Source organism: Rhinolophus hipposideros (genome assembly GCF_964194185.1).
Source record: "Rhinolophus hipposideros genome assembly, chromosome: 6".
Taxonomy (NCBI): Eukaryota; Metazoa; Chordata; class Mammalia; order Chiroptera; family Rhinolophidae; genus Rhinolophus; species Rhinolophus hipposideros.
The window spans coordinates 29608622-29896979 of NC_138052.1; the positions used below are offsets into that span (position 1 = coordinate 29608622).

General features: G+C 39.8%; 2 protein-coding genes across 5 annotated transcripts in view; both read left to right on the top strand.

Annotated features, from left to right (window-relative positions):
- The first annotated feature begins 15457 nt into the window (after window positions 1–15457).
- Window positions 15458–128962, top strand: EPC2 (enhancer of polycomb homolog 2). Of its 4 annotated transcripts, none has more exons than XM_081052629.1 (14): window positions 15458–15910; window positions 54679–54838; window positions 88338–88483; window positions 94760–94966; window positions 100751–100899; window positions 101667–101799; window positions 103934–104125; window positions 107093–107182; window positions 108418–108563; window positions 108675–109018; window positions 123101–123237; window positions 124762–124921; window positions 126332–126665; window positions 127698–128962. In XM_081052629.1, exons 1-14 carry the CDS (start codon window positions 15758–15760, stop codon window positions 127768–127770), a joined length of 2424 nt encoding a protein of 807 aa, XP_080908755.1. In that variant the 5' UTR covers window positions 15458–15757; the 3' UTR covers window positions 127771–128962. The 4 variants fall into 4 exon arrangements, with proteins under 4 accessions (XP_080908755.1, XP_080908756.1, XP_080908757.1 ...); XM_081052630.1 differs by having other exon boundaries at window positions 123107–123237; XM_081052631.1 differs by lacking the exon at window positions 103934–104125.
- A 44617-nt stretch (window positions 128963–173579) lies between these two features.
- KIF5C (kinesin family member 5C) overlaps window positions 173580–288358 on the top strand; it is a 143273-nt gene continuing 28494 nt past the window's right edge. The window contains exons 1-17 of the mRNA XM_081052323.1: window positions 173580–174137; window positions 219310–219400; window positions 226402–226475; window positions 233688–233792; window positions 236765–236813; window positions 237088–237143; window positions 237813–237900; window positions 241535–241659; window positions 244817–244921; window positions 245299–245447; window positions 257185–257333; window positions 267351–267526; window positions 272362–272430; window positions 274209–274415; window positions 276561–276707; window positions 282717–282905; window positions 286530–286647. Coding sequence (XP_080908449.1) covers window positions 174012–174137; window positions 219310–219400; window positions 226402–226475; window positions 233688–233792; window positions 236765–236813; window positions 237088–237143; window positions 237813–237900; window positions 241535–241659; window positions 244817–244921; window positions 245299–245447; window positions 257185–257333; window positions 267351–267526; window positions 272362–272430; window positions 274209–274415; window positions 276561–276707; window positions 282717–282905; window positions 286530–286647 — 2023 coding nt within the window. The 5' untranslated portion in view covers window positions 173580–174011. The remainder of the gene's footprint in view (window positions 174138–219309; window positions 219401–226401; window positions 226476–233687; window positions 233793–236764; window positions 236814–237087; window positions 237144–237812; window positions 237901–241534; window positions 241660–244816; window positions 244922–245298; window positions 245448–257184; window positions 257334–267350; window positions 267527–272361; window positions 272431–274208; window positions 274416–276560; window positions 276708–282716; window positions 282906–286529; window positions 286648–288358) is intronic.

Sequence of the window (288358 nt, forward strand, 5' to 3'; positions counted from 1 at the left end):
TTTCTGCTCTCAGTTCTGGAACAAATAGGATAAATTGGGGAAATGAGGAAAGTGTTAGAAACAGTTTCTTTTGCAAAGACAGTGTTCTTGGGACTTTTACCTTTTTCACTTCATTCATTAATTCAAACATTCAGGAATGCCTCCTATGCTTCCTACTTTTTTTCTTTTTTTTTAATTGAAATTTATTGGGCTGACAATGGTTAACAAAACTACATAGGTTTCAAGTATACAATTCTGTAATACATCTTCTATATATTGCATTATGTGTTCACCACCCAGAGTCAGTTTTCCTTCCATCACCATATATCTAACCCCTTTTCCCTTTTCTAGCATCTCCCCTCCCTCCCACCCTCTGGTAACCACTAAACTGTTGTCTGTGTCTCAGTATTTGTTTCTTGATTTGTTTGTCTTGTTTGTTTGTTGCTTTCAGTTTTATATCCCACATAATGAGTGAAGTCATATGGTTCTGACTTATTTCACTTAGCATAGTAATCTCAAGATCTATCCATGTTGTTGCAAATGGCAGTATTTCATCTTTTCTTATGGCAGAGTAGTATTCCATTGTGAATATATACCACATCTTCTTTATCCAATCATCTGTAGAACACTTTGGTTGTTTCCATGTCTTGGCCACCGTAAATAAAGCTGCAATGAACATCAAAGTTCATATATCTTTATAGATAAATGTTTTCAGATTTTTTGAGTGGATACCCAGGAGCGGGATTGCAGGGTCATATGGTAATTCTATTCGTAATTTTTTGAGGAACCTCCATACTGTTTTCCATAGTGGCTGTACCAATTTACATTTCCACCAGCAGTGTATGAGGGTTCCTTTTTTTCTATAGCTTCATCAACACTTGTTATTATTTGTCTTGTTGATGATAGCCATTCTAACAGGTGTGAGGTGATATCTCACTGTGGTTTTGATTTGCATTTCCCTAAGAGTAGTGAAGTTGAACATTTTTTCATATATCTTTTGGCTGTTTGTATGCCTTGTTGTTTGGAGCTCCAGTGGCACAATCGATTAGCACGCGATACTTACATGCTTTCTACTTTCTAGTAAGTAAGGCTTTCTACTAAGTGCTATGAAGATTCTAAGATGAGAAAACATCTGCCCTCAGTGCCTACTGTCTAGTAGAGGAGACAAGACATGTACACAGCTAGCTTTGTATGGTGCAACATAGAAAGTGATAGGTATCTTAAGCGAAACACACACAAAATGCTATGGGGAAAGAAACTGTGAAGAGATTACTTCCGGCTGATGGGCTTGGAGTATGTCAGAGAAAGCTTTAGGGGGAAATACCACCTGAGGCTTGAAAACTATGTAAACAGGTAGGAAGGGGGCATCAAGTTCATGAGCAAAGGCATGAAGGGGGAAAGGAGAGGATGCATTCCAGGATCAGGAACCTGAAGGATAAAACATGGTGAGTGGAAAGGTTTAGGACACAGCTGACAAAGCTCTCAGTCCTGGCCCTGCCTCTTAATGACTGTTTGGTCAAAGTACTCAGTTTCTCTCATTCTTTGTTTTTCTTGTTGCAGATGGCAAAATACCTGATCTGTCAACTGCACAAGGTTATTGTGAATGTAAAATACAGTAAATTATGTGAAAATGCTATATAAACCACAAAAAGCTATACAATAAGGTTATTTTTAATCAAATAACCCAATTAAAAAATGGGCAAAGAATTTGCATAGATAGATGTATCTCTAAAGAAGCTATACAGATAGCCAACAAGCATACGTAAGATGCTCAATGACATCACTACTCATTAAAGAAATGCAAACCACAGTGAGATATCACATTAAACCCATACGGAAGCCTAGTATAAAAAAAGAAAAACATAAAATAAAACTGTTGGTAGAATATGTATGTTTATGTCCTGTGAGGATGGGAGGAAACCTTTTAAACTTTGTGAATTGCAATAAAATGCAAGGTGAGCAGTGCAAAGAACGTGGGTCAATAACGTGGACCTTGAGAGATTATTACAGGATTAAATGTGAGCCAAGGCCGTATCTCTAATGCTCACCATTTTCTTGCTCAGCTTGTAGGTCAGACATAGAAGGCCTTCAACAGTTATGTATGAAATGAATTAAAAGTGCCTCGTGTAATACTAGTAAGTGATATTGTTCCACAGGTGGTACTTCTCTCCCTCCCTCCCTTTCCTCCCTGAGGCTGCTTGTCTCTTCTTCCTTCTGTGGAATATGCCCATAAAGGCCAACACTTTGTGGCCAAGCAGAATGGTTTTCTGTCCTAAGAACTCTATGCCTTAATTCTATATCATATTCTCATCTATTTTATAAGTGTCCAGAAAAATGTTAAAAATACCTTTTTCGCATGTTATTCAAGGAGCATCTAAATAGAGGTGGTGTTAATAATAAAGTCAATGTTTTAATCCATTCAAATTGTTTGATTTTTAAAACAGCTTTCTAGCATTTCTTTAAAAGATAATCATGATAAGAATAAATATATCCTTAATAATAAGGAAATCTGAGAAGCTAGTAGTTTAATTTAAAACACTACCCTTTTATATACTACGTTTTTTATATGTTTATATTTTATCGTTCAGGATAACTTTGATTTCCTGATGAAATCAAAGGCTTGGATAAAGGTGATTCTAATGAAAACAGTAGAAAATTTGGCAGCCATTTAATTCTGACTCTAGATGATACTACTATCTTAGGAAAAAATTAGTTTAATTTTTTTAAGGACAAAAAAAATCACTTATGCTGGATGCTAAAAACTTTGTTCTAATTGACATCTAGCTTGATGCATTAGAGAAAAGTAATATCACTTCTTTTTATTCTGTATAATTTTAGAAATAAAATGAGCATTGCAGATAACCCGCTCACTTTTTAGTGAGGACAGCAAGACAGAAGAGGTTGCATGATTTGTCTAAAATCACAAGGTTAGCTAACGCCAGGGCCAGAGGTGAGACAGGCTCCTGACTCACAGTTCTTCTAACTATATTGCTACACTCCCGCTCAACAGAACAGTCCATGGCAGAAGTAAACAAAACTAAATTACCAGGAAATAGATGAAGATTGGGGTAGAAGGCAGAGGAAAGGGATGACTTCAAATACTGGAGCCTCATTATTTTCAAAGGCCATTATTGGTGGTAAATTAAGACACTCATTGCTCCAATCCCAGGTTTGCTGTATTTTAAATGTAGCATCTTTTAGTTGGTGGAACCAAACTTTAGCAATTGCAGACTCAGTACAAGATCTCTGTCTATCTTCTCTTGGCTCCTGAATGACCTCTCTCTCTTATCCACAACCGTAGAAAATTAGGTAGCATGACCTCTGGACTATAATTAAAGGTGCACAGGGAACACAATGAGACCTCGTATTGCTTGTGAACATGGCGTGGGCTGATGAAATTGGCAGGATTTTCTTCCTTTTATTTTCCTCATGGCCCTCCAACCACCTTCCCCATCCTTGACCATACCTAGAGAAAAAAAGAAAGAGGATAAGGACAAGGAAAGAAAGGAGACAAGGGAATGGGACAGGAGACATAGGGAGAGAAAGAGGAAGGAGAAAATTAGAGAAAAGATGAGGAAGAAAATAGAACCAATGGGATGGAGCTGTATAAAATACTCTAATGCAGAATCATCTGGCACATTTGTTAAATGTATATTTCTGGGCCACATTCCAGATCGGTCAAATTGGAATCTATGGGAATAGCATCCTTTAAAAATAAACGAAAAGCTTTTTGATAAAATAATTACTCTCCTTTTTGTTAATTTGATTTCAAATTTCATTTTTAATTCAAATTTGCAAATCCATTTGCTTCTTTAAAGCTGGGGGGGAGAAAAGTATTCCATTTATTTGCCTGAAAAGCTTTTCCTTTTTATTCTACACAACTGTTGATAATGTTACTTTATAAGAAGACATTGGAGTAGTTTTACACACATCAAAGCAGCTCAGAGACACAGCATTTTCCATCAAAAGGATGTGCTCTAATGAGATAGCAGAATAATGTCAAATGCATCCTCTTCTGCCTGAAGCACTGGTGGTGTGGGCGCAGGAAAATCCTGCATGCAAGACAGTGCGCTCCTTGTCTTTTCCTTCAGGTTCATTTGTTAAGATGTTTTCTAAATCACAGATCTTTTGTTCGGTAGGTTTTGCTTATTGGCACTTGGCTAAAGTCAGAATATCCCCTGCTATGTTAGCAGTCCCACTGGAAGGTCCTATCACATGTTGTCAGCAGGGGCCCAATCTGTTTCCACTGTGTCTGCCGTTAAATTTCTGTATGACGGAACCTGCTGTGCTAAATAGCCTTGGGCAGGGTGTCTATACCTGAGAGCACACATGTGGAGTCAGGTATTACATGACATGTCCCCATCCGGCTGTTCCTATATTGGTGGTGATTGCAGTTTGAAGCCACCAAGTTGGCTGGTGCATTAATAATGGCCATGGTAGAAATCCATATTGAAAAGGGCCTGCTGTGTAGTGATCATGTTGTCTAACCATATTGAACAGTGCCCACTGGGTAAGTGACCATGTTGTGTATCCATATGTAGCTGGGCCTGCTGCGACAGTGATCACGTTGTATGTAACAGTGCGGCCACCCTGGGAATTTATTGCTATAGATCAGGGAACAGGGCAGAGGAGAAGTCAATAATTGTGCCTGCTTCGGGCTGTTAGCTGTACTATTGAGAACAAGCATCAGCCTCTAGGGTGGGAAACTAATCTTTGGTTTGGGGATGGAAATGAAGTTGACATTTTCAGTATGTGGGGGCTTTTCCTCTCTTCCTACTATTTCACTTAATGCCAAATTATTTCCAATTTGGATAAAGGTGGTTCTAAAAGTAATAACATCTGTAGAGACTAAAGGTTATATTAAAGTTACCAAATAAATCAAGCTTGAATACTCTTTGTCATATTCAAATAGAATGCCTTCAGAGCTGTTCATAAATTTGTAAAAAAAAAAAAAAAAAAAACAAGAAAAAAGAAAAAGAAAGAAAAGAATAAATATCTTGTTAGAGAACATCGTATTGAGCAGGGTATTTATTGTTCTTTTTGGGCTAAACTCTTATGTGAAGAATTTTCTCATCTCTCAGGAGTTAGGAAAGGTTGGTAAACCAAGCATTACATTCCAATAATTAATACCTCTTAATTAAATTATATCAACTGATAATAAAGAGGAGAAAAGATCAGTAAGTGATGGGCCTGGCTTAATTAGCACACCAATATACACATATCCAAATCAGTGTGATCCCTCAAAGTGGGTATTTGGGCAAGCTTACTACATTCTTTGGAACTCTTCTTTTGGAAAGGTCTTTGGAGATAATTTACAAATTATGTGAGCAAACCAGTATCATTACCTCCTTATATGTCTGACATTTTATATAAATATCGTCACTTTAGTCATTAGGTTTGATTCTGAGGGATGTCTGGCTCTTTAGGATGGCTATGTTCTGACAGGTTTGTTGAAAACAATCAGACAAATGTTATTTTCAGGCACCATTTGTAAATTCCTTTGGAAAGCCTACCAGTATGTCATACTATAACTCCTGCTAATATCATTTATAACCTCACTTGTGAATGTGGTAGCAATATATGTTTACAGATAAACATAAATGCAGGCAGAAGCTAGCTCATGGATTTTTCCTGGGTAAGTAGCCCATCTCTTTCTGATTTTGAATAGGAGCTAACCACGTTGCTATTCAGACAGAAATTTGAACTTCAAAAAAATTAGCTTTAGAAGTTCCTAAATTAAGAAGAGAATGGAGGAAGGGAGGGAGGGTGAGAGGAAAGAAGGAAAGGCAGGATCCTTTTCCTCAAATCTGGGTCTTGGAATTCATTTTGTCATAGTTATTGAAGAGAACTTTTGAGAAATGAAAAACAAATCAGAATTTTCAGATTAAGTAGTTGGATATAAGTACGTCCATCCTTAATAAAGACAAGATCTCGTTGAAGAATCTAATGTTATCGCTTTGGCAGGGCCCTCTGGGCATGATGATCTGAATAATAGTTCCACTCTGTGCCTGGGACCCAAACAGGGCCAGGGAATAAGGATTTATGAGGGGTATGAGTGGGAGGAACGTTCTGTTTAGTTTAGCTCTAAATTAAAATGTTTAAAATAAATCATACACCAGAGCAGAAACTCAAAGTTTCACTTTATATGTGCTGCAGTTCTAGATTTATCTAATTTTAATCACCTCAAACCGTGTAAATAAAAAGGAAGAGGGAAGGAAACAGAAATAGTAGTTTTCAAATTGATTGGGCCTCTACTATTTGTCAGGCACTGTTAGCCAATTTGTATCATGTTATCTCACTTAGTTCTCATAAGGAGCCTATGAGATAGGCACATTATATCCATTTCACAAATATAGTCACCGAGGTTAAGCCATGTGACAAAGGTCATAGAATACATGGAGACGAGCTTTGTCTCCATTCAAAGCCCGAGTGTGTTCCATTATCTGACTTTAATTTTTTAATGTTTTTCTAAATGATCTATCTAGAATTATTATTTGACCTTTACAAAGGGGTTTATGAAGTGAGAAGTTGGGATTTCTTCTTACCACCACCTTTTGCCCTGCCAATATCTAATTTCCCTCAGTAGAGGGAAGATATATTTTTTAAAGGCTTTTTCTTTTTTTAATGATACTCTTACTTCATTTATTTTTATTTTTATTTTTATTTTAAATGTGGTTTTCCACGACCCATCAGCTCCAAGTCAAGTAGTTGTTTCAATCTAGTTGTGGAGGGCACAGTTCACAGTGGCCCATGTGGAGATCGAACCAGCAACCTTGGCTTTATGAGCACCATGCTCTAACCAATTGAGCTAACCCGCCGCCCCTAGAGGGAATATTTTGATAGAATGTTCCAGACATGTCTCTATGTCTAAAACTGGTTTCACATGTTTTCTTTAGTTAGCCACTCAGCACATTTTAGACGGCCGGAGCGTTTGCATACATGGTTTGAAACATACTATTTCGGCCATTTCATCTCCCTGAAATAGAGAAGTAGTAGAAGAAAGGACCAAGAAAGTCAGTAGGGCCTTCAGCAGCAAGGTCCAGACCAAGCTATAGCTGCCCCCAAAGTTGGTAGAGGGCATCACTGTGATAGGAGAACCAGCCTTCAAATGAACATCTACTTCAGGAATCGCTATGCCCATGGAATCTCATTAGGTTATGCTAAAATGACAGGACTGAGTCAGCTGTGGGCATGGGTCTGTGGACCAGCCCTAGAGGGGAACGGCCAGTGCTGTCAAGGGCCACTGGAGTGGGTGAGTGTGGAAGACGGGGGACTTGGCACAGAACAATCCCCTGTATGGCTCTGAGTAGCACTAGCTGATGTCTTCCTTTTTTGTGTAAACACATAAATCAGTAACATAGGTGTTAATTATTATTGTCATTATTATGTACTGTACATAATTGCATGTGCTATACTTTAAAAAACTTATTTAAGGTTACTTATATTTTTTAATTTTTTTTAAAAATTATTTTTCAATTACTGTTGATATACAACATTTGTTTCAGGTGTACAAAACATAGTGATTAGACATTTATATATTTCACAAAGTGATCACCCCCAATAAGTCTAGTACCCATCTGACACTGTACAGTTATTACAATATTATTGACTATATTCCCTATGCTGTACTTTACATCCCCATAATTTTTTTTTCAATTATAGTTGACACTCAATATTATTTTGTATTAGTTTCAGGTGTACAGCATATGGTTAGACATTTATATAATTTATGAAGTGAACCCCCCAATAAGTCTAGTGCCCACCTAACACTATACATAGTTTTTATAATATTATTGACTGTATTCCTCATGCTGTAATTTACATCCCCATGACTATTTTGCAACTACCAATCTGAACTTCTTAATCCCTTCACCTTTATCACCCAGCCTCCAACCCCCCCCCCAATCTGGTAACCATCAGTTTGTTCTCTATATCTGAGTCTGTTTCAGTTTTGTTTATTTTGTTCTCTAGATTCCACATATTAGTGAGATCATATGGCATTTGTCTTTCTCAGTCTGACTTATTTCACTTAGCATAATATGCTCTAAGTCCATCCATGTTGCTACAAATGGTAAGATTTCATTTTTTTAATGGCGGAGTAATAGTCCATTGTATATACATACCACATCTTCTTTATCCAATCATGTATTGATGGGCACTCAGGTTACGCCCCCATATAGGCTATTGTAAATAGTGCCCCAATGAACATAGGGGTGCATATATTTTCGAATTAGTGTTTTATGGTATCTTCTTTTAAAAGAGATGCTCTGAAATTCAGTTTCCTTTAAAGCCAGCTTTGGGACAGCCTGCTGTGCTACAAAACCTGTCTACAGCAAGTAGGGGTTAGAGATGGGGCAGCTCTGGAAGAAAGCCACTGTGGAGGCACTGGAAGCAGAGTCGGAGCTAGAAAACAAAGCTAGCAGACACCAGCTGTTGCCACCAATCAGAGGACAACCTTCATGTAGCTGCAGTGTGCAAGAACACCCTTTCTCCACCCCATGTTCTTGCCATCTAACCTGAGATAGCAATGCACACCTTGTTTACTCAAAGGCCAAATTACCTCTTGGCCCTGCCAGTAGGTACACCCTTAGCTCACTGCAAGAAAGGAGGGACAGATTTCTATTCAGGCACTGGTCCTTGTTAAGCTCCTTCCTTTCCAGAACAGGCTGTTAATTCAACTCTATGCTCCACAACACAGTCATTTAAGGCACAAGTGCCCTAATTGGGTACTTAGAAGAACCACACTTCCGGCAATTGTAATAGAGCACAATTTTGAGCTCTCAACCACACAGTTTAGCAGGAGACAGTTAAGAGAAAAAAACACTATTCAGGAATTTAAAAAAAAAAAGTCACGGGATATAAAGTACAGCATAGGGAATATAGTTAGTAATATTGTACTAGTTTGGTGCAAAAGTAATTGCGGTTTTTGCAATTATTTTAACCTTTTAGACTGCAGTTATGTTTGCACCAACATAACAACTATGTTGTGTCAGAGAGGCAATAGACGTATTGGGGTGATCACTTTGTGAGGTATATAAATGTCTCTAATTACTATGTTGTTTTGTACACCTGCAACTAATAATAAAAAAGAAAAATTTGAATTCTACAAAGAAAGAGAGAGAGAGAGAGAGAGAGAGAGAGAGAGAGAGAGAAAGAGAGAGAGAGAGAGAGAGAGAGAGAAAGAAGGAAGGAAGGAAGGAAGGAAGGAAGGAAGGAAGGAAGGAAGGAAGGAAAGAAAGAAAGAAAGAAAGAAAGAAAGAAAGAAAGAAAGAAAGAAAGAAAGAAAGAAAGAAAGAAAGAAAGAAAGAAAGAAAGAAAGAAAAGAGAAGAAAAACGTAATTCCGGGAGGAGTGCCTGGAGGCCAGGAAGTCCCCTCGTACTGCTGCATCTGCGTGGAGTAGGGTTCACGGCCTCAGATACCCGGGTACATGGCCTCAGATACCCGGGTACATTCTAACTCTCGCAGAATTGTTTGTGCTGGATTACATAGGATGCCATCAGCTTGTATAGAGCAGCACTATAAGAAACAGCCCGGGATGCCCCTTGTGTGTCTACTGTAAGGAGACTATTGAGATGTCTTGTCCGTCATGCCACCAAGTTGCTCTATGAACTCGTGGATATTCCAATTAAAACCAGATTTACAATTGTAAAGCTCCTGAGCCATCATTTTATCTAATGGACATTGTGAACTGTGAAGCTGACAACATTTTCTATTTTTACATGACGAGGAAATTTCATGTTACTAGGAAATTTGGAGCCCGAAAGCTATCCTAGCATATTTTAGCTACTGTCAAAAGCCACCTAAAGTCCTTTCTGAAACAAGGTGATGGGTGTGGGTAAGCCAGTAAATATCTAGGTGATTAGTGTATTTTATTTCCATGGTTTCTGTTTCTTCCTTGCCAAAATCACCTTTAATGGCTGATGAAAAAGACAAGTAGACCTGTCTTCTAATTTGGAGACATAAAGTTGCTTTCCTTTCTGCCTCATAACAAGTCACTCTGGAGTTTAGGGGGCTGTCAAGATGTTAATACCAGAAACTTTTGTTTTAGCAAACAGGTCATTTTGTTCTTGGGAACAACAAAGATAAACTCAATAAGGCATGGCTGTTACTAAATCAATAATAAACCAATTTTCTTTAATTCAGGAAATTGCATATTTCATTCACAAATCTGCATTTATAAACATTAATCCTTTGGTGGTAGAAGAGGAAAAAAACAGTAGGTGAGGGGAACCACATTTGGAATAGCCACCCAGCGTTCCGAACAATAGACTCCTCTTGGCTAGTAACACTTTGCCCCCAGCAAGCTCGGTGCTCTGAGATGTGCCAGCACATCCGTGAGGCTGAACGGCCTTCACAGGGAGAAACCACTTTCCAACTTACCTTTCAGAGAGATGCTTGAGGAGAAAAGGATGCCCGCCGGAGGAGACCATGGAAGACAACTGAGAATATGAGATGGGACCAAAAAATACAGTGAATACTGCTGTTGCATGCCATCCAAGGGAAAGGTGATTGTTAATTGTGTTTTTTGACCTTGACAGAATTGTGCAAGCTGAGTTTGCACCCAGGAACACTACAGTGAACTCTGAATACGGAGAGTGCCAAAAAAAGGTATATACATTTTAACAAAGGAAAACACTGTATTAAAATTATAATACTCAATATATACCGATAACAAAAGATGAATACAAGTCGTGTGTATACATTTTTTTTGGCACCCCAGTATTATAAGGGCTTATTAGAGCATTTAAGAAATGATGTGCATAGAAAACAGCCTAAGAACTGCACAAATCGTTTAATTCTCCGTTATGACAACACTCTGTGTCACACATCGCTTCTGGTATGGCAATTTTTGTCAAAAACATTATGGTGCGTCCTCATCCACCTTATTCACCAGATCTGGCACCATGCGACTTCTGGCTCTTCCCCAGTCAAAATGACCATGAAAGGTCAGTGTTTTGAATTATTCAGGACATCAAGGCAGTCATGACAGCACAACTAAAGACACTCATGAAAGAGCACTTTCATAACTGCTTCAGAAAGTGGTAAGAATGATGGGATAAGTGTGTCCAAAGTGAGGGGGAGTATTTTGAAGGGGATTAATGGCAATGTAACACATTTTTTAAATTTAAACATTCACCGTATTTATTGATCACACCTCGTACATGTTACAGGACCCTTAGCCAACAGAAGTGCACCTGTAGCCCCAAATCCCAGGCTCTCCTCTCCACCTCCCTACTGAAAATAATATGAAAGATCCAGCCAATTCCATGAATCTGACAGTGGCTTCAGCTGAACAGCAGTTGTGCTGAATTTAGAGGAGTGTGGTGTTTCCCAAGGGCAAGGTAATTGGCTTTGAAAGGATCCTCTTTTACCTCCCATGGGCTTGCTCCAACAATTGTGCTTCCCTGTTTCAAACTCAGAACTTTATTAAAATAAGTAGGAGCATATTGATCATCTCCATGGAACCTGGTACCTTTCAGAAACCCAAAGTCCTGATATGAAATCTATGTAGCTCGCTTGCTGTTTGGACGCAGATAATTGCCCTCGTCAGATTCATTAGCTCTGTCACAAGAGCTTTACTTATTTCTGGTATCCCCAATCCAAAAGCCTGAGTGAGCGGCATCAATCTATTCCATGTGTGGGTCATTGGGTATGTATTCCGGTCAGGGTGGGTCAGCAAATGAGACAGGCTGTCGGTGTGATTCAAAATTGAGTGTTGTGGACCCTCTGGAGCTGTGTGTTCTCAAATGCGTTTCCTTCAATTCCATCGGTCTCATTTTTCCTTGGTTAATAAAATACAGAGCTTTTGGGCTGATTATTTTTGAGTCTATCTGGATCCTTTGTGGAACAGGGAAGTAAATCGTCCGCTCATACACAAGGTGGCACCCTGTGATTCCAACCAGGTCTGAGAGGAGCAGTGCTGCTAAGAGACTGAGCCACAGCCACGGTGTTTGTTCAGCGTTTGCTTTTCCAACTGTGGTGAATATAAAGGTGGAAGTCACCTCTGAGGGCAGGTTCTGTCCCCATGTCTCATAGATGGCAGAGTTGCCTCAGTGAAGGGTACTAGAACCAGGGAGCTGATTCCAGCTGATTGTCATGAACACAGACCCCACATTCAGATTTCTTATGGAAAATAATGCAGCTGTCTTGGAACTGGGCTCATCCCTGGGAACATTACAGGGAGTGGTGGGGATGCAGTTCACATGCCAACCCAGTGAACTTGCAATTGGGTTTGCTGAAATAGGGAACCAATTAGAAAGGACAGGGCATTTACAAAAACTCTGAAATAGTTAAATAACAACTGTGTTTACTAGTTTTACGGTTCTTTCAAAAAGTAATTATTTGGAAGCTGCGTGCTCTAATCATAGTATGGGGAAGTGGAAACTGGTATGCAATCCCAATTATTACAGTTACTTGACCTTTATTCTCATTGAGACTACTTTTAGACAGTGGTTTTATTTTTGATACGGCTTTAAAACTATTTCTAATTCTTGGGTGTTTGTATATGACATGTGCTTAGCTTAAATGCATGTCATTTGAAATTGGTCCAGATCATATTGGTTCAAAATCAGTCCACTTCATTGATTTTAGAATGACTGTACTCAGTGCATTGTACATGGAAATTAAAATATGCTGTTAGGCCTGCACCATCATTTGAAACAGGTTTTGATAAAGACATTTTATAACAGGATCTACTTCAAAAGTTGAAAAGATATTCTGTTTTTAGCACTAACAAGTATATGGGTATTCAACAAATGGATAAGAAATAAACTTTATGAGAAAGACTATTTGTATACAATTAAAAGCTCCTTTCCAAATGTGAAACAGAGACATTCTGCTTTGGGCACTGAATTGGAAGCCAAGAAAACACAGGCTGTGTCTCACTTGAAAAGCGTATTGTGTTATTTGCCTCAAACTGTTTTATTCCCAACTCTATAATCATAGCCTGCAGAGCAAGAGGAAAATGGAGATTTGGGGAAGAAATCTGTTACATGGTCAAAGAAAAAGAAGAGCCAAACAACCACTACAGCAAAGACCTGTTCCTGTAATAGAATTTGAGGTTTCAAAAAAAGTTTCTTTGAATTGCTTTAATTGGTTCTAAAATTCCTATGCCCAAAAGTGGGAAGCTGGAGAGCTGGGTAGGCCATAATAAAAGCAAATATTGGCAGTAATGGCTAGGTCAGGTGACAGGCCAATCAGGTATGTGTACTCCAAGGTGGAGTGGAATGGAGTCAGTATCACTGAATCTCTTCAAGGACTATGATCAGTTAACAAATATTTATTAGGTGTCTGCTGTGTGTGAGGCATGGGACAGGGACATGCTGATTATCAGAGCAGACGTGGTTCTGCTATCGTTGGGGCTATTGCATCTCTGGGTTATGCACTCTGTTAGCCACTGGATAGCAGTGACACTACTGAGAAAACGAGTTTTGGAGTTAGGCTAGACGTGGATTTGCACCCGGTTCTGAAAGTTAGTAGTGTTAAAACTTGGCAAATTATCTGTCTGAACCTCATTTTCCTTATTAGTAAAATTCTAATATTTCTTCATAGGGTTATAATGAGAATTAAGTGGAATTCAATTGAGATTATGTGTGTGTGTGTGTGTGTGTGTGTGTATAAAGTACTACTATAAGGCTGGTATATTATAGATACTCAATATATCCTTTCTTGAGAGAGTAACAATAAATATAGGGAAGAAAAGAAAGTTATCCTTTCTGAACCGGAGACGTGCTGGGCACCCAGATAAAAGGTCTGGATGATTCATTTCTTCAACAGCCTTCACGCTTGAATCCAGTGCTGACCCCCTCCTTGCAGAGAACTGGAACTGCTCCAGAGAGTAGCACTCAGAACAGGACATGCCCATCAGCTTGAGGAAGGTATTGCTTACAAGAAGTGAGTCACAGCATTTCCATTGTTTCCAACAACAAAGTGGATGGAAAATACTCAAGCCCAGCTAAACAATGCTCGAAGTCTCGCTGGGCCAAGCGAGTTAGTCTGTTTAGACCGGGGGTAACCATTTTGCCTCCAAAGGGGGACGTGGAGAGAAAAGGGAAGAGGAAGAGGAGGAAACCGGGAGAGGGGAAGAAACAGATGAAAAGGAGGAAGTAATGGAAGAAGAGAGTTTTGATATTATATAGAAATGACTATAGGAATCAAGTTTTTCACTTCTGGACTTCAGCAAATCACCTACTTTAAGCCAGGCAGAATATTTATGAATTATTAGAAAATGGTAAAATGTGTTCCATTCTCCCTAGGGATTTTGTAAGAAAACTGCAATGCTTAAAGACTAACCAAGAAACTTGGCTAAAACAAGGTTGATGTCCATAAGAGCTGGTACTTACTTGAGTCAACTTGATTTTCCCTCCTCTTTAGAACTTTCTCTAACCAGCCAGTTCAGGCTAATGTGATATCTACTTTCTCTGAACTCGCAGGGCAATTACTGCCAGTACGACTCACCTGGTAATTGATCGTATTCTCCTGCCTGGTGTCATCTCCTGTATAGTTTTCCCCAAGAATTTGTTTGTTTAATTTTGCTGTCATCTGCCTTTCCAGTTGCCCCATTCTTCAACCGTGTAAATATCGTACTGCTCTTCCTCTTTGCAACCACCCTGTCACCTCCTTACCCTGAAAGCGCTCCATGAGGGCAGGAACTTCATCTCAAATTTCTTTGCATCTCCAACAGCACCCAATACTACCTGCCACGCCGGAATCGTGTGCTGCGTTGGTTACATTTCCTAAGTTTAACTATTAAGAACTCTGCTGCTTCTAAAACCAGCAGCCCGTCCACCGTGCCCTGTATGACTAGGGAGTCTGGGTGACAGGTTCCAGTGCACTTGTTGCACCTGGCAGCTGCACGCGTTAACCCTCACCTTGCTGCTGCCGTGAGCGTCCTCCCCGCGAAGGCGAGGAGGGGCGAGGAAGGCAGCCTCCCCTCGGAGAGCGCTTTCGGGCAGGTGCCACGAGGGGCCGCGCAGGAGAGGGCGGGGGCTGCGCGAGCGTCCCGGGGACGTGTGGACGGGAGGATGCGAGGCAGCGGGCGCTCGCGGCGCCCGGGAGATGAGCGCTTCCTCAGCACAGGCTCGGGGTGGCCGCTGTGGCCCTGTCGTCCTCCTTTCCCGGTCACAGACGTCGGCACAGTCGCGAATTGCGGCGCCGCTGCGTTTTGCCGGGCGCCCTCCTCCGGGGCGCCCACGAGCCGGGGGTCGGGGCCGCGGAGGCAGCGGCGCACGCTCGTGGGCGCGGGTTAACTTGCGCACCTGGCACCTGCCACACGGCAAGAGCGCCGGTCGCCGAACAGAGGGCCGCCGCCGCCGCCGCCGCCCCCTCCTCCCGGAGCGGCCCGGGGCTGAGCACGCTCCCGCGGGCCGGCCGCGCCGCGGCGAGAGTGGGTGGGCAGGCGAGGGAGGGGAAGGGAGCGGAGGGAGGAGGGAGGGAGAGGGCGAGGCGCGTGCCCGCGGCGGGGGCGCGCTCTCGCGCGGGCTGCCGGGATCGCTCGCCGCCGCTGTGGTAATGTCCGCCATGTTGGCCATGGCGCAGGGAGCGGATCGGGCGGGCGAGCGGCGGATCTAGTCTGTGGAAGCGGCCGCGGGCGGCAGGGGGCTGTTTTCGGGCGGGGTGGGCGCCCATGCTGTGGCCGGGGGCAGTGAGGAGGAGGAGGAGGAGCGGGCCGGCCGCGCTGCACTGAGGACGGAGGTGGAGGAGGCGGCGGGAGTCCTCCCCCCCTCCCCACCCGCCCCGCCGCCGCCGCCCGGGCTGTTCCTGTAAGGCGGGGAGACAATGAGTAAACTCTCCTTCCGAGCGCGGGCGCTGGACGCCGCCAAACCGCTGCCTATCTACCGCGGCAAGGACATGCCTGATCTCAACGACTGCGTCTCCATCAACCGGGCCGTGCCCCAGATGCCCACCGGGATGGAGAAGGAGGAGGAATCGGTAGGGACTCGAGTGTTTATTACCCCCCCTTCCCTCCTCCCCCCTCCCCTTTGTCAGTCGGGCCTCGCCATTCACAGCGCGCTTTACGCTCGCTGGAGGGCGCCGCTGCCGCTCCAACGCATGGGACCCTACGCCGGCGGAGTAGCGTAAACCCTCTCGGCCGGCGCAGCGCCCGCCCGCGGCCGCCATGTTGTTGCGTCCCAGTGTTGTGATTAGCTCGCAGCGCCGCTTACGCTGCCGTAAGGGGGCCTTGCCGTAAGCGGCGGCCGGGAATGGCGTAGGGAAGGTTCTGGCCGCATTTGGCGTAGGGCCTCTGTTTACCTTTTTTTCCCCCCGCTGCGGGGTGAATGGGTGAGGGATCCTTTGGCTGGGAAAGCTCCCCCCCCCACACACTTTTAAATTTAGTTTTGCATTGGGTTCTCTTTGAAATGACGTATGGGAAGAAAAGCGCTTTCAAAACAAACATCTTCCTTCTAGCAAGGTAATCCTCATTCCCAGGCCCGCGGTGCTGCAGCGGGATGAGTCGGTGCAGCACTGCGGCGGGGGAGGGCGGGGGCCACTACTGCCCAGCGGGGTGTAGCGTTAGAGGGCTGCAGACCCGTTAGCCCCGCGTCCCCGAGCGGGACCGCTCTGCCTGCCGAGGGTGCCCGTGCAGGACGCAGCCTGCGAAAGGAGCCCGGCATGTTCAGCAGACGGGCCTCCGGCGCTGTGCTGTCTCCGCGCCACCCCCCTGAGAATTGTCGTCGGAGGGGAGTCTTGCAGAAGTTGAGCACCCAGTGTATCTAAATTGACAGTTGCGTTTTTGATAATACAGCGCTTTGGGGCACAAATGTTGCTTTTTCCTCTTTGATGGGAGAAATTTTGCATACGGTTGAATTTCATCTGGCTTGACAGTGTTTACGATTCTGGAGTGGTGTTACTTGCGTGCGAAGTTCATAGTAACTGCACCCTCAAGAATTTTTTCAATGAATCTGCGGTCCCGCCTTATTGTCAGCCCCGGGTGTGCGTGGATTGGTTCTCTGGCTTCTGTGACTGTCAAAAGAAGGCTCGAGGTTTCTGTGATTGGTTTTCTCTTTTGACTATTAATATTGCAGGAAATGCTTTTATGCCTTTGATTGGCTGCTCGAGTTCTGACCTCATTCTCTTACCCAGTTATTACTACTTTCTGCTGTGATTCAATCATGTTTCTCTTTGGTGTTTGATTGCTTGAAAGTCTTGTACTTTCGGTAGAAAATGTATATAGCCGCAGTATCAGGATGAATATTCAGCGTTCAGCTTCTTTTAAATAAGATGAAAACTCAATATTGAATGCTCAAAGTTTCGAGCTAAGTCATGTGAAAATTCTTATTGTTTTTGTTTTTTGAATGAAATTTATTTCTAACTTAGCTCAATTTTCGATGGGAAAGACAATTAAAATAAGAAAGTTCTAGTATGTACGAGAATTAATTGACTTGAATTTTAAGAAAACACAACTTTGGATGGCAAAGCTAGATTTCTGTTAATATTATTGTATGGGTTTTGACCCTAAAAGAAAGGTAGCTTACGAGTCTTGAAGTATTGATATTGTATGTAACCACTGGTATGTAACCACTTGGATCCTATTATTTTGGTTTGGGAAGAACTTGAATCAAGAATCTTCTTCTAGAATGAAGAGTTAGCCCCTGGAAAAGTTGTTACTTTTTGCAAAGAGTGATTAGCATTATACTTAGTTACTGCTTTAGGTCCTTAGTTTGCCACATATGTATTTTATCTGAATTTAGAAAGTAAACTTGTAGTTTAGTTACTTTCCAATGATGTTTTACAAATAAATGCTTAACCCTATGACAATTTTGTACTATTAACGTTTTCAGTAAAACATGTGATTTTCAACCTTGAGAATGAATGCTGAAGTTGGCTTATTTTCAGAAGTTGGCTGCCCAGTTTTAGGGAAGAAGAAATCCACATTCTGATAGAACTAGAATTGTAACTCAGGACTTTTTGACTCTTTTGTCCTGTCTTTTCAGCCTCTTTAATGTTACAAGTGGAGGTTCTTCAAATCAAAACAAAACTAAACAAACCCTGATAGTTAAGACTTATAGTCTAAAAAGTCTTTTGCTTCCCAGAATGTCCAAATGGGGTACTGGTTTTTTCTGTTGTAAATTAACATATAAGTCAGAATACTTGTGCTTGCATGAGTGAACAGCCAATTTAGTTCTTCAGGACTTACTTACAGGACTTCTGTTATTAAGCAGAATTACTTGTGCTTTTAAAAAAAAATGATCTCCCTTGATAAGCAGTTCTAAGCAGCACTAAAATGTAAATTTCATGAACTTTTGTGTTTCATTGAGTTATTTAATTCAACTTCTATTGTCAGCGTGGTGTTCCTAATTAGTTATTTTATAAATATTTTTTAATCACATAGCCTTGTTAAATAAAAATAGAAGAACCTTGGTTAATGGATATATAATTGTTGCTTGGCATTTCTAAACTGTCCACACATGACCCCTTTTCTGCTTGACTGGCTGAATCCTTTGACTTCACTTTATAGCCTTCATGGACATGTGCCTCTCCATCCCCACCCAGCCCCGCGCACCCCGCCGTAAAATTAAGGCCTGTCCGTGTAGCTGTTGGACTATCATTAAACTTTGTTTGTATAGACATTGACTCAATTTCGAGGTACATTTGGATAATCTGGATGCGGTGGTCTTGGTGGTCCTTGGCGTTAGTAACGCTGTGTGTCATTACGGAGCATATCATTCTCCTAGCTTTTTTCTTTTGGACACGCAGACATCTTTTACTCTTTACCTTCATTACTTTTTGCCTAAGGTGTGCCCGTTTGCATCCTCCTATCACTTGGTCTCTGTAGTGGTCATCAGGACATTTGGTCGAACTCAGATACTGTCAGTTTACGTTTATTTAGAATCTAAACAACCGGAAAAGTGCTCAGTGTGTTATGCTACTTCCCCATGAATTTATATAGTGGTGATTGATATTTTTAATATTTCTATCATTTTTGGAACATTTCTTGTGCTCCAGATACTGAGATGAATAAATTTTGACAAATGGGTACACTAATGGAAACACCACAATCAAGACACAGCAACATTTTAAACACCCGAAAAGTTCCCTTGTGCTCCTTTGCAAGTGAGTCCCTCTGCACCAGTAGTTCTAAGCAACCACTGATTTGCTTTCTCTCTCTGTAGATTAGTTTTACCTTTTCTAGAATTTCACGTGAGTGGAATCACATACTTTTTATGTCTAGCTGCTTTTGCTCAGCGTGATGCGTTAAGGATTCATCCTTGTTGCACGTATCAATCCATTATTTTTTATTACTGAATAGTATCCCAATGAATTAATATAATATATTCATTCATCCAAGTATCTGTTGTTGGATATTTGAATGGTTTACAATTTTTCATTTTCATTAATCCTTGTAATGGCCCTTTGAGGTATTACTGTTCCTATGTTATAGATGAAGAGACTGGGGGACCTCACTGCTAGTAACTGGCTGGGATAGAATTCAGACCCTTGCCTTTAATATCACAAAAGCCTGTTCTCATAACCACTGTGCTTCATATTGACTTCTTAGAGAATCCCGAATTATCTTATGAACTATTGCTAATTATAGTTTGTAAATAGTTTTTTAACTTTTATAATTTTGGGGAACCATAAAATATGATATTAATTTGACTGAATTATTAAATTTTTAAGAAGTGTAGTTTTTCATCACTTAACTTTGATTTTTGCTCTTGGCTTTTCACATTTTCTGTTTTTGTTTTTTTTCATATAAGTCTGTTAACTTTGTTTCTCCCAGTGTTGACTCCATTATGTTTGTCTGAGTGTTTATATTATCTTAAGCATGTAAGAAACTTGTGGGAAACTATCCCATTTCATTAGGTTTTTCTTTTAATAGAATGTAATCTCTGTAAGGATGGGAATCTTTGCATGTTTTGTTCATCAATATATTCTAAGTGCCTGGAATTGTACCTGGCACATAATATGGTGCTTGATAAACATTTATTGAGTATTGAATGAGCTTTTTCTTTGCCATGAGCTGTTTTTGTGAAAGTGTGTGTGTGTGTGTGTGTGTGTGTGTGTGTGTAATTCGTTAGCAGAATTGGTAAATTATTCTTCCAAGAACTCTTTTTGGTTTCTTTCCTTGGTACTGTGAATATTTAAATACTAAATCTTTTTTTTCCTCTCTTGAGTCAGAGGCCTATTTAAATAACAGAATTTTTTAGCACAGGTATGGTTGCAATATTAGTCTTCATTTTGTGTTAATTACCCCTCTCATGAGTGTACCTAGATTTGTGTAAGATACCTCTTCATACTAGAACGAACCAAAATCTGTATGAAGTACATGGTTCCATTTATTTTTAAAGAAAAAGATCATGACTGATTTGAATTACCATTTCTCCCTTCGTATGTTAGTTGTGTAATTTTTGTCATTATCTTAATATTTTGAAAGAGTAGAAATATATTTAGTCTTTACCATTGGCACTAATATATTTCGTGTTTCATAATGGAGTTCTGGAGAGGATATAAAATGCAGTTTTGTAAGTTGATATTGTAAAAACATTAAGCATTCTTTCAACAAAAGCAAATACCAGCCAGGTATCATCTAAGTGCCATGTGTTACCTAAATAAGGTATTGGGAAACTATTTAATATGTGTAAGGCTGTGTGCTAAAGTGTTAGAATCAAAAGAAGAATTGACAGATCTTGACATCTGGGAACTTAAACGAATCATTGAGGTCAAAAACATATTTGGGAAGTTAGCAAAAATTACCAGGTTATGTCAACCTGACAGACATAAAAGATCATTAGAGAAAAAGTTAAATGTCAGTATAGTTAAGAGGAGTAAGAGAAAACTTACTGGGATGTATAGAGAAGGCTCCTTGGAGAACGATTTAACAATTTGGGCTCTCAGGTTTGGTTGGTTGATGATTGTTGAAACAGATACTTGAGTGCAGGAATATTTAAAGCAAGTTGTATAGATGTTAAGTAGACTAAAGACTCTTCCATGTTATATGTTTTTAAATCTATCCTTTCTATATTGTTAGAAACTTGAGGAGGGTAGCAATCTGTATTTCTGAGCATGTCATTCTTAGCTCTTGCTTTTTTTTGGTTTGTTTGTTTTTGGACATGCAGATGTTTTACTTCTTTTCTTTCCCTTCCTTTGTTCCCTGTTATATCTTCAGCACTAGAAACTGTTTAGAACATAGAAGACACTCAGTAAATATTTGGTGATTGAATGAATAAAAGTTGGAGTGGAGATTGGGTTGAAAAAAGGGTAGGATTATATCAGATTATAGATAGTTTTGAATGTTAGGCCCAGGAGTTCTAGGATGGTGTAGAAAAAAGAGAATTGAGGTGCGGGTGTGAAATCTGTTTTCTAAGTTTTGGCTCTGTTGTCAAGTAGCCGAGTGATCTGGGAAAGTTGCCTACCTTCTCTGAACCTCAGGTTGTTCCTCACGGCCATCTCAGCTGCCATTTATTGTTTTGAGCATGTGCCAGAAACTTGTTAAACTCAGTAAATGGTTTTAAGAGCTCAATATAACTGTTAGATGTGTGGATGCTCTTATCTCTTTTCCAGAAGAACCTGAGGCTTTAGAAATTAAGTATCTTGCCCAAGGGCACCCCTCCCTAGACCAGAATAGGATAGAGCTGATGTTTTGAGTTCAGGCCTTCTGAGGGATTGACCCCAGGGTCCTTCATTGTACCACTTCATTTGTAAAATAAGTGGGTTGAGAACTAGATGATATCTAAGATTCATTTTATCTCTACTGTTTTATCATTTATTATCCCATAGGCCTGGAGGAGTCATTAAAATGTTTTGCCTCGTAGAATGATATTATGAAAGAAACTTTGTGGTGAATGCCGTTTGTAAACACATTCTTTTAAAAAATTATTTAACAGAATGGTCCGTCTGTGGTGTAAGTTTAGATTTTTATCGGTATCAGTTCTCTAAAGAACAAGGCCTAAAAATATTTGACAGATGGGATCATTAGGTTGGGTTTCAAGTGAAAGAAACCAAATGTGGTTTCTTTCAGGTTCCTGAGGGTTGTCTCACACCAAGGATGGGTTAAACAGTGAAGGTTTGGGAAGGCCAGGAGCCAGGGCTGCTGTGCGCCCTCCAGCAGCAAGTGACATTAATGTCACTCAAGTCTAACAATACCCCATCTTTTGAGAAGTAGTATAGGGTAGTGGTTAAGGGCATGTGTTCTGGAGCCAGACTGTATGGGTTTGAGTACTCAGGCAGGTTCATTTCAGCTGTAAAATCATGGGGTTGTTGGAAAGGTGAATTGTAGTGTGCTTGGGACATTTCATGGCTGGCGTACAGTCAATATTAGCTATTACTATCATCGTTGTTGTATTTCTGTCAGTTCAAAATTCCAGATTCCTGAGCTGGCGTTATTGGTTTGGCTTGCATCAGTTATCTGCCTCCAAGCCTACCAGTGAAGGAACAGGGGAAGTTAGTGTACCCGTGCTAAGGTACCCTCCTCAGAATGGGGCTGTAGCCAGAGAGCTGCCCTGAGAGAGCTTTTGGTGGGTGTATAACATCCTAATCAAACGTTATGGAGTTAAATTGTTTTAATCCATGGTTTAACCCAAGGTGAATTTGTATACTTAGTGTTTTTACAAACCTTACGTTTTAATTTGTCTTAAAATTTAAATTTTAAGGTGAGATTAAAATACTTTGTATGAGATTTTTATATGATATTTGAATTGAGGACTGTGATAGAAGTCTTCAGAATTCTTTTAAAGAAAGCACACCCTTCACACTTATTAATTTTCAAAGTAGTAAGGGATGAATTTTGTGTGACCTCAAAAGAAATTGTTTAACTTCCTGGCCGTTAGTTTCCTCGTTTGTAAAGTAGAATTGGGCTGAGTGACCTTTAAAGCACCATTGGCTCTAAAAATTACTGCATCTGTGAATCCACATATCTTCCTACTAGGCATATGTCCAGAATGTTAATCAGATGAATAGAACTAACAAATAGAGACTAAATATTAGGAAGATATTAATAGTTAAGGTTTAATTCTAACACTATTACAAATGTTGTCATGTTTGTCGCGTGCGTGTGTGTTGAGAGTGAGAACACAGGTGAGAGAGTAGATGCTTATTTTCCCAATTAGTCAAAATGCCTAAGGAAGGTTCATGTGCTTGTTTTATTCACCACGGGCTAGATACATACCCAGGCACTTAAGTGATAGAAAGTTTGTAATACAGGCATTGACCATGACCCTGGCCCCTGGGATTGAGTTTGATTGTATTACTAAGCATACAACCGCGTCTTTCTCTCATGTCAGTAGAGTTGGGGTAGCATAGGAGACAGCCCGTGGAGGAAAGGGTACTCGGTCGGAGTGAGCCATGAAGGAGACCAGTGTACGTAGCAGAAGGTCCAGTGTGATTGTTTGATTGCAGCTTAAAACTGATCCTTGAGTATTTTTTGCTTCATCTACACTTAAATGCATCAAAACTTCAGATTTGCCTGCTCCATAGTGTAGCACTCTTCCTTGTGGGTTTTATACTGGAAAAAGATGGCGGTCACTTCCAGATTCATTTTAGCACCATTTCTATATGTCTGGTTTTAGGTTTCTTTTTTTCTTGTCAGTATTACTGTGCAGTCTGAGGAACGCAGAATGGAGAGTCAGTCTGTCTGCTAGCTCTGTAACTCATATCCTTATATCCGTAGCTTTACCTTCAGCTTTCTTATTACTCCTTATTTTCCTTTTTTTTTTTTTTTTTTTTTTTTGGTGGGCAAAGGATATAATGTTGGTTGGGGAGTTGACAAGCAAGTTGTATTACTAATTGGATGATGTTGTTGGAACTTTAAAATTGTGACTTAGGTTCCAATCCTGGCCTCTGTCACTTTCCCTGTGGGGAAGGTACATTACCTCATTAAACAATATTTCTTCAATGAGAAGTATCTCAAAAAGGAACTTTAAAAATAAACTTTTTTTGTAAAGACTTAAGTCAGTGCCTTATACAGGTACCTGCTATTTTTTTTAATTATTCATAACTTACTTACACAGGATAATAAATGTGAAGGAATATGGAAGAATAAAATATGTAAAGTATCTCCATACATCATTCTGTGGTACAGTTTCACTATACATACATATATATACATAAATACATATATATATATGCACATATATATATATATAAAATTGTTTTCTAATCTTTATTGGGGAATAGTGTCTTTTTCCAGGACCCATCAGCCCAAGTCAAGCCGTTGTTTTCAATCTAGTTGTGGAGGGCGCAGCTCACTGGCCCTTCTGGAATCGAACTGGAGGCCTTGGTGTTGTGAGCACTGCGCTCCAACCGAGCCAGCCAGCTGCCCTACTTTCACATTTTTTTCTCCTGCCAATTAAATATATTTTTACATCTGTCAGACATTAGCAGATTGACACTGTATTTTCCTCCTTCCATGTCTGTTTCCTGGCAGAGCAGTTAACAATCCAATTGATTTTAAAAAATTAAAGACTTTGAAAATTAATAGCCAAGAGAACTAAATCTTCAGCTAATTCACAGAGTAATAATTCTCAGAGTAACAATCCCATTCTTATGTCATCCTTGTCTCAAATACATAGCCTACCGATTTTATTCCCATCATTATAAAAAAAGATGCTACTGTAATCAGAATATATTGTTTTCATGTCTAAGACATTTTCTAGCTTTTTTTACATTGAAAGATAATAGATCCACATGATTTAAAGGATGAAAACTTAATAACAAAATGATATACATGAAAAGTGATGTGTTCTTCCTTCCCCTTCCTCATGTTCCCAGACCATAGAGCAGCTATTGTTAGCAGTGTGTGTGTGTGTGTGTCCTAGACAAGTTCTAAACAGATGCTTTTTAAATGGTAAAGTGAGCAAACATTTCCCTTGTATTCATTTTATAAGAGTAATGTGTGATCTTAGAGTTAGTTTCTTAATCTAGAGCCATCAACTCAGATCGTTTTGATTTTAAATTTCTTCCCTTAAATTGTCTGAGGAATTGAGAATTGGCAAATCATAGCTTTCTGATGATTTTGTTTGGAGTTTGGATATGGAACCTTAACTTGTTATTCCCATGTGGGAGTTTGGTTGTCGGTAAGCCTTGCATTGTGCATAGGCCTTTAATTTTTTATATATATATAAAACATATTAAAATCAGGTTAACTATTGGTTAAGTGACTTATTTCAGTATTTCTCTAACTATTGTGGCGTAAAATAGCAATTTGGGTCAGAAGAGCAATACCGTTTTGAAGAAAGCTGTCTTATGTCATGTATCACGTTGGTAAACTGGATCTTTCATACAGACTATACTCTGTCTTTCAGTGGAGTTGTTTGTGATGTTTATTCTTTCAGTAAATAGCTCCATGAACACAGGGACTGTCTGTATTACCTTTGTATCCATCATCTGGTACAATGAATGACAGACGGTAGCCGCTCACTAAATGTGTGCTGATGGGATGAACAATACCTGCTCTGTACTTTAGATACTTGAAGGCTGTCTTCAAGCAGCCTTCAGTCCCATAGAAAAGAGTTGTAAACACATAACTCCGTATGAGGTTTACTGTGTTATGTGGAAGGTAAAAATGACATCCTGTAGAAATTTGTGTCATTGAGGTACATGATTTGCACAAGAGTATATGCATATGTGAATTAAGGTAATAGCTCATTGAGTGTAATATACTGTTGAATTAGTTTTGAAATTATTTCCGTATGCAAGAATGCCATAAGTTTTATACATACATGCACACACACTCACACAGTGCCAAAATGTATACACATTTTAAGAAAGGAAAAAACTATTAAAATTATGCTGATGGTAACCACTTTGAGCACCTTTTGTAATTGCAGAAGTCATATGTGACTTGCACTCAACTTCTGTTTTCCGTACATATTATTACAATTTAATGGTTTTTTCTTTTCTTCAAATGTGTATACATTTCTTTGGCATCCTCTGTGTATATACATATAGACACATATAGACACATGAACACAGTAGTGTTCATGTTGCAAAGTGATGCCCAGGAGAGTTGTGACGGGTTGAAGGAATTTTTGTGGTCTAATGTAGATTCACCTTTTAGGACAGGTAAACTCGTGTTAAGAACAGTGCCTGTTTAAATAAGGCGTTCTGAGGAAAAGAAACTTTGTGTTATGAAGGATGGCTTAAAGAAACAGCATTGTTTGGTTATTAATACAAGTAATGTGCAGATTTTACTTACTTTAGTTTAAAGCACAGGGTTCTCCATAAAGAAACGACTTGGAAGAAGCTTGTCTATACGTTATAGGTGCTTCAGTGGGTTCAATGGGGTAACGATAGCAGTTACCCCTCGGTTTTATTTGAAATAGCCTCAGCCATCTTAGCAGAATTCATCAGGGCTTTCAAAATATCTCCAAACGAAATACAAAAGATTTAGGTCAGTGATTCTCAAACTTTGACATGTATCAGAATCACCTGGAAAAAGATGGTTGAAACAATAATCGCTGGTCACCATTCCCGGGGTGTAGGACTTAGTAGGACTGGGATGGGGCCCAGGATTTTGCTTTTTTTTTTTTAATTGGGGAAGGGGAACAGGACTTTATTGGGGAACAGTGTGTACTTCCAGGCCTTTTTTTTTTTCCAGGTCAAGTTGGTGTCCTTTCAGTCTTAGTTGTGGAGGGCGCAGCTCAGCTCCAGGTCCAGTTGCCAGTTGTCTAGTTGCAGGGGCACAGCCCACCATCCCTTGCGGGAATCGAACCTGCAACCTTGTGGTTGAGAGGACGCGCTCCAACCAACTAAGCCATGCAGGAGCTCAGCGGTAGCTCAGCTCAAGGTGCTGTGTTCAGTCTTAGTTGCAGGGGGCAGAGCCCACCATCCCTTGCAGGACTCGAGGAATTGAACTGGCAACCTTGTGGTTGAGAGCCCACTGGCCTATGTGGGGATCGAACCGGCAGCCATCGGAGTTAGGAGCATGGAACTCTACGCGGGCTGGCCCGGATTTTGCATTTTTAACAAGTTCTCAGGTGATCCTGATGCTTCTTTTCCAGGGACCCCACTTTGAAAACCAGTTTAAGGGGGCGAATAATGGTTCTCACCTATGCCAGATACCGGAATATCTGGGATGCTTTTTTAAAGTATATATGTAGGCTTTACCCTAGATTTAACAACCAAATCACAATTTGTAAGTGATTCTGTTCTAAATAGAACAAAAGGATTAGCATGTGTGCCTATGAGCCTTCCAGTCTGCCCTGCCATTTCACTACTCTTTTGGGGTTTCTTGTGCTCTCATGCATGGGCTTTCAGGCTTTGTCTGTGACCCATTGTGTGTGTGTGTGTCCAAAATTAAGTACACCTTAACACACACACACACACACACACACACGGTAGATTTTTATTTTTTGCAGTTCTTAATGTTCTGTGAAGTTCCCATAAACTATGAATTCGTGAATACTGAACCATGGCCACTAGTGGAAATACAGGGTTAGGTTTCTGTGAGCATGAAAATGGTGGTCACATTTTCATCAACCAATCAATACACATATAACCTTGTGTTATGTATGTTTCTGTTTAAAGATACTCTATATAGTATATATTGTTGATTCATTGACATTGAACTTAACAGCCACCAGCACTGTACCTCCTGCCTGAGTGAAGCCTTTTCCCTGTAAGGGCACCTGTAGTTCTCTTGTGCTTGGGAACATTAGCACTTCTCTGAGGGACTTGGGGGGGGGGGGGGGTGCGTAAACAATGACATCATTACGAACGTGCAGAAAATTTGGGCTAAGTAGAACATTAAAAGGATAAAATAGAAAGTTGTCAGTTCTTAAAAAAATGCTTCTGGTGTTTGAATTTAAGTTAAGAAGTTTTTCTTAATTACCTTGTTTTTCCCCTAGAACTTGTGGTTTGTTCTATTATATACTGCTCTTTAGATGCAGTTTTCATCCATACGGATAGCTGGTTGTCCCATTTTTTTAAAAATTTTATTTTTTCTCCCTTGTTTAAGATGCCATTTTTATCATATTTTAATCAGGCATTTGGGTTTATTTTTTAACTTTCTAGTTTGCTTCGTTGTGCAAAAAATGTACTGTTTTAGTCATTTCATTAATTGATCATTTCATTATTTTATCTTTTTATCATTTAAAAAACTTATCTGGAAAAACAAAAATAAACCAAAAAACAAGAACAGAAAAAAGTACCCGATAAGAGTTAGTCACTTCTCCTATTCTTACTGCTCTCTTTTTTCAGAGTTTTCCTTTCTGTTGTTTCTTCTTTATTTTTCCATATGGACTTTATAATTATTTTGTTTAACTCCAGAAAAAAGATTGGTGTTTTTATTGGGATTCATCATACATTTATAAACTAGCTTGTAGAGGATTTGACATTTTTGTGATATTGATTTCCTATCCGAGAACATGGTTTATTTCTTCATTTGTTGAAGTCTACTTCTGTATCTTTCAGGAGTGGTTTTCTTGTATTAGTTTTGTGCATTATTCCTAGGAATTTGACCTATTTGGTTATTGTACATGTCATTTTCTCTCCCATTTATATCTTATAACTTGTTATTGCTTGTATTTTAAAAAGCTATCGGTTTCTATATGTTAATTTTATATCCTGTGACTTGTTATCTAATTGTTAATTCATTGGATCACCACCTGCTTTCTTACCTACTCTTCAGTGGTTACTTGGACCTAAGAAAAATCTTAGAGAGCCCTCTGAGTCACCTTTCACCTTCACCCCTCCCCAGTGCCAAAATGGGGGGGCTCTTATTCTTAGTACAGGCATACTGTTGTGGACTTCAGATACTGACATTCTGATGTGTGGGTCCCCTACGCCTCCCCCCCCCCAAGCAATTCTCTGGCACGAGCAGAGTATCCTGTAATTCAACTCAATTCTGACACAGTTCTACGAGGATGTAACATCAGATCCCACAGGTTAAGGGCTCAGTTCTGCGAGACTCCCTTCCCACCTCCACGCCCCTCCCCACACGCCTTCACATGCTGATGGCATCCTGACTGTCACCAGGGCTTCTGGCCAACTGGTTGTAGATTGGAGGCTTCAGTGACCCCCTCCTTGGGTTCAGTTCAATAATTTGCTAAAACAGCTCACAGAACTCAGAGGAACGTTTTACTTGTTAGGTTGCAGGTTTATTATAAAAGGACACAACTCAGCGACGGTCAGACCCCAAGAAATGCATAGGGCACTGATGGGGGTGGGGGTGCCGCTCTCCCAGCTCCTCCAGATGTTCACCAGCCCAGAAGCTCTCTGACACCAGTGCTTTTGGGTTTTTTTTATGGAGGCTTATTACGTGGGCATGTTGATTAAATCATTGTTGATTGGTGATTAATCTGCAATCTGCAGCCCCTCTCCCCTCCCCAGAGGTCAAGAAAGTTCCAGGGCTTCCAGTCACATAATTGGTTCTCCTGGAAGCTGGCTGTCATCCTTAGGTGCTTTCCAAAAGCCATTCGTTAACATAAACTCAGGTGTAGTTGAAAGGGATTTTTTAGGGTATCATAGCACCTTTATCACTCAATCACTTAGGAATTCCAAGGTTTTTAGGAGGTCTGTGCCAGGAAAGAGTAAGTAATAAGACCAAATATACATTACTTGTTTTAAATCACAATATCACTGTATTGCATGGAGTTTTCAAAGAATTAGAATTTATGTGTTATGTGTAGTGATATTATTTTAGCTAGAATTTTGTATTTGAAAGCTGATTTTCTAACTGATTTCTAAAATCAGTTTATTGAGATATAATTGACACATAAAGTGCACATACTTAACATGTACAATTTGGTAAATGTTGGCATCTGTATATAGCTGTGAAATCATTACCACAGTTATTATAATGAACATATCACCTCCACGCCTTTTTATAAGTTCTCCCCTTCAGGCAAATAGTGATTTGCTTTCTGTTACTGTGGATTAGTGGTTTGCGTTTTCTAGACTTGTATACAAATGGTATCATATAGTGTATCTTCTTTTGGTTTGGCTTCTTTCACTCAGCATAATCATTTTGAGATTCATACATATAGCATGTATCAATAAGTCATTCCTTTTTATTGCTAAGTAATATTCCATTTTATGTATACAGCACAGTTCATCCATTTACCTGTTGATTGATTTTTCGCTGTTACAGATAAAGCTGCTGTGAACATTTGTGTGTGTATCTGCTTTCATTTGTTTTGAGTAAATACCTGAGGGTGAAATGGCTTGACTGTATGGTATGTAATAGGTACATTAAAAAGGTTTAACTTAAACATAAAAAAGGCTGTCAGACTTTTCTAGAGTGGTTATACCATAAAGATACCTTTTCTGAGATGTTTATATAGTTTAGAACCTTGCTACTCAGAGTTTGGTCTGGATTTGGCATTAACTGGGAGCTTGTTAAAACTGCTGAATTTCGAAAAGTCTGACAGAAAATACTGATAAATGCTGAGTGTTCTTCCCTCCTTCAGATGGTTACTTCATAGTGATTTACTGATGACAATAAATTTTTGCCTATTGCCCATTTCAAATATAGTAGTTTCGAGAGGAATTGCTTCCCAAGCATTTTTCCAATGTATAGCAGCTATCTAGCCTGGCATAGTTTTTTTGTGGGTAAGGTACCCATTTTCTTTTTGTGTAATTTTGTGTAACTTCTCTGGTGAATGAGTCCATTTGCTAGCCTTCTTCAATAAATTTCATATCTATATCTATCTATATATTTTTCATAACCAGTGATCTAATTCTTGGTTATTTTCATATATAGGTATCTTGAAAACTTCTGTATGGGTTATCTACTCTTAGTATTCAAGGAATGCAAAATAATTACAGAAAAGATTTTGTTAATAGATAAATTAACTGAATATCAAATAATGTTTTTAAAAGCTAAATACCAATTTATTTTGCGTACTATTTTGAATTTTCACTATGACTGTTCATTTCCATTGTTGCATGAATATTTAAATTTAAGATCAAACTACATTGACGTTACTGCCACCTTCCTGAATTAGTGTTGAAGGTCGTGATCTCAATCAGTAGTAGGAAATTCTCAATTTAAAACAAGATTTCAAAAACCCAACAATTAGATTGAAAAGTAAACATTTGTTACTTTATCAAGTGAAACAAATTGGTGTTATATAACTTACAATTTACTTTTCAGAAGTTGATTTGTATGTCAGGTATTATAGAATTAAATGCTTGTGGCAAAATATTTCTACACAATAAGATTGCTTTCACTTTTACAGTTTTATTTAAGATATCAGTTACTCAGGCTATTCAAGTCCCCTCACCCCCATTTCTTCATATCCCCACAGACAGTTAAGACAGAAGGAGAAGCTATGGGTGATTCAATTCTTAATTCATTTAAAATTTAACATAGTTGTTTTTCAGAAGAGAAAAATCTTTACCGTTATTAAATTCTAAAAGGAATTCATTACAAATGGGCAGTTATATGTTTGTTGATAAACCTCTTTAAATTACAGAGAAAACCAGAAACCTTAATAAGGTGACTTTTTGTTTTACTGATTTTTAGCTAAAGCTGATATATTATCTTTGGGAGGAAAGTTCTTGAAATACTTGTAACTTGACTTACAAAGGCGGTATTTAGAATCCTAGAGGAGAGGATGGATTCCATGTTCTTCAGGCCAGTGTTTCTCAGATTTTCTGTGGTGGACACCAGCTTTCTAAAACATAATTTATTACTTGTTAATACTTTTCTCAACTATAATAAAAATGAGTTACTGAAAAATTAAAGATGTGAACAATGCAAGGCCACTATTTTTTGTTATTAGTTTTAGCAGATGTAAAATTACTGTCAACATTGCTTTAAAACTTTCCAAAGCTTACTCTAAATTGTCTGTAATTCTAGAGGACCACAATCTGAGTAGCACTGCTTTAGATGGTAGTTCTATAGCCCCGCAATTTACAGCTGTATTATCACACTGGAACTTGGTAGAAATGTGACTTGTCTGGTTCCCTCCCATACCTACTGAATCAAGTCCTGCTGGTTTGACTGTCATCTGTTTTGAAATGAGACTTACAGGTGATTCTGAAGCACATTCAAGTTTGAGAGCCTTTGCCTTGGGCTTTTCCTAAAATGCTGATTATATGGGCTTTTTAAGGGGGAACTGGATAGCCTAAACTCTCTCTGTAATTGAAAGACTGAAAGATATGGTTGGTTAAAAAGTTAAATCTGTCGTGGAGTATTAGATAGGAAATAACACATATAATTAAAGATAGAGATGTTTGAAAATATATGTGCTAAGTGAAAAAATATTCTGATGTTTTAGATCCTAGGAGTATGGATCACATAATTAAAAATTTTTTTAATTAAAGTTTATTGGGGTGACAATTAAAATTCTTTTGATAGAATTGAGAAGCCTGACTTTGCTTTCACCGAGATGAAAACTTGACCCATCAAAACTCTTCCCGGTTGTGACACCTCACAGGGTTGCATGAAACTCATTCAGACAGCTGAATGATTGGTAGGTTGTTTGAATGATTGTGATGATTGGTAGGTTGTTTTAGTACGTATTTAAAGAAATTAGCACACTTAGGTTTTACATCATTTGAGATTGAAATGGAATCTTTGTCTTGATTAGTCTGTATTTCACTGTGTTTATAGCTAATAGAAATACAATTGATATTGTATTCTGCAATATTTCTAAATTCACTTACTAGTTTTACAAGTTTTTTTGTAGATTCCGTCAGATTTCCTACATAGAAGATTGTGTGGGTCTGTGAATAGGCAGTTCTACTTCTTTTCCCCAGTCTGGATGCCTGCTCATTCTTTGTGTTTCTGCCTGCCTCTCTCAGGCCTGGGGATTACCAGACTAGACCCTCCAGTACAATACTGAATAGAAGTGTTGAGAGCAGATATCCCTGTCTTGTTCCTAATTTTAGGGAAGAAATAGTATTTAACTTAAGTATGATATTAATTGTGGCTTTTTTGTAAGTGCCCTTTATGAGGTTGAAGAAATTCTCTTTTATTTTTAGCTTTCTAAGAATTTTTGCAATGGATGTTGGGTATTTATAAATCGTTTTTCTGTATATGGAGATGATAACATCCATATACGTTTCTTTTTGATTTTTAATATGGTGAATTACACTGGTTTTGAATGTAAACCAATGCTGCATTCCTGAGATAAACCCCTTTTGGTCATGTATTATCCTTTTAATAAATACATCATTGGATTCTATTTCTAAATTTTTGTTTGGAATGCATCTATGTTCACAAGGAATATTTGTAGTTTTCTTGTAATGTTTTTTTCTGGTTTTGGTATTAGAGTAATACTGGCTTTATAGAATGAGTTGGGAAGTATTCCTTCCACTTTGGTGTCTTAGAAAAATTTGTGTAGAGTTGGTATTATTTTCTCCTCAAATGTTTGGTAGAATTCACCAATGAAGTCATCTGTTTCTGGAGGTTTCTTTGTATGAAGATTTTTGACTACAGTTCAGTTCTTTAATAGATAGATTACTCGGGTTATTTCTAGCTCTCTGAGCTTTGGTAGTTTCTTTCTTTTAAGGAATTTGTCCCTTTTGTCTAATTGATGAATTTATTGGTATGAAAGCATTCATAATATTTTCTAGGGTGATAGCTCCTCTCTTGTTCCTGACATTGATAATTTGTGTCTTCTTTTTTTCCTTATTGATCTGGCTAAAACTTTATCGGATTTTATTGATTTAATTGAATCACTTTTTGGTTTCATTGGCCTTTTCTCTGTTGGTTTTCTGTTTTCTAGTTCATTGATTTCCGCTTTGATCTTGATTATTTCCTTTCTTCTGCTTACTTTGGGTTTAATTTGCTCTTTTTCTAGTTTCTTAAGGTATAAGCTAAGGTTGTTGATTTGAGACCTACTTTTATATAGGTGTTTAGTGCTATACATTTCTTCCTAAATGCTGCTTTAGCAGCATCTCACAACCTTTCGTTTGTTTAATTTTCTTTCAGCTTAGGATACTTTTTAACGTCTTTGTTTCTGGGATTGTTTAGAAATGTGTTATTTAGTTTCCAAATATTTAACGGTTTCACAGAGGTCTTTCTGTTACCAGTTTCTAACTTGATTCCATTGTAGTCTGAAAACATAGTTTGTATAGTTTAAATTATTGTTAAGTTTTTTTTAAATTTATAATATGGTTCAGAATATATTCTGTTTTGACAGTTCCCTTTGAACATGAAAAGGTGGCTGCTGCCTTTGATGGGTGGAGTAGTCTATAAGTCAAGTTAGATAGTAGTGTTGTTAAAGTTTTATGTATCTGCTGATTTTCTGTGTACTTGTTTTATCTGTTATTAAGAGTGTGGTAATAAAATCTCTGTAGTTGTGGATTTGTCTATCCTTGAAGTTATGTTAGTTTTCTTTCACGTGTCTTGAAGCTCTGTAGTTAGGTGCATAAATGGGTAGTGGTTATGTCCTTTTGACTAATTGACCCTTTAAGCATTTTGAAATAAACTCCTTAATCCCGGTTGATATTCTTTGATCTGAAATGTATGTCAGATTTATTATGATCACACTAAGTCTCTGACTAGTGTTAGCATGGTATGTTTCTCCCCCTCCTTGCTTTTACCCTATGTCTTTATATTTAAAGGGCACTTATTATTGGTAGCATGTGACTGGGTCTTATTTTTTTCAGTCCAGTCTAGGAATCTGTTTCTTAATTGTGGTATTTAGACTTTTTACATTAAATGTTTTTGTTTTTTAATTAAGACTATTTTCTAAAGAGCGTTTTTAGGTTCACAGCAAAATTGAGGGGAAGATACAGAGATATCCCCCTAACCTACCCTGTCCCCACATGTACAGCCTTTCTTGTTATCAGCATTCTTCACCGGAGTGGTACAATTGTTACAATTAATGAAACAATATTGACAAACCATAATCACCTAAGTCCATCGTTTACATTACAGTTCACTTTCGGTAATGTATGTTCTATGGGTTTGAACAAATGTATGAAGACATGTATCCATCCTTGTGGTATGGCACAGAGTATTTTCACTGCGCTAAAAATCCTTGGTGCTCTACCTGTTTATCACTCTGGATCCCACCAACCCCTACAACCACTAATAGTTTTACTGTCTTCGTTGTTTTGCATTTTGCAGAATGTCATATAGTTGTAATCATACAGTGTGTAGCCTTTTCAGATTGGCTTCTTTCTCTTACTAATGTGCATTTAAGTTTCTTCCGTTTCTTTTCATGACTTGATAGCTCATTTCTTTTTAGCATTGAGTAATGTATTCCATTGTCTGGATGTACCACAGTTTATCCATTCGCCTACTGAAGGACGTCTTGGTTGCTTCCAAATTTTGACAATTATGAATAAGGCTGCTATAAATATCCAAATTCAGGTTTTTGTGTGAACGTAAGTTTTCAGCCTCTCTGAGTAAATACCAAGGGGGCACAATTGCTGGATTGTATGGTGAGAGCATGTTTCCTTTGGTAAGGAGCTGCCAGCCTGGCTGTACCATTTTGAATTCCTACCAGTAATGAATGAGAGTTTCTTCAGGTTGTCAGTGTTCTGGATTTTGGCCATTCTAATGTGTAGTGGTACCTCATTGTTGTTTTACTTTGGTTTTCCCTGTGATACACAAGGTGGAGCACCTTTTCATATGCTTATTTGCCATCTTGTTTGTCATTTGATGAAGTGTTTGTTAAGATCTGACCCATTTTTTTTTTTAATCAGGTTGCTTGTTTTCTTGCTGAGTTTTAAAAGTTCTTCATATTTTGGATAACAATGCTTTATCGGATATTTTTTCTTCGTCTGTGGCTTATCTCCTTATTTTTTTGAGATTGTTTTTCACTGAGCAGAAATTTTTAATTTCAACGAAGTCTAATTTATCAGGTATTTCTTTTGTGGATGGTGCCTTTAGTGCTATATCTAAAAAGTCATTGCCACATCCAAGGTCATCTAGGTTTTGTCCTGTTTTCTTACGGTTTTATAGTTTTGCATTTTATGTTTAGGTCTGTGATCAATTTTATGTTAATTTTTGTGAAGAATGTAACATCGGTGTCCAGACTTTTTTTTTTTTTTTTTTTTTTTTGGCATGCGGATGTTCAGCCCAAGCACCATTTGTTGAAAATACTTGTTCTGTTGTATTGCCTTTGCTTCTCTGTCAAAGAGGATGTATTTATGTGGCTCTATTTCTGGGCTTTCACTTCTGTTCCATTGATCTACTTGTTTCCCCAATACCACCTTGTATTGATTACTGTGGCTTTATAAGTCTTGATGTCAGGTAGTGTCAGTCTTCCAACTTTGTTTCTCTTTTTCAATATTGTGTTGGGTAATCTAGGTTTGCTTCTCCATGTAAACTTTAGAATGAGTTTGTCAATATCCACAGAATAACTGCTGGGATTTTGTTTAGGATTGCATTGAATCTGTAATATCAAATTGTGAAGAACTGTCATCTTGATAGTTTGAGTCTTCCACTTCATGAACATGGAATAGCTCCCCATTTATTTAGTTCTTCTTTGATTTTGTTCATCAGCATTTTATGATTTTTCCCCTGTAGATATTGTGCATGTTTTATTAGACTTACACCTAAATATTTCATTTTAGGTGATGCTAATGTAAATGGTATTGTGTTTTAATTTCAGATTCCACCTGTTCGTTGCTGGTACATAGGAAAGTGATTTACTTTTGTATGTTATCCTGAATCTTGCAACCTTGTTATAAATCACTTGATTAGTTCCAGAAGTTTCTTGTCAGTTCTTTCAGATTTTCTACATAAATGATCATGTCATCTGCCAACAAAGACAATTTTATGTCTTCTTTCCTACTCTGTGTACCTTTTATTTCCTTGTCTTATTGCATATGCTAGAACTTCCAGTACGCTGTTGAAACACAGTGGTAAGAAGGGATATCCTTGCCTTGTAAATGATTTTAGTGGGAAAACGTCAAGTTTCTTGTCATTAACCATGATGCTGATATTTCTGTAGATATTCTTTATCAAGTTTGGGAAGTTCTTTATTTCTTGTTTGTGGAAATTTAGTATGATTTTTGATATGGTTAGGTTTCATTCACTCTGTCATCTTACTGTTTTCTGTTTGTTTCTTCTGTTTTTTGTTCCTTTTTCCTTTTGCCTTCTGCTTTTTGTTCCTTTTTCCTCTTCTTTTGCCTTCCGTGTGTGTGTGTTTTAATTACATTTTATTTCTCTTTTTGGCTCATTAGCTATAACTTATTTGTTGTTTTACTTTAGTGATTGCTTTAGGGATGTGATTCTCCATGGGGTCTAATTTATTTCCCAGAGGATACTTCATAATGTTTGAAAAGATTTCTGGTTTTCACAACTTGGGGGATGCTACCAATATCTCCTGGGTTTATGTCAGGGATACTGCTGAACATCCTACAACGCACAGTGCAGCCCCCACAGCAAAAGTTTATCTTGCCAAGAATGTCACCAATGCCAAAGTGAAAACCTCTGATTTGGGATTTATTATGTACGTCTTTATTTAATCACAGCCTAACTTCAAGTGATATACCACTTATGTATAGTGTAAGAACCTTACAGTAACGTACTTCCATTTGTCTCTGCCCAGCCTTATGCTGTTTTCATATGTAATAATAATCTTATTTTTATTTAAACAGCCAATTATTTTTAAATACTTTTTTTAAGTGATTTTTATTGATTAAAAATCTACTCCATAGGCAGAGCAGAGGTTGCCTCCAAGCGAGAGACAGCCTGAATACTTTTAAATAACATGAAAAAGATGTATATATTTACCTTTCTGTAGTTATCACTATTCCGCTATTCATCAATTTGTCTTATGTCCAGACTTCTATCTAGTGTCATTTTCCTTGTTACCAAAAGATTTAACATTTCTTATAATGCGGATCTGCTACTGATAAATATTTTCAGCTTTCGTATGTCTGAAAAATGTGTTTTGTTTCACCTTTTGTGTGTGTGTAGTAAAGCACATAACAAATTTATCCTCTAAATCTATAAATGTACATTACAGTATTAACTGTGTGCAGATTTGTTACACAACAGATCAGTAAATTCGCCTTTGATTTTGAAAAGATGTTTTTGCTGGATATAGAATTCTAGGCTCGCGGTATTTCAGTTCTCTAAAAATGGTGCTCCCATCTCCTCACTTGCATTGTTTCTGATGAGAAATCCAATGTCATCTTTATTTCTCTGTATGTAGCAGTTTTGTGTGTATGAGTGTGTGTGTGTGTGTGTGTGTGTGTGTGTGTGTGTGTGTGTCTGGTTGGTGGTAACAGGTGCTCTTCTGACCCTGAGTGACAGGCTCCTTTTCCTCTAATGCTTTGGGATAATTCTTTCTCCAGTGTCAGGTAGTTTCTTCACAGACACGTGCTAATGAGTACTCTGCTGAATATTCCAGGGAACCCTCTGCAAATTTCCTGGGTTCTCTCTCTGCAGTTCTTTCCTTTTTGGTACTTTGTGCTGTGAACTTCAGGGGCCTTCGTCTTCCAGACTCTTATTTCTGTCTCTTCCACTCATGAAGTCTTCTAGGCTCTGCTTCAGTTCGCTTTTGCTCCACACATGGAAACACTTTCAAGGCAGTGAGCCTGGGCTTAGGCAATTGTAGGGCTCACCTTGTTTTATTTTCCTTCTTTCAAGTATTATTGTCCTTATTGCTGGGTGTCCAGTGTCTGGAAAACCATTGTTTTAAATTAACTCTTTGTCACATTTTTTGTTGTTGTTGCTTCAGATAGAAGGGTGGATTCATTCCGTCACTTCATCCTTTTTTTTCCCTTTTTTTTTATTGTGGTGATGTTCACAAACATAATTCACTATATTAAACTGTGTAATTTCATGGATTTTGTATGTTCACAGTGTTGTGCAATGTCACAATTTTGTTTCAGAACTTTATCACCCTGAAAAGAAACCCATGCCCATTAGTCACTCTCCATCCTGCTTCCCCACCACCACCACCAGTCTCCAGCAACCACTAATACACTTTCTTTCTCTCTGGAGTTCTCTGTTTCTATACATTTTCTATAAATGGAATTATGCAATATGTGGCCTTCTTTTACATTATTGTATCATAGTTTTTAAAAGTACCCCCATCTTGTAGCATACACCAGTACTACATTCCTGTTTATGGCTGAATAATATTCCATTGTATGTTTCATCTTTCTTGGAGCGGAAGTCTGATACTGAAACCTTTTAACTGGTTTCTGCTGCCTCTTCTCTTTCACTTATAGTCTGTGTTTGACTTCTCCGGGTAATTTAAATATGCTGCCATGGCTGCGAATTTGATTTAGAAAGTACTAGGAGAAAAGCAGGTTTAAATAGAATAGGATAAGGACTTATCTAGAGTCTTTTTTTTTTTTTGTCTTTCTCCTCTTGTCCTGTCTTTGATTTTGAAAGAGATACCAGATCAATTTATGTAGCTTTAAATATTGGCACTGGTTGCTTTCTGTGATATGTACTCAGTAAATTTTAGAAAATATAGGTAGAGAAGAAAATAGAGACTACCTATAATTTTACTACCTAATACTTTGGCACATTTCTTTCCAGCTTTTTTTAATTTTTATTTTTTATTTTACTTTTTAATTCCTCATTTATGCGTCCCATCACTTATCATGTATTTACCTTACTATGTTTGAGATTATACTCAATATGTGATTCTGTGTCCTGCTTTCTACTTAATGTATAAGAATTTTCAAATATCATTATATTTCAAGAAGTTTTAAATGGCAGTGTATGAGTCAATCATAGGGATATACTAAATTATAATTATTCCACTATTGCAGGTAATTAGGTTTCCAGTTTTACTGATTATAATTATTGTATAAATGATAGATTAACTGTTGGAAAGATTTTTAAGCCTTAGGAACGTATTACTAAACTGTTCTCCAGAACATGCCAATTTATCACATTTACTAGCACGCATTCTTGAAAGTGTGATCACAATTTCACCAGCATTGTAAGTATTGCCATTCCAGCATGTTTTGTTTGTTAAATATTTGTTTACCTCACAAGTTATTTTTTTTAGATTTTAAAGATTAATTTGACTGAAGTATGTTATGTATAGTATAAAGCATTTATTTTGTATATGTTTCTGTGTTTTAATAAACAAATATACCAGTGTAACCAGCACTCCAAAGAGGAAGTAGAACATTTTCATTCCCTACATTGTTTCCTTTGACCCTTTTACAGTCATATCCTCCACCCCCATTTCAGGCAACTACTGATACGATTACAGTCACTATAGATTACCGTATTTTGCAGTGGATAATGCGCACCCACGTTTTTGGCCCAAAGGTTCGGGAAAAAAATCTTTCGTTTTAGTTTCTTAATTCAAATTTTTATTTGTTTACATTTAGGCACTTGTTTTTTGTTATAAAGGAATTTTAGTATTTTTAATGTATAAGAAGTTTTATGTAACAGATAATTACAAAACATGCGAACAGATACAAGGTACAAGAAATTTTATGTACCGGTAACAAATTTCCAATATTTATGCATCGTAGAAGGCCAAGAACTCTTCATCGTTGCAGGTTCGTTGTAAATTCAACCAAACCGACAACCATATTCCAGGGTATTGTTTTGTATATGGATATCATTGATTTCTTGAGTTACAGTTTTAACTCATAAGCATAAATAAAGGAATGAAAAACGTATAGATACAGAATTAGTACTACCCATGTATAATGCACAGCCTAATTTTTCCCTCACAAATTTAGGCAAAAAAGTGCACATTATACATGGCAAAATATGGTAGTTTTGTCTGTTCTCAAACTTCATATAAAGGGAACCATACAGTTTGTAGCCCCTTGGGTCTGGTCGTTGCTCAATACACTTTTGAGATCCTTGTTGTGTGTGTGACTATAGTTTGTCCCACCTCCTTTTTTTCTTTTACTTAAGTGGTATTCCATTGAGTGACTGTATTCACTCTATTCATCTGTTGATGTGCATATGTATTGTTTCCAGTTTTTTGCTATTTTGAATAAAATGTCAGTTAACATTTATGTGCAAGTTGTTTGTGGACATGCTTTTCACTTTTCATGTAGATACTTAGCAATAGGATTGGTAGGTCATGTGATAAGTGTATGTTTAACCTTTTTTACAATTTTGAATACTATTTATTTTTATTTTATTTATTTTTGTATTAGTTTCAGGTGCACAAGACAAAGTAATACTTAGACGTTTATCATTTATATCCCTCATACTGTGTGAACCGCCCTCCCCCCATCCACTACCCCTCTGACATCACAGAGTCATTACATTTCCACTGTCTCTTCCTAATGCTGTACCCCGCTTCTTGTAAGTATATACATACATATATATATACATGTATATACATGTATACAATATACATATATACATATATACAAACTTGTAGTTGACATTCATTATTGTTCAGCTTCAGCATCAGGTGTACAGTGCAGTGATCAGGCATCTACATCATCCCTGAGGTGGTCTCCCTAATGCGACAAGTGTCCATCGGATACCCTACAGAATCTTTACAACATTATTGATTACGTTCCCCAAATTTGTATTTACTTTATACGAAATTGTCTAACAGTTTTCCAAAGTGGTGCTGTCATTTAACACTCAACAGTTGGTGTGGTCAGTTTCTTAACTTCAGTCATTTGGTGAATGTGTAGTTAAAACTTTCTTTGGTTTTATTTTGTATTTTCCTGATACAGAGATTTTGAGCATCTTTTAAGGTATTGGTCATCCTGTATCTTTTTGTGAACTGTTTAAATCATTGACCCACTTTCCTTATAAATTGGGTTGTTTCCTTATTATTGAGTTATGTATATATTCTGCATACAAGGTTTCTCATATATATATTATGAGTATTTTTCCCTAATGTAGTCTGTCTTTTTGTTTTCTTAAGAATGTAATTTGAATAGCACAATTTTTGAATTTTGAGGAAGTTGTTTATTAAGTCTTCCATTTATAATTTGTGATTTTTATGTCGTCAGAAATATTTTCCAAATCCAGAGCCACTAAGAATTTTCTCCTGTGTTTTCTTATAGATGTTTTATAAATTTAGGCTTTATGTTTAGGTCTGTGATCTATTTCGAGTTAATTTCTGTGTATCGTGTGAGGTAAGAGCCTTAGGCTCATTTTCCCCCAACTCATGTCCAGACCATTTGTTGAAAAGACTATCCTTACCCTCATTTAATTCCCTCGTTAATTGGTACCTCTGTCTAAAGTTCATTACCTGTGTGTGGGGGGGTTCTATTTCTAGACTCCTTTTATTTCCATTGCTTTATATGTTCATCCGTATGCCAGTAACACACTGGTGATTGATTTAGCTTTGTAATTTAGTGTGTAATCAAATTATATATATTTTTTCAAGATTGTTTTGACTGTTCTATTTCTTTTGCCTTCCCTAATGAATTTAGAATCAGCTCCTCCTTTTCTGTTTTTTGTTTGTTTTTTCATTTTTTTAAATGTCGGGATTTTGATTGGGATTATGATGAGTCTAGATCAATTTAGGGGAAACCTTACCTGAGAAAGTTTTGGGTTTTTTTTTTTTTATCATTATTGAGCCTTGGGATTTATGAACATGTTATATCTCTCCATGTATGTTTCTGTGCAAGTTTTGCAAACACTTTGTTAAGCTGATCCCTAAGTATTGAGTTCTGATGCTGTTGTAAATGATACTGCTTTCTATTTCCGGTTTTCAGTTGCTGGTATATAGAAATACAGTTGAATTTTTATTACTGATTATCAATCTTGTTCAGTTCACTTTGTAGTTCTGTCAGCTCTGTTAAGATGCCTTAGGATTTTCTCCCTGCAAGATCATATCATGTGCAGGTGGTTTTACTTCTTCATTTCCAATCTGTATGCCCTTATTTTTTTCCTTCCCTCACTGCTAGGACGTCTGGTAAAGTGTGGACTAGAAGTGGTGAGAACAGACTGCCATGGCTTGTTTTTGATCTTAGAAGGAAAGCATCCAGCCTTTGACCATTAAGTATGATTTTAGCTGTAGGTTTTTCGGTAGGTGCTTGCCCTTTATCTGGTTGAGGATATTCTTTCACAGAATTTTTTGTTATGAATGGGTGTTGAAAAGGGTTTTAATTGTCAGAATTTCTAAATTTTTTTAAATTCTCTTTTTAAAATTCCACTATATTGAATGTTCTACCTTTGTGATGTTTTAATAAAAACGAGAAACTCTTATTCCTTACAGTGTGCGATGGACTATTCTGAACACCTTAGTAACTTATATAATCATCTCGACAATCCTTTGAAGTATATGTTTAAGTTTTACAGGTGAGACACATCATTATTTGCCAGAGGAACTTAAAAATTCCTTTTTTTCTCGTTCCTTTCATTGTAGATATATGAATATTTCTAATAAGTGACGTTTATTTGTTGTTTCTCTTTGCATTCTATTTTGGGTTCTCTCCCCATCCTTGTTGATTTTAAGTATTTTTAGAGCATGTGAAACACTAACATGGTTATAAAATTCAAAACTACAAAGAGTATGTGCTCAAAGAGTTGTCACTTGCTCCTTATACTTTCTACTCCATCCATAATGCCCCAATTCTTTGTGGTTCTTAATTAATATATGCTTAATTTTATGAAAGTTCCAGTGATACTTGTGAAAGAGGGGCACTGTGCACTGATAAATAAATGTACAATGTTGTGTAAATCCTTGCTTGTTTTTTGTTTACTTGATTTGCTTTATGCTGACTGGTATGTTAAAGATATTATTAGTGTGTCTTTATTAGTCCTTGCATATCCTGTAATCTTGCTTTATAAAATGGTTGCTATGTTATTTGATGAATATTCATAAATGTGCATGATACTCAAAATCTTTTTGCAAATTGTGGTTTTTCAGGTCATTCTGACTGCTCTTTGGTTTGAATTCAACTTGTCTGATATTAAGGTCTGCTTGTCTTTTTTATTGTCTTCCGTTACGTGATAAACTTTCATCTGTGCCTTAAATTTTACTCTTTCTGAACTGTGTATGTGTGTGTGTGTGTGTGTGTGTGTGTCTGTCTGTCTGTCTGTCTGGTATATACCATATAGTTGAGTCTTGGGTTGTGAGACAAGTTGAAAATGTATTTTTCGTTGATGGGTAGATGGTTACATTTATTGATATGATTTATTGATATTGATTTATTGATATGATTGAATATATTTGGTCTCAACTCTTTTAATAGTGTTTGATTTTTAAAAAAATACTGTTATAGGCTGTGTTTCTTTCGCTCTGTTTTTTGCTCTCTATCTGAAAAGATTACATTTGGTGTTTGAAAAGGTTTGTATTCTTTTTCATTCTCCCATTTTTTGTTGCATTGTTTCTACTTTAGGATGCAGATGTTTGTACATTAGTCTTCCAGCCTTTTCTCCATCTTTGAAGTGTGTGTCTGTACAATTTTGCTGAAGTTTTCCAGTCATTTCTTAGTTGGATGAAGCCAATATGAAGATGTACTACACTATCCAGTATGTAGCCACTAGTCGTTTGTGGCTGTTGAGCACTTGAAATACTGGCTAGTCTGAATTGAGGTACTCTATACATGTGAAAAAACACTAGGTTTTGTAAGACTTGTTATGGAAAAAAAAAAAGTAAAATATCCCAAACATTTTTGTACTGATTACATGTTGAAGTAATGTTTGGGGTATACATATTGTCTTAAAATGTTATTAAAATTAATTTCATCTATTTCTTGTTACTTTAATTGTGGCAGTTAGATAATTTAAATATATGGCTCACATTTGTGGCTTGCATTATATTTCTGTTGAACAGTACTGCCATTCCAGTGGATTCCTCAGAAATCTACAGAATTCCCTAAGTTCTTTCTGTATCCTTGATACTTGAAGGACAGCTTAGCTGGATGTAAAATTCTTGGTTCACACTTTTTGTTCACGAAGGTTTCTGAAAATGCTGCTTTGCATCGTATGTTGCTTTTGAAGTCTGATGTTTGTCAGATTCTTTGGGCTTCTAAGTTATAGTAATAATATATTAATTTATAATAATATTGTTACTTTTGTTTGGAGGCCTTGAGGATTTTCTTATTATTTTTGAAATAATTCTATTCAAATATATGTCAGAGTAGGTTGCTCTAGGTTGCTTTTGTCAGGTACTTTGTGAATTTTCTTATTTAAAAAACCTAATTTACCATTTTTACCATATTTAAGTGTACAGTACAGTAATGTTAACTATATGCAGTATTGTGCATATAGATGTCTAACACTTTTTTGATCTTAGAAAACTGAAACTACCCATTAAACAACTTTCCTTCCCCCCGCCCCCCCCAGCCCTTGGCAACCAACATTCTACTTTATATTTCTAATCATTTGACTACTTTAGGCCCTGTATAAATGAAATGATGCAGTATTGATCTTTTTGTAATTGGTTTATTTCACTTAGCATAATGTCCTCAAGTTTCACACGTCGTAGCACGTGTCCGAATTTCCATCCTTTTTAAAGGCTGAATAATGTTTCACTGCATATATATACCATATTTTGTTTATCCATCCATTTGGCGATAAACATATATATATATATATATATATATATATATATATATATATATACACATATATCTATATATACATCCAATATATCTTCATCCATTCAGAAGTAGGATTGCTGGAGCATATGGTAGTTCTATTTTTTTTTTTTTTAAAGATTTTATTGGGGAAGGGGAACAGGACTTTATTGGGGAACAATGTGTACTTCCAGGATTTTTTCCAAGTCAAGTTGTTGTCCTTTCAGTCTTAGTTGTGGAGGGTGCAACTCAGCTCCAGGTCCAGTTGCCGTTGCTAGTTGCAGGGGGCGCAGCCCACCATCCCTTGCGGGAGTCGAGGAATCGAACTGGCAACCTTGTGGTTGAGAGCCCACTGACCCATGTGGGAATCGAACCAGCAGCCTTCGGAGTTAGGAGCACGGAGCTCTAACCGCTTTAGCCACCGGGCCGGCCTGGTAGTTCCATTTTTAATATTAAGTCTTCCAGCCCATGAAAATAGGGTGTCTTTCTTTTCACCAACATCTTATCTAATTTCTTTCAACGGTGTTTTGTGGTTTTCAGTGTACAAGTCTTTCACCTCCTTGGTTGAATTAAGTTTATTTCTCAGTATCTTTTATTTGTGAGCCTGTTATGGGGTTGGTTTGTTAATTTCCTTCACAGATTATTCATTGTTAGTTTATAGAAACACAACTGACTTTTGTGTGTTGATCTGTCCTGCAACTTTGTTGAATTTTACTAGTTCTGACAGGTTTTTTGTGAAATCTTTAGGGTTTTCTACATAAAAGATTGTGTCATCTGTGGACAGAGATAGTTGTGCTTCTTCCTTTCCAATTTGGATGCCTTGTATTTCTTTTTCTTGGTAATTGCTCTCCCTAGGACTTAAGTTGATTAGAAGTGGTAAAAGCAGGCATCCTTGTTTTGTTCCTGATCTTAAAGGAAAACCTTCCAGTTCTTTACCATTGAGTTTGCTAGCTGTGGGCTTTTCATATATGGCCTTTATTATATTGAGGTAATTTCCTCCTGTTCATAGTTTGTTGAGTGTTTTTTTAATCATGAAAGGATGTGAATTTTGTCAATGCATTAGTTGAAATGATTGTGGTTTGTGTCCTTCGTTCTTTTATTATGGTGTATTACCGTGATCAATATTTGTTTCTGGCACATTGTTGCATTTCAGGAATAAACGCCACTTGGTCATGATGTATGGTTGCCATGCTGTACATTTTACATCCTTAGAATTCTATTAATCTTGTAACTGGATGTTTGTACCTTTTGACCAGTTTCACCCATTTCTCCTCTCTCATCCTCCTTCTTGTAGTCTTTTTGTCTGATTTTGATATGAGAATAATACTGGCGTTATAAAATGAGTTTGGAAGTTTTCTCCAATTTTTTTGGAAGAGTTTGAGAAGGATTTGTGTTAATTTTTTTAATGTTGATAGAATTCTCCAGTGAAGCCATCTGGTGGTGAGCTTTTCTTTGTTGGGAAGTATTTGATTACTGATTCAATATCCTTATTAGTTACAGGTTTGTTCAGATTTTTTATTTTTTCATCACTAATTCTTGATAGGTCATATGTTTCTAGAAATTTATGTGTTTTTCAGATTGTCTGACTCATTGGTGTGTAATTGTATTAGTCTCACGATATTTTTCATTTTCTGTGGCATAAGTTTTAATACTCTTTCATTTCTGATTTTTTGGTATTTGAGTTTTCTCTTAGTTTGTGTAGCTAAAGGTTTGTCAATTTTGTTGATCTTTCAAAACAACTTTTAATTTTGTTGATTTTTTTTCCCCTGTGTTTTTATTCTCTATTTCACTTATTTCTTCTCTAATATTTAGTATTTCTTTCGTTTTGCTAACTTAGGGTTTTATTTATCCTTTTTCTAGTTCCTTGAAGTATAAAGTTAGATTGTTGATTTGAGATCTTTTTGATGTAGGTTGAATTAGATTGTTGTTTTGAGATTTTCATTTTAATATAGGTCAGAATTTACTGCTCTAAACTTCTCTCTTGTTACTGTTTGCTGCATCCTTTAAGTTTTGTTATGTTGTATTTTTGTTTTCTGTCCCAGTATTTTCTGAATTACGATTTCTTTTTTGACCCCATTGATCAGAATAACATTTTTGCAGCTGCTTTTATGCATTTGAAATTGAGGAAATGTAAGGAAGATTACATGGAGGTGAGAAAAAGCAAGGTGGGGGTTGGATTATAGGATAGTTAGGAAGATTATGTGCTCTTTCTCTTCAAGGTGGTCACTCTTTAGAAGAAGGGGTCTGAAAGGTGGTCTCGCCTTAGAAGGAGGTGAACTGAAAGGGAACATTTCCATGAACAGGGCTTGCTTAAGGCAAAGATAAATAGACCTTGAAAGTTATATGCCTGGGGCATGACTGCCCCCCATGACGTGCCCAGTTAGGAATTTATGATCAGATCACCCTGTAAGATTACTTACCATAGAACCTCCTTTTTCGTTTACATATGTAGGTGCTCTGCTGTTCGGTATGCACGTGTCTATAATGGGTATAGCTTCTTGGTGAACTTACCCTTTTAGCGTTGCATCATGTCTTTATCATGTGACGGTATTTGAGTCAAAATCTTTTTGTCTGATACAAGTATGGCCACCGCTGCCTACTCTCTTCGTTACCATTTGTATAGAATATCTTTGCCATCTATTCATTTTCAGGTTTTGTATGTCCTTATATCTAAGGTGAGTCTCTTATAAACAGCATATAGTTGGATCTTGTTTCTTTTTAACCTGTTCAGTCACTGTTTTCTGATAGGTGAGATTTAGTCCATTTACATTTAAAGTATTTACTATTTCCATTTTGTTTTCTGTATGTCTTGTAGTTATTTTGTCCCTCTTTTCCTTTCTTGCTGCCTTCTTTTTGTGTTTCATTGATTTTTTTTTTTTTGTAGTGATAAGCTTTGATTCTTTTCTCATTTTTTTTGTGGGTATTTTCTTTGTGGTTACTATAGGGATTACATAAAACTTTGTATTCTGTAAGTCTATTTTAAATTGATAATTTACTTGGGATTTAAATTCAGTCTCACAGAAAAGCTCAAATCCTTTATAGCACCTTCTTCAATTTGTTATTGATATCACAAATTGCATCTTTTTATATTTTGTGTGTATTACATAATTTTGTATTTAATATTTATTTTGTTATTCTTTAACCTTTCAATTTTATGCATGAATTAAAAGTGACTTTTGCACCAATATTACAGTATTACAGTATTCTGTATTTGTCTATTTATTTACTTTTACCAGAGAGCTTTATGTTTTCGAATGCTTTCATGTTGGTGTCTAGTGTCCCTTTTTTTCCAACTTGGTGGACTCCCTTTAGCAATTCTTATAAGACAGGTCTAATAGTGATGAATGCCTCTGCTTTTCTGCTTGGTGTTTTTCCATTTTGGGAGGACGATTTTTCCAGATATAATATCTTGCTTTGCAGTTTTTTTCTTTTACTGTTTTGAATATATCATCTTTCTGACCTGTAAAATTTCTGATGATAAATTGCTCATAATCTTACAAGGGATCCTTCGTATGTGATGATTCGCTTTTCCCTTGCTGCTTTCAAGATTCTACCGTTGTTTTTGACATTTGACAATTTGGTTATAATGTGTCTTAGTGTGAGCTTCTTTGCGTTCATCTTAGTTGGCATTTTTTCAATTTGGATATCCCTTTCCTTCCCCAATTTAGGGAGTTTTCAGCTATTCTTTTAACAAGCTCTGTGTTGCCTTCTCTCTCTCTCTCTCTCCCTTTTGGGGGCTTCAGTAATGCATATATTTGTCTGTTGATAGTGGCATATATTTCCCTTAGATTGTCTCGTCCTCCTCCTCCTCCTCTTCCTCCTCCCCCCGTCCCTTCCCTCGCTCCCCCTCCCCCTCCCTCCTTTTACTTGATTTCAAATGACCTTTCTTTGAGTTCACTCATTCTTTCTTCTGCTTGATCACGTCTGCTGTTAAACTACTTTGGTGGATATTTCAATTCAGTTATCATCTTCAACTCCAGAATTTCTGTTTGGTTTTTTTATGTTTTCTAACTTTGTTGATATTCTCATTTTGTTCATGCATTGTTTTCCCTGATTTTATTTAGTTGTCTATTTTTGTTCTCTCGTAGCACGTTGAATTTTACTGAGATTAAACTTTGTTGTCTGATAATTCATATATCTCCATTTCTTTAGGGTCAGTTCTGGAGATTTATTTTATTCCTTTGGTTGAAACATATTTCCCTGTTTTTTCATGTGCCTTGATTTTTGCTGTAATTTGTACATTTGAAAAAACAGCCACCTCTCCCAGTTTTTATGAATTGGATTTACACCGGGGGAGACTTATCAATGAGCTCAGGTAGGGAGTCGGAAGCCCTTCAAACTTTTTTTTTCGTGGGGGGGTGATCAAACCATTTTATTGAGAACCTTCGGGGGAGGGTCGAAGGGCTGGGAGGACGATGAGATCCTAAGTCTTTGCCCGGGGTCTCTCAAGCTTCATGGCCGCCAAAAAGCCCCTCAGACTTTTTATAGAGATGCATCTTCTCTGGGCATGTGCATGTAATTTCTTAGAGAGGTTTGGTAGTTTCTTTTTCAGGAGCTTGTAACCCTTTGCTCCTTGTGGTGTCTGTCTGTGGTACTGCAAGTTCTCAGCAGCTGCAACAGGCGTGAGCTTTCTTTTGTTCTCCACAGCCCCCCAGGTATCCAAAGAATGCTGCTTCAGTCAGCCAGCCCTCTGAGTTAGGTGAGACAGAACTTAGTCCCTTGGGCTCCTCCCCAAAAAGCTGTAATGTTGGTTGCATATTCCATTCTTTTTCCCTCCCAAGGGAGAAGCAAGGTTTTTCCTCCTGATTGGGCTGAGCAGTGTCAAGATTCTGTCTGTGGGGGTACAGGCTCTCCAGTGCTATCCTGCTCTTTGGTGGGCTTTTTTGATACATAGATTCATATGTTTTCCATTTTGGGAGGGTATTGTTTTAAATATTAGTTCTGTTATATTTTTTTTTCTTTCAGATACTCCAATTATATTTATATCATTCCTTCTTTGTTTTGCATCCTACCATCTTCTTTCTTGTTCATTTTACTTTTTCTTTACCTCATTTTCATTCTCTTTGTTACTTGACAATCTTTATGCAGCACTTATGTTTTTGAGTGTATTTTGTTTGCACTGTCCTTTTACTAATTTTCGTCTTTATCTTTGAGATAATTGCCTTTTTCTTTCTTGAGTTCAGTTAATTCTTTCCATTTTTTCTGAGTCTTTTAGCCCCTTCTCTGATCTTAGATTTTGAGTTTCTGATTCACGGTGATTTTTTTCATATCCCTAAATGCTCATTTTGGGTATATTTAATTTAATTAAGCGTGGAGTTTTTCTTAAAGTTTTATTTTGCTCCTCCCCCACCTTCCAGATTGGAATTTATCATTAGGGGTGTAGTTGAATCTTGTTTTATGATTTTTTAACAATAACAATAGACTTAGTAAGTTTTCTTCGGTTCTTTTTTTTGTTGTAGATTTGGGTGGTTCACAACATTCTTACTTCAATGGCGCCCTCTTCTGTCTGTGTAGAATGATCTGCTCTTGAAGAATTGGCAGTGAAGGGCTTGTCTCATTTTGGCTGGTTCTAGCTAGTGTTTCAAAATCTCCATCATCTGGTTTTCTGAGGGACAGATGGGTTTTGTTTTTATTTTTTCTTTCTCTACAACGATTTTGAACTTCCTCTTTCAATTTTGATCTCCCAGAATTTTTCTACACCCTGTTTTGTGCTGATAGCTCATCTTTCATTTTCTTTGTCATTGCGGCTTTATAAGCTTCTTAGTTCTTTGCTATTAGTTTCTATTATAGGGAGGTAGGTAAATGTAGGCCTTTAGTCCTTTATCTTCAATTGGGAGTTTTGCATGTGAATTTTTAAAATACCAGTGAATAATCTTTGACTTTGTGTTCAGTCTAACTCAGCTGATAGATTTTGAAACCCAGCAAGTTGGGACATGAGCTTGACAAGATGGGAAAGAAACATACAAATATCTACCAGTGTAGTGATAGAGCCTTAGTTCACTCATCTCCAAAAAGAAAAAAATATGCATCTACCATGCGCCTTGCAGGGTTGTGCTTGGTACTTACTATGTATTACTAAAAGCCATGAATTATTTGGCTTTTAGTTTACTTTTAATGGCTTATCATGTAATTTCGCTTGTTACTAGGAAAAAGTATAAGATGCAGAGAATGTGTAATATCTCCAAAAAAAGAGAAAAAAATGTTTAGGTATAATATAGTAGGTTTCAAAAGGATATTTCAGGATGTTAATGTAACCAGGAGAAGTGATTTTGTGTATTGTGGTGGATAGTTCATTTAAGATGCAGAACTTTTATAACACTTTTTTTTTATTTAAGAAAGTAATACAGATTTACTATTAAAAATTCAGTAACTGTGAAAGGGCACACAATAAAATAAGGACCACCTAAATGGTTAACATTTTGTGGTATTTCCTGTATTCTTCTTGGCTCTTTTTTGTACATATGTATTCATTTTTATTTATATATACTATTTTATAACCTGTTTTAGGAGGGATCTAATTCCCTATTTGTTGCCATTTGGTTCTGTTTTTGGTATTATAAACAATGCCATGATGAGGATTGTCACGTAGTTATTGTTGTCCATTTGTTGCCTTTTGATGAATTCTGTGAGTGGAGTCGACTCGGTGGGTCAAAAGGATGCCTTCTTACAGAAAAGGAAATTGAGCAGTGCTTGATATTTAGTTATTTTAAAAACCCATGTAATCTCACCAACATATAAAGCAGCATATAAAAAGGAATCAACATTATTTCTGCCAACCTCTTCCCCTAATAAAAACAAATCAAAACTTTAGTAGTTCCAGGATTTTGTATGTTTGCCACTGGATACAGTTATTGTATAGAGCACAGGCCTCTAGCAGACATCATGTGTGTGTTTTTTTCTGGGTTGAGAGACTATCTGATAATCTGGGGGAAGGAAATGATAGCTGTGAATGTACTTTTAGAGCTAAGTTTGGTCTGTAAATTAAAGTGGGGGAGTGCCTTCATTTCTGGCTGCATGTCTGTCATCTGCCAGCTGTGTTAGTAACAAGAGGGTCATCTAGGATATGTTTTTAAGTTTTCTCATTTGTAAAATTAAAATAATATTAAATATGAGTTTGTTAAAGATGTATGTCAATAATTGGATAATGCTTAAAATGTTTTATTTATACTTAGGGGAAAGCCCAATATTGATCAAAAGAATCTCTTCAAATCAAAAGTGTGCCGCCAGTTAGCTCAGTTTCTTCTTGTCACCCACGTCTATAGATTATCAGCATTTCAAGTACATGGTCTTTCACCTTTACTTTGATGCCCTTTTCTAGTAAGTATGAAATAGTCAGGAACACTGGAGTCAGAGTCCTAAAATTTGACTCTCATATATCGTGTATCCCTGAAAATGAGACCTACCTGGGCAATCAGCTCTAGTTCGTCTTTTGAAGCAAAAAACGTAAGACTTGGTCTTATAGTAAAATAAGACTGGGTCTTATATAATACAATATAAAACTGAATCTTATGTTAATTTTTGCTCCAAAAGACGCATTAGAGCTGATGGTCGGCTAGGTCTTATTTTGGGGGAACATGGTATCCTACCACAACTAAGAGCAAATCACTTGTTTCTTGAGTCTAATTTACAAAGTGGGATAATATCTACTCTTATGTCCCAAGATTGTGAGGGGCTAATAAGCATGTGATTACGGATGTACTTTCAGAACTATAAAACATATAAATGTAGGGGCATTGCATATTGTATTAGATTAGTGCAAAAGTAATTGCGGTTTAAAAGGTTAAAAATAATTGCAAAAACCTCAATTACTTTTACACCAACCTAATACCACTAGGAGAGGTGAAGTGTCAGCAAGGTAATAGGAAAATATAGGCTTAACTAATGCTAGAAATTGCTTATTCAAGCAAGGCCTGACTTCCTAGTAGTTTCTTGATGCTGTTTGTGTGTGTTTGATCCCCTCACATTTAGTTAACTCACAAGTTTTTACTGCTAATTGATCCTAAGTTGATAATACTTGTATGGGGAAATGTATTTAGTACTCCAAGTTGGTATTCTACCTTGTCAAGGAAAACATACTTCTACCTGGCACTGAAAATGGTGAAACTCTTAAATGTAAGCCACCACCCACCTTCCCGTCCCTTTCCTCAGCTACTTCCCTTTCGTTGAATATCTCTGGGCTTTTGTCCGTTTTGGATCTTGTGTTTTCTCTGCCTGGCTTGTTTCTTCTTTTCCTCTTCTGCCTTACTAAATCCCTGTTGGATCCTAAAAGTCTAGTTTAGATTTTACTTTCTTTGTACATCTTTCTCTATCCTCCCAAGAGGAGTGATTGGAGAAGATATGCTTGTCGAGCTCAAACATGGCTGCACAGTTAGATATCTCCCTTCCATTAGCTAACTTCCTTAATGTAGAGTCTGTTTCTCATTCACTTTAAAATTCTCAGTGACAGGACTGATGTCTCCCAGGTGCTCTGAAATGTGTTGAAAGGATGACTAATGAAAAATACTTCTTAATTTATGCATTGCAGCGGAGCTGTACTCTTACAGATAAGGAAATCACAGAAGATCTCTTTTATGAGATGAGATTTTAAGGAATTTCAAAAGTAATCCACTGGATATTTAGGAACCTTAAGGAGAGGCAGCGTAGCTAGAATGAAGGATGAGAGGAGATAGACAGGAGGTAAGGTCACCGATATATAAGGCCTTATAAGTCACTGAGTGATTTTTAACCGTTAATCTAAATATGAAGGAAATCTATTGGGGGAGTAACATGACCTAATTTTCCTTCCACAAGGTAAACCTGGTTTGTTGCGAATGGTCCATAGTGGGTCAAGGGAGAAAGTACGCATTAAGTGATGGAGGTAATCAAGTTATTAGAATCTGGGTGTATTTTATAGGAACTTTTTGTTTAACTTTTGTTTAAAAATATTTCCTGCTGTGATACTAATATAGTCTGTTAAACATCATTTTATCTTTCTTTGAATTACCTAGAATTTTGTACTATTGAAGTTTCAGGTGTATAAATGTAGAAAATACTTAAAGTCTGTGATAAAAATTATTTTCCTGTCATTTGCATATTTATATTCTGGTGTTGGTGACAAACATCTTAATTTAGCAAACAAGGGATCAGTTTTCTTATAATTAAGATGTTAAGTTCTGGTTTGTGAATATGTATATATTTAATCATTTTTCAAATCCTGCTTATTAAAATTGTAATCATCTCAGGTGGTATCAGCATGAACATAGGTATTACAGGAGAACGATGGCAATGTTTTCTGTAGGTCTGGGGCAAAGGAGCTATTTGTAATTGATTCTTAAAGCACCTCGCAATTATTAAATACAGTAAAATTTAAATATAATTGTGCATTGGATTAACATTATTAAAACAACTTATGTTGTCTACTTTACGTTTTCCAGGAACATCATTTACAGCGAGCTATTTCAGCACAGCAAGTATTTAGAGAAAAAAAAGAGAGCATGGTCATTCCAGTTCCTGAGGCAGAGAGCAACGTCAGCTATTACAACCGCCTGTACAAAGGAGAGTTTAAGCAGCCAAAACAGTTCATTCACATTCAGCGTAAGTTGGTTAATTCATTGTTTTCTCTTATAGTTAATTTAAATTTATCAACTAGTGAAGATCCTTTTTCTCATATACACTAATTAATAAAAATGTGAAACATTAAAGAATAAAATCCTTCTGTGCTTGCTTCTGAACTTGGAGATTATTTTGTGTTAGGTGCATTTGAAACATTTGATGTTTATGTAGTATAGGATTTTGTATAGCACTTATACTTTATTATACAGCTAAAAGTTGGTGGATTACTATACCCCAATAAGATTTACTTTTAAAGGCCTAGTGGCTATACTGCCAATTAGATGTTAGTCTCCTGAAATTTTTTTAGATTTAGATCCTGCTTTCATCTAGTTTTTATAAAATTATGTCTGATTCTGCCTCGTTGGTACTCTTTATTTTTTTTAACCATTGTTACTATTTAAATGATTACCATCTCTTGCCTTAAAACTATTTCAGTATAATCTCCTGTGATATTTACTATCCCCATCTCCTGTCCATTCCCTCTTCTCATCTGTCTCTCCACAAAGCCCACCTGCACAACAGCGTCTTCCTGCAGTGTTGGTCTGACCAAATTACATTCGGGCTTAAAATCCTGTTGTTCTTTATTGTCTACAGTAGGAGTTTTTGGCGGATTCTGCAGAGAGATGCTACTGTTTTTTTTGGTATCTTGTCTAGCAGTGTTTAAAAAAACACCTTGGGTAGCTTGTTAAAAGTAGAAATTCCAGGACTCTGCTTCAGGCCTACCCGTCTGAGAATCTCTGGTATGCAACCTGGTAATAAGTATTTTTTTTAAAGTTTCCCAAGTAATTCTGAAACATCTCCAGATTTAGGACTGACTGTAAGATCTGTTTTTTGTTTTGTTTTTTCGATTTTGAGATGCACATTTTTAACTTGTCATCTTTAAAATGAGATTGCATCTTAAACTGCTATTGTCCTAGATTGAAGTCTGGTTTATCTTAAGAGCATTTACATTTGTTTCTGCCAGGCATCTGAGGACACTACCAAACTGAGACAATTTTAAATTCTTTGCTTGTTTGTTTTGTTTGTTTTTGGACCACACTGGTAGCTTTAGTTCAGATTGCACACAGGCTTCGAGCTTATTTCTCAGGGAATTTTCCTCCTTTCTTCTACCTAATGGTAAGTTGAGAAATACAAAGTTCTTTGCATTTCCTTTTTGCGTGGCCAGTTTATTTCTTTACCTTATCCTGATGTTGCTGTCCTTTGGTAGTATAGTTTTATGCAAGAGTATTCTATCAAACTTCTCAATAGACCCCAGCATAAAGGCTTTTTTCTTCTTACTGTACATAAAGTCATGTTGCATCTTGCAACTGATGGCAGTGTAGCTTTGACAGAATTCAGTAATAGTTGAATTCTCCAGTTTGAATACAAGATTTTTTGTGATTTGCTCCCTGACTGCTCTGTTAACCTCATTTCCTGTTGCTCTTCCCCTCAGTCTCTGTACCAAGGGAATAAATAAAATTATATACATTAGCCTTGTTTCACATTTCACAATTCCATGCATGTGCTGTTCAAATCTTTCCCATCCTATAGTTCATTTAAGCCCTAGCTCCCTTACGGAGCTTACCCTGAGTTTTCTCATTCTACCTCTCGTCTTTGCTTATTTCAGCATGTTGTACATCATCTCTCTATTAGAGGACTCACTATACATCATTGCAATTATTTATAACCATCCTTTCTTTCCTTTTAGACTGTGAGCTCCTTGAGGACAGGGAACTTTGTTTTTTCTCTTTGTATCTTTAAAGTAAGTGGCTCATAGATGCTCAAATGGTATGTTTGTTGACTGAATTGTTTTAAAAGAGCTTTTCAAAGGTCTTTACATGTCAGAACCATTTTCCAGAAACCCTTTTCTCTGAAGCATTCAAGAAAAACACACATGCAAAAATTATTTGTGATATGTTTCCTCTGTGTTCTTTGACTTTGAGTCCCTTCAGCTTGTTGAATTTGCCTTGTCTTTGTGTCAGGAAGGAGATAGCTGTTCACAATAGGAATTTTAAGAATTTCTTAAGCCAAAGTGTCCGATTTTTTTGTGTGTGTTTTAATAACAGTATAGCTGGACAACAGGACCATTTGTAAAAATCATTCTAGGAAACCAAGAACCAAGAAATTGAGTGTAATCCATCTGGGTCAGGCCCATTGGATACAATAAGCATTAATGTTGTGTTGGTTTTTTTCATTTCATTTTATTCTATTGTTAAAAAATGGAATGAAATAATAGAAAATTACTTTAACTTTTATCTTTTAGTCTATCAGCATGTACTACAAACTATACTATATATACAATGGCATACTGTACATATAGTTTTTTATTCTGCCTTTCTACTTACATTTTAAGTTTCTTGGGTTTTTATATAATCTCTTACTTCTATTTTCAATGTATACTTTCTTCAAATTGACAATCCACAGTTTGCTTACCTGTATGCCTATTATTGGCTTTAAGGTTATCCGTAATAAAATTTAAACTTGTTATCATTGAGGTTTTTTTTCAATGAAGGATTGAAAAATTGTTTTATGATATAACTTCTTTCTAAGCCCTTAAATACAGGAATTTCAGAAAATATTGCTGTGGACTTTTCCTTTTCTTCTTTTAATGATATATTTGAAAGACTCCCCATTTGCCTAGCTAACGGAAGACACTATAAACTTGGCACAGTGAGTGGCCTATTCAGGCCCATCTTGCTTGCCTGGCTTTGGCAGAAACCACCTCATTGGTCTCCGTGCTCGTCTTCATGCCTTGCGGAACCACTGTTGTCATTAGTACCCACTTGGAATTGTTCAAAAACTCGCTGCTGCCCTTAGGGTAAAATGTTAACATTTTTGCTTGATGTTGAAGACCCTCCTTTGTGCCTGTCTGGCCACAGTTCCCTGTGTGTTCTTCTACTGTGACACCAGCCTTATGAAAAGGGACAGTAGAGGATCTGCTTCCCTCTCCTGAATGTAAGCTCCTCAGGAACAGAAGTTTCATCTCAGTCACTATGTAATTTCATTGTCTCAATACGCTTTCTTCCCCAGTTCCTATAACTCGTCCCACTCAGCTACAGTAATGAGCTCTGGTTCGTGCCCTCCATAGTCCTTTACCTCTCTCCTTCACGTGTTAAAATATGACTTGTCCTGCACGTCTGGTCTCCAGGCCTACCTTTGGGAGCCTTTTCCCGAACCCTGTAAACACGCCCTTAGTGCTGTTTCCCTCACGCCACCTGTGGCATGTGCACGCCCTCAGTGTGGCATTGACCACTTGTCATTGTGATTACTTGTCCTGGTGCCTCACTAGGCGTAATGCTCTGTGAGAGCAGAGGCGGTTTTTCCTGTAGTTTCACTGCCTAGGATAGAACCTAGCATGTGGTTAGGTATGTAATTAAACATTTTCTGAATAAGTGAATGAGTGAATGGATGATTGAAGATAAAAGTGTACACATCATCGCATTTTTCAGATCTCGATTTTGTAGGACTCAAAATTATGCACCGGATCAAATATAAGAATAAAATTATTAGTGTGTACAGTGAACTGGAGAGACCCGCTGAGTGGATCCAAGGTAGAAATTAAAAGTGAGCTCTATTATTTACCAAAATACAATTTTAGGGCAATTAGTTTCTGCCGGGAAGGAGCTGGGAGTGGAATGAGTCCCGCTTTGGTAAGGATATGAGATAAACCTCGTTCCTTCCCGTCCCTTCAGTAGCAGTTCTCCTCAGTCCCCCATGTTGGTATTCTGGGGAGCTTATGTGATTGCACTGGGATATTCTGACCAGGTTGGAAGCATTTTGGAAGCACATAAACTTTGATGACCCAAGATACTCATTCCTCATGTAGGCTAATTCTGCACACTGATCAGTTGTGTGGCACATGTCCCAAATGCCGCCTCTGTTTTATTTACTGTCATAACAAAGTTACTTTGGATACTTCAACCCAGATGTTGTCATTCTTTAATTCTTTTTGGAGTTTAAGAACTTCATTAAATTCAGGGCCCAAGCTTTTCTCCTTAAGGAAATGGCTTTGTTTACATTGCATTAAGTTCTTTATTTTGACCTCCTGTGATCCCTTTTATTTAATATAATATTTTACAATTGACAATAAGTATCTCAGAATCTTAGACCACAAAGAAACTTGAGATATTTTGTAAGTATCTGAAGTTAGTTTGTGTCTAGTTTTGGACTCTATTAAATGGTTCTTGGGAACAGGACTCCTCTTGTTGGATAGGAAGCTTCACTTCCCCTTCTTACTACTGCATGACACCTACAAACACACATCAGTAGGCCATCTCACTTGCACTTGGCTGAAAGAAAGAGTTCAGGAGAAAGGATCGGTGGGATAGCACCCTCTTGTTATCTGTCAGGCAGGGAGACGAAGTCACTCAAAGGAAATTGAATTCCGCCGTTTGTATCTGTGGTGAGGGTCCTAAGCCCTGTGAAGATGCCTGTCTGTGTGTGTACGCTGCTCTGTGTGCACTGCTCTGCATCACAGTGCACTTGAAGTTGGCTCCTCGTCAGTCCAAAAGCGCTGACCAGTCTACACTGGAAAAGAAGAAAAATTTCACTTACTCAGTATAGAGTGGAGCTGTATAGTCCACTAGGTTTTCAGCAAGACTGAGACAGATTCTGGCCTAACATCCAACTTCAATCTCATTATCCTTGGAATGTCCTTTGCTATTCTCCTAAACAAAAATGATGATAATTGACCCTTTTCCTTGGCAGGACAAACATGTTTTGATTGGAAAGAATTGGAAAAGATCCCAAATTAAGAGCATTGTTTTGTTTATACAGTAAACCTTCTTGGTGAAAAGGATGCATTCTAGAACCATCATTTTTCTTGTAAAAATGTCACCGGATGTTTATTAAGAAAACAAATCCCATGAAGTGATATCACACACTTAAATGTCCCAAGTACTAAAGCCAATTGTATCAGATTTGTGGAGAACACATTCCAGGTGACGCTAGATCCCATTGGGGTGATGAGAGGGGCGATAACGGACAGTGAGCCAGGCCTGGCACTGAGGGTGACCACATTCAGGTTAGTGGCTGTGGCGCTTCCTCTTTTCTCAAGATTGGGCTGAGCCTCCCGTCCTGAGATAAAGTTGCGAGTGTGGGCTCTCGGGCTGAAATGGGAGACCAGAACCTGGTGCTACAATCCAGGAGGGAGGGGGAGCCCCAGAACTCAGAAACCGTTAAATATTAACGTAATGCCAGGTGTTTTGAGAAAAAGCAAAACAATCACTTGGCAGGCTGGGATGGAGAGAGGAAAGACAAGTCTGAGTACAAGGAGAGTGCCCCTAGGGTCATTAGGCATTTATTTATGTCCACTATTAAAACAACTGAGCTAACTATGACTAAAACACAGCACAACAGATTAAAGACCATGTTAAAGCAGGGAGGAGGTCAGTTAGGTGCCTAGCGGTAGAAATTGTAGGCACGGTGTAATTAACAGACAAGGCAGAAACATCAGATTGGTTTCTAAGGTGCATATTTCGGTGCATATTCCTGGCACTGAAGCATTTAGAAGTCTCCTGTGGGGCCACCCAAAGAAAATACTGTGACATAACCCAGGAGCACACCTGGTTGTGCTAATCGGCACTGCCCGAAATAGGCCTTCCGCATATTCACTCGGCAGCTAGCATCTCCACGGAAGGTCCTTCAGTGACGCCACGCTGTCCTGAGAGCTGGCACCTTTCAGCATTTTGTCTGTCTCACTGTCTACCATAGAAGACTGACTTTCCTACCCATCTTACCCCGGTAATATAATTTCATGGGCTGCCTGCCTATAAAAATATTTTCTCATATGCTTATTTCCTGAAAATTTTAATAGAAGACTAGATTTTCTTTCCGCAGTTATGGGTAAAAGGAATAATAAAATAGTTAACATTTACTGATTGTTCTGCCCAGGTCCTATTAGTGTTTTACATGTATTAAGTCATTTACTACTCAGAGGAACCTTATGAGGCAGCTAGTACTTTTTCCTCCTGTTTAAAGGAAGATTACATAAAGGGCTCAGGGTAATGCAGCTACTAAATAAGAGTCAGAATTCAAACCCAGGCCATCTGGCTCGACGGTGCCTGTTTAACTCCGGTGTCCTGCTTCGCAGTCAGAACTCATCGTTATAAGATGCACGGCCTGTACACATTAAGCAGAAGTCCATTACCATTCAGAAGCGGTTGGATGGAAAGGATTCTTTTGTAATTATTTGATGGCTAAATTGCAGGATAGATGATAGGTTGTCTACTGATAGAAAAGGGAGTCCTGGATGTGAAGGAGATAGAAACACCTGCTGTGACATTTTTCTGGTTTGGACTGGCAGGGTTAATGAACAGAAGAGTACTCTGCATGGGGATGAGGGAAGGTCCTGGGAAGAGGGAAAACGCTTGAAGTAAAGGGAACCATAAGAGTAATAAAAATAAAAACACATCTTACAGCTTTGCTTAGGGTAGTGAGGAGCTCTGGTGAAAAGGGTGAATTTTAGCATTTCGGAAGGCCTAAAATCGAATTGTTTTAAGCCTTTTTAAGTTTTACCAATCAAAGAAATTCGGGAAGAGAGCCAATAGAGTAACAATACAGACTGAAACTTTAAAAAAAAAAAAAAAAACTTCCCACTCCAGTGCATGCACACATGTGCACAGCTGTACATACACAGAAATAAGGGTATCAGCCAAGACTTTGGAGCTCTGGGAACTAACTGAGCAGAGCTAGAGAATCTCTTACAGTGCCTCTCAGTGGCCTGGCTTTCTCCAAGTTCATCCGTCTTTGAAGGCAATCCTGTGACCCTTTTGGAGGGAGGCCCAAGGTAGGGAAGGGCTGTGTGGCAGTTACTGATTTATAAAACCTCCCTGCTGAGCTCTGCTTGGCAAACAATAAAGTTTGATTTGAGTGGAATGAATTGGATGGCTTAGGACCTTAGTCAATTGGGCGTTATTTTCCTCTATTTGTTTAAAAAAAAGTGTATCATAGTTAACAGAACTCTTATGGATGCTCAGAGGAGGCTGAAATGGATAATAGTGATGCAAAGGATGAAAGAGTTAAAACGTAGCCTTTATGATGTCGCTTTTAAATAATCCAAGATGATACTATTTTAGTGATTATTTTCTCACCGACATTCTTCAATAAAGTCAAACTAATCAAAATGTAGGAATGTAAGACCCTCCCCCCATGGAGGTTAAATAAAGCCACTTCCCCCACCGTCCTCAATGGACCTTGTTCAAAGATAGTTGTTTCTCTTCACTGGGGGTTAAGACTCTCCTTTGTTTCTCTAATAAAAACTAAGAAAGTAAGGTGTTTTGGATTTTTTTTGTTGAGAAATTGAGGTTTATTGTCTATAATGAAACGTAAAATGTTCACTGCAGAAAAAGTGAATAGAGCCATCTCACAAAGATAACCAACAGATACAAGTTGTATTTTCTTCCTTTTCCCCCCCAAATTTGCATTATGTTCTCTATCTATGTATGTGTGTATATTTGTGTGTTTTTAACTGACAGTCATAGGGTAAACATTTTTCCATGTCATTAAATACTAATTTTTGAAAGCTGTAAAATGTTACAAGGAATTTCTTTTATATCTTTCAGTAGTCAACAGGAATCTATAAGAAAGCAAGCTAGTACTGAAGGTTTTTAGCTGTTTACCTTTTAATTAAGGAGTTTTAGACCCAGATTATCGGTGGTTTTGCTATTAGTAAAATATGAGTTTGTATATTAGTAAATATTAGTAAATTAGTAATCTGTATTAGTAAAATATAATTTACATTTCAAGGAAAAATTGGATTTTAGGCTTTTTAAAAAAGTTAGTAGTTTATTATTGTTTTCAAGAGCTAGTGTTCAATGAACTCCTTTTAGATACAGTTTAATTTAATTGAAAGACATTTACTATCTCATTGAATCTAGCTACATAATCTTTTTGAGATATTAAAAATTTGTGAGATAGCCATACCTCTGTCTTTTCAGGGCATATTTAAAACTTCAGTTTTCCAAAGGAAATATCCTCTAAGAGTCTTTTCCCCCATTTGCCTCCTAAAGGGGTATTCCCTAATTGCTAGAATGCTTAAAAAACAAAGTCTGTATAACCTGATATTAATGGGACATTTCAGCTCTGGTACTTACTTTAGTTATTAACTGTGTTAACTTGGCTCATCTAGGGTTTTAGATACTTGTATTGAGTGGGGGGGAAATAATACCTACTTTGTATGATTGCTTGAAAAATAGAGATAATTTTAGAGCAACCACTGTTATTTGACATCTTAGATTCTATCCCTCACACAAAACCATAACTACATCTACAGAACTTAAGGCAAGAGCCAGTGATGTCTAGATTTAGAGAACTGGATTTTGAGCAGATTTCGGCAGTCAGTATATTTTGTAACTGACTGAGAAAATGAGTACAGAATTGAACATAATTATCCAACTGTGGAATGTGGAAATGAAATATGTTTAGGTATGGTTCCTTAATATCTCATGATTAATACATATTGTTTATGATGAGCCAAATATTATTGTTAGTGGTCTTTGTTTTACCTTATTTTATATCAATGAAAACTGTATGAGGTAGATAAAACTATTTCCCTCATTTTATAGAGGTTGTGATGGTCTGTTGTAAATACAGAGAGGGTTAGGAGCATGCTCCCAAGACATTGTAACTAGGGGAGCCAGAATTTGAACGAGGCAGTCATATTCCAGAATTCGTGCTTCCTTTCACCCCAGATTTATTGAGATGCAGTTGACATAGAGCACTGTATAAGCTTAAGGTGCACAGCGTAATGAATTGACTTATATACATTGTGAAATGATTACCACAATACGTTTTATTCATCACCTCATACAGTTACCGAAAAAGAAAAAAAAGTATTTTTCCCTCTGATGAGAACTCTTAAGATTTACTCTTAACAACTTTCATATATACGCGCATCATGTTGTACATACATCTTAGTACTTGTTTATCTTATAACTAGAAGTTTGTACCTTTTGATCATCTTCACCCAATTCATCCTCCCCTCACCTCTAGTAACCACAAATCTGATCTCCTTTTCTATCTGTGAGGGGTTTTTTTGTTTTTAGGTTTCACGTATAAGTGAGATCATACAGTATCTGACTTTTTCACTTAGCATAATGCCCTCAATGTCCATCCATGTTGTCACAAATGGCAGGATTTTCTTCTTTTTAATGGCTGAATAATATTTATTACAGATATAGACACAGATACAGAGGTATATAGATACAGATATATCTACATACCACAGCTTCTTTTGCAATTTATTCATCATGGACACTTAGGTTGTTTCCATGTCTTGGCTATTGTAAATACTGGGGCTGTGAACATGGGGCTGCAGATGTCTCTTCAGCAGAGTATTTTTATTTCCTTCTGATTTATTTCCAGAAATGGGGTTACTGGATCATAGTGTGGTTCTAGTTTTATAATAGTTTTTTGAGGAACCTCCATACTGTTTTCCACAGCAGCTGTACCAGTTTACATTCTCACCATAAGTGCACAAGGGTTCCCTTTTCTCCATTTTCTTGCTAGCATTTATTATGATTTGTCTTTTTGATGCTAGCTAGCCATTCTAACTGACTTGAGCTGGTATCTCAGTGTGGTTTTGATTTGCATTCCCCTAATAATTAGTGATGGAGAGCATTTTTTCATGTACCTGTTGACTATTCGTTTATCTTCCTTAGCTAGTAAGTGTCTAGTCAGGTCCTTTGCCCATTTTTTAATTGGATTAACATTTTTTTAGAGGCGGCCAGTTAGCTCAGTAGGTTAGAGCATGGTGCTCATAACACCAACGTTGCTGGCCACCGTGAGCTACGCCCTCCAGCTAGATTGAAAACAACTATTTAACTTGGGGCTGATGGGTGCTGGAAAAACACGCTTCAAAAAAAGCAAAAAGTTTATTTTTAAAAACAGTTTTTGATTTATGAAAAAATGGAGTAGATAGTATAGAAATTTCCCATACATTACCCCTACACATACATACACGTTTACTTTTCACTGTGTTGTATGGTTTTATGGACTTTAAAAAATCCATGTCATGGATCCACTATTACATTATCCTACAGAATAGTATCACCACGCTGAAAACTCCCTCTATTTCACCTACTCATCCTTCACATGCCTGGCAACCACTAATCTTTTACCTGTTCCAGAATGTCATGTAGGTGGAATTATGTAGTACTTAGGCTTCTCAGACTGGCTTCTTTCACTTAGCAACATGCATTTAAGATTCTTCTATGTCTTTCTGTGGCTTGATAGCTCATTTCTTTTTATTATTGAATCTGTCCCGTTGTACGGATGTACCAGTTTGTTTATTCATTCACCTATTGAAGGATATCTTGCTTGGTTACTTCCAATTTTGGGTGGAGATATATATATATATATATATATATATATATATATATATACTGTTCTATATATTCATCTGCAGGTTTTTGTGTGGACATAGGTTTTCAGCTCCTTTGGGTAAATATCTAGGGGTGCAACTGCTGGATTGTATGGTAAGATAATGTTTAGCTTTGTAAGAAACTGCCAAACTGACTTCCAAAATAACTATTCCATTTTGCGTTCCTACCAGCCGTGAATGAGAGAGTTCCTGTTGCTCTGTATCTTCACTGGTATTTGGTGTTGTCGGTTTGGATATTTTTGCTGTTCTGATAGGTTTGTAATGGTATGTTACTGTTTTAACTTCCAATTTCCTAGTAACCTAAGATGTTGAATACCTTTTCATATGACTAATTGCAATTCGTATATTTTCTTTGGTGAGGTGTTTGTTTTCTTGTTGTTGAGTTTTAAGTGTTCTATGTATATTTTGGATACAAGTTCTTTATCAAATAAATTTTTGAAAATATTTTCTCCCAGTCTATGGCTTGGCTTTTCATAGTGTCTTTCATACAGCTGCAGTTTTTAATTTTTATGAAGCCTAATTTAATTATTTTTCTTTTCTGGGTTGTGCTTTTGGTGGTGTTTCTAAAATCTTATCACCAAATGTAAGATCATCTAGATTTTCTCCTGTTATCTTTTAGCAGTTTTATAGATTGTTCTTTGCATTTAGGTCTGTGATCTATTTCAAGTTAAGTGAAAGGTATATGGTCTGCATCTGTTGTTGTGACTTTATCTGTTGAAATGATTTTTCTTCTGTGTTGATGTGGTGGATTACGTTCGTTGATTTTCCCAGCCTTGCCTATCTGGGATACATTTCACTCAGTCATGTGTATAATTCTTCTTTTTAACATTATTAGATTTGAATTGTTAATTTATTGAGAATTTTTGCATTACGTTCATGAGTGATACTGGTCTGTAGTTTTCTTGTAATTTCTTTGTTTTTGTATCATTTATATTTCTCCTTGCTCACTTCTCTGCTGGATAGAAGGAGAGTTGTTGATTTTGCATGTTAACTTTTTACTTGTTAGGATTGAGTGATGACTTCTAAGTTCTTCATGGCTGACTAGAAACTGGAAGTCCTATATATAATTTTGTTTTTATTTTTTTTCACTTAATGTTCAGACTTTTCCATCTCATTGTCTTTATAATTTTGCGTTGGTTGCAATTTTTTGAGGTTGTTATATAAATAACAAATTTCTTCTAATTGAAACAGATTGTTAATTTTTTTTGGAGGGGCTATTTTTGGTAACATTGCTTGCATCTGTGGCTTTGTCTCTTTAATTTTTAGAAGTTTATTAAAAAGTTTAAAATCTGTTCTTTTGAAATTTTTTATGGTCTATTTTTTAAATGTCCTAAGTAGTAAATATTTGTGTTTTTATAAAATGGATTTTATTTAATTTTGGAAAACAAGTCAGAGCCAGATGTGGTCAGTAACTTCGATATTTGGTTTAAAAGAAATTTTTGACTATAAAATATTAGACTGTTTTCTCTTATATCATTTATAATTTTGTTTTGAAGACAGTTTCTTAGAAGAGTTTCCCAATGGTTTCTTTATGGAAATGCTCCTTGAAGATTAAAATCATGGCTTGTTCATTATGAATCATCAGAAAAGTCTCACTTTATTTTTTTTCTTCATCTGAGTGAAGACAAAATGATCTGAGATGATTTTATATTGGATTCTGAAATGTAAGATTTTTAAGACAGTAGTTTTAAGAATTGGAAAATATTTTGTTGCAGCTTATTTGTTCATTCCTCAGTGTTAGTTGGCCCACTGTGTTAAGGGCCCTGTTTTGATGATTTTAAAGTCAACTTTTTATTCCAGCTCAGTCAGGAATTTCACATTCTATGTAGTAACTGATAATTATTTGGCTACTCTTTCTGGCAACAACCTCTCTAGTGAATAAAGATATTGAAGCAGGAGCTGTTGGCCAAGGTGTTAATATTGGGAATTCAGGAATCTTATCGCTGAAGAGTCTGTCAGATAGGTTGTTTTGAAGAGAACCTGGATGGCACTGGGGGAATAAAATTATATTTAATTAATGAGTGGGATACTAACTGCAAATTCATCCCTTCTTCCTGAGACACAATCGCTTTATATTATAATTGACTGTTTCATTAGACAGTTACTTAGGAAGAAACACTTTTCATTTCTTTGATTATTATCTCAGATTACTTTGTCGGGCCCTGTTCTAGTAATATCTGGTATATAATGCTAAAAGAAACAAATTGGAATATTCCTGAATTTTCAAATTTTCATGATTACAGAATTTAATCTTTGAGAACAGTTCTATTAGGCATCTATGTCTTAGTACTGGCTTGGATTTATATTAGAATACAAAGGGTGGGTTCTGAGAAAATTGTGCTTAAATATATATATGTATATACACACACACACACACACACATACATACATATATGTATGTTTGTATACATTTATTTACTTTTTGTTTTAAAATGATTTTAATTAAACTTTTAAATTGGCCTAATTTCTAGTTTATGGAAAAGTTGCAAGAATAGTATAAAGAATTCTGTATATCCTTCTCTATGATTCACTAAATGTTAACATTTAATGTTTGCTTTCTCTCTCATTCTTTCCCTCTCTTTCTTCTTACTCTCACACTCTGTTTCAGTCACTCTCTTCTCCCTTCCATTATTTTTGTTCTGAACCCTAAGTTACAAATGCCATGCTCCTTTATGTCTCAGTACTTCGTTGTGTTATTTAAAAACGTTCTCTTACATAACCACAGGACAATTATTAAAATCAATAAATTACCATTGACATAATACAATTATTCTGTTCACATTTCATATTTTAATAATTATCCCAGTAATATTCTTTATAATGAAAGTTCCAGATGATATGTTGCATTCAGTTATCACATCTCTTCAGGCTATTCCTGAGTATTTTTGTGTTTCATGCCACTGATATTTTGAGAACAGACCAGTTACTTTGTAGAATGTTCCTCAATTTGGGTTTGTCTGTTTCCTCATTTCTTGATTCAGGTCAAAATGGAGTTTTTGTTGTTGCTTTATTGTAAAAAAATTCCACAAATTTTCTCTCAACAGTGTTTAAGTTTGCATTATAGTATTATGAATCACAGTGTTGTACGACAGATCTCTAGGAGTCTTTCATTTTGTGTAACTAAAACTATACCCATTGAACATTCCCTGTCACACCCTCCCCTTAACCTCTGGCAACCACCATTCTACTTTTGTTTCTGTGAATTTCTCTACCTTAGATACCTCATATAAGTGAAATCATGTGGTATTTGTCTTTTTGTGACTGGCTTATTTCACTTAATAGGATGTCCTCAAGGTTCATCCATTTTGTGGCATGTGACAGGAATTTCTTTTTTAAGGATGAATAATATTCCTTTGTATGTACATAACCACGTTTTATTTATCTATTAATCTGCTCATGGCCATTTGTATTGCTTCCATATATCAGCTGTTGTAAATAATATTGCAGTGAACGCATAACTCTTTGAGATTCTATTTTCAGTTCTTTTGGATATATACCCACAAATGTGATTTCTGGGTCACATGGTAGTTCATTTTTAATTTTGAGGACCCCCACCGTTTTCCACAGAGGCTGTACTATTTTACCATCCTACCAACAGTACACAAGGGTTTCAATTTCTCCACATTCACACCCAGTATAATTTTTTTGTTTTATAGTCGTCCTCCAATGAGGGTGAGGTGATACCTCCTTGTAGTTTAATTGATTTGTGATTCCCTAATGATTATTGATGTTGAACATCTTTTCATTTACTTGCTATTTGCATATATTCTTTGGAGAAGTATCTGTTTAAGTCCTTTGCCCATTTTTCCATTGGGTTATTTGTGGGGATTTTTGTTGTTCTTGAGTTGTAGGAATTCTTTATATATTCTGAAATTAACCCCTTATTATATGGTTTGAAAATATTTTCTCCCATTCTGTAGTTTGCCTTTTCACTCTTGTTTCCTTTGCTATGTAGAAGTTTTTAAGTTTGATGCAGTCCCATTTGCCTATTTTTGCTTTTGTTGCCTATGTTTTTGGTATCATATCTGAAAAATTATAGTAAAACCTGTCGCGTCCTGCGCGACAAGGGTTGTGGGGAGCGAGGAGGGCGGCGCAGGGTTAAGAAAAGACAGTAGCCACGAATAGAGTTAAGCAGGGGGGACAAGGGACATGCAGGACGGGCCTACTCGGTCTATGCGTTAGCTTTTATTAGTTAGGTGAGGATAAAGCTTGTCAATCTCAAGATCTGTGAATTCCATACATCCTGATAGGAAACTGATTCAAGCCAGTCACCCTTGCCTGCAGGGAGCCGTACCGTACCGTATGTCTCAGGATGTATGTACCTCTCCAAGGGACAAAACCTATATGCATATGAATAGATGGAGAGCACATCATTGAATCTCTTCCCTTGCAGGTTGTGGGAAGCCACAGAGGCAGAGGCTTTCCTTAGCTGGGGGCGGGGGGAGGCTGTGCCCACCTCTATGAACCTTGTGGGTTCTCCTGTTGGTCCCCACTTGACTGCGCCTGGCTTGAATTGTCCCCACAGTGGGGAATCTTGCTCGTCATTGGCTGACCAGCCATCTTTTGGGGGCCAAACGGGAACATAAGGTTAGCAAAGTCCCTGAAGGGATCCGTCTCACAGACTCTCCTTCCTTTGGGGGCAGGGACAAGGAGACAGACGGGTAGGCTGCTGCATGGCCACAAAACCCAGTGTCATGAAGCTTTTCCCCTTTGTTTTATTCTAGAACTTTGAAGTTACGGGTCTTAATGTTTAGGTCTTTAATTCATTTTGAGTGACTATTTGTATAAGATGTAAGGTAATGGTCCATCCTCATTCTTGTGCATGTAGATTTCCCAGTTTTCCCAGTACTATCTGTTGAAGAGACTGTCCTTTCTCCCTGTGTACTATTGGTACCCTTTTCGATCATTTGATCATTTATTTCTTGGTTCTCTGTTCCATTGGCCTGTATGTCTGTCTTGGTGCCAGTACCACACTGATCTGTTAGTTTAGCTTTGTAATATGTTTTGAAATCTAAAATGTATGTTTTTAAATGAGATACTTTATATCTCCAGTAGGGCTGGTTTTTGGAAAGAATATTTGATGAAATCTTTAGCAAAGTTTCTTTAGTAAAGGAAATTATCCATTGCCCTCTTCTTTGTTTTATATGTTTAGATTTTTTCACATCTATTGAGATTCCTATTTCAAAACATTCTGATGTCTTCTATAAACTGTTTATTTCTTTGTCCATTCAGTGCTTTGCTAACATTAAAACAACACTTTTTATAACAATACTGCTATTTAATCTCTCAAGTTCCTGTCCATTTAGTGGGCTATGGAGGTATATTCTCTTTCTGACTTACTTATTATTTTACACTATTAACTATTAGATATAAAATATTAGACATAAGAATAGAATGTGTATTCTTGCACATATATAATTGTAGAATTAGTTTGTAGTGGTTAAGATACTTCCTGAACCCACACGTCTTAAGGCTTTTTGCTCTCGTTCTGTACTTGTTGAATGATTGGTTGAGAGTGAATAAAGATGAGAGGTTTGAACAGAAAGTGGGGAGAATCTCAGATAGATGGTACATAGGAATCACTGACCCAAAATATTTTTTTAAGACACGTAATTGTTTTTAGAGTCACAAAGTAACATGATTTTTTGTTTTATTTTTAAGTAGATATTGCATTCAGATGATTTCAAAATAAAAAGTGTATAGAAACATCCTCACACTTGTCCACCCTCCACTCTAGTCACTCTCCCCTTGTAAGTAACCACTTTGGTGAGTCCATATGTTCTTTTAGGGCTTCGTTATGCAAACTCAGGCACATAGGAATTTATTTTATACCCCCTCTTTCACAAAAGTTAGCATACTAAATGATGTACTTTTTGGCACCTTGCCTTTTGGGGCGGGGGGGTAAGAGTATAGTCTGGAAAGCATCCCATGTTAGCATGTAGAGTGTGTCCTCATTCTTTTTTACTGCTGCATAGTAGTCCTTTCTGTTTGGATATGCCTTTTTATTATCCAGTTTCCTATAGAAGGAAATGTGGATTGTTTCCAGCCTTCTGTTATTGCAAATAGTGCTTCAGTAAATAACCGTGAACAAACAGAATTTCATAAAGGGTGTAAACTTACTTACTTCTTAAGAAATTGCCAAGTTGCCATCATAGTGGCCGTACTGTTTTGTACCGCCACTAGCAGCCTGTGCGGGTGCTTGTTTCTCTGGAGCCTGATCACAGGACTGCTTTTGAATGTTTTGGTTTTTGCCAGTCTCATAGGTGACAGATGATATACTTTAGTGTAGTATTATTTTAAATAAATTTATTTTGGAAATTTTTTAAATTTCCAGAAAAATTGTGAAGGGAGTATATAGTGTTCCTGTGTACCTCTCACCCAATTTCAGTTTCCTCTAATATTATCATCAGGCATCACTGTGGCACCCGTGTCAAAACTAAGAAACCAATATTGGTACGCTATTATTATTAGCTAAAACCAAGACTTTTGTTTCTTTCTTTACTTTTTTTACTTTTTTTATTTCTTTACTTTTATTTCTTTAATTTGGATTTCTTATTAATGACTTTGAGTGTCTCTTTTTGTGTTTAGGAGCCATTAGCATTTTTATTACCTAAACTGTTAGTTTTTTGCCCTGTTGTCTATTGAGTTGTTAGAAAACAAGGGAGAAAGAGTCTGAAGGAGGAGAACACTAAGAAAAAGCATAATTAGAGGGGAAATAAAAGGATCTTTATCTTTACACACTTCACTTTTTTCTTTATATTACTATTGTTTCCCTTAGGTCCTGTCTAATATCATTAGGCTCGCTCCCCTCCTCTCTAATGATGAAAATCTCTGCCCAAAATACAGAGAATCCACTTACCCATTCCCATGCTCCGTGGTTCCCATAGTTGTCATCATTGCTACTGACTTTGTCCAGTAATACTCATTATTTACATAAAATGTTAATTCTTGAAAGTGGGAGAGGAATGTTAGTTGGCTGGTCAGCAAAAACACTATGAATAATACCAATTAAAGTATAAACTTGGAACTTTTTTTAGTCAGTAGAGAGACTTAGATCACTCTGTGATTTTGTATAAAGTGGCCTTGGACTCTTCTGCATTTTCTTCATTTGCACATTGAGGAGGGAGTGTAAGTAAGGTCTCTGGCCAGGTCTTATAACTGTAGAAAACCTTAGAGAATCAAAGTCAAGATTCATGATCTTGACTTTCAACATTAATGATCTCTTGGTACAAGACGAAAAACAACGGCTGGGAGGCCGTCAGCACCTCGGAGAGCTCCGAGCACAGGTGGAGATGGTGCTGGGGGTGCTTCTGAACGTGGAGAGGCACTACTAGCTTGTCAGTAACTATTTTGGAAAGTTATTTGAAGCCTGAGGAAAAGATTAACAAATGTTAAAAGTTCAGTGTATTTCACATTAGGCATAAGTGTAGTTTATAATATTTTAAGAGCAAAGACTTGGGTTTAGATCAGAAGTTCCCAAAACACTGTCCCACATCACTTGGGATCTTGCTAGAAATGCAAATTCACAAGCTTCTTTCCAGATCTACTGTGTCAGAAACTGGTGATCAAGCTTAGTAATCCGTGTTTTAGCAAGCCATCCAGATGATTCTCGTGAATGCTAGAGTCTGAGAAACACTGGTTTAAAGGTTTTGATGATACTCTACTGTCAGATCCCTGGGATAAGAAGCATACGAGTAGGGGTCTTTGGAAGATGTTTTATGCGAATGGTTTCCTCGTTCGTGGGTCTGCCTAGTCAGGGCCGCCTTTAGTGTACACTGAGTTCCATCTCACCGAGACTCAGATATGCAATCACGTTGCTGGTGCTAGACTTGTAAATCTATTTAACTCTGCTATTAACAAAATAATATACCTCTGATATGTGTGCGTACAACTTCTGTGGACATACAGTTCTGAATTTTTATTCTGTTTGAAGGTAGATTTGGATCATGTGGACTCCTGTCCATACTCATTATTGATAATTTCTTTCTTTTGCAGCTACGCAGATTCTGTCTTTGCTCCCTCTGCTCTCTGGGATGCCCTTGTATCCATTTTTCTCTATGCCTTATGGTATTGATACCTATTGTAATTTAGGAGGGAGTCTGTTATACATATTTTACTGAGATATAGTCAGTGTGGGTTGTTACTGGGTTCATTGGATTAATAAACATATTTTTGAAAGTTGTATAAGAAATGCAGAGTTAATGAGATAGACCAGCAAGTTTTTAAGTGAATGGCACTCTTAAAAAGTGCTATTGGTAATACTTTTTAAAAAGAGCCTTTAGAAACAAGTGTACTTGTGCCTCTGTCTTACTTTGTTGCTTGCATTAAAGGGATTGGATATTGACAAATAGTTTCCAGGAGTGAAGCATTTAGGAAATAAAAAGATTCATGAAAATAGTAGGGACTTTGTATAAAGATGGATGTTGCTTCTTTTTTACATTAAAAAAATAATTATCATTGATAATTCTTAGGTAAATGTTGGAAATTTTTTTTGACTTGAGATAACTTTAAGTGGGAAGCCATTAGAATTTGTTCTTTTTAATTTTTCACATTTGTTTTTAACAAATCCTTGAGTGCCTGATGCACTGGGTTTACAATAGCTTGTTTCATATACATTTTAGTCAACTGATAATTATTTTACCTATAAATTAATCTTTTTTTATTTTCTGCGGTTATTATGTAATTTATAAGCTTGAACATTTAAGCCCAAAGTTGAACAAAAACAATCTTTTGATTTACGTATATTTTTGCTCCCTTTGGTATTCAAATAATTTTTCATGACTGCTGTTATGATTAGAAGGGTTTAATTTAGCTTCTGTGGTGTAATGGGGAAAGTACTGAGCTCTGTGAGTCAAAACCCTGAAACTGTGATCAGCTCACCTCTCACAGTTTTCTGATCTGTAAGGTAAGGTGCTTGTAGCTCTAAATTAACGTGTTTCCCCAAAAATAAGACTGGGTCTTATATTAAGTTTTGCTCCAAAAGACGCATTAGGACTTATGATCAGGGGTTGCTGCTATCCTGAAAAATCATGCTAGGGCTTATTCTCCGGTTAGGTCTTATTTTTCTGGGAAACACAGTAGTAAGCTTTTATTATTTGTATTAACATGTAAATTAACTGGTATGTTAACTTTTTTGTTTTGTACTGTTTAATTATGACACCAATAGTAATATACTAGAGTAGTATACTAGGGAAGAGGAGAGAGGGAGATTTGAAAGAGAGGGTAAATTCAAAATGGATTCAAAATTCAAAAATACTAGGGAAGAGGAGAGAGGGAGATTTGAAAGAGGGAAAATTCAAAATGGATTCCAGGAATAAGAAAAAACTTTCTAAAAATGAAAACTATCCAAATTTTATTTTATGACAGATATTTTTACTTTGTTAAATATTACTTGAGTAACCATATTTAGTTATATTATTTTTTCCTCACACCTGTTGTTTTTCCACCAACATAAGGAAAGGGACAATTATGTGATTAATTGAACATCTGGATTCTGGTCTGTGAATACCCTTAGAAACTATGAATCTTTAAGATTCTTTTACCTCTGTTTACTAGAGAAGAGATTAACTACTATCTAATTTGGGTAAAGCTAAGTGGAGTCTAGGTCTCCTAGCATATCTTTGTTTATTCTCGTTTTCCTCTTGACAAATTGTATATGGATTAAAAATTTTTTAAGACTCGGTAAGCATGTAATGTGGGCATCCCCATTCTTCCTTTCTGCTGTTAGTACCAACCACATTCTAGACCCTCACTAATATGTATTGAACTTCAAAGAAAATCAACTTGAAAAAACTGAAAGTATGGTAGACATTGTCTCCATTCTTAACACCTTTAGGGTCTACAGCCTTTTTAATTCATTTTCTTTGATTCCCGTCCAGAAGACAAACAACTAGGTAAAAAATGTTCCCTAATAAAAATGGAGTACTTTTGATGATAAAAAACATTTAAAAACAGAAATTGCCATTCTCGTGTTCATATAATCTTATCCACTTGTGAAACTTGTGAATTTCAGACTTTTGCTTACAGTTTGTTGCTATTTCAAATCAGAGAGAATGTGTGTAAATGAATGAAATTGTATGGGAAAACTTCTTAATTTTAAGGTAAATGTAGTTATTAGAGTGTGAGAGAAGAAAGTGACAGGTGTTGACCCAAAGTAAAAAACAACTGTCAAGCAGGGCATCTGCCTGCCCCTTCATTGGAAGTATTCACGTTGAATTTGACAGCCTTTTTTTCTTTCTTTTAAAATTTTATTATGGTTTTGAAGCATTAGTTTTTATCATATTAACTGTCTGTTTGGGTTTTGTTTAGCTTTGTTTGTTTGTCTGTTTGTTTTTAAATGGACTGCTTTATTACCTGAACTAAGATGGAAGAGAAGAGGTCGGCCTCTCTGGGCTTTGGTCTTTTCTTAGATGGAATTCCAGTTTCTTGATCTCCAGCACATGGCTGTCAGCTTAGCCATTTGGCCACACTAGCCAGACCTTAAAGCAACGCTCTCAAGAAGGTTTACCTGCTCTGGAGGAGGAACTCCTTCAGAAATTTTTATTCTTAATCATATTTCTTTTGAATTTTTTTGACAGCCTTTGTTAAAAATGTCTTCTTCCTCGGGAGTCACCTTTGCCCCATGTAGTTCAGGGCCTGTGCGTAGTGGGACTTGTGCCACTGCTAGGTAACGTGAGCTGCTAGTGGGCACAGTGCTGTTTCTCGCTGGGTCTTGGTGCATCGGACACCACACAGAGCACCCGAGTGTCACCCGTTGTTTAGAAAGGTGCCCGTTACCGTGCGCTGGCTAGGCAGGAGAAGTAAGCAGTGCAAAGCCCCGCTGCTGTAAACTGCTATCCTGTCCCTATGCACGTGTTGGAAAGTGTTGCTATGTACACAGATGACCGGCGTACAGAGTGGCAAATCTTCCTGTTAATGATGTTTTCTGAGCAAACGTACCCAGTCCTGATAGGTGCATTTCTGTTCCTTTAGTCCAGGCAGCTTGTGGAGCCTGTGCGCAGTAGACACAGCTGGTGTTTCCAGCTCCTTCATGGTCAGTGTTTCGGATCTCTTGGTGTGTGAGGTGCATGTTCCATGGAAGTGTTTGTGAATATTGATAGTACATTCTCTGGTCACTGTCTTTTTGAAGCAGAATGGCCTTTCTTTCTCTCTCTCTCTCTCTCTCTCTCTCTCTCTCTCTCTCTCTCTCTCTCTCTCTTTCTCTCTTTTTCTGGAGCCATACTGTGTGGTACTTGGTAGGGAAAACAGAACATGGGGGATTATTGCCGGGCTTCTTTTAAAAGATTTGCCCCCTTTGGAAGTGAAATTGAATCATTGTCATCAATAACACATAATATCCAGCAGTGGTTCAGGTCCCTTCCAAAAGACTAAAATCCAGAAATATGTACCCAAATAAACCTTGTTACTGCAAATAACCAAAGGAAGGGTGACACATAGCCAAACTGTTCCTCTAAATCAGAGGACAGAAAAACTTTAAACTGGATATGGTCAAGTAATTCAGAGGATACAGGGTAACACTTCATTGGAAGATGAACAATGTTCAAAGCCCAATGACCACAAGGTAATGAAACCACAATGTTTTTTCCTATCCAAGAGTGTAAACGTCAGTATTATTATGCTTACAGGGAGGGACTCTAAACGTCAGTATTATTATGCTTACAGGGAGGGACTCTGAAGCCTCCAGGACGGATTTGTTTACTGCTCTACCTGAGGCATTATGTAGGCACTTGATATATTGAATTAGTGCTAGACTAGTCATTTTGTATGTTTTACAAACATCTTGTGATTCAGTCTGTGAACTGTTCCTGTGATACATGTATGAGTTAATTTGGAAAAGTTTCTCCAGATTCTATCAAAGTGATTTTCAGTTTTATTAATCAAAAGCACATCAGATACAAATCAATCTTAAGAGAGTAAGCCCGGAAGATAGATGTAGCAGCTCTTACTTACATGGGAGGCCTTAGCCTTAGAGAAACAGAAAGAAAGAAGTTTTTTCACAATATAATAGTTTTCAGTCAGTCCTAGTTGAGATTTCTTTAGTGTTTAAACTAAAAACCATGATTTCTGTATACCCTGACGATAAATGGCCTTAACACTAAAAAGACCCATGTGTATTGTACTTTCACTTCTGCTGCGTTACAGAATAGTCTTGATTTATTAATAGAGTAGAGTTGAGAAATGATAGCAGCCTACCTTTATTGACCACTTTTACTGTATACTGGGCACTCTGATAGGCATAAAATATTTAATTTAACCATAATAAGAATCTTATAGGTGCATCTATTGATCTTGTTTTAAAGCCACTAATCTGTTCTCCACCCCCATAATTTTCTCGTTTTAAGAATGTCATATAAATGGGATCTACAGTACTTAACTTTCTGGAATTGGGTTTTTTTCCACTCAACATAATTCCCTTGAGATTTATCCAAGTTGTTGCATGTATCATTAGTTTGATCCTATTTATTGCTTAATATAATTCCATCCACGGTATGGGTGTACGGGGTTTTTTAACCCTTTGCCCGTTGAAGGACATTTGGGTTTTCCCAATTTGGGGCTCTTACGAATAAAGTTGCTATGAGCATTCATGTGCATGTTTTTTTGTGTCAACATAACTTTTCATTTCAGAAATATAACTGTGTAGGTATATGTCAGTTTATCTGTTCATGGACATTAAACTGTTGTCTAATTTTTAGCACCGCTGCATTTGAATAATGCAGCAGTGAATGGCCTTTGTCCTCGTCCACATTTGTGAGAGCTTCTGTGGGACATAGACCTAAAAGTGGAATTGTTGGGATTTACAGAATGTGCGTGTTTAACTTTACTAGATAGTGCAGAATTGCTCTCCAAACTGGTTATGCTAGTTTAAATTTTCACCAGAAGTGTGAGAGTTCTTGTTTTTTTCATATTTATATCAACACTTGTTATTTTCAAACTTTATAATTTTTTCCCAGTTTAATGGACTTGAAATGGTGTTCACTGATTTAAATTTGCATTTCCTTAATTACAGTGAGGTTAAACATCTTTTTATGTCAATTACGTCTTCTTATCTTTGGGTTCATTTTTCTAAAGAAATTGTTTATCTATTTTAGATACTTCTCTTTAAAAAAACATTTATTATGGAAAAATTTCCAACATATTCAAAAGTAGAAAGAATAACATATGAATTGCCATATATTGCCAATATTGTTCCTCTACATCTTTTCCCCCCATTCTCTGATTTTGTTGTCTATCCAATATCATTTCATCTGGGAATTTTTAAACATAATCACAATACCATTCTTGTACCACTCCTTAAGAAAAACGGCAGTTTCTTACTAACATAAAATAGTTAGTAGACACATTTCTTGACTGTCCTATAAGTGTGATGTCTCTCTGTGTCGCTCTCATCTCCTTTAAAAAAAAAAAGTTTATTATTTTGAATTGGGATCCAGAAAATAGGGCGATTTGATTACACAAAAGAATTTAAAATTCTTTTTTACTTGGGATCCAGAAAACTTCCATATGTTCGAAGTGGTTAATCCGTTTCTTAAGATTCTTTTAATTGGAAATCGAGCATTTATCTTGCCTTTTCTATGAACCACACGTATATCAGGATCTCTAAAGAGTTGGAGAGGGGGGAGATTTTCTTTATAGAATATTCCAGCTAAAGTAAAACAAGGAGGAAACTAGAATGTCACTATTTTACAACCCTTAAGGAGTTAACGGATGGAGGCAGTGATCCTTAACAGTTGCCAGCATCACCAAAGGAGAGACACCCGCCTGGACTTGGTTTCTCAGAATTCTCTAAAGGTGACTGTAAAGATGTTTATTTTGCTTTGCTTTAAAATCATTATGGATCACGGATTTACACGTTTTTATTATGTTCAGTCCACTGCATCATTATCCTCATTGATACTCATATTCATGACCAGTTTTGGTCAGTGGGAAAAAAATGTTATTCAGGTTAGCTTCTGAGGTTTTTTGGACATGACTGCCATACCAGAAAGCAAGAAAACTTAAGAGTTCTTGGCTCACCTTGTATATTTCCTGGCTCAGATCTGAAAGCATCTGTTTCTCCAGAGAGCTCTCGTTCCTTTTAATGAGAAATCATATTTGGAGACTGCAGTCAGGGCAGGGCGGGTGTTCGTTGCTACTGGGTTGGCCATTGTCTCTAAGACTTTTAATAGACTCAGAGACATAGAGAAGAAAACTGTTGGTTGCCAGAAGGGAGGAGGTGAAGGGATTAGAAAGTACAAATATAGTCACAAGGATATGAAATACAGTATGGGGAATATAATGACTAATGTTGTAAAGATCATGTAAGGTGCCAGATGGGCATTGGACTTATCAGGGGGTCACGTCATAGACTGTAGGTGCTTCACCGCTGCGCTGCACACCTGAAGCTGAAGTAGAATTGTGCTGACTGTCAGCTATAATTCACACACACACACACACACACACACACACACACACAAGGGTGCCAAAAAAATGTACACATTTTAAGAGATGTTATCTACCATGTTTCCCCGAAAATAAGACCTAGCTGGACAATCAGCTCTAATGCGTCTTTTGGAGCAAAAATTTATATACGTGTGTGTAGTATAAAAATTAATAATATAAGACCTGGTATTATAGTATTTTATTTTAATACCCAGTCTTATAGTAAAATAAGACCGGGTCTTATATTAATTTTTGCTCCAAAAGACACATTAGAGCTGATGGTCTGTCTGGGTCTTATTTTTGGGGAAATACTGTATTACTTTTTGAAGTTGAATTGAATTATGCTAACAATGTGTAGTATGTTCTCTCAAAAGATGGTGTTAATCAAATGAATGCTAGCGTCATTCATCGTATTACAATTTTAATAGTTTTTTCCTTTCTTAAAATGTGTGTACATTTTTTTGGCACCCTGTGTATATATATATTCATGGGATGTAAAGTACAGCATAGGGAATAGAGTTAGTGGTATTTTAACAGCTTTATACAATGTCAGAGAGGTAGAAGATTGGAGGGTTGTTATCACTTTTTGAGGGGTGTAAATGTCCAACTTACTAATTGCTTTGTACACCTGAAACTAAAAAAAATAAATAGACTTTTTAATGGACCTCACTGGAAAATAGGTACTTTAAAATTTTTAAAGATAAACTGTATCATGAGTCTATACTAATATTTCTTACTCTAATTCAAGACTACAGGGTTTTACTCTTACACACTTACAACTTTCTTCCACATCTATTGGTTCTCAAGGACATCAACCTAATTGCCATGTTTGTTCTCACCTTACACCACAATAGTCTCAGAATAATAATGCCAACACTTGCACCAACAATGTAATTACTGAAAACAGTTTAAAGTTGTTTTGGTGGTTGGTTGGTTGGTTTTTGCTTTTAGTCCTTAGAGTATTTCCCACTAGAAATGTCACTTTATTGTATTTTGAGGGTACTTGCAATAGAGCCCAAATGACAATTGGGTTTGTTCCATTTAATTTTTATTCTTAGTGATCTGAAAGTCATCTGTCAAGCAAAGCATAGTGAAAGAAATCTAGTTGCTATTTTGTGTGTGTGTGTGTCTGTGTCTGTCTGTCTGTCTCCCCATTCTGTTCTTTCCCTCTTATAGTTAACTATCTCTTAAAATTTAATGGTTTTGGCTATTAATCTTTTATTCAAAGATTGATAAGTAGACCAGTGAAAGCAAAAGAGAAGCTAGAAACACACCCACCCACCCCACATATGTGGAAATTTGGTGCATAACCAAGAGGCATTACAGATTAGTGGGGAAAGGATGGAAATATTTGATAAATAGTGTTGGGACACGGCTATCCATAAGGAAAAACATAAAGTAAGGAATAAATATAAAAGTAAATCATTAACCGGTGTTTTTTTTTGGGCGGGGGGCGGAGTTGAGGATAACTGTATAACCTAAAAACAAAGAATTCTTAAGGCAAAGAGTAGAAACCATGAAAGAAAGATTGATAAATGCACTTTATTATAACTTTAAATTTCTGTGCCATAAAAGAATCAAACACAAACAAACCACAGACTAAGAGAAGATATAAGTGCACTCTTTGGGCATATTTTGTAGTAAAGGAAAAACAGCCTGGGCTTCTGAATCCAGTAGACTTGGAGCCAAATTCTATCTGTAACCTGGTGCAAATTAATTAAAATATCTCTAAAATCTTAATTTTAGTGTATGCAAAATGAAGATGCAAATACCATGCCTTCCGGACTGTGAGGATTAGAGAAAATGTATATAAAGCATCCATTTGGAGATAATAGGAATCAGTTACAAGCAACATTGAATTAGAATTTTATTAACCTACTTAAAACTGGAAATCTTTAGGTCTGCAAACAAATCAAAGGAACAACTTAAATCTTAAAACCTTGAAATAAACTGCACTGATCCTCATGGAATCATTTTTTGCAAAGGATGAAGTGTTTTAAATAGGCACTTTGGATTGTAAGGTTGGTGATCACTCAAATAACTAAAGCAAAAAAGGTGGAATTAGTGTAAGGATTATTAATGCCTATAAACTGGAACTGGAATTCTTTTACTTTTTTTCTCCTAGTTTCTGTTACTTTATAGCTTTGGTCTTCATGGACCATATTGTAAATGGTATCTTTTTACCTCTTTGTTCCCATCACTAACATTCTTACTGTCTCTGGTTTTTTTGTTTGTTTTTTTTTTAAGTTTTAAAAATTACTTTTTTTTTTAATCAAAGGTTATACATAACATCATTAGGCTTAGTTGAAAAAGATTTTTTTTTTCCATAAAAGTTTCCTTCCCAATCTGAAAGGCAACTAACTTCAAATCCTTCACTTGTTTCTTTTGGTATTTATCTTTGTATTTCCAAGTATTTGGCTTACATAACTATTTTTTAAAACGTTCTTAAAAATATTATCTTTTGACTTCTGACTATTTACAATTTACTTCTCTCACTTCTCTACTTAGAACACTGTCTGTGTCCCATATTTTGGCAATAGTAGCATTATTAAATGAGTATTCAGTGTGTGCGGTATTATCATTCTGCAAATATTAACAGCTTATCAATGATTTCATTTACTTTCTTTTTAGATTTTTTTTCAAAGTAGATAACTTCCTTATCTTTGTATCTGCTTCCTTTTCTATGTACTTTTGATTGATAAATTCTCCAACAAAAGTGTATAACTCTCTTAATATGTTCAGTCAGATAATCTGTCAGTTTTATTTCTTCCTTGGACATTTTTTCCTGGAACCATTCATTTTGCTGCTGTATTCTCCACTGGTTGCTTTTAGGCTTGCTACATAGTTATCACGCATCATCTTGGGAATATTTTGCTTCTCTCATGTGTTTATTTCCCCATTTCCTGAATTCCTTGCTTTCTTCCTTTTGGATTTACTGCATTTTAATGGAGGGCACCTTCCAGTGGCTTTCTAAGAAAGGGTACATAGGAGGTAAAATTTTCTGAGGCCTTGCATGTCTGAAACTATCTTTATTCTAGCCTTATACTTGATTAATAGTTTAGCTGGGTGAAAAGTTTTAGGTCGGAAACTTTTATCCTTCGGAATTTTGAATATTGTGACATTGTGTACTAACTTTCAGTGTTTCTGTTGAGAAATCTGATATTCTTTATATTTTTGCTATTATAGTTTTAAATTTTAATATTTTCATCTCCTTGTGCTCCTTTTACGTAGTATCCTGTTTCTGCTCTTGTTTCATGAATGCGAAGATTTTTTGTGAAGATTTTTTTTCTACGTCTTACATTATTTTTGTTTCCTCCAAGTTTTTTTAATGTTTGTTTGTTTTGCTGTTTTTTTTCTCAAATACATGGATTACTTAACTGTCTATTTATATTTGAGTAAGGTCATTTATCTGACGGTGTTTTTTAGAGGATTGATCAATTTTCCCAAAAAGGAATTCTTCAGTCTTCATTCCTGGTGGTTGGCAGTGTTTTTGTTTCATAGCTGAGTTGGGGGATGGGGATGCAGTAGTGGGGTGGCCGTGGTTGGCGTGTTCACGTTTCAACCTGTTGACTTTCACTTAACCTTTCGTCTTTGGTATGGGGACTTATCGTTTTCTTCAGCATGTCTTGTGCTCCAGAGTCAGCTGGCTCTCTGGATCAGCCTTTGCAGATGAAGCCTTCAGTCTTCTACCATTTCAAGGAAAAGTAGTTTCCTAGGTACACTGGTAAGAGAAAGGTCTAGTTATTTGTATCAAGATTTTCAACCAGTCTTCCTATTTTCAGAAGTACCCTACCCTCTCTTTCAGAGATTAACTGTTGCTTTCCACTTGTGAGTCTTTAGATGGGTGCAGGAGTTTTCCTGCTTCTTCTTGTGCCCCCTCCACCGCTACCCACCCCCCAGCCATGTAAGATTTCCGTATTCTCTTGTGTGCTAATCCATGCGTTTTATAAGGCTGAAAAAATGATAATTTTTGCCTTCTTGTTCTCCTTGCCTCTGAGGATAAATGACATGGGGGGGGGCGGCGAGGTTGCTTTTATTTTGATGGGATTTCAAGACAGATGTGTTCATTCTGCCTTATTGACCCAGAAACCTTTATGTTCACATTGCTGTTAGAGGAAATCTGAATCTGGTGCAGGTACCTATGACCTACATTTCATATACTGAGATAGCTAGACAGTACCTATTCCCAAATTACTAATACGATTTTAGAAGTCTGTCCTTGAACAAATTATATAAATGAATGAATCTTAATATTTAATCTAAAAATAAGAAAACTTACCATGCAGACTTTTTACAATAATTGTAAAAAACCGCAGTTACTTTTGCACCAACCCAATGCACATGCTATTGCATCCCAGTTGTGTAAATAACCAGAGAGAAGAGGGTGAGTGAAATAAACTCTGGGTGATGAGTATGTATCATTTTAGGGGCCATATAATGGAGACTGAAGTATAGAGATAGAATGTTCTGGAGTCAAAAAAGCATAAACCACTTATAAACTGTCAAGTGTAGCCTATAATGTTGGGGCTCAGGAGAGCAATAAGCAACATTTTTTTTCCCTTTTTTACTTTGAAACTAATTGAAACAGATACAGACATAAAAATTTCAGCTTTACTACTAATCAAAATGGTGTTGGAATGCAAGACATAGATATAAAACCTCAATAGACTTTCTAATATTTAACCCCTGAATTAGACAAACTTACCACTCGCTGGTCACTGACTGGGCAGGTCTCCCTCTGCTTAGCACGCAGGAGAGGACCTGCTGAAATGCAGCCTCTCCAAAGAAAGGGAACCACGGGAGACTATGCACCTGGAGGTTTTGAGCTGATTAGGTTCTCCCAGGTCCACTAATCAGTTTAAGTACGCCTTCCTTGGCTGAGCTCAGAGTGAAGGGGCGGAGAGAAACAAAGTATTCTTAATACTTTTCCCAAATGGAGGTTTCAGTAGAAATGTGGGGAACAAATGTTTCCCTGTAACATACAACATGTAATAGGCATACTATTATATTAATACTATAGTATTACTTCATACTATAGTATTAATTCATATTCATAAGATTATGAAGTAATGGCAGTACTGACCCATTATTATGTTCCACACTGAATTGCATGCCACTCATTTTATACCATGGTTGGTAAACGCCATTTAATCTGAAAATCTCTTGACATTTTTTGGCTCTGGGAAATTTTCTTACATTATTTCTTCTCCTGGTTTCTCTGTATTTTCATTCCATTAGATAGCTATGCCTGTTATATATATGAATATATCCAAATAAAAGGCAATCTAAAGGACTTTGAAAGGTACTTTTGACTAGTACAAATATTACTAGAAGTAACATTTGCTTTACCAGCTAATTTTAGACCAGTTCTCTTCTATATATTATCTAAGCTGTAACCAGTCAACTTGTAAATGCCTTAGTGTGTATTCAAACAGCCATTTATACTTACTTCTCTGCCTACACAGAAGCAATTGTTCCCCCTACCAGAAAGCAACCAAATTTTCCTGAATGATGGAAGCCACTGCGGTTACTGCAGGGAATTTTCTAATCTATTTTCTTTACCACTTCTTCTTCCTGCTTGTAGTCATCGTACACTCTCTAGTTCCCTCGTTTTTCTTTTTTCATTAGGTACTGCTCAGTTAACTTCACCTCCGGAAGTCTTCTACACACACAGGTGCCCTTCTTAACCTTAACCGTCTTCGTATCTTGATTCTGTTGATCAGCTACATTAAGGAATTTTCAACCCCCTGCCAGTTTCCTCCCCCTCTTGGGGGAGGGGGGAGGCAGGGAATAGGGATTGCTTTACTTTTGTTTGGTTGACTGGCTTGTGAAACTAGCTCACTATTTTTAAGATTTCTTTTTCTGTTCTTATATTTATGTTTAAGAAATGCTGTTCTTATTCAACAGCTTTTAGTGCCCATTCTTTTTTTCTTTATTTGCTGTGCAGGGACTATGCACATTATGATTGAAGTGATCACAGCCTTTAAAGAATTTGTCATTTTTGTCTGGCAGAGGAGAGAAGCAATATAAGATGAGGTAAAGAGAGGTACAGATGAAACAGTATAGGTGTTAGAAGCAACAGAATACCTGGATCTGTAATGGTATTCTTGTACAGTTTTTGATACAAAAGAGAAATGATAGCATCAGAAAACGTACGGTGCTAATACGTCTTTGCCCTGGTTTTGATTAACATGTTGTAAGACTTCTTGTCATTTCTCACTATTAACTTTTCTAAACTATTTTCCCAACTTTTCTTGCCCCTTCCCTGCCTCAGAAGCTGGGGCACTGGCTTTTGTAAGAATAGAATAAGAACATAGAACAGATTTAGGAGGTAGGGGAACAACTACCTCCTAGGTGAGTAGGCTTAAGTAGGTGTGTAAAAAGATGGTCATGCAAAGTTTGCATAGATAGCCTTGCTCTTGAACTTTGGAAAACTTGTGTTTATCTTAGAAAGTCAGTGTATTGGCTTAACTCTAGTTAACACTGTTTAAAACCTACTTTCCTCTAAAATGTCTTCTGGTTGTTTCAGATACTTGATTTTATTATTTGTTGTTAGTCTGTGGACTAATGGCAGATCATTGACTGTCACCGTGAATTTACAAATACAGCATCACTTTCTAAATAGAGTAATTTTTAGTGATCTACATAGTTTCTGGGGTCCACAACATCTGTCACTGAGTTTGATGCAGATTGGATTGACTTTTTAAAAGCATACGTTTGAATTACTGATAATCATAACAAAAAGAATATGTCAAGATAAGGAAGAAAATTTTATTTTCAGGAATGTTTTAAATGAATCATACTTACAAAATAATCTCATTAGTTCATTGATAGCTATAATTTCTCAGATTTAATAACTTTATTGTGTACTCTATGATACAAGTTAAATACAATAAAATTTTACAAATTCAGTGTGTATAAAGCACTTTGAACACTGCCTGGCCCATATTAAGTGCTATATAAGGTTATAAGTGTTAGCTGACATTTACTTTTGGTTTTGTTGTTATATAGTGGTACAATTTTATTAAACAATTAACCGAATTCATATTTTGAGGTATAGTCATTTGCTTTATAATCAGTTATTTTTGCCTTTAAATATTTTATGTCCATAAGTACTATCTGTGGTGGGGAGCTGATTTTACTAAAATTATATAAATGTACATAAGTGTTCCTATTACTGTGTTATCAGCTTACTCCCTTTAATAAGAGTGTAGTGCTGCATCTGAGAATGCCAGGACGTTTCACACAATATGAGCATGGGACATGCGTTTATACACTGGTGTGTAGGCAGCCTTAGATAACTGTTCTGTTGGTGATTGGTATCTGTTTCATTGCTTGTCCTAAGTCTTGACATGTGATTTTAACACATACTTTGTGGCACTTTAGGTTTTTTTCATCCTTTAAATTTAAAAATACCTGTACATGCTTAAAATCTTAAAATCCTTTATTTTTAAATCTTAAAATGCTTTACATTTAAAATGAAGGGGACAATACAAGAGGATCAGCGAGAAATTTTAAATTCGCTGTCCTTGAACCTTTCCTGTACATTTCACTCCCAGAAGTGGAGAACTATTACCAGTTTATTGTGTGTCCCTTCAAAAATATTCTCTGCATTTATAAGAGTATGTAAAAATATACACTCCTTACCCTTTTTAAAACTTAGCTTAGTGCACTGTATACACTATTCTGTACCTTAGTTTTTTTCATTGAATGTTCGTGAAGATGGGTTTCATTCCATGTCAGAATACATATGTTACTGTCATTCATTCTCAGGGCTTCATTGTATGCTGTGTATGTACAAACCATCATTTATTTCTCTAACCCACTGCTTGTTTTATATTTTTTTACTTCTTACAGTGTCAGTCTAATATTCTTATTTGTATATTTTTGTCTCTGTGTAAGTTTATTAGATAAATTTCTAGAACTAGGAACCAAAGACTAAATATCAGTTTATAATTTCCACCTCACAGTGTTTGTGAAGGCTTTCTTACCCCATTCATTCCAAAATAGTATATCAAGTTTTAGTTCTTAGTCTATGGGATGAGTGAAACATTATCTCATTACTATATTTGCATTTATTTAATCAGTGTTATGATTTTTGATATTGTACCTGCCAATACATTTTTCCCCTTGCATTTTCTTCTAATAGTTTGTGTTTTATCTTTTACTATAAAATTTTGTTGAGTATATCATTTATTAGTATTTGGAATGACATAGGAATCAAACTCAATTTTTTTTAAGATAACTAGTCTGTCATTAGTCTGTCGTGCTAGCACCTCCCCCTTTTTTTAAATAACCTATTTTATCAGTGATTTGACATGTCATTCACATTATGTATTTTGTACTTGAGATTATTTCTAGATTCTTACTATTGTTCTATAGCTTCTCATTATGCTACCAAACTACCATGTTGATAAATACATGTCATCATTTTTTATAATTGCTAGTTTATGTTTTAGCATATATTTGTGATCCTTTGTTTTTAAAATAAATTTTTGTTATTGCTTTTACTATTCTATTAAACTTTAAAATCGTTTTTTCTTTCACTCTGCCCTTAGTGTCTGAAACTAATTTTTAGATACCTACTAGTGAGCTCTTCTTTGGTCACGGCGTTATAATTTAGGAGTATCTTGTGGTCAGTATAAACACTGTCTAACTTTATATTTTCTCCTCAGTTTGAAGAATTTTTCTTTTCTTTTCTAGCCTTTAATCTAGACAACGAGCAACCAGATTATGATATGGATTCAGAAGATGAGACCTTATTAAATAGACTTAACAGAAAGATGGAAATTAAGCCTTTGCAATTTGAAATTATGATTGACAGACTTGAAAAAGCCAGTTCTAATCAGGTACTGTACATTGTAAAAACGTCTCTTGTCTTACAATTAATCCAATTAGCAAATTTATTTTACTTTTGCTTTAGACCTAAGTACATTGCGTTTTACTGTCTTTGGAACTTTTCCTGGCGTCCTGGAATGTCTATTTACAGTATTCCTTGAACTGAATGCTTAAGCATAATTTCTTTGAATAATTGTATGAAGAGTACTGTTCTGACTTTTTTCTTGTTTGGATATAAAGATAATACCAGTTACAATATTATAATATCTTCTTGATCCTTTTCATAGGGCTGTCATTTTGGTGCTTCAGTAACTAAATTTGCTTGTTTGGGTCTCTAAGGCAGATATCTCATACCAAATCTTGCTCAGTTGCTCAGATTTATATTAAGGTACTCTATTATCATTTTAAATGTATTTTAGTTTTACTTATTTGTATATTATTTAAAATTTTACGTGAAGGAAAAGTTATTCACAAAATAATAAAGAATTTAGTTATATATGATATAGAGAATTTGAAATGGTTTGGTCTTTCTGGAGAACAATTAGGCAGCATATGCATATGTCAGGAACCTGAAAATGTTACACCTTTTGATTTAGTAATCTACCTCTAGGAATCATTCTCAAGAAAAATAATTAGTGAAAATGCCAAAGATTTTTGAACAGATGTTTAGAATAACTTACAAGTTGTCCCTGTGGTGCAATTATCATACAGCCATTCAAAATTGTTATTTTGAATGATATCTAATGCCACAGGAGATTTCTCATTTTATTATGTTAGATTTCAAAAACGGTATAGGACTGTTTAAGTGGAAAACTGAGGTTTGTTTAAAGCATTTACATTTATACTTGTGCATAGAATAAAAGAACAGGAAAGTAAAACAAAATGCCAACAATGGTTATATTTAAGTGATGAAATTATTGGTGATTTTTATGTTCTTTATTCTATTTTTGTGTTTTACAAATTTATTATACTGCGCATGTGTTGATATTGTGATTAGATTTAAAAATAAGCTATTTTTTAAAATAATTGTGTACTTGTGTGGTATATTAATATGCTACTTGTCATTAATGCAGTGTTACAAATATCAGTAAACTTACAATAGACTTAAAACTTTTCAGTAGTTAACCCATACGAATTCATTATTTTCCCTCAACTCCCAATTTAAGTCTTTATAATCCTGAGGCATTAACAGCTATTCTGAACATTTCCAGAAACTTTTCCATTGTACAGTGACTACTGCATACTTAGCTACCAGTCTTTCCCCCTCATTTTGATGAAAAGCAATATCTAGTACTATCCAAAGAAGTATGTTGAAACTGAATTTTGTAAAATTCAACTTAATTGGCTTTTTGAGAGAGTATCTTGTTTTTTTTAATTGGAAATTTGTTTTAATTATCAAATTGATATTCATTATAGTTAGTGCTCACAGTTTTTCTAGGATTTTGATCACTGGCATCAGATACAGCTTCAGTTTTTCTTTATGTACAAATTTTCCTAGCAATGCTAGGCTCAGTCAATCTTTCAGTAGTTCTACTGTTTTCTTTGATTGCTCAGAAATTATTCATGGTGGCTGAAATTATATCATCAGAAGCCTTCACCTGTCAGTAATTTGCTTTCTTTCATTCAATCAGTAATATTTATTTAGTGAACAGGAGAGGTGACAAAAGTTCTGCCCTTGTGGATCTTATTGTCTAAGCAGGGACAGGATAAACAAAAAGCATATAAATAGTAACAATTAGCTATCCACGTATGGTCATCATTATCCTGTTTTAGTTGTCTTTGCTCAATGGCAAGCTTCAAAGCCCTAAAGTGACTGGCTAGGTTCAAGCAGATGGTAGCATCTGCTTTCAGCTTTGGGGATGAATGTGGAGGTTTTTGTCATAGAAACAAGATAATGGTCCTGTTATTAGAAACAAGGATTAAAGATACTGAAAGGCTGCCCTCCATCCAAGTCCCTGATGTGTAGATTCATGGATTTCTTTTTTTTTTTTTCCTTATTGGGGGTCTGGCATAGTACCATATTCAAGGACAAGGAATAATAAACTTTGTGGTTACACCAATACTTATTAGGTTGGTAGAGAAAGACATAGAAGATAGACTGAGCAAAGCTTCTGCCCCCATCATTCTGTGGAGACTACTGCAGTGATCATTATTGAAAACTACTGTTATTAAATGTGTTAAATGCTGTGATTATTTTCAGTCTGCATCCTTTTTGTTTTATTTGAGCTCTCCCTATTTCTTGACTGTCATCACCTTTGGTCTTTAGAATACAATCCATCCCCTTCTGGTTTTTCTTATTATTTTCCATGACCATCCCTTCCTATTTTCTTTTTATCTGCTCCTTTTCATTCAACTCTGCAAATATCAAGGTCTCTTGAAATTCTGTTCTTGGTATTCTTACCCGATGTACTTTGGGGTAGTATCACCTCAGCAAGCATTTCTGTGGGTGACCTTTAGCCTTGACCTCTTTTCTCAAGCTCTAGGATTTTCTTTTTTCTCTCTTCATGCTACCTGTTGGCATCTCCACAGACCTTTCAATTTTAACCTTTCCTAATCTTCGTCTCAATTCCAGATGATCCTATGATGTATTCATTTTCTGTCCAGTGACTCAAAACTCAGAATCATGTGTCTTTTACCCCTTTCCTTTACTACCCAGGTTTCTAATTCTAACTCATCCTTCTGTACCTATATATTCCTTGAATATTTCATTTTCAGTCATCTCTTCTCTCATTTCTTCAATCTTCTCTTTGCCCAAAAATGTGCCGACGGTCCCTGTGTTTTAATAAACTACCACCCTATATCTCTCCTTTTTTTGGTCATAATTAAATTTTCAAAAGATTAGCCACCACGATCCATTTCCGTTTACTGAAATTGTAGTAAGGTCACCAGTGACCTCCAATTGTCATCCAGTAGCCTCTTTTCAGCCTCTATTCTACTTCATATCCCTGCCATTTTTACTGAAGGCTGTTTACCTCCATATTTCATGATTCTTGTATCTCCTTTCTTCATCTCTTCTTCCATTTCTCCTCTTCATCTTACTTGTTGCTATTTTCTTCAGTATCTGTCATCTGAATTCTTGCATCTTAACCTACCAACACAGACACTCCGAGATGGTGTTTTTGTGACTGCGCTGTGTCTCATTGTACTAATACAGAGTTCCCAACTTCTTACATTGTTCTCTGTTTAATTAGTATTTCTTCCTTTTCCTTTTTTGTACATTGTAAGTTTCTTTAGGTAGTGGATTTATCTTTAAGTTTCTTTACGACTTCCTTACAACCTGTAACATTATGATGGGGTGGGTTTTTTTTGTTTCGTTTTGTTTTTTTGTGTGTTTTTTTGGCAAACAATTAAACTTTATTTGAACCTTAAAAATTTGCAGAGTGGAACATTATTGTAAGATCTAATGGCAATAGAGTACAAATTCAGTACAGAGCAAATAATCAAGCAAAATACTATATAAAATATGACTTACGATCACCTTTGAAAAAAAATTAGCTCTCTAATTGTTCATAGAAAAACAAATAAAAGCTAAGCAAACATAATGAGAACATAGCAATTAGCATATCTTCTAACAAGCCATGTTTAAATTCACATTAATGATATTATTATGATCTTGAATAGTGTGTCATTGGTTATTAGCTACTTATTGCTTAATGGACTATTTTACATATAAAAAAACTTTAATTTTTACATGTAATTGATTCCTTTGCATATTTAAAATTGTATATATTTAAGTTGCTAGATCGTGAGTTTTGTATATAAACAAATTAAACAATCCTGTCCTGATGGAGTTAGTAGCAGTCTAAAAGAAAAAGCCATGTGGTAGAATAAATTTTATCTTCCCATCCCCAAAACCCTAAAGTAGGTAAATCAAATAACTCAGAGATGTCTTGACAATAGTAAATTTACCACAGACACTTTGCCAGTTAAATACTGATTTCTACTACTTTCTAGTAGACAAAGAGCTAAGTGACAGAACTTTTTCTAAGGGTATAAAAGTAATAGAATGCTGATTTTGTGCATTTTCAATCATGTGACATAATAATTTAGGACTGCTTTATTAGCAAATTATTCTTGCCCTCGCAAGTTGATGCTGTCACCATGATAATAGTGATGCCATGATACGGGACTCGTTGCCTTGGAACAGCTACAGATAATTTTCACAGAATGATTAAAACCATTATTCCATAAAATAAAAATTTGCTGTATAACGACATAAAAATAGCAGTCGACCAAGAAAGTACAGTTAACACTGGAAAGAAATGTCAGGATCTTTAACTGTACGCTGTGTATTGAATTCTTATTACCTAAGATCCAAAGAGGGTACTTAACAGTTAGAAGGGCATTTCTAAGGGGAACAAGAAGCACCAGAGGAGGAAATCTGAGGCAGTGTTTTCATCCCCTAACACCTCCTGTGGGAGGTAGGAAGCAGTGGTATTTTGATAGCACTGTCATATAGGAAACTCACTGCTGCTCTGCTTGTTGCTGGAAAGAGACCTCTCCCCCTTCCCACTCCAAGGTTAAAGTACATTCTTGATTTAATTAGTGAAGGTTACAAAATTTTATCAGAAGCAGAACTGCCAAACAGCTGAAGCATGTGTAGCATGTCACAGCGCTGTTTCCCTTGGTCCCCAGAGCACCAGAGCTGCCAGTGACGCTGTGATGCTGTCAGCGTGAGGTGGAATTTTATTAGCTTCAGAAAGCTCCACTCTTACTGTCACTGTCCGTGTAGCCTGTGGGAGTATACATCACCATTCCAGAGAAGTTCAGCTGACAGGAGGAAAGTGCCCATTTAAAGTTGATGTTTGGAAATACTGATTCTTTTGGTTTGATCTCATCATCTTCCAGGCTCTGGCCCTCCACTTTAAAGACCAAGTTACTCAGCGTCTCAGATGCAGTTAAGCCGACTCCACTGAGACATTGAATAAACTGAAGAATGGCCACTTATAATTTTAATGCACTAAATGTAGTTGGACTGGAATACTTGAATTGACATTGTCAGTGTATTCTCTTCCTGTGGTCAAACTACCTTGGCAGCCAAATTATTTAAGAAACCAACTATTAGCCCTAGTAATCACCATCATAGGTCTGGAAGTCCAAATGATGATTGCATTTATTCCATGAAGTTATGCCAGTACGAGTCAGAGCATATCAGAAATGTATTTGGTGAGGTCATGTCTTTTTCAGATGACTTCGTACCACCCATAGATCAGTTGATATGTTGATCTTATAATTTGAGTGAGTTTATTTCTTCCTTCATTTCTGAGTTGTAGGGAAGCATGTCTTAGGAGATAGCTCAGCCTAATTTGAAATGAATCTTCATCTCTAAAATGATAAAAGTGAAGATTGGGGAAACATCAGTGAGGTTTTCTAGCTCTAAAACTCCATGATCTGTTCCCAAAGTTCACTGTAAATGGGTATGTGTCAGCCCTAGTTCATCTTGCTAAAGTGGATTGGCCTTTCTGATCTTCATAAGGAGCAAGGAAACAGATGTGACCAAGCAAAGTTTTACAAACCTTGGTTTGAGGTATGTCACCATTATACTGGGTGCAATGATAAAGGAGTAGATCCCCAAGATACCAATGTCAGAGCTCCTAGAGGAGCCGCTCTAGGGCCACTGTCCCAGATGTAGCAATGTCATTAATAGGAAGAGCATTGAGAACAAGGATTCTCTAGTACATAACCACCTTGGAGAAAGGAATTGCTTTTATATGTAATTGGTATAAGAAATTCAAAATTGCATAGTGTTAATACTTCTAGAAATATGCTAATTTTGTCCTTTTACAACGTCAAAAGGCATTTTATATTTAGTTGCAATATAATAGAGCATATTCATCTTTTATTTTGGAGGGAGTTTAAGAAGAAACCTATATCTTCTAGTTTCTGTTGATAAACAAAACACAGAAGCTGAGAGACTGTTGACAATTAGTAGATCCTCAAATGTGTAGAATCATAGACTATCAGAATTTTGAGGGACCCTGCATGTCTTATAGTCCCGAAGTCACCTGAGGCATGAATCTATTGTAGTCTTCCCAACTCGCATTCCTCAGGCTTCTTAAATATTTTAAGTAGCGGTGCTCACTACCTCGCAGGATAAAATAAAAAATTAATAATAAAAATTTTTTTATTAATAAGTCCTTTGTTAGAGTGAATTGAATTGTTTGCTGCCATCATGATATCTGATCATAATTGTTAGGTTGATCGCATTTTCCTCTATAGGTATAGTTTAACTTTGATTTCTCATTTTCGAACATTATAGTCGATGACATGTTGTATTTTTCATTTAGCTTGTAACACTTCAAGAAGCAAAACTGCTGCTAAATGAAGATGATTACCTTATTAAAGCCGTATATGACTACTGGGTGAGAAAACGTAAAAACTGCAGAGGGCCCTCCCTCATTCCTCAGATAAAACAAGAGAAAAGAGATGGCTCTACGAACAATGATCCATATGTTGCCTTTCGGAGGAGAACAGAGAAAATGCAAACTCGAAAGGTAATGTGCAAATTAGACGTAATTGAATGTACCTTAATAGTATTTAAGACCAGTATTTTTTTCTGCTGATAACTTGAATAATTTTGAATACTTTGAACATAAAGGGGAGCTGATGACATTGTTGAACTTGATGTTAAAAAGTAGCTTCTATTGGCCAGTTGTGTACAATAGTTATCTAATCCCACGCCCTATTTAAATCTATTGGTCATACCATTTTAGACTTGCAGTTGAAGCGATATGAGGAGTTATATGTCTTTATGTACCTCGGAAATTTTGATTTCTTCAGTAAACTATACATTCTATACATGTCCTCTGTTTTGGAAGCTTAAGAGCTTATAGTTCCTTTGAAATCATATTCTAATCCTTACAAGGTAAAATGGGCTTTACTGCCTCTAGCTACTATGGGGTCGTGGGAAGTAGGGAAAGGTTCACTTTCAAGCCTATTCTGCCAGCAGTCAGAAGTAATACAGCGGAATCTTTTTCTCCTTTTCTAAGTTGTCAGTTGTGTCAGATTTCAAATTGATGGATTTGTTCCCATCTGGCTTTCAGAAGCAGTGTGAGCCAGAATTTTAAGTAAGAGAATTCAGGCCTCATGCTTTGGAATGATATGGTATAGAGGAAAGCATTATTTCAGAGGAATATTCACTGCTTTCCATTTCTCATAATTAAGTAACCACCATCCATGGTAATACATTCTCTAACATTGTGAAATATTAGGAACATAAATGTAAAAACCATGAGGAATTACAATCGGAGGCAAAGCATTATCTGTGGATTCCTGTTTCTCTTAACATTGAAAGCTTGTCCTTGTCAGCTGTTAATATAACAGCTGGGAGGCGTAACAGCTGCCAGGGATAGTATATTTTAGGAGAAACCCTACTGGTTAACGGCCAGAGTTTATATAACTCTTTCTTGGTTTCCCAAATGTAAATGACATTCCCTGACCGGGGCTAAGTTTTCAGTTTGGCATTTTAGTTCTTAGCTATGGAAATCTAAGATATTTTATGAAGATTTAGTGCCTTACTTAGAAAAGACAAAAATGAGATAAGTTTGTAAATACACTAAAACTTTATAAATATGGACTCTTGGACATGAGGACGGAAAGGTTTATCTGAACCGTTGAAAAATTGGAACTACCAGTTGCTTTTTAAAAGAATTGTAATTGAATCAAATATATTGCAAAACAGACTTTTAGCAATGTCTTTTGAAAGAAAAGGACTATTGGTTGACTTTTAGTGAATGGGTATGAAGTAGTACTGAAAACTTGCAGTATTTTTTGACATGGAAACAATATTCTAAATGTTTAAATTCTTAAATAGGCTAAATCACTACTGTCTAACCAGTGCATAGTGAGAATTGTGAGGAAGTGTCCTGAGTTTAGGCGCTTCTCCATTGTGGAATGACTGCTCCAGCTCTTTCCTGACACTCCAAGTCCTACCCTTTCTCTTGTCTGTTGTTTTCGTCTTCCTCTGCAAAGTGGAACCTTTTTTTTCCCAGTAGTCTTTTTACTCCTCTCTGTTTTCAGTTGTGGGACCAAAGACTGTTCCTCTTCACGCATGGTGTTGCTGGTTAGAAATGCTTGTGTTTCAAAATGAGAAAGTTGGGAAAGCAATCAACAATAAATACTCCTTCGGTGTTTAGGAGGTGGGCAAGCATTGGGAGGCAAAAATGAACGCAGCTAACAGAGATTCTCTGCTTCCTTTTCTATTTCCACAAAATTAAAGACACTTGGGTAGATGATGCAAAGGTGAAAGTAAAGCACTTCTGAAATACTTGATTAGTAGTCTAGAATTTAATTTTAATTCACTAAACTAATTTGGGAGTGCTTAAGTACTTGAGGACATTTTTAAATGAGGTAGTCTTAAGGCACCAGCATGTCTGAATGCACTGATTGGGAAGTCTTGATTCAGCATTTACATTTAATACATGTAACCTCATAGATACAACTGTTAGCATCTGTGCGATCTCTCCTTCCTCTGTATGGCCCAGAAGAAGCAAGTTAGACAGGAGAGGAAACTCACAGGGTAGTGGTTCTCGGTCTGGTTGCACATAACCATCACCTGTGAATTATCTTTGTTTATAGAAAGATCAATAGTTAATTGTAAAGTGCAGTCGTTTGAGAACCATTTCCCTAGAGATTTGGCAGTAGGTCTGAACTTAAACTTAGTATGTAACTGGAACAGGAAGAAAGGAATCGGCAGTTGAGAGGAAGCAGATCTGAATACAGGAGTAAGGCCATGATAAAAGCATAGAAAAGGAGAAAGTATGAACTTATGGATATTAATACTGCTATAGCTAGAATTAGATAGAGACCTGTGCATGTGTATATACAGTACTTACTTCCTAGCTCTGTTTGCTGAGAGCATGTAGAAGCAGTGACACTCAGTAGTAGTGGGCGCGCTTAGCCTGTAGATTTTGATTTTAAAGAACGTTTTCCATTAAAAGGAACCAGAGTTCATTAGAAAAATGGTTGATTCCAGGTCTGGGGCTGGGAAAGTATCAAGATAAGCTTGGAACATTCTGCTATGTCAGAAAATAAGAGTATGATTGAAGACCGAAGAATGTCGGAGCCATGTCAGAAGGCCTCAGGAGCCAGCTTGAAGGGGGACTCCACTGATCAGACCTGGGAAAGTTTGACTGTCAAAATAAATGGAGTAATGGATAACTGTAGAATATTAAGTAACCCATGAGTCCATACTGATAGATGTGGATGGATAGATGAACGAATGGATGGTTGATAGATGAGAGAAAGGTACACATTTCTTTATAGTAGATTTTGAACTTAAAAATGTCAGTGAAATGATGGAGTTTGAAAATCCCCATTTGGCAACCACCTTAGTAATAATAATTGTTTCTGGCAAAGGTTAGAATAAGTGGATACTAAACTAATGGGGGAAAATATGATGAAAAACAAGATACAGAGTCCCACAGCACACTTTTTAATTAAAAAGGAAAAAATAGTAATTTGACTAGAGAAACCTGGTAGATATCATCTTAATCAAGTGATCAAAGTTAACATCAATAGTAATGGGACAAATAGGTATCATTTAACTCTTGAGAGACAGAGGTAATATTACTTCTGTGATAATTCTACTAAAAATGTAAAACCTGAATTGTAAAAAAACATAAAAGAAACCCAAATTGAGGAACATTTTATAAAAATAAATGGCCTCTATTCAAAAATATCATGATCACCTTATAAAGACAAAGAAACTGTTCCAAATTACAGGAAATTGAAAAGACATGACAACTAAACGCAATTTTAATCCTGAATCAGATCCTAGACTAGAAAAAAAATTTATTACTACTAATGAATTTTAATAATAAAAATGACTGTTGTTTCTCTAATGTCCTTTATAGCGACAAATGTAATTGTTCTCGCTATATATTTTATATATTTATATGACTGTTGCTATAAAGGACATTAATGGGACAATTGATAAAAAGTTAAATCTAAATTAGTAGAATTACGTCAACATTAATTTCCTAATTTCAATAATTGTACTGTGATTACCTAAGAGAATATCATTGATTTTAGAAAATACACGTTAAACTGTGTAAGGATAAAGGGGCATTATATCTTAATTTTTCTGGCAGGGTGGCTTAAACGACAGATATTTATTTCTCCCAGTTCTGGAGCCGAGGAAGTCCAAGATCCAGGTACCGACCGATGAGGTGTCTGGTGGAGGCCTGTTTCCTGGTTCATGGGTGGTCACCTTGTTGTGGCCTCACATGGTAGAAGGGGAAAGAACACTTTGGGGTCTCCTTTATAAGAGCACTAATCCCTCCTGGAGGACTCCACACTCTTTTCTAATCCCCTCCCAAAGGCCCCACCCGCAAGTACCATCACACAGCGGAGTTAGGATTTCAACATACGAGTTTTCAGGGAACACAAACATTCAGTCCATAACTAATATACATATATACACATACTGGGTATTAAAATGTATACAAGCGGACACTTTGGTCAACGTTGCTCAAGCAGTAGTTTGCTATAATCAGAAGTGTCTGGACACTGATGGTAACCATTTTGAGCACCTCTTGTAATTGCAGAAGTCAAATGTGACTTGTATTCATTCATCTTTTGTTATCAGTATGTATTGAGTATTACAATTCTAATACAGTTTTCCTTTCTTAAAAAATGTATATATTTGTTTGGCACCCTCTGTATATACATATATATATATATATATATATATATATATCCACATATATGTGCATGTATGTATGTATATACATACAGAGAAAGAAAGCATATGTAAAATATTAACATTTGGTGAATCTGGATGGAGACTATATGGGAATTCTTTATACTGTTTTTGTAATGTTTTCGTAAATCTGAAATTATTTCAAAAAAATAAAAGTAGAAAGGAATAGGACCAAGGAAAGGAAAAATTAGGAAGGGTGGTTATTTGGGCCTAAAGAGAGCAGGACATGAATGAGACAGGCAGAGGCACACAGTCAGGAGGAACTCTTAGTGAAGAGCGAGGCGATCTTAAAAGGTGCTGGTGCACTTCTGAGTGTTGTTCAGATGGCGTGTAGCCTTGTATCGTCATTCATGTTTTGAATCTGTATGTGTCTCCTTCTCATTAGACTTGAAGCCTTTTGAGAATAGGGGACATGTGCAATACCCTGCACAGAGTGGACACTTTAATATTTGCTCTTGGTAATGTTACTTTTTTCCAATGGGAAGATGAGATTGCTGCAATACCTTAATGGGACTGAGTTTATAGGTGGTGATTAATTTTCAAATATCAGAAGCTATACAAAAAGAAAAGAAAGCAAAACTTTGAACCTTTCTTAAGTTTTATTTTCTCTTTTATAATCCTCCAGTATGAAACATGGCTTTCTTCAGGTTCTTTCTAATGTCATATTGCTTTATTAATTCAAGGATGGAAAGATTATTTAAGTGCAGTCTGTGTGGACATATAGCATGACAAGTTGCAATGGTCTATTTTTAAACAAATAGTTCCATACCTAATATAAAGTAAGTGTTCTATGGGTATTTGATTGAACAAAATATTTTATATTAATAGTAACTTATATACAAATAGTTGCTTCTAATTACAACCGAGACTTCTCTAGTTATTAAACAAGACTGTCGCTCTAAGTTTGTTCAGACATTTTCCTACACTCCAAAGTAAGAACTTCTTAACAATACTCTGAAATTCGGAATTTTCACTAAATCTTTTTTTCTAACCTACAGTGAGGTGTTATACTGAAACATGATAATCTCATTCCTTGAGATGTTTTATACCCCACTTTCAGTTTTATATCTGAGATTCTGAAGTGAAGCTTTGCTTGCCATTGTAAATGTTTACACTGTAGTATATTGAACTGTCCAGCCCCAGTTACAGACCTGAATGGATGGATAGAGACACATTTTAGCTATTTTTGGTAACCTTGATTTGACAGAACTGTTTCTCTCTGTCATTGGAAAATACATTGCTACCAAATGAATGTACTACATTTTCTGATACACTAGGTTTTGTTTTAGGTGGACTTTTAAAAATATGTTTACATTGGAATTATCCCTTCTGTGTCATTCCATCTTTTCAACAGCTGGCAACATTTTTTCTGAATATTTATTGAGAGATAGTTGCTAATATTTATATTTTCAGAGTTAAATGGGTAGGGTTTTTTTAATGTATTTTCTGTTTAGATGATTTTTTAACATTTTGCTTCTTTACAGTAAATTTGGGTCTGATAAGATTTTGTTGAAGCTGGAAATGTGGATAATTGGATTAATTGTTATTCTTCTTAAATTTTCATTATTTTCAATAGAATCGTAAGAATGATGAAGCCTCTTATGAAAAGATGTTGAAACTGAGACGAGAGTTTAGTAGAGCCATAACAATTTTGGAAATGATTAAGAGAAGAGAAAAAACAAAACGAGAATTATTGCACTTAACCTTAGAAGTTGTGGAAAAAAGGTAATATTGATACTATTACACACTAGTGCCAGCTTTAGCTAAATGATGGGCAAAATATAACCAAATTTGAGAAGAATTGTTTTTTATTTTTTGCTAACTTTAAAACAATTGAAATTGATTCTCTAACAAAATCTACATTTTCTTGAAGAATTATGGTTACTAGTTGTTTTTTTTTAATTGGGTTATAATTTGGAGTGCAAATTTGGGGGATATTTTTATGTGTAGTATAGATCTTCCAATACAGTTACTTTTTTCCCCCAGAATCATTGAATTCTGTTTAGAAAAGAACCTAAAGGTCATTTTGTCCAGTTCTCTATATTAAAGTTATGGTTAAACAAAATTTGAGGGAAACGAGAGTTTAATTGATTTTATTTTCTGACTAGGTAGAAAATATTTTTGTTTCAATGCATTCTGAAACTGTTCTCTAATGTAATCGTCATTTTTCTACATAATCAGACTATACTAAATCTAACCGAATTTTATGTGATTCCTGAGGTAAGCATTATAAACATCATTTCCTGGTGCTTCAAAATATAAAATATACGAGAAATTTGTCTTCTGTGTACCTTGGAGATTTTTTTTGTTTTGTTTTATTTACTAAATCCCAAATATGAGCTTCTTTATTCCTATAAATTTTCTCTTTTAGGAATACTCAGATTAATTGTTGGCTCTATTTGATTAGTTGTATTCTAATTAATTGAGGTATCGTTAGTTTTTCTTTATTTTTAAGCTATGCTAATTTTTTTATATTTTGTTACCTTTTCAAGATATCATTTGGGAGACTATGGTGGTGAAATCCTTAATGAAGTGAAAATCAATAGATCTGAAAAAGAGTTATATGCCACTCCAGCAACTCTTCATAATGGAAATCATCACAAAGTCCCAGAATGTAAAACTAAGGTGAATATTCTCCGGGGAGAAGCATGTATGGTAATATAGATCATAGTTATTGGTTTTTGCAGTTGTCTTGGTATAGTTTGGTTAAAGAAGAAAGTAATGAACATGTATTTAGTTCTTACTATTTGTCAAGCACTTTCCTAGGAATTTGAGATAAGTATGATTCATTAGTCTTTATAACAACCTTTGACATCAATTTACTTCTGTGTGACAAATTAGCCAATAAGTGGCAGATTTAGGTTTGAGTCCAGGGACCATGTGCTTTCCACTATGCAGTCTGCTTCCCTAGAGAATAAGGGTAAACTTTAATTATTATCACTATCCTTAGCAGATCCTGCATCGTACTGGCAGGCATCAAAATCTAAAATTAATGCTTTCTTTATTGAGACTATTGTAAGTTATTCTTGTTCTCATCATTATTGCTGTAACCAGCGTTTATCCATTGCTGTCTACTGTGAGTGACTTGAAAAAGTCCTCTAACTTCTAGATTACAATTTCTTCCTCATAAAGAGTCAGATACAGTGATTCCTTTAGTCTCTTAGACTAAAGAATTATATTTATTTAATATTCACGTGGTACATTCAAGTATTCAATAGATACACAAAAATTAGACTTTTAATTTTAGGAGCTTAGATTTAACCAATAAACAGGTATTGACTAAAGCATTAGGCAATAGAGCTTTATTGTGTAGCAAGATTTAAAAAGTGACTTAGGTGTTTGTGGAAAATTCATCTTTTAAAAATATACACAATCCTCATTTTTCATGGGTTCATTCTTAAAGGTCAAGAATGTGGAGCAGGAAAACTCCTTTTTTATTCAATTCATGTCAGTTCAAAACATCAGAGTTCTTTCTTATTAATCACAGGCATCTAGCCCACCTACCTGATTCGCTTTAAATCACACTTGCCTCTATAGCCAAAATATTATCGATGTAATAAATGTCATTTGGTAAGTTATTTTTAAAATCCATGTACATAAATCAGTTCTTTTCCTGAGGTATGTGATTCGTAGGCACAGAATATAAAAATCTCAACCCAAAATTACTGATAGAATCTGCCTTTATTATACATTGATTTTTTTCATCTCTAAGAATAAACACTCATCATATTTAAATACTAATTTTAGAGATATGATTGCATCCATTGTTGCTTTCCCCTATTACTCATAGTCAATTATATTTATTGTCACACATCCCACCTTAAGGTATAGGTAGTTTCTAAGAAGTTGGGATTTTCTTTTTGGTGTTGTGGCTATACCCATTGTATGAAACAATTTATATCTCACTAAATAATTTGGCATTTCAGCAGCATTTTCATTGTATGTACCATTTTTGACCCTACAGTAGTTTTAACAAAAATCTGGGTTACATGGGGAAATGTATAACTTCCTAAATATTTTTACACCTTTCATTTTGTTTGTACTTTGGTGCTTAAAAGAGTCATTTTCAAACTTTTCAAAGGGGTAGGTCCCTTTTATTAAAAGGAATGCCTGTATGTTCAAACAGAAACAGAGCTGCTCTGTTGAGGAGAGGCGGGGGCTAGAAACCCACCCCATCAGCCGGTCTCTTTGCCAGATGGCCTCTGAAGTACCAACGCCAAACTCTGGGGTACTTGAGAACAGTTTGATTATTGTTCTATTGCAGCAGTGATTCTACATGCTAAAAAGCGAAGGTTTTTTTCCTAGTTCATAAGCTTATTTTTTCTCCAAAAATTGACATTTTTAAAAAATTGGCAGTAAGCATTTAAATGAATTCGTGAATTCATAATCTAATTCAAGTTATTTTAAAAATAAAAATTTACTAATTTTCATCATTGGTACAGTGGATTTAAATGAAATTAAAATACTTTTTAAATGCTGGATTGCATAATAAAGCAATTTTTTAAAAAATCATGCATCTTAGTGTAAGAATTAATAACAATATAAAAAGCAAACTTAAGTACCATAATTATTTTTATCATATCTTGCAGATAATAAAACATTTTGCAATTTATGATCACATAATTTTTACATATTAAAAACAGTAAATAAAATTACCTCCTGGTAAAAATGTATGTTTTTCAAAGAGCAGTATAGTTTTTCATGATTTCTAAAATGATTTTCATTTCTTCCTTTGGGGGAAAAATCGTCATGTAAACAGCACCCTCATCATTTGTCTTTGAAAGAAGAGGCTTCTGATGTGGTTCGTCAAAAGAAGAAGTACCCAAAGAAGCCTAAAGCAGAGGCTTTGATAACATCTCAGCAACCCACTCCTGAGACATTGCCTGTGATCAATAAGAGTGACATTAAGCAATATGACTTTCACAGCTCAGATGAAGATGAATTTCCACAGGTGCTTGTTTTAAAACTATTTTAAAGACATTTCCTTCTAGTCTTCTATATTGCTATATTTTAAAACATAATTGACATCTGAGAGTTGATTCTTGCTTTCTTCACCTAATGGTATAGCATAAACATTTTCCACAATATTTATATAGCCACTGAAATGGTATTTTTTGTTATTTTCCATCAGTAGGATAGAGTTTATTTTGTTATGGAACATCTCTATCTTTGCGCTCTGTGTTTAAAATAGATTATTAGGAATGGAACTACTAAACCAAAGATTATCAATATTTTAAGGCATCTAATACATAATTGTAAATATTCACAACCCTTTTTAGCATATTCTACCAGCATTGCTTTTAACAACTTTTAATGTTAATTTTGCTGATTTGTTTGACAATAACTATTTGATTATAAAGAAGATTCTTCTAAATCTAATTCTTCTAAATCTGGTTCAAGTTTTAACTTGTGAAGATAATTTATTGGTTTATATTGTAACAGTTTTATAGCAAAATGTTTGCAATTAAAATCTTAATTTTACTTTCATACATGGTATTTTTAAAACAAGACCTTTATTTCATATGTTAAAAGATGAATTTTAAAAATATATATATTGTTTAGCACCTGGGCTAGCAATATCCAGGTGTTTTTTTTTCCTTTTCTGTATGGTATAGGCAACCTAAGAAAATACTATAATAAACAGGCTTTATCATATTTTAACATTCTGACTTGCTTTAAAAGAAACAAATTTAAAAACCAGTATCATAGATACATTTGGAAGCAAGACTGTTAACAAAACACTTTTTTGTTGTAACTGTTTAAAATCTAGAGTTTACATAAAACGTGTCCTTTGGCTAGATTATACATTTTTTTATTCTTTTGTCTGATATAGGTTTCCTATCCTAGATAATAGTTTAGCATTCATGTGCATTGTTAACAAATGCACAAAGATATGTTTAATTTAGTGTGCTTTTGAAAAGCACTTAATGAAATAATTCATTACTTTTGTCAGAAGATCACCCAGTTATATTCAGGTAGGACTTTGAATAGCCATGGAACATTAATTAAATGACCATTTTGAAGGAATGAGGAAAATAATGTCCTAACGAGTAGTGGTTTTCCAGATAGAAAGGAGAGGGCCCTACGCAGAGAAAACAGCACATTAGAGACAACGGCTAGTAATTTGGCATTGCTGGAACATAAACACAAAGGGAAGAAAGGATGATGGAATGATGCCTGGAGTTTTAGCTGATAGAGGTCTAGCAAATGACCTCTATCTACGTTACACGTAATTGGGAAATTATTAAAGAATTTTAAGTCAATATGACATGCTAGTCTTACATCGGTGGTGCTCATGAGAGCCTGTGATGTTTTGCCATTTAAGAATGATGCCATGGGATACTCTGACCTGTAGAAACTTTTCCCTTATTGCTAGAATCAGTCTATCCACCCTGATAGTAGGGCATACTCAACATACTAGTCATATATTCTTCATGCATAAAGGGTTCTTCATTTTAACCAGACTTATCCAACGTTCGCAGCAGAGCAGAACTAAAAACCCTGTCTCTTCTTGATCATGCTTCTGATTCTCCTAAAATGGCGGTCTCTTCCTGTGTCTCAGACTAAATTCTGAAATCCACTCCTTGGGAATGGTGGTTGAGAGGAAAGGGTGGTATACTTTATGCAAAGAATTTTTAAGACTTTGTGACACTTCCTATGTGTGTTTTAAAAGAGGTAGATGATTTGCAAAGGAACCAAAGTGTAAAATTCACATTTAGGATTTCCTTTCAAGTTTCAGGTTTGGAGCTTAGTTCCCCAGGAAGAAGAATCAGCCCTAGCTTACTGTTTCTGTGTCTCCCCCTTAGGGCTGGTGGAGGTATATTGGAACCTCAAACAAATGCCTTTCTCCCCTGGATGACCCTGCTCAGTGGTAATTACCACAGTTTGGAAATAATGTGGAGAAAACATTTTTCCTCTCAAAATAGGAAGAGAGGGATTTGTGAGGTTCAAAATTTTCAAGTAAATTTGTATGAGCCAGCGTTGTCAGAAAGAGAGATGTACTCCAAAGTGAAATTGCGAAACAACTGAAACTTAAGTACCAAAACTTCTTTTTTTTATCAATTTTAACCATCATGGGTAGAAATTTATCAAAACCATATTATTTCCCTGCCTTATCAGAGTATATTTGCATATCATGTAGTCTGTTTTGGATGACATTTGTAAAGTGTGCTGTTAATATATCAGTGCCACCCTAGGGGTCCACTCAGATTGTACAGGGATTTGACCTAATATCACATGGTCCCAGGCAGAATGCTTTTTAATATACATTCTTTTGCTGTCAGATTGTGGATTTTTATCACTTCTCTCTGCAACCAACCTGCTTACCTTTAGCAAGTCTTCTTTCCTCTCTGGTTTTCTGCTTCTGATTTGCTAAGTTTAAAAACTGATTTTAAGAAAACATTAGTGGGGAAATAAGGGACTCCCCTTTGAATAAAATATGTGGCCTTTATAGCTTTTATTGGGGTGGGGGAGCTATTCATAAGCCTGTTTTTCCTACCTAGTTTTTGCCTTTATTACCAAGAGATAATATTATTGGATAAAACAACAACTACCTATAGGTGAAGCATAACTATCATAATAAAGTATTTATGACCACATACTTTATTTACAAAATATAAGTGGGATATATAAAAATTGTACTGATTCTTTTTAAGTCTGTAGCACTTCCATGATCAGAAGCAATTAAACAATACCACGTGAACTTACCTGCAAGATATAATCCATTAAAAATAATCATTTTTACCCATAGAAAAATTTTGCTAGTCTTTAAATGTTTTAGAGAACTCACTGCCTACTACATGTAATGCAGGAGTGATTTACTCTTTGTAATCAGATTCTAATTTTAGACCATTACAAAGATTGGTTTATTGACTTTTGATAACTCTTAAATGGAATGTCTCATGCCTCTTTTTGCTAGGTACCATCCCCAGTATCAGAACCTGAGGAAGAAAATGATCCTGACGGTCCCTGTGCTTTCAGGAGGCGAGCAGGATGCCAGTATTATGCTGTAAGAACTTTATTTTTTGTGGTGTTTTTGTGAACTGGAATTAACAGATAGCTCTTATCAAAGTGACTTAGTCTGGATCTAAAAATGGGAAATCCATCATCATTTTTAATTTAATATCTGCTATGCAAATACTAGTAAAAGATACTCAAAGGTACTGAGTTCTTTCAAAGAATATCTGAATCCTTTACTTGGAAGTTGATGATTCCTCATATTTTAGAAATCTAGTTTCACTTTGGGCTTTCACTATAGCTGTAATTCAGCAATTACAAAAAATACTTACTGTGTCATTGCTCAAGTTAGGTAAGCCCAGAATCTCTAATTGAGGCTTTGATGACTGCTAAGTGTTTATTGAAATTTACTGTTAGACAAGCCCATCTTGTGGATATATACCCAGTAAGTATCAATCACAAAGGGATCATTTGAAAATTTTCCTCATGGCAATATTTTATCTAAGAATTATATTCATAACTTTTGACACACTTAGAAATTACTTTGTGCTATTAAGTCAAGTTTTGGTACAGTATTATATCAAGGAATGACCCTTACTCCCAAATGCTCAGGTTTTCACATAAGGAGTAACTATAAGAGTTATGAGGATGGCTTTTATATATGGCTGTGGACACCGTTTGTCTTATTGCACTATGGTAAATATATACACTTAGAATTGTTTCAGGGTGTGGGTTTGTGTGTAATGTAGAAGAGGTAGGGAGCTGTTTACAACTTAGGCTGATGAGAGAAAGGGGAAATTATTATGAAAATGGCATAATACAGAAAAACAGAATAAGAAAGGGAAAGGGAAGGCAAAGAAATGGACTGTGTTCTTAAAAGTAAAGAGGAAGTGTCAGCTTGACCTGTACATGCTTCAAGTGCAATTTTGAGTCCAAAAAAAATTTTCCTTCTAGTTTATCTCAGTAGGAAGCCTATAAACTACCACCTTCACTATCTCTACTTTTCGACATGGAAAAAGCCATATTATTCTTTAAAGCTGTATTCCTTTTTAAAATATATCCTAAATGTATTTATAAGCTAAATTCAGTTTGAGTTAATTTGGTGTATGAGCTCTTGATTCAATTTTATAAAATTTTGCCTAGTTAATATCATTTAAACCTCAATTTTACAGTTTATATCAAATTTTAATTGTTCTGTTGCTGTAGTTACTTTCTTTTTATCATGACTTAGCTTTTGGTCATTTCACAGTTACTCAGAGTTTTAATTTTCTTTTTCTTTCTTTGCAGCCTCGTTTGGACCAAGCTAACCATTCATTGGAAAATTCAGAATTGGCAGATTTGGATAAGTTGAGATACAGGCATTGCCTTACAACACTCACAGTCCCAAGAAGATGTATAGGATTTGCAAGGAGGCGAATTGGCAGAGGTGGAAGGTAAACTATTCGTTTTGGCCTGGATTTTGTTTACAAGCAGGAAGAGAAGATACAGAGAAAATGTTAAAGTTCTTCCAGATAATATTTGGTTTTATATTTATTACTTTTCAGGGTCATAATGGACCGAATATCCACAGAACATGACCCAGTCCTGAAACAGATAGACCCTGAAATGCTGAATGGTTTTTCAAGCTCTTCCCAAACTATAGACTTTTCTTCTAATTTCTCTCGGACCAATGCTTCCAGTAAACATTGTGAAAATAGACTGTCCCTTTCTGAAATATTAAGCAATATCAGATCATGTCGACTACAGTGTTTCCAGCCAAGGATACTAAATGTACAGGACAGTGATAGTGAAGAATGTACCTCAAGAAAACCAGGGCAGACTGTGAACAGTAAAAGAGTTTCTGCAGCATCGGTAGCTTTATTGAACACCAGCAAGAATGGAATATCAGGTAAGCTGTCACTTTGTTAAAGGTATATCCTACTGTTCTCTCTTTAATTTTTATTATATACTCAGGAAATTCTCAGGGTAAATTTTGAAGGTTCATTTGCATAGTCATACTGAGGACAACAATTTTATCTTAACCTCCTTTTTCCCCCCAACCTAAGAAACTAAACCTAATTATAGTGGTTTACATTTTAACCAAAATGTCCTGATACCTATAAAACTACTGACTTACACTTTAAAAGTGTGTGCCTGCTGTGGTGAATGTGTGGGCAGAATGCATAGGGTTCCCTATGGACAAAGTGGTTATAAGCTGCAAACAAGAGCGTCATAGCACAATACTGTCGGCTTCTGTTAAAGACAATTTTCGTTTTTATGTATTAACTTTGCTTAAATGTAGGCATTGCTCCTCGAGAGTACCATTGGAAGCTTTCTTTCTGAAAAATGATTTTTGAGGGCCTCCCTATGAATAGTTAAAATTTGTATCTGATAACTTACCTCTCATTGAGATTGGAAGTTTTTTTTTATTTTAAGAGACATTGCTCAAATTAATATTTTTATGACATGTACATTGTAAATAATGTATTATATCTAGAGAATCTAAAATGTAATTTTGATTTGTTTCCTTTTATAGATAGTCTCTATCATATGTATGCAAGTATGTATAATTTATAAATACCCGTATAATGTATACATTGCAAATAATGCATGGTATCCAGAGAGAAAACTAGATGTGACTACCTTGACTTTTTTTTCTGTAAAAAGTATGTGTATGTATTCTAAAGTATTTCCTAGATAGTGCGTTTTAGTACGGAAAATTATGTTAAACTTCTTTAAAATGATTTTAAATCATTTTAGCTTGAAATTTGGTCTCAGTGGTGTTCAGTGTTTTTTAGTTACCGAACTGCTTATTTTCCAACTTGACCTAGACATTTATCTGTTTAAAGGTTGTAATGGAAAATTGGATTTGTTTGAATGATTGGAAGTTGGCATACCATTTCTCCAAATTAGTGGGTTAATTTTCTCCTAAAGAAACTTAGGTAAGGGAAGTGTCATCCTGTTATATAAAGTTCATGAGTCTGTGAAGTAGAATGATCTTTTGAAACTGAAATGGATAAATACCTAGTATGATTTTGAGGTGACAAGATACTTAGAAATCTAAAGATAGTAGGAAGTTGACAAATATTAAGTCAGATCTTTTCGTCATCCAACTCTTAAGACATTGTTCAAATTATTTAGCTGAACTGGAATTCCTGTACCAAAAATTACTCTAAATATTTTTTTGCCAGAAAGGGAGTTTAAAAACATATCAGTGTAGGCATTTATAATTAGATTTAACCATAGAGTGAGTTTTTTCTCTAGCAATGTGTATTATACCAAAAAAATGATTTATATGTTCCTTTTCAGCTTGAACATGCCCACATATTCACAGCTTTCTACTGTACATTCCTGATAAACATCAGATCTGTTTGACTTAACCTCTTTTCCAGAAAATGTGTATTTGCTGCATATGTTATTGTATCATCAATACTCTATATGTATTGATCCAGAATAAAACTTAATGTAACTTAAATAATTTCATAATCAGTTCTAGAATTTTATGACACTACCGTACATGAGCATAAAATAAGCATTTAAAATATCACAATAATATTATGCACTTCTCAGGGAACTTAAATCACAAATGTTAAAAAATCATAACATCAAGAGAAGGGGGAATCCAAGATGGCAGAGTAGATAAATGCTGTGCTTGCCCCCTCCCATGACCACATTAAACTTAAAACTAAGTTGTAGAACAATTAACCTGGAGAATCATCAAAAGTCTAGCTGAACAGAAGTCTTAAAACTAAGGCTATAAAGAAGAAGCCACCTTGAGACTGGTAGGAGGGGCAGAGACAGAATGGCCAGCCCCACACCTGCATGTGGCGGTTAAGAATCAGGAGGGATATCTTGGCCTCTGAGGTCTCTCGCAGAGGAGCGAGATACCTCAGCCCCAGAATGAGCTCCGCAGCCTGAAGTACTGCTGTGGGGAAGCAGAGTCCCCACTACATCTGGCAGTGAAAATCAGCGAGGATTCCATCCATTTGTCCCAGTGAGACAGAAGGTGGCTGGAAACCCAGATGTCCTCTTAAAGGCCCGTCACCCCACCCCTCACAGACTCGCTCACTGGCAGGCACCCACCCTGGGCTCTGGTGGAGGGACAGTTACTTGGGAGGAGTCAGAGACATATAGGGAGAGACAGCTAGTTATTTACAAGGGAGCTCCCATAAGATTGTCAGCTGATTTCTCAACAGAAACTTTTCAGGCCTGACGGGATTGGCACAAAATAGTCTATGTGATGAAAAGTAAGGACCTACAACCAAGATTACGCTAACCAGCAAGGCTATCATTTAGAATCAAAGAACAGATAAGGAGTTTCCCAGACAAGAAAAAGTTAAAGGAGTTCATTACCACTAAACCAGTATTATGAAAAATGTTAAAGGGACTTCTTTAAGAAGAATAAGGGTGGGGTGGGGAGAAAACATATATATTAATAATAAAATGGCAGTAACTATGTATCTATCAGTGATCACTTTAATGGATTAAATGCTCCAATCAAAAGACATGGTATAGCTGAATGGATTTTTAAAAAGGAGACCCATGCATATGCTGTCTACAAGAAACCTACTTCAGATCAAAAGACACACACAGATTGAACATAAAGGGATGGAAAAAGATGTTTCATGCAAATAGAAATGGGGGAAAAGCTGGGGTAGCAATGCTTAGACAAAAAAGACTTTAAAAACGGAGTACAGTAAGAGACAAAGAGGGACATTACATAATGATAAAGGGATCAATCCAACAAGAGGATATAACCCTTGTAAACATTTATACATCCAACGTAGAAGCATCTAAATATTTAAAGCCAATACTCACTGACATAAAGGGAGAGATTGACAGTAATATGATCATAGTAGGGAACTTTAACATCCATTGACACCAATGGACAGATCTTCCAGAAAGAAAATCAACAAGGAAACGGCAGCCTTAAATGACACACTAGACCAGATGTAATTAATAGATACTTTTAGAGCATTTCATCCCAAAACAGAATATAACATTTTTTTCAAGTGCACTTGGAACATTTTCCAAGAGAGACCACATGTTAGAACACAAAACAGGTCTCAAATTTAAGAGGATTGAAATCATCAAGTGTCTTCTCTGACCACAATGGTTTGAAACTAGAAATCAATTACAAGAAAAAACTGAAAAACACACAAACACATGGAAGTTAAATAACATGCTACTGAATGTGTCATCAGTGAGATCAAGGAAGAAATCAAAAGATACCTTGAGACAAATGAAAATGAAAACACAACTACCCAAAATCTATGAAACACAGCGAACGCAGTCCTCAGAAGGAAATTCATAGCAATACAGGCCTACCTCAAGAAAGAAGAAAACTCTCAAATAAGCAGTCTAACCTTAAACTTAAAGGAACATGAGAAAGAACAGCAAGCAAAGCCCAAAGTGACAAGGAAGGAAATAATAAATATCAAAGTGGAAGTAAATAAAATAGAGTCTCAAAAAACAATACAAAACATTGGTAAAACTAAGAGCTTGTTGTTTAGAAATATAAACAAAATTGATAAACCTTTAACCAAACTCGTCAAGAAAAAAAAGAGGACCCAAATAAATAAATAAATGAAAGAGAAGTGGCAATTGACACCACAGAAATACAAAGGATTATAAGGAAATAGTATGAATAACTATATGCCAACAAATTGGACAATCTAGAAGACATGGATAAATTCCTAGAAGCATGCAATCTTCCAAGACTGAATCAAGAAGAAACAATATCTGAACCGACAAGTTATTATAATGAAATCAGTAATCAAAAAACTTTCAACAAACAAAAGTCTTGGACCAGATGGCTTTTCACAGGTGAATTTTACCAAACATTCAAAGAAGAATTAACACCTGTCCTCAAAATACTCCAAAATATTCAAGAGGAAGGAAAACTCTCAAGCTAATTTTATGAGGCCACCATTATCCTGATTTTAAAACCAGATAAAGACATTACAAAAAAAGAAAATTGAAGGCCAATATTCCTGATGAACATAGATGCAAAAATTCTCAACAAAATAATTAGTAGGTCAAATTCAACAATACATTAAAAAGATCATACACTATGATCAAGTGGGATTTATTCCTGGGATGCAAGATTGATTCAGTATCTGCAAACCAATTAACATGATACACCACATAAGCAAAATGAAACATAAAAATTATATGATCATATCAATAGACAAAAAAAGCATTTGATAAAATCCAGAATCCATTTATGATAAAAGCTCTCAGTGAAGTGCGGCTATAGAGGGAACATACCTCAACATAATAAGCTATATACAACAAACTCACAACTAATAATAGCGTACTCAATGGGGAAAGACTAAAAGCATTCTCATTAAGACAGGAACGAGACAAGGGTACCCACTTTCACCACTTTTATTCAGCATAGTATTGGAAATCTAGCCACAGCAATCAGACAAGAAAAAGAAAGAAAAGGCATCCAAATTGCAAAGGAAGAAGTAAAACTCATTATTTGCAGATGACATGATACTGTAGAGAGAGAGAACCCTAAAGATTCCACCAAAAAACTGTTGGAACTGATAAATGAATTGAGTAAAACAGGATACAAAATTATATTCTCAAATCAGTTACCTTTTTATATACCAATAATGAACTGTCAGAAAGAGAAATTAAGAAAATCCCATATATAACTGCATCAAAAAAATTAAAATACCTAGTAGTAAATTGAACCAAGGAGGTAAAAGACCTGTACTCAAAAAACTGTAAGACACTGAAGAAAGAAATTGAAGGAAACAGAAAGAAATGGAAGAATATACCATACTCATGAATAGGAAGAATTAACATTTTTTAAAAATGTCCATACTACCCAAAGCAATCTGTAGATTCCATGCAATTAACCTATCAAAATGCCAATGACATTTTTCACAGAACTAGAACAAATAAAATTTATGTGGAACCACAAAAGACCCTGAATAGCCACAGCAGTCTTGAAAAAGAACAGTGTTGGAGGTATCACACTACCTGATATCAAACTATACTGCAAGGCTATAGTATTCAAAACAGCATGGTACTGGCATTAAAAACAGACGCATACAATGGAACAGAATAGAGAGCCCAAAAATAAACCCATGCCTGCGTGGTCACTTAATCTATGACAAAGGAGGCGAGAAAATAAAATGAGATAAAAACAGTCTGTTCAGCAAATGGTGTTGTGAAAACTGGACAGACGCATGCAAAAAAAATGAAACTGGACCACCATTTTATGTCACATACAAGAATAAACTCAAAATGGATAAAAGATTTAAATGCCTGTGTCCGAAAACCATAAAACTAGAACATATCATAGGCAGTAAGCTCTCTGACATTGCTCTTAGTAATATTTTTTTCTGATCTCCTCGGGCAAGGGAAACAAACAGACAAAAAAAATGTGACTACATCAGACTAAAAAATTTTTGCACAGCAAAGGAAACCACCAACAAAACAAAAAGACAGCCTACAGAATGGAATTAAATATACTCACCAATGATACATCTGACAAGGAGTTAATAATCAAAATTTGTAAAGAACTCATACAGCTCAACACACAAAATAAAACAAACAATCCAGTTAAAAAATGTGCAAGGACCTGAATAGAGCATTTCTCCAAAGAGGACATACAGATGGCCAATAGATATATGAAAAGATGCTCAATATCACTAATCATCAGAGAAATAAATACAAATTAAAACCACAATGAGATACCATCTCATACCTGTCATTATGGCCATCATCAATAAATCAACAAACAACAAATGTTGGCAAGCATGTGGAGAAAAGGGAACCCTGGTACACTGTTGGTAGGATTGCAAATTGTTGCAACCAGTATGGAAAACAATTTGGAAGTTCCTCAAAAAATTAAAAATAGAACTTCCTTGACTCAGCAGTCGCACTTCTGGGTATCCGAAGAAATCCAAAACACTAATTCAGAAAGATAACATGCATCCCTGTGTTCATGGCAGCACTATTTACAATAGCCAAGATATGGAAACTCCCCGTGTGCCTGTTAATAAATGATTGGATTAAAAAATGTGGGACATATATGCAGTGGAATATTACTCAGCCATAAAAAGAATAAAGTCATACTATTTGCAACAACATGAGTGGACCTAGAGGGTATTATGTTAAGTGAAATAAGACAGAGAAAGACAAATACCATATGATCATATTTATATATGTAGCATCTAAAGAACAAAATAAACAAACTCATATACAAAGATGGTTGCCAGAGGGGAGGGATGGTTGTTGAGGAGCTGGGTGAAAAATATTGAAGGGATTAAGAAATACAAGTAGGTACTGTGTTTTCCTGAAAATAAGACCGGGTCTTATATTAAGTTTGCTCCAAAAGACACATTAGGGCTTATGTTCAGGGGATGTCATCCTGAAAAATCATGCTAGGGCTTGTTTTCCGGTTAGGTCTTATTTTCGGGGAAGCACAGTAGTTACAAAACAGTGACAGGGATATAAAAGAACAGCATAGAGAATATAGTCAATATGTTGTAACAACTATGTATAGTGCCAGGTGGGTGCTAGACTAATCGGGGGGATCATTGAATAAATTATATAAATGTCTACTCACTGTGCTGTACACCTGAAACTATGTTGAATGTCAGCTATAACAGAAAAGAACTATTTTTTTAAAGAAAGCATTAAAAGTAAAACTTTTAAATCATAACATCGTAGACAATAAGATTTTTTTTATTTTTGCCTTCTCCCTACCATCGGAAAAAAATAGTCTTTTCTGGTCTGTGTAGTTTTTACTGTCTTATGTGTTTTCATACTGTTGGCATAATATCATTTATTTCTTCCCTTGAAAAAATTCAAGGCTTAAGTAACTAAGATACATTAGAATGAATGTTTTTCTAATTGTGTTTTTCAAATATATATTTCATTATTTGTTACTGGAGTAAAGGATTTTGTTTAAAGTTTCCCTTCTCTCCTAAGTGTGATGCTCTAGTTATTGAGGCCACAGGTTTTTTTTTCTGTTTTTAACAAATTTCTTTTGTTTCAAAATACTAGACACAGGTTTATAAATGCATAATGAAACAAGCCTTTTAACAGCATTTTTGTAAATAATTGAAAAAGAGTCACAGTTTTAAGTACCCATTTGTACCAGTTATATTCTTTACATAGTTTTCTCAGTTCTGGTGAGGTAGTGGGTTCACTTACAATTCAGTACGTATTGATAGAAATTGCTTCAACTGCCTAAGGCATAGGATGTAGGTGTTTCGGCTTAGAAAGTTTTGTTCTTATATTTGATGGACATACAAGTATACAAGGGATTGAATCCTCCTGTACTTAGTTTCTTTTAATCTGTGTGTCTTTAATACTTGCCTTCTGCTTGTTAGTTGCCTTGGCGGTAAAAGCATGTGTCTTTAATAAGAGTAACAAGACTGACACAGGACCATATTTTTACCTGGCAGAGAATATCACGGAGCTAGACAAATTACAAGTACTAAATTGTCTGTTTCACAATTGGGAAATCCAGCAAATAAATGGTTTAATCAGAAATAGAAACATAATACACTTGACACTCATTATTTATTTGTATCACTAGTTCCTTAGTTCTTAAAAAAAAACTAGCACTTGAGGGGTGGTGGCAAAGAATTTTCTTTTATGTTATCAATAACTCAGTTAATATTTTTCAAGTCATAATCCCTGTGTCCTAAAATATTCTAAGTATAATTTTTGATATCATACATAAAGGGCTTAAAGGACAACAAATTAAAATGTGTTTCCCAGGTATTAGAAGAACTAAAACTAAAGACTTCATTTTAAAGCAGAGACATATCTTATTAACTATTAAGTAAGGTAAAGTTGTTTTCTTAATTTAAAAATTCACGCAAAGAATAGAATCAAGACAGAGAAAGGAAAGGTTGTGCTGAAAATGACAAGTGAATAACGAAGGAAAATTAATTTCATACATAACTGTTTAGGATTTATTATATGCAAAGTACTATATTGTTTAAAAGCTGCAAATTTTTTTAAAAAGTTGCAAAGTTTTACAAGACAATAATTCTTACCTTCAAGCAGTTTACAACACATTGCAAATATTACATTCTTTATAGAAATAGATGATAAAGTTTTTAGTCATTTCAAAGTGCAATATTATTTAACTATTCTTTTGAGATACTGTTCTTAAATCTCAACCTTAAGAAAATATATTTCACATCTAAAAGTAGCTTTGCTTGTTCAGATTTGAAGGGGTGGGTTAATTTACATTTAATCTTGATTTTGACTAATGCAATATTGTAAATTAACATTTTTTTCTTTCCTCATTTGTCTTAGTATACTGCATAGAGAGACTAGCAGATTTTTTGACCAGCTTCAGATATCTTAATATTACTAATTTTTAAAATAACCAACATTTTAGACAGTTTTCCAAGAGAAATTCCTGATTTTTAATTTTTCCAGTTTCTCTTCCCTTTCTTAAATTGCTATAAAATATTTGCAAGCATAAAAGTTTCAGGATAGGTAGAACTATGTTTTATCAGCTAGCTTAGGTCCTCACAAGGATTTATTTTTTTTAGTTAGGGTCACTTCCAAAGGTAAGAAAGGGATTCAGACTTCAGGAATTCAAAGATTTTATTTTGACGCTAAAGTTAGTAATAACGAAATTTTCATTGTAACTATTGAGCTTGAGTATCAGAAGTTTAAATGGATTGTTAGTCTGTTTTCTTTATCTTCACATCTTATTTGTTCCTCTTCTCCCATCCCCCTCTCCCATTTCTACCCACCCTACCCCCATAGTTTTGCAGTTTGTTAATTTGCCTCTAGCTGTGAGAGTTGCATTGTAGGATGTGTATAGTCCTGGACAGCTTATGTCAGCTTTCAAGGAGGGAAGATTTGTCCTCAGAGTAGTTTTAGTGGTTTATGTGAACTTCCACCTGACTCCTCACTATGACCTGGAAAGTTTAAAATAGGACCTCTCTCTCCCACCCCACCTCAGTACAGCCCCCAGATCTGTCTTCACAAACACAAAAATTGCATGTAGTCAGCATTGCTTCAATAAAGCTTTTGTAATAAAACTTTTTTTAAAAACTTTTGTAATAAGGACCTACCTGGTTGATGAAGAAATGCTGGGTCATATATTTGTTGTGACTTTTAGATAATCCTTACTACTACGTTAGGTGTTCTTCATTAAAATATGTGAACTTGGTCTAGGCTGTTTAAAAAATTCATGGCTTCCCAAGAATACATCATCTTAGCCCACTTTGAGAAATGCTGCGTTAAAAGCAGAAGGATTGTTTTACAAAGGCAGGGAGAAGCACAAAAATCATGTTTATACTCTCTTGTGAGACAGTCATCCAGAAGATTTAGAATGTGTTTCTATTAGACTTTTCATGGTTTGTCAATGAAACAACAATACAAAGTTACCAAAGCCTTGTAAAGATGCACGTGCAGTCAAGAATATCTCTGTGGACCCAAGTTTAAGAAACAGTGATGTAGAGCTTTAGAATTACACCACTGTAAAGTCTAGGGGTGAGACCTGGAGTGTGTTTTTGATGGATTTCTATTGGAGTATGAGAGGGAAAGGTGATAAGCGATCAACCTGGCAGACCACCAGGTAGGAACCACATGCCTGAAAGGTGAAGGAAGAAAGAAGGGACGCATAGGACCTTTGAAAACAATCAGCCTTCCAAGGATTGTGACTAGTGTTTTCAGAAAGGTACCTGGATTTATCTGAGGAATAAAGCAAACTGGTAAATCCAAGATAGGTAATGAGCCAGAAAGAAAGAAGATAGTCTGAAAAGTTTGGGCTTTAATGAAAAAAAGATTGCCGGTTATATACACAAAATATTTAGAGATGTAAATCTGTTGCTAATGTATAGAATGACATTTGCATATATAAAAGGGAAAATTCTGTAATATATATACTTATCTATTAGAATGTGTTACCCAGGGAGTTTTGCAAAACTTTTTACTTGGGAAAGCAACACTTCCCATCCGTCTGGAATAGTGAAATACTGCAATCTTCACCAAACATTCAATTTGTGGTTATTTTTAAACTGATAGGACTTGGAGGGGTAGGGTAGGGTAGATTTATAACCGGCATGAATTTCACTTCTAAGCGAGCAACTTAAGGGGAACTAGTAGAAATAATTTAGGTTGGCCCTAACCAACAGGAACAGATAAAGCTTTTTTGTACATTCCCATTTCCTCTTTGTGCCACTGCCACCCACCCAAAGCTGGGCCCCAATCCTGTATCTCATTCCTAAACAGTTTTCTTCATGCTGTAACTGTTAGCTTTTCCTGGTGTTTTAATGCTGTCTCGATGATTGAAAGTGAATGTAAGAAAGAATCTCTTACGGAAGTATTAAGGTAATGTTTAAAAGGAAAAATAATCAGTAGGAAGAAGGTACTTTCAATCAAATTGCCATCCTCCACCTACCAGTAAATCAAACCTGAGAATGGTAATTAAGTACTGTGTCATTGAAACCATACTTTTCTTACCACTTGCCATTCACCCAAAATGGAAGCTAGTCAGAAAGGATGTTTTTTGTATGTGTTCCAGTTCTGTGTCACGGTTACTAATTGCTATTTTTGTCTAAATAATAGTTGAAATAATACAAAACAATGCTCTAGAAAATTCTGAATGCGTAATATCAGCTGGTTTCAGGCACAAACATCTTTTAGTAAAGGAAAGGCTAGATAAAAAGAATGGCTATATCATGCTGATGTGGAGATGAGGGGAAAGAGAAAAAAATGAATGCAATTTTTTTTTTTTTTTAAGATTTTATTGGGGAAGGGGAACAGGACTTTATTGGGGAACAGTGTGTACTTTTTTTTTTTTTTTCCCAAGTCAAGTTGTTCTTTCGATCTTAGTTGTGGAGGGTGCCGTTCAGCTTCAAGTTGTTGTGTTTTCAGTCTTAGTTGTGGAGGACGCAGCTCAGCTCAAGGTCCAGTTACCGTTTCTAGTTGCAGAGGGCACAGCCCACCATCCCTTGCAACCTTGTGATTGAGAGGACGCGCTCCAACCAACTGAGCCATCTGCAAGCTCAGCTCAAGGTGCCGTGTTCAATCCCAGTTGCAGGGGGCACTGCCCACCATCCCTTGTGGGACTCGAGGAATCAAACTGGCAACCTTGTGGATGAGAGCCCACTGACTCATGTGGGAATCGAACTGGCAGCCTACGGACTTAGGAGCGTGGAGCTCTAACCGCCTGAGCTACCGGGCCAGCCCCGAATGTGATTTTTTTAAAGCATATTTATATTAATAGAATTAAATTAAGTTAATATCAGTGATTCTCAACCAGTAATGGAATTAGGGATGAGATTTTTTTGGTATCGAAGTCAGCCTAACTTTTATTTTATTTTTTTATTTTTTATTTTATTTTTTTTATTAGTTTCAGGTGTACAAGACAAGATAATACTTAGACGCCCACCATCTACATCCCTCATACTGTGAACCCCCCTCCCCCCACCCACCATCCCTCCCACCTCACACCCAGCCATCACATCACACACATAAAATTATAGTTGGCATTCATTAATGTTTAGCCTCTGGTGCACAACGCCACGATCAGGCATCCACACCATCCCTGAGGTGGTCTCCCAAATAGGACGCATGCCCATCGGATACCCAACAAAACCCCTACAACATTATTGGATAAGTTCCCCAAATTAATTTAGCCTAACTTTTAAAAGGTTAGGAAACATTGACCATTAATTTGAATAATTTGGATTGAGCCTTGGTTGGCATTTTATGAGTTTTCTATGGGAAGAAGTTGGGGTTCCTGAGCAAACTAATGGTCTCAACAAGACCAGGGTGATAAGTAGTCATATGCCCCCGGACAGACAGTTTTTATTAGCATCCCTTTTTGTCTACATAAGTGATCATCTGTTCATAAAAGCAAATAGAACGCCTACAATTGGCAACACTTATTAGCCATGGACTACCAACCAAAAGTTTTTTTCATTTAAAAAAAGTACAATTTGGTTTTTTCTACTAAGTTAGATACATACTTAATTCTAAATTAGTAAGATTTTATGATTGTCTGACTTCCAAGATTTGGGAAAATGAAAAACTTCTCGTTTTTCTCTCAATTTTAAAATAGCCACTAAGAGTATGTTCTCTTTATTTGATTTATTCCTCACTTAAGTTAACCCGTGACCCTCACCTTTCTAGCACATCTAAACCTTATCTCTGGACAAGCATAGTGCTGGATGGGAAAGAGTAGACCGTGTTAACGTCAGATTCCAAGTCTATTTCTTTTGCATTGATACACACCCTTACAATACTTACTACTCAAACAGATTTATTTGGGTTTAATTTTTCCGTCCTGCCTTTGTATCTAAACTGTTTTTCACCTCTTTCCCAAGGTTTTCAAACATGAATTTTCAAACAAAATTCATGAATACTTCACATTTACATTTGATTTTGAAGATTATAAATTGAGAATTAAAATTCTTTTTTTCATTTAAAAGTAGAACACTTGCAGTGAATTTAACGTGTAAAGAAAGACATTTGATTTTGTTGGTAATTAAGATAACTAATGTGTGCTTCAAAAATACAGGTAACAGTGAAATTTTAGAGTGAGCACTATCATAACCCCAGGTTTTTAATCTTCTAAAAGTAAAATTGGTACCTAAGAACTGTTTTCCCCTCATTGTCTAATACAAATTTTAATGAGAATGGTGTGAAACAGAAATAGGGGCATATCTAAAACTGTCCGTCTCTGAGGCCCATCTCCCCCTTTTATAGACAATAGACTCTAGTTTACCATTAAAAAAATCTTTTTTAGTTTCCCATTTGTGATCCTACTAAACAAAACTCTTTGAGGGGTAGGTAAATAAGCTAGGTTAAGGGTGTAGTCTATCTAAACTCTTTCAGGTCATATTGATTATATGCTCAATTGCATTTAAAGGTTGTTTCATATATTAGTTGGTATTTCTTCACATGTGTCCTTTCTTTTCTCTCCAGCTACCCTGTAGGACTTTATAGTAAAGACCATCTTCTTAATTTGTTTTTCCCTGTAGTCCTCTTAACTCTTAATGCAGCACTCTGCATCATAGTACACAGTAAATACTTGTTCACTGAATGAAATAGTTGGGAAAGAGGAAAGAAAGCAATAAAGAAAAATAGAGCAGAATGATTCAGTAGTACATGTATTCTGATGTGATTTAATATTTCTTGACTCTAATGGCATACTAACTTCTGTGGAAATAGCTTTATGTCCTCTAAATCATTTTACCGTGATCTACTTAAGTAACAAAGTTTGTTTATATTTCTTTGAGAAAAATGTTTCCTGTGATAACTTTTTCTTACACAATATTTTAAACAAAGTTTTAGATGTTTTGTTTTTATTTGCAGTTACTTTTAACACAGTTGGTTGCACCGTAATTGCTTATGTCTGAGGATACATTGTATCTTTAATTTTCTGAACACCTCTCTGATTTCTAGCCCATATTTTTATAGATGGGACTTATTTTAGGCATCTAATCTCTTGGCTTAAACATGGTTTATGGTTATGTTAGATGAACGTCTTTGTCTTCCACTCTGATTTATAATCAGAGAAAAGGTATTTCCACTTCAGTGTCATAGATAGAAACCAGCAGTCAGAATCATTTACATTCTTGCAGATAGTCCTGCTTTCTTACTAACCCTATAACATAAGCATTATTATTTGCACTAGTAAATCAAACTTTTTCTCATTATATAGCTTCCATAATGTAGAGAATTCAGAGTGATCTCAAAGATACTAAGTCTAAACAAATGGTAGAATTCTCATGTAAGAACTATGTTATACAGTAAAAACAACATACAGGAGCTTTTTTAGCATAAAATCATGGATATTAGCATAAGCAACTGTTTGGCTGAAAGATTTGTTATTTTTATTGGGTTCTTTGCTGACAATGTATATTGTGATTTGTACTTGCTTTTCATCTTAATTATGGAATAATTGTATGTTTGTGTTCTATTTCTGTTGTTAAAAGTACTTTAAAACACACTTGTTTCTGAAATGAATGTCCTTTATCAGTAACAGGGGGTATCACAGAAGAGCAGTTCCAGACACATCAACAGCAGTTAGTTCAAATGCAAAGGCAGCAACTTGCTCAGCTTCAGCAGAAACAGCAATCTCAGCATTCCTCGCAGCAGACACATCCAAAAGCACAGGTTAGCGGGGGCTTGTCATCATGCCTACGTCTCCCTTTCTCTCCTAATTATGTAGTTTTGTTCAATTTTAGTAAAGTCACAGACAGTAACTTTGATATTGCCACTCTTAATTTTGGAGATGAAACCTAAGTGTCTTTTTAGTTAATTTACATAATTTTTAAGTGACTCGTTTATATTTTATGAGAGGAGCACTAAAGCAAAACATGGTGTTTTAATTTAGGAAAAATTTAGTCACTCAGTGTTTTAATTTAGGAAAAAGGTAACTACTTTTTTTTTGAAAGGTTATTGAGAATTCATAAAAGTAATTATATACTCTTAGAATGGTCATCCCCCACCCTACTCCCCCCAAAATATTTTTTTCAAGGATATAACTTTGCTCACCCCTTCCTTAACTGTATGTTTAAGAGCAATGTGGATGTCCTCCGTGAGCTGAAAGGTAATTCTCTTGAATTGTGCAACCAATCTAAACAACATAGCCCCCTTGCCTCCTTGAATCACATTTCCCTGAAGAAAAGAAATGCCACGAGGTGAGGTTTTTCCATAAACACCACTAAATGAAGACACTGTGGATAAGAATAAAAATACCTTATGAAACTGTAACTGCCAGAGAAGGAAACCGCTTCAGTACCTCGGTAGAGCTCTGTAAGGCTCGTTTGGACCTCTGCCCTCCAGAACTGTAGGAGAATACATTTCTGTTGAATAAGCCACTAAAAACAAAACTGTAATTGAAAAGAGTGTTTCACGTTTGAGCCATCTGAAGAAAATAAACCTAGTGTTTTAGGTCTTTAAGTTTTGTTGCTTCGTAATTCTAAAAGTAATTCTAAAATAATAACTGAGATCAGCTCAGTTCCGTTGAGCTCTCAGGACGGCACGTGCCCGTGGTAGTTCATCTCATTCCCAAAGGGTCAATACCCTCATCTTGGAGATCCGAGTCCAGCAACAGGAAAATCTCAGGGACCCTGGGACCCTCACCACTCCAGGGTGGGCTTGGGACTGGCCCACATTCTGCGCTGTTGGCGAGACCTAACCAATGTTAACACAGAATCAAGAGCAACCGCTATTACTTGCCTTCATTTGCTTCTGTGAGTCCCTTGGGTAACCAGCCTAAAGTGTGTGTGGCCTCTACTGCAAACTTAGGCCAAAACATACGTTTTACACTGTGACAAAAACGACTTTTAGTCATCTCTGTGATTTCGTTCATTTTGCCCGTGGTATCGAGATTATCGAGTAATGTTTAAGGCATTCATTAACACTTACTGGAAAAATTAATAGAGCATTAAAGGTTGGGTGTTTTAATCCCCCAATTCTTAGAAATAGTTTCTTGCTTCCCAGTTTTCAGTCACTTCCCTGCTTCATATGCCAAGAATAGTCTATGGAGTCCTCCTCAAGGACTCCATAGACTATGTCTCCATGTTTAACTGATCAAAATGAAAATGACAACAGTCTCTTGGGTTTGCCAGTTTCTTAATATGTTCATGGAATCACATCTAAAATACTGAGACTCTAATTCTGTCCGTGTTCCAGGGCTCAAGCGCCTCTGACTGTATGTCTAAAACCCTTGACTCAGCCAGCGCCCACTTTGCTGCATCTGCAGTAGTCAGTGCGCCTGTTCCAGGTCGCAGTGAGGCCGCCAAGGAGCAGAACACTGGCCACAACAACATAAACGGTGTTGTCCAGCCTTCAGGTGAGCCTGTGCGCGCATGCGGGAGGGACTAGCTCGAAGTTGTAACGCACTGATTTCAGGTATGGGTTTTGTTTTTTAAGTCCAAGGGGAATACTTTGTACAGGAAGTCACTCAGCGCCCTTCAGAATTTCTATGGATAGGTGTGGTGGAATAGCTGCATGTTGTCAGAATTCACATAGGGCCTGCCTTCTCTTTCTTCCTGCACCCACTGTTTACCTACCCGTGGAACTGTCCACCCTGTCTCTTTTCACCCATGGACTGCCAGTTGCCGCACATCTTAGGAAATGCATCAAGCTAATGGCCATCACCATTGAAGTATCCATGCATTGATAAGAAGGCGAAATATAATCTGGGATGGTCTGTCAATAAGCTTGAAATCAGGCCCACCTTCCCGCTCTTCCATACTCATAGGCCTGCTTTCTCTGACCCCTCCTGTTGAAATACAGTATGACTGAAACCCTGTGAGCTTCTCACTGCCCTGAGTCCTCCAAGACTTGCTGTTCCTGTCGCCCCCTAACTACTGTCAGACCTTAGGATTTGCCACTTAGCTTACATGTACTCACGATCCTGGTTGCCTCTCCTTGCTGATGCTCTTACATGTATAAATTCTAATGGAAATCCAACTCTCATTTTCACCTGCCCTCAACCTCTCTGTCCTGTTACACAGTTTCCAAATACGGAGGCAGCAGAATAGTTTGTAAGGGCCCTTTTTTCTTTTCTTTCTTTTTTTTTAAAGATTTTATTGGGGAAGGAAGGGGAACAGCAGTTTATTGGGGAACAGTGTGTACTTCTGGGACTTTTCCAAGTCAAGTTATTGTACTTTCAGTCTTAGTTGTGGAGGGTGCAGCTCAGCTCCAGGTCCAGTTGCCATTGCTAGTTGCAGGGGGCGCAGCCCACCATCCCTTGCAGGAGTCAAACTGGCAACCTTGTGGTTGACAAGACACGCTCCAACCAACTGAGCCATCCGGGAGCTCAGCCGCAGCTCAGCTCAAGGTGCCGTGTTCAATCTTAGTTGCAGGGGGCGGAGCCCACCATCCCTTGCGGGACTCGAGGAATTGAACTGGCAACCTTGTGGTTGAGAGCCCACTGGCCCATGTGGGAATCGAACCAGCAGCCTTCGGCGTTAGGAGCACTGAGCTCCAACCACCTGAGCCACCGGGCCAGCCCCGCAAAGCCCTTTAATGCAGGCCAGTAGAAATAGGGTGTCTGTCTTTGGGGTTATAACAGGTGAGTATGTTGTACTTGCTGATCAGAAGCTGTCTTTGGAGAGGCTGTTCCAGGGAAAGTTAACTTGGCATTTAATTAGAATACAAATGTTTGCATTTATTTGTATTATTAAACTCCTAATTCTTTAAGAGTGTAATTAACGTCTTGTGATATGAATTGAATGATTTTTTGTTTCTCCTTCAGGAACCTCGAAAACATTGTACTCCACCAATATGGCTTTATCATCCAGCCCAGGGATTTCAGCTGTACAACTTGTAAGGACAGTTGGCCACACCACTACAAACCACTTAATCCCAGCATTGTGCACGAGCAGCCCTCAAACACTTCCCATGAACAATTCTTGCCTGACAAACGCAGTGCACCTCAATAACGTCAGTGTTGTTTCTCCAGTCAACGTGCACATCAACACACGGACTTCAGCACCATCGCCAACAGCCTTAAAACTTGCCACAGTTGCTGCCAGTATGGACAGAGTGCCAAAGGTTACTCCCAGCAGTGCCATCAGCAGCATAGCAAGGTGTGTGTGTGTGTGTGTGTGTGTGTGTGTGTGTGTGTGCGCGCGCGCACGCACACATGTGCTTGATTCAAACATTGTTCTGTCCCTTTCTGCTGGTTGTCCTGTGGGAGGAAAAAGACGTTTTTGTTTTTTATAATGCTCAAGCAGTAGATGTCTGTTGATTGACTTGCTTTTCAACAGATAATTGAGTATCTGCTTAGTGTAAAGCTCAGTGACTTAAATTTTTTGTTTGAGGTCACTCGTAGGGTGTTTAAATGCCAATCAGGATTGTAAAAAACCCAAAGAAAAGTCCACGTCAAATAGGGAACCATCAAACCCCCCAAAAAAGCAGCGTATTTTAGAAGCTTCAGTTACTCTTATATTACTTTTTGGTTGTTTAGACAGTCTGGAAGTTTGAGTTGTTATTATTAACTTCCATGTCAGAGGTTTAATTTTCAAGTCAATGTTTGTGTTTTCTTCAACATTAAACACAAAAGGAAAGTAAATTATCCTATGTGTGCATTAAAATTTAGAATATTCTGTATTAACTAAATCTGATATAATGTATTTCAGAGTATTTTTTATATTTCTTTCTATAAGACTAATATATGAGAACAGTGAATCAGAAAAAAATTATTTGCATGGATTCATAATTACATGACCTTAAAGCTGTAAAATTAAACTGTGGTGGAAAGTTATTAAGTAGTATTATGCTCTTAATGACTACTGTTTTTGACCATCATAATCTCCATCTATTGTAAAAAACTTAGATTGTCCTGTGTTATATATTTCATAAGTAATTTATCACTGGCTTATACTGAAATACGTTAAATTACTTTCTGTCCTAAGTAAATAGTTATAATCAAGGAATTAATAATTAATAGGACTTCTTAGCTGAAGGAAACTTTTTCTCATTCCTGTATAGAAATTGTAAAAATGGTATATGTTCTTGGGAAGTACATGTTTAGTTGCATAAAAGCATATCTATAAATACTAAGTGATAACATATTCTAGAGAATGTTAATGTTTATTTTACTCTTTGCCTTATTATAGAGAGAACCATGAACCAGAAAGATTGGGTTTAAATGGAATAGCAGAGACCACAGTAGCTATGGAAGTGACATAACCTAAAACATGTGGCTTTGAGCTGTGCTGGTGGTGTGCAGTCATTCATATTCCAGCCGAATGCGAAAGGCGACGCTCTGTGGATCACAGAGCATAACAATGGACCCAAATGGACTACAGCATATCAGATGTGTAATCGATATATGATGTATATTTTGTAAAATTGGGGAAATCACTACCTTGTAAAATAGTTTATTTGTATCATCAATATTATTTCTGTTACTTGAATAGTAGATATTCATCATCATGCTTTTGCACTTGAATTTGCAACTGAATGGATTTTAAAAAATAATTCTTTAATGGGATCATGAGCATGAAATGGGATCCTGCATCACTTGTTTTAACTATTTATTTTGCCATGTTTACATTTTGTATCTTGTAAAAATAAATCCAACTTTGTGTCTAAAAAGTTAAAGATTCATAGCTAGGAAATGAAATTCTTGTAATTTTTTTCTAAAGGAGCTGTAAAGTTTTCACTTGGTTCATTTTGTTTCACAATTTGACTAGATGGACTTTTTGGTAAATACTTTAGTGGCATTTCACTGTCAAATATGAAGTTCAAGGCAAAATAGTATTTTCTATTACTGTGCAGGGGAAAGGGATGGATCGATACATGCAAATTTAATGTAGTAACTCACTTTTCCATATATTTTGAATGTATATTTCTATTTATAATACCAGTTTATAAAAAATAATTACACAGAAAAAATGGACTAGGAAAAATTATGCATCTAGCACATTTAAACTGTGCAGATAAGAAAATTTTTCAAGGATTACATTTTATCTGAAGACTGCATATTTTAACTGGCTTTAAAACTGTAACACACCACATAAAGGATATTTTACCAGGTATGTATTGCATTATATCATTGCAATAATTATTGGAAGTCTAGATATCGAGCCATCCCAGGTGTTGGGGGGTGGGGAGGGTTGTGGCAAGATTGTCTTTTCAATTTTGGAGAGTTTTCCTGTGGCTACAAGGCAAGTAACGGGTTGGAAAAAGTCTGACTGTAAGCGTTGGACACCTTCATAGTGTAGTGTTTTAGTGACTTTTTTTATACGGTTCTTGTAAATTAGATACGTGTAGTGGTGTTTCAGAATGTTTGTTTATGCACTAGTTCAGACAACTTTCCCTGTTACTTGTTCTTGATAAGTGAAAACTGCAGGGAAATAAAAATACATATCAAAACATGGACATGCTGCATATGTGTTTATTTCACAATGTGCACACAGTATAAATAAAAATTTAAGGGAGATGATAGCACTTAACAGCACTTTCCATTTTCACAGTGCTTTCCAAGCATTAATGAAAAGAATTATAAGAAGCTCACCTGTGAGCACTATTGGGTTTCAAATAATCCAATATAAACTACCTTTGATATGAAAAGTTCTTGAAATATTTTATGGAATGTAGGTAATTTGCAGTAGAGCATTCATTGAAATCTCATAAATGAGCCTCATTTTATAAATAAAAGTTTAGAGTAGAATTATATTGCAAGGGAGTTTTGTCAAGTAAGTACTGAGAAATGTAAATATTTTTAATGAATATGATGAAAACCATTTCAAACTTACATAGTTTTATACTTTACATTTTTTATATCTGCAGTCCTGAAAGTTGTAAACTGATATGTCAGTTAAATTAATGGGCCAAGATTTCTGCTGAGAGTGATTTTTATTCAGGTCCTAAATGTATAAAGCAATTTATGGGCAAAACCATAGAAAAAAATAAATTTCATTTCTTCATTGGTTGTGACCTGATAGGATCCATGCTCGTTTCTGCCATACTACCTCTGGAGTTCCTCATTGCTGATGATATAAAGGAAATAATTTTGATTCGATATATGTATTATGACTGTGTTCATTCTGCTTATATAGTTGGGTGTATCTCCTTGCCATTAAGAACTTAAACCAACTTTAGTGCCATTTTCAGAGAAAGCTTTTTTTCCATTTTACTGAAGCAAAGCATGAAGTGAATTTGCCTTGTGTGATATACATGTTATAAAAAATTTAAGTAAAACAAAAGTATTCATCCATTTGTACAGTTTCTGGAGATGTGGCAAACCCAGAATTTATCAAAGACTGATAACCAATTTATTTGTTCTTTTTGAAGTAAAGTAGAAAAATAAGCCTGCCTTATTTGGGTGGTTGTAACTGTTGCATGGATGGCATCTCAGTTACTTGCACACACGTTTTGCCAGTGCTTTTCAAAAACTTACGTGACAGGTATTTATTTTCACCTTATTAAATTGAAGAATGGTTTATTTTTGCGTGGGCAATACCACTATCTCTTGGTTTTCTGAAGAAACTAGAGTTGGTACTTGCGGTTCAGTAAGCTCTACAGTCCTCGGAGAATGAGTTTCTCGATGGGGTGAGTAGCAGGTTTGTATATTGTTTTAAACAAAGGGGTAACTGTGCTGGGATATCTTGTAATTCAGCACAGATAAAAATATTCATAAACTGAAGTCTTCTGCCTTCCTAAAGAGAGTACCCTTTTTCCTAGATCATCGTTTTTCAAGACCATCATTATGACCAATTACCATAATGCAAGTATGTTTCAGGATGTGTCACATATCTTTCTTTTGCAAAAGACCAAGGGAAAAGTAAAAATATCTGGAGGGTACATTTAAAAAATACACATTCTTTTTAAAAATAGGATATACAATGTTTGCAACTATGCTTAGTGTTTTTTATTACCAAGTTTGTTTGGGTGGGGGGGGAGAGACTATAGAGGACTACCATTTCAGAAACTTCTCCCTAGTACCTTGTTTCCCCGAAAATAAGACCTAGCCGGACTATGAGCTCTAATGCGTCTTTTGGAGCAAAAATTAATATAAGACTCGGTCATATATAAGGCCCAGTATTAAATATTATTATATAAGACTGGGTATTATATTATACTTGGTCTTATATTAAGAACAGGTCATACTATTTTTTGCTCCAAAAGATGCATTAGAGCTGGTCCTGCTAGGTCTGATTTTGGGGGAAACACTCTATATACAGCTGTATGTGAGTACAATGCTATATGTGTTTTGAACAAATTTTGTTGATCAGTAATAGTATAGACTGAAATGTTTTGTTGTCCCTTGACTGATTTGGCAAATTAAATTTCAAAAGGTTAAAGGTATCTCAGGTAACTGAATATTTTATTCTGTAAGATGAGATATTTTTAATCATTAACCACAATGTAATAATCTTGTGTCATGGAGCATGTAAAGTTCTTTCTCAGTGACTTTTTCATTTCATTCAGTGCTGTTGTTTTTCCCATTTACACGTCAGGAAAATTATGTTTGGAGAAGTTAGATAACTTGCCCTATGTCGTGTAGCTGGTAGTTAACTGAACCAGGAATTAAGCTTAGGTAGTCAATACTCTTAAACCACTGCATCCATCTATAATGTGAAAAAAGTGCTCTTCAAAGAAATACTATATTTTTTGGTCCACTTATTGGCAACACCTATAGCAGAATTTTATATTTCTTTTGGAAAACAGCCTCCCCCACTCTTACACCACCAGACAATTAATGTTTGTTTTTTGCTTCTCAGACTGAGTGCATTAGATGCAACTGTGGCTTCTAGCCAGCATCCACCCAGCAAACCCAAACCAATCAGTTTATCCTCTGTCTGACCTGGCCGGTAAGTGCGAAGCTCTCAATCAGCAGGAGGCATTGGGAACTGGGTGTGGGCCAGAACCTGCCTGTGTCAGCCCTTTCTGGACCTTCGTTTCCCCATCTGTAAGAAAAGCAAGTTCCTGAAATTCCAGAAAAGCCTGGTGGAGGAATATGTGTGGCCTATAGGTCCCTGGTTTGTCACCAAGGACGTAAATGAAGAGGGATCTAAGACTGAGCAATTAGTCTAGAGCTTTTCCATAGTCACTAATGCCCTGAAGACTGGCTGCAGTATGGACAGTTGTATTATGTAATGCAGCGGAGATTGTGTAACACCACCGTTTCCCGGAAAAGAAGACCTAGCCGGGCCACCAGCTCTCATGCGTCTTTTGGAGCAAAAATTAATATTAAGACCCGGTCTTATATTAAAATAAGACCGGGTATAATATAATGTAATATAATACCTGATCTTATAGTAAAATAAGATCTTATAGTAAAATTATATTAATTTTTGTTCCCAAAGACGCATGAGAGCTGATGGGCTGGCTAGTTATTGTTTTTGGGGAAACACGGTAATATTCCTTACCAACTTCAGTGACCACAAGTCTCGAAAGGGCACAGAATTATATTTTTCAGAGGAGACATCATTTGGAAAACAAGACAGCACAGTGCAGTAAAATAGAATTTGTTGAGCAGGTTTTAATATTTTCTGTGCTCTTTAATTGGCTGGTGATTTTGTCATCTTTATATCTCTGAAATTGTGTCATAGGACAAATGAGAGAAATCAGATGACCTCCAACATCTCATCTGGTGCTATAGAAATCAACTCTCCCACTTCCCCTCTACCTACCTCCCTGAGTGGCTCCCTTGCTTTTCAGAAAAATCACCTTCTCTGCTGTTGTCAGTAACTGTTGGCTTACCAGCGCCATTCAAAAGGATCGGTAACAAATCAGACCTTTCTACCATGCCGCCTCCTTTTCCTGTTGTCTGAAGGAGGACTTTCTTATTTCAAACATATGGGCTAAAGCTTTGTGGCTGTAGCTTATTGCAAAGCTTGAAATGTTAGCACAGAGAAGAGGGAGGTGACTAGGCCACAGAATTTTAGGCTTGGGCTGTCTTGAAATGGGATCTTTTATGTCATACCCATCTTAAGGGTTCTGTGTGTATGTAAAGGTGTTTTGTTATTCTCATGAAATCTCCCTTGTCATACATGGGTGGTGTATTCGAACAAGACCCCAGCTCTGGCCGACTGAGGCAGGTCAAGAAGATGATAAAATCTCTCTGAACATTGACACTGCCTCATAGTGAACACCTGTTATCGTCAGGCAAGCCCAGGATTCTGCAGTTACCGTTTGCTGCTAGAACAAAAGAGACTGCCTCTGATCACAAAAAGAAAATTATTTCACCTTCTGTATGCAGGCTGCTGATCTGATCAACAGCACATTCTAGAGCCATGACATTTCCCATTTGCCAGTGTTGCCAACCTTTACCATTAGTGTAGAGGTTACCATTTACCAATAGAATACTGTTCCTCTGCTCAGTCCCAGGGCCCAAGGGTCGTGGGCACACAGCTTCTGCCTCACTAATGCCTGTCTCTTACCTGCTCTTCTCACTGCCATGAGTAGGTTTTGGTCAGTGGCAAGTGAGTCCAAGGAGGAAATGCCAAGATGCAGGGTTTCAGCTTTTAGCATAAGATGTTATTAGTTATCTACTGCTGAATAACACATTGTTAAACAGCACATAATGCCGGTTAGGAGTCTGGCAAGGGCTGAAATCAGGGTGGCAGCTGCTCTTTGTTCTCGTCTGAGGTTCAAGTCAGGAAGGATTCACTTCCAGCTCTCTCAGATTGTAGACAGACTTCCTCAGGGCTGTAGATTCACAGCAATTTGCTTCTTCGAAGGTTTATGCTGCTTGTGTGAGGTCTTGTTTCAGGGAAGGTGTCAGCCTCTGAAGGGCTCTTCTTATATAGGTGAGGCCCCTGCAGCCTAATCTTTGACTAACTCAATCAACTGATTAAAGGCCTTCATCACATGTGTAAAATCCTTTCACTTGTGCCACATTCAGTTAGAAGTAAGTCGCAGGCCTTGCCCACACTCTCAGGGAGGGAAGACACGCATGGATATTAGGAGACAGGGCTTCGCCAGGGTGTGTCTGCCACACCTGTGTAATTGGGTTAACTCCATCCCATTACCATTTTAAAGATTCAATTTAAGGTATTCTCTAGTACAAACACTGTGCCAGTCTGTAAATTATAAATTCCACAGTCTTGGATGTTTGGCCAGTCAGGTCCGTTCTGGAGATAAGCCTGCCCATCATCAGCATGAAAGCCTTGTGGAAACTGGAATGGATGAGATCAGCTAGAGAGAATAGACTGGAAAGAAAGCTGCTGTGAACAGCAGAACCTCAGAATCTATGTTGGCTGTGGCCAGGGAGGGGGCAGCCTGCTAGGCAGAAGAGACTGAGGAGCAACTGGGGAGAAGGATGTGATAACCCAGGGGCTTCAAGTTCCTCTGGGAGAACTGCAGAGGCAGTGCGCAAGTGCGTGGAGATGAGTGTGTTAGATTGGTAAGGACAGAAGGCCGGAATTCTCATCCCATCCAGTCCTTCAGCCATCAGAGGCACTTAGGAGAGCTTGTAAAAGTACAGAAGTGCGAGGCTCATCCCAGGCTGGTTGAACCTCCAAAAGGGTTCGGGACACCAGTTTTTTTGTTTTAGTTCTTTTTTTGTTTGGTTGATTGATTGGATTTTTGTTTGTAAGCTCATCAGATGGTGTTTGTTGATTGCAGCTAAGGTTGGGAATGATTGGTGTACATTTTCTGTTTACTGGTCGTGACAATGGACCAACTTTACTGGAGAACGCCTCTCACTGAGCAAACTCATGGCCACTAGAAATAGTGTGGATTATTAAGAATGCCTTATAACAAATGCTTTCCCCCACTCCTTGGAGGCTTTGAGACCATATGCTTCAAAAAGAAAAGTGTCTTGCAGTTCATCACGGATTAAAATTGTGGTTACTGAAATACTCTGCAGCAATTTGTAAATATACCCCATCACCTTCCCCTTGCAAGCTAAATTCCCAAAGCACCCCCAGAACGTCAACATGCTCAGAGACAGAATTGTTCCCCCTGATGGTCTAATCACTTTTCAAGTGCCCATTTGTCACCGGTGGTGGAGGCCTTCAGGCTGTCTAGACCACGGCTGTCTATACACCCGTTCCACCTGTGGTGCTTGACTGCAAGAACAGAGGTACTGCCCTTAAGAAGCTGTCGTAGGAGGATTTTGATTGCCTGACATTTATGCACCATATTGGGGCTTCTCTTTCCATGAACCTCTTTGCCTCTCTTCTCTTCCCAGCCATGGATTTGAGTGCTATCTTTCTTCCTGTTGGCTTCAAATGTCTATCTTTAGCCCAGAACTCTGCTCTGAATTCCATTCTTGCCTGCCGAATGCTTTGTTGACACCACCCCTTGAAAGTCTCAGACATGCTCATACTTACCGGGTGCAAACAGTCTCCTGCCTGCATACTCCCAGGTCTGTCTCCACCACCTCCGGCCCACCGCCCACCGAGGGTTGTGGGGAGTGAGGAGGGCAGCGCAGGGTTAAGAAAAGACAGTAACCATGAATAGAGTGCAAGCGGGCCAAGGGGCTGCAGCCTACTTAGGTGGGGAAGTAAAGGAGATAAAGCTTGTCAATCTCAAGATCTGTGAATTCCATACATCCTGATAGGAAACTGATTCAAGCCAGTCACCCTTGCCTGCAGGCAGCTGTATCTTGAGTCTCAGGATGTATGTACCTCCCCAAGGGACAAAACCTATACGCATATGAATAGATGGAGAATACATCATTGAATCTCTTCCCTTGCAGATTGTGGGAAGGAATACAGCCACAGAGGCAGAGGCTTTCCTTAGCTGGGGGAGGGGGGCTGTGCCCACCTCTGTGAACCCCGTGGGTTCTCCTGTTGGTCCCCACTCGACTGCGCCTGACTTGCGTTGTCCCCCCACCCCCACCGCCCCTTGGGGAATCTTACTTGTCACTGGCTGACCAGCCATCTTTCTGGGGCCAATCAGGGAGACAAGGTGTAAGCACAAAGGTGTAGCAAGGTCCCTGAAAGGATCCGTCTCACAGACTCTCCTTTCTTTAGGGGCAGGTACAAGGAAACAAACAGGCTGCTGCGTGGCAACACACCACCACTCGCCCCAGTCTTTACCATCTCAGATATGGCACCTCTGTGCACCTAAGAGTCAATCTGATTCCTCCCTTTCCTCACTACCACCCCCACCCATTATAATCCATCGTCAAGTCTTTTGACATGAGCTGCAAAATACCAGGGGTGCCAAAAAAATGTATACAAGTGGACACTTTGGTCAACGTTGCTCAAGCAGTAGTTCGCCATGATCAGAAGTGTCTGGACGCTGATGGTAACCACTTTGAGCACCTCTTGTAACTGCAGAAGTCAAACGTGACTTGTATTCACCTTTTGTTGTCGGTATATACTATTACCATTTTAATACAGCTTTTCCCTTTTGTAAAATGTCTATGCATTTGTTTGGCACCCTCTGTAGATACTGGGTCCATGTTTCTCCTTGTTCAGACCACTGCCATCTCTTGCACTGCAGCAGCGTGTGACACTTCTCACTTCCATTCTTTCCCATTTCCAATCAATTCACATGGTACCAAATACAATCCCTTAAAACCCAGATTATCTCAGTTGTCTGTTAAAAACTCTCCCGTCACTTCCCATTACCCTTAAAATCCACCTTCCTACCATGACTGTAAGATCCGTGGCCTTCACTGCCTTCCTCGCCAAACTCATCCTGTATTCCTTCCTCACCTCACCACACTCAGGCCACACTGGGGGATCTGGGTCCTGACTTTCACAAATGATTTCCTGCCGCAGAGCCGTTCTACATGGCCATCCCTCTGCCTAGAACACTCTGCCTGTTACCTCCTCATCTTTTAGGCCTTGAGGGGCCCGTCTTCAGAGAGGTGCTCTCTGGCTTTCCTCCTCTGTCATTCTCTGTCCCAACCCCTTCTCTGTGAGTGATAATGAAGGAAATCATTTTAATTATTTGTTTATTAGTCCCTTAATCAGCCTCATGAGCCTCGCGATGTCAGGAACTTTTCTCTGTTGTATCTCCTGCACTCAGCACAGAGCCTGGCACATGGTAGTTGCTGAAGTATTTGTTTAATACATAAGTGAACAAATAACAATTAGTGCTGTCAGAGTCAAGGAATTTCCTTTTTATTTTTTATTTTTGTTATTTTAACCCCAAACATGGTAATCACTAAACATAGTTTCATTTCTCTTGGACTTACTAATCAAACAAACTTGAAATCTAAAGTAGTTCAATTATGCTGAAAATGATTGACCTATAGCTTCAGAAACTTCGTTTTCCTTGTGAAGCTTTCTTAGGAGGTCGCTATCATCTTTCATCCATAGTGTAGCAGATGGTTGTGGGTGGGTAGTGGCAGAAAATAGGCTTCATTTTAAGAATTCCAAAAGCTATTTTTTTTGCTTACATTTATACAGAATTAGCAGTTGTGCTCAAGTATAAGAAAACCTGGGAGCAGATTGGTGGCTAGCTGCTGGTTTTGTCATTGTTCTTGGGAGCTAGAAACTTCTTCATCAATGTCTGGGGTTTGTGACTAGACTAATCAATAGTTTTCTTATGCATTATGCTCTCTGGGAGTATTTTTGTCCAAAAATTAGAGTTCAACACACTTATCAGGAATGTAGAGAATTAACAAACTTTCCACTCAAGCTATTTTGGAGATGTTGCTTCTTACCAAAGCCAAGTCGATGTCTGCCAAAAATGCAAGTAACATTTGTACCCACCTACTGATGTTTGACACCAGTTCTCTTCCAGATGTAGCTTGACTTGGGGTTCATTTTTCATCTGTAAACCAATCTGTTTGCTTTATAAAGTACTCTTCTCCCCAACCTCCATCACTGAAGGTAAAATTTGTTTCTGTGTTTATGAATGAGGAACAATGTTTTACTCAAAGCCGTGCCTTTTTCCATTTTGTCTTGGGAATAGATGGCCTAAACTTTATAACTAAAAAGAAGCCCTGATGATCTCGTCCACCTCTCTCCGTTTACATGTGAAGAAACTAGGAGCCAGGGAGCTGAAGAAGCTTGTCCAGAGTCACAGAGCTAGATGGTGCCCCGTCTCGGACTAACGCCAGAAAGGTGCCAATTCCTGTGTGACTTCCTAACACCCCTGACCGTGGTCCAACAAATGGCTTGTTTAAGTGGGTTTTAGTTCTTAGAAGTGCAAGTTTGAAAGTGTCGGGTGGCCATTTTACTAATAAACATTTAGGCGGCTTATTATATACATCATGTAGGTTAGGGACCCTTAAAAACTGTATGCCTTGAAATTAGTATTTGAAATGTCCGTTTGCATTGAGAGTAATATTTAAGATTATTACATGTAAGTAGAAATGCATTAAATTAAACAATTTCTTTCAATTGCAAGCCAACTTTTCAGAAGTTTTTCATATATTCACTAGTTCAGCCTAATTTCATTGGATTAAATTACTTATTTGCAAGTATTTAAATTAGATGTATCTTTAAAACTAGTAATGTCACTGGAAAGTAGTAAATTACTGGGGTAGTGAACTCCTGCTAATGACACTCAAGAAATCTATAAAGATTGCATGGAAATCGGGATAAGATGCCTTCTTTTGATTTTATTTACTAATTTTTCAGAATATCTGAATTTATCATTTCATGCAACTGTGGACCACTCGCTTCGTTTAAGACGCCCTTGGGCACTGTTAGGGACATAGAATTTTAAGTCACGGCCCTCTGGGGAAAAAGACATACACATGTACCAATGGGGGTGATTGGAAAAGAAATAAGCTGACCAGGGTCTTGGTTCCAACTCCTGCATCTGCCAGATGGGATGTTGGAATCCCCCTAACATGGTTCCCAAACTCCAGGGCTTCACATTACTCTTAGAATAAAAAAATCCAGCTACACAGCCCTTCTTCACTTGCTCCCTGCCCACCTCTTCAATCTGGTCCATCTCTGTCTTCTCCTGTGGCCACAGTGGCCTTGGTCCACCTGGTTGGTACCCATCAAGCTCCTCCCACAGAGCCTTTGTGCTCTGCTCTCTCTGGAATACTCTTTCTTCACATCAGCACATGACTATAGCTCCTTATGCAGTTCCCAGCAGAAATAGCTCTTCAGGGGGGCCTTCCCCAACCACCTGTTCTAAATTCTGCAGTTAAACTATTACTTCACCCAGTTTTACTTTCAACATAGCACATATTGCTCCCTGAAATTATCAGTGTAGTTGTCCATTTATTTCTTGTTGCCTGTTTCTCCTCCTGGACTGCCAGTTTCTTTAGAGCTGGAACAATGCCTGTCTTATTCCTGGCTCTGTCCTTATTACCTCCCACGGCAGCCTGGAATGTAAATAGGGGCTCAGTAAATAGTTCCTGAATAAAAAAGTAAATGAATGGTGCTAGGGTGATTACACTGGGATTTCCTGAGAGCCTTTAAAAAACAAAACAAAAAATACCCCCACTTCTGGGCTATTCCTCCAGAGATTCTGATTCATTCTACAATGAGTCAGTCGTAGGACTCTGCTTTTAAATCCTGCTCCCCTTCCTCCCCACCCAAATGTTACATATACCTAGGTTTAGGACTCAATATACTAACACCAAGAGATCTCTTGGGATCTTCCACCTCCCAACGCAGCCTGTTCCAGTTGTGACTGCTTTATTAGAAAAATCTTTCTAATGCTGAGCTACAGCCTTCATCTAATTCCTACCCATTGGGCCAAGCTCCAATCTTTAATATATCTGCAGAGTATGTCTGCATTCATTCATTCATTCATTCTCTCATTCATTCAGTAAATATTCATCGGAAGTCTATCATATACCAGACAGTGTTTCTAGGTGCAAAGTCTGAGCAACAAAAACATTGCACTAAGACGTCTTTCATGGCCATCCCCATCCACCTCTACAGATAGCCATATTTCCACATTTATTAGTCTCTGGTTTGTCCTTATAGTATTTCTCAATGCAAATACAAATAATGATGATGATGATAGTAATAATAATAATAATAATAATAATAATAATAATAGGGCTGGCCCCGTGTCTCAAGTGGTTGGAGTACCATGCTCCTAACGCCGACGTTGCCAGTTTGATTCCCACATGGGCCAGTGAGCTGCACCCACCACCGGCTGCTTGGAGGCAGCCAGTGAGAGCTGCTGTGGGCTGCCGTGAGCGGCTGACCTCAGCCAGGGGAAGTGGGGGAGAGCGCAAGGCTCAGAATACCAGCATGGGCCAGGGAGCTGTGTCCTACACAACTAGACTGAGAAACAATGGCTTGAACCGGAGTAGGAGGGGGGAGGTGGAAGAAGGGGGGGAAAAAAGAAATTTAAAAAAAAAGATAATAATAATCCCTCATATTCTTATTTTCCTCCTTTCCTACGCAAAATGAAGCAAACTACATACATTATTTGTACCTTTTTTATTTACTTAAAAACCTAAGAAATCTATTAATGCAATGAGAATGTTTTCATTTTTTCATAGATGCATAGAATTCTATTTTGGGGATATACCACTGATTATGTCCACATTGTCGAACCTTGGGGTTACTTCCAATCTTTTGTTCCTGTAAACAGTGCTGTAATGTAGATGATCCCATCATCTGTAAAAGCCTAGATAGCAAATATGTATTTTAGGCTTTTTGAGCCAGTAGGAAAAATTAAGGTTATCATGTCAATACTTATTTAATAGAAAACAAATTTCCACAAATTTTTTACTGATGACATTCAAAACTATGTGGATGCTGAAATGTAAATTTTATATAATTGTCACGTGTCATAAAATATTTTTGTTTGGATTTTTTTTTCAACCACTTAAAAATGTAAAAGTCTGCATAGACGTCAAAAAAAAAAACACAGTGAAAATCAATCTGAGCTTACAGGCCATATAAAAACTGGGTAGCAGGCCAGATTTGGCCAGTGGTCCTTTGAGTGATAAGTATCTCACTTCCTATGTATGCAGGTATGTATCTGTGAAATAGATTTCCAAAATGGGATGAATGAGTTAGGGAATATTTGCAATTTGAGGAGGTATTAACAGGATGAAAGTTGTGGGATTTTGCACTCTCACCAGTAATATTTGAGTGTCCATTCCCACCCAGCCTTTTCAACATAGGGTGTTTTTAAACTTTGGGATTTTTGTCAACCTGAGAGATGAAAATGGTATTTCAGTGTAAGTTTAACTTAGAATTATCTTATAATGAAAAGAGACTGAGTATCTTTTCATATATTTAAGGGTCACTTTTATGTCCCTTCACCAATTTTTTTATTGGGTTATTGGTCCTTTTCTCAATTTCTAGGAATACTTTATAAAACAGAAAAACTAGCACTTTATGTTAGGAGATGCAACTATATGTTTTATGACTTGGCTTAATATATATTTTTTTATCATCCAAGTTTGTTTTTTGTTTATGAAGTCAAATATATCAGTGTTTAATGCCTTTGGTTATTGAGTCATGGTTAGAAAGGCTTTTCCCACTCAAAAGTTATAAAGAATTTACCCCCTTGTTATCTTCTCATACTTGTATGTTTAATTTTTTTATATTTAAATATTGATCTATGTGCAGTTTTTCCTGGCAAATGATATGAGGTATGGGTTCAACTTTATTCAGAGTTGTATTAAATTTTTGTTAGTACCAGTAAGTCCACTTTTTCTTTATTGATGATATCTTGCCTTTATCATATTCTAAATTCTAACATGTATTTGGGTCTATACCTGGTTTTATTTTCTGTTCTATTGGTTTACCTAGTTATGTGCCATATCTTAATCTTACTGTTTTAATACTTGAGCTTTATTGTATTTTAAATATCTGAAAGTGATAGTCTACCATCATTGCTCTTCTTCTTTTTTTTTTTTTAGAGTTATTTTGCCTGTTTTCTACGTATTTTATTTTCAATATCAGTTTTAAATCATCTTATTAAGAATATCCTTCTTTGTCATGTTTAGTAATTTTTGGTCTAAATTCTATCCCACCTAATATTAACGCAGGGACTTTGTCTTTATGTTTAAATTTTACAGATAAATTTTTTTTTGAGATGACGTTCACACAACATAAAATTAAGTAGTAATGGGAAGTAATGGGAAGAGTTCAGTGATATTTAGTACACAATTCAGTGTTGTGCAACTATCACGTCTACCTATTTGAAAAACATTTCAACACCCCAAAAGGAAACCTCATAGCCATTAAGCAGTTGTTCACCATTTCCTTCTCCCCCCAGCCCCTGGCAACCATCAATTTGTTTTCTGTCTCTATGTGTTTACCTATGCTGGTACCTACTTTTTGTGTGCACATATTAGGCACACACAAAAAAAAAAAAACTTATTGAGCTGAACAATCTGGATTGCTTCTACCAATGGGAAGGAGAAAGCTGTTCCCTTTTTCAAGATAATCCTTTTCTGGACTACCTAGAGATTCTCTTTCCCATTTTCGGACAGTCCTCCACTAAAGGGTTGCACCCCCAGCTCCCTAGAGGACGTGGCCCAGGATTTCAGATGGCATTTGCAGGGAGGCCAGTGCCCCTCACCCCCTTGTCAAAAGTGTGTGGGCTCACACAGCTGCCGACTATGCTCCCTCATCCTCTGGAGTCCTGCCAGGTCACCCTTCCATCCACAGCCCCACCCCATCCTGCTCCGACCTCAGGATTCCCATTAGGGAGCCTGGTAGCAGCTTGGCCTCTCCTAGGCCCAGGAATCCTTACACCTCCACCCCCCACTCCCAGTTAGCTGAGAAGCTTTCTTGCAGTTGACACAGGGCCAGGACTTCTGGATCCCGTGCCAGGAAACCTCTTGTACTAATTTATAATCACAATGCCCAAAAGTCTAACCTTGAGGAAATCTGTGAATCATGCACACTTCCCAGAGCTGCCAGCCAGACGAGAACAGCCAGGGTAGAGGGCTGCTTGGGAGTGGACACTCAGCACAGTGGGTACTAGGCCATGCAAAACCCTCAGTCTGGTCCCTTCACCTGCCCTCCTTCGCTGTTCCCTGTCTCTGCCAGACCTGGCAATCCAGGGAGTGGTTGGTCTGAGGCAGGGGAGAAGAGCTGGCGGCCTGGGGCAGGCTTTGGTGCCCTCAGGGTCTGCGGCAGCCAGGAAATGCACGTTGCCTCTGGTCCTCACAGCCATTGCTCAGCTGTGAGAACTAAGTAAGGTAGATTTCTCTCTCAAGAAATTGCTTGAGCATGATTTTTTTTTTTTAGCCATGGCAACATCCGCCTGTGTCACCACTTTCTCCTAGATCCCGATGAGCATATGCCAACCCAGGCAAGAGGAAGGCACGCACCTCTCAGGGCAAACCTTTATTTTATTGTTGTTTTAGGATTTTTACCTCCAGTCATTCAGGGTATAGGCCAGCACTGCCCAATCACAATACAATGCAAGCCACATCTCTAATTTAAAATTTCCTAGTAGCTGTATGTAAAAAATGTAAAAAGACACAGATGATATCAATTTTAATAGTCGATTTTATTTAACTCAGTACTATATCCAGAATAGTTTAATTTCAACATGTAATCAATAGAAAAATAATTAGTGAGATATTTTACACTCTTACTAAGTCTGTTTAATGGAAGACTATTTTACAGTGCTTCCGTTTTTAATATTTGATGAATTAATTAAAAGTAAATAAAAATGTAAAATTCAGTTTGTCAGTCACACTGGCCCCAATTCAGATGCTTGATAGCCACATGTCACTAGGGTCTACCATGCCTGACGGCACGGTAAAGGGATTGGGAACAAAGTGGTAAGCTCTAGTAAGGAGTCAGCTTTTAGGATCTTACTTGGATATTCCTGTGGATTAGCCTTGTCTTTTATTTTCTGTCTTCTGATATGTTGATCCTGGAGGTACTGCCCCTCCCAGTGCCTGGAGAGAGCAAACCACTTGCCTGCAAGTGTGCCCTTCGTATACAAACCAACCGATGTAGAACCCACTCCCCAACCACCTCCTCTATGGGGCTCTCACACTCCCTCTCTGCCCCAGTCACTCCAGGGCCAGGGGCCAGCCAACTAGCGACAGCCCTGTGCCCAGCGCCCGCTGAAATGATTCAAACTCGCCAATCCTACCCTTGCTCCGCCTGCCTCACCTGGTCCTTCCCATAAAAAGCACAGTAAAGGTTCTTGCCCACATCTTCTCCTCCCTCATTCTGTCTCCTGGACTCCAGTGTTTCTGGGTCTGCCCCTCCCCTGCCTGTTGTAGCCATGTCTCCTAGGGAACTGTGAGTGTAATAAATGTCTTCCTTCATGACATTCATTTCCATGTCTGCTTCCCTTCCATACATAATTAAAACAAATCCCAGGTACCTTTAAACCACCCTGTTCTGGGGCTCATCCTCCCTTCCATCCACTTCTTCCTCCTCTCCAGTGCTGGCTGCTCCTTCTCAGCTCTTCTTTGTTCTGAGCATGAAACTCCTGGTGGGTTAAGCTCTTGTTTCCGAAGCAGGCCTGCCATGTCCACTTGCACGGGTAGGTTGTACACAGTGACCTGTTAGTACTGGTACCCAGCCTGCCCCGGGTGGGCCAGAGGAGGCCCATTTATCCATAGGCTGTGAGACATTCCTGAGAGCCTCCCTCCCACTGCCCCACCTTCGGAATTCCAACCTGGAGCCTTCCAGAAATGTCTGCAGACCTTGTGCCCCTCGAACAGAAGGCAGGAGCCTGGTCATGTAGGGGCTTTGTTATTGCTGGAATCCTTTGTTATCCCTGGTATCCTTTCACAGGGAAAATCTGCAGGAAAATGGCCCCAGTTGCCTGAGGCCACAGTGTGCAGGCAGGAAAACTGCTCTTATGCCTCCTCAGCTGCTCTGCTTCTGCTTCTGGATGGAGTCCTCCGGTTACCCATCCAACCCCGCTCCCACCCTAATTTTTACCAGGGAGGAAATGACTGAAAACAGCTCCCCTGCCTCCTGCCTGCAATTCAGGAGGGCTCAAATTTTCCAAAAATGATTCTCGAGAGTACGCTAGATGGATGGTTCTTTAAGGTGCATCAAAATCATTGGAGGCCCCACCCCCCCGAGTTTCTGACTCAGTAGGTCTGACAGACGACCCATGAATGCCAAAGTTGTTATCTCTGGGACCACACTTTGAAAACCATGTTATAGATGCCATGTTTCAGGCATCAGTCACCACCTGAGGTGGCCATGATTCTAGTTTCCTAAGTTTTCCTGAAATTCAGGCGTCCTTGTTCTGCAACGCACGGCTCCTGAGCTTTCTGGGGAGAGATTCTGTACTGATGTGGGTCATTTTGTTTCCCCTCAGCAAGTCTTACATATTCTCTCTGTGAAAGCTTGTTGGCCGGGAACAAATATCCAGTATTGTTTTGCACACTCTGCGTGTTTTTCTGACACCCAATTTATGATGGTAATTTTCAAAACTCCAGAGAAGAATTGCATTGAATTCCTCCTCTCCCTGCCCTCCATTGAGTGCCACCAGGGTTCTGATTCCACAACAAATAAGGATTTTCTGGGTCTGTTGCTATGAGCTATAAACATTACAGGGGGAAAAAATCAAGAAGGGTCTTATTTTAGAGAAACCTATTTCTCCCGGGCTCTCTCCTTTCCCACTTGATAAAGATGTTGGCTTTTCGGGAACCCCAGCTCAGCTCCTGGAAGCCGTAGCAGCAGCAATGGGATACTGACAAGAAAAGCAAGACTCCTCCCCCACTAGGTACCAGCTTTCCTTGGAGAATGGGGAGCCTCATTAAATGACAGCAAGCTGAAAATTGTCAGCAAGGGAGGCGATTTGCATACAACGTGGAAAGCCCTGTGCAATCATCATTTCCGAGTTGTGACTGCCCATCTGCAAGGACACCTTGGATGGTTCTCCAGATTGCTGCAGCCTTCCAAATTGGACCCGGTTTTGTGCACTGACGTCTGGATGTGCTATCTCCAAGGGAGGAGGGGGTGGAAGAGAGAGCAGATTTTAAAGAGCTCCTTAAATTAAAACCCAAATCATCTCCAGTCTGCAGTGAAAACGGCCTCAGCCAGGCATGCATTCTCTTTGCACAGCCAGTAAAGGAAGCAAAGAGGTGGCCCCTGGGACAGACAGACGGGCTGTCACTTAACTCTTTCCGCACTGGCAGGCATGGCAATCTTCAGGAGCCAAACTGAGTAGCAGCAGGAAGAACAGAGCCCATTTTGAGTCAGGGTTCTGAGCAGCAGAATCACTTACGGAGCTTTCTAAAAATGCCCACGACTGAACTCATCCCCAGACCAAATCAAAATACCTGAGGTTGGGGCTTGGGTATTAGTAATTTCCACTCGACTTCCACCCAGTAACAGAAATGTGTAGCCTGCACTGAATACCATTACTTCAAAGCCTCCTTGCCACTACTTACTGGCTCGGTAACATTGGAAGGCTGTTCAATGTTTTTCTCCAGTGATTCAGCTTCATAGATGTTATTTGCCTGCCAGAATTGTGGGGAGTAAGCAGGGAGGTCAGTGGGCGTAGAGAGCTCAATACAGTAAAGGGCCCACAGTAAGTGCTCAATAAATGATATATTCTATTTTGAGCTCAGGTTAGCAACTGAGGGAAGATCCCACAGCACAGAAATAAAGTGAGAAATAAAATTAAAAACAAACTCTAAAGAAATGAAATGACAAGCCATGGATTAGGAGGAAATATTCATGATACATATCTCCAATGAAGGACTTACACCCAAACAACCCAATAACAAGGGACCAAAAGACTTCAACAAACACCTCATAAAAGCAGGTATAAGATTAACCAATAAGTGTGTGAAAATATGTTCAATATCATTAGTCATTAGGGAAATCCAGATTAAAATTGCAATGAGAGATGCAATAGACGGAATTCAAAAGATTGATAATAAAAAGTGTTGGTGAGGATGTGGAACAATTGGAATATTGTGGGTAGACATGTAAGATGGTACAATCACTACGTAAATCCATTTGGTAATTCTCCTAAAGTTAAGTACATATGAGTACTTACAATACAACTCCAATTCCAAACTAGGTGGAATGAAAACATATCGACAAAAAGACTAGTATGTGAATGTTTACTGTTGCTTCATTCATAGTCAAACACTGGAAACAACCCAGATGTTCAGCAACTGGAGAAAGGATTAACAAATTGCAGTGTCCCATCTGCTTTCAAAATGAACTACTGATACAACATAGATAAATCTCAAAATTACTATGTTGTGAGGAAGAATCCAGACACTGAAAATGTATTCTGTTTGATTCCATCCACACAAAGTCCGAATGAAACAGATCTAATCTATAGTGATAGAAAACATATCAGTGGTTATGTCTGAGAGGGTGGGTGGCATTGCCTAGAAGGAGGCATGAGAAATTTTCTTGGGGATGGAAATGTTCTACTTCTTGTTGGGGTGATAGATATATGGGATATGCATTTGTCAAAACCCATCAACTTGTATAATGAAACCTGTACATTTTATTGTATGTAAATTATACATCAATAAGAAAGAGTTTGGTGAAAATAAATAATAAAATCTCACACCAGAGACTATACATTTGGGTGCAAAGAATCGATACTGGGAGAGGGATGAATACGTGGCTGCCACATTCACTACCAGCTGTTTTTGTCTGAATCAGAGGAGATGTCTGTGCCTAAAAAGAAGGGTGAAGCTTATTTCCTTGTAATATTAATCAAGGATACGTGCCCTCCACAGAGGAGTATGATCTGCTCCCTACTCATGCAGTTCTCTCGGCCAAGTTGACAAGCTTCCCATTCTCCAAGGTTTGTGCAAATAAAATCGTTTGACAGGGCAAAATCATTCCAGGTAGACTTTCAACTTGTATATTTACCAGAGACTAACCGTTAATATATGATGTTGTGATGTCTTATCTTAACCAGCCAGTACTCAGGAGCAAAGCTGAGGAGGTTCCAATTGACAAAAGATCGGACAATTTGAACATCGCTGAGGATGGTGACTACAGAGGGTTAAAGCATATCAAATGTGTATACATGCATGAGTGTATAATAATATTAAACCAGGAAGGACAACAAAAGTGAATCTAATTGGTCACCATTGGAGGATGCTGGGAAACCAAACCATTATTTTGAAAACTAAATAAAAGGAAAAAATTAAGTATTTATCCTGCCTTCTCTTTACTCCACCAGGTAAAGCAATAGACAGGGAGTTTACTTTTATAGAACTATTCCAGCTAATAAATGAAGAATAATGGATTTTGAATATCACAATTTTGGGCCTAGGAGCATTGTTAGCTATTAATATGACAAAAAGAAAGGCAACCAAACATTATGTAACTCCTGATGGAAGCACACACCACCATCTAGCAAGTATTCTTGCCAAAATTATCAAGCCTGAATCCGATCGAGCCGATAGATCTAACGACCCATTCAGAAAATGGAGGAACTTGTTAAACAACACCCATGGGAAGCAGTCAGCAAAATCCAGACTTGGGAACTACAGGGCAAACAATCTTTTTCTTTTTTTTCCCAACAAATTAATTGTAAGAAGAAAAAAAAAGATGGAAGGGAGACCTATAGATTAAAAGCGATTCTAACAACACATCAACGAATTGTAATGTTTAAAATGTGGACTTTATTTGGATTCCAGTTCAAACAAGCTGCAGGGAAAAGAAAAAAATTAATGATATTTATGAGACAATTGGAATTGTGGATATTTGTGAGATATTTGAGAATATTATTAATCTATTTTAGGTGTGATACTGATATTGCAGTTTTATATATATATATATATATATACATATACATGTATATATAGATATAGATTATACATATATACACACACACACATATATATAAAGGGTCCTTATACCTTTTTGAGATAGATATGAAAAAAATTACAGATGAAATGATGTGATATGTAAGATATGCTTCAAAATAATATGGGAGGAGCAGTGGATGGGGGTATAGATGAAATAAGATTGACCACGACTGGTACATACTCTTCATGTTTAAGCTGTGTACAAAGGAATTCGTGTGTACAGAGGAATTCGTGTGTACAGAGGAATTCGTGTATACAGAGGAATTCGTGTGTACAGAGGAATTCGTTATACCCTTTGGTCTACTCTTGTCTGTGTTGGAAATTCTCCATAATAAACATTTTCAAAAGGGGCCCTGGGACAAAGTGTTAATAACAGTATTACCTTGAGTATAGATGTTATGAATGCTGATTCATTCTCAACATTGATAGGGAAAAACCTGCTTAACTATCTGTGTCAAAAATGTAAGTATAACATCAGATAAATAGAAATGAATATATAATTTTCAAATAGCTAAGGGAGGGAAAAGATATAGGACCCTTGAAAGTCCAGTAAAAGACAGAGAGAAATAAAGCAACAGCTCAATGAGAAAGCTTATACTTAGTTCATTCCAAGTGATGATTTGTGTAAAGAAGACCCATATGTTTGTACATGCAAGAAAAATGGAAGCCCAGACTCTTAACTCCAAGGAGAGGAATGGGATTTCAGTGGAAATAAAGGTGTCTTATTTTATTTACTTGATACTATTTGTAATTTTAATATACATGTATTAATTTAGGTAACTTTATTAAACTATCAAAAAGGGATGACACGTTTCAGTCACATATAAGGAATGGTTGGCCTTGAATTTCTAACGCAATTTCCTGGGGCAGGGCCCACGTAGCATCTTTGTACCTCCACCCCCCGTGATTCAGGGATCGTACTTGAAGAAACCAAGTCTCCAAGTTGGAGGCAGAGGAGAGGGCTTAGGGGGGATGAGGGAACAGCAACAGTGGCTGAATGGCAGGCTACTTTCATGGATGAAGAGAAGAAAATCTCTAGGCCCCCTGTCCTTTGTGTCCCCTACTACCTCCCGTCCTATCCTGGAACTTTGTAAGTGGTTAGCAGGTATTTATTGCAAACACATTTATTAATGAGCAAGTGAAGAGTGAACGAATGGGTGGATAATGGAGTGGTGGTATGTGAATACAAGTTCCAGGATGAGGACAAAAAGGGGACCGCTAAAGTGGAGTGGAGTGGGGTACTCGAGTAGAACAGATTGACATAATGTGGAAACCACCGATAGGACACCACTGCCAGCCTAATGGTGCAAAGCTTCCATTTCACCATCTCGGAAGCAAAGACAATGACAGTTGCCACATCATGGGTTTTTGTGAGCCTAACATATAATATATGTTTCATATATAATCGTTTCTGTACTGATCAGCAATGTGGTGAGCACCCATTAACTGTAGCATTCATATTATCATTTGCATTATTATTAAAATGCTGAATTGAATGTCCAGCCCTCAGTAAATGTACAGAAGATCTGTAGATAGGTGGTGGCAGTCAAGGCAAGAAGAGGTGAGGTAGCTGGATGACAGCAGCTCAAAGATAAGGGATTTCAAATAAAGCCTCTAGACAATGAGAGTCTGGAAGCCTCAGGGCAACGTCAGGAGAAGCCCCCCACTTCCCAGCCCCAAAAACTCACCAAGGGAGAATTTGGGCAAAGTCAGAGGCCGCTTAGGCTGTGGAGATGGAGTCAATGCATTTGAAAAACATTGGCACGATTCCTTTCCTCCTGTCTTTTTTTGTCACCAATCTGATTCTCAGTGTCACAGAGAACTCAAATTCTTCTGACCCTGGATCATTCTTCCAATGGTTGAACTTACTAAGATTATGGAGATTTGCTGAAACCTGTTATTCGGAGTTTGAGGTGTATACTCTTAGATGGCCAATTCAGTTTTCTTGAGAAAGATTATGAGATGCTAAGTTCTGTTTGTTTGATTTTTCCTTCAAAGACATATTCTGAGATCATAAGTAATTGAGTTTGGGCCTCCTATGTTTACTTGTTTTGGAATCAAAATTTAGACTGTACTAATGATTGTTTTTAGCTTTACTAAAGTGTAACAGACAAGCAATAAACGGAACGATTTGGTACATTTTGACAGATGTATGCACCAGTGAAACCATCACAGTGGTTAGGCTGACTTTTTACCAAAAATCAAAGTGTAGTAATTGCCCCTTTAAACATATGCACACACTCTCACACATAACACATGCACACTCCAATGCTTTTATGTAGCAGGAAGGACTGACCTGATCAGAATTCGCCTTTAGGGCAATAGTACATAGGACATGCAATACTCAAAGCTTATTGGTTTGCTTTTTTCCATTATAATAACTATTTTAAAATAGTTTTATATTTACAGAAAAGTTGCAAAGACAGTACAGAGTTCCTATGTTCCCTTTTGTTAACATCTTACATTGCTATGGTGTATTCATCACAATTAAAAAACTAATATTTGATACATTATCATTAACTAAAGTCCATAGTTTATTCAGATTTCCTTAGTTTTTAACCTACTGTCCTTTTTCAGGATTTCATCTAGGATACTGCATGACATTTAGTCGTCTTGTTTCCTTAGGCTCTTCTTGGCTGTGACAATTTCTCAGACTTTCCTTGTTTGTGTTGACCTTGACAGTTTTAAGAAGTATTGATCAAGTGTTTTGTAAAACATCCCTCAATTTGGGCTTATGGGATGCGGTTTTCATGATTAGACTGATATTATGGGTTTTTGAGAGGCTGACTGTGGAGGTAAATACCATTCTTATCACAGCATAACAAGGGCATAAAATGTCAACCTGATTTATCACTGATGTTAAACTTGATCATCAGAGGTGTTTTATACCATATAAAATTGTCCAGAATATATTTCCAGAAGAGATTCTTTCAAATGTTTACTAGTTGCATATGGTGTCTTTTTAAAAACCAAGATAAAGTCAATAAATATTTCATTAAAGTCTGATGTATTTACAAAGGTATTGTGGCTTCACTGAGCTTCATAAAAAGATACATGACAGCAAAGGGCTTAATTGGGGTAGGAACTGTGTCTCTTAAACTACCTGCACTGACTGACCTAAGCTACTTCCTGCAAGTGCGTGTTCTCGTCCCCCGTTAGGTCACAAAATGGTAGGGATTGTGTCTCTGGATTGGTCTGTCTGCACTCAGCACCAACCCTGAACTGCTCGGCACTCCACACAGCTGGTGCCAAATGTATGCTTTCTAAATAGCTAAACAGGTGCTTAACTAATGACCTGTCTCCTGGCCTCACCTCCTCCTGGCCTTTCTTTCCTCCCTGTGCTTCAGGCACATCTCTGCGGGCAGAGATGCCTCGGGAAGAAGGCGGGAAGGAACGTGGAACAGGATGCTGGCTTTGGTTAGGTTACTCAGGGGAGGGTCCAGGATGTGGGTGTTTGCTCTGGACTGTGCACCTCAATACATCCTATCTATAGGGAGAATAGACCAGAATGAGGTGACAGCTAGAACTGTAAAGAAGCAGCAGTAGAGCATTTAGGGGGGTGGGGGAGAGAGAAGTACAGAGAGAAGTGTTCAGTATTTTGTGGGTTGCACAGTGACCTTGTTTTTTTTTCCCGGTTTTTTCCCCCTTTTTATTTCAATTAAAGTTTATTTGGGTGACAATTGTTAGTAAAGTTACACAGGTTTCAGGTGTATAATTCTGTATTACATCATCTATAAATCCCATTGTGTGTTCACCACCCAGAGTCAGTTCTCTTTCCATCACCATATATTTGATCCCTTTTACTCTCATTTACCACCCCCTATCCCCCTTACCCTCTGATGACCACTAAACTGTTGTCTGTGGTGACCTTGTTTTTGTCTCCCTTTGTCATAGTATCAGAGTGACAGAGTCTGCCACTGGTGTTCTGTGAGCTCGTTTGTATCCTGAAGTTGGTGTTCTGTGAGACTGTTGCTGTCCAGTAGGAGAACAACCCGTCCTCGCGGTGAGCTGCAGAAGGACTTCTGACAACACCGACGCCAGCCTGGAGATTCACACCAGGTCACAGGAGTCAGGTGCTGCTTTTTTCTGTCTCAGTCACTTGAGTTCTTTTTTTCTCTTCCAAGAGCTTTACACGGATTCTCTCCTTTTGTCCTCGCACCCACCTCCTGGGGAACGTATTTGTCTTAGGTTGGGCTCCTGGAAAGGCAAAGCCTGAGACAAGGATGTGGTTGGAGCTGGTCTATGGGAAAAGGAGCCCAGGAAGCAGGAGGGAGGAAGCGGGGAGAATGAGGAAGAGAAGGAGAATGCTTTGGAGGTTGCGGCTATCAGCAAGAGAGGCTTCACTTCCCAGGGTGTCTAAGGAGCATAGCGAGTGCCTCCCTGTCCACCATCTTCTCTCCCAAGGGGGGAGGTTCATTGTCCCCCAGCTGCGCCATGGGCCCACTGGCTCCCATCTGCCTTTGGTCCAGGGGACGTTGAGCAGGGATACTGCTTCTTCAGAGAAGGCCCTGAGGCACAGAGATTGAGGCCTACAGGCTGAGAAGCACCTGACCAGCTCCTCGACTGCAAAGGTGTTAGTAGGAGAGTGAGCCCCCAAGAACCTTCCATACTAGCGGTGGCTGACACCAGAGGCAGGCTGCGAGACGTGACCAGGCGCTGGAAGCATGCGCAACAGCCTGCAGCATCATACCTAATTTACACAGGAGGGAGCTGAGACTTAGAGAGGTGGATTAGTGCATCCAAGGTCACACCGCTACGTTATTCAGCTAAGACGGGCGGCCGGTGTCTTTAATTCATCCCATATCTTTTAACCATTGTGCTTCTCTGTCCACTGTTGTGGCTGTGTCTTGCTCATGACTTATGCATTCCACTCAGTACTCCCGTCTTGATGCACTTGCTCCTGGCCCTGCGCCCTAACTGTCCGTGTCCACTTGACTGGGCCCTCCTGGTTCATTTGTTTCCCCTTCCCATTTGCCTCTTAGCCTCCTCATGGCAGGACCGTGTCCTGAAGCGCTCCTTTCTACCTGCTCCTCCTCAGCCAGTTCTGTCTCCTAGCAAGTGAGCAATTTCTGATATTGCCCCCCCCCCCCAGCTGTGAAGTTTGCCTGGAATGGCGGTGGAGGGTGGCTTGTTGAGTCTGTGTTCGGCAAGAGCTTGTATGTTTCCTTAACCCAAGTCAGGCTGCATGGGGCGCATCGCGGCCTCACCTGTTGATGGCCCAGAGCCTGGTTTACATTGTTCCCTCACATGCCCACTGACCTGTCTGTGTGTCAGACCTCATGGGCCCTCAGCCTTGGTCTAATGGTTTTTATCTTTGTTCATCTTTCTATTTCAGTTCAAAGCCATGGAGCTCATGGACCATCTCTGCGCATCTGTCAGAAGAGTCATGGAAAAGAGGCTTGCTGACTGTCCCTGGAGCGGTGTCAAGTTTCCTGGGTTGGGTCACAAATGAGTGGACAGAGGGGCAGCATCATGGTGGACTGTGGATCCGTTTGTACACACGCTGTGACTGGGCAAGCTTTCCAAGGTGTGTCTGTTGTATTAGCTCCTTGAGCCGAATGACCCTGTTTTGTTGTTTCCCTTCTGTAATGTGTGACCGCTAGTGGGATGTGAGTACACAGGTCTGGCATGCGGGCAGCTTTCTGTGTCACAGCCACAGGCCAAGAAGCTGAACGGGAATGGAGTATACCATCCACTGGACTTGGACTTGGGCAGTTGGTTGGAAAGGGGGACGACCGATGGCCTGAGCAACAAAGAGTTGCTGTAGGAAAGCTCAGAAACTTAGAGAATGACGTAGAAGCTCTGTAAGTCTAAGGAGCTAGTCCAGAATCTGCGATCAGGAAGGAGACAACAGAAAAATACCAAAGGTTCCAGCCAGTAGGCTAGATTCTAGATTCAGAATCTAGAGCATTCTGAGGACAGCCAACAAGAACAGCATGAAGAGAGGAATGCAAATTAAAATCACAATAAGAGATCGCTACAAATTTATTCCAGTGAATAAAAATTTTAAACTGACACAAAAAAAAAAAGAACGGCATGAAGGAACGGGGCTGGACACACAGGTCAAAAGCAAAGGCCCTTCCTCACGTCCCCGCCTCTGCAGAACATGGATGGCTGGCTGCACATGCTTACAGCAGAGGCAGAGCTTGGGGACAGTCTTGACTCCAGCAGAATGGAGGGTGGCTGGGCCTGCGGCTCTGCAGGCCTTTTGGCCTTTTTGGCCATCTTGGCCTGGCCGTGACTCCACACAGACCTCACCACAGTGAAAGCTCCTCCTGGGTAGCTCACTGTCTGCTGGTCACGCTGTTGTCCGACAGTGGGCAGTTTGCAAGGAGGCAGCTGGTAGATGCCAGCAGCAGGGGGAAGCACAGCCTGAGGGGCAGGGGATGGAGAGGAACGGACGCTGGTGCCCAGCTGATCCTCTAGGGCTCAGCTGCCCAATATCCATTCGAGCTCAGAGCCAAAGCGCCCTGGCAGTTTCAGCACAATAATGATCTTCAAGAGGAAATGGTGTCAAAGCAACAGAATAAAATACTAGCACACTCACTATCACTCCTGTTAAGAAATTTGGAAAAGTCCAAGATTTGCTGAAGCAGTGCAATACTTTATAATACAAATTGAAAGAGTTAAATGGGAGAATGAAGACTGAGGGAGCTGTCCCCGGGCAAATGTGCAGGCAAATTTGTCTTCAGTTCACCCCTTCTTATTGGGACCTCATTCCTTGTCCAATTTCCCACCCATCATCATCAGTGACGTCAGCAAAGGTAAATTGAGAACGTTCTATGTGCACGGCCTATAAGCAGGCACTGGAGATGCAACGAAAGAAGTGAGAACATCTCTGCCCTCCAGGGGCTCACAGTTGGGACAAGGAGGCGTTAATATCACTCTTGCAAGGGATCCTAGACCTGGGTTGGGTGAGGGCTTGGGATGCTGCAGCTGCTCCTCTGTTGCCCTTGTGTGACAGATAGAACAGTGTTTTTCCTTTAATTTCAGTATTGTTGTTGATTGACAGCTCCCATCATGGGACGGCCTTTTCTGGCCAGGGTCCTCAGGAATGATCCAGTGTTGTTAGAAGCATCAAGTCGGGAACATTGGGGCAACTTACTTGTCCTCTCTGACCTTCAGTTTCTTAATCTATAAAGTGAGGCAGTGGACTTTTGAGTGGACATTTATCGAACACCTTTTTTTAAAATTATATTTTTCAGTTACAGTTGCCATTCAATATTATTTTATATGAGTTTCAGGTGGACAGCATAGTGGTTAGACATTTCTATAATTTATGCAGTGAGCTCCCTGACAAGTCTAGTACCCATATAGTCAATGGGTATATTCCCTACGCTGTACTTTACATCCCTGTGACTATTTTGTAGCCACCAATTTGTACTTCTTAATCCTTTCACCTTTTTTACCCAGCTCCCCTCTGGCAACCATCATTTGCTCCCTGTATCTATGTTTGTTTCTGTTTTGTTTGTTCATTTATTCTGTTCTTTAGATCCCATATATAAAGGAGATCATATGGTGTTTGTCTTTCTCTATCTGACTTATTTCACTTAGCATAACAATCCTCTATGTCCACTCATGTTGTCACAAATGGCAAGATTTCATTATTTTTTGTGGCCGAATAATATTCCATTGTGTATAAGTACCACATCTTCTTCTTCTTCTTCTTTTTAAAAAAGATTTTATTGGGGAAGGGAAACAGGATTTTATTAGGGAACAGTGTGTACTTCCAGGACTTTTTTCCAAGTCAAGTTGTTGTCCTTTCAGTCTTAGTTGTGGAGGGCGCAGCTCAGCTCCAGGTCCAGTTGCTGTTGCTAGTTGCAGGGGGAGCTGCCCACCATCCTTTGCGGGAGTTGAGGAATTGAACTGGCCACCTTGTGATTGAGAGCCCACTGGCCCATGTGGGAATCGAACCAGCAGCCTTCGGAGTTAGGTGCATGGGCTCTAACCGACTGAGCCACCGGGCCAGCCCAAGTACCACATCTTCTTTACCCAATTGTCTGTTGACGGACATTTGGCTCACTTCCATATCTTGGCTATTGTAAATAGCGCTGCAGTGAACACAAGCATGCATATATCTTTTTGAATTTGTGTTTTGGGTTTCTTTGGATAAATACCCAGAGGTGGAATTGCTAGGTCATAAGGTAGTTCTATTTTTAATTTTCTGAGGAACCTCCAAACCATTTTCCATAGTGGCTGCACCAATTTGCAATCCTACCAACAGTGTACCAGGCAGGGTTCCCTTTTCTCCATATCCTCGCCAACATTTGTTGTTTGTGGATTTATTGATGATAGCCATTCTGACAGGTGTGAGGTTTTAATTTGCAATTCTCTGATGATTAGTGACATTGAGCATCTTTTCATATGTATATTGGCCATGTGTATGTTGTCTTTGGAGAAATATCTATTCAGGTCCTCTGCCCATTTTTTAATTGGGTTGTTTGTTTTTTTGGTATGGAGTTGTATGTGTTCTTTATAAATTGTGGATATTAACTTCTTATCAGATGTATCATTGACGAACATTTTCTCCCTTTCAGTAGGCTCTTTTCGTTTTATTGGTAGTTTCCTTTGCTGTGCAAAAACATCGAAGGCCTTTTAAGGGCTAAAAAGAGAAGTGCTTCTCATACTCTAATGTGCAATTGACTCACCTGGGGATCTTGTTAAAATGCAGGTTCTGGCTCCGTAGGTCTGGGTGAATCCTGGGAGTCTGCATTATGGCCAAACTCCCTGGTGATGCTCATGCTACTGGTCTCTGGACTGCACTTTGAGTAGCAAGAAAGATCACATCCCATGTCCCATAGTCTAACTGGGAGATCCAAGGCTTTCAGTGACATAGCCCTGGGTTTGAAGTCCAGCGCTGCTACTGTGCCATTTTGGAAAGGTTTCTTAACCTCTCTGAGCCTCAGTTTTTTTCATCTATACATTAAGGGCAATACTACCCTCCTTGCAGGGGTTGTAGTTCACCCTTCTGGTTGGGGCCTCATTCCTCCTGCAAATCTCTCTCCCACCATCCTGTGGTTGGATAAATTAGAACATGTGTTGTGATGTGGGATAAATTAGATCACGTTTGTAAAATGGGTAGCATAATGTTGGCATGTAGAAAGTACCCAACAGTGGACGGGCTCTGCCAGGTCCTCCGTCCCAGAAACCTCTCCACACCCACCTGCCACCACCATCAGTAAACACACGCCAGCACTTTATTTATTTACATATCCACTAACTTCTCAGGCCTCCCAGGGGAAATCACGGCGCCTGTGTGCATGTGTGTTGGCTTTGGCCTCTGTTTGGCAGCTACAGAGAAGCAGGATGTACCTGGAGCTCCTTGGGATTAAACATCCCCCTCGTGGCCAGGGGCCGCCTTCCGGTGAGTCGAATACAGCAGGTTGTCCTGGCGGTCCTGCAGGCAACCCTCCCTGGAACCTCTGCACCCTCAGGAGGCGTGTCACGTACCCTAGTTACACTTGACCAGCTGTTTTCGAGTGTAACTCCTGAGTGCCTCAAAGTAATGTATCTGAGGCTAGTTCATCACCTTGGTCTAAATGTGGTCCAGCCTGACCAGTTTCTCAAAGCCGCCTCACAGAAACAGAGGCAGAGCCCTTGTGACCTCAGCTGCCACGTCTTGTTTATTCTTGGGTATATCCCCCATTCCTCATAACCGTCAAGGAACTCCATCGATTGACCTGTTCCCTTTGAGATCCAGATTGTAGACTTACCGGTCTTGGAGTTCCTTGTAAAGTGCTCCTCAAGTAGGATTTCCCGCCCGTTCTTGGGAATTTTATTTGCTTTCCCATTCCCAAATCCTAAGAAAAGTTGGTGGGGCAATTGGGAAAATCGCCTCCTTGAACCCAGATGGTTGGTAGTATCGGCCATCACTGTGGAAACGGTTCATCATGGAGGACAGAAAACAGTTGGTATCTTGGGATTCGGAAATGGGAAAGCGAAAAAAATTCCTGAGAACGGGCCAGAATTCCCGCCCGGAAACCCTATCCTTAAGTGTGTTTCTGGCCAACTAATTCTTCCCTTTTGCAACCCAATGTATCAACAAATTCTTCTCAGCTGTTTTCAAAATATATCAGGAATCAGATCCTCTCTCACACCTCCCTGTCCAAGTAGCAGCCTCTCTGGTTCAGACCCCTGCAATAACCTAATTGGTTTCCCTGTGTATTAGTTTGCTAGGGCTGCTCTAATAAAGCTTAAACAACAGAAGTTTATTCTCTCACAGTTTGGAGGCCAGAAGTCTGAAATTAAGGTATCAGCCATGTTCCTTCCGGAAGCTCTAGGGGAGAATCCTCCCTTGCCAATCCCAGCGTCCGATAATCCCAGGCATAGACTGTGGGTTGGGCAGCATAATTCCAGCCTCTGGCTCCATCTTCACGCGGCTGTCTTCCCTCTGCATGTCCCTATGTCTTAACATGGCATTCTTCCTGTGTGTCGGGGTACAAATGTCTTTCCTTTTTTAAGGGCACCAATAACACTGGGGGAAGGGCCATCCTAATGACTTCATTGTAAGGTCATTAGATCTGCAAAGACCCTATTTCTAAATAAAGTCACAGACACAAGTACCAGGAGTTAAGACTTCCATATATCTTTGGGGGGACACAATACAACCCAGAACACCCTGCTTTCACTCTTACCTAACATCCCCTCCTTTTCCACGCATCTTTTTATAATGTAAATCAGATCATGTCACTCCCTTGTTTAAAACCTTCCATGGCTTCCTATTATATTTAAAATAAGCTCAACACTCCTACTGAGTACTTAAAAAAATTTTTTTTTATTGGGGAATATTGGGGAACAGTGTGTTTCTCCAGGGCCCATCAGCTCCAAGTGGTTGTCCTTCAATCTAGTTGTGGAGGGCGCAGCTCAGCTCCAAGTCCAGTTGCCGTTTTCAATCTTTAGTTGCAGGGGGCGCAACCCACCACCCCATGCGGGAATTGAACTGTCAACTTGCTGAGAGCTCGCGCTCTAACCAACTGAGCCATCCGGCCTCCCCTCCAGAAGCTCAGCAGCAGCTTGTTGTCTTCAATCTAGCTGTGAAGGGTGCAGCTCACTGGCCCATATGGGAATCGAACCTGCAACCCTGTTAATCAGCTCAAGCTCTCAGCAACTGAGCCATCCGGCAGTCCCACTACTGAGTACTTTTTACAATGGCCTGAGACCTTAATGAGTGATTGGGGACATGCTGAGCTCTTCAACTCCATCTCCTGTCACTCTCTGCCTCCTATCGCTCAGCACCTAGCTCACTGCGCTCCAGCCCCGCTGGACTTCTCACCATTCCTCAAACTCGAGTTCATCCCTGCCTCCAACAGCCCCTCTGCCTGAGCTGCAATCCCTCCACATAGTCACAGGGCTCACACGTTTGTATCATTCAAGACTCATCTCTTCAAGTACCACCTTCTCAGAGCCGTCTACTTCTTTTATGCTTCATTTATACCATCAATCGGATTTATTTTCTTAACCAGCTTTATTTTCTCCATAGCGCTCGTCACCATCTGATGTTGTATATCTCAGCTCTGTACACCGCTCATTGTCTCTTCCCCTACTAGATTGGGAATTCTATGAGGGCATGTTGCATGAGAGCATGTTCTTATATCCATGGAGTACGAGTCACCGCAGATGCTCAATATGTGGTGAATGAATTAATGAGTACGCTGCCTCAGTTGGTGATCTTTTCTGTTTTCTTCAACAACGCCATCTTTTTCTTTTCTTCATAATGCATCAACTTCCCCCACTTTCCCCAACTACCCTTCCAGTGTTGCTTTTAGCCATATAGTGAATTATTTTAAATATATGCTTTTTCCCCCTGTGGATCCTTGACATTTTCTTGTATTTCCAACAAGACGTTTTTTGAAGTAGTCTCCAAGCTTCTTGTAGTTTTTTGACCTTTGAAATGCTGCCAGAGATGGATTTTTTTATTCTGTGATCACTAGTATGCAGTGGCTCATCTTCTCTTACCCCAGGACCAGCATCTGTTCCCACCTCTAGATTTCCATTTTCATTCTTCCCTCGTTCAGGTCTTCAGTCTTCTCGTCTGGACCATTGCGACAGCCTCCCCACCTTCGGATTCTCCCCTTCCAATCCTTTTTTTTCTTTTTTTTAAAGAACAGCTCTATGGAGATATAAGCTATATACTATACATTTCATCTGTTGAAAATATACAATTTAATGACTTTTAATATATTTGCAAAGTGTGCAACCATCATGACAATCAATTTTAGAGTATTTTTATTATTCCCCCAAAAACCCTGCACCCTTTAGCCTTCACCCCCCAAATCTACCATTCCCTCCCCAGCCCTAGGCAACCACTGATCTACTTTCTGTCCCTATAGATTTGCCTGCCTATTCTGGGCATTTTGTATAAATAAAATCGTACAACATGTGGTCCTTTGTGACTGGCTTCCTTTGCGTAACATAATGTATTCAGGGTTTATCCATGTAGCATTTCTTAAAAATGTAAAATAAAATCATTCATTTCTTATTATTGCTGAATAATATTCTATTGTGTGGACATACCATATGTTTTTAAAAATTTCTTCCTGGGTAAGTTTACACGGTTCACGTTCGTATAGGAATTTGTCCATTTCATCTCAGTTATCTCATTTGTTGGCGTCCAGTTATTCATAGTGTTCCCTTACTTTTCACTTCTGGAAGCTCAGCAATAATGTCCTGTTTCATTTCTGAGTTTAGTAAATTGAGCATTCTTTTTATTTTTCTTGGGAAGTCTAGCTAAAGGATTGTCAATTTTGTTCACTGTTGTGAAGAACCAACTGTTGGTTTCATTGATTCTCTCTATTGTTTTTCTATTCTCTATTTTATTTCTCTCTGCTCAAATCCTTATTATTTCCTTCCTTCTGCTAGCTTTGACTTTAGTGTCTCTTCTTTTGTTCAGTGTCTTAAGGTAGAAGGTTAGGTTGTTCATTTAAGATCTTTATTCTTTTTTAATACAGGCATTGATAGGAATAAATTTTCTGGTAAAGAAACCTTATTTTTTTTTTAAGACTCTTAAAGTTCTTTTTTCAATTTTTTTATTGGAGAACAGTGTGTTTCTTCAGGGCCCATCAGCTCCAAGTCATTGTCCTTCAGTCTAGTTGTGGAAGGCGCAGTTCAGCTCTAAGTCCAGTTGTCGTTTTCAATCTTTAGTTGCAGAGGGCACAGCTCACCATCCCATGTGGAAATTAAATTAACCTTGTTGAGAACTTGCGCTCTAACCACCTGAGCCATCCAGCCACCCCTCTGGGAACTCAGCAGCAGCTCGTTGTCTTCAATCTAGCTGTGGAGGGTGTAACTCACTGGCTCATGTGGGAATCGAACCGGCAACTCTGTTATTCAAAGCTCACGCTCTAACCAACTGAGCCATCGGGCCGCCAGGTAAAGAAACCTTTTTGATTTCCCCTTAGGTTTTCTATCTCTTACCTGATATTTCCAGTTTGCTCATACATTGTTTTCTTGACTTTCTCAACATCTTCCTTTGGTTCTTTTAGCATCTTTAAGGCAGTTGTTTTAAAGTCTTTTCCAGTAGATCTGCCGTCAGTTTCTTTTTTAGGGACAGTTTCTATTGATTTATATTTTCCCTTTGAATAGACTATACTTTGTGCTTCTTTGTGTACATTGCAGTTTTTTTGTTGTTGAAAACTGGACATTTAAATCAGATGATGTGGTAAGTCTGGAAATCAGATTCTCTCCCTTCCACAGGGTTTGCTGGGTTTTGATTGTTTGTTTGATTGATTGATTGATTGTTGTAGGCTGTCTCTGTGCTAAGGATCAGGCTAAGGTGTAAACTTAAGGTCTTTTAAAGTGTTTTCTGAGCCTGTGCTTTTCCCTGGGCATGTGTGATGACTTTCTTATGTTCCCTGCATATGAGTTTGCTTTTGAATGTCCTAGTCTACAATGTCTCACTCCAAAAATGGGCAAAAGAGAAAAATGAAGGGGAAGGAAAAGCATTGGTCCTTTAAATCACATGGAAGTCATGTCAGCCAGGGAGAGGGGGTGCTCACAACAATGCGGGGAGATGCAACAGTGGTTACTGCTTTTTTGTCTGCACTTCTGTGATCAGAAGCAGCAATCAGTGTTCAGAGCTCAGATCCCTGATATTTAGGGTACAGGATCCTTTTTGCACACCCTGGCTCCTGAAGCTATGTGCAAGCTGGTCTAAGAACATGTGCACAGCAGCCCGCCACTGGGCTGAGAGTTGGGCGATGGATTGCTGCTATTGTGGTAAGAGCTGAAGTTGACTGAATTTAACTGCAATTTACCATCCCTGGAAGTTTCAGACCTTAAATAGACTCCAGAGTTCCAAAATAGCTAAATTGGACAGCTTCTGCCAGTGCAATTGTTGTCTAGGTGGGAGAGAGACTTCTGGTACATCCACCGTCCCATCTTCCCAGAATCCTTCCAAGGCTAGTTTTTCAGCCAGTCTTTGAAGTTTTTTCTAACCCCTGTCGGGCTCTTTTTAGCAGTCACTTTCCCCAGTTCTCTCTGGTAAACTAGCTAGCCTATGGTTTAGCTTATTGCTCTTAATTAAAAAGAGCTCTTGTTTTCTATAACACTCTCAGGCTTGAACTACCACACACTTTGTTTCAAATAAAGTCAGTTTCTTTCAAAATAAAATAGAGAGAGAGAGAGAGAGAGAGAGAGAGAGAGAGAGAGAGAGAGAGAGAGAGGGCTCGTTTTGGAGCTCTCTTTTCTTATGGACTGCCTCTCCCCTTGGGCAAAATCTCTGAGCCACTGCTCTGAGCATGGATTGGTGGGATAGCCTCTTGTCTTCTTGGCTTGCCTCTAACTCACAAGTAAGCAAGCTTCATGAGGATAATTGAGGCCCCAGTGTTCTTGGTTTGTTATACCTGGCAGATAACCTCCGTCCAATGGCTTAAATGCTGGATGGAAGAAGAGAGCTCACCAGAAATTTAGCCTCCTTAACTTGGAGATGGAGGAAATGAGAAATGCTGGTGGCCTGCCTCTCCTAGTGAGATATAGTATCCATTGATTGGGAGGGGAGAGGAGAGGGGGCCCTGTCTTTTTGACCACACCTGCTTGGAGCGGAGCTTCCATCAAGCCAAGATAGGATAGGGAGAGGGAGCAAGTGGGTCATGGCTCAAATGCCACAGATTCTGCTGTTCTTATCAAGTTTAATGGGTTTCCTTGAATAAATGTTTCTTCACGTGTTATATGTTCTTAGGACAATTTCCAGAGACTTCAAATGATTGTTTTTAAAATAGTTTTCACCAGCTTTGCTCGTTTTGCTGGGAACAGGTCTACAGAGCTCCTCATGCTACCATCTTGGAAGTGGAATGCCAGTGTAATCCATTTTATATCCCACCCATCAGGAGGTCTTCTGTTTTTAGTGTGTTTTTTTTTAAGTTTATTGGGGTGACAATGGTTAGTAAAGTTACATAGGTTTCAGGTGTACAATTCTGTAATACATCCTCTGTATCTCACATTGTGTGTTCACCACCCAGAGTGAGCAGGTGGTTTTCTTTGGGGCATTTTGATTGATAACATTACTTTGTTTAGAAACTTTTATAATTCCTGTGCCAGGGGCCACGAGATGAGATTAAATATCCATTTTCCCCTTCTTCCTGAAGCACAGAATCCCACTGTTATTTGGAGCAGCAATGCACCCAGCTAAACGACTGTATGTGGCAGGTAGGTGTGGTCGTGTGAAAGAGTGCTCCTCAGTGAGGTGGAAGTGGAAGTGTTGTCTGCATCTTGGAGGAAGCTGCACAAAGGGAACTGTTCGGTCAGGATTGTGACCCTTTGCCTTTCTTGTTGCCTAAAATACAGTCTTGATGGCTGGCACACTAGCAGTCATCTTGGGCAGTGAGGCAATCTTGAGGATGGAAGTCACACAGTCAGAATGTCAGAGCAGAAATGTCGGAAACCTTTTTGCTTTGATTCCTGAGTATTTTGTCATCTCCTGGAGCTGCCATATTAGTCCTGGATTACCTTCTTATAAAGTCTATAAATCATTGGGAGTTTAAGTCACTATGTTTTTCTCAAATGTCTTGAAGTGTCACTTGACCCCTTGTCAGCTAGAAATGGTTTCTCTTTCCTTTGAATTCTCGTAACATTTGCCCCTAACTCCCTGGGGGACTGATCCATGATATCTCAGTCCCCTTTGTACTAATGCTATTTGGATTTATATGGGAAGGAACCAGATGGCTAGCTGAATAAAATCTAGCCCAGATTCTCCAAGGCTGGCTATGGGGGAGGAATCGCCAGGTGAGGCGTGCTGGCTGGACCTCAGAGCTCTCATTCCTGCTCTGAGATTCACTCTTCTGGGTCTTCTCCCTATCGCTCCTCTCCCCTATAGCCTGGCCTCGGGAACCACTACTTTACTTTTGAGGGTTTGGCCCAAATATGAGGACACATGACATACAACTCTTCACTTAATCCCATTTTGCACAGCTAAGAACAGGCTAAAAGATTTTTTCAAGGTTACTGAAAGCTCACGGTAACAGGAAAAATATACAAAAAGAGTAAAATAACACTAGGTAATCTATCTTACTTATCTTTAGCTTGGGTTCCCTGCTACCTGCTTTGCTTGCTGCCTCAAGGTAGCAGATACTTTCAGTCCCTTGTCATCTTTAGATTCCAATCACAAAACTATCCAAATACAGACATTACTTTATCTTAAAGACTTTGGAAGATGAAGACAGTGGACAGTTGTATCTGTCATTCCTAAACATGAGACCCGGATCCTAATATTTTTGAAACCTTGATAATTAAGAGGATAAAAACAAATAGCTCTTGTTACTTGAAAGCTGCTTTGTAAAGGTCAATCTTTTGGTCCTAGAATTACATTCAAGTGGAAATTTTAGTAATGCAAATATAAAGCAAAGACCTTCTAAGAAAAAGTGTTTGAGACTAGTTCCAAGAAGCTAAAATGTCATAGAATTTAGGACAGTAAAATGTTGTCCTTGAAGGATGTTGAGTTGTATCTCTGTAGACTTTGATTGCTTTTGGAGAAAATACCCTTAACTAAGGAATGGGACAGAATGATGGAAGAAGTAGCACGGTGCCTGCGTCTTGAACTTGCTTTGAACCCCTAGATTAATCAAAGAGATGGAGGTTAGGAAATAATGGAATTGTTTTCATGGAAGACTTCGTGAGACTCAGGGATTAAGGCAAATTTTCAGGGCAGGTGACAAAGTATGACTGGGGTTAATAATAATAAAATACAAAAATAATAATAGCAAAACTTTCTATAGTGCTTATTTCATGCCAGGCACTGCTCTCACACTTTCTGTATATTATTATATCTCATTAATCTGCATAGTAACCTTTGAGGTAGTACGATTTTCATCCCCATTTTACAGATGAGGAAACTGAGGCACAGAGAGGATAGGTAGTTTGCCCAAAGTCACTCAGCTATGAAAAAGTGGAGTTGAGATTGAAACCCATACAGTCCAGCTCCAGAGCCTGGGCCCTTACTTTCTGTACTGTCCATTTAAGGAAGGTCATCTATCTATACGTCCATGCATCTATCCATCTAATTTTATTTATTATTTTTTTATCCATCTAATTTTAAAAAAATCAAATCTCCATGGTTCAGTCTGCAATCTTTGAACTTGTCTGCCTGCTTCAGACTCACAAGCTTCTCTATTTTTCCTGAAAACCGTCAATCTCTCTCCCTCGCCACATCTTTCACACGTTCTATTCCCTCTTCTTCCTCCCAGCTTAGTTTAAATGGCACTTGCTCAGCGAGCCCTCCCTTGATCACCCCAGCCCTCCAACCAATACCACCCCACGTCCCACACTTCTTCTCTTTCCAAAGTATTTGCCACCGTTGCAATTCGATAGGTATTTGTGTGCCGGTGATGTCTGTTTCCCTCACCAGACTGTCAGCGTCATGAGGGTCTGAACAAGGCTCTATCCCTGCTGTATCTCTTGTGCCTCGTGCAGTGCCTGGCATATCGTACATAATAATCCATGATGCTTGTTGAACGTGTTCATGACTATAAAACTATATCTTACATACTTAGCACTTGCATAGAGCCTTTCTAGTTTATAGAGTAACATTTTGTCTGTTGTGCCACATCTGGTCTTTGCATCACTCCTGTGAGAAATACAGATGTGGGACATCCTGCGGACCCCTTATAGATTGACTGTATTTTCACCTGTATCACCTCACTCGGTGCTTACTTATACCTCATAATTTACACTGCAGCATATCTGGGCTCTGAACATGCTATTCTCTTTACACATGTGGGTACTGCTCTCTGCTGAGCATGTCCCCCCATTGTGGACACCACTGTGGCCCTCTCAACCCCCTCTACTAACTCGTACTCCCCTCCCCCAGCCTCTGGGAGTGTTGCCTGTTAACAGCTGCCAGCTGCTGCCTTCTCTAGAGTGCCCTCCTCTTAACCTGGGAGGGGGCAGCGCACAGCCAGTGACTGACACCGGGTGCAGGTGGGGGGTGGGGGGTGTACAGAAGGATATCCCCTTGCCTCAAGATGGTGCAATTTGTATTCCAGAGTTTTCTGGTGAGACCAGGTGGGAGCCAGTGTATGGCAGAGCCCCTTCCCTATGCCAATTCCCTGCTGCCCTCACTCTTCAAGAACTCAGTTCCAAGGGAATTCCCATCTCAGGCTCTGCTTCTGTGGAACCCGACCTAAGACACAACTGTCTTGCTCGCCTTACATAACTGTCTCCACCTCACAAAGCTTTTCCACCAGGGAAAACCTTCCTCTGCCTAAAGGTGGTGAGACTGATAAGGGCCAGCGAGTGTGGTCCTTAAAGAGGAGGCACCCAGGGGCCAAGTGGGTCCCTGCAGGCTGGCCGGTGCGGTAGTGTCTCTACAGAGTTGGCATTTATGGAAGCCGCTCCGCCAGTGTCCAGGGAGGAAGAAGCCAGAAAAGGACCTTCCCTGAGTCTCTGAGGCACACACCTTCATTCCTTGGTGAGTTGATGCATGAGGAACAATACCCATTCCTTAGCCTCCCTTCTCCCACTTATAGAATGGAGTAAGTAAAGTGGAACCACAGGGTTTAAGTTTTGAGGCTGGTATTAGTATTTTGCTGAGGTTCCTGGATGAATGCCAATAAAAGTGGACAAAGAACCATAAACGGCAAGCTTTTATTAATTAGAATGAAAGGGCTGGATGTTACCAACGTGTATATTGTAGGAGTCAGAAGTCCTTCGGATAGGGCTGGAGAATCATTTGCCCAGCAGATTCAAGCTGTGGCCCTGCTCACACCTTCGTGCTCATACCAGCAGAGCCTGGAAACTTCACTAGTGGCAACAGGGTTGGGATTTTTATGCACTACTATACCAAATCCATCTCTTTTCTGGGTTAGAGTGTCTTATCCAGTTAATTCCTTACAATTCAGTTACTCTCTCCTCTCAAAACAGGTCATTTAAAGAAAAAAAATAAAGTCACTTTCAGAGTGCCAAGCTATCCACAAGCCAGCTGGACCAAATGAGTCACTTGGCTTCTCAAAGCAGAGGCTATTGGTGGCAGGCTGACTAACAGCCATATCAGGGCTTGGTTAGGTCTGGATTTACTACTGTCACAAGGTAATCTGTATGAGTGTGGGTGGCCGGGGGGGGGGGGGGGCAGTTGGGGAGCAGCTGGCAGGGAGGAGCAGAAAGTGGGGGCATTGGACTCTGGTAGAATCTGACATGAGCGATGTTATAGAAAGCACACAGTATTGAATATGTCTGCATCAGCATCCATTTGGGGAAGAATTCCCCGGAGGAAAGGATGAGTTCTCTCTCATGGCCTCCTGTACTCTCCAAGCTTCATTGATATCAGCACTTGTGCTTTTTCCAGTGTTTTCCGTTTCCTGGGATCTGCCTGCCCACCATTTACGCCATGAATCCCCTTAGTGAAGGGATTACTTCTGACAACCATGATTGTTGAACATGATGGGACCTTTGCTCAGAGTTGAGTTGTCCACCAGAGCACGGTCCCTGAGCTGAGCCCATCTGAGTCCTTCCTCAGAAACTGAAATCAGGGCTGAGAGACGCAGAGCTTTCATAATTCTCCAACTTGTTGGACGCATACATTTTGAGCTGACAGGGCTGAATATTCTGCGATATAGCATGGAAAAGCCAAGGAACAAAATATGCAGAGAGAAAAAGGAGAAAGCATGTGCCCGGAAAGGAGCAAAGACAAAACAAAGAGAAAAAAAACTTTATAATGTTCAGGTCCCCGATTCCAGTTTGTTTCTGAGCCCAGTTGCAGTCCAGACTTACTTCTTCAATAATTATAATTAACTCCCCTTCTGCTTTGGCTTGAGCTAGCTCAAGTAGATTTCTGTTGCTTGCAACTCAATGAATCCTAAGTAACACACCCTGGATTATGCACCTTCAGTGCTGCCATTCATGGTAAGTCCCATTCCACTCCCTGTGGGAGGTGATTATCTGATTTTTATGCAGATAGGCCTCAAATGTCAAAAATCAAAGGAGACCTACAGGCTGAGCTTTGCATCCAAGTGTCCATTTAGTAGGAAGGGCCATCTGTTTGGCTCTGCTGGACAGTAAAGCCAGAGGGAGAGGATCAGAGGTCCCATGGAGAGAGTGGTGAGTCCTCTAATTCTATCCCTGGATTCATAGCTCATTGGTGTTTCCAACAGGGCTGAGAACTCTTCTTTCATCTGATTACTCCCCTACTTCAAAACGTCCAGTGACTTCCCAGTTGAATGCCACTCAGACACTATGATCTTTTGTCCAAGGCTCTCAATGATTTGGTATAAACCCACTTTTCCAATTTTAGTCCCCAGGTGTCTCCACAAAACTTTGCACTTTTTATTCTCTGAAGGTACAAGTGCTTGCATGCCTGGAACCTATGTCACTTTCAGAAGGATGTCTGTACCTGCACATTTTTCAGGGTTCGATTTATGTTACCCTCCTAGGAAAATGATACAAATCTACCCTATTACCAGTTGGATATGAGAAGGCTGCCTTCCTGCTATCCATTATAATATTGGGCATTGTTATTCTTTATAATCTTTTCCAATTTAGTAAGTATTCCTTTGGTTATGAATGAGGCTGAAGAGTTTTTCATGCATTCAAGGATAATTTGTAATTCTTTTGTGTATTGAGTTTTTATGCTCTTGGCTAGTTTTTCTATTGTGCATTTACAACTGTCTATGGATTTGTAGGAATTCTTTAGCAAAAATTTTGACTCTTTTCCATATATGCTGTAAAAACCTTCCTTAACTGATTGTTTTATTATTGTGTATAATTTTTGTTTTATTTTATTATTGTGTGTGATTTTTGATATATAAGATTTCATATATTTTATGAAGTTTTAATATGTCACTTTTTTCCTTTGGTGTTTGCTGACTTTGGTGTTTTTTTTTTTGCTTAGCATGGCTATTATTTTCTTTTTTAATCTCTGTATATCTCGTCTGCCAGCTAGACTGAAGCTCTCTGAAAGAAGGGTCTGTTTCCAAAGTTATACTTCTTGACTCTATTCTCTGTCTTATTTCAGTGTACGTGATCAGTAAGTGACACTAAATTCATTTGTTGTCTGTTGTGACAGGCACTTTTCTGAGATCGCCCCTAATGATCTATGCCCCTGATGCTCACACCTAAGTATAATCCTATCCTTTTGAATATGTGCCAGACCTCGTGACTTGCTTCTAATCAATGGAGTATGGCAAAAATAATTGGATGTGGTTAAGCTATAAAAGACTGATTTCTGTTTTATTTCCTCTCTCTGATGCTCGTGGGAGGTCCTTGTGACAAGAACCCGAGGGTGGCTTCTGGGCAGGGAGCAGTGAGGAATGGGAATCCTGCTGATAAGCACATGAGAGAGCTTAAAAGTGGATCCTTCCCCAGTTGAACCTTAAGATGGTTGCAGCCCTGGCTACATAAGAGAGAGAACCTAGGTCACAGGATTCAGCTAACTGGTGTCTGGATATCTGACCCACTGGGAAGTAACAAATGTTGTTTTAAGCCAGTAGGTATTGGGGGTAATTTGTTACACAACAATAGATAACTAACACAATTGTTAAAAAAAAAAAAGAAGGCTTCTAGTCTTTGAGGACTTTTCTTTGATCTCTGTTGAAGAAAAACCCAACTTATTTGCTGCTTCAAAAAGTAAAGGAGAATCTCTATATGAAAATGTATCAACCTTGGAAGTCTCAGTATCTTTATTTAACATATTGACAAGGAATTGATTTGCTGAGGATGTAGTCATATTTCTCTATGTGGGTAACGGAAAATAGGTTTATATTAATTCTTCTCTCCCACAGTATCTTAGAAGGATGGAGCAGCTGACCACAGGAACCCCCTGTGTGTTGCTGAGCACAGCCATGAGTTTGGGGCTGCAAGCCTGGGACAGAGCTGGGACACCACGGACTGGCTCTGCACCAGGGAGGTGCAGTGCAGGGGAAGTCAGGACCTGGAGAGTGGCATATGTGGGGTGTTGGGAGGCAAAGGGACCCATTGTGGCTGCATGGTAGATATGGGACTTTGAAGACATGAAGTCTATTCAGTGATTTTAAAGTAGTCCACTGTGGTCTGTGCAATAGAAAGTCTTATCTGAGATCCTGGTACATTGTTAGTATAGTTTACATTATTTCTTAATGCTTTCTTGGGAGTGGATTTTTAGAAGAACTACCAATGTTGAATCCTGTCTTAAATGAGGCCTGAATAAACTTAGACATATCTGCTGGTAGATGAGGGAATCTCGCTGACATCCAGGTGACACTGGGATTGTGCTGAGTCAACCCTGAGAGGGGTAGGGGGGCTCCACGCCCCACAACTGTACTTCAGCTCCTATTCACTCCTGATGCCTGGTACCCACAGGCTGCCCTGTGATTACCAGTGCTCATTCACAGGTGCCTCCATCAACCCCAGGACACAAGAGTTTAGTTTTTCTTTTTCCTCTCTTCTCCATGCTTACACGCAGTGGCTCTCTGTCTTATTTGTACAGAGTCCTGAATTTTTTTCTTCATCACTAGTAAAGGTCCAATTTAGTGAAATGAATCTCAGTCCATGTGTCAGCTCTCCTAGAAGACAAAGGACCAGCTCCTTCAGATCAGCTAAGGTCCTGTTAAGGGGGAGGGGGGTAGTCTTTGTTTCTTCCCCACCGAGCTGGGTTATTTGAACATCTTGAACTAAGGACCTGCATTTTAAAAGACATCCAGATTTTCTATTCCACGGCAATAGATTATTTTTGCAAGTTTTAAAGGGATTTTGTTCAACATCTTTAAAAACATTTTCATCTGTACATTTGGTTTTTAATCTTCACTAGAATCAGAAAATTTTTGTACTTATAGGAATAGAACTGGGCCCGGGCAATCAGAAATGATTAAACCCACACCGGACCTGCGGACCCCAGGGTTGGAGTTAAATGGCCATCCCAGTGACTGCTGAAGACGGGGAACTGATGTGAAAATTGAAGCAATTACCTAGATCATTCAGGTAGAATTTCTGAGGCTTTTTTTCCTTGAACAATCCAGATAATTGCATCAATTTATACTTTTTTCTGGCACCAGAGACTGGGACAGAAACTGCTCTCTAGGAGAGGGCTGAATAGAGAGACGCAGAAGGCTCAGAAAATGATTCTGATCAGTCAGGAGAGAGAAGGGGAGTATGGAGGGGGATTCACGTGCTTTGGCCTTGATTTTCGCCAGGCTCAAGGAAGTCCAAGTAAGACTGTTCATTGTTGCCTGAATGATCCAGATAATTTTCCGTTTTCTGTTTCATCTCAACAATGAAGCTGTAGGGGCCATGCAAGTGTTGCTGGTGGAGGTATCGGAAGAAATTGTGGCCTGGGAGTCTGTCTGAGGCCTTTACCCTGTGCTAGTGGGTGAAATCCTCAGGTCATTAATCGCCCTATAAATTCCTGCTTGGAGAAGACTTTGGGGGTCGGGACAGAGAGGAGCGGGGTAGGCACTGTCTTGAAAGAGCGTACCATACCTATTAATTTATCCAAGAGCAAAAAGTCAGGGCAGGAGGACTTGGTCATTCCATGAAGCAAATGATTGATTTCACTAGGACCCACAAGGATTCATTTCTGGGACAGAAAAATCCACATTGTTGAACAAACGAATGAATGAATGAATGAATGAATGAATGAATGAATGAATGATACATGAATGCATGAAAGACATTATCAAGTTGCTTCTTGGTGCCTGGTATTATGCCGGCTCTTGGAATAATTAACTTTATATTAATATATGCCTTTTATTTCTTTTTTGCATGTTTTCTTGGGAGGAATTATTCCCCCAGTCTCTTCACTGCCTCTACTAGACTTTATTTCCAAAGCATTTTCTCACATATTTCTCTTTCAATTCTCAATTATCCAGAATAGACAACATTTCCAGCACCATTTCAACAGATGGAATACACAATTAATTCAGAGAAGTAGAATACATTCTCCAAAGTCACAGAAATTGTTAGCAGCAGAGCTGGGATAAAAAAAGGCCAGCTCCTGAGCCCAAGGCTCCGTTGATAATGCAATGTCATTGTTTTCAAGTTTATGTATTCATTCATTTGTCCTTGCTGTTATCATGATCATGATGGACATGGATCGATCCCTCAGAAAATATTTATCACGCACGTAGATAACACACGATCCTAACCACATAAGGAACAAGACATGCGCACAAGACATTTAACATGAAGACAAATACTGTGATACAGAAAGAACCAGGGAACAGTACCAGACAGCAATAGGAACGTCATGGAAGACGGCAAATACTCAGGTGCCAAATGAGAAGGAAAGAAGGCCTAAGAAGGCAGAGAGCCCTGCGAGTTAGAGCTGTTCAGGAAGGAGTTTTCTAAAATTCTTTTTCTTTCAATACAAAGGATAGTAAGTAGGCATTAAGCACAAGTTCTATTATGAACAGTAATTAAGAGTTTCTTAACCTGGGAGTCACAGGCAGGCTTCCGTTGTTCCCAAACTCTGAAATAGCATGAAAAATCCGTGGTCTGTATGGGCTTATTTGCCTTTGTTTTTTTTTCTTTCTATGGAAAAGATACGTCACTTTCTTCAGCTATTAAAGGAATCCTTGACTATGCACAGGCGGTGCGGTTCGCGGCCTTCTCCTTGGAATCATTGGTTTCAAATATTCATGCAAATCTCATTTCCTCCCTTACCTTCCTCACAGCTCTTACGAAGCTTTTCGGCACAGAGAAAATGTTCCATAACTGTTTGTTTGGACACTGGCTTAAATAGTGATTGTCCTTTGGAATTATGAAAAGATGTAAAGAGATGATATAGAGATTTTAACCAGGAATATTGGATATGACCTCCCTCTATTCTTCTTGACTTGGGTAGCTGCACCACCCCTGCAGGCTCTTGGAGGTCGCACCTGGGGGTACTACCGCTATCCTCAAAAGCCAACTCCAAGCATCCTTGCCCTGCCCCTGCAGGTGGAGCGACTACAAGTCCCAGGACGCTCCGCGCTCGGAGCCAGGTCGGATCGCTGAAGTGACGTCATCGCCGGGGCGGACCTGGGGAAGGCGGGGCGGCGGGGCGGAGGGGCGGGCCCGGGAGGCGGTGGAGCGCGCTGGTGCTGATGCAGGATGGCTGAGCGCGCAGGAGCCCGGGAGGTCTGAGCCGGGCGAGGCTCGCTCCGTGCGCATCGCCTCGTCCGCCCGCCGCGTGGTCGCGGGCAGGTGGGCTCGGGGCGCAGCGCAGGGCGGGGCAGGACCAGGGGAGGTAGGTCTGCAGCCCGCGGGGCGAATGCCGGTAGACTGCCCACCTACCCAGTCTCGCAGCGGCCACAGCTGCCCATCCGCAGAGTTCGCCATGACCTGCTGAGAAGCTTCGTCGGAGGCTGCAGGAGGCGGCCTCGCTGCGGGCGGTGCGGTTCGCGGCCTCCTCCGTGGTCTTGCCGACTCCCGGCCCCCACCCCCTCCCCGCACCCCCTCCCTGCGGCCGGCGGAGATGGCGGATCCAGCTGAATGCAGCATCAAAGTGATGTGCCGGTTCCGGCCCCTCAACGAAGCGGAGATCGTCCGCGGGGACAAATTCATCCCTAAATTTAAAGGCGATGAGACCGTGGTAATCGGGGTAAGTGGCGGGGGCGTCCGGCCTCCCCTCCTGCTTCGCGCCGCAGCCCGGAGCCCCGACGGGCCAGACCCAGCGGAGATGCTTGGGCCGCCCCTTCGGACATCGCCGCAGGGATGCTTTCTCGGGTGGACGTGACGAGAGATTCCCCTACCTCCGCCCCATAGTTCTCAACCGGGTGGGTGGAGGGGCGACTGGGGACGGCGGGCTTGGCCCCAGGTGGTGCGGGTGGGGGTGGGGGGCGAGGAAGGGCTCCGCGCCGCCATTGTTCGCGGGGTGGGGGCCGGGTGGGCCTATTGTTCCCCGCCCTGGTCTTGCCGCGAGGGTCGTGTGTTCTGGTCACCCTCTAGCCGGGGTGGCGAGGCTCCCCTTAAAGTATGAGCTCTGCAAACCCACGAATGATTCAGGTGTCAGTTCGATTTATCGAACACTTTGCCTCTTCTCACGATCTTAGCAAAAGAAGAAGGAAAAACGGTAATGGGGAAATCCTAGCTTCGGAGCCGCCACGGCGGTGTAGACGCAGCTCCCCGAGGCGTTTCACCTTGCTCCGAGCGCTGAAGGCGGGGTGGGGGTGGTGGTGAGGGGAACCCCGATGGCCTTGGTGTCTGTCCCGCAGGCCTGTTACGTCTCCTGTTTCTCAACTCAGGCTGCCCTGGACGTGGAACCCAGGTCTGACCCCTCCCCAATGGGGCGACTTCCCCACCTGTTGTCCGCAGACCCTTGAATGTGCTCGTGTTGGGTGGAGACTAGGATGTGTGCCCACATCTGTGGGGCTCGAGTGCCCAGAGCACAGCCCAATAGCCTGGCTGTGCCAAGAGCATAAGTTACTTTATGTGAATAGGACCCTCCCTCTGTCTTGATCTCCCTTCTTACCTTTCCCCTTCCCCCTCCGCACCATCCCCCCCTTGGCTCATTCTCTGCAGCCGGGTTTGCTGATGGGGGTAGGGAATACCATGAGATTTTCGTTCTTAAAGGAGTATGTCAACTGAAATTAACCAGCCCTACCCCCCGCCCTTCCCCCCCTCCGCTGTCCCCAGCGTGTGTAGTTGACGGTGCCCCCTTTGTATGCGAGCCGCATCGGGGCAGATCGAGTTAATGGGAGCCTCCCGATCCCAGCTGACACGTTCCTGGCAGCCTGCTGGAGGCTGCTGATGCAGCCTTCTCGTTCCCAGCATTGATTAAGTGATGTCATCCCGATCACTGAGCATGCTCCGACTAACCTCCTCCCTCCCGTTCCGGGAGTGGCTGGTGTATTTAGGTCAATGATTGACAGGTGACAATTTACAGAGGGTCTCGGCTAGAGTCCGCCGGGCCTGTCTCAAGCACCAGAGGCCGACGTTTGCTGGCCCAACCAGTCTCCAGCATCTTTGCCAAGGTTGTGCCGCAGTCCCTGTGAAGGTCTCCGCGGACTAGCAGGCTCTAAATGTACCAGTAGGTTGGGCGCTCTCCTGGTGAGGGGAACCTAGGCAAGGCTCTGGCCTCAGGCTTCATCTTGCCATCTCCCTTAGGAAGGCAGCTACTCTTGACAGTCTCTTCTCCCCTTTCCATTTTCACAGTCATCGGGATACCATGACTTCCAAATACTATGCGGATGGGTGCTCATTCCAAGAGCTGACCCATGAGGGTCTAGAGGAATTTCTCTCTGCTTAGTGTTAAATTGAAGAGAAGATGTATGTATGTGCTACAACTATTGATGGGGAGGAAAATTATGTAATTCATGGTAGAAATGGGCTAGTGATACATCTATGGCCAGTGCCTGGGGCAAATAATAAGTTGTTTGGGTTACACCTCTCAGCTGGGATCAGCCTACAGTCTGATTTGATATTTCCTGAGCCAGGCTTGTGGTTTAGATGGAGTGGGAGTTACTGAGGACATCTAGTCTCTGCCCCTTGCCTTGTAACAATTTTTTTTTCTTTCTTTTTTTTTTTTTTTTTTTTTTTAGCATCAAATTGCGACCAATTAGAAAGGATACATCTCACAGGGGTACTAGTGGGAGTGGACTCTCTTTTTTTTTTTTTTTTTTTTTTTTTTGAGAGCCCACTGGCCCATGTGGGAATCGAACCGGCAGCCTTCGGAGTTAGGAGCATGGAGCTCTAACCACCTGAGCCACCGGGCCGGCCCAACCTTGTAACAATTTTTTAACAAATAATTGTGCGGCACTAAAACATGTTTTGGTGACCCTATTTTTTTTTTTTTATCAGAGGTTTTGAAGAACACCCTGGAGAAGTTTCTTCTTCTCCTTCTCTTCCTCCTCTGTCTTCTAAGAATGACATACCAGGACTAACAAGTGGAATAATAGGTCATTCTCTTTGACCTGCGTGCAAGGCAGAGATCCTTAGTGTTAGGGTTAACTTTCTTTGATATAATGAGTATATATTTATTTCCCATCTACATATATATGTTATTGACCAAATAAATTGAAATATTATAAAGTAAATTTTACCATAAAATGGTCACCATATAAAATAATTTAAACAAAAAAATTGTGGCTTTGAATACATGTAGCTTTTCAACCGTAGAGTTTTGCTGAACTTACTGTAATCCTTTTATACAACACGATTTTCAGTTTTCTTTAAGATAAATTTTTTATTGAAATAAAGCATTCATGTAGAAAAGTGTTATCATAAGTGTATAGCTTGATGAGCTTTTGTAAACACTCCCTCACAATCACCTCTCAGACTAAGAAACAGACATTTTCAGGACCCCAGAAGTCCCCCTTGAGTCCCTCCCAGCCTCTAACAACCACTGCTGCAGGGTAACCACTGTTCTGACTTCTAATGCCATAGATTAGTTTTGCTTTTTGAAAAACTTTATATACATATAACCAAATGGTATGTTTGCTTTTGTGTGGGCCTTCTTGTGCTAAACATTGTGCGTGTCAGGTTCATATATGTTGTGGCATGTGGTAGCCGTTGGTTCATCCTCATTGTTCTGTAGTGTCCCATTATATGCATATACCATGATTTATGTATCCATCAACTGTGGGTAGCTTTCTGGATACTTTCCAGCTTGTGGCTAATACGGACAGAGTTGCTGTGAACGTTCTTTTACACATCTTTTGGTGAGCATGCGTGCAGAACAATTGTAAAGAGAAATGCTATTCCTTTAAGCCAGATGCTGAAGAGTGTTGGGACTTGGGTTGGCATGTGCTAGCACCCTTCCCATTGCTAATTAATAATGTGTAACTAAAGATGATGACAGTTCTGGCAGCCTGTATCACACTTTGTACACCAAGTAGAATGGCTCCCCAATCGGTTCAGCTGGAACCAGCCCACGTGGCTCAGTTGCAGACGGAGACTGCCTAAGGTGGGCACTCCCTTCTTCCTTGCAGGGCCACCTATAGTAGGGATGACCAAAGAAGGCTAGAACTATCTCCAGAAATGTCAGTCACCTTCACCCCCAACAGAGACAAGAATTAATTTCTGTTAGCTATTAATCCAAATTCAGAATCCCAGAAATTGCTTTTGAAGCTGGGGTCATTTGTTCTTTAAAGTCCTGTTCAATTCTTATGGAGATGTATGTATGCTAAGAGGGAGATTTTTCGGGTGGAGTTTGTAGATTTCTCTTTTTAAGAAAATGTCCTGTCTTGGAAGAATCATCTCCGTCATTCTTTTGCATTTTTTAGCTCCTGTGCAAAGTTGTGTTTTTTTTCCTCTGACACCTCAGCCATTGTCTCTCTCCTCACTTTGAACTCCTGTAGCATTTATTTCGTAAATGACCTTATAGTCTTTTTGCCTTAGATTATTATTAGTTTTGATTATTTGTCTAATGACATTGTAAGCCATGTGTAGCGACAAGGACTATCTGTTTTGCTTTTTTGTACTTCCCAGGGCCTTGCCCATAGAAGGTACTTAATAAGTATTGATCTCTTTGTTGAGTCTAGAAATCTTTACTTTGGTTTATTTATTTTTTGGACTTTTGATTGGCTGTGGGGAGTAGTTAAAAAACAATTTTAAAGTGAACTACTATTCCTTTGAGCAGGCCTGGTAAAATAGCTTATGTTATACTTAAATGCTGTATAAGAAGACTGGGAAAGAACTGCATTCAGCTTTGTTAAAAGTTAGAGCGAATGACACTGGTGGTGAAGTGAAGGGAGGGGGTGGCCTAGTGATTAGAAAAGGGACTCCACAGTAATTCTCCAGAGAAAAATACTGGATTTACAGCATTCCCCTGAGTACTCTTCCATTAGCTGCTAAAAATCCTGGGGAGTCATTTATTACTTCAGGCTCTGCCTATTGGTTTTAATGCATCTGTGGTTAGGGAAACTCTTGGAGAGTTCCCAGTAAAGTTCTTTGAAATGGACTTTTGCCCTTCCTTTTCCTCATTCTGGGATTTTCTGTCTTTTGCAGTCCTGATAAAGCAGGTCTTATTAAAGATGGGTGCTTCCTCCTAAAGCAACATCGGTTCTGTTTGAGAGTCAAAGCAAAACATTAGCTGCAAACCCTGAGTTGGTGAGTGGTGTGGAGAGTGGCCTCTGTGTGCTGGAGTTTAGATTAGTTCTGGGCAGTGGATGGGCCAGGAAGGCAGGGGCCGAGACAGAGACCAAATTCCACGCCTTAGTTATCATTGTGGCAATTAAGGACTGAAGAGGTGAAGAAATATGGCTAGGACTTCTTTTTGTCCATAGTAATGGTCTTCAAAGGCGAAAATATTTAAAATTTTTCTTTTAAAATATGCACAATAAGGTCATTTTTTTGTGTGTGTGTATAGTACGGAGTTTGACAAATAGATAGAGTTGTGTAGCTGTACTATATTAGTTTTCTGTTGTGGCTGTAAAAAATGACCACAGATTTAGAGGCTTAAAACAACACAAGTTTATTATGTATAGTTTCTATAGGTCAGAGAACCATCAGGTCAGCTGGTTTCTCTGTTTCGTCTCATAAAGCCAAAACCAAGGTAGTGTTGGCGGGGTTGTAGGACTGAGGTTGTAGGACTGAGGTTCCCATTTCCGTGCTGACTGTCAGCCTGCACTGTTTTCAGCTTCCAGAGGGCACTCCCAGGTCCTAGCCATGTGACCCCCTTCCTCCATCTTGAAAGCCAGCAATGGTTGAGTCCCTCTCATGCTTCACATTTCTTCTGCCTCTTCTTCCACAGCATTTCTCACTGACTCTTTTGCCTCCCTCTTCCGTTTTTAAGGGGCTGTGTGATTACAATGAGCCCATTGCCCTCCACAAAAACAAGTTACCAAAGATGGACAGACACCAAAGTAAAAATCTGAGCAAATAATCCCAGCCTCTGACATCTGACAGCCCAGAAGAGTCAGCACTCTTTCATCTCTGTCAAAAGATATCTTGAGGGGCCGGCCCCGTGGCTCAGATTTAGGAGTCCTCCTATATTCCATGCTCATTGGATAATCTGGGATAATCTCCCTACTTTTAGGTCAGCTGCTTAGCAACCTTAATTCCACTTGCAAAGCTCCTGTTATCCTGAGATGTTCACTTATTTACAGATTTCTAGGGATTAAAGAGTGAACATCCTTTGGGGCCATTATTTTGCCTACCACATACTGTCATAATCAAGATACAAAATGGTTTCAACACAAAAAAATGAAACCCTCATGCTCATGCCACCTCCCTGTAGTCAATCCTTCTCCCCTGTCTTAACCCCTGGCAACCATTTATCTGTTCCTCCTCTCTAGAATTTTGCCTTTTCCAGATGATCATATATTGGAATCATATATTAAGTATCCTTTTGAGTCTGGGTTCTTTTTCTTAATATTTCTTGGAGAATATGTTGTTGCATGTATCAGTGGTTCATTCCTTTTTTGTTGCTTAGTGATATTCTGTCAGATGGGTGTTTGTTTGCTCCCCCTTTGAAGGACATTTGGACATTTGAGTTGTTTCCAATTTGGGATGATTGTGAATAAAGCTGTTGTATACTTATGCATATAGGTTTTTTTGTGAGAATACATTTTTATTTCTCTTGGGGAAATATCCAGGAATGGGATTGCTAGATCATATCGTAACTCTACGTTTAATTTTAAGAAACTGTCGAACAGTTTTCCAAAGTGGTTGTACCATTTTGCATTCCCACCTAAAAGCAGTAGCATTTGAAGCTAGGCTTTAAAGATTTTATTCAGTCACTTTGTCTCAGTGAATATTAATAGTAGTGTTGAGACATATCAGTCCTTCATTTCTCTGTGCCCTAAATTCAGAGATGTGTACATCACCTGAAACTGGATTAATGTTTTCCTGTAAATATGCTCTCGGAAACCCTGGAATGAGTGATCACGAGAGAGTAGCCATAATCTGGCACGTGCCCCTGGAGGCTGGCTACTCACTGTTTGCGGTGAGCACACAGTTGGCGCTACATAAATGAATGGAGTTGGTAGAGGCAGCAGGGAGATTCAGACAGAACCGAGTGTGGATTCACTAGCTAGCTGTGGGACTTTTTTCAGGTTGATTAGCTTTTCTGGACTTCAATTTCTCTCATTTAAAGTGGGGATAATTACTTATGTCACGGAGTCTTTAGGATGAAATGAAATGAAAAGTGATTGAAATGGCATCTGGCACAGAGAAAAGGCTCAATAAATGCTAATTATCTCCTAAATTTCCTATCCCCCTCATAATTTTCCTCGTTTTCAGAATTAGCTTTGTCCCCCAAAATGACTGTCCTTGAGCCTGGCTCTCCCCTGAAAACCCTATGCACCCTCATTTCTTAGGCATTTGTTCACCCCACACCCCAACTTGGAAAAGCCACTCTTCAGCATGTTTGTAGAATTCTTACCAAGCGTGAAGGGAGAGCTCATCTTTCCTTTACTTATAGACTGTATCAGCTGTTCCTTTTATCCTTTTTTTTATATAGGAGTGTGTGTGTGTGTGTGTGTGTGTGTGTGTGTGTGTGTGTGTGTCCTCCCCATGTGAATGATAAGCTCCTGAGGGGGGCAGGAGCTGTTTTCTTTGTATTTCTTTGTCTCCTTTACTGTAGTTGTATAGTTGCTTAGTAACTGTATCTTGATTATTGAGAGTTCCTTTCAAACTCCTGTTTCCTGCCTGGAATCAAGTCTCCATAAATGCCACTTTCTACATTTCCTTGCATAACTTGGACATCACCGGGGATTTCCCTCTGTCTCTACCTGTGCTTGTTTGGCCCAACACCCCCCTATTTAATGACAATGTTTTCCATTCTCAGCTCTTCTCCCCCACTCCAAATAGGAAACCTCCCCCACCTTTGGGTTCTCTTTATTCCCTGCCTCCGATTTCTCACCTGTGTCTACTTATTAAGCAAGCAAAAACAAAACTACCCACTCCCTAATGGTTTCTCTTGAATAATAATAAAAAAAAAAGTTCCTCGACAGATACAATTTCGACTTTATTTCTCTCAGGTTTTTTCATAAAGTTTTATTTTTGTGGCTAAGAAACTTCCTCCCTTACCCAATTTGGTACATATTGATCGAGTTCCTTTTAGTAGGAATTGAATTGTTGGGCTTGTGGTTATTTGCAAATATCATAGAAAGCTTGGGAGAAAATGGAATTTTAAATTCATCATAGTATCTCCCCAAGCCTGGACGCAAGTTGGACAGCCCAGGACAAACTCCCAGCTCTACAGCTTCTTGTCTGGGGGAACCTGGACAGATTGTTAAACCACACTTAAGTTTCAGTTCTCTGGCCTGTGAAATAGGGATCATAACACTTTCCACCTTCTAAGGCTCCTTGTGACATTTACACAAAGCTGAACACAGTGCTAGGTATGTAGCAGGTGTTTAGAAAATGTATGTTATTATAAGACCCACTAATGGTTATTTCTCTGCACTCTTGTCAGACTGACTAATCTTGGGAAAGCTCAGACCTTCACAGGTTCCCCAGTGCCCTCAGGTTGTGTTAAAGAAAAAATTCTGACGTTTATACAAATTGTAAGGAAGACTATTGTGATAGGTGTCAACGCAATAGGGAAGAGAAATCAGGTTCAACTCCAAATTGCAAGTACAAGTGGAGCAGGTTGGGGGGTCAGTGGGTGGACATGTAGTAAGACGGGACATCAAGCATAGGGGCAATTCTTGCTAAACTGACCTAACAGGATTCTTGGTGACCTAAGGCCACCTCAGGGATTGAGGGTGATGAGATATTGAGGGTGGGAAGATTCTCTCCAAACTGCTTTAGCAGAATTCTTGCTAAAACTGGACTCCAAGGACACACATGGAAGTCCAAGGTCAATCTCTCCCACCCCCAACCAGCTGCTCGCATCCTACATACCTGGGATGATGGTCCTCAAAGCCTACCTGCATGGCAGGCATCCATTCCCATGGCACCCGTGAAACTTTTTCTGACTAGCCCCTCTGCCCCTCCCTCCTGGCCAGGTTGACACTTCCTCCTGTGCAGGCAGCCCTTGTACCATGTACAACTCCTGGCTGAAACCCCCAGTACTACTTTGGGAATGCATGTCCTTTCCTCCAGTTGAACTGAAAACTAATGGGGTTTTCAGCTACTATTTATTTATTTCTATTTATCGCCATCTCCAAGGCCTGGAACAGTGCCTAGAGCAGAGTAGTTGCTCAGTACAAGATGTGTGTGTTTTTTTTTTTTTTTTAAAAGAGGCTGGTGTTTTTTTTGTGTGTGTGTGTGTTTTTTAACTTTTACTTATTTTAAATGTGCTTTTCCAGGACCCATCAGCTCTAAGTTAAGTAGTTTCAATCTAGTTGTGGAGTGCGCAGCTCACAGTGGCCCATGTGGGGTTCGAACGGGCAGCCTTCGGAGTTAGGAGCACAGAGCTCTAACCGCCTGAGCCACGGGGCCGGCCCCTCAAGATATCTTTTGACAGAGATGAAAGAGTGCTGACTCTTCTGTGCTGTCAGACGTCAGAGGCTGGGATTATTTGCTCAGATTTTTACTTTGGTGTCTGTCCATCTTTGGTAACTTGTTTTTCCTACTTTGGAGGTCTTCATGGTTTTGTTGTTACATGTTTTCAAAAGAAGTAGCTTTTTTAGGAGTCCTCCTATATTCCCTGCTCATTGGAAAAAATTCAAACCATTCAGAAAAGCATGAAGGTAAAATTCACTTTCAATTTTAGGAACCAGAAAACACCATTGTTAACATCATATCGTTTATTCCAACTCTTCTCTATAAAACATTTACACTTTATTTTAAAACAAAGATATGACTTTATAAAATCTGTTTTGAAACCTCCCATTTTACTTAATGGTATACCTCAGACATCTGCATTTTTAAAGGTTACATATAATTCCATCATGTGTCTAATCAATACTTTATTTAACGATAGTGTTTTGTTTTTTTCTAGACATTTGTTTTTTTCTTTTGTTATAAACAAAGGTGTGATAAACATCAGTGCTCACATTTTTTTTTATTTTTGCCCCATTATTTTGTTAGAATACTACAATACATTCCTAGAATTGGGATTGCTGGGTAAAAGGCTACAGATAGTTTTAAGGCATCCATAGTTTTTGAGAGGGAGCCATTCAGAGACGAATTGTCTTCTGTTTTATACTCTTTACTTCTCTGCCCACCTCATGGAATCTCTGCCTTTTTGTCTCTTAAGGCACCAATCCCTTCATACCTGAGCTAAATTAGATTCTTACAGAGTGTGCCTCGTCACGCACTGTTAACCCATAGATGAAGAACATGGCAATGCCTTCAGACTTTTAATATAAACCACGGATTTTGTAGGCTGTCTCTTGTCAGTTTCAATATCCTAAAGGATGTTGTTTCTTGGTGATCAAAAGCTAAATGTCTCTCTTGAGGCAGGGAGTGAGAGAGGCCAGGATTGTAGTCCTAAAGAAAAGGAAGATGGACGCACCCTTTCCTCTTGGTGCTGACATTGAACGGCCTGTGATGTCTTCTGGGCAGTGGTAAATGGAGAAGGGATAAAATAGCCCACTCAAAATGCCCTAGGAAGAGCTTTTACCCCCTTTCCCCCCCTTGATTACTAGGTACTCTTTTTAAAAACTTGTTATGTAAAATGTCAAATACACACCAAAGTAAAAAGAATAACACAATATAACCCCATGAACCTATCAACCATCGTCAATAAACTGGCCAATCTTGTTTTTTCTATACTCTCCTAACTTACTCCCCCCAAAACCACTCGATTGTTTTAAAGTAAAATCTCATATCTCACACCATTTTATCCCTAAACTTGGATATCTATCTCTAAAAGGTCAGGACTCTTAAAACCACAGTAACATCACAACGAAAATATGAACAATTCCTTAATACCAAATATCCAAATTCATCCCGTTGCCTCCTAAACTCTTCTACATTTGATTTGCTCATATAGAATACTACTAGGCACTATTGATTACAAGTGAGGAGAGAAAGAAATGCTGGTACATAATGACCTTGAAACGAGAGAGACTTTTGGTAGGGTCTTGGGGCAGTAGAAATACACAGACCAATCAAGGCTAATTAACATTTCCAGCCCATGTCCCTTAACTATGGTCACGACCCAGTTATGTTTTTTAATAAACCAATGCTGGCATTGCAGTGTCACCCAGAAAAGCTGTTTCAAGAGGTGCATGCTTTATAGCATTTTTCCTGCTGCTGCTTCCCCTGGCTTTGGTTGGCTTGTGTAAGCGGCAGGAAAGCAGGGCACACATATCACTTGTTTGTCTTCCAAAATCAGTACCCACCCTTATTAGTTCTATTACCAACTACTACATTTAAAGCAATTATTTTAGGTGTGTCTAAGTGTACTAGTATTTATTACCTTTTCAGTCAATGAATACCCATCCTTGAAGTGAATGAACACTAGAAAATAAATCCACAGAGCTGAAGGGAAAACAGGTGAGACCAGAATTCAGTGCAACACAATTCTTTAAGGAAGGAGGTTTGTAGTTCCCTTTTTATTTCTTATCTCTTTTCTCATAATAAAAAAGAACAAACTTTTGAAGGGAGATGTGATTGGAGAAAAAGTGCAAATGAGAAACCAATCCCAATAATTTATGCTTTAGCATTCTTGACTACAGGATATCGTATGGTCGGAAGAGCAGCGGATCAATAATATTATTTTAGAAACATTTTATTTAAAGATGTGGGTTACACAGTTCTGGATTGACAAGTCTCAGCGACTCTTCTTTTGCCAGGCCCAGGCTCTTTCATAGAGCGGTCTCCCATTTCCACATCTCATTTTGCCTCACGAGGAAACAAGCAGTCTGCTTCAATTCTCTGAAGAGATTATGACATAGATTTTTTTCTGAACAAACTGTCTGGCACCTCACTCCTCAGAGATTATTGATTTTCATCTGGAAAGCTGGGGAAATAACTCCATCTGACATCAGAAACTTTGGATTAGTCTTGGGGGAAGGGATTTCTATTTCTCTTTCATAGTCACCTCCTGCCCCAGAGAGAGGAACAAATGCCAATCTGATTGGTCAGTGTCCAAACTTCTGTCGGGCCTGGTTACTGGTGGGCAAGAGCCCATGTGAGGCGGTCAGTTCCTTCCTCTGTCCGCCTCTGTGGTAAGCTGACCTCAGCAGAGTCTGACTTCCTGGGCTGCCGTCCAGGGGCTGTTTTTCCATCTCCTTTCTGCGTGGTGCTGAGTGGATAAGTTAGGCTGAGTCCATAGATTCATTCCCTTGTGGGCTGGACTCAAGGTTCTGAAGAAGTGGGCTGCAGGATGGTGAGGTGAGGTGAGGAGAGCAGGAAGACCATGTAAGCCTTCCTACCCCAGGCTCTGGCCAGCTCCGGCATTGGGATGGTGGGTGCTGACGGCCTACCCAGGTGCTGTTTGGATACCTGCTGTATCCCTGTTCCTGTGTTATACAGACTTGCCTAGCCAGTGAGAAGGGGCTGACTGAGCCCTGGCATTCCTGGGTGCCATGGTGATACATCGAAACCTTCTCCTAACTACTAATTGTTCATATGTTGTTTGTGAAAAGTAGACTTAGGAAGGGAAGTCTTTCGCTCTTCCATAATCATTACTGAGCAATACAGCCTCCTAATTATCTGTCCAAACAGGCGGGAAAAAAACACCCAAAGTACAATATACTAGAGTAACAACAGTTACTTAACTCATGTGTTTGTTAAATGTTCCTTAATGAATAATGGCTCTTGATGAAGATTGGCTTGAAGATCTATTTTAAGCAATATTTTCTGGCCTAGAATTTATCCAAAAGAGCTGATAGAGGGGAAAATACACACCTATTTAATACTTATTTCTTTAGTTCTGTTAAAACCAAATACAAAGAGGGTAACATAGATCGATGAGAAACTTGAAATTAAACGAGCTCTTTACTACTATGCGAAATGTTTCCTTTGGTAAAGAGTGTTTTTATGTTCTGTAGAGTTTTTGGAGCTTCACTGTAATACTGTGCTGTCTAGTAGCTGCTGGTCTCATGACTGTTCAGCGCTTTGCAGTGTGGCTCGTCCAAATTAGGATGCTTAGTAGTTGGAAAATGTATACTGGTTTCCAAAGGCTTAGTACAAAAAAAGGAATCTAAAGTATCTCAGTTCTTTTTTGTACTTATTACATGTTGAAATGACAATATTTTGAATCTGTTGGGTTAAATAGCATTAATAAAATGAATTTCCCCTTTTTACTTTAATGTGACTACTAGAAAATTGTGTTATATGTGTGAATTGCATTTTTGGCTAGCATTATTTTTCTTGCAGACAGCACTGCTTTTACATTTAGGTTCCAACATTCTGATTGTGGTTGCATTTATTAATTTATGTTCCATTTCCGCATATTGGGCTTATTGTGTGTCAAGCTCAGTGCTAAGCATTGTGGACTTTCTGTGCATGGTAAGTAAGACAAAATCCCTGCCATCAATAACCATATATGTATATAATCCAAACGGGAGAAAACAAGTAAAAAAAAAAAAAATGGCTTGCTGAGTGTCCAAAGAGAAGAGGAAACAAAGTCTTGTTAGAGTTAAGAAGAGAGTGCACATCTAGTCGTGTACATGGAAACAAACCGCATGCAGAGGGACCATTTGATCTTGACCTTGACGCACATGTAAAATTGGTTTCTTTATATAAAGTCACCTTGCGATTCTAGGTAGCTGCTTTACAGATTTCCGTTTTGAATACCGTTGAGAAAAGATGGGAGAAGGGGCGTGTGCCATAGCCTGGTCCATCTCTCTTCCCCGCCCCCACCAAATATTGTGACTTTGAGGGTTGTGGTAGGGAGCTCCTGGGAGGAACAGCGGGCCCTGCGTCCTGTAATTAAGTACCAGCCATTTGCGGCAGAGGGTTTGTGATCCATTTGTACAGGGTGACATTGAGAACACCAAGAGGCCATCCCAGCCTGTTTTTGAAAAGTGTCACGAGTGTTGCCCTACTGCCTGGCTCTCACTGCAGCTGGCCCGGGGATGGAACACCAGGGCCGCGGTCCTTGCCCCTGCCAGCTGCAGGCCACGCTGCTCAGGCTAGCCTCCCGAGGCTGGTAGGGTTTGCAGGAAAAGCCTTGGTGATTGCAAATCTGCCACTTACCTTCTGTTTCCATTCTGTTGCTAATGCTAGGAATACCGAACCCTCTAGTCTTAAGGCTTTGTTTTTAGCACAGGTTCCTAATGAGGTCCCTCCACTCTGCCAAACAAAAGCGCCCATTAGGAGGACCGGTGGTGGGAGGTGGCGGTGCTGTAAGGGGAAACCAAGGAAATGCTGCCTTTGTGGCTCACAGGTGCCTCTTTGTCTGGGCATCTGTGAAGGGGAGAGGTCGCCTTGCAGGTGAAGGCCACACAGCTTTTTGGAGGAGTTGGTTCTGTGTTGGAAACTCTTTCCCACCCCCGTTCATGTCCCTGTTTGTCTGGTTTGGCACAGAATTGATTTATCCCTCTTTGTAAATGGCAAAAACGCTGTGATGGTAACACGAGAGCCCAGCAACAGCAAAATCACCCATAATCTCAGCATCCTACACCATCCAGTTTTATTTTTATATCCTCCTTTTCCCTCTCTTGGTTGATACTTAACATTTAAAGAAAATGTGTTTCCAACCATAGATACACAGTTCTGCCTTTTTTTCTTTTTACCTAAGCTTAGTCCATTAAAGATTTTCTGTGTTGTATAATATCTTCATGGTTGTAACTTTCAGTGAGACTTAAGTGTCTGTTGGGCTGATAGATCACACTTTACTAACCCATCCCACGGTGGTTGGTCATTCAGCCCTCATTTCCCCTTGCTCTGGGTGACGGTTTAGTGAACATCCTCATTCACAGAGCTATTTTCTTTGTGGAGTTATGTCTGTACATTCTTCAGAAGTGGATTTACTGGACCCAATGCTGTGAACATTTTAATCGGTCCTATTAAACATTTTCCTGTTCCTTTCTATAGGGGTTTATCAATTCCTATGGCCCCCTGAAGGATGTGAGAGCATTCTAGTTGGCAGTGAATTCATTTCTGAAGTAAAGGAGATGTATCATTTGAGAAAGTGATTTGTAGGGCAGTGGTCTGTGATTTATGTGTCTTGGGTTATGTTCCAGGCATTTCCTCTAATTTATATACATTTTAAGGAAATAGTATAACTATTTAGTGATCTTTTAAAATTTGGAAAATGTTGTGACTGCTCGCTCGCGGGTTGTGGAAGAATTCATGAGGCAGGTAGAAATGCAGAAGGAAGATTTATTAAAGTAGAAGGAGGGTGGGCTGGGCAGAGTCTGCTGGAAACTACTGCAAACTACTGCATTGAGTCTTTGTCTCAAGTTTAATATTTTCTAACCAGGATGTGAATTCTTCCGCCGGTAGTGGAATTTTCTGTTGAGTTCGGCTTTGTCCATTGCGGTGGAGGAAGAAGGAAGCAGTTCAACTGGTTATTGCAACCTTTGCATATGTTATTATATGTAGATTTAAGTTGAAACCAGGAGTTTTTGCATCCATACGGATACAAAACCTCTCCCAAGTCACAGGGTCAGCATGGGCGAAGTAAACAGAAACATTGAAACTGGTCTGCATAGTAAATGTACAGCGAGCAGAATCATTAAGGCCTGGCACAAAGGAGGCAAAGAAAAGAGCTTTCAAAGAGTCCCGAGCTAAATTACACTTGTTAATTGGAATTATACCAGAGGTCCAAATCTCCAAATAGATTTATGACAATCCCCTCGTCTTAACAGAATATTGCTGTCACTGGGCACTTCCAGGGTTAGGCTGGTGGGCCAGGCGTCTCCAGGTCTATATGGAGGTCTATATGGAGGAAGGAAGCAGGGTTGCTGCACTCTGACCCCCGGCATCAATCAAAGGGATTGATTGGAGGTGGTGATTTACACTTGGTTTTAGCTCAGGGCTCTTCTCACATCCTCACAGATATAATTATTTCTTCTATTGCATTGGTTAATCTTCACACCATCTCGAACCTATACCTTTTGCTCAAAGACCTGGGGCATCTGGTAGAATCCGTCCCTCTTCCGGGAGATGTGGTGGCACCACACGAAAGGTATGACGTCATGCTTTGGTGGTTATATATGCTCCGGGAATCAAGACGCTCTTTAGTTCTGGGGTAGCCCCCAGCGGGGTTCAGCGTACTGTGGGCATCACTGGCAAAGCCAGGGCTGGTACAGGAGAACCTGAGCAAGGAAAGCAAAAATGAAGGCAGGTGGAAAAAGAGGGAAGGAGTGCTGTGGGCCCCCTTCCTGGGTGTCTTTGTTCTGTTAATCTTATTATAGAAGACATGACACATTTCCTTTCTTACACAATTTACTTTGAATACCAAGTGCTGCTCCCTGTTGAATAGGTTTAGTCATTCTTTTTTGATGCCTTAATTATTATGTTGAATACCATTTATTTAAGAAACTTACTGGTTTGTAAAAAAGTTTACCTATAACTCGTGTTAAATTATAAGTTTTATAAATATGATAAAGGACACAAACTTATGGTATAAAAATCAAATACCACAGGAGAAGATAAAGAGAAAGGGAAGGATAGGATAAGAACTTTTCCATGGGAAAAAAGATAATTCAAGGTGATTACTGTGTGTTCAAGAGAGAGAGGAAGCATGTGAGCCTGTTCTAGAGGTGCGTGTCCAGAAGTAGAAAGGTGGTCAGGTTAGAATAGATAGGAGGGAATCTCATGTGGAGGGCCTTGAGAGTCCGCTAGAGGAATTGAAATTTGCTTTGGTTGCCTTTCTTCCTCTAGTCTAGCCTGCAGCTGGTTCAGAAATACACATTTTTCCTTCAATGCATGTGTCCCTTGGAGTCAAACAACCCTTTTCAGGTTTCCAGGTGATGGGTACTGTTGAAGGTTGCTTTTCACAGTTTTATACCTGGCAGCACAGTAAAAAACACGCAGTTCTAATCAACCTCAAATGAGTTTCTCCTGTTTTGGGGCCTTGATTTATCATCCAAAAGGATTAATATATTTTGTTTATTCCCAATAGTTAGGAGTGAAGTTTTTCTTGCTACAAATTTCAGGGGATTGACACACAGTCAAGTATATATAACTTAAGCCATACTTAACATGTTTTTCTGATATAGGTGTTTCCTGGAAGAATTTTGCATTGTAGGTGAGAACTGTCCAATTTGGAATATTGTGCACATCAAAGACTCTCCCGTACAGCAGTAGTTTCATGTCTGTTGTTATTTTAAGGGAAGAGATGACAGGAAACAACTTATAAAGTGGCTCAATTCTGGGAGAAATTCCTTAGCACTAAATTTTCTTTTTCCAGATGGAACTTACTCTGGAAAGCGAGTATGGGAAGTTGGAGAGGTGCTTTTCAACTTGGAAGCTTAAGAAGACCATATTTAGAGAAACTTCCTCCATCTTTTTAAAGTTAAGGGTTGCATTGCCTCTTTTTTACTGTGTATTTGCCTCACCCCACCCCACCCCAAACATAACTCTAGGTATCAATGTGTTCAGTAGAAATATCAGTTCATAGGGTGTCTCGATTAGAACCACAGACAACATGTTAACTGCTCTTCTCGTAGACCTTTATGGACCTATTTGGTGAATTGTAATTTTCTTCTTAGACCAATGAATTTATATTCTTCCTTGATTGCTTGTATAATATCATAATTCTAAGAGTAGTGATAGCATGTAATGAAATATGCTTCACTTAGCAAACATTTATGGAAGTACTTTACATATATTCATCCATGTATTTCAATCATCAATACCACCCTGTGGGGTTATGGTCACAACCCTTCTCCCCTTTCCACAGGTGAGGAATCTGGGGGCACGTGGAGGTTAAGTAACATTCCCAAGGTCACACAAGAGGAAGCTGTGGATCTGGGACTCAATCCCTGGCAGTATGACCCCAGAGCCCTTGCTTTTAACCATTTGCTGTGTTGCATCTAGGAAGTGTTTCTCAGATTCTCTGCGCCTTGGAAACTTGCTCTGCCCTCAGCACGAACAGTCCTGCAGTCAGTAAGCCCTCTTAGCTTCGTTTAACTTGGTGTTTATCGTTAGCAACCTACTGTGCTGAGACGTAAGTTTGGGAACTGCTGTAGGAGAGGTAGCTTTAAACTTGGGCTACATGTGCAAGTGGAGGATTTTTCCCCCCTCTCTGTTGCTTCCCCTTTCATTGATATCGAATTATGTACGAAGGTCAGAATCAGCTTCTCTTGTTTTTGCTGTGATTTCCATGTGAAAGGCTGTTTCAGGGATTCCGGAGAACACAATGCCAGTCTACCACAGGGTGTGGTGCGTTGCTAGGAAATCTCATAGGCTAGAGTTCTGATGTTTCAATGTGCGATTAATGTACACGGATCTGTCCCCAGAGAAAAGGATGATGATGCTTTGCTTGTAAAAACGTGTTTTCGCCCTGCTCTCTGTGTCTTCAGAGGGGAGAGTTTATGTCTACTTCTCGGATTTCTCAGTCCATCTGTACATTCAACCATATTACTAAAGTACCTTCTAAAATATTGTCAGTAGATTGTGACAGATACATGAGGAAGATAATTATCTTCACATAGGGACAGTTTTGTTCTTTCCAAAACACATACTTTTTATTTCTTTTTTCTTGTCTTACTGTATTGGACAGGACCTCCAGGACAATCTAAACAAAGAATGATAGCAGGAATCCTAGTCTTGTTCTTGATCTTAAAGCAATCGTGACGTAGGGTGTTCGTAGATGTCCTTATCAAGACAAGGGAGTACCATCTGTTCCTAGTTTTACTTTTAAATCATGAACAGGTTTTGAAGACCTTGATTGCTTCCTGCTTGGATTGTAACGTAGTCTTGGGAAAAAAATTCCCTGCTTGCTCTCCATCTCCTCCGGTCTCTTGAACACTATAGCTAAAATCTTTTGGGAGGATTTTTGCTACTCAGAATATGTCAATTCTCTACTCAGAATCATTTAAGACCCTCTTTTGATTACTAAAATAAATTTGAACTCCTAACTTTAGTTCCTGTGATTCAGCAAAACCTTCCACAATATTTTCCCTTTAGCTGTTTGCCATAGTCGCTCTACTACATTTCTCGGCCTTTCTCTCTCTTTTTTTTTTTTTTTAAATTAAATTTATTGGGGTCTCAGCCTTTCCCAAACCTGACAATATGCTATATCCCAAACTTCATCCTCACCTTGATTCTCCTAGGCCTTTGTTCATGAGGTTCCCATCTCTTGGGGTGCCATTCCCATCTGTCTGTGTCTTCTGAAGTTCTTTCTCATCCTAGAACTCAAGGGGAGGCATTTCCTTTTGTCTTTAGTCCCTCCCCTTTTGAAATTACTCCACTTAGAATATGAGCTTTTCTCTGGTAGGGGTTTGATTTATTTTCTTTCTAACAACTTTATGGAGATATAATTGATATACATTGTTGGATTTATTTTCATATTCTCAGCATATGAGTCATAATGGGTACACAATACATGATGGCATGAATGAGTGATTAACTGAAAGAGTATTTCTTGTGGTGTTTATTCCTCATTTCTGTAATGATTTTTGGTTTCATTGCCCCTCTCTTCCTCCCTCCATCTCACCTGAAGACTTAGGAAGTGCTCACGTTTCTATTGTGAAATTCACCATTGTTGGACCAAATTGCATACAAGCATTCCTATGGAGTACAGTCCATTTACTCCATCCTCAGCCAACTCACTGTCTAGGAAGACAGACACACACACACACACACACACACACACACACACACACGGGCAATAGGGTTGATAACGGATTGAGTAATACTCAAGTTTATTGAGCATGAAACATCTTTAAGGTGGAGGCAAATTTTACAAACTGGCTCCATTTTCCAAAGGATAAAAATTGTTTTGTATTGAATATCCAAAGTCTATTTCATTCTATTCTGCTATTCCGTTGGCAGAGTCAAAAAGGAAAGAAATCAGAGGGTTTCTTAAGTACAGAAAATTATTGCTTTTAAATGATTTCTTTTTCTGCTAAAATATAGAAGCCACACACAAACTACTCTTGATTTGCAATTTACTCGTCTTATAAAATTATTTTAATTTGAACTGAAAATTGGCATCATAAAGAAAAGGGTCCAAGAAATTCCAAACTGAAGACATTAATATAAATGAACCACACTTAAAATTCTACTGATAGTTTCATCTCTGAAAGGGAAATGTCTTTACATTTAGATAAATGTAATTTACCTGAATTGCCTTGAAAGGAAAAGAAATAAGAGACTTCCTTCCTTGGATGACTGAAGCTTACATTTCAAGTAAGTTTATGTGCAATATATGTAATAAATCAATACTGAGCCACAGGGTCTCAGGATCAAAATTATTTAGATGAACCCGTGAATTTTTCTTAAAGATGGTGAGTTTTTCATCTCAGCTTATTACTCAGGAAAATGGAACAGAGGAGGGAAGATTAAAGAAACTGAAAGTAATCACAAGTGTTCAGTTGCTTCCTTGTACCTCCTTTAATTTTCTTGACTTTTTATTCTAAATATAAGTATTATACGTACACTCTAGGACAATTACAAAGATTCAAGGAAGTAAAATTTGGAAAGTAGAAATATCCCACCATAATAACTCTCCAGAATAACTGTGTTAAATGATGGTGTTATATTAGTCCATCATCTTTTTTTCTATATTCAATTATAAAATACATGTAAAATATATATAATATATAATACATGTAAAATATAAATTACAATTATAAAATACATGTAAAATAATATACATAACAAAAATAAATTGTGAGACATCCTGATAAAATTAACATCCACGGGGTCTCCCTCCACTGAACAGCATGTCATGACTATGTGACTCTCTGTTGGTCCCAGTAGTTAGTTATCCCCTTATCCCAGGAGCCCCCAGTCTCTGGAATTTTGCTTTTGTTACCCCCTCCCCCCGTAATATTCTTTATGGTTTTACTGCATTTTTTTTTTAGCCCTAAAGGATGTATTGCTTAATTTTACTTGGTCTTGAATATATAAAATATTTCTAAGAATACTGTGTGTTTTTTTCTGTGACTTGCTCTTTTCTTTTAACATTTATGTTTCAAAATAGCTACTTAAAGTTGCTGTGAATTCTGATGGTAGAAAAACATATCCTGTTCAAATCCAATTTAGTACAGATGGCGTATTAGTCTGCCCAGGCTGCCATAACAAAATACCACACACTGGGTGGCTTAAACAACAGAAATTTATTTTTTCACAGTTCTGGAGGCTGGAAGTCCAACATCAAGATGCCAGCAGAGTTGGTGTCTGGTGAGGCCTCTCTTCCTGGCTTGTAGGTGGCCACCTTCTCACTGTGTCCTCACATGGCTTCTTCCTCTGTATATGCGCAGAGAGAGAGAGAGAGCTCTATGTCTCGCCTCTTCTTATAAGGACCCCAGTCCTGTTGGATTAGGGCCTCACTCTTATGTCTTCACTTAAACTTAATGACCTCCTTAAAGGCCATGTCTCCAAATATAGTCACTGGAGGTTATGAATTTTGTGGGGAAACAGATAGGATGCACTAAGGCTCTGTTACATACTGCCGGGGGTTCAGAGATGACAACATTCAGACCTTTTCTTTGGAGGTTACAGCCCATGGTGAGTTTTCTGGCATTTTCCGAATAACAAGGTTAATATTTCCCAAAAGATAGCTCTTGGGGAGCCCTCCCAGAGAGAGACTTTGTGAGCATGAAAACAAGGGAGCAGAGGGTCCAAGTAAGAGACATGCCCCCCTCAGTCAATGGGGGGACATCATTGTACTTTAAATCCCAAGTTTTGGAAGTGGCTTCCCCGAAAGCCAGATGCTGCTGTCTCAATGGGGTTGATGGCTGCTTGAAAAGAAAAGTTCTATAGCAGTCAGTTTTTAGATAATCAAAAATGGAAGCCAGGTGAAGTAAAGCAAATTAAAGGGATTTGTTTTATTCTCTTGAATGAGAACATCCTAGACATGCTTGAGCTTTGCATTAAAGAAAAAACTGGATAATTAATACTTACCTGTAGGTTCCTTAAAAACGGATTCACCAGATTTCCTCAGCCAAGTGATAGGAATTTCTTCCTCCTGAATTCCGTGAGGTTGGATCTCCCCTTCTCCCCTGTACCTTCATGTACAGCCCCTGTTTTCATGGCTAAATGTCGGACGGTCCTGAGGCAGCAGGGTGATTTCAGGTCCCATCAATAACATGCGGGTATCAGCTGCTTCACCCTGCCCTACTTCAAGCTTGGCTGAAACCAGTACAGAAACGATTAAGGCTGGTAGCTGCTCCAGAATCTGGCTGCTACGTCAGCATTATTGTACCATTTTCCTGCTCTTCAGGTACCTTGTTTGTTCCTTGGAAAGCTATTCTGCTGATTTTGTGATTTTTTTTCCCCCCACTTGCCTTCTCTGCAGCTCAGTTTTCAGCATTCCCAAAAGATGTCTCTATTTTGACAATACCTTCTACTTTTCATACCTCGAAGCACATGGTTTTTCTGATAGTGTATCTCCCTTCATTCTTAAGACCACATCACTGTGGACTTCCTTTGTCAGCTCCTCCGCCTCGCCGTACTCTATTTAAAGCTTCCAGTCCGGTGAGCTGGTGGTGCGGGGAAGGCCTGACCTGTGAATGATTCCTGCCAAGCCATGGAAGGCCTCTGATTGGTTTTCAAAACCTTGGAAATCAACTCTGAAAATGTCCCCCATTCTTTTCTTCATCACCAAGGAGAGACAACTGACACCCAGGCCCCTCCCTGTGTGCCAACAGAATCCTGTGAGTGCCTCTTCCCCCTCAGGGCTGGTCTGCTTTGCTTCTTTACACGCCTCTGGAAGTCACTTTAATTGTGAAACGAAGTTTGCATTTAGTCACTTCCATAGCAACGCCAGTCAGGGAATCGATACTTACATTTTCTGATTACAAACTGAAAGGGTTTGTACAAATATTTGGTTGATGCTCTCTCTGTAGATACCAGAAGGGCAGTGGTGACAAAGAATGGAGCTGGAGCTTACAGACCAGGCGGAGACGGAGATCATATCAGAAGCTATTGTGGTGCAGGGTCAGAGGGCAGGAATACAAGGGGGGCACCTGGTCTAGAATGGGGCCGGTGGGCGGGGTAGGAGCTGTGTTGGAGGAGCTTCACAGAGGGGTGAAATATCTCATTACAGGTCTCTAACAGGAACGGGATATTATTATATCGTTAGAACATGTGTGCAAAATCATGCATCATTGTGACAAATCAAGGTGGGGTTGACTGGAAGGGGATACAGTGCAAATGTCCTGTATCTTATTTTAGGTGATGATTGATTACACGAGGGAACATGACTGTCAAAATCGTCTAGCAGAATACTTCAGATCTATGCATTTATTATATGTAAATTAAAATTGGTTGTGAGAAAGCTCCCTATGGACTAATATGTGGAAGGAGTGGAAGGATACATTAGGTAAAGAAAAAGCAAGGTGGAGACAGGTGCCTATCACATGCCATGTTTTATGGCATAAGGAGGGAAAACGACAAATCTATGTTTGTCTCCTGTGTGTATGAAAACTCTGGAAGGAGAGGCCATGGTTGACCAGGGAGGTGGTGAGTAGCTAGCAGCTGGGAGAAAGGAGGACAGGGTTGTAAGGGAGGTTTCTCACTGTATACCTTTGATGCTTTTGGGTGTTTGAATCATATAAACGTATTTCTTATTCAAAAAATTAAGAAGAAAACATTAAATAGTGCTAAGGAGCTTTTAAACTGAACATATAAATGGTTCACATTCTTTTTTTTTTAAATTAAGGTCTATCGGGGTGATAATGGTTAGTAAAGTTACATAGGTTTCAGGTGTACAATGCTGTAGTCCATCATCTATATCTCACATTGTGTGTTCACCACCCAGAGTCAGTTCTGCTGACGGTTTCATTCTTTATAGCAGGTAATTTTCCAATTATATGTTTTTAAGCAACTTCTCTCAGCACTGCTCTGGCCACGAGCTGGGCTGTGTGCACCCCCATGTTGTGTGCACCCACATTCAGGCTTCTGTCAGCAGAGTTCTCCTTCCCGCCCAGCCTTCTCGACTCCCTTCATGTTCCTGGGAACTCTTCCTATCAATCTCTTTGGCACTTATGGGGAAGTGTCATTTGACATCCCTTAAGGACTCTGGATAATGACCCAATGTGGAATATGGCCTCAGTCACAGCCTTTTCTTAAAGAATCATATCCTCTACAGAGACTAGAATACTTAGAACAAACGTACGCGAGATGCACTTTTAAACACGATTTTAGACTTTTTAAATATAAGGTCTGTTACTTCTTGCCTCTCCTATGGGTGGGCTGTGCAGGGAGGGGACCTCTTTGCTGAGCTCACGGGCTTTTTCTAACAGCCAGGACTTAACAGAAATCCTGGCTCTCTTTCACCTCATTTCAATGCCTCCTTTCTATGTGCAGAGAGTGAGCAACAAGTATGGTTGGTAGGCCAGCAGAAGTGCCACTCACATTCCTGCACTCCCTCTGGTTGCTTCCTTTCTCAGAGTCCTACATTCTCCTTAGACTGGGCCAACAAGGGGCAAGACCAAGATGGCTGCTAACTGCCAGGGGACTTCGTTAGTAAGCACCTTGCAGTCTCTGTTTCTTCCCATTTCTTACCTTTCAAATGAAGATGCTGCTAGTTTTTCTGCTGGGAGACTGGGGAGAATGAGAATGTTTTTGGAGTATGTGTATATTCTGACAAAGAGCCTTATGAAAAGAGCATTTCGCATTGTTTATGTGTATTATCGCTTGGATGGTTTGAACCTGTTCCCTGCGACACATGCAAGCTGTATTTTGTATTTTTAGTAGTTTTTAAATACAAACGTCTTATAAAAAGAATGTAAGTAAAAATAATTCTTGGCCTCTGCTGGGTTTTCATCCTATGTGTCATTCTTGGGTTGCCTGCTTATACCTTTGTTCCCTAAAACTTAATGCTTATGGACTGGCAGTGGCTTCTTGGAACACTGGGTTAGGAAGACTTGTAAATCTGTACTTGGGCTCTCTGGGCAAGTGTGCTGTGATTGATTAGTGATGTCTGCCATGTGGTGCAAGAAAGAAGTGAGCATAGTTTTAGGTATTTGCCAGGCTTGCTTTAGATATCCCTACCCTTAATTTCTTTGTATCTCATATAGTGTCTAGTGCTTTTTACTAAGTATGTGCTCAACAAATTTTTGCTCATGTTGCTTTTTTTGAGTTTGCTCTTCTAGAAACATGGTTATCCAAATAGACAAGTCTACCCACAAGAGCATGACACTAAAGTTCATTCCTGCAGTTTAAGTGGCACAATACAAGACACTAAGGTCTGATTCCTTTGCCCTTCTTCCTTCTTAAAAGAACCTTTACTTCATTATTTGATTTCTGTGCAGTAGATGTTGTTGGATATTTACTCTAACAGCTCCTCAGCAGATTGAAAACACATCCACATCACGGTTCTTAGCAACCCTAATTAGAACCTTAAAGTATTTCCATGGCCTGTCATCCATGTATAGACTACTGTTTAAATAATAGTGTTAATAGCTAAATGTATCCGTAAGATTGCCCAGGGAGTGTTCTAAGTGTTTTAATCCTCGCAAAACTTTATGAGAGAGTTACAATTATATTTCTGGTTTGAGCTCAGAGAGGTTAAGTAACTTGCCAAAGATCACATAGCTGCCAAGTGGTGAAGCCCGGTTTTCAGCCTTAGGTGGTCTGACCTTAACCTGCCTAATCAGTGAGGTGCGCTGAGCACTTGAGTAGGAGGCAGAGACCTGCATGTCCTTGGGAAGTTCCTTCTCTGGGCCCTGATTTCCCATCTTTAAAATGCGGGATTGAGTAGGATCGCTAATATCCCTTCAAGCCCTAGCTTATTTGATTCTAAGTTACATATTGAAAATATCTTTGGGCCACCCTAGCACTCACCATGAAATCTGACCAACAATCTATGCGGGTGCTGGAGATACACAGATTGAAGCAAAGACTTGAACATTCTCTCAGCACACCCCAGCATTATACCTTGTCAACCGAGAGAAACTTATTTTCCCAATTAGAAGGCACCAGTAATTGTGTTTAATTACATATTGAACTGTTTTTCTGTTGTGTCAATTGTGTTCATTGTCTTAATTGTGCTTAAAAGCAGCAGGCTATTATTTGGAGGTTTGTAAGGTTTAAAATTGCTTTGTGCCTCAGCATCAGGGGAGCAGAAGAGTTAAGAACACCGTCTCTGGAGTGAGACAGACTTGGTGCAAATCCTGATCTGCTGCTTACCGGAAATCCTCGGCAAGTTCCTTAACTTCTCTGAGTACTGGGTTCCTCACATGGGGAATAATATCGGCACCCACTAGTATGGGTGTTGTAGAGATCGAAGAGCATGCATGTAGGAGGTGCGTGGTGCAGCACGTGGCCTGCAGCCTTTGCAGGGGTTGGCTATCATATTGTTTATTACTGATTGATTAGATGCTGGTGATGGCCGTCTCTGGACATTCCAGGCTCCAGCCTTGATGGGTAGACCCCGCTGGGGCGGATCTGTGCCCGAGCCTGGATGGATTGCTGTTCTGTACCAGTTCGGACATTTTGGGTGTGTGTTGTCTATTTTGTTTCAATTATATGTCTATAATCTCATTTTCTAAGGACGTGTAAGATGGAGCGAAGAAATATGGTCAGCCATCAAAGAAGTCACAGTTGTAAGTCCCCTGAAGAGAACCATGGGGGTATAAGAACTAATCCTAGTATTTAGTCAGAAAATTATTTTCATAGTTGATCATTTTACGCAGTGCACAGACATGGCTTTAGATAACATGGATTACATAGTGAAAAGTTATTTTCTTCTCATTCCTCTTTCAGTCCTTGTGATTCTGTCAAAGAGAGAGCCTCAGTTGGGTGCTAGTCTTTAATCTCTAACACTTTGGAATTTCCCTTTTAATAGAAGGAAAGCGGAGGTCCTAAGTTTGCAGCCTTTGATGGGAAATGGTATCTAGCAAGAATTCATTGATACTGCTTTGCTTCCATTCTGTTTATTTCACTGCTGTCTATTTATAACATGTACTGATACTAATTTTCACATATAATATAAAAGTTTCATGGGAAGTATATTTAAGGAACAAGGAATTGATTTAAAGATAAATGCTAAATTAAAGCTTTGTGGATGGTATGTGGCTCTGGCAAAAATTGTGATGGTGGCACATAAGTCTCTGAGTTGGGAAACAATGGTTGGGAGAGGGAAAGGGAACAAAGACTTTATTCTCTGGAAGGCCGGCGTTCAGAAAGAAATGAGAGTTGTCGAAGGAGCACCTAGAGAATGCAGAGCTGCAGGAGAAATCTTTTTGGAAAGGGGGAGGCGGGCACCGGGACAGAAAAGGCAGTAAAGTGATGACAGAGGGAGTCAGTCGAGTTTGCTGATGAGACAAGAGAGAGGCCTTTGCTTGTAAGCTGGGTTAGCAAAAGGACTGACGTAGGCTGAGGAGTGAGTTAGAGAAAGGAAGCAGGGAGTATGTTCTACTTTATTCCGACAAGCTTACTGTGTGGTAATGGCCCAGTGATATGAGATAGAAACAAGATGGATGGGAGGTTTTTTGTTTTGTAGAATAACAGGCACGTGGGCATGTTTTTAGCTAATAGAGGAGGATAGGTGAAGATTCCAGTCTGAGGGGATGGAGGAAGCCAGGACCCAAGGATGCAGGAGAATGGATTTACCTAGGACGGAGGGGAGAAAGCAGATTTCTCTTGGGCTGGAGAAAAGATGGGAGATGGAGGAGAGAGGGAGAAGTTGCCTCTTCTCCTGCCAATAAATTCTTCAAGTAAAATTCAGCCAATTCTTGATGTTTAAATAACTCAGCAGAAAAGGAGAACAAGTTTTAGTGCCTAGAGGGAAGCAAATGGCTGTGAAAGTGGAGACCGAGGGAAATACTGACTCATTGATCCTTTGGAAGTCCATGGGAAGGGACGTGTTCACAATGGACGTGATTTTCTGTGGGAAGGGCTTGGTGCTCAGGAAAAGCTGAAAACAGAAAACTAAGAGGGATGAAGACAGTAGCATCTGCTTTTCAGACCCATGGAAAGGCAATTAGCCTCAAGTCACCCATTTTGGGCCCTCTGGTGCTGTCTTTTGAGGCTTCTTTAATTAGGGAACTATTGTAAAGACATCCATTCCCTTAACAGGGGCTTATCCGCCATCTGAGGGGAAGGGGAGAAGTCTCTACCTGTGTCACACAGACTACCATCTCTTTAAGGACATGGCCTGTGAAGGACAGCCTGCTATTGCTTCATTCAGGCCTTGGTAGGCCTTGGGCGTCACAGTGGCACTCATGCACCCAGGTGTGCAATTATGGGCCTGGAAAGGACTGAGCTCACTGTGCGACTGGGCCCCAAGCTTTGCCCATGAACCCAGGAGGCTGAGGTCTCTTCTTGTCTGCACTGCTGTACCCACACGCACGTGTCCCTTTCCTCTTCCTGGGTAAGTTGGAGTATGTCGGAGCAGAGTGACAACCGAGGCCGAAAGTCATTTGGAACCCCTCTAATCTAGGGAGAAAAGGAGAGTCATTTTCTGGGTATGGCTCCAAGCCCAGTGCTTCCTGACCTCGTATCCAGGCCTGTGGACACCAGTGGAAGAACGGGATGAGAAAGGTGAGGAGTTGACTGGCGTGGACCTGCCCTTTGTGGCTCAGGTGGCCCTGAAGGAGGAAGGTGAGGCGGGGAGAAGAGAACAGCTGTGTGCCCCACCCCTCCCATCTTAGGCAGGTGGCGCAGGTGGACACCTGAGGCATGTGTCTGACTTGGGCCTCTCAGAGACTGTCTCAAAGTAATAGCGATTTCTTGCCTTTCGGTTCATTGGGAGATCTCGCCCACATCTCCCCTATCTAGCCCAGAAGTCTCTGTGGGAGTCGTTTGGCTTGTTCCGGCTCAAATCTTCTCAGTTGCTTTTGCTACCATTTACATTCAAGTTTTGGCTGGCCTGGCTTTTTTATTTCAGCACCACCCACAGTCAGAAATATGGAGCTGATTTGGAAAAGGCATTCTAGTGTTGACCAGGGTTGAAAGTAGACCTTTCCAGACAGCTCAAGATGATTGCTGTTAGAATCACTATTTGTATTTTCCAGGGAAATGCATTGGAGACAGGCCTTCCCTACCCCCTTCTCTCCAGAGAGTTACCATTCAACTGGGGAGAAGACATATAGTCTCAAAAAAAGAAACTAACCAGAGAAAAGGACTTCTCAGGAGATGAGATTTGAAATGGTCCTTGAAGAAAGAGTAGGGTTAAGAGAGGCATTTGTATTTGTGCTTTGGCAAACAATTATAGGAGACCCCAGAGCTCCTTAGGGTCCAGCAAGACCCCAATGTCGGTATGTTTTGTATCTCTGTCTTCACCTGCCAGGCTGACGGTGCAAGCCGTTTCTTTTACCCTTGGGGAGATGGAGAGCAGCTGTCTCAATTTATTTAAAAAATATCCTGAATATGTGATAGTTAATTACCCTCCAAGATTCCTCCCCTCCAGACACAATAAAACCAGGTCCCCCAATTCAGCTTCTTATTTCTAACCCCTCAGTCATCTTGAAGGCCCACCCTGGACTTAGCAGAACAGAAGAGGGGATCACAACACAGGCTCTTTGTTCTGTCTGACACTTTATCTCTGGGTAACCTTGTGCAAGTGATTTAAGCACACTAAGCCTCAGTTTCTCTACCTGAAAAACCGGCATTTTCATATCACGTACTCCATGGGGTCGTCTCAGGATTCAGTGAAATGGTTTTTGCAGCACCCTCCCCGTGGTACCTGGTTCCAGAAGCTGAGAATTGTTCTGTTACTATCATTTTCCACATTGCACTTCGAATCGGTTCTAGCTGTCTAGTGAGGTGTTGATTAGTGCCACAATTCCAGAGGCTGCTTAAAATAGAGAAAAGAGTTCCTTTGCCCGAGACTTTGCATTTCTTAAGCTGACACATTTTTTTTTATTAGTACTGTTACAGAATCATACCGTGGAATGAATCTGTGAAATTATCTGCATAATGAGGCCAGTGCTGTCCCTGAAAATGCCAGCCAACTTTCCCGTGTAACCTTAGAGTTTGCAGAGCTTTCAAGGACCTACAAGGTGAACAGCCCCTTCCCTTCCTGCCTCCCCCATCAGACCCCGCAGTCTCGGTGCTTGGGGCTGTGCCCGCACCACCAGCTTCTCGCAGCGTGCCTGGCACAAGGGAGCACCAGTAATTATGTGTTAGATAAATGAAAGCATTTTGACTTAGAAAATTTTGAAAAAAGTGGGGGAAAGTGAAGTTAAGAGGTAGAATTCAGAGTAGTTTCCGGAGCGCGTGTGACCAAGTCATGGTCACTGCAACTTCTGCGAAGTTCACTCTCCCCGCGCTCAGGTCTCTTGGGATTTTGTATGTGATGTAGTTGAAGGAGCGTGGGCATTGGGGACAGACAGACGTGGGCTTGGTTGTGGACCTGTCGCCTACCAGTGTGGTGACATTGGGAAACTGATGGCTTCTGCCGTCATAGCAGGTGGTATCAGCACCCATTCCAGGGGGCTGCTGTGGGCGTGAAAGACGTTGACATGAAGTACTTGGTACCTCTGGGCTCTCTCTTCGCCTTGATTTCTGGACTATTCGGATGACTCCACAGTGGGCAGGCTTGGGTGTGGAGGTCAAAAGGAGGAGAGGCAATCTCAGAAGAGTAGTTTGGGACTAAGGAAGAGTGGACCTTCCTGGCCTGGTGAACCTTGGTGTTGGGCTGATGTCAGTAGGTAGGTTGTGGCCTGTGACTCCGGCCTGGAGGTCAGCGTTGTCAGACTCTTCGGTATTTGCAAGAGTTCATGTGGTTCTTGATCATCCTTCTTTGCAGCATGGCCCACCTGCCAACTCGACCACAAATCTGCCCTCTTTCCATCTCCATTGCTCTCTTTAATCCAAGCTGCCCTATGTGTTTCTGGACTTCTACGTGGCCTCCTTGCCGGTCTTCATGTTTGTCTTACTTCCCATTCCCTCATCAAATACCAAGTCTCCATAGAGCAGCCAGAGGACTATTTAAAAGCAGAAGCCAGATCAAGCTATTCCTTTACTTATAAGAACATTACACAGATGCACTAGAAGGCTTTCCAGCGCGGGACCTCTGTCTGGCAGTCTTCCCCCATCATCATGTATTATCCTGCTCCTTGCTCTCCCTCAATAAATACACCAGCCCACTGTCCAGCACCCTGAGTGCTCCCTAACTCGAAACTGTACTTTTTTGGTTACCTCTGCCTGGAGCACTCTGCCCCTCTTGCTTCCCATGGCTGGCAAACCTCTGCTCTGACATCACATGTGGAGAGCCATCCTTCCTGGCCCTCTTTATTTCCATCACATCACAACAACAGCAGAAATTATCCTTGTTATGGTTTGGTTCCATATTGCCTGTCTCCTCCCACTCCGTTAGAATGAAAGCTCGATAAAAACGGAACCCATGTCTCATTACTGCCACGTTCCGGAACAGTGAAGGATTCTATCAATATTTGTTGAAGAAGGCAGTGAGAAAAGAAAGTCAGACTCTGTAAAAATCTATGAATATGTTCAGCTGTGTGGAGGAGAGTGCTGCTGTGGCCAGAGTTCCTGAGGATGTGCTGGTATTGAGTGGAATCTGACAGGGAGCTCTCGGTGCTCATGGGTATAAGCAAGAAAACATTTCTGTGCTCATAAGTGACAGGGATCATTTCTGATGCAGAAACATTGTTGGATTGTGATGGTGTGTAGGTGAATTGGATCTTTGTGGTTGGGAGTCTGCAGTAGTGGGAAATCCTGAGCTTGGAAGTCAGATCCTCCTGCCTCTGCTCCTTAGGAGCTGTGTGACTGTTACTGTCACTGAATTCTTCTTTCTCCGTATATGATATGGGGACAGTAATACAAGCCTTCTAGCATTGCTCTGGAGATAAGGTGTAGTCTATGCCTGGCATACGCACCTGCTCAATAAACGGCAACTTTTATTTTGGAGTGAAACATTTAAAAGTACTATTAATTCAAGACATGGCATCAGAGATCCAATTTAACAACTACTTACACACTTTTAACAATTATCATAAATGGTGCAGGGAATCCAAAGATGGGTAAGATAGAAAACATGTTCTTATACAAGTAAAAATCTACAAAAGAGTAATATAAATTATAATGCTAATAACAAATATGTGTGTATAATGCCTTACAGTTTGTAAAGGGATTGTTGTATGCCTTTTATGAGTTTGTTCTCACTACCACCCTGTGAAGCAAATATATTATGGGCCTTATGACCCTGTGCAAGTCGGGGACCTCTCAGAACCTGACTTTGTCACTTGTAAAATGCCAAGAGTGATAGTTAACATTAGAGAGTAGTTGTTTGAAATCTATGTGCTAACTCAGGCAAAGTGTAGTGTGTGGCAAGTGACAGTCACTCAAATATGTTATCCCTCTCTCGCCACAATCTCTGACCCTACATACTGCTTTCTTTCCATAATACAGTGCTTCCAGATGATTGACTGTAATATGAAGTAGTTTGTGATCATAGCCCTCTTGGGAGAGTATCAAAGTGCCGTGGGAGTCCAGAGGTGGAGTGGGAGGGAGGGAGGTGGGGGGAAGAGAGAGAGAGAACCCGAGAGCACCTGTGAGAGAGGGCATTTCCGAGGCTCAAGAAAAGGCTTTATCTTGGAAGAGAGAGCATGTGATGTGAGTCTTAAAGAACAGGTAGTATTTGGACAGATAACAAGGAAAAGGTATCAAGATGCCACCTCAGTTAGAGGAACTGGAGCAGTGAGGTAATGCAGGAAAGTTGCTGTGAGTGCATTGCTGGAGTGTCTGGACGGGAAGGACCCACCTGCAAGGGTTGTTAGGTTTTAGGTTTTGTATTGTGGAAGGCATCTAACTAAGGGACTTACGCACAGTACGGCATTCTAACAAGTGACTGAGCACCATCTTTTAGGAGTTGGGCCAAAGGCAGATGTTTTTGGCAAAGGATGTAGAATGCACTGGAGGAAGAGACAAGCAGACCACCTGGAAGGCCCTTGCACAAATCTAGACAAAAAGAAGTAAGCATATTTGAGATGCAGAGCAAGAGATAGACCAAAGAAATGAACCACTGCTCTGTGGCAACTGTCTTGATAACAGTGATAGGGAGAATTTTGAACAAGATGACGCCGAACTTTTCAGCTTAGGTGACTGAGGTCAGTGTAGAAAGAGGTGGAGGTGAGATGGAGGAGGAAAAGGAGGAAGAAGGCTCCCTCTTTGACATACAATGTTTCTGGTATTTGGGGACATCCAATCCAGTTGGAGGTTTTAATCCAACAGTTGGTAACATGGGTTTGTGGCTCACAACTAGAGATGGACTTTTGTGAGTCATCTGTACACAGCTATGGTTGAAAGTGTGGGAGTGTTTAAGCTCTTCCATGAGAGAGAGCACACAAGAAGGTGCAAAAGAGAAGTGAATAGGTCCAACCAGAGAGCTGGGGACCTTCTATATTTGGAGTTGGCAGCCAGGAGAACTCGTGAGAGACAGGAAGAGAAGGAGGATTCAAAGGAGGAAAGAGTCCTGAGCTGGAGATCAGAGCGTCCAGGGAGACAGCAGATGAGTGTCACGAAGGCGGGCTGGTGCACAGTTCTAAATGGTGTGTAAATTTTGGGGACATTGAAGCTAGTCGAAGGTCTTAGACTGATGATTCGGAGGGGATGGAGCTGTTTTTAAGAAAGCAGCTCAATGAGGGGAAAAATTAGATGGCAGGATGTGAGGTGGAGGTGTGGGGAAATAGAGACAAGAGAAGACCAAAGTTCTAAGGGGTTTGACAGAGAGGACAGAGATGGGGCAGTAATGTGAGGGAGGACAAAGAAAAAAACACAGGCTCCTTCCTTTTCTTGAAACATGCTTATGAAAAGGGAGATACTGAAAGGAAACATGGGATAAGAATGAACACAGGGTTCCTTTCTCAAGGAAGAAGGTACCAACAAGCAGACCTTAGGTAACTGAGTGTATGTCTGTCTATTAAACAATCATTACCCTAGAGTGTTGAACAAAAGATGCTGGAATAATGGGTTTAAACACTTGCCTCCTGGCCTGTCCTAGGCTGATTGTGAAGGCGATGGCATTAGCCTTTGGTGCCGTCTCCCTGTCACCCTGATTTTCCTTGCTTGGCCTGGGCGAACCCTCCCCACCCCTTCACTGTCTACTCAGAAATGAACAATTGGTTTATCTCTGTTCTATTAACTAATGAATCTGATAAGCTAATTGCTGCTTCTGGCAGAAGACTAGAGAGCTATTTCTGATAACACTTAGCCTTCTGGAACAGTAGTCTCTCTTACTGTCTAATCTATTCATGGTTCACATGGTGGAACTTCAAGTCAGGAAGGTGGGGGGATGGGGCAGGCAGAAGAAATGTAGGAATTTATTCTTCAAATTCCAAGTTGTTTGTGGCGACTCAGCTCTTCTTGTACCTTAAGACTAAAAAGTAAGATGTTACATCCTCCAAGTAAAATTTAAAGTCTTTAAAAAAATACAAAGCTTCTGTGTCAGCTATACTTAAAACAGTTTCTTTTAAATTTGCTGATTACAAAATTGTGGCTGAATTCAGTAACACCCAATATTTTTAAAATATTGTGTGTGAGTGGTGTGTGTGTGTGTGTGTGTGTGTGTGTGTGTGTCCCAAGTTCTTCATCAGCACATTAGGAAATCCATCTCTGCCTTATCGGTCAGACGCTCTTGTGGATGAGAACAGAGTCCCATTGGGCTGGGAGGCATGAAGCGTGCGTAGCCCACGTTCCAGCCCATTCATCCTAGAGTGAGGGCTGTGGAAAAGCTGTGGAGAGCTTGCCACTAGCTGCCCCTCTTTTAGTGCTAATGCACTCTGTTCAAATGGGCGTGGACCCTTAGATGCTAATCCTGACATGGCTACCCTGAACTTAATGACTCACCGGTTGGGTTAATGTAATTCTATTTTATGGGACATATTTTTCTGTACTTTATGGGAATTATTTTATCAATAATATGTAGAAGCAAGTCTTTGTATTCTGGGTTATACGGTGTCATTTTCTAAACCCAAATATGTGGAATTCTTAGAAAATCCATAGTTGAGGGTTAAACATGTTTTTGGAGGATCAATTACAACATGAACTATGGTGTTATGGGTGAAGGCTTGGCGGGGAAACAAATTTGGGATCCTGGTCTCAGCTCAAATTGTTGCTTTCCACATGGCCATGGGAAGTTACTCTCCATTGCCAGAAAGGGAAGCTCATATTGCTGCTCAAACTCTAAAATTATGAGAAACAAATGGGGACTAGGGACCTGAAGTTAACAGAAAGGCAGAATTGCTGTTCCATACATGGGAAATTAATAAGGTTATAAGCTGTGTCTGCAGAGTGAAAAACATTAGTAGAATCTTAATTCTTTTTGCAGTAAATATGTGCAGTGCACGTTTAGCAGAAGCCTCTGTATGCACCATACCTACAAGTGAAGGTCTTGGGCAGAAGTCTTTCTATTTCATTTCTTAACTAAAGGAAAGAGAACTTTACATGTATCACCCACCATGTGGCTTCCCTGTTGGAAGTGCCATCTGAGTCTTTGCGTAACTGGGAGACGTTTGCAGAGGGGCAGTTTGACCAGATTGCACATTGCTGCGCTGGGAAGCTGCCGTTGGGAAGCTGCCACCGGGGCAACGTGCCTCAGGAAGAAAGCTCAGCAATGTCATTGCTATCTTCCATTTGGCAAAAAAAAAAAAATCCCTACATTCTATCTTCAATGAAACAGTTTTTCAACTTCCTCTCCAGTGAGGAAGGTTGAATTTTTTTTTTCGTACTTGACTTAGCAGGAAACTAGATCTGCTGAAACAACCAAAGCAGCCATTTTTATGCATTTCTTTAAATATGTAGAATGTTGAGCTTACTCTTGTTTACAGTTTACCTTCTCTCTTGCTGTTTGTGGTGAAGATAGAAGCCACTCTTACGGGGGAAATCCCAGAACCCCTGTGCTGCTCATTGTTATATAGTGTGGGGGAGTTAGAAAGATCTAATCTTTCACTTTATGAAGAGGAGGAGGCCCAGAAAATATAGGTAAATTATTTAAGGTCATCAAGAATGTGAGGGGTGAGGTCCTGGAGGAGAAGCAATGCCCCTGACTCTAGTCTACTAATCCCTGTGTCTTCCTAGATGAAGGTAAAGAGCAGTTCAGGAGCAAAGTCGGGGGGAGGTCAGTGTATTTTGATATGAAATGAAAATCATATACAACTAAGGACTGTATTTTTGACACATGGATTTCTCTCATTTCTTTAACGGAAGTAATACCTCTGTCTTCCTTTTGCCTGTTAGCCAGGCAGTAATCCCGAATTTCTTCATTATCGCTTGGGCAGTTTGCCTTCCCAGAGTGTTTTTTCGTAGCTGTCTGCGATCTTGACAGTGCTTGTGTGTCCACACAGCAGGACTGTTGGCAGAAAGGAAAGAATTCTAGCCTGGTTTCCTCCTGCAAGATTCTTTCTTGTGTGTTGCCTTTGTTCTTTCTTGAGGCTGCAGGTGTTGGCATTGCCTTGGCAACTGCAATCGAAGCCAATTGCTGCTTTATGGACGTCAGTGTCATTGCAGCCTCTCCTGGGAGCAGCCTTGGCTTTGGCCAGAAACTGGCACCAGCCACCTTCCCTGGGGCACAGAGCCAGTGTGGGAGGGGCCTGCGAATGTCTGGGTCCAGCCCTGGCTTAGCATTTACTTCTCCAGTCACAGATTCATCCCGGGGTCCGTGGGGGCAGGCAGTGGAGTGACAAGGAGAAGATGGAGCTGGAGTGGAGGGCTCAGCGGACAGCAGAAATCAGGCTGCTTGGCCTCCGGGTCTCCTTGTGAGGCTGCCTTTGCCGATTGGTGGACCCGGGAGAGGGTGTAACAGTGATGCAAGAGCGAGAGCTGATGGGCACCGCCAGGAGTGGGATGTGTCCGCACAGCGTGGTTTTCTCCTGCTTTGCGAATTTGCAGGCCAGCTTCGATAAGCAGGAAGGTGGAGGATGGGGCGAAAAGTGGTAAAGGGATGCAGACAGAGGGCCATCTCTGTGACTGCTAGTCTTGAAAGTGGGAGACGAGAATGGTCGGCAACAAGAAAAGTTTCAGTGAGAGATCCAATAAGTATGGATTCCTTTCCTCACCCCAGCACCCCAACACCATTCCTTGGCATCCTTGGTGCTCAGCTAGCAGGCATTAGTTGTCATCACCGTCGGCAGACTTGTGTTGAGCTCCTACCTTGTACCATCGTGTGTAAGGCACCGTGCTAGGCCAGGGCCTTTAGGAGGCTGTAGCTCTCTTTTGTGTACATGAGCAATTGGTCCTCCACTGGGAGATGTGGACTCCTGGGCCCAAGGCTTGGCAAGTAACCAAAAGCATCCTCTTGTGAAAAAAATGGCACCCTTTTTTCTAGGCCTGTGTCCCAAGCTCAAAGCTTGTTAAATTTTAACAAGGATTTCAATTTTCACTCACTTCCTTCTCTGGACATCAGCCAAATATCATGGCTCCATTTCTGACAGTGATTCAACAAATCTGGACTCTCTCAGGGCCTAATGAATGAAAGAGTAAAAAAATGTCTAGGATTTTTGCCTTACTTATAGCTTCCCAGAAGCAGACGCTGGGACAAGGATTCATGTACCAATTTCTTTGAGAGGTGAATCCAGGATTCACTGATGAAGAGTGGAGAAATGAGGCGGGGGAGTGAAGGAAACCAACGTAGGGTGTGCCGTCATGCAAGTTACCACCAAGAGCAATGAGTTTCATTCCAATGGAGACTCAGAGCCAGTTTGGAATACTTGCCACAGTCACCCTCCTCCACTTCCACTCCTGGGCGAGGGTGTCAAAGTATGTACCCCAGCTCCCCTCACTCATTGGATGAGGACTGTTGGGTTGCTTCTGGGAGGGTCCTGACCAGCTGCAGTCCACGGAGAGGGCTCCAGCAGCCAGAAAAACCCTCAGGTGAAGAGACGCAAGTGCTGGAGTTGGGCCAGCCTGTATGGAAACGGTGATGGTTCCAGGTCAGGACCCTGGAAGCATCTGCTTCCGGTTTGCAGTTGGTATTAGCACAGAAGTTTCTAGGAGGCTCCAAAACTAAGATGGCAAGGCTGGTGAGTCTATGAGTGTCTGCACCAGACACAGCTATTCATCTTTCTTGAACAGGCTTTATGGCTGAACATTGAAATTTTCTTTATTTTTAAAGCCTGTAGAGGATGGCCTTGGGACAGACTTAAGTTTTGCTAGGACCCTTGGAAATTAAATGGCCCCCTGCTCTGTGGAGCTGAGCTCCTGAGTCGCAGACTTGTGGGCCTGGAGATGCCCAAAATGTGATTTGGCGCTTGGGTGCTGTAAGGGCGCCAGCGTGCCACGTCTCTGAACTGGTGCACGGTGAGTGCTTGGCACTTAAATTAGTATCCCTTCCGTTTCTTTTTAAAAGGGATTGGCTGTGGGTTATTTCTAGGGTCACTGTTCAGTAAGTTCGGTATAGTATAAGTACCCGGTATAAAACAGTCCACATTTTTATTACAGAATAACACTGACCACATCTTGAGCATCTTTTATAACACACATCTTTTATAACGTCTTCTATGACCGCACTAGATCCTTAATTTGAGTCTAATTCTCACAGGAGGGCTGAATTGTGGGTATTACTGGCTTCATATTACACATGAGGAAACTGAGCCTCAAAGAGACGGGAATTACCCCGAAGTGTATTTGAATTCATTTCTACCATATGTTGGTAGGCTGCCTTCCTTGGGCAACACTCAGTAGTGGTTACTGGACTGAGGCACACAGAAACCCTATCATAAATCCCAATATAGTAAGTCCCTTCCTCCTGGTCCACTGGTCTTTTTCTTAAAGTACGTGGTGTGAATAATGTATACTTTTTGTAAGATGATTCTCTCATTTTGAGCCATTTATAAATATATTATTATTTTTATAAAAGATAACAGCACAACAACGTGTTACGATGCCTGGAAACATCTCTAGATCCATAATATATCTTACGTGGTTTGTTAAATATCAATTTAAAAAAACTTCTTCCAAGATATAAATCAATATCACAAGCAAATACCACTGCATACCCTAGTAGGATGGCTATAAAAAGAAGACAGACAATAACAAGTGTCGGCAAGAATGTGGAGAAATCGGGACCTCATACACTGCGGGTGGGAACCTAAAATGGAATTTGTCAGTTCCTCAAAAAGTTAAACATAGAGTTACCATGTGACCCCAAAATTCCACTCCTAGATATATATTCAAGAGAAATGAAAATATATGTCCACATGAAAACTTTCATGAGTATTCACAGCAGTATTCATAATAGCCAAAAAAATTAGAAATAACCCAAATGTCCATCAGTTGATGGATATATAAAATGTGGTAAATGTATACAATGGAATGATATTCAGTCATAAAAGTGAATGAAGTATTGGCTCATGATACAACATGGATGAACCTTGAAAATATTATGCTGAGGGAAAGACACCAGTCACCAAAAGCTACATATTATATGATTCAGTTTATATGAAATGTCCAGAACTGGCAAATCTATAAAGACAAGAAATAGATTAATGGTTGCCTAGGAGTGGAGGAATTTAGACAATGGAGAGTGACTGCTCATGGGTGCAATTTTTTTGGGGGGGTGATGGAAATGCTCTGGAATTTGTGCTGGTGGTTGCACAACCTTGTGAATATTCTGACAACCACAGTTGTATACTTTTATTAAAGGGGTGAATTTTATGGTATGTGAATTACATTTCAATAAAGCACAACAACTTCTGGCAAGATATTTGTGTTGATAAAAAATAAGTATCAACATTGACCCAAGGACTTCTGGTTTTTCGTTAATGTTTTGGAAACATTCTGTCAGGTTATTAACCAAAGCCCTTCCTGGTCTATGTGTTTATCTTATTTAATTTCTTCTTGTGCAAACTAATGTTTTACTGATGCCTTCACCTTGAATATCCTTGGAGTCCTTCAAGTCAAGAGAAATCCATACAACTTTTAGGAAGGAAGCACGTTTATCTTTCTCTTTCTCAGATAAAAGAAATTTGAATGTTGAACACTTAGCTCCCAAAGTGAAACAAAGCTGCGATGTATAATCGCTTTGTAGTCAGGTTTCTGGCCTTGGTGAGTCTTCTTCTGAAGGACAATTCTAGGTCTGATGCTTCAGGAAGGCAGATTTTAAATCAGTGTAAGTACACAACTTTCTAACAATTAAGGCTAGTTGAGTTTCAAGCAGATTGACTGTCACCTGTCAGGCCCATGGAGATGGGTATTGTGCATTGAGAGGAGGTTGGACTGACTGACTCTAAAGTTCGTATTAACTCTAAGAGGCCATGATTTTAATTGTCCTGCTGTTCTACTCCAGCTCTCATAGCAATGTCTTTTTGTTCATTGAACTAATCAATTGTATATTTGGAAATAATTTAGAATTGATTGGGAGGAAAGCAGGGAAAAAAGGATCAGAGGCTCATGCTTGTTGTTTCCTTGATGTTCCGAGAGAGCAATTGATTCTAACGCCAGAACTTTCAGAACACTGTACGGGGAGCCAGGAGGTCTGGATTCTAGGCACAAGATGTGCTACCTACCTAATTGGCTGGGTGACTTTCTGCAGGTCATCTATCCTCTCCCGGTCTCATTTGTTTATTTGTAAAGAGTGATGTTGGTTTGGGATGACCTTGAAGGAGAACCCTTTGGCTTTAAAAAATTCTGGAATTTTTCTCAATAACTTCAATTTTTTATATCAAAGTTTTTAGTATATGTGCTACCGAAGCGAGCACAATATCAAAGTTTACATCTGTCTTTGCCTAACCTATGATCAGTCTTTGCCTGTTTTTAATCCTTCTGTTGCAAGGAAGGCTTGCCAAGTTCATGCCCTCCATTTTTCTTGCCATTCTGGCCTTTCTTCCCTGATCTTAAAGCCCTTTTCCTCATTGGTTTCATGTCAGTCCCACCTTCATCGTGGTTAAAACTTTCTTGACTGCTACAGGCTATAGTAGGGGTGTCTCTTTTGTTACTTCATTAATTACTTTGCTTCAATTTTTCCTATTAGTCTTAGCATCTGCTGTTTTGTATGTTACCTACTTTTCCGATAAATCATAAGCTACTTATGAAAACAGCACAATATAAAGAAAGAACACTTGAAATCAGACCCTTAAAGTTATTTCCCCAAAGTAATAGAGCTGGTCATGTGCCTGGGCTTTAGTTTTCCAGTTTGTGAAATGGGGATAATAATCCCTACTTCATAGAGTTACTGGGAGAATTAAATGAGATAAAGTATAAAAGGGTTTGGATCATAGTGGTTGGCAATGGTGTTGGTGTCAGCATAGGTGGGAAGAACTGGTTATGTCCTGTACTTTCAGCAATGAAGTCATGTAAACACGTGGGGCAGAGAGGTAATGATCTCAGTAATCACTTCCTCTTTCTAATACTCCTCAGTGTCTGAAGATAATTCCACAGAGTGATTTTAAATCTTGCTATGGAAATGTAAGTCCCATTTTCCTTTTCCTTTTCCTGTTTCTTTTCTAGTAAAGGTAGAAAAAAAATCATTCAAGTCATTGGCTACTTTTGGTCACAACCCTTGATTGGTCTTAGAGATTGGTATTAATTAGATTACTTCTTGATGATCTGTTCTTGTGATAATTAATTTCAGTTTCCTTAACATCCCTCTTGGTGCCCATCTTCTATGCCTTTAAGTGGGCCTTTTGCTTTCCTCTGCCTCCCAGAATAATTTTCTTTCCAGGCTGGGGAACAGTTGTTGGGTAGCAGGTCAAATGTATTAATAGGCAGGCCATATGGTTCACAGACAGTTTGCTCTCAACAACCCGATAGGAATTTTGGTGGTTTGATTTCTTTTTATTTTTAATTTTAACTATAAAAATGTAAGAACCATCTGCTGTTATTTTTTGTATGTGATCCTTGTAAATTATTTCGTTACACTGCTCCCATGCAATTAGCAGTGCTCTCTACGTGGAGGCTTCCATGGCAAAGCTGGGTGACTTCACTTTCAGTTGTAATGTAGGTGGAATGTGCATGTCCTGTCCAGATTCTCTTCATAAATTGCAGCAGGTTTACCTACATGTAATTAGATCTTGGGATTTATATGACCTCCGTCTTAGCTGGTTAAATGCTTTAATTATAGTGGTCCATTTGATTGGTTGAGAATAGGTCACATCCTATCCTGATTGCTGTGGAGCAAGCCAAATGGAGTAAAGTGATAGAGAGTGATACTAGGGTGGGTTTTCGTTAGGATCATGGAGGCTCTCAAAACAGGAGAAATTGGAGTTGCCATCTGAAGGGTGATACAAAGACAGCCACATGAAGATCTGCAGTGGGAGAATTCTAAGGGCATGGAAGAGTACGGGCTCTGAACTGAGGAGTAAGCATGACACAGGAGGAAGTCCACTGGGCCACTCGGTGAGATGGAGGAGCATGCGGGGAGCTGAGGGTGAAGAAGGGCTAGTCGAAGTATAATAGGAGCCATTGGAGATTTTCAAGGGAGGAGGTGATAACATCTGATTTATAGTTCTAGAAAGCTCACTTTGACTGCTAAATGGAAATTGGACTGTTAGGAGCAAGAATGGAGGCCAGAGGACCAGTCAGGAGGCTATAGCTCTTGTCCAGATGAGAACCAATGGTGTCTTGGACTAAGGGTGTGTGGTAATAGAATTTGGGATATATTTTATATTTTATTTTTTAAGTGTGTTTTTCCAGGATCCATCAGCTCCAAGTCAAGGAGTTGTTTCAGTCTAGTTGTGGAGGGCGCAGCTCACAGTGGCACATATGGGGATCGAACCGGCGACCTTGGTGTTATGAGCACTATGTTCTAACCAACTGAGCCAAGCGGCTGCCCCTGGGATACCTTTTTGATAAGGGATCTATGGGATGTACTGAATGATTTTGGTCTGAGTAATTGGATGATTGGTGGTACAGTTCTTACTCAGATTTGGAGGGCTTGCTGCTTCTTTTTTGGCCAATTAAATTTGAGATGGCTAATGGGCACCCAAGTGGAAATGTCTAGCAGATGACTGAGTATATGAATCTGGAGCTTAGGTGAGAATTGAAGGCTGAAATGTTCATTTAAATTGTGTGAAGATAAGAGTATAGACTGAGAGGAGGCTGAGGTCTGGGTCCCAGGCACACCATCTTTTAGAAGTATAAAAGAGAGACCAGCAAAGGACACCGATAGAGAGTAGCCAGAATTCCGAGAGAACCAAGCGCAGAATAGATACCTGGAAAAGAGTGTCTCCAGAAGGAGTAAATGGTGACCTCATCATTCAGTTTCAAGGATTAGCACCCCGCACCCCTATTAAAATGTAATTCCAAAAGTTTATTCCATAGCTATAAATTTAGTGACAGCTAGAGTGAGCTGAGCCCAACGCCTGCCCACAGAAACCCTCCTTCTTGGTGGGATCAGAAACAGGGAGACTCTTGTCTGGGACACAGGTCTTTGCTCAAGTCTCAGTCAGGGTTTGCTAGACTTACACCATTACCAAAGCATCAAAGAGTAATTAGGTTTTCTTTCTTTTTCTTTGGTGTTGTTTTTTAATGGCAGGTGTATATATAGCTAACACGCCTATGCTATAAGTCAGTTCTTTGAAAATAATCAGTCACTAAATTCTAAGTTCTAATTCCAAGACTTTAAGGTTCATCTATAATGAACCCATAGCCCACTCCGTGCATGAAAGGACACGTAAAGTTGTTTACGTTTTTCACTACGTAACGTGCTAAACCTGGTAAGATAGATCTCATAACTAATAATTGTCTAGATTTTATCTTTTATGGAAGGCAGCTTCTTTTGGAAGTGAACTTCAGCATATGGAAAGTTGTTGTATTATCTGTTTGTCACTTGATAAATGATATTTAAATAAGTAGAGATTTCTTGCTTTCTACCTCTCTTAAAGGGAAAGTATAATATACGCCAATAAACATTTTAAGTGGAAGAGCAAAATTGGGGAATCCTATCTTTTTTCATTTTTGTTTATTTCGGTGGGGGGGATAAAGAAAAGGGGGAGCAAGCAAGAGAGAAACTCCTATCTTTTTGTATCATATACTGTAATGTAATAGGCCATTTTTCCTGCTTTATTACGTGCGTTTCCTCTAAAACTCAAAGCAGGATCATGCTGTAACCAAGATGGTTTGTTTTGCTGATTCTCATGAAGTTTGGAGACATAGATTTGTTTAAAATTAAGCAAAGCTGCATTTTGTTTCCAGAAGGTTCAGTGGATGACAAATACTTAGGCAAACTCTGCAAACCCATATTCTTACCTTTTACCCTATGGCGTTTAGTTGAATTTTACAAATAGATAAAGCTAATAAGAACATAGTGGGCTGATTGTTGGCTGTTGGTGACCAACAGTCTCTTGGTTATTCGACCAACTACTTGGTTCACTAATTGAATGAGACTTGCTGAGACCAAACCATCAGAAAATGATCCCTTTCCGTAATTTTAACAATAATTCTGCTTCTGCTGCTTTGTATAAAAACAAAATTTTATGGTACCTCAAAATTCTCCTTTGTTTCTCCAGTTTGAAATAAGCTACTAATTCAGCTTATTTACCTGGTTGACTCAATCCTGTTTTCAAAGACCAAAGCCTCAAGCATAATGCCTAAAGCATAAGACCTTACCTGTGTGTAGCTGTACCCTAGTCATAAATAAGGAAATCGTTAAGCCAGTCTGACAGCTGGTACTTACTTTTGTGTGAAGGTTATGGGATGTAACGAGCTTTGTCCTTGGATTCTTCACGAGCAGTTATCTTTTCAAGGCGTTGGACTGTCCTTGGGTGGTTCCTGGTGTCCAGAACCATCTGTAGGAGACACAGGGTGGGAATGAAAGAGGCTTTGGGTGCTCTTTCCTCCCTTTTCTTTTCCTGTCCTCCCCTGTGCCACTTGAGAAAATAAGGATGAAGGGCCACCTGGGTGGGTCAGGCCGTGGGTAGTATTAGTGGATTAAAGGTGCCATTGTCGGGGGTTCTCCCAGGAAGAGACTTTGTCTGTCTTCCCCAGTGCCGTGCCTGGCATGTAAATGTTCAATGATTGCTTGTTAAACATTGAGTGATTGGGGGTTCGGGCTTACGCAGTTCCACGCACTGCTTCTCCCCTCCGCCTCTGAGTTACCTCCATGAAGGGCACACAGTCCAGCATCAACCCAAATCCCAAGACCCCACACTGGGGAAATCACTTGATTTATTGTACAGAGGGCTTTCTTTGTCTAGGAAACCTTGACCCAGTTAAGGCACCACTTGTGCGTGTGAAGAAAACACTAGAAATCTTTGGGACACCAAGCAATAATATCTTGCTAAAAAGAGCAACTTCTTAAATCTGATCATGTCGTCTTCCCATTGAATAAAACCCAAGCACGTTACCTTGGCTAGCAGTGCCCTGCATGAACTGGCTCCTGGTTTCCATTTGTACCCCCCTCCAGTGCTTTGAGCACACCAGGCCCCTTCCTGTCTGTTCCACCCTCTGTCTGGAATGTTCTTCCACAGCTGTTCACGTGCCTCAGTCTTTTGATCCTTTGAAGATCCACTTAGCTGGTACTTCTCAGGGAGGTCTTCTGTGCCTTCTCTGTCATCCCTCCTGTCCCATTATTTTATGCCTAAGCATTTTGTATTTTCCTGCGTGTTTGCTTTCTTGCTTACTAGCTATCTACCACACTTGATTGAGCGCTGTACATGGGCAGGACTGTTTTTTGATTTGGGCAGCATCGAGTCTAGTGCCTATTTCAGGGTAAGCTCTCAATCAATAAATATTTGTTCAGATGAATGAATGACACAAGTCAACCTATTTTTCATCAGAAAAAGTGTTGCAAGTGAAAAAACGAAAAAACAAAAATGCTTTTCTTCTCTCAGATTCTCAACTTATAACACATAATGTATATGTGTTTGACTCTGTAACAGTTCTCTAGTCTTAGTAAAGAACTGCCTGAAAGAATAGGGCCGGTGATTTAGTGCCTGTGGTCTAACTACTCAATTAGTGCTTTTTACTCCTAAACTTTTAATATGTTTTCTCTGCCCTCCTTTTTTTCTTTTGTCTTTCTTTTTTAGCAAGGGAAGCCGTATGTCTTCGACAGAGTACTGCCCCCCAGCACGACCCAGGAGCAGGTTTACAATGCGTGTGCAAAGCAAATTGTCAAAGGTAAGTGCTGTTTCTTTATTTCCTCCTGGGCCTTTCAGAGTAATTGAAAACATTAAGTGATATTTGCCGCCTAAGAATCAATGTGCTTTGACTGTAAGCAGAGGCCTGCTAATTGGAAACACTGAATTATAGCTCGAGCTCTGGCCTTGATTTGCTAAGATGTCAGGCAAGTTATTTAACCTCCTTATACCTCCTTTCCAAGATTTCTTTATTCCTTTGACCACCATTTTGGCAGAGCTATTTTATCACCTAGAAGCTTAAAAGCTAGGCAAGCTATCTATGGTCACACTATTTCTGTAATGGTTTTAAAATACTGCTGCACGTATAGGACTTCCTTTGTCTTTTGAAGAAGAAAAATATATATTCCAGATGCTCCAATTGTACATTTTTCATTGATTTATTTTGTGCATCTGTCCCTTCAGAAAGAAGCTTTAAATGTGGAAAATTCTCGGGCATTCAGGAATGCTCTACAGCATCATAAAATCACATTACCTTGTTGGTTATTGAGCTGTTTTTGCTACTCAGCATTCCTTAATTATACTTTCATTAACCCAGTTTCAACCATCCTACCCAGATCTTGACATTTGTTTCTCCAGATAGGTAGCCTGAAGCCTAAATTTGTGTGTTGGAGATCAGTCCCTTTCTCTGGGACTGGCCTTGGCCCTGAAGGATTTATGTCACAATAACAGCAGGGAGATGAAGCCTTGCCCTTTCAAACCAGGGGCAGGTTGGAACTTGCCTTGCCGAGCTCACCATCTGCGCAGAGCTGAGGGGCATCTCCTGCTACTTTGCTTTTCATCATCAAATCCTTGCTTTCAAATTTAAGTGTTAACAGCGATCGTGCTTTCAAATGTCTTGCTGCTGCCACCTTTATAGGTAGCTCTGGATTTAAAGAGCAAAAAATAAAAAACAAAACCGAAAAAGGCACCTTGTCATATTAGATCTGCTTATTTTGAGAAGCTGAGCTGACTAACCTAATGCTTTGAAATTCATGAAAAATCAGCCCTGGGTACATCTGTTAGATTAATTCTGACCCTGGCCACCTGCGTGGGAGACGCTGTCAGTATGTAATGTTCCTTGCTGAGGTGTATGGTTATTCACATCTTGTTGCAGACATCAATTAATTTTGAAGGTCTTCACAGTAAGATGTTATATAAAACTAAAAGGAAAAAACATGCCTGAATTTGAGCTCTTTTTGAATTAATAGTTTGGGCCTGTAACTCTGGTGGTAATTTTCATCTCTTCTACTCTTGCTTTTCTTTCTTTCTAAACATGTTTTCTCCCTGTTTGGAGTACATAGTTCTAGTTTGTGCCAAGTCAGCCCTCCTTCCTCTCTATTCTAAGACTCTTTCATACTTTTATTAAAGTAAGATTAATCACATATGAGCCAGAATTTCTTTATTTTTCTCTCCCTCTTTATTATCAGAACCAAAAAGTCTTTTCCACATGCTGTGCTAAGCACGAAGGCTATTTAAATACATCTCCACCCTCCCTAAGTTGACATTATAATTAGAGATGGACCAACTCCATTTAAAAGAAATCCTGTAGTTAACAAATAATAATAATTTTTGAGTCTTTATTTACTAGAGAAGTCTGGGTCTCTTTCAGTGTTTGGATTTTTCTATAGTATGACATGTCAGAAACAGGCAGTTCCTGGGGAGTTCTCATGAAGATGTGCCTGAACTATGGATAACTTGATTCCCAACAGATGGTGACCCACAACGAAAACCATTTAGAAAAAAATTAGGCTGTGACATGCTACAATAAGAGACATTTTTCAGGTACCATAAATATTACATAAATATTCTCATTTTGTAGCAATAAGTGTACCTTAAAGGAAATTAAGAGGGGGACGATGAAGACCTGATTTAACTGATTTTTTTCAGTATCCACTGAGGCGCACGTGAGCGCCACTGGCTGATGTGTTTCTGCATCAGCAGGGTCAGGCACAGATATTAATATATAAAAAAAGAACGCCTTGGGATAGATTACCAGGTGCAGCCGAGGTGTCTCTTGCCATGACGAGCCCTATTTAAAGTAGGAATAGGAGGTGGTGCTGTGGGGGCCTTTTTTTTCCGAGGCCAAGAATTGAATCATGACTTCTGAAGGTCACCATAGTCTCTCTGATTCATGGTAATGTGGTGAACCGGTGAGCTTTCCTTTCAAGTCTCTCTAAAACAATGTTTTTGAGATCAGGAAGACTCCTTTTAACTGGATGCTTTTATTCTCGCTTGTTTTTTTCATCCCTTTCAACTTCACTGGGTTTTTTAAAAAAGTATTTCAAACATTTGATTGTAGAATCCTGCCATCTCCCACATACTCATCTTTGTCGGGTTTGTGTTGCCTGAAAGAATATGTAGAATTCTCCATTTTGTTTTCCTAGAAGAGGTTATAGGCTATAGGTTTTGCGCTTCCCAACATGGTGAATAGGAGGGTTCTTGTAGGCACCTAGGAATGAAAAACCATGGTTACCAGATGCTGTTGAAGTATGAGTAACCACGTGCCCACCTACAGAAGTCACTCTGGGCATTTGCCTTCCAAAGGAACTAGATGTACACTTCTCCGGTGCTAGAGAAGGTGGTTTCCTGTTTTCCAGATCTTTAAACTTTGTCCATTTGGTTGTTTCTTTCATTCATTCCTTATGCAAGTACCTTAAGCATTTACCATGTGGTAAGCACTGCTAAGGACTGGAGCCACCAAGATATGTAAGACTCTGGGAGAACTTTTGAGAAAAGGAAAGAGACAGATGCGTCCATAAATATCATACATATGGGTAATATGGGCTTTAAGGTGGGAGTGCACAAAATGTCATGGGAGCACAAAAGGCAGTGTTGGTACTGATTTTGGTGGGCGTGGAAGGAAGAATTAAGGAAGGCGTCTTGAAAATGTTGGGTCCTGAGGACTGTAGAATAGAGCAGGGCTGTGTAAGCAGAAGGAATAGCAAAAGCATAAAGACACAAATGATATGGCATATTTTGGCAACTTAGAGTGGTACAGGGTACATGGGGGATGAGACAGAAAATTAGACTGGATCAGAGTTTGGTGAAATTGATGGTCTTTTATCCTATAGGCAATGAAGACCCATTGAAGAGTTTTAAGCTTAGGATATTATCAGATCTATTATTATTTATTATTATGTTATATGTGACTCTTAAGAAGAACTACTGTTTCCTAACTACTATCATCTAGCAGGCACCCTCTGTGCACTTTACATATGTTAGGCATTTTACATTTGAAAAGCTCTGTGAGGTGTGAGCGTTATTATTCCTGTTGTACTAAAGAAGACTTTGAGGTGAAGCGGCCTGGCCAGATCACTGGAGGGGGTAGCGAGGCTGGGACTTGAGCCTGAGTTTGTCTGACTTAGTTCAATTTTCCTGCACTGTCCTCCTCCTCCTTTTCTAGTGGGCCCATAAGGAGCACTTAGTAACAATTATTGTATGAGTTGTATCTTTTCTATCAGGCTATATGGACTGTTAACCAAGCATTGCAGGAAGGCTGGGATAGGAATGGAGGTTGGGAGCAAGGTAGAGGAGAGAGAATAGAGATTGCAGTTCTAGAGACTCAGGGTGGCCCTGGCTGTCTGCCAATAAATAATGAAGTGCAGTTTAGTTCTGAAGACGCTGCAGGCCCTCGACTGGACACGGGGGGCCCTTCAGGCTGGCTGGTTGGCCCTGGTGTTTCTCAGGCCTGCCTCTCCATTCTCTGCACATGGCCTGCTTGAGTCATGCTGGTGACTGGTGAGAGCCTTAGGATTCTAAACCGGGGATGACTGGTCAGCCACTATTGCCAGAGACCCTGGTGCCACCAACAGGCCACCATGTCACCTGGAGAGCTGATAGAGGTCACAACAGCTTTCTCAGGAACATGGAGGTGTTGGCATGATTACGTCCTCCCCAAATTCTTACCTTACAACGGAACTAACTCTTTTGCTCCAGCAAGACCTGGACTCAGAACTAGGAAAACCTAGGCCAGAAGAGAACTTGGGTTCTGAAGTGTGCGACAAGAGGCAAAGTGCTTTTTAAGCATCCCACTCACCTCCTCCTTCCTCCTGGGAGAGGAGAAGCCTTTTCCTACCTGCAGTGGAATCTCTCTGGGGTTTGCTTGGCCATTGGGTGGACATGTGCTGTGTTTGTGGGGTGCTAGCTGAGGTCACATCATGCTAGACCCCATCACAAGGACAGGTTCTGTCTGACTGAGCTGCTTTCTGGCTCTGTGACTGGCATATAGAAATATTTGTTTTGTTATAGCAGACTCTAAAACAAATGCTTTCCTCGGGCCCAGGAACTGTCGTTCAGCGTGATGAAAGTGCCTTTTTGTGGGCTGTTTCTGTTAGATCGGGGTGGGGTGGCTGTGTGACTCAGTGTGGTGCTGAGCGCAGGCCCGTGCTCTCATTCTGTCCTTGGCGGGCTCCCTGGTGGCCTCCCTTTCCTGCCATCTCAGCGGTCTAAGCCCCAAATCATTGTCTGTGCTGCACTTCTCCTGCCTCTCCTTTCCACTCATGATCAGATGTCGAGTTAACAAATAAACAAAAATCCCCCAAAACCTGGAGTTTGGGAGAAAATAGAGAACACTGGATTCAGAGAGCTTTTTCTTTTCCTTTTTAAATTACCTTCTAATTCAGACTTGAGTTAATAGAGGGTGACATCAGCTCCGTTCAACCTTGAACACTAGAGATAGGTTCTTCAACAATGAATTAATTGTAACATGATTGTAAAGCCATTAAAGGGCAAGCAGAGTTTGTTCTGATGGGGCTTTCTGTGTTTTTTTTTCAAAACACACACACAAAACAAACAAAAAACAAAGTGGTTGCGCTTAGTATTGAAATGGCAGCATCAAGCAATCAGGGATTCTGCAAGGATGTAGTCCCACGTGTTCCTTCCTCTGCATTTCAAAACAAGCTCACGTACCTGTGTCCCAGTCCTTAACCCGCAGGAGTTGGTTGAGCATTGTCTCACTAGGAGAATTGTGCCTTTTGCTTAGTGTGAGGTGGACTCAGAGTGGTGGGCTGGGCCTGGGGGCGCCTGGGGGGGCCTAAGTTAGATGCTCTGGCCCCACTGCATCCTGGCAGAGGAAGAGGCATGTGTGCTGGGTTTTCTCCTCGGACTCTGAGCTGAGTTTTCTGTAGGGCATGGCAGGTTGTTCAGCGCTACCTCCTGTGTGCATGAACACTCGTAGGGTGGCCGGTGGCCGATGACACGGAACAGAGGGAGCTGGGCCCTTGGCTTCCTTGCCCCTGTTCCAACTCCAGGGCTAATGGGTCCCAGAGTGCTTCTACACAGGAACTTAGGTAAGGAAGCCCTTTCAGTTTGCTGGAAGATGTTTAATTTCTAATAAATAGAGGCTTTCGTGCTGTGATTGGGGCCAGCTTTCCAATCGTCTGGAGCTGTTTGTGCCGTGAATATAGAATTTTTAAAGTATAACTGAAGGGTGGGAAACTCTTTCCTTGGGTCCCTCAAAGCACCAAACATTCCTGGGTTGGAGGATGGGTTCTCTGCACTGGCCCCTGTTTTCAGGCCAGAGGAATCTTTTTTCCAAGAAAGTTGGCATTTTCGTGAAAGCTGAAGCTTGAACCTCCAACCCTTTCGTCTTCTTCAAGTTTTTGCCCCCCTGTTACCAGGGAAACCATTACCAGAAGTCTGGTACGTGTGAACATTCTCTTTTCCTCTCTCTCAATATAGCTTGATACAAACTCTTGAGGGCTGCAAGGATTTTTAAAAAAAATCCTACCTCTTAATTTCCCTTTCCTTAGCTTCCTAAAGGAAAATCCCATTTTCTTTTCTGATTCCAGTTCAGACTTTAACAACCTTAGATCAGTAAAATGTATATTAAAAATGTTTTTTAGGAAACCCCACAAAACACGAACAAGTATCATAAAACTCAGAGAGACCAAAACAAACAAACAAACAAACAGACCTAATGAGGGCCTGAAATAGATCGTGCTGACTGCCTGGCTTGATTTTTTTTTTTCTTTTTTTTTTTTTTGTACATGGCCCTGAAGAGGAAACTTTAATGTGGGGCTCCTCTCCCTGCCTTCACCGTCCCTTCAGGAATGGAGACTCCCTCCCCTTAGGTAGAGATGGTGGGTCAAAGATATTAATGATGCCTCAGTCCCCTTTCGATGAAGTTTATGTAGATGGAGGAGGGTTGAGGGAAAGGAACACATAATATATTTTAATCACCTCCGCTGTTTTGAAAGAATTCCCTCAGATAATCGTGAGTGCAAAGAAGCCTCTATCACATTTCTCTCCTGTCCCTGTGTGAGATGGAAGCCAGCCTGCCCAGTGTGGGGACGTCTACAGAGTGCTCACTGTGTATTAAAAGAAATTCCCAGTGCCGATGAGCTTGGGCCGTCTTCTAAGCACAGTCACTGAAAAAACAGAGGCATTAGCTTTGAGTCAGGGCCCTGGTGGTTTCTTGACTGATTGGATTGTCACCGTGTGGCTCATTTTACAGAGTGGGGCCCTTTCCTTTCCTCTCTCCAACTCTGGGCTAGCTGCCTCTGCCGGGGCTCTGGTGTGGCCTTCACAAGAAATATCCCCAAGGAGCTTACTTGGGCCAGGGTTTAAACCAACCCAAATCAGATCTTCGGGAAAGAAATTCTATTCTGCACCTCACTCCAAAGACACAGGGCTTGCATAATGTTTTTCTCCTCTGACTAATCTCAAGAGACCAACTTAGAGAAGAAAACTCAAGTATCTTTCTATTAAAAAGAAAGTGTACTGCTCAATATCTGTCTTCATTTTGACATTACTGGGAGAAAGTATGTTTGCCTCCTTCTTTATTAATATATTCTGTAGAAATGTAAGTCCATTTCTCTTTGTTTGTGGAGCAGTGGAGGCCCTCATTTCAGCTTTCATCTCACAATTCTACTTAAATTGCAAATGGAGTGGAACTGTATCATTTGTGTGACAAATGATGGACCACTTAGAAGACATCATTTTAAAAAATTCATATAATCAAAGTAATGAGTTAGTTTTGATTTTTTTTTTTCTTGCATGCAGATGTCCTTGAAGGTTACAATGGGACGATTTTTGCATATGGACAGACTTCATCAGGAAAAACACACACCATGGAGGTAAGATTGCAGCATGTTGTGATATCAGGCTCTGAGACAATAGAACAGAGCCCGCGCTTCCAGCAAAATCTGAGGTGCATGTGGCTCTTTTAGTGGGCAATAGAGGTGGTTAAGGGGAAGGTTATGTTTGGCCAATTTATTGTGCCTTTGGAGAGTTCTAAAATAATGTAAGAAAATCTTAGGACTATAGTATTTTAAAAATCCTTGTTGCTAGATCTGTCAAAATACTGAAATAATAAATTCTATTAAAAATAATTGTCAACAAGCTAAACAGTGATCGATGTGCGTATTCTTATGGACAGGAGCCCAATCTAACTGAGAAAGTCTGTTATGAAAATCATTTACCTGAAGGAGGGCCTCTGGGGGTGGGGGTGGGGGTGAGTCTCCTGAGAAAAACTACAAAAATTGTAGGTCAGAGAATAAAGAAGTTACTTAAAGACCAGGTTCAGTCTGGAGACATCTTGACCTGCACAGTGGTGGTTTTTATTTTTTGTTTTAAAATTTAAGTAATGTTTAAAGTGGGATAATTTCACACAGTCCTAAGTGGCTAAATTTGGTTGAAAATTCTGAAGATGGAGTAGCAACACTGGGTAAAATTTTACCATAATATAAAGTGTGAGCTTCACCAAAGCAAGGATCTTCATTGTCTTGTTCACCTTTTTATTCACATTTCTAGTGCATGGAACAGCGGCTGTTACCTAGGAGGGGTTTGATAAAATATTTGTTAAAATGGTATCGTGGTGGTGGCCCTGGCGGGCCCACGTGTCTGGGGTTCCACGCACACCATGGTGAACATGAACTTATCTTCAGCACCCTTCCACGTTACCTCACATCCCTGGGCCCTGTGTGCACTAGAGGGTGTGATCCCAGCTCAAATTGTTGGCTGTGGAGCTCTGTGGCTCCAGGCTGTCTTCCAGGCAAGGCATATCTGCAGACAGAGTTGCCCCCTCCCCCTCTTTACCTCTTCTTTTCTTGCTTTTTACCATGGGCTCCTAGAAGGCCTTCTGGGCTGGATCATTCTTCAAAAGGCTGGGCCCACCTGACTGGTGAGGAAAGGTGGCAGGGTGGTTATTATAATAAGAAATTGTACCGAGGAAGTTTGAGAGAATTTAGTTTCCAAGCAGCAGGGTAAGCTGAATCCTTAATCCTTCAAGCTTCTGTTTTTTTCACGGACGCTGCCCTCTTGGGAATATCACTGAGACGGCTGCTGCAGAATCAGTTTAGCTTATGAATCATTCCTATTGAAGACAAGATTTCAAAGACATGAGGCCCAAATCCTCAGGGTTCTGATGTTCTGCACACACCAATTTCAAGTATGGGGTTTGACTCTGGAGGATCTCCTTTCTGTTGCATGGACTCACTCTCACCGTTTTGCTGGAGACAAAGTGGTTCAGAGACAGCACAGATTCAAGGAAGCGTAAGGTTCATTTGGCACCTCTTCCAGACAGAGCAAGACTGCTCCCTGGCACCTGAGCCTCAGTGGGCCCCTCTTTTCTGCATCTCATATCCTTCTGCAGAGCGCCTTGGCACACAGGCATTTAGTCCCCACTTTGCTGCTCCAGTCCCTCGCCTGCCTCCCTTACTGAGCCCCTGACCCTTAACCTTGTAGGTGCTAGAAAAGTTGCAGTTATACATGCACTAAGTCCCACCCCCTCCAGTAGCCGTGGACAAAAACTCCTTTATAGGTCATAAGGCCTAGGAAAAAGAGAGGGCATCTCATGAGGATGTCAATCAGTCTTTAGGTTTTTGGAAAATTACCAAATAATATCCAAAGCAGCAACCCCCCCCTCCCCAAAATGCATTATTTAAAATCCTCCAAAATCTTAGGGAACGGTTACAAGAGCGACCTTTTTAGCTTTGGGATTAATTCATCTTTGGAAAATGTAAGGTAGTAGCTAAATGTCAGATATTTAAATTGTAAACCATGAAAGGACAGACCTGTCCCCAGAGTGAAATCTTAGTTTGTATTTGTGTATGAGGAGAATATGTAAGTGTAAAATGAGGGTAACGAGGTAGGCCAGCAATTTAAGATGAAAATTGGAGGCATTTTGTTCAATGAGAGCGTCTCCAACCCTCTGCGTCTTGTGGTGTAAAGCCCACAATGCCCGTTGCAGTGCTGAGGGCCCCGATGGACTCCTGGGCACCTAAAGCGAGCTGGATGCTGTGCAGGTCCCTCTCAGAGTTGCCTAAATTCAATCAACTCTTCCTCATTCCTCGTCAGTTTTAAAAGTGTGACTGCAATGAGTTACTTTCTTTTATTGTGGCTTTTGAAGATCCCGTATTTGTGCTTAGAGAAGGAGGGGAGGGTGGGAAGATGCCAGGCCTTTCCTAGTGCCACACTTACCCCCTTCCCAACAGTCAATCTAGTTCTTCTGTAGGGTGATTATTGATTGCAGGAAAGGTAGGCGATCTTTTAGAGGAAAACAAAAGGAGGAGCCCCAAAGCAGACACTGCAGGAGACCAAGAAATCCAGGACCCTGGAATGCAATTAAATGGAAAAAAAAAATACACAAGAAACAAACAAACAAAAACCCTGTAGGGCGTGTACCATCTGAAAGGCGGATGTTATGTATTCAGAATTACACCTTGTGATCTTTTCAGAGGCTTTTAGAAGAGCATGTTAACTCCCTGAATGGACAGAGCTGTCACATTTTAAAGCTGTTTTTCATTCTAATCCCCCCATTTTTGGTTTGACATCCAGTGGTGATCCCATTACCTTCTATTGAGAGGAACAAACAGATAAGCCTACATAAAATTGGAAAGATTAGCTTCTGAAAGTGGAGCATTTAAGGCGATTTTCAGTAGAAATATGAAGCACTTGACCGTGTTGGTGCTAAGCTTGTGGAGCGCTGGGCCCAGGCTTGCGCGGCCTGGACTCACAAGGGTGCTGGGGGTGCTGGCTGCGTGGGCACGAAAGGGCTGGCCTTTTGTCCTGCATGGGATACTGGGAAGGGCTTCGCTGGGCCCCACACTGCACTTCGTGGCCCTCTTCCACACACTGATAGAGGTGAATGGAGACATCCTGTTTTTCCTTCTGCCCAAAGGGAGATCCGGAAGCCATTGAACGGTGCAGGCTGCCCTGCTGCTGAGCGGAGCCTGCCAAGTGATTTTTGACAAGACTGTCTGAGTGCATTGGTGCTCGTGTGAGCCATTGGCTGCCTGCTTTCCCATCTTAAGTGTTTCAGGAAACTGTCCTCCTTGGGAGGTTGAGGAGGCACCTGGGACTGGAACAAAGGGAGTCTTGTTCTGTGGCTAGTGGTCTGGGTCTGGTTTCGTCTTTCATACTTGCTCAGAGAGGGCCATAGTCAGAGGTGGGGAAAGCTTTTGAAGAGGATTATCCAGGATGCAAGATTAAAAATGTTTCCTTTTTTGCTTTCTGGGAGAGACAAGATGATGAAGCGGTACATTCCTTGGCTACTCAAGTCCATCCCTCCAGCCAACTAAACTTGCCCCTGTTCCCTAAATGAGCATTGTTCTTTCTCAGTTCCTGTACCTTGGTTCTGTTAAGCCCCGTCATCTCTGCCTGTATCCTCTCTGCCCATCCTTAATCTGGCTCATCCCTCAGGACCTGGTGTCCCTCAGGAAGCCATCCCGTAACCCCCTACCTGGAAGAAACTTTTCTGTTCTCTGAATAGCTCTCGGCTCCTTTCCCATCTTTTATTGCCTGAGGTAAATACTTGTTGTGTGTGTATATGTGTGTATTTCATTTGCAAGGCAATTGACATAGAAACAGTGAAGATCATTACGGAACACCTCTCTGTCTCACATACACACACCACACGCGTGCACACCGTAATCCCACACCACACACATCCACACACACACACCAGTCACATCCACACACTACATGCACATACACCACACCACACACCACATGTACCACCCGTATACTCTATGTACACGCACACACATCCCACACATCCACACAAACCATGTATCCACACCACACACACACACCACATATATCGACACCTCACAAATCAACACCACACATCCTCACATCACCCCCGACCCCCACCGTTCATACATGCACACACACAGTGTGCACCGGTTGTTTGGGCAGGGTCAGTTTAGTGAGCATAAGGGCCCTTGTCACTCTGGCTTAGGAGCCAGATCAAGCGTCCCAGCCTCCAAACCCGTGGTAGATTAGGGATCACTTCTGTCTCTCTGGGGGTGAGGTATCATTACGCCTTCTCCAAATGAATGTGTGTTTCCCTCTCCTGTGATGTCAGGGTGCAGATTCTGTGGAAACAGAGTGGGGAGTGTCCTGGACTCATCCCTGGTTCTTCCTTGGTTCTTATCCTGACAAAGGCAAACAAAAGGGGGTCAGTACTTTTATTAACCAGGAATCAACTGGAAGATAAATCTGTTGAAAAGGAAAGCATCCAGGGAAACAGATTTGAGTAAATTAGAAATGAATTTTGGATTATCAATCATTCTTTGACTGTGGACTACTGAGGAGAAGCTAAAGGCTTATGATCAATTATTAAAGAGCTCTGGAGGGAGTGGATGGGGAACACTTCACATTCTCAGAGTCAGATTGGCCCAGTGGTGTCACAACATTTGGTGGGACAGAGATCTTTGTTTCACTGCAAGTATCATTTCTGCCAGCAATTTCCACAGCCCAGAGCATGTGGGGTCCAATATTTGGTTTCTTACATGTTTATGATGGCTCGTGTGAAGTAAAGTTACCAATACTTGAATCTCTCAGTCTCAGTCATTTGGTGCTGTTTCATAAGATACACACTAATGGCCTGTGATAGAAATATGTTTTCAGACTCTTCAGGTCAAATAATCCCCAGTAATTGCTTAATGAGAACCTGCTACGAGCTGAATATAATGCTTACATTTATTGTCATGCAACACATTATATATACTGTTTCATTTAAATTCCACAATAATTCTGCACAGTAGACATATGCTAAGTAGCATATGCAGTGGGGGACGTGCATGTACACTGGTCATGCCTGCCTTTACTTGAGGGGGTGTACAAACTAAAAAACAATAGAAACACATAAAACATTTTAGGATTCTTAGTAGATGAGGGCATTCCAGAGAATACCCAGTTTCCTAGGAAACAAAGAGAGCTTTGCCAGAGGCCAGATGTATCTGAATTCAGTTTTTCTCTTGCTTTTCATAGAATGGACGGTCAGGAGTCAGGTGTGTGAAGGAAGGTTTGTAAAGTGCTTTGTAGCCTATAGTCAGAGTCGGGTTTGTATGACTTCTTGCTTTTGGTAACTGACGTGTTGGCTTGAAGTCAGCCTGTCAGAGAGGTACTACGAGTATGTGTCGAATCCCTGAAGGGAAAAAAGGATTTTATTGAGAAAAACAAAGAAGATATTCCAGGTAGTGGGCAGATTTGGAACAAGGATATGAGTCAAAATTGTAAATGTTGTTAGGCATCCCCAGAAAACTAAAGCGCAAAGTGGGTTGTGTGCTTTTTTCTTCCAGTTCCATTTGTTCCTAGAGTTTTATAGCTTCCCAAAGGCCTGAAAAATTCTCCAGGAACATAGTCACCAATGATCACTTTAGATCTATAGACTGTTCGTTTGGGCACTGATGCGTTGTTTAACACGTAACGGAATTGAAGTGTTCATTTCAGTGTTGGCGTAAATAAGGTTCCCTGGGAGAGGTTCACTCAGGTCCATGTAAGACCATTGCTTTAAATACTTATAGACCTCTTCTTTAGGAGTTGCTTTCAGATCCTACGGCGTATCTTTTTGAAAGTCTTCAGTGGTGGCAAAATCTGGGTCCAAAAAATGGATTTAGTGATAGTCCAAATAGCAGAAAAATTCATTCAACCACTTAGGTAAAGTGAATAGAAGTAGGAAAAAAAAAGGTGAAAAAGAATAAGAGAATATTCTATGTATGGATTTAAGTGTTAGAAACAGCCCAACATTTGGAACAGGGTGGGAATTACAGATTTTTAAATGAAATTGATAAAACAAATTTTCTTGATTGGTTTGCAAAGTGATACTGAGGGTATTTTCACAATAAGGTTCTTAGGAATTTTTGAGCTGTGATAACACTAATAAAACTATATATGTGTCAACATAAGAAATGTCTAAACCTGTAGAGAAAATCGTTGTAAGAGTTTATTTGAGCCAAACTGATGACATATGCTGGGAGCAAGATCTCAAGTGCCTTGGAGAATAACACATTTGCAGCTTCTTTTATGCATTTGAAGTTAAGGAGAGAATGCAAGGAAGATTGCATGGAGGTGGGAGAAAGCGAGACGGGCGTTGGATTACAGGATAGTTAGGAAGATTATGTGCTTTCTCTCTTGAGAGTGGTTATAACTTATTTCAAAGGTATGTTAACCTACTGTGTTTCCACGAAAATAAGACCTAGCTGGACAATCAGCTTTAATGCGTCTTTTGGAGCAAAAATTAATATAAGACCTGGTCTTACAGTAAAATTACATTATAGTAATATAAGACCAGGTATAATATATAATATAATATAATATAATATAATATAATATAATATAATATAATATAATGTAATGTAATGTAATGTAATGTAATACTGGGTCTTATATTAATTTTTGCTCCAAAAGACGCATTAGAGCTGTTTGTCGGGCTAGGTCTTATTTTCGGGGAAACACGGTAGTAGTTGCACAGAAACAAAGGACAGGGCTTGTTTAAGGCTAAGATGAACGTTTTACTAAAAAGTTATATGCCTGGGGTGTGATTACGCACCATGATCTGCCCTGTTAGGAATTTTTGATCAGACACCCTGTGAGGTTTTTTTCTGTAGAATCCCCTTTATGTATCAGCTCTCAAGGTGGTTCTATTAAAGCAGATTAACTTGCGCTTGTAGGTTCTGGTCAGTTTGTAAAATTTCAAAAACAAAACCCTCATTTAGTATGTTATAGTCACCCATATATTCTCAGTCCTTTTCCCTCCTTCGTACCTCCCCACACACTCACTCACATACACACTGAATTGTTTTCCCAAGTGGCAGCAAGAAGGAATATTGTGGGGCTTCAGAACCTGACAGAACAAGCTCTCCTCTGCTGGGTTAAGTTATTCCGCTGCCTTTTGGCCTGTTGGCCTGTCAGGTACATCTCCAAGGGAGCAGACAGCCTGTGTGTGTGTGGTGCTCCTGTTCCATGGAGTTCTGTTTAAGAAAACCCAGATGTGGTTCCTTCTCTCTCTCACATGTTTTCCACACTCTTCAGGACCTGTGTTTGTGTTTCTCACCCACTAGGGGAAGCTGCACGACCCTCAACTCATGGGGATCATCCCAAGGATCGCACACGACATCTTTGACCATATCTATTCCATGGATGAAAACCTGGAGTTTCACATCAAGGTCAGTGCCATTGATGGAGACCCAAGAGAAGAAACGGGGTCCAAAATCATGTTTCTTAGCTTTCCTCTTATTTTATACATGTGAAAGATGATCTTGTCTAATTTAAATGATATTACTGTGGTAAGTAGAACTGTAGTTTTTGTTTAATGATTAAGGTAATACTTAGCTGTCTGGATGGTTTGCTTGAGATATAAAGTAAAAATCCTCTTTAGAATGAAATCATCTTTATACTTGCCTGACTTCTACCCTTTACTGTGTAGATTTCTGTAGATATAACGGAATTAATGGGATGGGGAGGAGAAAGGGGCAGTTCTGAGAAGATGTGAAGTGGACCAGATCAGCCAAGAGGCTGAGATCACCCTTGAAGTGTGGGACTTACTGTACTTGGCCCACCATTTTAGAGATGAGGAAACGGAAGTTCAAAGCCATAATAGGTCCAGAGGGCCAAAGTACGTTACAAATCATTGGTAGAGATGAGATTAAACTCCTGATCTGACCAACCCTACACGCAGTACCTTTTCCATTATGTTAAACTCTACCCTTACTTATTTCTGTTAATAAATACCTTTCCTTAAGTATATAAAACCAAGGCAATGACTGTTTGCCCAATTGTAAATTGCACCTGGCAGATTTTTTTCCTTACTGTTCCCATAGTTGGCTAAAGCAGCTTCTTGCCAGGGTTCTTTATATCTAAGGATACAGAAGCTTGCTGCTTTGATGGGGTCAAGATTTAGGAGCTTAGTGCATCTTTAAGGCTGTTTATATTTAAATACCTCACTACTTATGGGATAATCCTGGAGTAAGATGTTAAACCAATTACTGCCCTCAAATAGAGTCTTGTATTAGAATCTTATTAAGATGAAAACAGCCCAGCAGGAGGAACAACATCCACGTCCCTAGGGCTAAATTTTACAGGCTAGGTTCCCGTGCTGCATTTGTAGTTATGCTTGCCTCTTTCATAAATTATAATTGTTAAGTGGGCAAGTTAGCTATTATTGACTTCTTCGTACTTTGTACTGAGTAGTGACAGGCCTAATCAAGGAAAAGAGTCTTGATTCAGGCAGTGTTGAAGATCTGTTCCTTCAAGTGGGTCCCGCAGAGGTTTTAAACATTATTTCTGAACATACTATTTCTTAATGCCAAGCATTGCCTATTTGTTTTTCTTTTACCTGGTCTCACAAAGTACTTGAAGTGACAAAAATAGCAAAATCAAACCCCCACGAAAAGCAGCCAGTAACTGCTATGGTAAAGAGAAATGAACAAATCGGAATTCTCTTTCTACTTTTATTAAATGTGGACAGCATTCTAATGGCCAGATTTGCTAATATCTGTTTCGTGACTGCTTTTTAGATGTCATTAATTTTCTCTGTAATCTATGGAAATAAGGGCGCATGTGTAAGATCTCAAAGATAACAGAAAAGTCCTAATGAAAACCAGACAATTCTGGAATACATAGAATGAGTTGGAGCCAGGGTTGAGTTGGCTGCAGGAAGGGCTGGGTTAGAGAGAGCTGACTAAGGTTAGAGGCCAAACACGTCTGTAGGATTCCGAGAACAGAAGCAATGGGGCTTTCGAAAGTTAGGTAGATGTGTCTATGGCATATGAGGCTCAGTGACAGGGGAGTTTCACAAGCATTCAAGCAGACAGAGGTTGTTAGGGAGACAGGCAACATGGTGGGGATTCCCAGCTACAGATTGCAGGATTCGAAGCCGGAACCCCGAATCTCAGAGAAACTAGGAAGTCAGGAGATTCCAGACTGAGATGCAGACAAAAGGTAATGAACCAGGGCTGAATTGGGTTAGGACTAGTGCCAAGAGTCTTCACTTGCTGCCCCAACTAGAGGCAGGGCTGGTCCAGAGCTGGGATGTGGAGACAAGATTTCACCTGTACTCAATCCCAACTTTATAACTACTTTTTTCCAACTTTTCTGTCCATTCCTTTGTTTATATTTCAAAAAAAACCCATCGACACAAGGAGAGAAAATTTGATCTGGGAGGCAGAAGGCAGGTGTAGACAGGATGCAGAATCCTAGAGGGGATTTTGGACGTCAAGTCTAAAGGCTTCACTTGACAGATGGGAAAATTGAGGCCTACCTAGGGTCTTGGTTCAGTTTTCAAGATCACGTCTCATTAAAGTTGTTCTCTGAGGTTAGCTAGCCTATATGAATCAATCACCTGGGGATTTTAGAAGCAGTTTCCTAGGCCCTATTCTTGGAGATTCTGTTTCAATAGGACTGCGATCGGGTTCAGGGCTCTGCAGTTTAAACAAATGTTATGGGAGATGTTGACGTAGGTGGTCCTGGGGCTGAGGTTTGAGAATAATTCATAGGAAGCCTTCTTTTCCCTCTCACAGTTTAATTGTCTTTCATTAAATCACATTTTGTTTAAATCTTTCTGGACTCCCCAAAACCTGCCACCATGATTTCTCTCAGTTACCTTGCCGAGCTCTTGTAGTTCTCAGCGAACTGCTTTTACCCTCCTCCCCACTTCTTCCCCCACATGAATGTTGGGCCACTCTCCCACCCTGGTCTGCTCAGGCTGTCAGTATCATGCAGAAGGTAAGGGCTATTCATTTTTGACAATCACTTGCAAAGGATGTTTCCTGTTCCAGCTGATGTCATACCTAGAAGTTTGCTTGGTGCTCATCTAAGGTAAAAGCTAGAGTTGTCCTGTAAGTGGCTGTCTAGCACATGATGTACATAACACCTGAATTGAACCACAGGGAGCTGTGATGTGTGGGGACAGAGAGTGGCCCACACTGAGCTGGGACCCAGGGAGCAAATTGACGAAGCAGGAAAGCAGGACGCAGAGTGTGGGCTGGGGCTCTTCACTCTAGGGCTTTGAATCTTTACTTTGGACCCTTTCTTACTCTTCTTAGCTAATGCATGACAAAAGCTTTAGTAAGTTCTAATGATGATATTTTTGTAATGTCGTGTAGCATTTCTGTTTCAAACGCCAATTTGCTTTTAACAGGTTTCCTATTTTGAGATCTACTTGGACAAAATCAGGGATTTACTCGATGGTGAGTAACCTGAATGTTTGTCCTTTATTTGTTCTGTAACTAAAGTCCAGGGAGGTTGAAATGATTTAAAGCCCTTCTTCTTAAGGAATTAATAAAGATTTATAGAGATGTTCTCTTGCCTTCAGGCTGTCTGCTTATTCTCAGCCAAGGCTTAAACTTGCATATTGCAAAGAGATTAGATTTGCTTATCTTCTGTAACAATTTCTGTTTTTTCCTCCAGTACAGGGTCTTTAACTTTTCTTTTCTTCTTTGCATGTCATTATCATCTCTGTAGTATCCAAGACAAATTTGGCCGTTCATGAAGATAAAAACAGAGTTCCGTATGTAAAGGTATGAGGAAAACTTGACTGATGATGCAACTTATTTCTCTCCATTCACTGTCATAATAATCCTTACATGTGAGGCCCATATAAAGTACATAGAGATATTTAATCATGTTTGTTATATTCGCAATTCATCTGGTTAAAAAAATAGACATTTAATATCTACAATCATATCTCTATGTGAATGTATCACAGATGTTTAATCATGTGAGGTAAGACTTGCAGAAATGAACAAACATTTATTCACATTTAAAGAGGCTTTGGTATTGAGTATAACTGTTTATACCTTGCTGTTAGGGGAAGCCTATTACAGTACTTCAAAGTGTCTAATTAACGTTGGAAATGGAAAGCAAAGCAAAACTTCATCCACTTCTTTTTCTATCATTGATTTTCTTTATTTCTGCCTGCCTTGCTGCTGAGTTTGATTATGTACTCAAAAATCTAGGGAAACCGGCCTTTCTTTTCTGGTTTACTTTGGGGTTTCCTAGGGGATGCTCAGACTTCTTTTTAATGTAGAATTCAAGCCTGAGGCAAGGAGGAAACGTTGTTGGATCGACATGGCAGCCTTTCTCTTGATCTGCACATCTAGAAGAGAAATGGGAATATGTTTAGCTGTTTCAAGATATTGTTGCTTTTTAGTTTTTTAATGGTGAACCTGAACTGACTCTCTTGGCAGGGGTGCACCGAGCGGTTTGTGTCCAGCCCCGAGGAAGTCATGGATGTAATAGATGAAGGCAAGGCAAACCGACATGTGGCTGTAACAAGTAAGCACGGTGTGATGTTTCCTTCCCTCTGTTTTAGGATGCAGGTGTCTGCCTACTCACCAGGAAGGGTGGGTAATGAGGTCCTGAGGAAATGGGAAGGCAGTCGGAAAGCAGTGTCTGCGACACAAACACGAGGGATGTGCAGTGAGTGTCTAGGCAGGTTGTGGGAACCAGCGCCTCCTGCTGGCCAGGGAACTCTTGGAGATACTGGGTGAGACTCCTTGGATGCCGGCAACAGCCTAAGCCTGAACATGGGGGAAATAACCAAACAATCAACCAACCAACCAAAGCCGGGGGGAGTAAGCTTCTATGTTTATTTGAACCATGTTAATAGTGAGGTTTTTTTTTTTTTTAATCCAAACCAACAACTTCTACATGTCAGTCATACACATGGAAATAAACCATATTAGATTTCTGCTTCCTGTATACAAGGAAAAGAAAAGCAAGGAGGAACTCAGACAACAGAGTGGAGCTTTATTGAAAACTTTCCGATGTTGAGTTAGTAATAAACACATTCAGGTCAGCTTGTTTACCCTGTGGTTCCTTCTTTGGCATAAGTACACATCCCAGGAAGCAGGTCAAATGGCAAAGGTTCCATGAAAAGCAAGGGTTGGAGGTGCTGTCTGTTCTATTCAGAGGGAGATAGAGAAATGAGAGTGAGTTCATATGAAGTGATATCTTGGTGTGGTTTTGATTTGCATGTCCCTAACGATTAGCGATGTTGAGCATCTTTTCATGTGGTAATTGGCTGTTTCTACATTTTTGGAGAAATATCTAAGTTCTTTGTGCGTTTTTTAATTGGGTTGTTTGTTTTGTTGTTGATTTGTAGGAGTTTGTTTTATATATTATGGATATCAATCCCATATCAGATATAGGATTTGCAAATATTTTCTCTCATTCTGTTAGTTGCCTTTTTACTTTGTAGATAGTGTCCTTTGATACACAAAAGTTTTTAATTTTGATGAGGTCTAATTTATCTACTTTTTTCTTTGCTTGTGTTGCCAAATCCAGTGTCATGAAACTTTTTGCCTGTGTTTTCTTCTAAGGTTTTATAGCTTTAGCTCTTACATTTAGGTCTTTGATCCTTTTTGAGGTAATTTTTATATATGGCCTAAGGTAAGAGTCCAGCCTTTTTTTTTCTTTTGCATGTGGATATCCAGTTTTCTCAACACTATTTGGTGAAGAGACTGTCCTTTACCCATTGAATGGTCTTGACACTCTTCTTGAAAATTTTTTGACTGTATTACGTGAAGGTTTATTTGTGGTCTCTCTATTCTGTTCAGTTGGTCTATATGTCTGCCTTTATACCAATACCACACTGTTTTGATTACTGTAACTTTGCAGTAAGTTTTAAAATTTTATTTAGGTATCTAAGTATGGTTGGTATGCAGTCTTATATTGGTTATGTTAGTTTCAGGTGTACAATATAGTACTATTGGACTATTGTACTATAGTACAATATGGACTATTTTATACCTTATAATGTGGTTGCCCCACTAATTCTAGTAATCATCTGTCACTATGCAAACATCTCACAATATTATTGATTATATCCCCTTTCCCCTTTGCACCCATTCCCCCAAGCGTCTGGTAACCATCCCTATGGTCTCTATTTCTATGAGTCTGTTTTTGTTTTGTTTTCAGATTCCACATATAAGTGAAACCATACAGTATTTGTTTTTCTATACCTGAGTCATTTCACTTAGCATAATACCCTCTAGACCCATCCATGTTGTAGCAAATGGCAAGATTTCATTCATTATTGCTGCATAACATTCCTGTGTGTGTGTGTGAGTGTGCGTGTGTGTGAGTGTGTGTGTGTGTGTGTGTATCATATCTTCAATAAAACAAAAAGGCAACTCACTGAATGGAAGAATACAAGTATATTTACGAATGATATATGTGATAAGGGATTGATATCCAAAATGTGTATGTAAGAAATTCGTACAACTCAATAACAAAAAATAAATAATCCAATTGAAAAAATGGGCAGAGGACATGAAAAGACATTTCTCCAAAGAAGACATACAGATGGCCAATAGACATGAAAAGATGCTTAACATCACTAATCACCAGGAAAATGTAAATTGAAACCGCAGTGAGATACCACTTCACAACAGTTAGAAAGGCTATTATCAAAAAGTCAACGAACAACATGTGTTGGCGAGGATGTGGAGAAAAGGGAACCCTTGTGCACTGTTGGTGGGATTTCGGACTGGTGCAGCCCCCATGGAAAACAGTATGGAGATTCCTCAAAACACTAAAAATGGATATACTATACAGCCCAGCAATTCCACTTCTGGGTGTTTATCAAAAGAAAATGAAAACACTAGTTAGAAAAGAGATATGCGCCCTTCTGTTCATTGCAGCATTATTTATAATAGCCAACACATAGATGCAACCTATGTGGCCACCGATAGATGAATGGATAAAGAAGATGGGGTACATAAGAGTATATATACAATGTAGTAAGTTTTGAAAGCAGTAAGTGTGAGACCTCCAAATTTGTTCTTTTTCAAGATTGATTGATTTGTGGTCCCTTGAGATTTCATATGGATTTTAGGATGGACTTTTCTATTTCTGCGAAAAGTGTCACTGAGATTTTGATAAAGATTACACTGAACTGGATGTAGATCACTTTTGGTAGTACTGGCATTTTAACAATATTGAAATCTTCCAATCCATGAAATTGCAATGTCTTATCATTTATTTGTGTCTTATTTTTTTAAGCAACAGTTTGTAGTTTTCAGTGTATAAGTCTTTTGTTTCCTTGGTTAAGTTCATTCCTAAGTACCTTATCGTTTTGTTGCTATTTTAAAAGTAATTGTTTTCTTAATTTCCTTTTTTGGATTGTTCATTGTTAATAAATAGAAGTGCAATTTATTTTTATATGTTGCTTTTGTGTCCTGCAACTGTGCTGAATTTGTTTCTTAGTTTACCATCGTTTTTGTGGACTCTTTAGGGTTTCTTCCACATAATCTTGTAAAACGCTTTTAAGAAATGATTGCTAGTAGGGATTGAATAAGACAGTCACTGGGGTCTCTGCTTGCCTGGTGAAGAAAGACCGGGGTGCCAAAAGATTTTTATTTCCAGTATTCAGTCCTAATGGAGCATGTTTAATCTTTGAGACCTTCTATATGCCTAGCATGGATTATAGAAGAAGTGTATTCCTTAATCCATAATACTTAAGAAAGTATTATGATACTAAGAAAGTGTTCTTAAGAAACTTTATGATATTACTGATAAGGTAAGCCTTACACACAGAAGACGATGGAATTCGTCAGGTACTAATCATGATGGTAAAGGCTGAGGGTCTGAGTGAGGCAGGGGAGAGGTGGAGGAGATCAAGTGGGTGGAGGATGTTGGAGGCTGGGGCTTCAGGCAGAGCTAGACAATCTATCTGCAACACTGACTAAGATTTTAGATTAATTCCTTTGCCACTTAAATCTTTCATTTCTAGAACGAGCATTGTTTTTTAAAGAAGAAGTGGTGGCCGCAGATAATTTTAAAAACTGGCTGGACTTCCTTTTAAAAATGGAGCTATGAGGCATGATTTTTTTTTTTTTTTTGATGAGAGGCTTGCTATCAAAATTTATGTGTTCTTTGTAGAGCAGTAAACTATTTTCCTTTTCAGACATGAATGAACACAGCTCTAGAAGTCACAGTATCTTCTTGATTAATATTAAACAAGAGAATGTAGAGACTGAAAAAAAACTCAGTGGGAAGCTTTATCTAGTTGATTTGGCTGGGAGTGAAAAGGTAATTGGTTCTTTATTTGTATTACCTATAATTTTCCCGTTATTTGCTTTACTGTGCAATGGTATAATTTTTATGCCTTTCTATTTCCTGGTTTTAAAGAGCTTTTAAAGTTTCCGATGTTGCGCCAAGATGTTATTAAATTTAACCTTTGTCTCTCTGCTCTCTCTTTTTGGTCCTGACATTCCCTATTCATGTCATGGGAGGTGCTTTGAATGCCAGCTCTGCTTTATGGCTAATAGGCTCTGATTATGACATTAGGCGAGTGTTGGTGTGAACTTAGCCTGGCAAAGGCAGCTTTGCAAATGCCGAGGGGCCTGCACTTTGAGAAAAGGAAAGATCCCTCTCTTATTCCTGACTCAAATAGGCTGGGAATGTGGCAGTCCTGCCTCTGCAGGTATGTTTGCTGATAGAAGGCCTGTAACCTGGGGCCGGCTCGCGTTCCCCGCTTCTCTCTGCAGTGGGCATGGAGACGGTGTCTCACACGGGCAGCCTCACTTCCTTCAGACTATGTGGCCTGTAATCAGTGTTCTGGCCACAAGCCCCATTCCTTCTCTGATTTTGTCAGGGCTCTCGTTAGGCCTGTATCCTGTGCCGTGCTCTGCCAGGCACTGGCTTAGGCCATACTCCAGACCAGACGGGCCTCCCAGGACCTCCCACCTGCCCCCTCCAGCCTCACTTTCGGGGTACCACTAGAGGCTCCTGCTGCCACAGTCTGGCTTAGGGGCCTGCCCCACTTGGCGACATCACAGAGCTGGTCCATGTGCACAATAGCACGTGGCCCCTGTCATCACTGACATCGGTTGATTGTCCCCATCACAACTGGCTCTGGAGCTAGGCCAGTCTCGCGAACTGTGTAATTGATTCCTGCTTAACTGTACCCCACTACTGAGTTGACGGAAGCCAGGTTGTGGCCACCAACATCCTTGTAGGGAATGGCGACTCGGAGTGTTCTCCTGCACGCATTTGTAAAGCCGTGAGCAGAAAATCATCTGGGTGTTCTTGGTTGAGAATCTAAACATTTACTGGTATGGGCTTGTAACTTGACTTAAACAGATACTCACCAGAATGGGATTACGGAGCGGCATTGCTCCGTTCCAGGCTAATCATGGGCAACTAGGTTTCACTTTGCTGCCACACCAGCTGTATGGGTCTGGACAAGAAGCCTTCGTTCTTCACAAGTGTGCCCTCTTTCCCTTTAGAGCACAGGGATGAGCATTTAGGACCCAAATGCAGTTGAAAAATGCTGGGACTTCAGAGTGGAGGTCAGTCCCCTGTGGTGTTGGTGGTTCTTACTTAGGACATTTATGAGGCATTGCCTCTTTTGCTCATACTGTTTCCCCCGAAAATAAGACCTAGCAGGACAATCAGCTCTAATGCGTCTTTTGGAGCAAAAATTAGTATACGACCGGGTCTTATTTTACTATAAGACCAGATAATGTAATGTAATGTAATACCTGGTCTTAATTTTACTATAAGACCAAGTATAATATAATATAAAATGTAATTTTTGCTCCAAAAGATGCATTAGAGCTGATTGTCCAGCTAGGTCTTATTTTCGGGGAAACATGGTATCTGTTTTCCTTTGCCTTAGATGTTTCCATATAACGAACCAGGGTATCTAGAGATCCAGAACTCTGGGCTTTAGTCCCCGGCTTCCCTAAGTGGTGTTCTTCCCTAGGGCTGGCAATTTGACATCTCTGGAGCTTAAATTTTCCTTGTTTGTAAAAGGGAGGTGATTGTACCTGTCTTGCATATTTCATGGAGTTAAGACATGCAAATATGAAAGCAACATAAACAACATCATGGGAACAGACTGTTGTTGTCTGTGGCCCATCAGCTGTATTATTTCTCTTATCTATAAGCAGAGGTACCCACACACACAATTCCCGGAGAGATGAGAGCCTATCCTATTTGAAAAAACCCTTCTCCTGGACATGCATTCATCTTTATTGTTAGGAGTTTCTCCTTTATACATAATTAAACCCTTCTTTGTGCAGTTTAAAATGATTTTCTCACCTTTCTTTAGAGAGCAGCTGCTCACTCGGTGTCGTTTGTCCAGTCAGCAGAGCTATGAATCATGTTGAGTTCCCCTTTTTTCTAGCGTCTGTAAATTGCTCTCTCCCTACAGCAAGTATTGTACATATGAAATTACCAGTAATAACACAGCAGAGAAGGAACTGTGCGTGCTCCCTCTGGCTGCAGAGGAAAAAAATAAATTTCACGATGTAATAGTATACATTTTCTTGACTTTCCATGTCTACTCTAAAAATGTCGAAGACACAGGAGCCATTTTTATAAAGAGCTTTGGTTGAATGTTTCGAAAATGGTAAATATTTTTGAGGCCATTGGAGAGTTTGGAATCCAGAAGAAATGCTACCTGGGGGTTTGTCCTCTTTGCTTGTTTCCTCTTCCTGACCTTGGGTGCCCTAAGTATATGTTATACGCCCCGAACACAGTATATTTCATCCAAGTTGCACCTCGTTTGGACTTCTGCCCTTCTGTTTTATTACCTTTATGTTAATGTGATTTTTTTAAGAAGTTGATTTTTAAACACTTCTAATTCTTCATCTAAACTATTAATTTTAATTAAAGTTAGGTGCTAATGATCCCCCAAAAGTATTTTTCCTTTTGGATAGTTGTTCCTTTTTTACTTGCTATGGGTAAGTGGGGAAGGAGCAGAGTCTAGATGACCACCCCACCCCCTCTTGTCCTTTTCTTGAAGTTGGAGCTCATAGTTGACCCTTTCTTGATATGTCTACTCACTGTGGCCAGGACAGCGTTTTCTCTCCAAGCTTCCCCTTGGGTTCCCTCCCTAGTGGAGACTGTGGTTCAGTGTCCCGGCCTCAGCCTTTTAAAGCCTGCTTTTCCTGGATGTATGTCCCCCGGGGAAGCATCTGCAACTTTGCCACTTGAGGCATTTCAGCCATTCCCCTAAAACCCAATTGAGAGGAAAATGACAAGAGAGAACAAATTCCCAGCCTCAGGCATGAGGGAGGGTTTTATCAATGTGATTCTTACTTACTTTTCTTTTCCTTTGCATTCCAGGAGGATTCACATCCCCCCACCCCCTGCACTCTTGCGCTCCTGTGAATTGGAGTTTTCTGCTCTGTGCTTCTGCTGTCCTGTGCAGCTCACTGCTTTCTCTTCTCTCTCGTAGGTCAGCAAAACTGGTGCCGAGGGAGCTGTTCTCGACGAAGCTAAAAATATCAATAAGTCTTTGTCTGCTCTTGGAAATGTGATCTCTGCCCTGGCAGAAGGGACAGTAAGTGATCCTGTCCCCATCTATTAAGTGATATTATAAGAAGTTGCCTTTTTTGGGGTCTGTGTGTGCTCTCTTTGCCACACACCCCAGAGATTGGCTTGTTTTTGTTTGGAATGGGACAGAGGGAATCCTGGCTGTGGACACCCTGCTTGCTGGGAGTTCTAGTCCATTAAAATGTGTGAATGGTGATGCTACTTTCCTGTGACCGGGATCCCAGAATGGGCATTCTAAACGTTGGCAAGATCCAAAGACCAGGCAACAAATTCTTGTTTTACACGTGTTTCTCAGCCCAGTGTCCCCATCACTAACTTGCTTGCCTCTGTGTTTTTTCTTTTGAATGGGCTGTAGCAACCAATACTTTTTCTTTTCCTAAATAGAAAACACACGTGCCATACCGGGACAGCAAGATGACTCGGATTCTTCAGGACTCTTTGGGTGGGAACTGTAGAACAACCATTGTCATTTGCTGTTCTCCCTCTGTCTTCAATGAAGCTGAGACTAAGTCAACACTGATGTTTGGACAAAGGTGGGTATGGTCTCTCCTTCCCCGTGCCCTGAGCTTAGGTGTTAGGAGTCAGTGGCGAGGAGCTAGTGTCAGAGAGGAATAAGAGTGAGGGGGCAAGCAGCCTGACACTAAATTGCATCTAACAGGTGATCTGTAAACTTGAGGCATCATTTATGGAGGCCAAAGGAAAAATCGTGTTTTAAAATAATGAGCAGGCATATGCCAGTCAATGGTATGATGTTAAAAAAAAAAAATCATTCAAACTTACTATAGATGTGATTGTTGATAATTCAGTGGAATGTTACTTTTGTTCCTCATGGAATTATTATAAGTCTGACTCATGTTCACAGGATTTCAAGTGTATACAACTCAGAACTGGTAACTACCTTGAACGCCAATATTTGGGATCCATTGCAAAGGTGCTGATAGAACAGCCAGAAACTAAGATGAAAGTAGAGTCGTTACATAAATATTAAAATGGAGGAAAGGAATCCTCATACTAACCCTGGGGGTAGGAGGTACGGAATGTATGTTGAAGAAAAGATGGCAGCCATCTTCTCACCTTCAAAAATGTCCCAAGGAGGTTTCCTAGATGTCTGAAAAGTGTTACTAGGTGGGCAGCAGGCACTTTAGTAATCCTAAAACAGCATTATTCTCGTGCGTGGGTTTGTTCAGACCTCGCTCTCCTTTCTTGCCTGCCCCTCCCCTGTTGGCCAAGGCCTACCCTCCTTCAGTCTCGGTGCCTCCATTTCAGGTGTTTAGCCCCACCCTCTCAGCACGGCTACCTCAGGTGCTGGTTCCTGGAGTGATTGTGTGTTCTGGATTTGGGCGATATGAGCCCAGACCTGAGGTTGGGAGATGGGGATTCTACTGCCCTCATTCCCTTCAATTCTGAACAATTGTGTGATCTTTGGACAAGTGGCCAGTTCCCTGTTGGCTTCAGCGGCCTTGTTTGTAAATGGATGCACAGAGCGATCCCTGTCTTCCTCCTGGGGGCTTATGCCTGAGAAATAATTCAAGATGCCGAGAGAAAGGACAGATAGGGGTGGGCGTTCTGTATGGGAAATTGTGTGGCTTGTTTAAACTACATTAAACCCCAGTCATTTCTTAAGCCCTGAACAGAACATAGAATTTTACGCAGTCGTGGCACCTGTGGGATGTCTAAATAAATAATAATTACACTGAAATGTTGTAGAACTGATACATCTTTTAAACTGGATTTGGGTCCTTTACTTCCTCTCAAATCACTTTCTCGATTAGCTAAATGCTTAGGTCAGCGCATTGCAGTGGGATGACACCTCCTTTTTCAAGGGTACCTATAAATCAGTATCTACGTATGGGAAACATGGAAGACGGTGCTGATCATCCTGCCTGCCTCGTTCCCCTGCTTTCTTTTTCTTTCTTCCTTTTTTTTAAATTTGGGAATATTGGGAAACTGTGTTTTTCCGGGACCCATTGGCTCCATGTTAAGTCATTGTCTTCAGTCTAGTTGTGGAGGGCACAGCTCACTGACCCATGTGGGAATCGAACCGGCGACCTCGGCATTAGGAGCCCAGTGCTCTAACCGCTGATCCAACCGGCTGCCCTTCCTGGTTTCTTACACTTAAGCTTTAACAGTTTCCTCTGATGACATGTTTGAGAAAACAAAGCAACAAATGCATTTATAAAAGAAACACCTCTTTAAAAACAAACCCTCATCTGCAAAGCAAAAATCATCTGAATCTTTGCAAACCAGAGTCATCCTGGGGTACTGGGCTGTGTCAGGGTGGCTGCTGTGAGTATGCATTTGCAGCTGTCTGTAGGAAGAGTTTTAGGCGTAAGTCCAGATGATTATTATCTCGTGATATTAGCGAGGCAGTTGTCACCATCATCATTATCACTAGCATGTGTTTTTAGGGCCTCGTGTGGGCCAGGCACGTCACAATCCTCATAGGAATTCTATCAGGTAGGCATTCTCTCAACTTTGCACAGAGGATGAAATTGAGGCTTAGGCTCAAAGCCAGTCAGTACTGTACCTGAGACCACACAGTAAATGGCTAAACATGGAGGGTGTCATAGGATGGAGATGGTATTATTTGGTGCACAGTCTTTGCACGCAGGCAGTTCTGATGCTAGGCTCTGTAATGACCCATTCTCTCTCTCTCTCTCTCTCCCCCCCCCCCCCCTTTACTTCTCTCTGAGCCTCATTCTCATTGCCTGGAGGAGGAAACATAACAATGCCTACTTTTGAGAATTGCTGGGAGTATTAAATGAGTTGCTTGGATTTTTACTTCGCACAAACACTGGCATATAATAGGCATTCAGTGATTACAAGTTCCCCTCTCCCTCCATCTTCAACAGTCTTCACCTATCTGATGTACTGAAGCTTGGGAGAGTCGCAGTCATGGATGGTACTGGACAGAATGCAATGTAACTTACAGGATAGGACTGGAATATAAGGAACAGGATGGACTGAAGTAGAATTAGAATTAAGTTTCCGGAATGAATGATTAAAGAAATACTGCTGATATTTTGGGGTTCCAGGAAATGAAAAGTATGGCAATTATATTTGCAAACAAAATAGGTTGTTGTATAGTCTTTTATTGGCATCATCTGGATACTGGGCTCTCTGAGGGTAGGGACTCGGTTTATCATTGGCATCAGTTGTCCCAACAAGCACCCAGCACAACTAGTACACAGTAAGTGGCCAATAAATAAATCAATGCTTATCAAATGAATGAACAGATGAATCTACTGCTTATTGTGTAGGATTCCATAGAACATTAGGGCATTGGCTGAACAATGACACCCTTATGTCCAGAAATTTGGTTGGGTTTAGGTCTAGTTTGTTTTCCAGCCTATAATTAGAAATGTGTGAGGTTCTGTTACCTTCCCTCTATCTCCGAATTGATTAATAGGTTCTTCAAGGACATCTGACTTCTCGGTGGGGCCAATACCTGCTTTATTGTCAAATAAACGCATTGAACCCAATTACACAGCAGACACGAGGTTGAACATCAGATTAGACATGGCATCTGATAGCCACTTTGAACTCAGAAAAGACTGCCGGGCACATCTCAAATTCAGTGTAATGAGTGTTCATTATATTCTTGTTGCAGGGATGGTCAAACCTTAGGGCAGCATGAGATTCCTCAGTTATTCCTACGCAATTCTTCCAAAGGACAGGAAGAAATCCCTGTTTGTTGCTAGGCTATTGCTGTATTGATGCTCTGAATAAAACAATAGCGTATCTTTTGAAGCTGTAGGAACATGGTAGAGCCTGAGGGCAGCCTACCAAGTCAGCGCTCTTCAAGATTCTAGATTAGGTACTGCAATTTAAAGGAAGAAGTTCACTGTCTGTGTTTTGATTTCAGTGATGAATTCTGGCTCTTCTATTTGTTCAGGCCTGTCCCTTTTAGTCTCCTGAATGCCCAGCATTGTGCTAGTAAAGAAGTAGAAGCCATTTTCTGTGTTTTCAAAGTGCTTTTAACCCAGTCACGGAGGCAACACTTGAATTTTCAGGCAGCAGAGAGCCAAAAAGCTGGACTCAGTGGGAAAGCCAAACGCTTCCTGCTGTAAGGGATAGGGGACTCAAATTAGAGCACTTTTATTGATCTTTTTTCCTTCTGGCTTCCAGCATTTTATTTTTCAGTCTTTAATTACTAAGTACTTTTATAGCACTATTCAAAAAGGATATTTATAAGTTTCAGAAGTGTGAGCTCAAATCACCCAATTATCTTGGAAGCCTATTTAATGTACCTTGATTTGGGGTGGTAATGAGGAAAAAGGGAGCTCTGAGGGGGGGCAGGCCAATCAGTTCAGAGAAGGCCTGAATTAGCACATCTTTGGCATCAAGAGTTTTGATTGATCTAGCATGAATAATTCAAAGGCTTTGTTTGTATGTGGAATGTGGAAGGAGAATTGATAATTTAGGGAAAGTAATACTCTTTCTTCTTTTCCTGATGTGCACTATTTTGTAAATCGCATGTTCAGTCTGGTGGCAGCTGGATTAGGCAGGGCCGAGGACCTGAGTGGTGTGCATGCAAAATTCGTGTCGCCAGAGCATGATAATAAGTTCCCTGCAGGGCTAGAGGGAGTACTTTGGCCAGTGGAGACGCTTGGCTACACTTTTGGCATATAATGAAGAAAGACTCAAGTCATCCCCTGTTGGGAGGCCTGTTGCTGAAACACCATTAGGGTTAATTTTTGTTCTTGGAGGGAGAAATACTATGGATTACAGAAGTTTGACCAGATGCCAAATTCTCATCCAGATTGGTCATTTCTTAACGTTTCTTGGGAGACTAGAGCTATTCAAAAGACAAAATTTAAAGCTTTTAATTTCTCCTTTCCTACAGTCCCCACTCACGAGCAGGGACATGGCCTTATTAGGACATGGAAAGGTGCCTTGTGGAAGGTTAGGTGTTGTGTTTTTTTTTTGAAACTATGACTCAGAGTAGATTAAAAGGTAGGGTGGTTTTATGTGTCAGTTTGGCTAGGCTATATTACCCAATAATTTAATCGAACATTAATCTAGGTGTTGCTATGAAGGTATTTTGTAGATGTGGTTAATATCTACCATCAGTTGACTTTAAGTAAAAGCACATTAGAAATCCTGCCATTTGTGACTACATGGATGGACTTTGAGGGTATTATGCTAAGTGAAATAAGTCAGACGGACAGAGACAAATACTGTATGATTTTTGAGGCAGATTAGTTAGTATGAAATTAGGCAGTTAGCAATTCCTTGGTAGACTGAGCAAAAACAGAACGAAAAAGGAACTTACCTGTACCAGGGCAAATGTACGAGGACAACAATATCATCAATCATGCTCTGGGGCAACTGAGCCGTTTCAGTGGTCTCCCCCAAGCTGAGCAGTAGGGTGAGTCTGAAAAACATTGTATCCTTAGGCACCCACACCCCAACATCCTCCTCCCAGGTAGAAATAAAGGTATATAAACACAAGCTTTTGCCTTAGCTAGTGGGCGTCCCAGCTTCGGGTACCCCCTCCCGCTTGGGAGCTGTAACTCTTTGCTTGCTATAATAAACTGTCTTCCTGTGCAACTCTTGGCCTCTCCCTTGTCGGTGTATCCATTCTTCAGCTCTACAAGAAAATGAACATTCATTAAGGGACATCCTACATCGATTTCACTCATAAGTAAAATAAAAAAAAAAAAAAACCAAATGAATAACAAAAAAAACATAAACAAAAAACAAATGCAGAGGCAGACAAAAGGTCAGCGGTTACCAGAGGGGAAGGTGGTGGAGGGAGGACAGAAAGGGTAGAGCGGGTCAGCTGTACGGTTACAGATGGAAACTAGACATTTGGTGGTGAGCGCAGTATAGTGCATGCAGATGTTGAGTTGTAATGTTGCACAGCTGAAACTTACATGTTGTAAACCCATCTTACCTCATCAGTTAAAAAAAACAACCTTAAAAGAAAAGTACAATACCCTTCATAATATGGGCAGGCCTCATCTAATCTGCGTTATGAGCAGAAACAGTTTTCCCAGAGAAGAAATTCTGCCTGAAGGCTACAGCATCAATTTCTCCCTGAGTTTGCAGTGCGCTGTCCTGCCCTGTGACGTTCCGACTTGCCAGTTCTTAGATAGATATCCTATTATCATATTATCATATATTCTATGATATATAGGATACACCTTACATTTATCTATCATCTATCTATCTACCTATATACCTACCAACTACCTATCCATCCATCCATCCATCCATCCATCCATCCATCCATCCTCCACTTATCTATAGGTGTCCTATTGGTTCTATTTATCTGGAGAATCCTGACTGATAGAGAAGAATGGATGCTTGACTCCCTTCTTCCACCACACAGCGGGAGGGTCTCAGTCTCTCTATCACACACCGTTCACAGTGCGGAATCATACATTGCAGATTCATTCTAGGCATTGAAGGTGTGTTGTCTAGAGCTCCTTATTCAAATGCCAGCACTGTCTGAACACCTGGAGAGGAAAGGACAATGCCGAAACCAAGAGGTGGGAAGGTACCAAGAACGAACTTCTTCATGGCTCTTCCAGGGAGGTCAAGATAATTAGAAGAAACTCCAGTGATAACGTATATATCATTTAGGACTGACTGGCCAGAAAGTACGAGTATAGGCAATTATGGAAGAATAGGTGGAAATGGGATTTATCAGCTGCAGAGTGATGTGAACCAAGTAGTTCAAGAACTTCCTGTCTTTAACTGGGGTTTGATTCAAGTGCCAAATTATGAGGATGCTTCTAGGGTGACGTCACACACGGGGGCTTAACCTGGGTGGTGGAATTGACGCCAGCAGCAGTCGTAGAAGCCTGGCCATAAGCTTCTGTACACTGCAAATCCAGTGACCGAGGGACCAAGAAGAAGTAACAGTGCTCAAGCACTGGAAGCAATGTCTTCCTCCTTCTGTTCTTCAGTGAATATGTCTAGTAGGATCCTTTCCTGGCTTCACTGTCTCTGTTTGGGGGTGTAGGTGGAAGGTGTACTGTGACCTCCGCTCTCTGTTGGCTGGGCTTGCTCTGCCTTCTCCAAAGGTGGTTAACTAACATTCATTAGCTTTGAGGTCTATTAAAAACTGGGTCCTAGCTCCCTCCCTGCGGGGAGAAGAGATAGATCTGGGGCAAACCTAGATTTGCATTATTTAAGTGGTGTTTGACTTTCTGAAGCAAGCTGAAGCAAAGAAAAACTGTAAAACAGACACTCTGATAATTACACCCTCCCGAATTGGCTCATTTGTGCTAAGTGGGTCTTGCTGTTAGGTTATAAACCTAAGATTTGCTTGAGGTTCTTCCCCTAAGTAAGCCTTTCGTTAGGGTTTTGCTCAGGGTCTGCTGTGGTTCTAACTTGTGGAACAGGCGTTCATTTCTGTATAGAGCTTGGAGGTTCTGGTTGAAAAACCTGAGGGACTTTGGAAATGAAGACCTAAGGTATGTACTGTTGTACTCCTTTGTGCTCTATCCGGTCACATTGGGTTAATCAAATGTTATCACAGTGAGATCGACCCCTTGACTCACAAAGATGATGAGTGAGCAGTAAGGCTCCTGTGGATTATTGGCTTGTCCTATATCAAGGAGAGAGTGTCCCAGAACTATATATCGTTACTGTTATATAGCTTCAGCTGGACAAAATGATAAAACCTGCCTTAAGAACATTTCTTAATTTGTGCTGTCCTGTCAATGGTAAGTTTCCTTGCAGGCTACCTGAAGTTCTCTTGGAATCACGCTGAGCAGTAAATGCACGCGTGTACGCCTGTGTGCCCACAAGTCCCTGAATTATGTCCATGTGCGGTCCTGAGTGCCCAGGATCCATGCTGATGCGCAGGGTTTGAACAGAGAGTCCAGATAATAAGGCTCTTTAGTGTGATGACAGCTAGCAAGTATGTGGGAAATTCCAAAATAAAAGAGCAAAGAGTGAAAGCTGGAAGACTCTTGGATATTCTCTAAAGTGACAAAGCAAAAAAAAAACATCACTACCTAACCCGCACTGATGGCAACGAGCTCAGTATTTCCACAGGAGGAAAGGGACTTGTGAGTGGTAAAAATTAGATAGAACTTAATCATTAGGCTCCTTTAGTCTGTAAATTTTTCTAAAGTTCATAGTTAAAAGCAAAAGAGATTATAGATGTTCAACATCTTTTTATTCTGGGTCTCTTGTGGGAATGAGAGACTGAGACACTCCTTATTCCACTTTACAAGGTTGTTTCAACATCTTAGATAAAAGAATATTTGTTTAATTTTTTAAAAATAACTCCAGAAATTCAGAAATTCAGTCTCTCTTAGTAACTCTCATTTATTCCATGGTCTAGAAATTCTTGTGTCCGTCTTGATTTCTCTCCACATCTTGTTTTTCTTGAATATAACATACATACAGTGAAATGCATAGACTTAAGAGTGCAACTCAGTAAATTTTTACAAATGCGTGTACACATGAGCACCACGTAGCATCTTAGAAGCCTCTCTCTTGCACCCTCTCAGTCAATACCCAAATCTCAAGCGTGTCATACTGACTTCTCTCAACATGACCTTTATTTGAATAAAATCATGCAATAAGCTTCTTTTATGCAGCATTGTATCTTTGAAATTCACTATCTTGTTAGGTGTAATAGTTTTATTTTTTATAGCTGTGTAGTATTCCGTTGTATGAATATAGCATGTATGTATGCATTCTACTGTTGATGGAGATATGATTTGTTTTCATTTGTGGGCTATTATAACTGAAGTGACTGTGACGTTGGTTGTTATAGCTTGATGAACACATGTCCTCATTTCTGCTGGTTGTATACCTAGGAGTAGAAATGCTCCTCACAGGATATGAGATATTCAGCTTTAGTAGATACTACCAAAGTTTTTCCAAATGATTGGAATAATGTACCTTCCCTCCAGGTAATCCATTTTGTTGGCGTTCCAACAGTTGAGTGTTATATTCTCTGCACATCCTCACCAACACTTGGTATTATCAGTTTAAAAAGTTTTAGCCATTTTATTAGGGGTGGAAAGGCACTTCAGTGTCATTTTATTTTGCATTTCCCTGATGGCTAATGAACTCAAGCCCCCGCTTTTTTAAGTGTTTTTATATCTTTTGTGAAGTGCCTATTCAAATTTTGGCCCATTTTTTTCACTGCTCTCTGCTTTTTTTCCTTATTGGTTTATAAGGGTTATTCTGGGTAAATCCTTTGTTAGATACACATATTGTATATATCTTCTCCCACTTTGTGGCTTATATTTTAACTTTCTAAATGTTGACTTTTAATGAAGAGAGGTTTTCTTAATTTTAATGAAATCAAATTTATCTTTTCTTTTATGTCCTGTTTAAGAAATCTTTCCTTAACCCCACAGTCTTGAAGATAATCTCCTAGTTTCTTCTAGAAGCTTTATTGTTTTACCTTTCACATTTATGTGTATGGTCCATCTGGAATAAAGGTTTGTATATGGTATTGGGGGAGTGGATGAAGATCACCCCTTGCCCCTGGGACCATACATTGAAACGACCATCCTTGCCCACTGCACGGTATGGGTTCCTTTGTTGTAAAGGAGTGGACTATATAACTGAGTGTCTTTCTGGATAGTCCATTCTGTTTGTATTCCAAAGCTTCTGGAATCAGTTTTAATCACTATCATTATATAGTCAGTGTTGCTATTCCATTCTCTAACTTTGTTCTTCAAAAGTATCTTTGCCCTTCTTGGTTTTTTTCTTTTTTCCATTTCTATTATAAATTTTAGAATCAGCTTATCAATTTCCATACCCACGTGCAAACCTCCTGGGATTTTATTTGAGGCTATTTGAAATCTATAGAGCAATTTTGGGAGGATTAATGTCTGTCGCTATCAGTGTTGTGGGATTTCTTCCTATTCTGCCTTTAGTTGCTGGAGATGTAAGAATGAAATCTAGGGCAATGGCACGAGATATGCTTTCCCAGCATTGTTCTGAGTTCCAAATAGGAGTTGGACTGCATTTTCTCCCCGTTTTTCTGGATCATTTCTATACCATCCCTGCTCTGCTCTGGTCTGTGGGACAGGGACCAGTTTGGACAACTACAATGGGTTCCCTTGCCTCTGGCTTCCAGTTAAGTTTGACCAGTTGGGGTGGAACATGGGCAGGTGATCAAAAGAAGGGAAGAGAGTGAGGTCAGGGTATTACTTTCTTGGCTTTCCCCCGCAGGGTCACTTTGGGTTGGCTGGGTTCCTGGACTAAAGGCTGTTAGCACTCCCCTTTTTAAGCTCCCTCCCTCTGGGTCCTCTTCAGGCTAAGGGTCGTAATGGCTCCCCCATCACTAATGTGGGGTACGCCTTATCTCTTGTTATTTCCAATATCCTTCCTATACCTTTGTTAAACTCTTCCCAAATTATACAATTTGAGCTGGCTCTCTGTTTCCTGCCGGGACCCTAGTTACTACAGAAGTGGAAGAAAAATAATTCTCTGGACAGCTTAAAAGAGCTTTGAAAATGAGGAGCAGTTTCACCAGTGATAACGTTGCTCGGTCTGCTCACAAAAATGTACGTCTGGCCAAACTTGCCTGAGTACAGCATAGAAACTGTGTTTTTCTCTTTCTAGTATCATTAGAAGTCATCAAGAGACTCTTCATAATGTAAAAATTAAGATCTGTAGCCTCAAAGTGTACCCTTCAATGCCCACGGGCAGTTTTAGCCATGGGGTAGTTTTCGCTTCCTGACTAAGTTGGTAACGAATGCTGCAGTGTTTGTGTTTGTGTCTGAGAAACATCCATGACACTGCCTGAGCATGCTAGCCGGTGAGGGGAGAGTGTCAAGCCAGCATGGACTGGAAAGTGGTAATAAAATTTCTGCCCTGTGAAAAATTAGTTGAAGCATTTCTGGGGACAGCAGCCTCAAGCTGCAGTGAACAAGGGAGAATTATACTAATTCTTAAGAGGAGTCTTACATTGAAATCGTTTAAGTCCTCTTTTGACAGTTGGGTCATTTGTCTGCTTTAGGAATTAATTTTTTAGAATGACATCGATAACACTGGGAAGGACTGCTGAGTTTCTTTAATTGCACTAGAAATCCATTGGATTTAGAGACTGTCCAAAATGTCATTTGATGGTAACAGTAATTAACCTGAATCATGCATTGTATAGTGCTGACAAATACGACAATACAAGAACTGGTGGGACTTCTACATGAAAAAGTCAATAGCAAATAAAGCAGAATATCACATATTTTTAAATGAAGATCTTACCTTGTTAAAAAAAGTAAGTAACAAGTGGAATCCTGCCATGGTCAATTGACTTTTTAATTAGACAAGTCTGCTTACGTGTTCATTTCTGTGCCTAACTAGGTGAGTCCTGTCTTGTTGTTTTCAGTATCAGCTAGAGCTGGCACTGCCTTTGCTCTCACCGGTCTCCCTTGCGTTACTGTCCATTCATCCATTGTGGCAGCAGCCCCCACCCGTCTGTGGCCATGCACCCTAGGAGGTCACGCCGTCTCTGTAGTAGAGATGGCAAATTGGTGGCCCTTAGACATGTTTGTTTGTACCACATGTTTATTTTGAAAAAGTGTTTTACACCTGGGAGCTAGAAATAAAAATCTCAGTTTCTGACTTTTCTTGAAAAAATGGATGACCTGAGAACCGTGGCTCTCCATTCTTCCACAGTGAAAATTGGCTGGGATGGGGCATGTGCTCAGGAGGGAGCCACTGTTTCCCCTGGCAGCCTGACTCGGTTAAGTGACTCGCCTGGCCTGGCAGGCACGTGTACACATGTGTTCCACACATCAGGGCAGATTCTGAGTACCAATTGTGAGCAAGAGAAAGAATTCACTGTATTATTTCAGTCTGTATATTATTGGTAGGACAAACTGCAAGCTCTGAGAGGCCAGAGACCTTGTCTCATTTGTCTCGGTATATATCCCATGTTTCATAAATGTTAATTGAATTCAGAGGAAACTCGTCTTAGGAACAGGAACTGGCAATAGTATGATGATGCTTAACGAAGAATATTGAACGTTTGAAAAAGTCTAAAACTGTAAGTCAAGGCTGAGAACGCAGACTAAGATGATGGTAGGGAATAAAGAGGTGACGCTGAGAGACTATTGGAATGAAAGCGCGTTGGAGTTAGAGACTGGCAGGAGGTAAAGGAGAAAAGGAAAAGGTGAGTTTGGAGCCTTAGGGTAGCAGGGCCATAAAGAACGCTAGCAGGGTGGTAGGTAAAGGCACAGGGTCCTTCCCGCTCCCCCAGTCCGTCTGTTGACGCGAAAGGGGTTTAGTCTAATGCTAATCGTTATGCTCACAATCGTTCCCTTATGTTTTTAACCCCAGGGCTAAGACCATCAAGAATACAGTCTCTGTGAACCTGGAGCTAACAGCAGAAGAATGGAAGAAGAAATATGAAAAAGAGAAAGAGAAAAACAAGACTTTGAAGAATGTTATCCAGCATCTGGAGGTGGAGCTAAACAGATGGAGAAATGGTAAGGAAGAATGGGGCATGCGTGTGTGCCCTCTTTTTCGTAGAACCATTGGCATCCTGGGGCACCTGGGAAGGAGGGATGATGGCAGAGCTTGGTCCTGCATGGCAACAACCTATGTGAATAAGCAGATAAGTTTTTCTCATTCCCTAGCATTGCTCCCCACCTCACCCCATCCCTTGGCTGACATACATTCTTAGTGTGGGCAAGTGACTGTTTGCAAGGTTGCCTTAATCTGTTTCCAGTAAGATGCTTCTCTATCTGGTACTGTAATTCGCTCTCTGAAACCACATTCGGGGTTTAGAGGACAGTGCTTGAGACTGTGTCGTTCCGATTTCTTTGATTTAATGAAACATGTCATTCTCTCCTAGGTGAGTTTTGTAATTGATTTGGGGTTAAAAAATCACCTCTGGAACATATTTGCTTTTTTTTTTTGGGGGGGGTCAGCGCATCTCCATGCTCTGCTTCTTCAGAGCCAGAAATAGGGAGCTCCTGAAGAAGCTCTGTACTAAAATGCAGTCCTAAAGGCTTGTTTCGTGACTCGCTTTTCATTTCCCCTAAAACATTCTCTTTGGTTTGTTCTACTCAAAGAAAATATCTCAGAGAGCTGACATGCAGTGGGTGGGTGGGTCGTGGGTGAGGCGTTGAAGGGGGATTTCCAGCTCAAAGTGCAGACAGATTATTTCAGTGGTTTTAGCATTGTGATGGAAGTTAGAAGTCTTTTTTTGACTGAAATAAGGCAGGTTGGTTTGTGTGCAGGGGGATCGTGGATACTTGGAGGTTGTTCTTCGTATCCTTTGCTCTTACGTTCGGTATTTATAAAAGGTGCTGCAGCAGACCTCAGTCTTGGGTGAGTGTGGGAGCCTGGGGCTACTATGCAGGATTGGGAGGTAACCCGCCCGTTTGTAACGGCAGAGTTAGCAGCAGATCGTCTCGTGATTATATGTTTGTCACTGTGTTGTGCTAGTAAGGGTGGGGTGTCACTGAGCTACTGTTCAATTGAAAAGCAATTACGTGGCAAACCAGGATTCAAGAGAGGTTCAAGAAATGACCTAGTAGCCTAAATAGGATGATTCTTTTCTTTTTGGGAGATTTTCTAGCTGCATATGTGTTTTGAAAGCTGCTAGAATAATTGAATAATTCAGCACCTGGGGCTGGTAGATGATTCCTCACCATTTGGCAGGAGTAGGAGAGTGCCGGGTGGGGGGGTGTGCTTGGCAAGGCAAGGAGCGGCTGTATGAAATTGTGTTCTATTTCTGGGATCCTCTTGGGTCAGTTCTCTGTTGGGCGACTGGAACATTCGGTAAAGTCTTTTGGTAAAGGGAGGGGGTCTGGCCTTAGAAACACTGTGGAGTGGGCAACCAGCCTTATTTTTTCCTATTCTTTCCTGTCCTTACCAAGCTCTGACCCTCCAACTCTCCATCCCTCAGTCGGGTCTGTCCTCTGCGTCTGCCCACTGCCCTGTTTACCTAACTCACCTCATGCCACACATCTCTTATGGGCGCTCTCTCCCTGCTTTTGGACTTCGCACTTGGCATCATTTCAACTTTTTGTCCCACTTCATCCACCTTGTACATCTACTCAGAAATGTACTGTTTTCCTGGCCCTAAAGAGTGAGATCCTACATAAACCCTTAAGTTCCATAATTTGGGGAAACTACTAGGAGTTCTGGCACATGATGGACTTTCAAAAATGTATGCTAACGTGTTTTAATATAGTGCTGGAGATTAAAGGGTGATAAGTCAGACATGGTCTCTGTCCTCAGGTGGCTTATTGCCTGATGGGGGAGGTAGACTCCAGCCAGAATAAACGTGTGATGGTAGTCTATGCCGCATACCAAAAAGGAAACACATAAGTTATTACAACAGGGGACCCTGACCTTGACCAACAAGTCTGAAGATTTCCCTCAATGAGCAACACAGGGAATAAGATCTGAGAGAAACAGGAGTAAGCAGGTGAAATAGGTACAAGGTGGAGGTCAGAGTGCAGGTGGAGGCAGCCACATTTACAGTGTCTCTGAGCTCGGGTAAGAAGGCCAGTGTGGAGAGCTGGGCAGGGGGACCCCTGGCCTGAGATGGGTAGGTGGGGCAGGCAGGCCTAACCCAGGCAGGGCTGCGCAGTCCTTGTTTAGGGTTTTTGTCATTATATGGAAACAATGAAAAGCCACTCAGGGATATTAAGCTGCAGACCCTATGATAAGATTTGCACTTTTGAAGATCCGTCAGTTGTGTTGGAGAATGGACAGGAGAGGGTGGGAGGAGGGCCAGAGAGGAGGGTGGTCATCTAGGGATAAGACATTGGAAAGAGAGAGATGGGTGCACCGGAGAGATATGCAGGGGTGAAGTCAGCACGGCTTGGTGAGGAGCTGGCTGTGGGGGGGAGAGTGTCAAGTCTCAGGCTTGTTGAGTGGGGAGCGGGCAGAACTGTGCACAGACAGGAAGCCCCTTAGAAGGCCCAGACTAGGGAGGTGAGGAGGGGAGTGTGAGGTGCCCAGGGAACATCCAGGTGAAAGTGTCAGATGAGAAGTTAGGTCTGAGGGTCTGGAGCTGGGAAGAGCTACCTGAATGAGGAGAACTTTGAGTGTTGTCCATCTTGAGGAAGTAATTGAAGACACAGGTGGGGGTGTGCTCCCCTACGAACTATTAGGAGAGACTAAGGGAGAAGAGAGAGACAGTCTTGAGAGATACCCACCCGCCGCCTGTTACCATGTAATTGCCAAGTGACTGTGATGGCAGAAGGGAGGTTGCAGAGCTCTCCTTTCCTCCCAAGTTAACATTTGCATTTTAAAGGTGAATTTTCTGGAAGCAGAAGTTCTTCCATATAGAGAACCGACTCTAGTAACATACATTTCAGACAGATAGAGACATGGAGGAGTATTCCCTTGACGAGCTATGAGTGAAGGTCTATCTCAGGAATTAACTGCACATCACACATGCAACAAAAATTCCAGGCTTTTTGTTATGCTCCTAGGCCGAGTGTTTAATCCTCCCAGCCCTTGTGGCTTTGAAAGGGTAGAAGTCTCGCCCAACGTGACTTAGTTTCTGGTAGAGCTGGTGTCTGAACCTCGGGGGCTTCACTCCTAAGTTTATTCTCTTTCGGTTGTCTGTGCAGCGCACACAGAGCCCTGGAGGTCTGTGTTTAGGTCAGTTACCTGAGTGTGAGAAGTACCACACCAGAAAAGAAGGGGCTGAAAGCCCTTCAGTGGTATCCCCATAATTCCTTGTGGTCGTGAAGGCATGGCTGGTTTGTGTCAGCTAGAGAGCTGGGATTTGGAAAGGTCAAGTGCTCTCCACTAAAATCCAAGTGGCAGGATATTTCCAAGTTTCCTTTGAAATTTGACACACACACTGGTTCTCTACTTGTAGGAGGAAGGCACTTACTTCACCTCAGTGATCCCTCGGGTTTGCTCTTTCCACACTGCAGCCTGAACAAGTGTAAGGAGCACAGTCAATAGTACACACTCTCCCCCGGGGAAGAGAGTTCTTCCCTTGCACGGTGTACATATAATTTAGAAGTCTGGCTGCCGTGCTCTACTCCAGCTGTAGGAAAGTGAGAAGGAAAGGAGTGTAGCAGAGGAAAAGTGTGCGTGGGTGTGCATGCTTGTGCTTTTTCCTATTTGCTGGTTTTATAGAATGAGGTAGGAATATAAAGGAGTTGGGAAGGTAAAATAATACGATGTCTCAGTGGCAAATCGTGTCCAGGCGGATGATGAAAATAAGGGAAGGATGCATGTCTGATACTTTAACAGTGATGGAGAGAGCATTCCCTCCCAACGTCCTTTAAAAGCTGTGCAGCACTGTCCCGGGCCATGTGTATAGGCTGCTGCCCACACCTATTCCAGGCTTCAGCCTCTTCTGGCGTAATGGGCGACTTCAGCATCTAAGCCTGACAGTTTTCTCCTCCGGGCAGAGTAGAACATTCATTCTCAGAATATGGCCCGGGACTCATTGTATATATGTTACACCAAGCCTTAAGTGATTTCTGCCATTGCCCTTAAGCAAGCGGGCCAGCTCAGGGCGTGTGCATGGTGACTGAAGGCGAGCCCACAGCTTGTTTTGATAAAGAAGGACTGAGGAGAGCCCCCACTCTCCCGGTCTTATTCCCCACTGGGTCCTTAGGTGACCAGTGACAGGAATTGACCCCGCCCGGCTTAAACAGAAAGAGAAAGCATTCGAAAGCTACGAGTAGCTCACAGAACCAGAGAACAGCTGAGACCCTTGTCCCAGCCAGCAGTGCTGGGGCAGCTCCTGAGACACCAGCAGCAGGAGCAAATCGACAGGGCTCCTCAGGGGCCACAGCCGGAGGGCGTCCCCCTCTGAATGTTCCTCCTGTGCTTGCATTTTATGTTTGGGACTGAGAGGCCCAGGAGAGAGGGGAGATACTGCGCTTGGTGCTGTGCTCAGCCAGGGATGGACAGGACACTGTTGTGTCATCGGACCAAGACTGCCTGGTGCTATTAGAAGAATGGGTGTTAAGTGGCTGAAAAAAACAACCCATGTCCACTGCAATCTGCTAGTGACATCTTGTGGGCTGCAGTCGCGTGACAGTCTTTCCTCGAATCTGGAGGCTCTGTAGGCAACTTTAGCCTAGTGGAAATTTGTTTAGCTTCCTGGCTTAAGGACAGATAGATGGAGTGGGCAATTGTCAGAAATAAGATTTTTTTCTGGCTCCGTTGCTTCTTGATCGTATGTATTGAAAGGACTTGAACAATCCTATAGATGGGGATAGATTTAGGTAGTTCGATTTAAAGTGAATAGTACAGCGCCCAGTTCACCGCCGCCCCATTCCCCCCAATCCATCAAGAAGACTCTTGAGGTTAGTGGCAGGGACGGGTGGGGGGGAGGTTGAAGGACCACTGTATGACGCTGAGCAGGGTGGGGGTGGGTCCATAGTTCCCTGTCGCTGCTAGGTCAGGCTTTACACAGGCCCTCTTCTCTGACACATCTTTGAATTTTGCTCTCTGAAAAATGATAACTTAGGGGTTTAAGTCAGAAAAAGAGGCCCTGAAAATCCAGGTGTCAGGAGCCTAGGGTAATGACCCAACAATATGGCATTATCCACAGCATCTCTTGAATGATTGAATGGGATACTAAGTAACAGTGGACAGAGATTTACTTCATCTACTGAAGTCATGCAAAAAAAGTATTTCATGACAGCTGAGGAGGCATGGAAAACTCGGCAATGTGTACAGCAGATTTGTTCTCCAGATTTAAAACCCGCCAGGCCAGCAGGCGTGGTTCCCCAACTAGTTAAATCTGTAACCTCGAGTCTGATTGGAGCTTTGTGAAACTGCTCGGCCTCTGTGGTTGGAACACAATTTGCTCTTTTTAAAAAGCATTAAATATGTAGAAGATACTGGTCCCCCTCTCAGAGCCATGATTACGACAGTGGAAGCTCAAGAATTAGCATTTCATCTGAGCCATCTTATTTGTGCGGCCTTCTTCCTTCTTCCTTCTTTTGCGAACACAGCTGAACACTAATAGAAATCCTGACTGCTAGGAGAGTGGTGTGTCCTATTTAAGAGATCAGGAATGTAGAGGGTGCAGCGCTGTGCCCAGTTGATTAAAAAATTACTCTAGGAGGCATTAGAGAATGTCTTCAGCTGCTTATAATATTTTTAGGAACTAGGGTGAAAGATGCTATTTGCGTGCAAAATAATCCCATAAAGGAATTGTTGTTTTTTTTTAACCTCACATTTATATAAGGACATCTTGTAGCCAGCTGCTCTTATCCATCTGGCAACTTAAAAATTTCCTTTCAGTTTCTTTGATATAGAAATTACCTACCATTAGTCTGCCACTGGGCCTGTTTAATTGGTATTAAAAGAAAGCACCTCCTTTGCCAGCTCTGCTGTGGTTTCTGGCGGAAGCTGTGAGTGACCAGCAAATCTCTGACCTGGAGTTGCAGGGGGAATGCAATTACCTTTCTGTGTCCTCGAGAGGCTGTAGGGACTCAACTCATGAAAAGGATAACTAGCTCGTTGCTATTTCATGTGTGAAATTTTAATGAATTACTGGCAGTCTAATGGTTTTATTTTTTCTTTTGGAATAAACAACAAACCCAAAAAGCCTGTTTTTAGAGTTTTTAACTAATAGCCCTAACGAGAATTTTTGATTAGGCTGCCATTCTTGTTTATTGCAATTGATGGATTTCTACTTTTCGTAGAAATGTTATTTATGCCCTCTGGGGGTTTTCATTTTATAATTAAAATGCTCTGCAAACCTTATAGGTATGTTCCAAGTGAATGATCCTGTGTACACACAAATCGTTTTAGTCCTTAAAGGTAATTACATCTGACAATAGGAAATGCCAGAAAGCCTGTTTAAAAAAGGGAAAGGTTTCTAGTTAGGAGGAAGGGTGTTTTCATTCTAGAAAAATCAGGTGCTTTACAATATTATAAGCTCTTTTCCTATAGACAGCAGGTATGAAAGCCTCAGGGGACAAAGTAAGAGAAAGTTGCTTTTAATATGAAGATAGATGCTAATCTTCATTTGGGGGTCCTTCTCCATTCTCCCATCACCAGATTTTAGGGCCTCATTTCCCCAGGGTTTGTTTGCAGCTGTCCGCCTTGTTACAATCAGTTATTCTGTAATCACCTCGTGGAGGCTTCTCAGGAGACTGGGTCTGCAGTGCAGGGAGTCTTCTCGATTAAAGTGGTGAGATTGCCATGGAGACAGATAGCCTAGTGTCAGGTCGTACATAGTGTTGGGAATTTACAATCCCCAGACGTGTTTGTGAGCTGGACAGTGTAGTTACCAGGGGCGCTTCTGGAAATCATTTTCTCTGTCCTTTGAAGGGCAGCGGTATTTGGGAAAACCGGCTCTTGGTTCCTCTCTGGGCAGGAGCTGTGCTCTCCCACAGATTCCTGCTGCTTTTGTTCCTGCGTGTTGCTGCTTTGTTCTTCTCGGCCTGAACTGCTGCTGCAGAAAGCAATCCTGTCTGCCTGACCTTTAGTATATAAACCAGGAAGAGCTCGTTATTTAGATGTAGCTCTGTGGGGGATATGTTGATGCTTTGATTCAGATAATTCAAGAGAAACCAGAAAGTCTGCTGTAGGTTTCAAATACTGTGTTAATAATAATAAAAATAAACCTGAAAGGGGCTTGCATAGCTATATTGTGTTTTATTTTTAGAAATGAGCCCTGACCACAAAAGGTATTGTGAAGACCCCAGAAATACTAATTGCAGAATGAGTAAAAATAATAATCAATCTGCAAAGCCTCAAACAAGTTGACAATTTGACAGGGAGAGGAGGGGTTAAGTACCTTTTGTGCTTTTTACATATCCTATTTTAATTAATCTTCAGAACAATGCTATATTAAAGTCATTAGTATTTCCTCTCCTTTATAAGAAGCAAAGCAGGAGGTTCAGCAGGCCGCGGGCTTACGGCTAATGAGAGCTGTAAAGGAGCAGTGTGACGGCGTCCCGCCATAGCACGGGCGATGTTTATGCCCACGCTTGATCACTCTCCGCGTAGCGTAGCAGCTTTGGCGAGCTTGCTGAAACTCCCTGGTCTGGCACAACCCTGGCATGGGTGATGCCCTAATTCCTCAGTGGGAGAAGAGGGCAGCTTTAGAGGGAGTCAGTGACTCCCTCTGTGACTTTGGTTAAAGCAGATCACTTGCTGCTGGGGTGTGGGGTTTCATTCCGGGCTGGATTCTGCCCCCTGGAGTAACTGAAACCCGCACTGGGCATCTCCTTAGCTCACACTCACACCAGCCTCACAGTATCACTGCCTCTCTGGCCACTTGGAACCAAAGAACCCAGAGATATGTCTCTTCCCGATGTTTCTGTATTTTACCTGTGGACTTGGGTAAAATAGTCCCCAATCTACGGACATGAAGACTACCGTATTATTCATTGGTGATCTAGGACAGGTAAGAAGTTCGCCTTCATTGTGCTGAAGCTGGAAGATCAAATTCAGACCGCACTGGATTGCCCTGTTCACAAATTTCAGAAGCTAGAACTGAAAAATTAGAAATACAGTCATGATCCAAGTAGGGGAAGGACATTTGACAAAGTGTTAGTGGTGAATTTGTCTGGAGAAGGAACAGAATTGGGAGGTCGGGATGAAAGAGGAATTTCAAGTTTCAGTGTATACTCTATGGTTAAAAAAAGATATATGCACACATACATAGAACACACACACACACACACACACACACACACCCCAGGGGTGCCAAAAAAATGTATACCAGTAGACATTTTTGTCAACGTTGCTCAAGCAGTAGTTCACAGTAATCAGAAGTGTCTGGACGCTGATGGTAACCACTTTGAGCACCTCTTGTAATTACAGAAGTCAAACTGACTTGTATTCATCTTTTATTATTGGTATGTATTGAGTATTACAATTTTAATAGTTTTCGTTTCTTAAAATGTGTATACTGTTTTTTGGCACCATATTTTATATATAGGGTATGCGCGCACGCACACACACACATACACACACACTCTCTCCTTAGGAAACAGAACATGGTACTACTGCTTTTATGGCCAGGGGATTTAGCAGGCTGTAGAGAATATAGATATTTTAATCGGATGAAATCTAGTCTGCACAGCAAGGTTGTTGATGGATGTTTTAAACGAGGAATTGGAACCGAATAAAATGAATGAAATATTGATTTGGTTCAGGTTCAGTTCAAAGGCTACTCTGATATTCTGGTTTTGTTTCAGGTCAATAATTTTAGAAAAAGTTTGGGTACAGTACAGTCTAGCTGAGCTTTAGAAGAAAGAAACATTGGCTTCCTTTTATATTCAGCAAAGAATAGTCTATTCCAGGTTTTGTTTCAAGTTTCTGCTTGAAATGAAACTGTGTTGCAAAAGTGAAGTCATTGGGTGTTACTTTTATTTGACATGGAGGCCCTCCATATCATTTTGTGATTATCAAGTTGGATAACAGAATCTTAAGCAGCAAAACTAACCCATCACAGTGTTTTGATTATATTAAGATAAATGTATATACAGTGTTCAGGTGGTTCCTTGAGGCATGATATATACTGTTGTTAAGGAAACCACCGATCTCAGTTCTATAGTGTTCTTTTGTTTTTGTTTTTGTTTTTGAGAACTTCCCTCTGGCTCAGAGCAGTTTTCCTGGGGAATTTCCACAAAATGCATTTTATGGGCTGAGACATGGAGTGAGGCTTAGAACATTGTAGACACTCACTGATTGTAGCAAACAGTGTGAAGTTGATGGTAAATATTGTAATGGGAAAGTATTTTAGTTTTGGTTTGCTTTTCAAGAAAATATTTGAGAGACTCAGTCGGGCCACATGGTTTTCACAGAATTCTTTTTATGCGGTCTGTCTTAGCAAGGTGATTTTTTTTGTTGTTGGAGGGAGCCACTGGCCTCACCTTTTTCCTGAGTTTGCATGGTCAAATTTAACTGAGAAGTGGTATGCAGGGTCTCTGCATGATATTCTAGATTGGCTGCTTTTTTTTTCCTGGGACAACCTAACATCACAGGAAATTATTCTATTTGAACTCTACAGCAGCGCCAATTAATTCTGACTTCCTGCAGGAGAGAGTGGTAGTGGAATGTGTGTTAGTGCAGTGTCAGAGTTCTGGGGTCCATGGCTACCCTGGCTTCTGTTTCTGATTGAGAGGATTTGGATCCTACAGTGTTCTATTAAACAATGGTGAATTTGTTCCTTGATGTGGCTGTTTCTATTAATGAAACGGGAACCAATTAATTGGTAATTAGCATGTCTCAGAGGTCTGTTTCCCTTTGAATCGGTCACTAGAGAGAATACGATTCTAGTAAAGCCCCACCATATTCCTCAAAAGGAAATTGTCTGAGAAAAATTAGGTGTCTTGCTGCAAGTTGGATTAGTTATGAGCTTGTGTAGTTGATAGAACCAGTTTTGGTCAATTAACTAAGACCTTTCTTGTCAAATAGAATACAAACTATAACTCTGCAGCAGCTCTTTATTGTATCCTTTGTGTCTTTTTCATGGGAGCGACTCTTTTTGCAACTCTTCCTGGAGGGTTGTATGCTGAACTCTTCTTGGCTGTGTTTTGCAGGAGAAGCTGTGCCTGAGGATGAACAGATCAGTGCTAAGGACCAGAAGACCCTGGAGCCCTGTGATAACACCCCCATCATCGACAATATTGTTCCTGTTGTCTCCGGCATCTCTGTGGAAGAGAAGGAAAAGTACGACGAGGAGATCTCCAGTCTCTACAGACAGTTGGACGATAAGGTCTGTAGCCAGAGATCATAGTCCCCACTCTGGTCCAAAGACTATCGGTGGCAGGTCCCAGACCGGTTGTCCAGAAGCTGCTCCAAGCCCCATGTTGCTGATGTAGGGCTGCAGACTGATGTTTATGTCTCTCTTCCTGATGTTTTTACTTCTGGCTTGACTCATGTGGAATGGAAACTTGCATGGAAATATGATTGGATGAGTGGAATGTTAGCCTGAATAGACAGATAGCCTTCAATTCTAGAAAGTAGTCTGGGGCTAAACACTGTGTGAGAATGGGGGTTGGGGGTGTGAGTGTGTGTGGTCTTTGTTTAATTCTGTCTTCTTTTGTTCTCTGGGCCTATTGTTCACCTCTATGAAACTACAATAATCCCAGCTATAGGGACAAGGGTGGTGGCTCCCAAGACTGAAGTGTGTGCTTTAATCATGAAGTTGTAAGGCCTTGGGATGAGGAGCCGATGACATGTGGTCTGACGGCTTCTACCTCATCGTAAAGCGGTTTCAGGCATGCTCTTGAATGAAGTGGTTTGAGCATGCTGATAAGGGAGGTCCAGTTTTGTGGCAAACTTTTGGGACTCAAATCGTCTTGTCAAGGCACAAGTTGTAATAGAGGAAAAGAGATGTTGGAGAACATTGTGTATATATTCTTCATCCCCAGTGGAGGTCGGGATGAGAATCTCAGAGGCGCAGGAAATTAAATTGATTTTTCCCCACTGATCTTGGTGAGCTGTCCTTGGAATATTCTAAATCCTTTCAGTTGATTTCACCAAGGTTGCTGATGTTTTTAGTCTCATTTAATCTTTTCTACCGTGGTTGAGCTCAGAGTGCTTGGGGACACCTCTGGCTAGGATGAAACAGCTTTGTTATGTTAACGTTGCCATTCATCTTACAGGCCTCTCTCTTTTGAGTAAAGCTCAGAGTCTGGTGTCACCTTTATAAGAGAAATGTGCCTGGCTGCCTTAAGGAAGCTAGTTCTGCTTTGTGTTTGTGACTCTGGGAGTTCGCATTATACCCATAGCAATGCGAACTGGGGTCACCCTATCCTTCCAGTGACATATTTAATAAGCTGGTCACACCAACGAGAGTTGGGTTAATTGCCCTTTAGACACTTGAGGTACTGTTACCTTTCTATTTCTCCCCAGGTATTTTACACAAAACCTCAAACAAAGTAAGAAAAAGGAGATCAATGATACGGTACCAGTATAGGCAATTTCTTGATTTCTCCAAAGAAATGTATAATTTAATCATACTGCATTTCCCCCCTCATTTTAGAATTAATGGCTTCATTTTTAGTAATTCCCAAAGAATCCTGGGTGAGGGTGGTAACCTGACTCTGTACCTTGTTCTCTATGAGTGGAGAACCTGCCATGGTTGGGGTTGGGGTCCTTTACCTTGGCAGCGTGAGGCACTTTTATTGATGTCGAGTTCTGAATCCAGCTTCCAAAAGAAAGGAATGGGGACCGAGCTTAGAGTGATGCACAAGCCATGGCTTGGGGGTGTTCAGTTGGTAGCTGGCATAGTTGACCCTCGCACCTCTGCCTCCTGGTGACCAGCCTGGGACATTGTCACATCGTCTTCTTTAGCATATGCCTCGCAAACCCTGTAAAGCACACATTTTAAGGTTCTCGCTTGTGGTCCATTATACGGTGATGTGGAGAGATCTGGAAGAGAACTGAGCCCAAAGCCTTAGACTTAGAGGGCCCCAAAGCTAGTGGTTTGACCTCAGGAACTCTACCTATGGTCTGCCTTATTCGCTGTCATTCTTATTTGTCCTCATCTTAAAGGTTCTAGAAGGTATTTCATGCTTCTGATGATGTAGGTGGTGGGATACTTTTGATCATACATGCATTGGGACGTGGTACCTTCATAGATTATTGAGCGGTAGAGCTGAGTGTTTAGGTCTAGGGGAGATGCTAGCCCAGGGTATTGACATGACTTACCCAAGTTGACACAACCTGTAGGTGGCAGAACTGCAATGAGGTCACACAGCCTCTGACTCCCAGTCCAGTGCTCATCCCATTTGGCCTTAGCTTTTTAAATGAGGAATTTATCAGCCCTAATGAATCTGGGTAGAATGTGGTGGGAGAAAGGCTGCAGGGTCCCCTCCCGCTGCCCCCCCCCCCCCCCCCCCCCCCGTCCCTCCACGTGTGTAAGGACAGCTGCTCTTCCAAGGCAGTGCTGCAGGATGGGAAAAGATGCACTTGGGAGTTAGGCCTGTAACATAATCATGCTGAGACCTGCACTGACGAGCTACCCTGCTGAAGATGTTTTTCTCATCTTCAAAGTGGGGCTTACATCTGTTACTTACTTCAAAAGGTTGCGATGGCGAGTAAAAGTTTCTAGTACAGAGCAGATGCCCCATAAACATTAGTTTCTTTCTTTGCTATCTTCTCCCTTTCTGTTTGCTGGAGGGAGAAGTCACATTATATGTGGTCTCAGAGGGGTGGTGGTTCCCAGATGGGCTGAAAGCGGTTATAAGATGAGCACATTGGTGTTGACAGGATCTCTCTTACTCCCCATCACCTCTCCAGTACTACCGCACTATTGGAGATGTGTGAGAAGAATTAAGTTTAAATTGAAATATAAGTTGAACCTTAGTTCATTGATTGCCATGGCAACAAAAACATGTTTACAATTAAAGATGACCAGGGGCCTGTTGGCAACTCTCCTATTTCACGTATAAGAAAATTCAAGGACAAGACTATTTTTTGGAAAATGCTTTAAAGTCTGCTGTGCACGAACTAGATGTTCATAGTGTCAGAGTCGGTGCGTAACCATGTCCCATGGGATGCGCTTGAATGACAGGTACAGACTGCACAGCACATGTTGTTCTGAAAGTTTTGAAAAAATTTTAAAAATCGCAATGGACTATGCCACTTCCTTAGAGTAGTTGCCTTAATAAAGGGTTAGTGTAGTTCTGGAAATGTCTCTGGAACAGTGATTCACGTCCTTATAACATAATCCCTGTTCTTCATCCATCCCAGATGGGGCCGGGGGCCCTTGGTTTCTCACTATACCCCCAAAAGCACTGAGTCATCCCACCTTGTCACGTGTCACGGAGGAAGCCTGGGTTTCCGGCTTTGAAGTGAACACATTATAAGAACGAAATGCTTGCCGCACTGTTTTTCTTCTCATGTGATTTATATCACTTGTAGCCGTTGCTTATATGTCCCGGGGGAAGAGATGGCAACTCCTGATGTTAAACTCCTTGAGTCTTTTATGTTAAATTGTTTAATATTTATGGGCTGAGGCACATAAGCACGAAATAGTTCCTGGTACCTGACGTTCTGAATTTACAAGGTAGAAGAGAAAACAAACTCTACAACGTAGTCTCCTAGTATGGAAGTACCAGTTTTGGAAGTCTCACTCTGGTGTAATTTCCCTAATTCTCCTGTCAGAAATCTGATTTGGGGAGGAAAGCCATGAGTATTTTGTAGAACCATTAAAGAAACATCAGTGTGAAACGTTCGGTAGAAACAAGATCTCCTTGAGGAGAGAATTAAGGCCAAAAGATGTACTTACACAAAGGAAAAGGAGATACAGATCCTGTAATATTGATTTTAGAATTTTCTGGCTCCATGGAAAGCATTAGTTGTGACACAGAGTTAATCTGATTTAAATGTATGCATAGACACGACCAGACAGGCTGGAGAGTATCCTGTGGAAAACTGAGGTTTTGCTACTAAGGCTTGCTAACCAGGCCCTTGAATTTCCCCCCTCACTTCCTCTCTGGAAAAGGTAGAAAACACAGTGCAGGAATTTATTTTCTTTTCTATAGGCTGCTGATGAAAATACCTGGGAACCACCTGGCACAAAGAGGGACCCAATAATACTGAACCGAATCTGACTCTGCTCGGGGTTTAGACCCTAGAAGTGTCATCAAATAGGATTTTCCCCTGTTCCTAAGGGACCAGGTACACGTGAAGCCCAGTTGTCGTTCTCCACGGGCTGTGTATCACATGTGCGTTTGAACTCATGAAAATCTTTGTCACAAAGCTGAGCTCGTGGTTGTTGGGCATAATCTGCCTGCTGCTTTGCCTGACCTGGGTGGACAGTGTGTCAAGAGGAGCAGAGTCGTGTGCATGGACAGTGAGGGTCAAGTGGCTACGGCTTTGTGGCAGCAACACCTAGTGGCGGAAAATGAGAGTGAAGAGAACGAATTTGCCCGTTGCCAAGATTTTTCCCCCCACTTCAGTGACAGGCCAGAAAGTAAGCGTTAACATGTTTGCATCTCAACTTCCTTGAGGTTTTTTTCCAAACTCGTAAGAAAATTCCCTTCTAATCAGGAGGGAAGTCTAATCGAGAGAGATTAATTGCCTAGTAAATGTTTTTCCAATCTCTCTAAGTAAGAGGTCTGAAGTAGAAATACTGGTCTCTCTTACATATCACGTGTCAGCATTCCTGGTCACTGATGTGTTTGACAAGATTTGGGACATGAATATATTACAGGGCGGATGGTTAGAAATTCACTGCCTTATTTTCTGAGCTAAGAATTCACTGTTAACCTCTTTGAATTGGGAGAGCTCCAAAGTCCCTTTAATTCCCAAACCTTCCACCTCTGATTTCTGGAATAGCAGGAATGAGATGAATGTGTAGGACATTATATTTTCCAGAATACCCCGATGTTGCATCTGCTGACAAAGATGGGTGAAGAGGTATTTTAACCAAATCAAGGTACCAGAACCAATCTCTCTGTGAGGAAGCGTCACACCATTCCCTTCATCCTACTAGGAAGCTCACAGCTGGCATCCTGGTATCTGACAATCGTCTGGAAACCAGGATATCAACAATGACATAACTAACCAAAAAGAATTAAACATGATGTTTCATTCCAGGATGATGAAATTAACCAGCAGAGCCAGCTGGCTGAAAAGCTGAAACAACAGATGTTGGATCAGGATGAGGTAAAGTTCACAATAAAGAATTTTTTTTTGTACAAAGTTCTTTTATTGCTCTTTGTTTATGATGTTTGTTTCAGAGATTTAGTTTGCAAAGAATTTTTCCAAAATCACTGAATCATATGGAAATTTCTTGGTAGGTTCCCTTTCAATGCCTGTTAAAAGCTGATTTTGCCTGAATTTAGAAAATAAGTGTCTGACTTTGCAGAGCTCCGGGGGTTGGAGAGAGAGTAGCTGGTTGCTACACTTAGTCTTTGAAGAAGGGAGATGGAGGAGCTTGGTAGTTGGGCAATGACGGTTCTATTTCTTTATACCCTCTGCCTGGCACTCCTGTTTCCTGCCATTTTAACCTCTTTTTAGCTTTGCATGAATTGCAAAATGCTAGGAATTGGATCACGTCTTTGTGCTATCTTGTAGGATAGCACAAGGTTGTAGGAAAAACAAACAAAAAAGTAGAAGGTAGAGGAAGGGAAAGCAAAGAAGAAAGGGGTCCAAATATTATGTTAGTATCCATGTGATATAGTAGAAAGGAGACAAATTGTTTTCAGTCTCCATGATGACATTCAGTTCCCCAGTAAATGTCTTTATTGCATTGCAGGTTGCCAAGTATTTTATAAACAGGAACTTAAGCAAAGAATAGACAGCCAATCTATCAAACATAAATGATTCGTAATTCTCTTCCTGATGACCATCTAAGTATTTTTTTTCCTCTTCTGAGCGTTAGGGCGCTGTATGCTTTGTTGCTAAAATGCTATGAGTTGGGTCATGTGATGCAGTTATAGCTTGGGTTCATGTCCCCAGTCCTAGCCCTCCCAGAGACTTAGCTCTCTCTATAAACATTTCCTTCCTTTTCCTCTCGGTTCCCGTTCGTCTCGCCAGGGCATCGATTTTGCCCCTTATAAACATTTCCTTCCTTTTCCTCTCGGTTCCCGTTCGTCTCGCCAGGGCATCGATTTTGCCCCTTGCCCAAATACCTCCATCGGCAGGGAGATCGTGTATGCCTCAGCAATCAGATGAACCATATTTAATCCATTTTCCTTTGATTAAAGACTCACTATAGCTGAGTCTTCCATTTGCTTTGTGTTTCCTGCCCTCTTCTTCCCATTCTATTCCTTTGCATTTCCAGCTTGGTACAATTGCCTGTGATAAACTTTCCCTTTTGTTCCAGTTAAAACTTAATATTTTTCTTTTGCTCTGGTATCAAGGCAGTATCTGTTCATTACAGAAAAATCAGAAAAATAGAATAAGCATGAAAATAATGAAAGCATCTACAAACCCAATCATTCACTTGTAACCCGTATTAGTGTTTATGGTATAGCTTTCCATACCTCCATGATGAATATTAAGAAACATCGATGACTGCCCTTTTAGCCTGAAATTGACCAGTTTACAATATGAAATAATGGTAATATTAAAAAGCTATGTAAGTATTATTGTCCTCGGAAATGAGTCCTCCCACACTTTATTAAACATATGGAAATAGCCAACCAGCTACAAAGTGTGGTATTTTTGATGTGCAATCAGTTGTCTGAGTTAAGCCTATGCAACTTTAAACTAAAAAGGAAGAAAGAAAAAAAAAGAAGAAACAGATTTTTCAGATAACATGCTGTGTTGTTTTTTTTCCTTAAACTTAGCATCTGGATATACAGTCGGATTTCTAGTCATCCTGAGCTTTTCCAACTTGTTTTCTTTTCTCTATTTTTATTTAATTATTTTGAACAGAGTATAGCACATAAACATGTGAACGTTAGATTCACCAGTTCCATGCCATCTCATTTCCCCAGCTTTTAGCTTCTACAAGAAGAGACTATGAGAAGATCCAAGAAGAGCTGACACGTCTCCAAATTGAAAATGAAGCGGCCAAAGATGAAGTGAAAGAAGTTCTCCAGGCCCTGGAGGAACTGGCTGTCAATTATGACCAGAAGTCACAGGAAGTGGAGGATAAAATCAGGGCCAATGAGCAGTTGACAGATGAACTGGCCCAGAAAACGGTTGGAACATTTGTTTCTAGGGGGTGGGACTTCCTCTGCTACCATTCCTTTACTTATATTGCTATTTGTTGACAGAGTCTACGGTATATAGGAAGACAGTTGACTGAATGGTTTTTCAGTGTTAGACTTAGATGCATTCTCTGAAATGCTGCAATAATTGAAATGTTTTGTGTGACATTTGCCCACTCATCCTGGAATGGCGTAGCACAACTATTTTATATCCAGGGGATATATAACATTAGTAGGGATGCCATGTGGAATTGTCAAAAGAGTGCAGACTTTGGAGCCAGAAAAATCCTCGTTAAATTTTTGCTTTACAACTATTAGGCCTTAGTCATAACATTTAAATTTCTTGAGCATTTGTTCCCTTATCTGTAAAAATGGTGATAATAATGTGTGAGGATTAGTGACAATTTACATAAAGCACTTTGCATGGATTTGTGCATTTGTTACATTACCAATAAATAAATATCAATGTTATATTAGCAAGCAAGAGTGCGTGACATGGAAAGCATGGATTTCACCCTTCTAAACGCAGTTCACTTCCTCCCACAGCTTCTTACACTATCCCAGGACTGAGCTGTCCTGCTTTGTTAGTTGTCCTGTTTTATACCAGTGCTTTTAGTCTGCACATTTTCTAATTTTCAGTTTCTCCGAGTGAAAGATGCTGCAGGTTCTGTACAGTGAGCTCGTGGCAGCAGGGCCATCGAGCATTTGGCAAGGTGGCTTGTGGTGGGATGTGTCCATTTTGTCCTTTTCTACTTGGAAAATGGGTGGTGGGAAGCTGAATGGCTTTACGCAACTGCCCTTGGCACCACGACCCAGTGGTCTGGTAATATGGGATTGTGCCCAGCCTGCTTTGTGGAAAACATCCAGTCCTCCCGGGCAAGGAGAATTAGCAGATGGTGCAGGAAAGCTCTAATCTGCTGACAGCAGAACTGATAGAAAGGCTCCCCACTCCATACATTCAATTTCATGAAGGAAGACTTTCTAATGGCTTCCCAAGATGAGAACTGCTGCTTCTGTGGGCTTTTTTAAAAAAAGTGAAATAAGCAGTGGCAATGCCAGAACAAAAACAAATAGAAATACGGGTCAGACGTCACTTAGGAAAGGAGGAGACTTAGATTTTCTCTGCTTACTGTTTTCTACATGATTCTTACCTAGTCCTTGGTGTTTACTTTATTTATTTCTCAAAATAATGAAACGTTTCCCATAATACAGTTCTTATTTGCTGTCAAACAGAGTATTGCTAGACTCATTTAGAGTACTATTTTTAGTCAATCATTAAAAAGTGCTCTAGTAAAATAGCTGAAATTGGCAGAATTGCATAAATGTCTTTGCATTAACCTTCACAGCTTCGTAATTTAGGGGAATTATTTTCTTTATTCACTGAATACATACCAAGACACCAAAAGATGACTATTCTGTTGATGCTGGGAGTTTGTTAAGTTAGTCAGTCAGTCAGTCAGTTAGTTAGTTAGTTAGTTAAAAATATATACCTTCTGGTAATATATGGGAGGGATGGAAAAGAGATGGGTTTGTTAGTGTTTGGCAATAACAGGGAGTTTTTGCTATATGTTAAGAAACCCTCTCTTGTTGAACTTGAATAATTTTGAAAAGGGATGAAAAGTGTTCAATTCAACTTCGTTGAAGGTTAGACATTTTTCTAAGTTGTTTTCCAATCTCATTAATGTCCCTCTGGCCCTTCTAGACTGAAGTCAAATGGGAATTTGGAAGTGGTCCAGGCAGCAGGTTTGTTTGGGAGTGGAGATGGGGGTGCTCACAGGTGTGTTTAGACCCTGGAGAATGTGGACTGACCCAGGACATCTGTTGGTAGGAAGATGTGATTATACGTTATAAACCTCAGGGCTCCTTTTGGACTTTATTTATTTTTAGTAACTTATTTCACTAACCTGGAAATTGTCATCTGATATATAGACATAATATATCAGGCCAAGACAAATTCCTCCTCTTATCAAAGAATGTAGTGCTATACTATAGTTTGATTTAAAAGGATGTATGTTGAAATCACATAAATTGATGAAAGAACTCCATCCTACATTATGTTGTTATTCTTTTTTGCAATGTAGCTTGTATGAAATTGATGGACAACCCTTTTAATTTATTGTTAAAATGTGTTTTCAGACTACATTGACAACTACACAGAGAGAACTGAATCAGCTGCAAGAACTTAGCAACCACCAGAAAAAGAGAGCTACCGAGATCCTGAATTTACTGTTGAAGGATCTGGGGGAGATAGGTGGAATTATTGGCACCAATGATGTGAAGACTGTAAGTCAGCCCTTCTTTTATCCTCTCTCCCTGCTCTTAGAATGGCGTGATCCTAAGCAAGCAGGGTCTGCTTTAATCTCCTGAGTATCCAATGCTTAGCACAATGCTTTGCACCTGCCACATGCTTGGTAATATTTGAATGAATGAACAAAGGACTGGTTGGATGACTAAGTGAATAATTGGATAAGGAGGAGGAGAAAAAAATTTACCTTTCAAATATAGGAAATGTCTCCAAATCTTGGTCGGCTTTATGGTTTGGTCTTCAAACTTACATGCCAGTGTCACAGAAATTTGGAGTTAAGTGAAGCAACAGTTCTAGTCTCAGAATTGTGTTTCTCCTTTTCTATGAGAACCCAACAGAATGAAAATTCCTCAACCAATCAATATGGATTCGGAAAGCTTTTAGCTGAAAGTAATAGGATTCTAATAGTGACTTAAAAACAAAGCCACATTTATTCACCGTATGGGAAGTCTAGAATCTTGCTATTCAGGCTGTGATTTGTGTCACCTGGGAGCTTGTTGGGACTGTACTCTCAGGCACACCTCAGACCTACAGAATCGGAACCTATATTTTCACAAGATATTCCCCAGGCCAGTTTTTGGCTTATGAAAGTTTTGGAAGCAAATTTTGGTTTGGTGCAGTGTTTCCACAATGTCAAGGATCCAGGACGTTTCTTTATTTCCTTTCTGTTTTCCTCAGCCTGTTTCTTTTTTATATCTGTAGGTTTATATCTCACGGTAGTTGCTATAGCACCAATCATCACATCCTAGCACAACTACATCCAAGGCAGGATGGGCTAAAAAGGCGGCCAACTTTCAGTCAGGTGTGAACTATATCCCAGAAGTCCCCTTATACCTTATGGGCCAGATTTGGGTCACATGGTTGCCCCAAACTGCAAGGGAAGCTGGGAAAACAAAGAGAAATAAATAGGATTACTGTAATTGGCTTAAACCAACCATGATTAATCCCCTGGAGTTGTTCACATTGGTGCCATTGATAACAAGGAAGTAAGGGAGGTGGGAAAAATGGAGGAGGTATAAAGTTGTCCATGAAGAGAAAAGGGAGAATAAACAAAGTTATCAGCCAATAAATATTAATAATTTGCCACAAGATAGTGATGTCATTGAAAAATAAGATAGGTATATTAAAAAGAAAACTTCATTGAGGTATAATTGACGTGAAGTAAGCGTCACTTACTTCAAATTTACGATTTAAGGAGTTTTGACATGTGTCCACAGTCATGCTACCACCACCACTGTGAGATAATGAACATATCCAATGCCCTCCAAAGTGTGTGGGACTGTTTCTGGTATCTATTCTGTTTCATTGATTTAAATCTTTATGCCAAAAGCACGGTGTTTTGATTACTATAGCATTATGATAATACAACACCTTGTACAGTAGCCATTGGTAAATGTGTGTGGATTTCATCAAGCCCGGTAGTGGTGCTTGCTGAAGTGTTCATCATCCAACTCACGAGTCCCCAAAACCAAATTATTTGAATTTCGCCATTTGACTTTTAAAAGGCTGAATTCTACGCGAGCCTGCTTTGTGGGAACACTCAGGTTTTGTGCTGGGATTGTACTAGAAAAGAGTCTCTAAATTATTTTTGTTTTTAGACATATTGGGGATATATAGAAAACTCTAGGCTTAGAGTATATGGCTTCCTGTCAACCTAGTCATTCTTTCATGGAACATCTATTATAACTGACTATTTCATGCAGCTTTACGATTGAATCTAATTTTAACACAGAATTCTCAGATACTAGAGGATTACCCTCGTAAGCTCTAGTTTGGTGCTTTTATATTTGAGGATTTAGAAGAATTTCTCAGAAGCATACATCGGTGTTGAGCTCAAAACTTTTCATGTTGGGGTGATTAAATGGCCCTCAAAATAGGAAGGTGGAGTTATTTGATTTATGGGAAGTTGGCGCCTGCTGCTGACAATGATAAAGGAAGATATTTTTATGCTACGTTCTAAAATAGAGCTGATGAAAAATGCTAATGAAATCAAGGAGTGTCTAGGTACTTCAGCATTTGAAAAAAGGGCCTTACATTTGGGAACCTGAAGTATGATTGAGATTATTTTTAAATACTCCACTGGCTGTTTTGAAGATATTTTTGGATCCCAGACATTGGATGCCCTAGTTAATTTCATTGAGAACTAGTCAATTTCATTGATAACTCTCACTTACAAAGCATCATATTCTTAATTATTCTGTTTTTTTTCTTTTCTTTTTAAAGATTTTTAATTAAAATGGAGCTAACATACATATGTATTTATATTAGTTTCAGGTGTACATCATAGTTATTCCACAGTGCCCACCTATGACTATGTAGTGTTATTACCACATTATTGATTTTATTCCCTGTGCTAAAGCACTGATCATCATGGCAAGTCCAGCAACCGTCTGACACAGTACCACGCTATCACAATACTGTTGATCTTTTCCCCCGTTTTTAAATTTTTCAATTAGAGTTGACTTTCAATATTATTTTATATTAGTTTCAAGTGTATAGGATAGTGATTAGACATTTATATAATTTAGGAAGTGATCCCTCTGACTCGTACCACCTGGCACTATATATATATATTATTACCATGTTGTTGATTATATTCCCTATACTTTACATCCTCATGACTATTTTGTAACTACCAATATTCTGTTTGTTTTTCTTATGATTTAATCATTAGGGCAGTGAGAGCTAAAGGGAAGAGTGATGTGACTTTTTCCTGTCACTTTACTTCTTTGAGCTTCGTTTTCCTAATTTATAAAATGACAGTGTGAGCCCAGATTATCTGAAGGTTGTCAGCTGAAAAACTACATGACATACACAAATATTTCTTAGTTTGTATCATTATGAACACATATTTTTCCCCCGGCTTTATTGAGATATAAGTGGCGTGTGTGTGCGTGTATGTGTGTGTGTGTGTATAAAACATTGTGTAATTTAAGGTATACAATGTCCTGATTTGACATATTTATATATTGAAAATGATTACCACCATAGCATTAGCTACCCCCTTCATCTTGTCACAGTTACCATTTCCTTTTCCTCATGAGGATATTTAAGATCTACTCTTTTTTTTTTTTTTCTTTTGCTCTGCAGAAGCTTTTTAGATTGATGCAGTCCTACTTACTACAGATACTTTTCTTATTGTTAGGACTAGTCAACTGATATAATTCTTTTGGTCTAAGAAAATGAGCAGATCTAGGATATCTTTTTCAGTGACTGTGTATTTCTATTCCTAACTTCCAGTTTCCATAGTTTCTACTGATAGTGCTGCGGGGTGAGGGGGTAAAGATGGCTGTTGGAGTCTTCCTCAGTTCTCAGCTCCAAATACGACAGGCCTGAACAGTATGAAACAGAAGAACCCGTATTTCTCTAGCTCAGTCATGTCTTGAAACATTTTCAGAGTCTGAGCAATATTTTGTTGAGTTAACAAAACAAAATGAGACCAGCAAATGCCAAGATGAGCCTAATGTTGACTTTATCCAGGTTTATTAGTGAGCTTCCTCTTTTTTCATGTAGCTATGTCACTGTGCTTTCCTTAAAACAAAGATTTCCAGGAATCCAGCCACCAACTAATAGACTAGAGGTAGAGTAAATGAAATGAATGGATTAGCTGCCTAATTTTCTTTCAACCCACCCTGACTTCTTTAAGTCTCAATCTGACCTTTATGTCTTAGAATGTGAACAATCAATCACCTTATTTACCTTTTACTTGGTTTAGAAATGGCACCTTGCACAGCCACTCCATGCTCTAGAGACAGGGTGTAGGTGGGTGGGTGTGGGGGTGAGTCCTTCTCTATAGGCAGAGTAGGAGAGGGGGCAGGCAGCATCTGCCTTCCCGTGTGCAGGCAGCCTTTTCTCCTGGATTAGTCATTTGTACTGCATCACACTGTCGTATGTACTGTTGGAGTCATCCTCAGACCCAGGGGAGAGTTATAAATAACATTTCAGCGACAAAGTCTGGCTCTTCTATTTGAAATAATAGTGTACTGGAGTTACTGAAAACTGTAAATTTACATGATTCAATATATGAACTCTTGAAAGGGTAAAAAAAAAACCTTACAGTTAAAAACATTTGTTTGGAGTATTGTGTTTTTCCATCAAGCCTGGACTCAAAATCTCCCTTCTAGATCTTATAGGGCAAGAGTAGGCTTCAGAGATGATGGTTCTGATTTGGGGGAACAACTATCCAGCTATCACTTTGGAGGAAGTCCATTATTGTAAATATTTTTTCCTTTTCCCCCATCACATGGGATCTGGGCATCAAATAGAAAATGTTCTTGTTTCCTCTAGACCTGGAGAGGAAGAGAGGTTTGTCCCTTCCCAGGACTCCTACATGTTGGTTCAGCAATGTTTTACCCCCAGAGGCTGGTATAGGTTGTGAATTCCACAATAAAAGATGTGGCTGCTTCCTTACCTTTCAGAGGAACTGGACAATGTACAGGGTATACCTGGTCAGGTTAAAGAACGTGTTTCTCATGTCTTTTCCACATTGAACCAATCACAAAGGTAGAAGAACAAAACTGAATGTAAAGTTTGAGGGCTTTTCTCACCTAATATTTCCATGCTATGGGATTATAAAAGGAATATATAATGAATAGTGTTGGCAGACAAATTGTTGACAGTCAGAAATACAATGGGCTTAGCAAGAACTGCCATTAAATTAAGATGGAATCAGAAGTTGATACTTGTACATTTTCTTCCTGTTACTATAGATTGAGTTGTGTTGGTTGACACTTATTTAACAGATACTGTTGTGGAATTCTTAGGGTAATGTTGACACCCAGTTACAGGCTCTCAGTGCTGTCTAGTTAGTGTACTTCCTATCTGCTACCAATTTTCAGGGTTGATACATGATTTCCATATTCCTAGCTCTTAAATGTTTACTGAAAAAAATAGTCATATGATGAGGTAACGACAGCAATAATGAAAAAAACGGGCAGTTACAGTATAGTGTGGAACATCAGAAAAACATAGTTGGAATCATTGTCTTAGAACCAATTGAAGCCTCCATTCATGGCTGGATTCTGGACAGGGCTCTTGTTTCTCCTGAGGTGCTAGGACGCCCTCTGGTGGTTAAAAGCACACAGTTACTTTGCTGCTTTGGTCAACTGCCCTTCAAGAGCATGTTTGCATGTCAATAAATGGGTTTCCATCTCAAGTATCTTGCTTCAGTTTTTGTTTGTAATAGAGCTCTGAAACTTAGAAACCAAACATGAGATCATGCAAGAATGGCTGTCAGAATCTTCTCCTCTAAAGATGGATTTAGACTTATTCTCAGGTGACCTTAAATAATAAACTAGATTCCTGTCTGCTTGGAAGAGGCAGGCACGTAGAGGCAGGGAAGCACAGATTGGTAGTAATGAGAAGTCATGCAGTAAAGTCTTCATCTAGAGGGGCTTTTGGTAATGGCACATTCTTATTCATTAGATTTTTTTGTTTGTTTAATTGAGGAGTATAGAGACGGTACTTTTTATTTCAACCCTTAGTCATAGAAACATATTCAAGCCATTAGACTACTTCTCTCTCTGAATAGCAGACTATAGAAAACACAATTGAAATTTTAATGTGAGTTCTTACAGGGACTCAGAGTCACCTTTAGGATCACTGGGCATTGCTTCTGTTCTAGAAATCTTAGGGTATAAGACATTGAATGGAACACCTCTTTAAAGTTATCTCGTTTTAAATCTTCGATGTCTTTTTCTCCTGACAGGGTCTCTTTTATCCTAACAATCAATTGTACAGGAAAACCTGGTTAATTGATGATTGTATTTAGTAGAGATTTTTACTTGAAAGTTTCACTTGAAGTGTCAGAGAACTTGAGGTGAGCCTATGGTACTTTTTAGAGATCATGTTCAACTTGTGGTCCTATCGTGAGGGATTTCTAACCAGGAACCCACAGACCTCTTGAGGACCCGCAGACAGGTGTCAGGGGGCCCACGAACCTCTGGAAATTGTAGACAGCAGTTGAGTTTGTTTCCTCCTGTGCTCAGCTGGCAGACGTGAATGGAGTCATCGAAGAGGAGTTCACCGTGGCCCGTCTGTACATCAGCAAGATGAAGTCAGACGTAAAGTCCCTGGTGAACCGCAGCAAGCAGCTTGAGAGTGCCCAGGTGGATTCCAACAGGAAGATGAATGCCAGCGAGCGGGAGCTGGCAGCATGCCAGCTGCTCATATCCCAGGTAGGTCGCACCTGTCCTCCTCGTTTACACCCATGTCCTCTGGAAATCTACTTCCTCCATGCTCTTCCTGGGGCGAATGGTGTGGAATAGGGGTATTGATGAGCTCTGCTGTTCGTATACTTGACCATGGCCTCCCCAGGCAATGATAGCCCAGGCTTGTTCTTAACCCAGGCTAGATTTTGTGGTGTGAATTACATGGATTACTGTCAGTCCCTTTGTAAAGGATGTGTCTGTATATCTCTATCTGGCTATTTATGGATAAGTAGGTAGATAGATATGTAGATATAGAATGGATGAGATTCGGTGGAATCTAAAACTCCTATGGCTAAGGCAATATTCCTTACTTTAATCTCTACCATAGGTCCAATTTAATAGGTGAAAACAGAAACTACTGCTACTACTACTCTCATTATTAGCAGCAGCAGGTAACATTTTATCGACGTTTGACAATGCACCATATACCGTCTAAGCACTTTACATGCATTATCTCATTTGATGTTAAAAAAAAAAAATCCTGGTGGGAAGGTTTTATTATTGTTCCTGTTTTTCTAATAAGCACACTAAGGTTTAGAAAGATTAAATATAGTGTCCAAACTCATAGAGCAGTGAAATGCAGAACTTGGATTTAAACCAACCTGTGTGAGAACCCAAAGCCTTGAAGGGATTTTGAAGCCTCAGGGCACATTTCATCCCTTCAGTGAGGAAGGCTGCTCTTCTTCCCATTGGAATGGCACATTCATTTTAGTAAGGTGGTTTCAGAAAAGGGCAGCCTCGTTTCTGGTCTTTTGTTGTTATCTGAGCTTGGTGTTTGGGACTTGAGGCTTCTCTGAGTGGTCCAGTGTGTGCTATTCGCCGCCTATATCATGCATTAAACCAGCTGGTTGTTTGGGGAAACACATAGCAGCATGGAGTGGTGCCTCAGGTAACACTGACAGACAGATAAATGCATACTTCATTCTGATATGCTTTTAAGCATAATAATATGTAATCATAGAACTATTTCCAGCCTCCTTGTCTGCCACCATAATAATCTAAGAGATGCAAATTAAAACATCAAGTTTCCATTTTATAACTAACATAATAAGCAAAAGTGTATTGAAAAGATGATTCCATGCTGGTGTGTGATAGTGAAATTTATATACATTGGTCAAGAAAGTATAATTTGGTCATTCCTTTTGGAGAATCAAAAACTATAAAAAAATGTAAGTATACTTTGGTTCAATAATTTCACTTATGGTACTTTTCCCTATAATGAAAATGAAAATTTTTCATTTCATGTGGTGTCATTTCCTGATTAAAAATATTAAACGCTTATATGGAAAATGTTGGGTGCAGTATTACATTATAATAAAATAAAATACCTAAATATCTATCGATAGACTAATAACATAAAGTTACATGGAAGAATATTATTCAACTCAACAAAAAATTTATAAAACCCAGCCCTTTGGACAGTATAATTATATAAAGTTAAGAGAAAATGAAAATACTAAGTTATATCTATGTTATCTTTTGCAACTTTATAAAATATACATTCATATAGATAGACCAGGAATATAAAGAACTACAGTTGACCCATGAACAATGGGGGAGGTTAGGGGCACTGGTCCTCCTACCCCCTCACTGCACAGTTGAAAATCTGCAAATAACTTCTGATCCCCAAATACTTAACTACCCCTGGGATCTGGAGGGGATCGGTTCCAGGAGCACCCATAGATACCAAAATCCATGAATGCTCAATTGCCCTATATAAAATGTCAGTCCCGTCGTGTACTCCCAACTGGGGGTTAAAAACAGTATACGTATTTAAGAAAAAAATGCACGTATAAGGGGGCCCATGCAGTTCAAACCTGTTGTTCAAGGGTCAACTGGGTTGATAAATTAGGGTGGTTTATGGGCAAAAATTTCACAGCATTTTTTCTAGATTTGCTTTACTGTTTCACACTTTTTATAATTTATAACAATTGAGAAGAAAAATGCTAAACATTTAGTGCACACTGCCTCTCAAGTGTGATACCCAGGTTGCCTGTTCTGCTGATAGCCTGTGCTCAGGGACAGTCCTGCGCCTGGCATTTGGAGGTCAAGGCCAGAGGGCACGTAGAGGCCCTGCGGCCTGCAGCCTGCTGTCTTCTCTTTCCTTCTGGATGTACCAGCCCCTGCATGCAAGTCCGGTCTGCACTTTCTGTGAACTGAGGGAATGATGCAACTGTGTCAACAATGGTAGTCTGTACGTGGGGGATGGAAGCAGCAGCGAGTCCTGGGAGTGGCCTTAGGGCCCCTGGAGTAGGGAGTTTCTGGGCTCCCAGTACTCAGAGTGTGGCCTAGAGGGAATGGGGGTTCCAGGTGGGCACGGTCCCTTGGCCTGTGAACTCTGCTTTGTGGAATGGGGTTCAGCCAGCGGATGGCCCAAGTGGAGTGCTTTACAGTGTGGGGCCCAGGACTGGGGCTCCCGTTGCCCAGGTCTCAGAGTGACCCTGATTTTGGAAATAGGAGATGGGAGTCAAGAATATTACGTTGTTCTGGGCTTAAAGAATACCTGTGCTAGTCAGTGCTTTCTTTTATGTTAGCAACAAGTTCCGTTTTCCGTTAGGTGCTGTTTTGTACTCTGCTACAATTTACAAAAGCTAAAGACTCGGTCATTATTTCCTGGGATTCCAAAGGAAGAGAAACCTTGGCTGTCTATTTTCTGACACGATCTAAGGAATCTGACAAAATGTTTCCAGCTAAAATGCTACCTCCTTCTTTGTTTACACTCTTCTTCCTCACCAAAAGCTGTGCTTGTAAAATGCTGCAGCTGAGGCCCATTTCCCAGAGGTTATTTCATGAGATTAGAGCTCAGTCTCCTGGGTATCTGCCTAAACATGAACCCTGTAGATCGGGAGTGGGTATCTGCATATTTCCATCTGCCAAGAACTGTTGTTCTTATTCAGTCATTGAGTTCCCATTCATTCATTCATTCATTCATTCCACTAGTATTTATTAAGTACTTACTCTGTGCCCTCATGGAGCTAGCAAGTAAGAAACTAGGTAAGCTAAATCATGTGTGAAAAAATATTAGGGCCTGAGTGATAAGGGATCTAGCGAAGTCCATGTCTAGGGGTGTTGAGGGGAGAGCTTACCAGGGAGAGGAAAATGTAAAATGCAAAGTCCCTGAGACAGGAATTGTGAGTTTGAGAGACGGGAGGTGGAGGTGGGGAGAGCCATAGTATTTGATTTACAAAGACGCAATCCACAGGGGCAGATTCAGAGAATGAAACCCTCAGTCCCAGACATTTCCCCAGCCCCTTTCTCTCCAGCACATGCTATGTTGTACAAGGGGGGAACCAGCCTGGGCTTTGGGGTTCCACTTAAGAGGATGGTGAGGAGGGGGCGTGGCCGTGAGGGGCATCTATGGGGCATGAAGCAGAGAAGCACATGGGAGAAACAGAGGACCCTCTTAGTCTGTGGTCGCGGATCCCAACGAAAGGGCAGAATATGTCCAATACCGTAGGGGTATTGGAACTCAAAAAGGGACTCCAGAACTCCTCCTCCATTGCGGTTTCCCATCGCACAGCCCCAGGCAAGCTGGAATGACTGCTTGCTAGTCATTCACTCCTCCTTTTTATCTGTTTGCTTTGTTTAAAGCATGAGGCCAAGATCAAATCCCTGACAGACTACATGCAGAACATGGAACAGAAGAGGAGGCAGTTGGAAGAGTCCCAAGACTCGCTCAGCGAAGAGCTGGCCAAGCTCCGAGCCCAAGGTAAATAATTGACTACTACGCGGGTGTCAAACTCCTGGCCTAAATCAGATTCTCTCTAGTTGGCTGCACTCATCATGTTTAGTTTTGTTCAGCTGAGGCATTTCTAGGTCTGTTGACAACAGTGGTATATATTATTGGGGGGTAAAAAAGTCAAAACATCTAGAAGACTGTCCCCACCTTACATCTGCTCCTCTCCCCATTTTCCCTCAGTCTGTGCTGCTGCCCGAATCAGAACCCTCTCCCTTCTCCACCTCCTGCCTCCGTTCTGTCCCTAAAGCTTGTTCATTCAACCTACCACATGCTTCTCTGGTCCTGCTTATCTCTGTCTACATTACCACTCTCCTCGGTCCTAATTAAGAATTGTGACTCCATCCGTCTACTGAGCGTCCCTCCCGCAGTCTGCTTTAGGGCGGCCACTATTCAAAAATCAAATTCTGTCTCGGGCCCAACCCCATGCTGCTGACCCTTCCATGGTATTCTGTTGCTCTAAACATGAAGTCTGAACTTCTTCTAGGGGCTTACCTAGACCTTCCATCCTTTGAACAAGCTCTTCTCTTTGCCTGGCTGCCTCTCAGCTCCCTTTGCTTAGGAAAGTACGTGACACAGGAAGCACTCAATAAATATGAATAAATAGAAGAAATTCAAGAAACGTGGCTAGAAATGCAGAAAGCAGAACAGGATTAGGAATATATGTGTTGTGGTGAAACGGGAACACATGTATTACAGTTTGCAATGAAAATTGTTAGGGTTCTTTTGGAAAGCATTTTGAAGACCATATTAATAATGGTAACATTTTTCATACATTTTGATCCTCGAATCTCAAATATTCATTGCAGAATTACTTATACCATATTGGTGGGAAAAAAGGGGAGCCATCTAAATGTCCAGCAGTTAAATGAACTATGGTACGTGGTTGAATAAAACATATTTTTCATGTTGGAGGTGAAGTACATGAAGGCTGCAGCAATGCTTACAATGCAACCTTGGATTAAAAATCGTATGTAATTTTCACTGTAGTTATAACATTTAAAAATCAATGAAGGTTTGTGGTCCAAGGCCTACACAGTGATGTTTGTAATGAAAATGGTTTTCATAGCATCATGGAATTGGTAATGTTGTTACCCTTTTTTGTTTCTTTTATTGTTATATAGTTGTTCGCTCAGTAAATACATTTTGTTTCAAATGCCAAGGCCAATTAAAAACGAAAGAGAACATACCCATCTTCCCTATGACCTTCTCTTATTTTCTTTATGTGATAACGGATGAATGTTAGGAATAGACTGTTCCACCCAAAACTAACACAGAAAAGAACTTCTGTAAATTGTTTCTGCAGTGATGCCACTGAGTAGAAATAAAATAGAAGCGAGAAGAGCTGAAATAAAGTGAAACAAACTAGAGAGGAAGCGTAGTGACTTGAATGTCTCTGTCTTAAACCATTTGCTTCCTCCACCCCCACCCCCCATCTCAGGCTGCCCATTACCCGGTGTGCTTGGGGGCCACGGGTCAAGAACGAGGTGGGACTGGCCCCCCAGGTGTGCCACACGGCAGCCCTGTCCTAACTATGGGGCCTTCTGTTTCATCTGGAGAGTATGATTTTATAATTCTATTTTCTTTGTTCTTATCCTTACGTGGTTTTCCTGCTCCAGATTCTTAGAGCATAAACAGCTTACCCATGGGAAGTAAATTAGCTCTTTCTGGAATTCTAATAGTG

Coding starts and splice junctions, on each gene's coding strand:
- EPC2 (XM_081052629.1), top strand. CDS start 15,758: ATGAGTAAACTCTCCTTCCGAGCGCGGGCGCTGGACGCCGCCAAACCG. Junction 101,800..103,933: donor TCCCAGAATGTAAAACTAAG/GTGAATATTCTC, acceptor TCATGTAAACAG/CACCCTCATCATTTGTCTTT. Junction 109,019..123,100: donor CAGCAAGAATGGAATATCAG/GTAAGCTGTCAC, acceptor GTCCTTTATCAG/TAACAGGGGGTATCACAGAA.